The sequence below is a fragment of the Mixophyes fleayi genome, chromosome 2, assembly GCF_038048845.1.
Source record: "Mixophyes fleayi isolate aMixFle1 chromosome 2, aMixFle1.hap1, whole genome shotgun sequence".
In the NCBI taxonomy this organism is placed as follows: domain Eukaryota; kingdom Metazoa; phylum Chordata; class Amphibia; order Anura; family Limnodynastidae; genus Mixophyes; species Mixophyes fleayi.
The window spans coordinates 57,931,559-58,146,495 of NC_134403.1; the positions used below are offsets into that span (position 1 = coordinate 57,931,559).

The 214,937-nt window shown below is 40.8% G+C and overlaps 1 protein-coding gene across 1 annotated transcript; it reads right to left on the reverse strand.

Annotated features, from left to right (window-relative positions):
* Positions 1-2,299: 2,299 nt before the first annotated feature.
* Positions 2,300-155,323, reverse strand: LHFPL6 (LHFPL tetraspan subfamily member 6). The gene is made up of 4 exons (XM_075199038.1): positions 154,985-155,323; positions 152,152-152,700; positions 18,197-18,295; positions 2,300-5,071 (listed from the first exon to the last, which is right to left on the reverse strand). Exons 2-4 carry the CDS (start codon positions 152,534-152,536, stop codon positions 4,953-4,955), a joined length of 603 nt encoding a protein of 200 aa, XP_075055139.1. The 5' UTR covers positions 152,537-152,700; positions 154,985-155,323; the 3' UTR covers positions 2,300-4,952.
* Positions 155,324-214,937: the final 59,614 nt, after the last annotated feature.

Below are 214,937 nucleotides of genomic sequence, written 5' to 3' on the forward strand. Positions count from 1 at the left end.
CAGCTGTAATTAGTATTCTGAAATGTTTTAATTTATTTGTCATAAACCTCTACTCATGTATTATATGGAATAATGCACGCCTACTGTGAAATATATAGATAATAGAAATCACTGCAGGGTTCCGTGACCATATTAAAGCACAGTAATTACTAATATCTTTATAATTCACAGTACCGAGTGCATTATCTCAGGTATATAATGAGGGCATGGGATTGTACTGTATGGCTGGGGTATATGCTAGCACGATTAGCAATGGCTGGGGGAGTGGGCTTGAAAGGTGCCCTTACTCAAATTTCTGACTAGTTGCAGTCATTTTGCTATGCTATTCAATGGCTAACCTAATTGTGGGCATGGTTTTGTAATCATTTATTTATATAGCGCCACTAATTCCGCAGCGCTGTACAGAGAACTCACATCAGTCCCTGCCCCATTGGAGCTTACAGTCTAAATTCCCTAACATACATACACAGACTAGAGTCAAGTTGATAGCAGGCAATTAGCATACTAGTATGTTTTTGGATATGTGACATATAGTAGTAATATTCTGTAAAATAATGACAGCAATATTTTTTCAAAAAACACATTATTTTTGCATCTGCCTTCTCACTCCTGCACTGTGGCTATTTGTTAACACATTGTATAAGCAAAGTTGTACAGCAATCAGCAACAAGCAGACACACACAGTAAAGCACGTTGCTGTTTGAGTGCTGTGTGTTTGCATCAATCATAGTAAATAACTTTATTTATTGTATGGTGTTTCTCTGCTTAATATACTTATACTCTTTGTAATCTGTTTGACAAGTAAGTGGGAGTTATTTACTATTGACAAGACGGTTTTATTGATTTGTCACTCTGCATCATAGCAGTTATCACGCATGGTAAATAACGCAAATCATTTGACTGACTCTCCCCCAAGCAAATATCAAGAACTTTTGCTCACTTATAATTGAGAGCTATGGTTAAATTGTTATGTCAACAATTACTTACTCAGCGTTTCCTCAAAGTAGTAGATGGATGCCTCAGATTTAACACTAAACAATTTGAGCTTGCTGTAGCAAAATTGCTTTTGTGGAATTATGGTATAGTTTCTAACTTTGTAATCCCACAAAACACTGGAAGTTATTATTATTATTATTATTAATATTTATTTATAAGGCGCTACAAGGCATCCGCAGCGCCGTACAGAGACAAACAAAATCACAATACAATGGGAGACAGCACAGTACAGTAAACACAGCAACTCAGTACGCTCAATGCACAGCTAGAGAGGGCGGGGAAAGGGGAGGGAGGATCCGAAAACGACGGGGCCCAAGAAGGGGGGCGCGGAAGACAGGGAGACCCCCAGGGGGGAGGAGGGAGCGAAAGTGGACGTGGGGTGGAGGACCTTTGAGGAGGAGGGCTAAGTAGCTGGAGAGCAGAGTTAGAAGTGGTGAAAACAGGAGGAGAGATGGCCCTGCTCAGAGGAGCGTACAATCTAAGGGGAGGGGTGGACAGACAGAGAGACGCAGGGGAGAGAGGGAGAGTAGGGGGACAGAGGCAGAAGATAAGGTAGGAAGTTAAGTGGGAGACAGAAAGGCTTTAATTTTAATTTTAATTTTCCATTTTAAGTTAAAATGGAACTACATTAAACATTTGGGGGGCAATTTAATTAGCCGCAATGTTTCTCAGGATCAATACATTAACTGGCCTGTTAGCGGCAAAATATGTCAGAACAGTCTTATATCATATAGTTGTTTAAATATTGGTCTTAACAGGTGTTGTGCAGGTGTTGAGACAATTCCCAGACTTTAACAACTACCCCCACCGTTACCTTGTAATCAGTGACAATCCTTGTGATCATGCATAGAAGATATTTTACAGCAGCTCAGATTCAGATATAGAACTGCAGAAGGTTTGTAATGAATGCAGCACCTGATAGGAGCAAGTCATTCAATCACGTGCTGAATTCACACTTATCAAGTGTACAGTGAATGTCATGGATGACTGTAGTCCATCGCTTTGAAGGGCACGTAATAAAAAACAACTTGTCCGAAAGTGAACAATCTCCTTTGAAAAAAATAAAAATATATATGGCATAATATATATATATATATATATATATATATATATATATATATTTGCGCATTATGTAATTTTCAGCATATACATACTTGTACTGTCCAGTGGGAGAAAAATCAACATGGCAGCAATGCCAATTTAATTTATTTTATTATTTTGAAATGTATAAAAACAGCATTGTTAAAAACATACCATGTGTACTTTATTATCTAATCTCCAAAGCAAAAGCAAAAGCAACGTGTATATTCACATATTTTATTTTATTTTTAAAATACAAACATATTACCTTGCAATTCTTTCTGTAGTTTAAAAAAAGATAATAAACATAGCATAAAAACATCATAACTAGCCCACAAAATATAATTTCTATGTGTCAATGTAGAACATAAGCAGTTTCTGCAAATAAGAGATTACTTTGTATAACAAGATTATTGAAGTTCCACTGATACAATCTCAGGTTATTGCATGGCATGAGCATATAAAATAGTAAATGTGTTATGCCGGTTATATTCTTGCAATTTGTAAGGATATGCAAACTGTGTACATTAAAATATAACATGAACAACATAATGCGATATATGTTTCTATAGGTGCATGTACACATAAAACAAAAGACAGTATAAATGGTGATTATTGGTCCAATTAATATTATACATAATTATCTGCAGAAAATGAAAAAACAAATAATACTGAATGTAAAGCTCCTCTGATGCTAGGAGGATTTAGTAACACAGAGATTTATTAAATTGGAAAGCCTTCTTCAGGAGATAAACCTCACCAGCTTCCATGTTATTCTACAGTGTGAAGGGGCCATAAAATCGTCTTTTTTATTTGATTGACGGCTTTAAAAGTGCTCCTAGAGAAGCCTAGGGGGAGCGGAGAGGATGCGAATGTGTGGGACTGAAGACCAGGGTTTCATGACATGATATTGTATTGTGTGAGCCACAATTTTGAAGGCTTCGTACACATCTGCATAGACAAACAGAGGGGGGGGGGGTTTCTTAGTCACTGGCAACCCCCCTCCAAGCCTGGGGCACTGTATAATTGAGGTGGCTGGACCCTGCTCCCGCTTCACACAGCTCTGCTTGAAAAGGGAGAGCTGCGTGCACCTAACAGTAGTGCACGCAGCATTGCCCATGTATATTATAGGGATAGGAAGAGTTGGAGAGCAGCCAAACACGGTCTAAAATTATAGACACACCCCCATGCATGCTGGTCATGCCCACTGGTGGCGTGGTGTGGAAACCCCCCTCTACAAATCCTGCGTTTGCCCCTGATCTGAGTATAACTATTTGAAACAAATGCGACATGAATTATGCCAATGGAATGAGGCTTAATAATCAAATTGTTTTTTTTTCTTCTTCCTGGAAATTAATTGACCAATCTATAACCTCGTGATTTGCATATTTAGTTTCAAAAGCTCCACTAATTACAGTCATGTTCCAAATACCTGTTTCCAGAGTAAAATGTATCCAATACTGGTAGAATATAAACCATAGAGAAATAGTCTAAACCAGGATTTACTAAGGTCCATTTATGAAAGTGTTGTCAGTTTCGAAGTGAAAACGTTTTATTTCAGTTTCCGACAGTTCTGCATTTCCATTCCCCTGATCTGCTATTTGGGACAAGTGGTGATATTTTAGAAATATAGTTGTGTAAGAGCATAGGTGCGGCATTACATTGCATACACAGAAATGTTGTAGTCTTAAGAAGAAAAAAACTAAATCTGGTAATGGTAATAGGAGAGATGGCATAAAAGTGGTCATTCGGGTCCCTTTGTTAAGTGTCGCCCAAGAAGATGGATTTTGCCGCATTGTTTCCTTTCTTTCAGATAGCACTTGGAATATAGTACAGAAATTGGGACATTTCCCTCACAGGTCACACACAAATCAAGAGCCCAATCAGGAGGTAAATAGGAGAGAAAAATCCCCGGAGACGGTTCTCTCCCAAGATTCCACTGAACTGAAGCAAACTCAGGTTCAGTGGTAACTGAAAGTACAGGTTTATCTAGGCATCAGCTGACATGAGGATACCACAGCACGTACCTACCATGTACAGTCACAGGCCATGTTCTCAGAGAGCAGCCACCATTCAGCGCTTCCATTCGCCAACTCTATAGTATTGATCAAAATTTGGCCGACCAAGGCGGCATCTGTTGTCCAGTAAAGCAGCTCCCAAAGTACAAGATTTTTAACCCCTCTTCCCGTCAGTAAGCATGCCATACATGAGTCACAATTATCACCACTTTAATAGGGCATTTATAAATGTCCTATTTTCTCCCCTGAAGACGTTACAAACGTACCTTATTGTATTTTGACATTTCCTGTTCACCTGCAAGGAACATCACTCCATTCCTGCCTCTACACTATGTACTCCTAGTAACACAGCTGAACATTGGAGGACCCTGAAGCTACAATCAGATTAATGTGCCAGAATAAGGAAAAACATGGAAACGGGAGAAAATGTTCTCCTATGTGCCTGCTATTATATTTCACTGCAATTCAAGACCCTTTTTGACAAGCAGACAGAATAAACAAAGACTGTAATAAAATAAGCCCCTGTGCTACTCGTATATATATATATATATATATGTGTGTGCTTATACCAATCAAAGATAATGAAGATTGGACGACACTTGCTCCACTGTTGGCTGTGACCTCTAACCTGCAGTGGAATGTTCCCACTTAGAACCAGTCCTTTATTGGTGTATACATTGCATTTTGTCATTTACAGAAGATTTTGCATTGGGATGAACAGATCACAAAGTTGCAAAGGCTCAATTTCCAAGATGACAATTGTCCTATTGGCAAGTGCGGGAGCTCTGTTCGGAAAATAGAATTGTGTTCCTCCAAGATCTTCCTATGACAATGCAGCCCTCATCTTCCCTGCGACTTCTAATAAGGATATTGCTTTTGTTTTTTTCCAGAGAAACACGACAACCATGTGCAGATCAGCATGGCGGCCGCCGCTCCTCCGCCAGTACAATAGTAAGCCCATCCAATTCTGCACGTGCCTGCAACAAACCAAACATAAAATAAAAATTAACACGACTGCAGTAATCACATTTTAATTATCTACAAGCAGGCGCGGGCTGGCAAATTTCAGCCCGGGGGGCACACAGGCGGCAGCATCACATGACACGCGATGCGGCCGTGTCATTGATGGCGCGGCCGCATCCTGTGTCATGTGACTCGGCCGCCTGTGCCCTGACGCGGCCGCATCGCGTGTCATGTGTTGCGGCCGCCTGTGCCCTGACGCAGCCGCATCACATGTCATGTGATGCGGCCGCTGGTAATAATCAGGCAATATTGCATCCAGGGGGAGGGGGGCTGGGCAGCCGGCCTTAACAGCGGTTAGACTGAGCGGCCCGGGGGGCCGATGCCCCCCTGCCCAGCTCACCCCTATCTACAAGGGTATGTGAAACACAACTGCACTGGTGGTTTGTCCACATGTACTCAAGAAACAAGCTCCACCCACATTTGAGACAACACATTTCTGGGTATCATTAAGGAGTTCCTAACTAATCAGTGAAAACACACAGAGATGTAAGACTTTTATACAACTATTTTGTTTGTTAAATGAATTAAGAAAACACCACTTCACTTAGCTGTGGACTGCTGACCCCAATCTGTTGGATATACTTTAGAAACTAAAAGCTGTTCGGTTGCCACAGAAGATTATCACATCCAGTAAGATATCTGCATTTACTAATTTTCGCACAAAATGCAGAGGCGTGCTACTTTATGCTGTAAATTCAACAGCACGGTGGTGAAAACATTTGACAAGCATTGTATAAATACAAATATATAGGGCCTGAGTCATTTAGGAGAGCAAAGAATAAAAAAAGAGTAACTTTGCACCTGTGCAATTCCATGTTGCATTGGAGGGAGAGGAACATTTAAAATGTGAGGACAGATTTATAATTGGGGTAGGGCATGTCCTAGATCAACTTTAAATTTCAGTGTAAAAATAAAGCTATCATGTATTTGTGTTCTACATGAAAAAGCAGCCAATATTTAACTTATGTGCAAAATACTAAACTAATTTGCACCCCTTGCATTGTAACATGGTTTGTCCAGGAGAACATTTACTCCTTTTTTTGCCTTACTTTCTTTAATGACTCAGGCCCTATGTGTGTTATATTTAATAGAAAAACAGGCAACATTTTGTAGTTTAAAGGAAAAAGCAATAACAGACTGACAAATTCAAGTTCTAGTTCACATCCCTTATGATTTCTATTATTTATAAAACTAAGAGATCAGTACGCAATAGTGCAATATGTAATACCAAACATTTATAAAGGTGCTTAAATGTGCATAATGGATATAATGCATAGTTGCCTACTCTCCTGGAATGTCTGGGAGACTCCCGAATTGTTGTGAGTTCTCCCGGACTCCCGAGAGAGTAGGCAAAAATCCCTGAAACCAACATCTCCCCGTTGTTGTAAATGGTGGGGGTGGGGCTAACCGCAGCATCATGCCCCCCCCCCCCCCACTGCAACGATTGGCCAGAATCTCCTGAGATTGACAGGGGCGGGGCCTAACGTCGCACCGTACGTGGCCACGCCCCCTCCCGGACAGCTGGTGTCAAAAGTAGGTAAGTATGATATAGTGTTAAGATAAGCACATCTAATATCATATTTATTAGCAGCTGTGAAGATTGGACTGTGCTGACAAAGTTTTGCATGTAATTATTGCTTATTATCCCGAGACGCACAGATACTCTCTTGTATTTCAGAAAGCATATTGCTCTCAATCAAGCTGTCACCAGTAAATACACTGGTTTATCTGGTCCCTATATAATTACATAAAGTACATCCACTGCACAAGATGCATGAACAATTTCCATCCATGTATGCTCAGCTGAGGAAAATCTAACTTGATATTGAAGATTCAATAACTGCTTCTATGTCCAGTATGTAATTTCTGTGTTGTAGAGAGGGTCAGAGTGTACCCATCTGGACACGTGTTGCATAGTGGTCTATTCATCAAGCCTCTATCAGCCGTTTCTGCATAGTTTAGGCATATTTTAGTATTTAATTAGTCTAACTATAGTAAAGCTGCATTTGGCCAACTATCACAGAAGACCGCAGTCCCATAATTTTCAATGAGAGCTGCAATCTGGACCAATTTATCAAGCTGGGAAAAGATAACCTTTTTGGAGCTTGACCCCAATAGCTAACGCCATCTGAAGGTGGTGATATTAGCATGTGGATGGGGAGAGCAAACACAGAGAATAGCCTGGGTCAGAATGAGGAAGTAATGGGACAGTGATTGCTATCACTTTTCTATAGACTCTTCTCCGGGACAGGCTCTTATTGGAGGTGCTGCCAAAGGGGAACAATTTTGATATATTACAAAGTTAAATAATTTCTTACCAGTGAGATAAGTAAAGATACTAAGCTGGGACAAAATGCAAAGGGTGTTAAACCTTGATTAACACTACTTAAAAGGTAATGACATCTAAATGTATGGCTTGTAATAACCAACCAATCTCTATAGACAGGCACCACCACACTCAGTTGAGAAATACAACACTGTATTTTGCTGCTCCACCAATATAGCACATGCAGAAATTCAGGGACATATGCAAACGTGTCAGCTGGAGTTTATTTTTACAGTGTTAACCATATTTAAAAATCAGAGCAACACAGGACACCCGCCGTGCGGCACCTCTAGATGTGTTCATTGCTGTAATGCAGCCCCCCATATCCTAATGCTCTGGTCACTGGGGCAAATATTGATTTGCAAGAAAGACTCATTGAAAAATGGTCCCAATACATTGATTTCAGGATGAAGAGCAGACGACTCGTGTGTCTGTGCTTCCTCCTGCTATCAGTTATTGCAGAGTGTGGCCAGTGACCAAGGTCAAGGGAAGAAGCAGGTCGAAAGTCACTAGCTGAGGAAAAAACACCATCTCTGCCAGCCCTGGGATGGAGAGACAATGTTCTCACCTCATGATAAGAATAGCCCTGGGTGCAGCAAATATGGTTTTACTAATATCACGCAGTGTGGCACAAAAATATATACATGTTCAGCATGCGCGGTATGGGGTAATACCATAGTTGCCGAATTTCTGTTGTTGCCCTCCTGGAGATCCTGGATGGGTGGTGTGGTGAGAGGGAGTGTAATTTTTGTTACAGGGAGGGGGCAAAATTATGCGATTCGCTGGGAGTTGCATTATTTAGGCTTCCGACGGGCGGGTTGTGGGAGAATTGCCTGCTCTCCCGGGAGACCTACCTGGAACTCGGTAGTCTCCCGTACATTCCGGGAGAGTGGGCAAATGTGGGAAAAGCCATATACTTAATGTAGCATACACAGTGTGGCAACTAAATAAATAAATAAATGCTAATCAATGTGCAGCATAGCACAGAGTAAGGCTCCCAAGTTTCCTATTTTTGACAGGACAGTCCCGGTTTGTTGTTTTCAGAAAAAAGTCTCAGAACACTGACTATCCTAGAATTTACGCTCCATGTACATAAGTAAATATGTATTATTGCCTGTGGCACCTAGTAGTAAAGTGTAACAAACATCAGGTCATGGGTGTACCAGTATTCTAGTCCATTACATATACTGTGCTTTATGTTGGTGGGGTTTGTGTTAAGATTGGGACTGCAGCAGTGTGTCCTCCGTTCAGCAGACCCTGAAGTCATTCATTAAAGTGTGTCCTCTATTTGCTTATCATCAGCCCACTAAGACATACTTGCCAACTCTCCCGGAATGTCCGGGACACTCCCGCATTTCGGGTGAGTCTCACGGACTCCCAGGAGAGTATGGCAATCTCCCACATCGGGCAGAGTTTGTCCAAAATGACGCGATTTTCGGAGCCCGGCCCCCCACACGCCCACCTTCTCTCTGCAGCTCCCGGATCATACTTGCCATAAGTTGGCAAGTATGCACTAAGGTCCAGGAGCAGGTCTTGCATTGCCACTCCACTAGATCCTGGGTGCCATGCTGTTAATTTACTAATATATTGTCTAATATCTACTGTTTCCTTTTCTAAACTAAATCCAGAAAATTAGATGTACTTAGTGCATTAAATTAATTCTAGCAAAACCCGATTTAGTATAGCCCAATATCTACCAAGAGACGAGCCTTGCCTATTCTGTCATCCATTGCCACGTCTGGGGTGGTTAGTACTTGTTGGGGATTATTTGATTTGGATATATGTTCAATTTTTAGAGCAATATATATATACTGTTATACGGCACATGTGCAGCAAATACATATGTGTATAGATGTTTGTGTATTATTGACATGTATCCCTTTATTCCTGGACAAGTGGAATGAGGTCAGCAGGGGTGTGCAAGTTTAAGTGGAATACAGTACTGGAATCTTTGTATAATTGTGATACAACAAGATTCGGGGGCATCACCAGATATGCATTTTAGGACTCTTATTTCTTATGGGTACTAGAAGCCAGAGACAATACGAAATGAGGATGATGAATATTAGCAGCACTATCAAGCAACTTCTGATTGGCTAATTACGCTTTCACTCCCAAAGCTGATCGTTACTGTTTCGGCTATAATATATCACGTTGCAGCCTTCTATTTGAAAAGAAAAAAAGAAGATGTGGAGGTCTTTGTATTTAATTACATTTTATGGTAAAAACGTGACTTTTGCATTTTTTTTATTTTTTTTTAATAACTGTGAAGACAATATTCTCTCCTATGTACAGCACTGTGGCCCCCTTGTGGCACCACCTCTAAATGAGCCCCCTTACATTAAATATAAATTTTGTTCTGAAAAGACTTTAGAATTCATATACTTGTGAACTGATGTAATACCAATAAAAAATGCAAAATAAGATTTAGGGGCATATTCAATTCCGATCCGATAACCGCGGAAAATGCGCACTACTGCCGGTAATACGGTATCGCAATAACGCGGATTTTCGTACGCAGAAAATCCACGTTATTGCGGTACCGCGGATTACATTCGCGGCCGTTTCGGCGCAATCCCGCGAATCGGGATCGGAATTGAATATGCCCCTTAGAATTAAGACAGAAAAGGCCACATTCCACTAGGCCGTTCTCTTCCCTTAGACTCATTCAACCTGTGCATTAAATATTTAAGGAGGTCGCCATAATGCACCTTAAGATTTTCACAAGCCTCTAATTTGTACAATATGCAGCACAGTAATGTTATTTTGAACTATAAACTTGTTGATGTTTCTGCAGTTCTATTTACCAGACTTAAAGTTTCAGAAGGTCAGTAATTTCACAGACTCGAGAGCACATCAAGATGCAAAATTATTATTTAACACTCGCATAAATCATTTGGAAAGATTATTAACCAGAAAATTGGTTATGCCTTTGTTATAATAAAGTTCCATGTGTTGCAATAAATCCTTTCCTGACATCAAGTTAAAGGTCGACCAAGGGAAGAAGATATTTCAGCTTTATTTTTGCAGCTCACAAACAAAACCTGTATAGGCAGGTGAAGTAACATTCCCATATAAACATGCAACAGTCAAAACATACTGTCCTGATACGAGGGCTCTCTCCTACCATCCCAGCTGGGCCAGCTTTGTTCCATGGGACAGGAGATTGGAAGGCATCTCCTATTTATCGCAGCTCTACATGGAGCATTGGGGAGCAGGTGAACGCCGCAATAATGCGTAATTGGAGAGAAGGGGCAGCATATGCTTCAAAAGCGCTAGGCACATCCTCTGTAGAGATTCCTGGCACTCAAAGGTTGGGAAGTATGGTCAAAAGTTTCAAAAACTTATTAGAAATAAAAGCATTTGAGATAAGGCTGTAGTTTGTGTGTGCGGTGGGGTAGATTTTATCTGCTCACAAAGCTTCCTACATGAAAGCTTAGTGAACCAGGGATTCTTTGGAGTTAAACTCTACCAGGTAACAGATGTACATAGAACATACTGGCCAACATTTCCACTCTCTTCTCCGGGAGATCAGCCGGCAAGTGTGTATGTGGGGGCGTGTGTGGGGGGGGGGGGGGGGGGCGGTGATGCCACTGCGCATTGTGTCACCCTAACTCTGCCCTCTGTTGCAATTCATGGTATTGCAGGGTGCATATAATATCACTAAGCCTCACCTCCATCTGGGATCCAGGAGAGTACCTGCCCTTCTGGGAGTTTGGGAGGACACCAGGGCCGGACTGGCCATCTGGCACTTCTGGCAAATGCCAGAAGGGGCGATGGCCAGATGGGCCGGTTGCTAGCTGGCCGGCCCCATCGCTCAGCACACAGACTGTCATGCCAGAATTCAGCAAGACAGTCTGTGCACTGAGCGGTGGGGTCGGCCCTACACTTACTTCCTGGTGGCGCGCGTTCCCTCCTCCTCCCCTCCGCTCCTATGAATGGCTCTGGAGATGTCACATGGGACGTGTACCATGTGATAGGTGCCGTCCCATGTGATAGGAGAGACTGTACACAGCGCCGCGGAGCGCACAAGGTAAGAGGGAGAGGGGTAGTTTGTGTGACAGGGGATCTATTTATTTGTGTGACAGGGGATCTATTTGTGTGACAGGAGAGCTATTTGTTTGTGTGACAGGGGATCTATTTATTTGTGTGACAGGGGATCTATTTGTTTGTGTGACAGGGGATCTATTTATTTGTGTGACAGGGGATCTATTTGTTTGTGTGACAGTGGATCTATTTATTTGTGTGACAGGGGATCTATTTATTTGTGTGACAGGGTGTGATTATAGTGTAACAAAAAATAACACAGAATTTGCTGACAGGCGCTCATAAAAATGGGATCCACAAAGTTAAAAAATATATAAATCAAGCTCTGAATGACAATGAATACAAATAAGCAAAAAAATAACCCCCCCAAAAAATATCCAAAGAATGACCTTTATGATTATAGTGTGTATGTGTGTAACAGTATAACTATAGTGTGTGTGTGACAGGGTATGATTATAGTGTGTATGTGTGTAACAGTATAACTATAGTATGTGTGTGAGGGCCAGCGCATGACCATAATGTGTGTGTGAGGGCCGGTGTATGACAATTGTCACGACTGATAATGGGTACCTGCTGTTGTTGGCGCAACTCAGAGGAAGGCGCGGAGTCTAACGTGCCCCTGGTATTCACCAGGAACCCCCGCAAGGAAGTATGGACTCCGCTGCAGGGACACGCAGGTCGCGGTCCTTCCTAGAGTCCACAGCGAGATACAAGGAGGTGTCAGACAGGCTGGGTCAGCAACGTTCAGGTAGAAGAGGTACAAAGGGAAATCCAGAAGAATGGTGAGGCAAGCCGGGTCGGTACTTTCAGGAAGAACAGTACAAAGGCAGAATCCAAATAGAGGTGGTCAAACGGTCCGGGTCAAAAGGTCACAAGCAGCACGAGGATGGTCAGGAACAAATACAGCAACTGGTATACACAAACGCTGGAGGCAGGAAGACCTGATACTCTGGCACTGGTGAGAGGGCTGGGAGAGGTTTAAATACTGTGGTAACCCAATCAGAATCAGCGCTGCAGCGCTGTCATACCTGCCGCCGGGAATCCTGCTCATAGCGTCCCGTTGCCTAGCAACGGGGCGCGTCATCACACCCAAAGGTCGGACGGCAGGGGGATCCGGAAATGATGCGCTGTCAGCAGACAGGCGGCCGTGTGGAACGGCGCCTGACAACAATAATGTGTGTATGGGTAGCTCTTAATATAATGTGGGAGGTACGCTGTTAATCTAATAGGGAATTGCAGGTGGGGGTTAATTATTGGGTGCTATTCTATTTGTGGGGTGATGGTGGGGGCAATTTAATAGTGAGGCCTATCAATTTCAGATGGGGTGATTGGATTTTTAATTTAATGCTGGGGTGCTTTGGAGAGAGGGAAATAGTTCTATTTATTAAACGGGAATACTATTTAATGTCAGGGCTAGTTGGAGGGAAATAGATGTATTTATCAAATGTGAATACTAGTATTTTAATGTTGTAGCTGCAGTGAGGCCTAATTTTAAAACATGGATGCTATATTGATTTAACACCAGGGCTAAATTTCATCTGCTCATTTTTTTTCTCCAAATTGGGCATCCAACATTCCAGGATCCAGACAAGCAGCAACTGATCTAAAGACACCAGCAGCCACAAGTGGTGACCATGACAAGACAGGTAGGAGAGACCAGGACAGTCTGCCAACTGTTCTGAATTTGGTGGGTGACTGTCCCACTTAGTCAGGATTTGGTCTGACTACAAGGACAGTTGGGAGATATGTCCTGCTTCACACTGTACTGCTTGTTAAGGCAGAACTGCATGCACCTAACAGTAGTGCACGCAGTATTGCCTTTGTATTTGTCAAAAATTTGTCTAATAGCCAAATTACATCATAGGAGCCCACCTGACTTAAGTGCCCGGGCCCCCCGAGCCTTAATCCAGTTGGTCAGCAGGAGGATCTATGCTCCGTCCCGGACAGGGCACAGCCTGCAGAGCAAGCCGAGGAGCTCTAAGTCTCACTAGATGTATTAATCTCATGAGACTAAGAGCTTCCCTGCTCACTCTACAGGAATGTCAGCAGCATCAGAAGTATAGATAAGTACAGTGGGCTGGGGGTGCCATAATGTATCTGGAGGGGTGGCGTAATGTTGATCGGGAGGGTCTGATAAATGTAATGTTTTATTATAATGTATGTATCAATGCACTATTTTGACCACACTCCCAACATATTGTAGCTACGCCCTTGGCTGCACCGCCACTGCAATGCGGCACACATTTTTTTTCCTGCTAATCAACAGAGGTGGGCCTGTGGGCTTTACATGCCAGGGCTGATTTTTAGTCCCAGTCCGGCCCTGGAGGACACCCCAAAATTGTGGAGCCTCCCGGCCATGCCGAAAGAGTAGGCAAATACGATATACAATTTCAAACATATGTAATATATATATATATATATTTTGATTGTATCTGCAGTGTTATAAATCTGGGTTTCCAATTCCAAAGTAATACCTAATAGTCAAGCAGAATTTAAATAATATTTTTGTAACCAATGATGAAGTGGACCGCAAGAGACAATGTAGCAGGAGGGCTGTATTCCGCCACTATGACAGAGCTGTATATAAAAGTTGCACCCAGATTTTTACAACAACACTTACTACAGTCTATGATTTTGGGGAGTGTACAAAGCAGGGAAGGGGAGTTTTGCAAAAGTCAATATACAGTATGGGCATGCCAAACTAAAAGCACATGCAGCCACGCAAGAATCAAGCTTTGAGCGTCTCAAAGTTACTTGTTACCTGCTAGAACATGTGTTTGCAATCACAAGCAGCTGTAAAAATGTATTTTATGCGCAATAGACATTTAGAACAGCCTAATAAATGTATTTCATGGGGGGAAAAATACACTCTTTTATTTAAACTATTTTATCATTTATGGCTATATTATTAATTCAATATTTTTTTTCCCTGTATGTTCTTTTGCGAATTTATGGAGGTACTGGACGCATCCTGCAGCATCTTGTGTAGTAGAGCACTGCCTGTACACACATGTATTTTGAGAACCGTGCCTTGATGAATTCAGAAGTACGCGAAGCCTAAACAAATGCGTATAATACTAAACATAGAACGCGTGCCTTGTTGAATCGGAGCCAATCTGTTTATTACAATGAGGGATGCATTAAATCCAGGGAACGGTTTATGATTCTAAGGGGTTCATGAAGTGACTGTGTCTCCACTACAGCTGGCGCCATGGTGGTGATAAATTCAGAATATTTTGGTTTTCTGGAAGGGCAATGACGACTCCCTGGTCAGTTTTTGCATGTCTTCTAAGATACAAGATTAAATTTAAAATTTCAGATAATTATTCCAAAACAGATATCACTTTTCCGGATCTTGACATCAGTGTTGTTAATTACACTCTAATCACCAGAATGCATTTTTAAAGATACAAATGTTAATTCATATTTAAATCCATCAAGTTGTCATCAAAGAAGATGTATAATGAATATTCCTTAGACAATTTCACGTCTCAACAAGCAGAATTCTTAAAAAATAATTTCTTGGAGAAGAGATATCATATCCAGTAAAAATATTTTTGAGCTATTGTTAGAGCTAGCCAAATAGAAAAACCCTTATGAGTAATAAAAACTAACAAATGACATAAAAATAAATCTGTAATTTTATATACTTTAATCCTCAACACTGCATCACAGAGAAATATTTTATAATATGATTCGGATACTTTAAACAATTTTGCCTATTCAACCCAAAATTATCTGATCCCCTAAACTGAAACAATTTCTATGTCCTAGTAAAATATATTTTAATAAACAAGCAAGAAACAGCATATGCCCCCATTGTAAAGCCTATTCATTTGTTTTTAACAGCAAAGTTTATCCTTCCCACACTATAAAAGATGAAGATGAAATAGAATCCTTCAAACTGATCACATTGTCTACTTATTGGCAAGTTCTTGTGGCAAACAGTGTATCGAAAACCTTTAGGAAGTTCACGCTTATTGGAGCATAAAAATAATATTAAAAATACCTATAAGAAAAAGCTAGCGAACAAAAACCCCTATCATGTTTAAGTACACATTTTATGAGGTCCATAATTGTGACCTATAACATATATGTGTGACTATTGAATTAATTAAACCCAATAAGCGTGGAAGAGATCAGAGGTTAACATTAATAAATATAGAGGGATATTGGATTTTGTAAAATAAATAGTAGATTCCCAGAAGGATTTATTGAAATGTTAAACCTTATCCTGTTTCTTAAATAATCCATTTCTTTTTCAATTTGGTGTGTATGGTTGACCTAATCTCTATAAAGTGCTTCTACCAGGCTTGAGAAAAGTGTCTATTTAAATGAGGGATGCAACGAATCCAGAATACAGTTTCTGATTCTAAGGTTTCTAGGAATATAATAATTAAGCTAAATCCTAATACTGTTTAACCACCTAAAAGTTTCTTTTGGGTATAGTCCACCTGGACCGTAGCTGGACCTTTGGTAAGTAGGGATCATGTGACTTCAAACACATATCATTGAGGCTTTATGACAGAAGAATACACTACTTGTTCCAAATTTTGGCTTCTTTTATATTATTGATGGACAGACTATTTACAGACACATTATATATCACCTTTATAGACATTATATGTATATATAACATTATTTATCAACATTATAGATCAAAAATGTAATTAATAGCTTCTTGATGAAGGTGACAGCCTGAAAATAAAAAAGGTACACTGACTGTCCTGTTTTTCACATTAAAGGCTGTAATTTCCAATTCGGGGCCAACTGAGGACATGGTTGGGTGGATTGAAGCCATGGTCTGGGTAAGTCAGAGGTTTTGCCTAAAGTGTCTCGATTCTTTCTTTTAGTACTTTTAGGTGAGCTATTTGTAATTTAGTAGGGTCAGGAAGTTGCCATATTTTGCTGACAGCTGGTAACTTTGGTTATGATACAAGAACTGCGTAGTTTTGCATTTGTCAAAAACCAGAAACCATAATGTGCCTAGCACATGGAAATATTTATAATACATGCCGTATTATGTCTATCAGCAAACTTAGGCCGTTGTGTCTGCTACTTACTTGCCTGTTCGCTGCCATATTTGTAGTTCTTTTCCTAACATGGGCAATGATGTCATACCCCTCCCCCAATTAGCTCATAAATACCTCTTGCCACTAAGCCACACCCAAAAGCTATTGTATTGTAGTCATACCCAGGTCTGAGGGTGATATAATGAGGAAAATCGTGAATAATCCAACTGTACTAAATTATTTATACAATCATCCCTAAATATTTACACTATACAAATAAAAAGATAAAATAATCTAAATGAAATGATCCAGTATAGCCCTGTATATGTATTACTTATTGAACTTGTTTTTTTTTTCTTAACTAGCCTTGACTATTCAAATAAAAGCAGCAATTATTTAAATGAACCCTTTGAGGTTTTTTTTTCTCCTACATGAATATATTACACTTCATCTCAGGCTCCAGAGAGATCATTCAAATGCAAAAAAAAAAAAAATCAAAGCAAAGTGATTAGTGAGTATGGAGTTCAGTCAAAATAAAGAAGGTACAAACAGGTATGGGAGACAGACTTATAAATATTCTCATACCTGGGGGGTTCTTCTTGTGTTTTAAAAAAAACAAAACAGTATTGCCTGTAGCAGAAAGGCATTAAAGAAGCAATCATGAAATAATTATGAAAATGAAAAAAGACTATTTCTCAAACTAGGATGTCATCAAATCCATAATTTGGATTTCAACTAAATGTCATTTTGCAAAATCAAATCTTGAACCAAACTGAATTTGCATATTTGAATTAACTAGGAGGAGCCTAACTAACTGTGTCCTGTGCATTAATATTACAGCGAAACATGTCAGATGACACACTAGATTCAATGCACCTCTAATTAAAAAGGTTACCATAGAAATTAGTAGCTCAGCAGTTAAGCACACAGACAGACATTCTGAGTGTCCTCCAGTGACAGCTTCTGATGGTTTTCTCAAGCCAGCTTGTCTATATCCAAGGTACCAACAAGTATATAGTAAGTATGACTGGGCAGGAAACTGTGCCTGAGCAATACGGTGTATAGCGCTGCATAAATAGTTTATGCGCTATTTTAAACTCAATAAACAAAGATAATCTTTTTTTAATGATAATATATGCTTCTGTAACCATGGACAGTCAGATATTGGGCACTCATAATTCTATAAGATTACAGATTTATGGGGTTCTAGGCAGAGCCCCAAATAATTTTTCATGGGCAGTATGGTCGCTCAGTGGTTAGCACTTCCGCCTCACAGACTTTATCAGTGTGGCGTTAGTATGTTCTCCCCGTGTTTGCGTGGGTTTCCTCCCACACTCCAAAAACATACCGTTAGGTTAATTAGCTGCTGACAAAATCAACCCTAGTGTCTGTGTGCTTTTGACTGTGTGTTAGGGAATTTAGAATGTAAGTTCCATGGGGCAGGGACTGATGTAAATGACAAATGTTCTCTATACAACACTGCGGAATTGGTGGCCCTATATAAATAAATGATATGTTTACCTTTAAAACTCTAACTAGCTCTAATGTAATAGATTGCACTGTATGGCTAATGGCAATAACATCTCCATCAATATTTAATATCACTGACTGAAAAACTGACTCTGGAATGAAAAATATTCCTAGATAATACAGCATAAAGCTATACATGTGCCTATAGCCTGCTTCATACTTACCCAATTCAAACTGCGCTGAGAGATTTCCACATGCCTGCCGCACTTCCTCACTGCTCCAGCCCAGAGGATACAAAGCACATCCGGATCCAATCAGCAATCCTGTAACGACACAGGAACACATTACTGTACAACACTGTGCAGAGTTTCTTCACCTAAGGCATTGACCATTGCATCAGCACCAGGACAAAGAACGACATGCGAGAGACATAACTTATTTGTAAAGTCTCTGCCCATACAACAACAAACTCTACTAATAAAACAAAAAAAAAAAATCATTTTATTTATCTTTTATTTGAACATGTGTTCAAATATTACTCTACGAAGTAGTGATATCAATGAGAAGTGGATGAATAGAGAATGGCTGGCAAAAGGTCACTTTTGTTAATGCATAGCAGATCTGGCAGAGAGGGACAGAGTTCCTCTCATGTCTGTAATTAGTGCACAGTCACTGTATGAAGCAATACAGCAATTAATGAAATACAAACTAGGAATTAAATTAATATCAGAAAATTTGTTGTAAGTTTCCACTACATTGTAAAGCCGCACCACAGATACAGATGGTGATAATTACTCTTACACGAGTTTCTGACAAGGGACTGAAGCCAGCAACACAAGCCAAGTCCTGAGGAATCCTAAAGTGACTAATTCAGCTGAACGGAGATAGAATACTTAAGATGCCCAAAGCATTGCTGAGAAATGTGGCACCCAAACAGCAGCATCTGTTATGTGTCATCACCACCACAATACAGTAATGGCTCTGTGCACCTCACACCGAGAAAAACGCCTGATCATAAGATATCAACATCACAGCTCTGCTGCCAGTCAAGTGAGAAAGTCATAACTTAATGAACTGCCAGCTCCACCACACAGAGCATCAAAAGCTAATTGAAAATAATTATAGCAATAACAGGTTTCCTGAGGTTTTTTCTTTTTACACACAGAAAGTAAGTTCACCATGAAGTAAAGAAACTATTCAAATCAGATCTTGAAATATGTGTAAGTTTTTGAGAGTATATAATGTATACCTGCCTACTCTTCCGGAATGTCCAGGAGACTCCCGAATTCCATGTAGGTCTCCCAGACTCCCTGAAGAGCAGACAATTCTCCCGCATCCTGCCAACTTCCTAGTGAAGTGGGCAAGATGTGAGCCTCAATGAGGCGATGAACGGGAAATCGCGTCATTTTGGCTCCACCCCAGCGACAAAATGTCAATCTCGTAGCAGTGGACGGAGACAAATGATGCAATTTGCCCGTCTCAACCCCTTCTCCCCTTCAACCACGCCCCCTCCTCTGGGATCCCCTGGAGGTAAAAAATGAAAAGTCGGCAAGAATGACATAATCATAGTGTGTTGTGTTTGGTCTTTTCATAATAACTGAGCAACTGTTTTGAAAAACCAAAAAAAATATGGACCAAAATACTCATTTTTTTTTTATACCTGTTCTCTGAGAGCCAATGTAGGGCAAGCTTTCATAAGTCCAGACAGTCTGCTCAAAGCTACAATGCCACATAGGTAAATATCTGAATAATGTGCCCCCATCCCCTAGCTGAAGTACTGGGGGGGGGACTTCTATTCTATCCTGGCCCAGGTTCTACTGTTTACACACCCCTTCAGCCGCTATTTAAACTGAGTTTTATGGATGTGCTAGTTCTGTATCACAGAGCTGACAGGCCCATAGGTAAAATGGCTGCTTATCGCAGCCCCCGGGGCGTCAGCTAGGAAAATATGTGATAAAGCAGCTTTAAAAGTAGAACTGCAGTTTTGAAGATATTCAGGCAAATTTTAAGATTGTCCACTTTTTAATAACCTCAATAGTTAGCTACACGGTGCATCCAAGGAGCATGTCAGAGGGGACACCCCCCAGTACTGCAGCACGTAACAAGCTGTGTTTCGACAGTGCTCATGGACTATCCGATTGGTTCATATTGCTTTTGTGAAGATTTGCACATTTTAGTAAATGAAAAAGTAAATAGCCATCCAGGCAAATCCTGAGATGGCGATAACAGAACAAGTATTGCGGCGGTACAAGTAATACTTCTAAAATGTAGCAGCTTAATGCACACAAAAGGAAACAATCAAGAGAGACGTATGTAGAGAATGATACAATTTTATTACATGAACACAAGGGGTGATTTCTCTCACAGTTCGTCCAGTCAGACAGCACATGCTCTGCAAAGGAGCAACTTCCTGTCTGGTAAGTAACTGCCCCGCCTGTAATACGCACATACACAGACAAGAGTGCCTAGCAATGTGCCACTACCAGTAACTATATGCCATTTATTACCCAGGAATGTACCAGCAGTAATATGCCCTGTCAGTAATGAGTGATATAACGGTGGGTTCTGTTTGCTTCTAACTGGCCACCATTCTGAGGTCAAACAGAAACTTGAACAGGATAGTAGGACTAATGATCATGGCTAGTTTTAATCAAAATGGGGCACCAATTCTAAAGTCATGGTGTGAGTCTATTGGTGAATGTTGGACCAGCGGCTAAGTGCAATTTCACATTGCAAAATACACTATCCGGAAACCCATTACATAAACCAATAATTAACCCACACTGTTTTTTGGTTCTTTGTTACACTGCGGTTGGAGATGGCTGCATTAAAAACAAGTCATCAGCAGCTCCTGCTACAAGCACATACCTGCAACTTCCCCTAGGTGCCTCCAGAGCCTGCCTTGCTGTGTATACCCTGAAGTGCCTGAGGAGCAGCTTCCTGGTTCAGCTCCTGTTCAGTGAGCAGCTGGAAGGAACGTCTCTAGAGACACTTGAAGACCAACTAGATCCAAGTGGTAGGGTCAAAATAAAGTACCTTTCATGGCAACAATATTTTGTAAACAGTTCTCAGTTCTCCTGATTTTCTAATGTATACAGATTAAATGCACTTTCTGCTCATGTGTAACAAAAAATTAGAAGCATTATAAAACATTTTATTGTGGCTTTAATGGAACCATGATATTGTTTTACTAACTCACGATCTTTGAATGAGAAAATGCCGATATAATGATATAAATTGTGAAGTACAAAAAAAGGACAATTTCAAAGACAAGTTTCCATTATTCCTCTGTTATAACTCGTATAATATCATCAATAGTTTTTAATATTAATATAATAGACTTTCAGTTGGGGAAAAAAAGATGACTTTTTACACAAGAAATGTCCTACTGATATATGTTAAGAAGAATAATTAGTTATCGGATGCTCACTCTCGTTACCTTACTGCCAAAAATAAAATCTTATCTTCTTGCATGAGCTGAGAAGTGTTTCATCTCTTACAAGCAGACAATACAAATCTAGACAATCCCACGTCTCAAAGGAATGAAAGCACCTGATCCACAGACACATTCTTCAGAGGTTTAATAAAACAAGTGTGTAGGTAACTCTGTCAGTGCTTCAGGCGTTTTTAACTCATCTCTTTACCCAAGTAGGATTATCTTCCAAACACTAAAAAGTAAGAAAGAATGTACATTTAAAGGGAATATATTATTGAAAGGTTTCCATTGTACAGTGAGACACATAGAAATGCACCAAATCCATATTTTTGGATTCTGCTAAATACCGAATAGATGATAATAGATTCTGCCGAATAAAGAACAGATATTAAACCCACATTTGAATATTACAATTGAGCAGGAGCCAACAAGTTAACAAATTTTGTATTGTAGTCCCCATAAAGACCATTTAAATTAGACCTGTTGGTGATTTGCTGTTAGATGCACTATGCCAGAAAATGTATCTAAACTAAAAGTAAAGATTAAATAGGGATCAGTAAGGATTGAGGTGGTAACTATTAATTTTTCACATCACTGATTGTTTACACTATGGTCAGGCATACCTGGAATTAGTATCAGTAAAACGTAATTCTTTTACAGGTGATCTTCATGAGCAAACTTCATGCGTTTCGCTCCATAAAGTGATGTGAATCATCTCTGCTTGTGAACATGATACCAAAGTTTGAAAATACATATTACTTTCTAGCATATTGAAACATTACGGGTGCTGTGTATAACTAAGATGCACTATTTCTCTTTTTTTTGTGTGTTGTCCGCATATTAACTACCATATATGACAGCTTGGAAACAGCCGACAGTAGGCTATAGCGCGAACACGAACACAAAATACAGAAAATACGCCAAGAGCCAGGTCACTAATAGATGTACTAAAACCCCAGTTCTAACGATAGGGGGATTTTATGCTATACATCGGCTTTAATACAACAATCTCCTTCGAAAACTAAGCATAAAAGAGAGAAAAATTGGGTCACCATGATTCTCCCTCTTTTTTTCTTCCAACTAGAGATAAGAAACATTTTCAAATCTGTTCTGAAAAATATTCACCTGATTGCGCATTTGACCAAAAGAATTTGGGCAAATTTGTCCTTTAGTATTTCCATTCCTACCATAACTACACGACACAGCAGAATGGATTGACAGACGTCATCCCAGCCCTATTCAGACGGCAGAGCAGAATGGTATTCTGTGGAAGGGTGAAGCAAGAGCATAAATCGAAGTTTTTTATCACCGGAATGTCGCACCTCTACAAAAAACGTCTATTTGAAACTTGCTGCAATTTAGCTAATCTCAACTAGACACCAATTACAATACTCAACGGACATTTTGCATCTGACATTATATATATCTAATACATGTAATTTGGTGTGTAGAATCCAAATATATCTTCAGAAATTTGATATCACGTAAGGTTTTTGAGATGTTTTGAAAATTGAAATTCAAAAAGTATTTAATCACAGTAAAAGCTCGGCAAGACTCCCTTCGTCAATGTGTGTGTAGAATGATGTTGAAGGTTTAATGATTGAGTTTAGTGTTCAGTACAATACTAGTGAGTGGTGACTGGTTATTGATTTCTCGAAGAGTAGTCTGAAAGCAGTGTTACTACATAATGGGAACAAACTATCTTCAGTGCTCTGGCCCATGCAGTGGACATGAAAGAAACGTATGAAAGTATGGCTGTGTTGTTGGAGGGAATGAAGTACGAGGACCATGGATGGAATCTTTGTGGTGACAAAGGTAGCTTCACTGCTGTTAGGTTTGTAAGGTAGATTCCCAAGGTTCTGCTGTTTTCGGTGTTTATGGGACAGGAGAGACACTAGAAATCACTATATCACAGAAGTGGCCAGAGAAAGAAACCTATGTTGCTGGAGAGAAAAAAGTCAAGTACACTTCATTGGTTGAGCAGCATAAAATCATTTTATCTCTGCTTCACATTAAGTTGGGCCTAATGAAGAATTTTGTCAAAGCTTTGGATTAAGCCAGGATTTCAGTTATCTGAGGGAACAGTTTCCGAAGTTAAGTGAAGCAAAGCTAAAAAGAGGCATGTTGTAGGCCCCAAATAAGGAAACTGCTTACAGATGAAATATGTAACGCTAATCTGACGTAAATTGAGTCTGCTGCTTGGTCCTCCTTCAAGGCTGGCTGTGCGTGGATTTTTAGGGAACAGAAAAGAGGCCAACTACGTGTCCATCGTGAATGAACTATTGGACAACTACAAGAATATGGGTAGTAGAATGTCACTTAAAATTCACTTTTTACATTCCCATCTAGACTTTTTCCCTGACAACCGGGGAAGTGATGAACAGAGGGAACGTTTTCACCAAGACATTCTGACAATGGAGCATTGCTACCAAGGACGTCGAGACCCTACAATAATGGGGGACTACTGCTGGTTCCTTTTTAGAGAGACCAATGAGACACTGTACAAGCGGAGAGCGTCAACATCCTATTATCCTACTTCCCTAAAACAAAGTGAAGTTACATTTTATCGTGTATTAACAATTAAATTACGGCTAATTTGGACTGTTAGGAGTTTCTGAAGTTTAGTTTCTGTAGTTTTATTAGTACTCTTTAAATTCTAAAGATTAATTGAATGTTCACTTATCTTACTTTTTTCAGAAATAGCTATTACCGTTTTCGTTATTTGTGTGTATCTAACAAATGTGACGTTATAGAGATAATTCCCCCACCACCACATGCTCTTGTTTTAAAAGCAGATGATTATAGGCTGCAAGTCACCTAATCAGCTGCTATCAGCACGTTAACTAGACTCGGCAGCAGAATGAATGATTGCAGAGACACCGGAGAATGAGAATCCAGGACCCGCGTTGGAGGGGTCGTATTTACTCTTAAGTATTTGATATGAGTGGAGCTCTTTGAAACCGATTCACAGGAATTTGTGTACCAGCAAATAAAGGTCAGAAAACCAATGTACAAAAAAGAATGTACCACATTCTTCACTTAATCAACATGGATTATTTTATAGAATGCAAACTGGTTGAATCAACCCTTTTGTAGTATTTATTGCTAATACACATTTTAAGTAACTGTATGAAAGATTTGCTTATTTCTTGCTTAAAACCTTAGGTCACATGGTAGATTATACTAGAAGAAAGAAGCTGAATTCCTTTTTCTGTCTGTTGAGTACTGCTGAGCGGCTCAGTCTACTGTGATACAATTCCTGACCTGTTTGAGACTGGCTTGCAGCCCAGCTGCATAACAGAAATAGCCATTCTCAGAGCCGCATCTGCCAATTCCACTTGCCACTTCATTTCACAGTCCTTGCTTCTTTTGTTCCTGGACATACCCTTAACCTGCCTCAGATAGAATTTGTAGCTCATCCATTGTAGGATGTTCAACTACATTTTGCTGGAGGTTAAAACCTTTAAAAATATGGCTGCTTATTAACAATGTCATATTGTAAGTAATGCAATACATTTCTTACTTGTCGAGTCACACATAATACTCTTCTCACTGCAGCCAGAATGGTTCGATGGTCAACATGCGCTCAGTAGGGAGATTGTACGTTCTTTCCATGTTTGCATAGGTTTCCTCCAGGTGCACTGGATTCCTCCCACAGTCCAAACTGGTAGGTAAGTTGGCCCCAGTGTTTGCGTTATACTTGCCGACTCTCCCAGAATGCCCGGGAGACTCTGAAATCAGGTGGAGAGCTACCGGACTTAAAATAGAGCAGCAATTCTCCCGGAGAGAACTTACCTTCCACAAGATGGGCGGTGATGCGAATCGCGTCACCCTGCCCTCCCGCATCAGTAAACACCAAATTCAGTCACTCGATGTTTTCCAAGGTATGTGAGGTTTAATTACTTGATTGTCCCACTCAATTCATGATGCAAATCGCTCTGTCCACCTCCTCGTTTCCTACAACGCATCAACATCGTCCAGAAGCACAGTAGGAAAAGTACCCAAGTATGGTTGGTGTGACTGATGGCAAGACTGTTGGGGTGGTGGCAGCTGACAAAATGTAAGAGGGTCATTTCCAATCTAATCCTGGCTCCTTTGAAAATTGGAGAAAGCCAGTTGGGGCCAGGTTAGGGCTCCTATTGGGGAAATTTCTTTACATCTCAGCACTAAGAATTTTGGTACTTCCATAACAAGACAAAACAATTGAACGTGTCACCTTCATTTAAGCGCACTGGAACTGCAGTGTTGTCATGTATGTCATACTGTAACCGCAGCTTAGGAAATGTGGAGTTTTAATCGTAACCAATAGCGGTACGACAGCACTGTGATGTCTGCTATTGTAAACAAGTGACAATGTTTAGTATGAATCAGAACCCTTTCTTACTGCGATAAAGCGGAGATGAACTGTATCACAGGACATATTATTAAGCAGCAAAAAATAAGGTTAAAATTCTGGGGTTGCACAAACTACAATGAATTAAAACGGGATTTTTCTCTCCTATTTGTGCCTCTTTTTTTCTCTATATAATCCAAATAAAATAAAGACATTTTTTCCTACATCAAAATAAAGAAGTATTTGTCACAAAGATCATTACAAATTTCCTTTCCATAAATGAAACATTACCATTAGTGAATACCATCCCTGGGAAAGCCTGGTGATGAAATTATTATCAGTAAAATAGGAAAGTAGATGAACCATTTTATATCATACTTTCCTACACTCCAAGAAATTCCGGGAGGCTCACGAATTTCGGGGAGTCCTCCTGGACTCCCGGGAGAGTAGGCAAACCTCCCGGATCCTATAACATGCCAAAATTCACGGCATTGAATAGCAGAGGGTGTGGCTTAATCGTGTCATTAAGCCCCACCCCTGATATTCAATACCTTGAATTTCTGCATTTTTAGTGAGAGCGGGGCTATAAAGACGCAACGACAAAGGTGCCCCTTCCTACCCTCTGTCACATGACCTGTACTCCGGGAGATCCCGGAGTACAGATTTATCCTTTTTAAACTCCTCACCACCACTTACAAGGCTCTCTCCTAGTCTACTGCCCCTTATATCTCTAACCTCCTCTCCATTCACACTCCTGCCCGCTCCCTCCGCTCGGCCAATGATCGCCGCCTCTCCTCCACACTGATCACCTCTTCCCACTCTCGAATCCAAGACTTCTCCCGTGCTGCCCCCCTTCACTGGAACGACCTCCCTCGCTCCATCCGTCTCTCTCCCAATCTGTGCTCCTTCAAACTGGCACTTAAAACTCACCTGTTCCTTAAGGCCTACCAACGTTCCACTTAACCTCTCATCTCTTCTGCTCATCCTCCCTTGACCCCTCTTCTCTCTCCCCTTTGATTCACTGGCTCCCTTTTGTGCCTGACTTTGTTTACCCTCCCTTAGGATGTAAGCTCGAATGAGCAGGGCCCTCTTCCCTCCAGTCTCCATACCTGTTCTTCTGCTCCGTCTCTACTGTATCTGCCCTCCCGGAGTTTCTGAAGTACTGGTACTGTGTGTTTATTGTTCTGTACTGTTCTACCCTGTATAGTCTACTGTATAGACTACTGTTTGTACTGTGTGCGGCGCTGCGGAAACCTTGTGGCGCCCTACAAATAAACGATAATGATAATAATAATAATAATTTAAAAAGTAGGCAAGTATGTTTTATATCATTACCCACAACACAATTAGTTATATTATAATACTGGTTTCTTCATGTATGCTTACCACACCCTAATCAAAGCCCAAAGAGGACTTCACTGAGCAAGCTCTGGAGAGGATGTGCAAGCACCAAGCACCATTGAAAATAAGAGTAAAAACGAGCATGCCCATTTAATTAAGAGAATACACTGTATTTATAGGTCACATATATTATTGTACCCTAACCTCACCTTACCCTTAACATAAATCCATTACGGAACAAAACACAACAAATTTATCGCACGTTTGTGCATATTGTAGAAAAAGGCTTCAAAATAATAATGGGTTAATATGCTTTTGGATAAATGAAGAGAAAAAAATTACTCTAATATGACTTTTATATGGAGTATGATTTCAGATATAGATTGATGTCTAACTGAAATCCGTTACTGAGGATTACACACTTAAGGTATAAATGGACATTTATGTAACACAGATTCATAACATTGTTCTAATACACAGTGAAAGTCACCCTAATTATAAATGATGACTTCATTCTCACGGTTTCCTTTCCACAGTAAATCACTGTTCTGTGCGCCCTTTACAGCCAATGTCCTGTGCAGTGATGACTTATATAACCCTAATAACACTTACATTTATTTTCTATTTGAAAGTAATTGTCCTGTGTAGTCAAATTCCACAACATTCCACAAAAGCTTAAGGAGTATAAAATCTCCTATTCCTAAAAGAATTGTAGTCTGAATGGAAGAATGAACACCCTAAATTATAATCCCCCCGACCTTGGTGCATTTACAATTTGAATCTTGCCAAGGTCATCGATTTACACAGATGATAGCACATTTAGCGTTCTACGGCATCATGGGAACAGCAGAGGTCCCAGGTGTGAAGAGAAGGGAGATCCCATTTAAACATTTTATACGCTTGAGAGGACAGATGAACCTGTGAAAAATTCCTATAACAGACACTTACTTGTAATTAGTTGCAAAAATAGATCCATCAAAATGGATGTGAAAAAACTATGGCATATAAGACTGTGACAAGCTGTGGAAAAAAAAATCATGGTTTTGCTAAGAAAAATATGCACCTAGCAACAGTAATGTTTATAAGCAGCGTAAAATTGTTCAGAAATTTAAAACTTTTTCTGTCAGAAGTTTCCAGACACTGTTGGTTCACAGGTCAAGACTGTCTGGGATACTCCAGCTGCCACCAGGTTATTCAAATATTTCCCTTGAGGCTGAGTTTTACTAATATGGAAAACTAACAGGCCCTGTGAGGTCTGGAAAACATCACTTCTAATATTATTTTAGTAACTATTTACATAAATAGCAGATGTATCTTATATTAAGATGGATGTATACCAATATCCAAATCTCATTATTTAAACCGGAGGCTTGTCTGCAGCGAGGTGAACCAGACTCAAGCGAACATCACATGATGCAAGAAGATCACATGACACTAACATCCACTCATGTGACTATTCCTTTGGCCAAGTACTCCCAGCTACTGTCCAGCCTCCTGGCCAATTCCATTAAAAAGGTAACGTAACCAGTAGAAACCAACCAGAGGTTTACTTAGATTTGTATTAGAATGATAGTTGAGTGTGATCGACTGCTGTGTGTAGCAGCATGTTTTCCATAGTTGCCAGCACATCAGTTTTCAATACGTCTCCCAATCTGAGTAGTAGCATTGGACATATTGTTATAGTAAAAGGTAGGTGAGGACAGGGCCATCTTAGCAACATTTTGGGCCCCCGGGCAAAGCAGTGCACCGGGGCCCCTAGATATAGATATATAGAGATAGATAGATGTACTTGCTCAGTGACCCTTAAAGGATTTTTTTGCAGGTTTTTTTCTTTTGCAGGATTATTTATTCTCATTAAGAGCCCTGCCTATGGTGCCCCCTTGCCCATGGGGGCCCCCGGGCAGCTGCCCATCGTGCACAATGGAAAAGATGGCCCTGGGTGAGGACTGAGGAGACCATGGCGTGAGTATCCTACATACTAAAGCATTTTTGTGTAGTGTTGAGCTTGTAACCCCAAGTTTCACTCTTTTTTTCCTAATTTTGGTCTGATTTATAAAAAAAAGTATAAAGCATTTTGATATTAGTACATTTAACCATATCTAATCTTATTTCCCTAAAGTCTTAACAGAAGTTGCTCCCCTAGAATTTCCAATCATATAGTAATTATGTAGGAATATACATTATCTTTATTGCTATAGAAACTACTGTTTTCTATCCAATTATTGTTGCATGCTATTAGAATGTATTTCTATTTTCCAGATATCTGCCAAGGTCACCTTGCTCCCCCAATCCACCTTTATCGGTGTCTCTCATGAGAACTAATTATTGTTTTGTTCCCATATGCAGTGGGATCTGTACACATGTATATTGTATTCATGTCACCAATAATGGAAACATAAATATTGCTGCAGTGTTTTACGGCTGAGTAAAACATAGGGTAGTCCAACTTCAATCATCAGTTTTGCTGTGCAGTCTTCCTATGCTGTGGCTGTGTCTAGCGGATTCCTAATCTAACGTGATGGAGTTCTGTACTGACTTTATTTTACGCAGATACACCAATGCACATATTCAGAGGGGCACAACATTACTAAAATCAAAGGGTTTAGACATCTTCGGAGGTGCTTCATTTATTGTCTTGTAAATGTACTCATGCAGGTTTTGCTAAATACATTGCTTTATGGTCCTCGTGTGCTTTTCAACCAGGTATGTACATGATACAACGTTATCTACGACACTGTGAGCAGCTTTGTGTTGCATTTCTTGCAGTAGAAAAATTATTGAAAAGCACATTAAGGTTGTGTTGTGACTGAGCCCTTAGACAAAGTGCCCTAATTCATACAGGAATTTTGTTGTATTGTACCTCCAACACTCAGCAGTCCACTGATTGCTGCCTTCCCAAATAGAATCCTTACCAGAACCCAGCTGGGCTCAGCCTCAGGCTAGAGAAGACATAACACCTCTCTCAGGTGTTACCACTAACCTCCAGTACTGATGATATACATGCGGGGAAGCCCCAATCAACCAGCCACAATAAGAACCTGCTCCTCAGTGCGAATTGTGTCCAACATCAATACTCTCGCTCCAGGACAATACTAGGAAATATAACAGCAATTCATGTTTCTCCAACTCCTGTGTCCAGTCTCCTCAACAGCAGCACACCTGCATTTACTTCTCTGGCGTTTTGCACCTTTTTGTGCAATTTGTAAGTCACATGGATAATGGTGACATCAGTAGATGCGCAAAATTTTGTTTCTTTTGCATCTTCTAAGTGAGCATACACCACATGCACGTCCTAGTTATGCATCCACATGCAAAGACAGGATTTACTTTTCTTGGAAATGATTATTCAAATAATGTAATAATATTCAAAGGGTGGAGAGGAAGCATTCCCTGTTTAGTAGGGATCCACACCACATTTATCTCTCCTCATCATCAGAAGAGGTGGTAAGTGGCCTCGGCCTATACAGTTTATATGGGAAAGTTCACTTCTAGGTCCACTTAAATCAGTGTAATACAAGTATTGTAATACATAAAAGGTGTCACATGTAATCAAGTCAGTCCTGATATTTCTTTACACCTGTGATTAATTTAAGACATAAAAGCATACTTGCCAACCTTTGAAAAGAGAATTCCTGGAGTTCCCGGGCAGGGGGCGTGGTTGGGGGGGTGGGAGGGAGAGGGGTGCGGTCAATCGCATCATTTTGGCCCCACCCCCACGTCAAAAACGGCATTTTGTTGCGGGGGCGGTGCCAACATGACGCGATTCACCGCAAATCACGTCATTGTGCAAAGTAAATTCCAGTATGCGGGATACTTGCCTGCTCTCCTGGGAGTCCGGGAGACCTACCCGGATTTCGGGAGTCTCCCGGACATTCTGGGAGAGTTGGCAAGTATGCATAAAAGAGGTTAAAACATAGTACTTTAGTAGAAAACCTGAAACGTATTTAAATGAAGGGTGTGGTCCTAAAGTTGTATTAGGAAGGAGCCTGAAGTGATATTTTTTCCATTTCTGCACTTCATGTGAACGCAAGGAAGACAAAACAGGCAGAAATTTTCTACGTGCTTGCATATTATTTGGTTCATAAATAAATGTATTGCCAGTTTGCTTCTTTCATTGTCAGTCTGGGTGAATATCTCCTGAACCTAAATACAAGACTATTTATAAGCTTGCTACTGCTCCTTTACATGAAATCCTGCATAGTAAATAAACAACTTCAAAATAGATGTAATATCGAGGGAAGAACATATGACAAATAATTTCATCCTTGATCAGCAATTTATAGATTTATTTTTTTGTGTTTAAAAATCCACATTTTTGTTCATGTGTTTACCCTGAGCTATGCGTTTCCAATTCATTTAATCCCAAAGCGCCTTTAATCCTACATAGCAGCTGGGCTCTTTTGGACTATAAATGCCTTTCACTAAACCTGGGTTACCTTTATCAAGAGGGTGGTCCCAGTGCAGCACAATATTCAAAGAGAAATGTAACAGTTCACAAAAAGGCCAAAGGCACCGAAAATTCTGCGCATTTAACTTTAGAAAGGAAATTTTAACCAGAGAGAGAATTAGATAAAAGCAATAAGCACCTTTAAAAAGAAACTGACACGTTGTAATTACCAATCCCCAACACATTCGAACTTCTTTGCATTCATGACACGGAGACATTCGTGTGTCATCTAAGGGATATTCATGACACTGAATTGTAGAAAGGTTCAGGTTTTTCTCAACCTTAATCTTTGGGTTCTAACATGAAACAAAAGGCAATTATGACAAGAATCTTTATTCATTCTCTGAGAGACGGTATCAAGCCGTTTCAGCTTATCACTTAACAACATCTTCTCAAGATACCACACTGGGAATTTGATTTATAATATTCTGCCAGTCCACTGTTTTCAGAGATTTTTTTGATCTGCTTTGATAAAGAGCAAAATAGTGGGTATGTCAGATTTTCAAAAGGCAGAGACTCCGCTGTAGTGACAGGTATGAAATATTGATGCAATTTTCAGGAGAAACAAAGTAGCAAAGAGTAGCACTTTGGACAGTAATATCTCAGCAGACACAATATATATACACCCCACATGTAACGGCTAGAAGTTATACTTTACTTGCCCGCTATTCTGACCTGAGTCTTTACAGCCTTCTGCTTCATATTGTATTTAATGAAAGTTACTCATGTTACCCTGGTGCTTTTAACTCAGAAGACTGCATCTAATCTGCTACACATATGCTAATCTCTAATAGACAAAGAAGTTGGGCTGGTTCGCCTAAACCCATCATACACTTGGTGCTCTTGGAACGCAGACAGGTCCTTCCTATCAAAACATGATCAATGAGCGAGTCCCGCAGGACGCAATACTACCTGTGAAATGAAGCGGGGAACAGGGGTGGGTCCAGAGGGGGGCTATCGGGACAATCGCCCCCACCCACCCTAATATTACCCCTTCCCCAGCAGTGCAGGCCGCACATTGCATAGACACATTCAGTACTCTCGACAGTCTTGTTGGCAGGAAACTAGTAGACGTCTGTGGATCTTGACAGGTTCCTAGCCAGGCTGAGCACAATGTGGAAGGTAAAAGAGGTTTTACGTCAGATTTCATGCAGTATGTGTCTAGTATGTTTAATTAGGTCCCGGAATCACTGTCCTCTATCAATGTACACTTACTCCACTGGGGATGTTGTAATGTGCGTATTGTCGCTAACCAATAACGATTGTCGAACCTCGATTTGTGTTTCCAACGCACAAAGATTTATTCGTAATAAGTGGAAAAAATATGCTCAAGCGATGTAATAGTAAATACAGCCGTTACTTAACGCAGGCGCTCTGGATCCAGTGCAGTCATTCAATCCTGAAGTCTGGGGACAAGAAGTCTGCACTCTGGATCACAAGCTGCTGCTTATATACACAATCAAGTACAGTAATACAATGAAGATGGTATGGCTTGCATCTATTGGTCCGGGTCTCAGGAATGTCCAAGGGGTCGTCAATCATTGGCTGGTTCATCCTAAGGAATCCAAAGGAGGGGGTCATCTCTGCAGGGGGTATGCTCTGCTCTTCCCGCCAGAATTCCTTGGTCTTAAGTAGTTCATAATTCCCTATCATTCATAACTTGTGCATGCACTCTGCGATTCCCTCGCAGAGCGCACCAAACAATAGGATATGTAACAAGGTTCATTATGATACCACTCATGATGTTATTCCTTTAACCCGTTCTGTGTATTTCACTAATATGCATGTAGCTTTGATATAACATATAAATACTACTATATTTCGACATAACAGACTATGTGTTGCTACTACCAATAATGTGTACTATTTTATAAGTATGCGTGTTTGTGCGAATGTATGGTAAAAGACCAATTACTGTTGCTGCCACGTGTAGTGGATGCGTACGCCCTTTCACGCCGTAGCGTGCCCTTGTACGTCATAGCGTACCGTACGCATCTTTTCAGACAAAGACAACCAAGTTTGCTAGACTTTAATTGAAATGACTTTATCCAATTTGCTGACTTCGACAGTTCCACCCTTTGATAGTGTAATAAACTATCACCCAATCACCGTTTCAAGTTCAGGATTATACAATACTTCTTCACAGACCATGATCTCGGTATCTGGTACCACCCTTTCAGTCTCTTTCTCAGTGTTACTCTTATGAGACCGTTTTCCACACTTCAACACAGTAGGAACACATTTGACAACTAAACCAATTGCTAAGATGACACCCAGTATAAGGAGAAGGAGCTTACCTACACTCGCAATCATTTCCTGTACCCACTCCCCCAGACCAGAGAACCATTTTGCTGGGTTCAACCATGAGAACCAACCCGCCACCTTTTCCCCGACCTCATATAACGAAGAATTATGGCTCTTTCGAAATTCCCATTTCAGCTGCAAAATTTCATCCATCTTCCGGTCTATAACCTCTTTAGGGTCTTCCGTATTATTAGTAATGTACGTGCAACATTTGACACCGAACTGGGTGGCCAGTGTCACACAGTACCCACCAGTAATGGAGGTGAGATAATTTAGTACCAGTCTATGTTGCACCAACTCCTTCTTGTACGCTTGTAGCTCCCTTCCAGTATACCTGAAAGTGTCATCATACATCTCGGTGATATTATCTATTAATTTAGCTAGGTCTTGGATATATTTAAAGTTTAATGTTCCCCGAGCGGTCCTGGTGAGATCTAGAGCAACCATAACTTGGAAACCAGCAGTTTCACTAATCAATTTTGTAGCTATGGGTTCCTCACCAGGAATCATATTTCTCTTGCCACGGTGTTCATACTGTGTGTGTATGTATGGTGGTGATGTAGTCTTGTGAATATCTACCATTTCTTCATGAGTAATAGTCATGATTTCAGGAACCAGTTTAGCTAAGAAACACAAGCCCTTGGAACTCGGAGTCACCCAGGAATAAGCTTTTCTCCCACAAACAAAATACACATCATCAGGGAGAACATAAGGAACAGTATGCCCATGAATTATATCACACAGAGTTTTGATAAAACTACCCATGCCTAGTGTCTCCATCTGCTCTATACACGTGTCGGCATTAATGATATTTTCACATTTATCTGTAGAAACTTTTCCAATAGATACCTTCTTATGTTTGGTTATACGCCCTAACTTGTGACTTCCATCAGCATTCCTGCCTAGTAGTGACCTTGTGAGTCTCTCTCTAAAATGAGTGTGGCGAGCCATTGTCTGATCTGATAGGTCAGCCTCCCAATTCTCCAGGCGCTTTGCATGAGATATGTTTAGGCACAGCAACGATCTGCCTATGGAGTATTGTCGAAGCGTCAGACTAGGGGACCTAGCGTTATTGTACCTCCCTTCTATGGGCCTCCCACCCCTTAATTCGAGTACTTCGGATATGTTTAGCGGGAATGGCACTAGTCCTATGTTATGCTGCCCTTGAGGCACGTGAGAGCACACCCAACACTCAGTTTGGTTTAGCACCTTACCCACCAGGGAGTGATAATCCTCCAATGGATGCCCGCCTATATTCAGAGTACTGGGGGACTGGCATCGTTGGATGCATCTCTCGTCAACTAGGGAGTTGCAGAACTTGCAGATACAATACTCATCAGACAATAGCCCCTCACACTGCCTCCGAGTTCCTGAGCTAGCAGACCTTTTCATAACCCCTGGACCAAGTTTGATAATGGGCTGCTCAGGATATCCTATTAACTTTTCTTCGGCCTCCATTTCATCCGTATCACTCCCAGAACTCTCCTCCATCCTCCATTCTCCTTCACAAAAATAGAATGTCCTAGAAAAAGTAAGAACAAGGAAAATCCTGGAACAAAAGAAAAACAAAAACCGCCACTCCATCGCTGGAAAGATAGTTCTGAGGCAACGTCTCTGGTTCAGGTGTCTTAACTGCAGGCTTTAGGCCTCCCGGAACAGGCTCACAAGTGACAGCTCTATGTCGTCGGTCTGAGTCTTGTCTTGCACTTTCTCCGGATTATGGACTCTCCTGCAGTGGGTGGAATGGACCCAAGTGTCTCTCTCTGCAACCTTCAGTGATGTAGTACTGGTCAGCAGCACTTGGTACGGGCCTTCCCAACGGTCTGTTAAACAACCTGAACGTAAGAAATTGCGGATCATAACATAGTCTCCAGGTTCAACATCATGACAGTTCGTTTCTGGCATACCAGGTGACAGCATTTTTAGTTTTTGTTGTTGTTGTTTCAGCTGTCTACTCATTCTTATAAGATATTGTACAGTCACTTCATTATTACACTTTAAGTCGTCTTGTGGACTCACGATCAAATGAGGTTGTCGTCCGAACAGTATCTCAAAGGGGGACAGATTAAGAGGAGGTCTAGGAGTGGTTCGAATGCTGTGGAGGACCAACGGCAAAGCCTCAGGCCATGCCAACCCAGTTTCAGCCATTATCTTACCTAGTTTGTTCTTGATAGTACCGTTTACTCTCTCCACCTTACCACTGGCTTGTGGTCGGTAAGGGGTGTGAAGTCTGCTACTGATTCCCATGAGTTTACACATATTTTGGAAGACATCACCAGTAAAATGGGTACCCCTATCACTTTCAATGATTCTAGGGATACCGAACCTACACACAAAGTCTTGTACAATTTTCTTTGCAGTGAACACAGCAGTATTAGTGGCTGCCGGATATGCTTCTACCCAACCGGAAAACACATCAATACACACTAACACATACTTTAGATTCCTGCACGGTGGTAGTTGGATATAGTCAATTTGTATTACCTGAAAAGGTCCGTCTGTAGGAGGGATGTGGGATGGCTCAGTTGGAATAGTTTTCCCAACATTTTTCCTCAAACAAGTAAGACATGACATTGCTTTCTTACCAGCTTGAGAGGAAAATCCGGGAGCACACCAGTATGCTCTCACCAGTTTGCACATACCTTCTTTACCCAGGTGAGTCAGGCCGTGTGCTGCTTCAGCCAGGCTTGGATAGTATGTTCGGGGAGCTACAGGCTTACCTTGTCCATCCCTCCAGAGTCCTGAGGACTCTTGGCCACATCCCTTCGCCTTCCAGCCCGCCTTCTCCTGCAGGGAACACAAATCTTGCATTTCAATTAATTTCTGCGTGTCTAATGTCTGAAAAACCATCATAGTCTCGGTCGATACAGTCATAGGTTGCCCAGCTGCCCATTTAGCAGCTTCGTCTGCCCTGTTGTTGCCCAATGACACTGGGTCTTCTTCAAAGGTATGGGCTTTGCACTTTATGACGGCTACTGTTCTGGGTAACTGTATCGCTGTCAGAAGTCCTTTTATGTGTTGTGAGTGTGCCACTGGTGTACCTGCTGCTGTCGTAAAGTTTCTAAGACGCCAAAGGGCCCCAAAATCATGCACTACCCCGAAGGCGTACCTAGAGTCAGTATATATGTTGGCTGATTTACCCTCTGCCAATTCACACGCTCTCCTTAGTGCTACTAGTTCCGCCACCTGGGCTGAGTGAGGTGGACCAAGGGGTTCAGCTTCTACCACATCCTGATCGTCTACAACAGCGTAACCAGTACATAGCTCTCCTGTCTCTGTCTGTCTATGGCAACTTCCGTCTGTATAAAACGTAAAATCTACATTTTCTAAGGGGGTGTCACGTATGTCGGGCCTTGCAGTAAAGGTCTGATTCAGGTGTTCCATACAGTCATGCGTGTCAGTATTCTTGCCTAACTCATCATCAACCAGGGTCTCCTCACCTCCCACCCTTTGTGTCTCTTGAGACACATACGGAAGGTATGTAGCTGGATTTAGGGTGCTACATCGTTTGATGGTGATGTTTGAGGGGGCCATCAGGGCTAGTTCCCACTTTGTGAATCTAGCTGAAGAAACATGTCTGGTTTGGGCTGAATTTAACAGAGCTGATACAGCATGGGGTGTATAGATGGTTGAATTATGTCCTAATACTACATCCTCACTCTTACTTACTAGAAGGGCCGTTGCTGCTACACTTCTAAGACATGTTGGGAGTGACCTTGCCACATTGTCTAATTGTGCACTGTAGTATGCTACCGGTCTGCTAGCGTCACCATGTTTCTGTGTGAGGACACCTGCTGCACAGCCATCAGCTTCTGTACAAAATAGCTCAAAAGGCTTTTCATAATCAGGTATTCCCAATGCAGGTGCTCTTGTCAGACTATCTTTAAGATTAAAGAACGCTTGCTCTGACTCTTCTGTGTGTACGACACGTTCTGGTTTTGAGGAAGAGACTAGCTCCTGCAATGGTAATGCTAGAATAGAAAAACCTGGGATCCAGGACCTACAGTATCCACACATCCCCAAGAAAGTACGAATCTGCTTCTGGCTCTGCGGCAGGGTCATGTGTTGTATGGCCTCAATTCTGTCGGTTGTCAGGTGTCTTAGCCCCTTAGTGAGGCAGTGTCCTAAGTATTTGACCTTAGTCTGACATGGCTGTAATTTATCCTTTGCCACCTTGTGCCCTGTTTGTGAAAGATGAAGCAACAACAATTTAGTATCATGTAAACATGACATAAAAGAATCAGAGCACAACAACAAATCGTCCACATATTGAATTAGAACAGACCCATTGTGGGGTTGAAAGGATTGCAAACAGTCATGTAAGGCTTGGGAGAAAATACTGGGGCTGTCAATGAACCCCTGGGGTAGTCTGGTCCATGTGTATTGCACTCCCCTGTAGGAGAATGCAAAAAGGTATTGGCAGTCAGGGTGAAGAGGGACTGAAAAGAAAGCAGAACATAGATCAATGACAGTAAAATGACTGGCAGACGGTGGAATCTGCATGAGGATGACAGCTGGATTCGGCACTACGGGGAATTGGCTCTCAACAACTTTGTTAATTCCCCTTAAGTCCTGGACTAATCTATAGCCCCTCCCCCCACTCTTCTTCACAGGGAAAATGGGACTATTTGCTGTACTGGCTGTACGAATTAAAATCCCTTGTTGTAACAGCCTCTCAATAACAGGATATACCCCTAGTTCCACCTCTGGTTTTAATGGATACTGTGGGATTTTTGGAGCTATCCTACCACTTTTTAGATTGACCATGACAGGGGCTACGTTTGCCATCAGTCCAGTGTCCTGTCCATCTCTGGTCCATAGGGAACCTGGTATTTCCAGCAACATCCCCTTTACTTGAGATGGACTTTGTTCTATAACAGGAGAGTGTAACATTAACCTTGGAGGGGTGTCCAATATGTCCTGTACCTCATGTGCAACCTTCTCGGGTATATCTAGGAACACACCATCTGAAGTACAGTATATGACACATCCCATTTTACATAACAAGTCTCTCCCTAGCAAGTTAGTAGGAGCCGCTGCAGCCAAGGGAAACGAATGCTTAGTATGCAGAGGCCCGATAGTAACTTCGGCGGGTTTAGTTAGAGGATAATGTAACACTTTTCCCGTCACCCCCATAGCTGGAATAGTTTTGCTGGTCACCTGTAGATTGAAAGGAGAGGTTATCACAGATCGGGCCGCCCCTGTATCTACAAGAAAAGTTTGTTTCCTGCCAGCTATGTCAACTATCATTGTTGGTTCTTCACTCTGACTCTCAGTTAACCTCACTGGCTGTAGACTACAGGTATGACCTGACCCCTAGCGCTGACTATTGATTTCCCGCGCAGCATTTGCTGCCGTAATATGTGCGGGTAGATGTGAGTCTTCTAGTCTATGTGAATCCTTTCTTGGAGGATATCTATGTGACCCACCCTTATGTGTATTGGGTCTTTCTTTATTACAATCTCTAACGTAATGTCCTTCCTCGTTACAGTTGAAACACCTGATCACTTTAGGTTTCCTGTTATATGGGTTGTATGCTGGTGGTCGTGTATGCACCCCTTCTAGAGCCTGTATACTTACCGTCATTAACCTATCACTTTTCTCTTCCCTTTTTCTAAAAAGGTTCTTGTCATGCTCCACAGCAGACTCCCTAAGGAAGTCTACCGTGACGACTCTCCAATTAGGTAATGTGGTTTGTACTCTCGTCTTTAAATTTTCCCTAAGGCCATCCATCAGTACCCCTACAGCTACCTCTCTGTGATGTGGGTCCTCACTTATGTTGGATATCCCAGTAAATCGTGCAATCGCTGTTATAGCTCTAGCAAAGTAATCTGAGGCAGTTTCACTATCTTTTTGTTTAATGGTGAAAATCTTACTCCAATTTACTACTACTGGAAAACAGATGGCTAAGTGTTTGACAATTTGTTCTATATTCCGTTGGTTAATCTCATCAGTCAGGGTGTCATCTTCCTCCAACAAACAATCTCCAATAAATTTTTGTATGTTAGTATTGGGAGGAAGACACGCCCTCAACACTACCCGCCAATCCTTACTGGTTGGTTCATGAGCATTCCCTAAGTCTTTAACAAATTTCTGACATTTAGCTAACTCTTTTCTAGGATCTGGGAATTCAGTCATAATGGAACGTAATTCTGATCTAGTCCAGGGACAATGCATTGTAACATTTCTTAAAGGAACTATACCATCCTTATCTGGTTTCCCATTGGGAACTGATATTGTGCGGACCGGGAACACACCCTCTGGTACACTAACTTCAGGGGACGCTACAGGATTTACAGGCCCTAGATTTAGAACACTTTCACTCCTAGTGATCACGCTACTCTCACCTATCTCAGCCATTTTCTCATACTTGCGCTGAGCCTCTAGTACATTAACAGCATGGGCAATGGCCGAAATCACAGTGGGTTCATCTTCGTTTTCAGATACACTTGATTGAAACTGATTTAAAACAGGGTACAACTTAGTAATTTTTCTATTTTCAGTTTTAACAACGGCTGTACTTACCCCTCCCGCCACATAAGGTGGCGGGGGCGCGCTTGCGCTGAGTTCGCCACGCTTCTCAATGGTTACATCCGCCTTGCGCGCGCTTTTCGCCACGCCTATTTCCGGTTTGCATTCGCTGCTCTGCCACGTGTTACCTTCCATTTGCCACAATTTTAAACAATCATTATGTCTATTTCTCTTTTTCGTTGACTTGATCAACCATATTTTATCTTTTACAGTATTCAGTACCTCTGCATTAAAACTCCCTATTGTTGGGAAAGGCCTATCACAAGCTTTGGTCATCCCGACCCACGTGTCACAATACACAGTTGCATATGCACCATACTTCTTACACATGAGAAACCTCGCTGAACCAATAGGGCCTTCCTTAGGCAGTACACTGACCATCTCTAGCGTATGCTTAGCACCCATGTTGAACAATATACCTTCTACCCGGAACACAGACACACCGCAATGCTCTGTTCCTTCCGGCCAAATGTGAAATACAGACACACCGCAATGCTCTGTTCTTTCCACCTAATAATTTCAACTCTGTTGCTATACTCACCGCTAGAGATCTATAATCCTCGGTGAACGTATTTCCTTTAGCCGCGTTCACTCGCTTTTCTCGCCCCTGGCGAGGATCCCTAATACAGAAATATCACTGTGGGCCCCAAGGGCTATCAGCTCCTCGATACCCTGGCTAAACCACAAAATCTGCTGAGTTTATTATCGCTGGGAGCACAAAGTCGATACAATCAACCTGCCTTTCCAGTATAATTCCTCCTAGCTGCTTCACCAATTCGCACTAACGGTGCGACCGGATCGCACTGCCTACCAATACTAATTATTAGCAAACCTTGCGATCTATTGGTAGCGCTTTGCGAAAACCCAGTTTTCGCATTCGGTATACCTGCCCTGTATACCGTCCTTCAGTTGGGCAATCCGCCTCGTCAGACAGCAACTGAGCACCTCAACAATAAAACAGTGTATCTACGTTACAACATCACACACTATACACCTTTTCTGCGCAGAAAATCAAAAGTTCCCAACAATAGTAATAATGTCTCAGAGGCTTTCACAAGTAATTATACTATGCATGTATAATAACTATCAAAACGATTGTTTAACCACGTGGCAAGTTTACCGGAAGTTCGCGTACGCACAGCAGGAAGTACACATACGCTAAACAATGCAATACAGTTAAAACGCACAATGACAGAAAAAAGAAACAGTTTTCTCTTTTGTCCCTAGGTTCTAGTTAGCGTGCCCTAGATAATGCAAAACGGACATTTGGTTTCACAACACAGAGTAAAATTCAGGTTTTGAACACAATGCGTTCTTACCCGTTTATGACGCGTCTCCACCCTTTGTTGAGGAACCGAAATCCGTTGGTCTTGCGTATCATCGGCAACGAAACCTCCAAAGCTCACGAGCCCCCAAATTGTAATGTGCGTATTGTCGCTAACCAATAACGATTGTCGAACCTCGATTTGTGTTTCCAACGCACAAAGATTTATTCGTAATAAGTGGAAAAAATATGCTCAAGCGATGTAATAGTAAATACAGCCGTTACTTAACGCAGGCGCTCTGGATCCAGTGCAGTCATTCAATCCTGAAGTCTGGGGACAAGAAGTCTGCACTCTGGATCACAAGCTGCTGCTTATATACACAATCAAGTACAGTAATACAATGAAGATGGTATGGCTTGCATCTATTGGTCCGGGTCTCAGGAATGTCCAAGGGGTCGTCAATCATTGGCTGGTTCATCCTAAGGAATCCAAAGGAGGGGGTCATCTCTGCAGGGGGTATGCTCTGCTCTTCCCGCCAGAATTCCTTGGTCTTAAGTAGTTCATAATTCCCTATCATTCATAACTTGTGCATGCACTCTGCGATTCCCTCGCAGAGCGCACCAAACAATAGGATATGTAACAAGGTTCATTATGATACCACTCATGATGTTATTCCTTTAACCCGTTCTGTGTATTTCACTAATATGCATGTAGCTTTGATATAACATATAAATACTACTATATTTCGACATAACAGACTATGTGTTGCTACTACCAATAATGTGTACTATTTTATAAGTATGAGTGTTTGTGCGAATGTATGGTAAAAGACCAATTACTGTTGCTGCCACGTGTAGTGGATGCGTACGCCCTTTCACGCCGTAGCGTGCCCTTGTACGTCATGGCGTACCGTACGCATCTTTTCAGACAAAGACAACCAAGTTTGCTAGACTTTAATTGAAATGACTTTATCCAATTTGCTGACTTCGACAATGTAGATACGGAAGAATCAGATGTTGCCAGAAATGCAATAGTCTCCCTATATCCCTTTCTAATATTTAAAATGGGACATGTTTAATAGGAAATTACATATAGGTTGCTTCATATCAACCCAAAGTTTCTACCATTTTCCTGTAGATAAACGGATGGGTCAACCAACTTAGGGGTGTGACACCAGTAAATTTTGAGTGTTGCATGGCTTTCAGTGTGTGGTCACATTGGTGTGGTCCAATTTTATCTCCTTTTTATGTTTGGAAATATACCTTAATTGGACTTTTCGCTAAGTTTCACAGAGTCTCTCAGTTACTTAGTGACGGGATCCAGAAATATTGAAGTAGGACCCCAAATTTTTAAATGAGGAGTCCCTGGGACCCACAATGTATGAACTGCAATCACTGCATGACCACAGTGTATTTAACCTGCTTAACTTCAAATAAGTTGGTCAATATTAAGATGATGAATTGTGTGACAAAATAAACATGTACCAGTTTGACTGGAGCCTCACATCACTATCCAGTTCTACTGGGTACCCTGCTCCTTCCACCATCTAAATCTCAGTCTGTGGCATACTTCTATTCCCCTCCTCACATCATGACGCTCCCCTGCCCCATGCCAGCCTGTGTGCACTAACATCACCATTAATGGAAAGATTACAGCCTCCCACAAGATCAATATGTTCATCTCCTGAAATAATATGTGCTGCTGTGAGTATTCTGAAGCCCTAAGTAACCACAAATTATTGTACCAACACATATTTTTTAAAAAATTAGTAAATAGATGAAGAATGGAACAAGAGTTGAAGAGAGAGTCCCTTGACTGAAAATAAACTGATGCCACAGGTACACTACTAAATGCCCAATATCTGTGCCATTAAGCACCCACAATCTGACTAATAAATGTGGCCAGACATCAGCATGTACACAATAAGTGCTTATGTCACCAGTGCAATTCAACATCTTTGCCTTGAATTCCAAACCACCATTTCCCAGCAAATAAAAGGACAGCTGACCATTGTGATGGTCATGTGATAAGATGTGGAAGATACGGCTCTCGTGATATCTCAGGTGCAATGGTTATCCAAAAAGAAAATGAACTCAAGCAAAATACTATTTTGGATTTGACATATCAAAAACAATCTTCCGCTTAGGAGGGTTTCCAAATTCTTGATTTTGGAGCAAAGCAAATAAAAAACCTTTTCAATCCACATTAGAGCCCCGTTACGAGTACTCACACAGAAGCAGTCCTGAGGAGTGTGTGTGCCCCAAGTGCAGGAGTGAAAAAACTGAAACAAATATTTGTCACATGGCTTCCTCGCAGCCCTAACCCAGATGAGAGGAAGTCACCTGTTTGGCCACTGCCAGCTGTTACGGTCTGTGGAGAAATACTGTCAGAACATGAAACAGTAACCATTCTAAGAGGAAGTATGCGATAATGGTGGATTCTGTATGATGAGCAGGGAGGGAAATCTGTGCAAAAGGTAACACCCCAAGTGGGCACCTACTCCGGGTGCTGGTGTTGGAGATGCGACAAAAAGCGCATTCTACAAGAGGCTGTCCACTGCACTATGTTTTTCCGTGGTCCAGCTTCCTACATACATCACACCTCTACTGCTCTGAGGTCTGCTGGAAGATGGTCCAGGAGAGAGCACAGTGCATACAGCACACCTATATTAAATGGGTGGAGCAAATCTGAAGCACTTTGATGCAATTTTCACTTACATTGAATTCTAAATAGAAAATAAACAGTAAAGAAAAAAGCAAACTATGGTGGCACCAGTTACAGGTGTGAAAATTAAGGATGGTCATTTTATATCGCCACTTTTGAACATAGCATGAGAGGTAAAAATACCAATTAGGGTTTTAAAAATTGAAATAAAACATCTATCTGGACATGCCCGTAGTGTCACATAAGCTTTTATCATCCAGTAGACCTGTAACTAATGTTAGTCATTTCATTTATTTTAGTAAATCAGTTGACTTGATAATTATCAAGATTTTCAAGTGTACTTTTTAATTATGATTCATTTATCCTCAACTCTATAGCAAATAAGGTTTTACACAGACCAATAAAATTGTCAGCATGAATTGTGAACTTGCTAACAAATACAAAATATCATTATAAAAATAGTGCTGGTGCCAATAAAATAAACAAGAATGTAAAACCAAACTCTGCTTACTAAAACACCTGTGATATGCAGTTACATGGATTTTGGAAGTAACTGTATTTTTATTGCATTTGTAAGCAGCAGTCAATCAAATAACAGATAATCTCAAGTTCCTCTGAGGAACAGCACTGCAGAGTCCAGGAATCCTTGAATCCTTAGGATCTACAAACCAACGCTTGTGATATTGCCATTTTGCATTGGCCTTCACTGCTCAATCTCTTACCTTGGTCAGAATCAAACTCATGACCAACGTACTGTGCGGCAGCAACACTAATCACTGTACCACAGCGCTGCCCCATGTATACTATCAGATTGTTTGCGATGATCAATATAAAGAAATCTGAAATAGTAGATAATACAGTCACATATCTAAGGGTTTGGATGATAAATGAGGATGATCACTGTAATCTGTTCAGTTATATCTGTAAGCAATATACTTTACAAGTACTATTACAATAAAAAAAGTAAATTACTATGAAACAAACGGGAGTCTACAATCTAGATATATAGTACAAAATTCAACTTTACTTACAATGTAAACATTTCCTTTCTTTTCAGAGTGCGAGCTCACATGCCCACACTCACCAGTACGTCATCTGAGCCACATTCCTAAATTTGTAATCCACAACACAAAAAATAATAATGAAGAGTGAGCACTGTGCACTGATTAAGAGTAGTGATGTGCAGATGACAAATATTCATAAAATTGGATATCATCCGAGAAAAAACCACATAGGATCTAATTTTTAAAACTTATGACTGTCTCTTGAAATCAACAACATTAAAAAAAGCTATACATAGTACAGACGTGGTTTTATTTAGTATGCTGAATAACTGAAGATACATTACCTAATATACAAGGAGAATGATCATATAGGATACAAGGGTACGGTTCTTGTCTAAATATAATGCACCAGGTGTGATACAGTTTTCAATGCTTAGCAGAAATGTGCTCCTAAAAGTGTTTACACAGACTGGCATATATCGTGTTTATATCAAGACAAAAATATTTTTTGCAGCAACAACAGAAAAAATCCAGTGTAAATAAATGGACTAAACAATGACCATTTCACAGTTCATCTGAACAGGAATCAGAGAGCCAAGCAGTCAATTAAGCTGAACAAGCCTTTTGGGCCATTACTATGCCATGCTGTGACTTCTCTGTGTGCGTGGGGCGTGTAAAAGCTTTGAGTCAATGCAGGAAAAGTCTGATCTGAAAACATAAGAATTTAGCTGACACAGTGGCATGAAAATAGGAAATTACGTTATATATGTCCTTAACTTTTAATTTCTTAAAGGGAAATCATACCTAAAATATATTTATAATCTTAAATTATTTATAGGACTCTTTAATTCATCATCATCAATTTATATAGCACCACCAATTTCGCAGCGCTGTACAGAGAATATTTGTTATTCACATCAATCCCTGTTTCATGAGAGAAAGAGAGACTCTAGGGTCAATTTAATAGCAGCCAATTAACCTACTAGTATGCTTTTGGCGGAGTGTGGGAGGAAACCGGAGCACCGGGAGGAAACCCACAGAAACACGGGGAGCACATACAAATGCTACACTGAGAAGCCCATGGTCGGGACTCATGACCCCAGTGCTGTGAGGCACAAGTGCTAACCACTAAGCCACCATGCTGTCCAAAGTATTTACTGAGCCACCATAAATGCCACAGTATTTGTCAGAAGCGCACAACACATGTAGACCAATGCTATAGCCACCAACAGGATTAAAAATTACAGGATTAAGATCTGAGTGGAGCCTACTAAGATATAACAAAACACACAGTTCTTCATAACTTTGTGTCACGATACAGTCGTGCCCACAGACTGCTTGCAACAACCAGCAGTTACTATTAATCCAAATCAGTGCTCACTGAGCTTTGAGCCAATCATCCTGTCATAAAATAATACTTAAAACTTATTTAATACAATTATGCACAAACAGCGCTACCAATGGTAACCAGTAATAAGGTAAATTTGGGGTATTGGTTCCAGGCGCAGTTCAGAGGACAGCCAACACAACTCCCTCTAGCGGTCTTGCTTCAGTTGGACCCATCTCTTGGGGGGCATACACATCCACAAGATGTGCAGAGAACGAGGACGAAGGAAGAAGTGTTCTGGTCTTCACAGTTCTTCTCTGTGGTTTGTGATCTACAACAGTCCCGTAGGAACCATAACTCCTAGACAGTCTTGTCTTCAAGCCACCGCAATCTTCAACTTTCAATCTCTTCTCTGGTCTCTGGACACATTTCTTTATCCAGGCTCTGGTTCACACATTTCAGGGTGGCGTTCCCTCTTCTGGATCTCTGATTGGAGGCTCTCCCTGGGGCCAGCGCTGCCCATTTAACTCTTGTAACCCGTGCCCCCAGTACATTTTATGTACTGCCATCCTCACTTCTACACTGTTTGTTCCAAGAAAGAGTAGAAAAGTGCACCTCTCTCATCCCTTATAAAAACCACTGTAATCATGTGTATATGAATTGTGTACAAAGAGAACCATTGCAATGTTTAAGTATTATCAGATGTGCCAACTATGATATCCCCAATTTACACCAAAAAGAGCTGTCTCATTATAGGCACACACCTGGGTAACACCTAATGTAAGTAGAACTGTGTAATTAATCATATACTTTACTGTGTTGTAGAAAGATGCTACTACGGATACAGTAATGTATAATGAATGCGTTACACTTAAACATTAGAGGGTTATTTTGTAATACTGTAAGATTCCATACTCATTTTCTTAATGATAAAATATTTCTGACAAAGTGATGCTGACATAGAGAATAATATTCAGCAGTCAGCAAAGTAAAGGACTCTGGTTTTCCTCTCTAAAAACACCATTATCTGCTCTGGCAGAAAGTACTTCAAATGTTGCTAAGCACCGACATGTCCCTAAAGAGCATTCCAAGATAGTCCACGTGGAACTGCAAATTTAAAAGCCAGCTAACTTTTCCATGAAGTGCCTGGTACTGCCAAGCTGGCAAGGAACCACGCTTTTGCTACAAAAAGCAATTTAATTGTCACATTTAAAAGTAAATAAAAGCTAAAGACAAATGTAACCAACTATGAAAGGCGGCTTTGTATCACCAGGACCAAGAAATGCAAATGTCACTACTGTATTTTTAATCCTATTTGGCAGTTTTAATGTTCTTATGAAATCCTCCTGTCCAATCAGGTGTTATATTTGTGCACACACACCTCATGTTCTTACATTTTTAGGTGTGTTTGACTAGAGTTTCTCATCATTCTTTAAAATAAAAGGACAATGGTCTAGCAGCAGATGGAGTGGAAGTAGCTATTACATAGTTGCCTACTCTCCCTGAATGTCCGAGAGAGCAGGCAAAAATCCCGGATCCAGCTGTTTCCGTTGTTGAAGATGGGAGGGGGCGTAGCTAACCGTGGCATTGTGGCCCCGCCCCCTGCTGCGATTGGCCCGAATTTGCATAGGATTGACAGGGACGGAGCCTAACAGCACACCACGCGTGGCCACGGCCCTTCGAAGGACCCCCTCCCGGACAGCTGCCTTCAAAACCAGGTATGAGCTAGAATGACCAATCAGAGGACTTCAATGTTAACAGCAGCACAGAGTTATTTAGCTCTTGGGTGCCCACTGATAAGCAAGTTCAAAGAGGGAAGGTTTAGGCCAACATGTGGCCAATCTGAGCATCTAAACATTTACTACATAACAGGAAGTGAAACATTTATGTCAAACTGTGGTATCAAACACACCCCATTATGAAACAAAGTTTGTAAATCCAACTTTTTTCCTGATTGCTTGAGTCCTCCAGCATTGAAGTCTAGTGTCCTGCAGGGAGCCGGCAATTCATTGATAACTCTTGGGGCCTGGGGGATTGACCCATACAAGGTTTCTACATGGGGAACATCAATCAGCAGGGAGTGGTGGTATTGGGGCACATCTTAGAATGTACAAGCTCTTTATGGAACACAATTTGAATGATTAAAGCTTAGAGGTAACACCACCCAAACACAATCATGTACCTTTATCAGCCCCTTTTACTGTATAATGATTAAAAAAAAACATAATTATGTATTTGTGCCCTTGGCAGAGGCAGCAACATATGAATTTCAGAAAAATACATAAATGCTAAGAAGAACTTAGATCTTGATTATCTCTTTCAAAATAAAAATTATTTCCCTTGAGTAGAGAGTCTGATTTCCCATGACAATTCTAATGCACAATATGAGCCACAACATACCAGTGTTTACAAGGCAGTAACGGAAATGTTAATGACTCAGTGGGGATCCCGCCATAGGAAACTATAATAATCTCTCACAGCAAGCCACAATTGATACTTCCTTACTTATGACTTCAATATAACAACTTTCAAAGCAGCTAAAATAATTAATAACAAGGGAAAGAAGATGTTGAGTTTAAAGCATTTAAAGAGAGATGGAGGAGCAGAGTAAGAAGACATGGTCAGCTATTAATAAAAATTTAAATATCTGCAAGATGTTTAGTCCTAACAGAGTTATCATGTCTTCAGTTACCAATCAGATGCCAGATGTCATGTCCCGACCCCTGATGTAACCCAAAAAGTAACAATGGGGGGCTTGTTTGGGGAGTTTTTATGCTAAACTTCAGTGATGACGTCACCAAGGTTTCCAGTGGAAGTGGCTAGAAGTCAACACGTTGCATACAGAGATCACTGTGCACAGTCTGTGTGTAACGGTACCCAGCGACAAGTCCATTCTAACTCCATGTCAGCGATAACCCCATTCCTGTGCAAGTGACTCTTAGAACAGCATACCACCTGGAATATAGGTGTACATAGGCTGCATACGTACACATTGCTATGGCACATATATGCCCATAAGTGGAACAGGTTAAATTGCTTTCAATAAACCTACATCCTTCCCAGGCAAATGCACAAATAGGCTCTCACTGATCATCTGTAACTTGGAAATTAAACTACGCACAACTTTACTAAATGGGACTTGTCGAAGTCGTATAATTGGATGAACGAAAGTATATTGGTTAATATGCGATCAGTGCGCCACGTAACGCGTGGCACGGTGCGTTCACACGATAAAATACACTCGCACTCTCACATTTAGTTATTTAAATATTTCATATTTATAATGGTTCCATTCCACAGTGATTTATGAGCAGATGGTATTTAGTTTATAGTCATATATATATATTAAGGTTATATGTACACTTTAGTGATATTTAAGGTTCAGGTTACAGGACATATGTCATGTTTAGTATAATTTTAATCCCCTATTCGTTGTCCAGTTCATTCGGCGAAGAGACCGCACATTGCATACTCTAGTTAGCGATGTTTAAAGTGATACTGACTGTATAATGCAAACAGACTAATTGAAACTGGATCCTTGTGGGAAAATCGGAGTGCATCCCCTGGAGAGATGACCCCCACCTTTGGATATTTTGGTTTGAACTGGCCTATGACCTGCAGTACACTGGACCTTCCTGAAGCCTGGACCAATAGAAGCAAGCCACATCATCTGCATTGTTTTCTATGTAACACTGAGTGTATATAATATAGCTTTGCTGGTACTAGCACAGTCATCTCTGACTACAGTCTTCTGGAGTGAAGTACTGTAACTGGTACCAGCGGAGCGCAGCTAGCGCAGATGGGCGCGGCGGTATGTATGTATCTTTGGTATCGGCTGTACTGTATTATAGTTATGTATTGAACTGCTAAATCTTTTGTATCAGCTAAATAAATTGTTTGTGCTTTGGAAACAAGAAATCGCTTAGACAATGCTTATTGGAAAATGATAAAATTATTTTAATAGACTCAACAGATAACTAAGGGAGGGGCAGACCAGAAAGAAATATGGTGGGTGCTGATTACTCCAGAGGGTCTGGATCTATGATAGAGGCACCTGAAGAATACCCAAGAACTAGGTAAGTTCTGGGCAGAGAAGTTCAGAGAAGCCTAATACAACAGCACTTTCTCTGATTCTACTCTGCTTTTCACATTACTGTATCTTCAATTTTTGATCTCTACCATATTTTATGCCTCCGCTCTTTTCAATTATAACCTTGGCCATGTCTGCAAAGGCCTCCTTAGTATTTAAATGCAAAGGAAATGTGCAGACATACTGACAAAGAATTTCTATATAGAAAAGTAGGTTAAAAAAAACTATTGAATACATTTTACAAAATAAATGGGTCACCTCTACTGCAGCACAGCATATACTTTGGAACATTTATTACTATGCACTGTATCTAATACATCACACATAGTGATGATGTGATGAATGGAAGTGGCAGTCCCATCATGAAGAATGAAGTGACAGCTTAAAGAATGACATTCACTTGATAGTTGGAAACCAAATCTTGTCACAGCCACGTTGTCTCAGCCAGAAAGCATGTTAGACTTTCCCTGGACTAAATGTGTAAAGTGCTCAGTATAGGCTCGGATAAGTCGTTTCAGCAACACTGTTGTTTGAGGCTATATCATGCACTTATGTGTTGGAAAATGATAATATTCTGTAAGCTCTCAGCAGCAAGACTTTCAATACTGCTTAGCCCAGTTTGCAAATGTACACATGTAGCATGAATAGGTCATTATGTGCAATGTCTCCTACTGAATAAAGTTGCATACAATGTCCTGTGCATTAAAATTAAATAAGTATGGTGGTACGACAATGAACATTATTTTCGCAGGAAAGGTTGCACAGATCTACATAAATCGCTCTCTCAGGGTCTGATTTTGAAGAAGGCTGCAATTTTGCTGCAAGGTCATTGGAGTGAACCCAAAATTGTGGAATTAGGTGTGTACATAGTATGCTTTGATGCAGCGGAAGTAAAGTAAAGACATGGAAGTCATAATCATCTATTTATATCTCTACCTATACATTTAGATATTAATAAACATATATATATATATATATATATATATATATATATATATATATATATATATATATATATATATATATATATATATATTATCTATCTGGCATGGGAACCAAAGTTGCCATATGGCATCATAGGCATTGCATGCATATTCATGACCTTGTACGATACAGGAAATATATCAGTAAGAATTCAATTATAATACACAAAGGCAAGACAGCAGTTCATTTAAAGGGTACAATACAGACCCACTCAAATGAATCCTTATAATATCCACTCAAGTGTGGACCGACCTGTGTGACCTCTCTGCAGTGTGCTGTGAAGAAGACATTTGCAGCTAATGAAATGGAGAGAACTGGAATCAGCTGGTAAACTCAAGCTCCATAATATATATATATATATATATATATATATATATATATACACATACATATACACACACACACATATATTATATGTATAGGGAAAAATATTGTACAACAATATTATAAAATTGTTGTAGTTATCCTTACACCAATATAAAATTTATCACAAAGTACGCATTAAAGGGAATACAAGTCCTAAGTAATTTTAAAAAAATGTTGATTTTTATTTTATTTCCTATCCTGTCCATTATAAATATAGAGATAGTTGCATGAGCCACATTAAGCTTCTGTTGTTTTCTTGCATGTATTGAATGCCCCTTGGTGGATATATGACCATGACCGTTAGTAAGAATGTAGAATCACACTCTTTTCTCGGGAGATGTTTCTGCAAACCAGAAGAACGTCTAAGTGTGCAGAGGCTGAAAGTCTGTAGGAGCGCACTGTGCAAATGTTTAGGCAGCACATGAAAGATCAACCTGCTACTACTTTAGAGTCACCCTTTTCATTAAATGAAACTAGGGATGTGCACCGGCCACTTTTGGTGTCTCGTGCTTTGTGTTTTGGATTCGGATTTGCTTGAGGTTTTGGGTTTGGATTTGTTTCGCAAAACACCTGACGAAAGGTTTTGGTTCGGATTTAATTTGAAAAAAACATAAAAAGTGTTAAAATCAAGTTTTTTTGGTTTATTTTCACTCCTACGCTATTATTAACCTCAATAACATTCAATAACAATCATTTCCACTAATTCCCAGTCTATTCTGCAGAATCAGTGAACTTTGTAATATTGCAGTACCAAAGGACTTATACTGCAGGATTGTTTTTGTATATTTTTTTTTTTTTTTTTTTTTTATAATTATTATTTTTTTATTTTTTTTTTATAACTTTTTTTAAAAATGTTCGTGCTGTGCTGTGCCCTTCTAAGGGCATTGTTATTTCCCCAGCACAGCACAGCACAGCATGAGATATAGCAGGACAGAGGACCACCTAACACAACCTCCCTCTACCCTGATCAATGCCCGAGTGAAGATGGCGGCGGCTAGCGGGGAATTTATAGGATCCGAGTATCGCGAGATCCGACAGCGGGATTATGACTCAGAGCCTCGGTTTCAGTTTTGCAATTGGCGGGAATACCCGGATCTGTCTCGGATCGGCAATGTTCGGGTGGGCTCGGATTTCAGATATCCGAGCCCGCTCATCTCTAAATGAAACTGCTGGTTTTTTTTTTACTTACAATCCACATTTACGGCTTAAATGAATCATGGGACTGAGGGATTATCCTTACTATATGGGGCACTTTGTGTGTTTGAAGCTCTATTATATTTTGTGCAAATCACATCTAGAAATTCCCTTCTCTTTTGCAATGAAGTATAGGATGAGATTCAATCTCCACCAGCAAAGATGTGTTGCAAAAAGTCCTTTAGTGGAATGTAAATGACCTTTTGCCCCTACCAAAATCAAGGAATGACTTAAAAGCATACCTGCTTACTCTCTTGGGGCAGCACAGTGGCTTAGTGGTTAGCACTTCTGCCTTACGGCACTGGGGTCTTGAGTTCAATTCCCAACCATGGCCTTATCTGTGTCGAGTTTGTATGCTCTACCCGTGTTTGCGTGGGTTTCTTCCGGGTGCTTCGGTTTCCTCCCATACTTCAAAAACATACTAGTAGGTTAAATGGCTGCTATTAACTTGACCTTAGTCTCTCTGTCTGTGTGTGTGTGTGTTAGAGAATTTAGACTGGAAGCTCCAATGGGGCAGGGACTGATGTAATTGAGTTCTCTGTACAGCGCTGTGAAATTAGTGGCGCTATATAAATAGCTGCTGTTGAGTCTAGGAGACTCCCAATTTCAGGTAGTTTTCCCGGATCCCAGGGATTTCTCCTTGATTCCGCCCATGTCCTAGTGAAGTAGCTGGGATGGTGGGCCAAAATGACGCAAATCAAGTCACTTTACTAGGACATCGGTGGGATTCTGTGGGGCCAATATGACAAAAATTGCAGTGCCACACCCCTCTTGTACTTGCCATTTGTCCTCCCTCCCAAGCCAGTATCACTCGCAGGGGAGATTTTTTAGAGTTGGCAAGTATGCTTAAAATGCACCCTCTCAGTCTTAAGCTGGGTACACACTACAGGTTTTTCAACCAATTATTGTGCCAATCACACAATAAACGACTGTTAGGTCTGATATTACATTAGTGTGTATGCTCCCACGATCGTGTTTTATTGTACCAAAGCACATCGTATCATTTCTTTTGATTTTATAACCAGCCTAAAAATCTTTATAAACGGTGGAACGATGTTGGCTAAATGTGGAAGTGTGTACACAGTCCTGACCAGCAGTGTAGTTAGACCTCTATAGAGTGTACAGAGTCACGATCTTTTCAGCAGATGGTTATGACAGATGAAGAGCACAGATCTGAAGGCAAATTGTGTAGGTGTGTACATATAAATCTGCCTGCTCATTGGGACTTCCAGTTGCTGGTATAATCGTTACAGAAATCGCATCTGCAGTATATTATCTGTAGTGTGTACCCAGCTTTATTTTGGTAATCTTGCTCCACAAAATGAAATATTCTTTTTGAACCGTATTGCCTATGCCGTACTGTGCAAAGAAACTCTCACTATGCCCAACTTCTGCCATCATCCGATGCAAATATGCACACTGTAGTGTATATACACAGGGGAGGGCTGGCAAACTTCAGTCCGGGGGCAATACTCCACTCAGCAGCCGATTTTAAAGGAAAAAAATGCAGGTGGCCCAGTGACCCAGCCCAAGGTAGCCCATTATGGGACCGGCCCGGTGGGCAGATGCCCCCCTGCCACTCAGCCCAGCCAGCCCCTGCATATACAGCAAGATATAGCTATATACAGGGCTATACAAGGCAGACTTTATGCTGGGAATACTTGGGGATTATCACTGGTTACAGTTTCTCCTCTGAAGCTTTACAGCCTTATCCACTGCATGGATCATTTTAAAGGCAACTCTTAGTTGACATAAATAGCACAGCACAGTTAATAGACTACTGCAATTCATTTACAAAGAGGAATATCAGGTCGTGCAGCTTACTAAGTGATACTAAGTGACAGTGACAGAATCCACCAACTGGAAATCCCCCGAGCGTTCTTAGAAAGCAAATCACGCAACTTCAAAGCTCTTCAAGAGACGTGTACATTTTCTACAAGAGGTGGAGTGATGAAATTCTGTGAACTTACTAACTGTGACCATTTCTATTGCATAAAAACATCTTAATTAATATATAGATGAAGCCAATGGTATCCCAAAGTGATATTTAGGCTAAAGCAGATAATTAATTCTGAAATCATATGCAAAGATGAATTGCTAGGTGAAATTAGTTAGATAGTGCAAAATAAAATAAATACCCTTTGGGATAATGTTGGCTGCATGTATAATTACAGGATGGTGGCTTAGTGGTTATAGCACTTCTGCCTACAGCACTGGGGTCATGAGTTCGATTCCCGATCATGACCTTATCTGTGTGTATGTTCTCCCCATGTTTGCGTGGCTTTCCTCCCACACTCCAAAAGCATATATGTAGATTAATCGGCTGCTGACAAAATTAACCCTTGTCTGTGTGTGCTTTAGCAAACTTACACTGTAAGCTCCAATGGGGCAGGGACTGACAAAAATATTCTCTTTACACTGTGGAATTGGTGGCGCTATATAAGTAAATGATGAGGATGATAAGTAATATGAGGCAATGTCATGTATGAATTCAGAAATGGTGATTATTCGGACGTTACTTGGATAATGGAGGATAGGACAGGAGTTTGTTAAGTAAGGTGCACTGAATGTCCCAATATAATTAATATATATAACACATCCAATAAAATTTTACTTTTATTAATTATAATATAAAAGAAACCAGCGAAATATTTAAAATGATATCAACTTAATAAAACCAATAGTATGTTAAAATTGTTACTTGGATAATCACAAGGTTCTATTTATGGCTAATCAGATCAAAAAGGGTATTTACTGACGCTTATCGAGGCGACAAGAAAGATGTACAATTATTTTATTGCCGTAACAGCTGAGTGATAATCAGCTGACACAGAGAACAATCTATCCAGAGCTATAAAGGGTTACTAATGTGTCTGGAGGCAGCGTTATGCTCTGCTAAGCACGCGTGGGGCCCGGAGCATGCATGGAACTGGAGATGGCTTTGAGCCTCTAATTTCACTAGTTTAACAGAGAAAATAAAAGCTGGTTTAAAAAATAAGACATAACATACATTATAAATATCTATCCTTTCCCCCCAGGAAATACTTTTTTAGTTTTATTTTATTTAAAGGAGGGTTGTGCGGAAGCGGACCATTCCTACTATTGTTGGAGAGCCCACCGCAGGCCTTAGTAGTGCCAGGTACATTGGCCTTACTGGCGAATGCCAGAGCTCACAGATTGGGCCTGCATTGTTTCTAACCTAGGTATAAAGGTAACCAGTAAATGTCACTCTGTTATAGAAAAAAGCGGATTCATCTCGCTCTAGGGTTAAGACTTCCTCATCATTTGAACCTTGGAATTATTTATAATTATACAGGTAATTCAATATGAGGGGGTGCTCTCTCAACCAAAATTTACATCAGAACAGAAAAAGGTGAAACAAGTCACCTAAGAAAGGTTGCTGACTGAGGCACTCCAGTCCATTTAAGAGTTTTAAAAAAATTTTTTTTTATTAGAAATAATCTATAAAAACAAATAGACCAGATATCATCAAAGTCGGCGAATATTAAAATAAAGAAGTGAAGAAAAATAAAGATAAGTGATAAAGATAGTTAAAAATACCCTTCCGGGAAGCCGGTAGTCACAAAATTGTGACACTAGTAGTTAAATTTAACATTTAACTACTAGTGTCACAATTTTGTGACTACCGGCTTCCCGGAAGGGTATTTTTAACTATCTTTATTTTTCTTCACTTCTTTATTTTAATATTCGCCGACTTTGATGATATCTGGTCCATTTGTTTTTATAGATTATTTCTAATTAAATTTGTTTTTTTAAAACTCTTAAATGGACTGGAGTGCCTCAGTCAGCAACCTTTCTTAGGTGACTTGTTTCACCATTTTCTGTTCTAATGTCACTCTGTTATCAGACACTTTCGGCACAGAAAGCTTTCCTGCCATGCCTTCCTTAAGGGCTATTGACAGGAAGCCTGGCATGCATTGGAAACACATCCAATCTCACCCATCAATTAACTTTAGTTCTGAGGATCTGGAGACGTTTAGATACATATTTATGGATGTTATTATTAGCAGACCTTTAATACGCTTAGTGATCAAATTCTCATTAGTTTGAACAGTTCTAGTAACCGATCAGCAGCATTGGTACAGTAACGCACAGAACACCATGTCTACACTAAAGTGAACAAATTGAGCTTTTTCTATTGTTTAAATAACTCCAATATGCTGAGCTATACTCCTTTTGAAAAGGGTGAATTTATTTAGAAGAGCGATACAAAAAAAGATGGCATCAGGCAGGTCACTTCTTTTGTCCAAATGAAGTTAATCTTTTGGGGGAGATTCAATTCAGCGCATTATGTCTCTGGAACAGTCCATATAGACACATGGTGCCGATTAGGAGGATGGAATCTACGCTCATATTTCCTTGCATGAAAAATGGGCAGAGTTTCCTTACGGTAATGGACAGCAATGTGCACAGCCGAACATCACGGTGATGTCCTATAGCACATTGTGGTAAATTGAATCTCCCCCTTTGTACTAGATCTACAACTTAAAGAGAACACACTGTATAGAATATATGATTATTAGAATGTAAGGACTATTCTTACTGATATACAATATACAAATAAATGATAATAATAATTATAAAACTCACTCTTTAAATTCTCCAGAACATGTAAATTGAAGTGTAAATATGGGTGACATGTCATTCTTATGAATAAATAAAGCAGCAATGGCATACCTATGTGTCTGAGCAAACACAATGCAGTGTGATAGAAGGCTATTCTAAGTAGGCCACAATTCAGTTTCTTCCACAGTTGTCAGTGAGTCCCTCTTGAGCAAGCTTTAAATAGAACTGAGGGACGATTAGGCCTGAAGAAAATAAAAGCTGAGGTTTGGGTGCATAACTATTTGGATCACTAAAGGTTAACAAAGCAGGAAGGTGTGGTGTTGTCTGGACAAGTGTCATAGGGGGCAGGAGCATAGGGAATGGTTTAAAAGAACAGGGAGGAGTTAAGGAGCTCTCTTGGTTCCAGGGAAAGCAACTCTCCCTCCCAGTCCTGATTCCAGGACCGGTGTTCGCGGTGAAAGTTTCCTTCTCTGCGGATTAAGTACCCTGTAGTGAGAGGGGTGATTACTAAATCTTAGTGAACAGTTGATGTGAGGGCCTGTTTAATCTAATATATGAGTGCGAGTACAGACATGTAGGAATCTGGAGCCACTTGGTGCACGGGCTCATGGTATAATGCAGGGTGCTGGTTCAGCCCTAGAGGTATGATGGTATGGTGCAGGGTGTTGGTTCAGCCCTAGAGGTATGATGGTATGGTGCAGGGTGCTGGTTCAGCCCTAGAGGTATGATGGTATGGTGCAGAGTGCTGGTTCAGCCCTAGAGGTATGATGGTATGGTGCAGGGTGCTGGTTCAGCCCTAGAGGTATGATGGTATGGTACAGGTGTGCTGGTTCAGCCCTAGAGGTATGATGGTATGGTGCAGGGTGTTGGTTCAGCCCTAGAGGTATGATGGTATGGTGCAGGGTGCTGGTTCAGCCCTAGAGGTATGATGGTATGGTGCAGGGTGTTGGTTCAGCCCTAGAGGTATGATGGTATGGTGCAGGGTGCTGGTTCAGCCCTAGAGGTATGATGGTATGGTGCAGGGTGTTGGTTCAGCCCTAGAGGTATGATGGTATGGTGCAGGGTGCTGGTTCAGCCCTAGAGGTATGATGGTATGGTGCAGGGTGCTGGTTCAGCCCTAGAGGTATGATGGTATGGTGCAGGGTACTGGTTCAGCCCTAGAGGTATGATGGTATGGTGCAGGGTGCTGGTTCAGCCCTAGAGGTATGATGGTATGGTGCAGGGTGCTGGTTCAGCCCTAGAGGTATGATGGTATGGTGCAGGGTGCTGGTTCAGCCCTAGAGGTATGATGGTATGGTGCAGGGTGCTGGTTCAGCCCTAGAGGTATGATGGTATGGTGCAGGGTGCTGGTTCAGCCCTAGAGGTATGATGGTATGGTGCAGGGTGCTGGTTCAGCCCTAGAGGTATGATGGTATGGTGCAGGGTGCTGGTTCAGCCCTAGAGGTATGATGGTATGGTGCAGGGTGCTGGTTCAGCCCTAGAGGTATGATGGTATGGTGCAGGGTGCTGGTTCAGCCCTAGAGGTATGATGGTATGGTGCAGGTTCAGCCCTAGAGGTATGATGGTATGGTACAGGTGTGTTGGTTCAGCCCTGGAGGTAGGTCTGGATAACCTGGAGCACGGGCTGTGGTATGGTACGGATGCTGGTTCAGTCCCGGAGGTAGGTTGGACCAAACTGGTGCTCAGGCCTTGGTATAGGCCAATTGGTGCGAGGGCACTGGTATGGTACGGGTGCTGGTTGAGCCCCGGAGGTATTTTCGGAGTTGCTTGGTTAGTGTGAGCAATCCAAGAATTGCAGTACTGAGGCTAGTTCAGCTTTTGTTGTGGCCGGAGAGCCCTGTACAGAATAAGCAAGGTGGGTAAAGCGCACATCCATGGTAGTCAGGCGTCTAGATTAAGCATTTTAATGGTTCAAGTTCCAAAGTGCAAATCTCTATACTTCTGGGCGCTCCATAGTGTGCTCAATAACTGTGAATGTACTTAAAATCAGTTCCATATACCAAACAGGAGGAGTGTGCTGGTGTTCAAGAAGGCAAAGGAGACAAAGTACGTTCAAGAAAGATAGTGAAACGTCACTGCTTTGTGGTCATGTGAAATGAGCTCAAGTTATACAAAAGCTAACTCCTAACAATTGCTTTTACGAGTGGGTGGCTTGTAAGACCTTTTACCCATGTACAAGACATGTCCTGTGAGATATACAAAACTGCCAATAGCACCACAAGAGAACACTACTTAATGTAACACATGTAACCCAGCGATCTTAAACAAGGCTGCCCAACTGACAACATTTGGGTCAGACATGGTCCTTTAATTTTTCCCCCATTTAGACTGCAACCCTTGAGATTAGCGTATGGTTCATGAACAATTATTTATGTGCATCCCTTCTGCCAAAATAAAGCTAAACAGCTTTGCACTAATAAAAACAAAACTTCACCACAAACCTTTTGCTCAGTATCGGATACTTTTTATGAAGGTGAAATAAGAAATGTTTCAGGTACCAAGGATGACTGTTAATCCAGTGAGCTGCAGGGAATTGGTGAGGTTAGAGTACAGCACTTTGTCCGAGGGACCTGTACATTCCTCACTTCATAGCAATCATCACAGAGAGGGCTACACGAGTCTGTGTTACAGGAAAAGAGCTTGCTGAGACATGAAAAGAGTCCCACTATGAACAAATACTGTCAATGAATACTTGCAGTATGAGGGAGGGGGTCACGTCAGGTGGTCTCTAATTGTGAAAAATATGTAGCAAATGTTCAGGCATCAACAACTCTAGAAGAATGGATAATAGTATATACTGTATTGGATCCCTGTGTGAGATTATATTATATATACACACATATATATATATATATATATATATATACACAAATTGCATCTACTATAGTCAATGAAAGTTAACTGCAATCTCTTTGATTTCTAGGTATAAATTTCACTTAACTAAGACAATAAGTTGGGGCTTACCATTTATTATTACATAAACCGTGTGGCAAAAAAAGCTTGGAATCAGATCAGAGCACAGAATTCGCATGGTCCATTTAATTAGACAGTTACAGTAAAACGGAGCAGTAGAGTGTTAAAGATAATGTCTATAACTCATAGCATATTACACAGTGACAAGGGACATTCCATAACACTATATAATGAATAAAAAAAGAAGTTAAGTCCTTGAAAATGGACATGTTACACCTGCACAAAGCACAAATTACAGTAATATATGGATAAAGTCTCTGATCATATCATTAAAATCTATACAACGGTGCACATAATCAAACCGTATTTCAGAGATACACGATCTGATAATGTTTGAAGCACAGTAGATGAGTAGAGGCTAAAGGACATTACTCAACATACACAACATTCCATTAACGGGCAGTGATCACATGTGGCAAACTAAAAAGAGTAGGATATTCCTGCCTAAAGAGAGTGACATGATTTGATACCAGGGGAGGGCTGGCACATTTTAGCAAGACTTAACTCAGTAGCCTATTAGAAACATTTAAAGGAAACAAAAAGCAGGTGCCCCAGCCCAAAGTAGCCCCCTATAGGACCTGCCCAAGGGGCAGATGTCCCACTACCCCCCAGCTCCTGTTGGACATGAACCACAGAAGGCAGCTTGTGACTGGTTAGCTGGAAGAATCGGCACAAAATAGGCCATGACTCCGATGAGCTCAAACCACCCACTGATCCAATCAGGCCACCCCAATTACTGACAGGCCACACCGCCCTTAATCATCACTCTCGCGCAGGTAATCGGCACTGATGGCAGGTAACAAATCACTATCAAATTTAGCATTTGCCTTTAATGCAACTACGTGGTCCAACCCCTTTGCCATATTATCTTTCAGACCTTATTTAGCTTAGTGCAAAAAGATAATATTTTTAAGAGTAGAAACATGGAAAGTTGGAAAACAATAGAGATCTCATCATGAATGAGAACTGACTTGACACATCTGTGGTTTGTCCAATCAGCTTCTGTCTGACAACCTACTACACTTATGTCTGTACTTCAAAAACTCCAGGCTGCCATGCCTAGAGAATTATTTGTTGCTGGCATTGGTAGGGTATTTATTAAACTGTAGGGTACAATGTCATGGGAGCCCTGTGTTACTACTAGTTCGGGGAGACAGATAAAGGCTTAAAAATCTGAAGCTGGGGAGCTCCTTTTCAGGAGGGCAGCATGGTGGCACAGGGATTAGCATTTCAACCTCACAAATTTTACACGCATGACTGAAGTCAGATTGTGCTCTTCATAAAGAACCAGAACCGTTTGCCTGTGTGATATTTTCTTTTTCTGATGGGCTAATGTGCAATTAAGGACCAACAGGATTTTCACATTCTTGCAGTCACTGTGGGTTTAGGACAAGTTTTACAAACATAATGCAGAACTGAAAAGATATTATTTATCTGGCATGATTCATAACGCCTGTGACCAACAGATAAGGATCAGAGCATTTTAAGTTATGATTTTGTAAATGGCTTTCTTGTTTCGCAGAATCTCTTACTGTTTTATTGGCCGTTCTCCAAATAAGGGATTAGGAACGTGAAGAGTTCAGAGAACATTTATGGCAACTACAATCGATAGCACACAAACACTCCTAAGTTAGCTGTCCCCATGATATGAGAGAGGCAAACGCAAACACAATAATTTCCTTGTGCCCAGGATTGTGCTGCCAAATTAATTCAATCAATAATCTCTTGGAAAAGCAGCACATGCTGGAAAAAAAACACACACATCCGTAATAAAAATGCCTCTATTAATCCATGTTATGAGGAATCTGTGGTTCTGACAGTCCTTGTTAAATTAAATTGATAGTGACTGGTAGTGCATGCTGGGTACTGTAGCTCAACAATCATTGGCTAGCGGGTTCCAAAGTGTTTGTATCAAAATAAAAAAATATATAACAGTTGAAAACAAAAGTAACAATATCAAAAGTTAACTAATGAGACAAGGCATAACCAAAACTTTAAAATATACAAACAGTATTGTGCAATCTTCAACAGACTATGTAGCCATACTGGCTAAAAGTCCAAACGATAAACCCATACTTGCCAACTTTTAAAACCTTCACTACGAAAGGTCCTGGAGGGAAGGTCATGTGACAGGGGTATGAGGAACGCAAATTCTCGTCACCGTGGCCCCACCACCTGCAATGAAATGGCCCAAATCGCGGCATTGCATAGGGGGGGGGGGGAGGGGGAGGGGGAGCTTGATGACGCAAATTTGCATATCATTAATGTCTTCTCTTCCGGGAGTCTGGGAGGTCTCCCTGAAATTCGTGAGAATCCCGGGAATTCTGGGAGAGTAGGCAAGGATGGTTAAAACCAATACTCCCAACATGTGATTGTCCCAAATCGCATGAGAATGAGGACCTGCAACATCTCAACTTCTCTCCTGGGAGTCTCGGAGGGCTCCGAGGTCTAATGGACATTTTGGTAGAGTAAGCAATTGTGAAACAGTGGCGGATCCAGGGGCTTGCTGCCTACGGCTGCACACTATGTGCAGGTCAGTTTGGCAGAGACAGGCAGGGAGAGTGTGCTGCCCGGCTGCTCTTCCTGCCTGTCTCTGACGAATGGACCTGCACATAGTGTGCAGCCGTAGGCAGCCTTTACAATCAAAAAGGGGGTGGGGAATAAATCGCCCGCCGTACAATACAATTCTAGATCCGCCCCTGGTGTTAAGTAAATATGTCATGTTAGGAGGAAGGTGCTTTTCTAACTAAACAGGTCAGCAGAGTTTGAGTAACTACTAGGCAGACTTACTGTCCAGAAATGTAGTGTGTGGATTGATTAAATTATAGCCAGGGGCAGGGCCAGTTATGGAACAGTAACTGAAATACTTGCTGAACCAGCTTTTTGACCTGATGGAGATCCCATCAGGGACTACCCTAAATATGTGGGCCGAGCTTAAGCTGTATGGGTAGGTAATACTATAACAGAGCTGCAGTGGAATGTCAGGGTGACACTGAACAGTGTATTTGATCTCGATGGCTCATATCTGAAAATTTTAATTTTGGGGTTTAGTCATCTTTTAAGATATCCCGATTTATTTTCTTATAGAAACATTATTGTTAAGACAAACTCTCATGAGAGAGATGCTTTGTTCAAAAGTTATTGTATTCAAACAATTTTCACGGCAATGGCAATGTTCCTTCATTGTTTATGCGTAATACTATCTATCATTGTAGGAAAGCTCAGTCTAAACTAATACATTACGGTCTTCATCAGCTGGCTAGGAATCAATAAATCCAGTGACCAGTGATGCGGATAGTGCTAGGTATACAGTTCCCAAATAAGAAGCAGAAAGAAGTAAAGAAAAGTGGAGCATTAGCAGTAATGTAGAAACATATGGTTTATATTAGCACAACAATAACATTAGTAGTAGATATGGTGGACAGTATCTTGCTACACATCCTTCACCTACTTTGGTGATGCCGCTTTGGCCATTCCTGAGTTTCACTCAACTACACATCTGATACACACAGTGGAAGCACCTATTTGTTATTGGAACCAATATTATTATTAAAATGATTATGCAGTGATGTCACTGAAGAACGAGATGAGTATATTTTAATGAAAACGATTATGGTAAAGAGACGAAAAATAAAACATAAAAAAATCAGAGCTATCAGCTTTGGCCAATATCCAGCAGGTGTATGCGAGACATTTAAATCTGTCCATATCTGAAGATCATCATCCACTAGAATGGACTCATTTTGCCTCGGTGACAGCAGTGATTACAGTCATTAGTCAGAGGGCTCATGGTACAACATACGCTGCCCCTGCTGTTCTCTCATTACACAATATGTTTACCTTTGGCAGCCAAATCACTGTTACATTTCATCCTCACCAAATGTATCTATCTGTTTGCAGAACAATGCGCCAGTTATGATGTCACCAGTCAGTGAACTATGTTTCACATAAAAGGTTAAAACCCACTAAACCGAAAATACAAGATGCTTTCTATACAAGGACTGCTAACATCATTAATATATGTATGTAAAACTTTCCAAGGCTTGACGGTACTGAAGTTGGTCCATTTAAATGTTCCATGCATTTAAGGACATGTTAGGGTTTGGGAAATTCTCACAATGGACCTGATTTTGATTTCAACATAAATATGCCACATTTGTGTATGAGCAAAAAATGTGTCCATGTTCATTAAGTGTTCATTGTTTTCAAATAAAGTAATGTGCTGGGTTAGGGATATATTTCATTTATATGGTCTACCCAGCACACGCCAAAGTGCAGCACAGTGACCTAGTGGTTAGCGCTTCTGCCTCACAGCACTGGGGTCATGAGTTCAATTCCCGACCATGACCTTATCTGTGAGGAGTTTGTATGTTCTCCCTGTGTTTGCGTGGGTTTCCTCCGGGTGCTCCGGTTTCCTCCCACACTCCAAAAACATACTAGTAGGTTAATTGGCTGCTATCAACCCTAGTCTGTGTGTGTGTGTGTGTGTGTGTGTGTGTTTGGCATGTTAGGGAATTTAGACTGTAAGCCCCAATGGGGCAGGGACTGATGTGAATGAGTTCTCTGTACAGCGCTGCGGATTTAGTGGCGCTATATAAATAACTGATGATGATGCCTACTTTCCCATCTTCAAACACAATTCAGCAAAAAGAAGTGATCTTAGGTGTGCAGGGAGGAGAAAGGTGCACTGAGCAACTATTTAAACGTCACTTCAAAGTCCAACCTCCGACCTCTTTAGACCTCCCTATGTCATTGAAAACAACTTCCATTTACTCCTAAAATACTGCTTGTTTTTTAATGGCTTAAACTAATCATAAGAATGAGCGGACAATGGGACGGTCTACATTACATGTAGCAATTGTGTTTGAGACCCTATAAATAGTCTTCTCTGCAGCTCTTAGGTGTAAAATGCGTTCCATTAAAGGTACAGGACAAAAATCTGAGCTGTAAACACGAGAAGAGAGGGGCAAGGAGTCATTCCGCTAAGCAGGGAACATCCCTAACCATGTGCCCCTTCAATCCCTTCATCTCATTGTAATAATTTTGTTCTTCACAATGAAAGCTTTTGCACTGCATTGCAAAATTAGCCGTCTCGTCCCCTTTTGTAGATCTTAAATGAGCTGATGGATTTGGCAATGATTAAAAAAACAACACTGTGTAGAGAATGACAAAGGCAATCTAGTTGCATCAGAAAACCCGTGATACAATGAAAACTCTGCTGACAGCAAGTGCAAATGCTAGTGGGTATGGGGTCATGTCATCCAATGGGGCCCATTCCCGTACCTATTTATATGCTTTTATGGTCATTAAAATAAGGCTAGTACAAGTATGTATTTTGATGCCAGTGGGTTAAGGCTTTAAAAGTTGTTATACACATACAATACCAAGCACTCAGTGCTCTGTCAGATTTACATACACATACATGCACCACTGAATCTTGACTAGGTACCATTTGAGCTTGGTCGTAGGCTGACCACATACACTGACTGTCAGATGCGGTCATTATCTAACTGAATTTATTATCTCTCCCAACCATCGTCACTTAGCTCATGATCTGATGTAGGACAGGATCATTGGTCTTGGTGGATGTCACAATTCAAGAGCAATTAGATCTAAAACGGTCCAACTGGTCAGCAGAGATGCAGCATGTATAGGCAACTTAACACTCCAAAATGACACAGCTCCTCGCCAACCCATCAGGCCTCTGCTTCAATAGTAAAGACCTTAATGTACTATGAAAGACATGTGTAATACTTTGTAGTAACATTGAAGACTTTATCATGACCACACACGGCTGTACCCCAAGCAGTACTACTCCAATAAACAGTGTTGTCATTTACATGTATTGTCAAATTGTTCTAGTTACAATCAATGAAAAAGAATTACATAAAGGAAAATGTTTTTTGCCCTCAATACTTCAAAACTTAACTTTTCATATAAGTACTGGTAAACTTCCTCATGACTGGGGCAAACGATACCACCTGTCCTACACTTTTATTATTATTATTTTATACATTTCTCCAGTGCACTGTTCTGGATTCGGATTCCTCTCAATGGGGCCGCTATCAGCTGTAAACCTTGGGCACCAACACCTGCTTTTCTCACTGCTAGGTGTAAGAGCATTTTTCCATTGCGAATTCTTTTAAACTATATATTTTTTATTATTAATATTATTTTAAACTTTTTTTTCAAGAAGTAGGACGGAAAGCCCAAGTTAACCCTTGACGCTCCAGGCCAGTATCGCCCAGGCACCGGAGTATCTCTCAGCTGTCCCGTTGATATTTTAATGACAGATTGCAGTGACAGAAATTCAGCCTTATCGCTGCACTTTAATAAATACACCCCATGGAGGAGCAGATTTAGAGTTGGACAAGAATACCAAATTGGTCACTTACACCGATTTCATACAAAGCACAAATAAAAACATATTATAAGTATATAATAAATTTGGGAAACCCCACACCAGGTGTTTCCCGTAATGTTATATGAAAGTATTACTCAGTAAATTCTTTTATCTCTCGGATGTCTGAAAATAAGATTTATTCAAAAGGTACAAGGTACAAGTTGTCTCAGACATGAGTAAATGGTGACTGCAGGAGGCACCAGCTTCTAATCTGCTGGCTAAGGTCAAACATCAAATCCAAGGGGAACAAAAGAGAGAATCCTTACACAATGCTCTATGCTGGCAGCCACCTGATCTCACCTGCTGCTTCCAGAGATTCCTCAGCATCAGTTTGTGGCTGCAGCATATGGACAGCTGTTTATAAGAACTAGAACACAGCTGAACATGTAACCAGTTAGATTTCTGCTAAAGATCTGGGGCCTGATTCATTAAGGATCTTAACTTGAGAAACTTCTTATTTCAGTCTCCTGGACAAAAACCATGTTACAATGCAAGGGGTGCAAACTAGTTTTCTGTTTTGCACATAAGTTAAATACTGACTGTTTTTTCATGTAGCACACAAATACTTGATAGCTTATTTGTACACTGAAATTTAAAGTTGATATTTGTGCGCTACATGAAAAAACAGTCAGTATTTAACTTATGTACAAAACAGAAAACTAGTTTGCACCCCTTGCATTGTAACATGGTTTAGTCCAGGAGACTGAAAGAAGAAACTTCTTAAGTTAAGATCCTTAATGAATCAGGCCCCTAAATACTATCCTGCTTATCTTCCCTTATGTAAAAGAGAAAAACGATTGATTACTATGACAATGTTCTATAATCAAAGCAGGTTTAACAAAAGCCAGATGGACCTTGGACAAAATAAGATGCATTCACGGTCTGTTGGGCATGTGTTAAGGCAAATAATTTCATATCTCCCCCTTGTCCCAATTTAGGTGGAACAGTCCTGGCTCTAGGGTACCACGCCGACAGCCAAGACATTTATCCCGACTTTCGGGGAAAGTTGGGAGACATGTTTTCATTCACCGCTGCTTGCACGGCAGAGCTGTGGTGTTTGTCTCCTCAGGTGGCACAGCAGATTGGTGGGGAGGGGTCCCAGCAGCAATTTAGAGGTGTTGGAACGGGAGGCACTAGACACATGCCCACCACGATGTGGCCACGCACCCTTTCGGTGCACATGACAGTGTCCCAATTCACAAATTTTGAATTTTGGGAGGTATATTATTTGACTTTAATAAATGCCAAAAGTTGTGTAGAACGGAGCTAAATAAAATTCATGAAAAAGCTGAAGTGTTTATACTTAAAAAAGTCCATCCTGCTCTCTTACTCAGGTAGCCATTATAAGCCAGGGGTGCTTCACTGACATACCAGATAAAGATGGATTCATACACAGGAACAGGGGCAGTGATGTCACAGTAACTACAATGACAACATTCTTATCTTTTTGACCTGAAAATGGTCCTTATAGGACACTGTCCTAAATATGTGGGAGGAGCTTCAGCTCTCTAATAAAGTATGGCGGTAATAACTTTTTATTTTACATTGAGACTTCCCTGCGGGAAGATTGCCTGCTCTTTCGGGAGACCTATCCAGAATTCGGGTGTCTCCCGGATATTCCAGGAGAGTGGGCAAGTATGTTTTACTACCATGGCCTAAAAATTTTGGGTTTTGTGGTCCTAAAGTAGACTTTTTTGTACGTTAATTCAATATTCCTGGGAATGAAGCCTATTAATTCATTATGAACTAGTATAGTTCCCTTAGGGAAAAGACACAAAGTCTTGAAGATTAATCAACCAAATAAAAAAAACTATTGTCCAATGTCCCTAATTACCAATAATATATTACAGGTTTGTCTCTGGAAATTCGTGTGCTTAACAATGTTTACATACATATTTTTATTACTGACCATATGCACAGTACCACTTCTCCTGTATCTGCATCCTGAATACAATTCTCAATATATACAGCGGGTGAAATAACTATTGAACACATCAACATTTTTCCTCAGTAAATATATATTTAATGTGGCTATTGTAATGAAATTTACACCAAATGTCAGCAACAACCCTTGCAATCCACACATGCAAAGAAATCAAACCATAGATGAACCGAAAGTCACCGCACTGAATAGCGGGGGTGGGGCTTAATGTCACGATTAAGCCCCGCCCCCGCCATTCAATGCCGTGAATTTCGTCGAATCTGGGAGGTTTGCCTACTCTTTCGGGAGGACTCCCCAAAATTAGGGATCCTCCCGGGAATTTTGGGAGAATGGGCAAGTATGCATACTTGCCCACTCTCCCAGAATGTCTGGGAGACTCCTCAATCCCTCAGCCCACACCCCCACCGGGAACTCCCGGAGGGGAACACTAAAAAGTTAGCAAGTATGACTAATGTGTCTATTATATTGATCACCCAAACACCACAAAAGATTGTAGCAAATAGAGGAATCAACCAGCTCTCAATACTTATGTTTGCAGACAGAAGAGTTAAGTTTTATTTTTGCTTCTTACGGTTATTGAAAGGTGTGACAATTATTTTCAAACATGGTTATTTCTTCCAGTGTAACAACACCTGCACTTGCCAAGCTAGTCAACAACACATTTCCATTGCAGGTCTTAAAATAAAGTCAGTTTGAAAGTTCACAGGTAACTGCACATGTTCCCCCGCATGTGAATCAATTCCAGGTCTAGTTACTAAGCAGATAAAATAGGCACTAATAACTATAATTGTTAAGCCCGTCACTGATATGGTTTTTCTTCTCAGGTAGCTAGGCCAAATTAAAAATTTTGCATACCTCAATAAATCATGTATTAGGTTCGTAAACCACGGGAGTTTGCACTTGCGGTCAAGGGGAGCAAAAGGATTGAGCAGACGGTGGACAAAAAACACAGTTGTGAAGCAAATGCCCCGGACTGCTTTGGAACTAAAGGGTTCCATTCCCATACCCGTTTACTAGCTTTTTCTAGTGTTAAATAATGCTAATGAAAGCATTATTTTGTATAAGGAGCATAAAGAATTTTAAAAGCCATTGAACATCCATACACTTTCTATGGGCAGCATGGTCGCACAGTGGGTAGTATTAATGCCTCACAGTGCTTGGGTCATAAGTCCTGTCTGTGTAGAATTTTTATGTTCTCCCTATGTCTGTGTGGGTTTCCTCCGGGTGCTCTGGTTTCCTCTCGGTGTCCAAAAACATACTGGTAGGTTAATTGGTTTCTGTGTGGGAATATATTCTCTTTACAGCGCTGCACAATAAGTATATATACATAAAAAATAGTAATTAAAAGAAAAAAAAAAAAAAAAAAGGTGGCATCCTACAGAATTTAAAACCATTATCCATATTTCAGCCTCTATACTATGCTGTTGTTCTTCTCCTCCAATGGAATTGCCGGGTACCAATCTTGTAGCATAGAAGGAATTTGCTTGATTACACACTCTACCCACTTTCAAAAACAAGGCCACGGATTTTGTTGTAATATGTTAACAGAAACCTTGCTTAACTCTAAACTAAACAATAAGCGACAGTGATTATTTCAGAAGATGAAAAAAGGTCTAAATGTTAGAACAGTTGCCATGGTATTTTGGTAGAACACACATAATAGTCAATAAAACTACATTATTGCATTATTGTGCTGTTACAAATTGCTGAGAGAAGTGTCGTGACCCACAGCTGACAATTGATCTCCACATTGATTCAATGCCATCCAAATTATACATCATGGACTTGGGACTTTGATAACAAAAAAAATTACCTTAAAAACTTCCTATTAAAATAAAATTGTTCAGCAACGACTATAGTCATGGAAGTGAATGGGCTTGTGCCCTAAAAATTCATTATTTAGGCTGTTTATGGGACATTGATACATTGGGTGTTTGGCAACTGAGTAGGCTGTTGTATGTATCATGCATTTAATTTAAACAATAACAAAATAGTATAAAAACACAATGCTATAACATACAGCCATTACAGCATACAATAAAATACAGCAAACACAATACTAAGACCATAGTTGCCTACTGTCCCAAAATGTCCTGGAGACTACCGAGTTCTCCCAAAGTCCCGGGAGAGCAGGGCAACCTTCCGCATCCTGTCCACTTAGTGAAGTGGATGGGGGTGGGGCTAATAGTGTCATCCTGGCCCTGCCCCCCTGCTGTAGGAGGGCAAAATTTGTATAGTTTAGCAGAGGGGCGGAGCCTAAACACACGATTTGCATGGCCATGTCCCCAGGACACGGTAGCTTTGGAGATCTCCTGGAGGGAGAGTGGCACAAGTTTTTTCTGAATGTGTTTTGTTTATATATGGCAAATGCACAGTGTCGGACTGGGGCATGAAGGGCCCACCGGGGAACTGCAATGCTAAGGGCCCACCAGAGGGGGTGTGGCCAGCTATCAGCCCAAGAAGGACAGCTAGCACCATAGTGTAGTATATAAATTGATGTTTATAAAGTATTACAATATTCTAGAGAGATGCACACTATTTGCATTAACGTTTATACTAATAAATTGGATTTTAGAGTGCCATTGGGTACTAAAAAAAAAAAAAAAACACTTCTGTTTGTTCTTCAAGTGATTTATCATTAGCTAGAATAATAACCACAGAATGGATATGCAGAATGAAAGATGACTTGTTTTATAAATAAAGTACATTTTGAATTATATCACACAACAGGAGAAAGTGGTGGCGGCAGAGAACATTTTTCCCTTTTACATGTTAGTTTTAAAATTTTAGATTTTCCAGGATAAATTTACGAGTTCTAGACAATACCTTTTATCACCAATTGTAACAGACAGCGCATGACAGCAGACATGTTTGACAGGCAGCCACACTCTCTTTTAGCCAAGTAAAACAAGGAGAGCTGCAGAGATGAATAGTGGCAAAAAATGATATGGTTCTTAAGAAAAACCCACTACCACGCAAGTGCAGAGAGCCCAGACGCGGCTCTCTGCTGGGCTCTCTGCACTTGCGCGGTGACAGCAGCGCCCACAGTTACGTGCAGTGCCCGGGCATTGCCTGCACTCCCGGCCCTTGGGTGTGAGCCACACATTCTGCAGCTAGTGCCGCGTTTAACGGAGGTGTCGGAAGTTAGCTGCATTGAAGCTCCGCCCTAACAATGGAGAGGGCGGAGCTTCGATGCGGCGGAGCCTACCGGGGGATAGCCCGGCTCCCCGGCAGGCCAGTCCGAGGCTGCAAATGCATGCAACTCAATTCAGGAACACACATATGGGCTATGGATGTTGATACACTATCTGTTGGACAAAACATTACATGTGATTAGCAAAAGCATCAATCCTCCTTAAGGCTATATGCGTTCCAGATGTATATTCAGGCACATATGAAGAGCTGGAAGAAGCTTAAGCGCTTGCCATTAAGTACTTGTCAAACAATTTTATACTCACTGTAGCTATAAAGGCCCACTAACCCCAAAATGGAATTTTCATATTTGAGTGACAGAGGTACAATATGCTGTTCGGTGTTAACCAGATATTCTACTCCAGCTCGGTATTACCCCTCAAATTCACAGCTGGAGCTTCTCCCACATCTCTAGGACAGCGAAGGCCAATGGCAAAGAATGGAGTCACTTGAGTTACTATGACATCACTGGTCCTTCAAGTGTATAAATCATCCAATCCTTAAGGTGTATTTTTGCCAAGCAAGTCTACCAAACTGTCAGTCACTCTGTGTCTTTTCTCTCTCAGACAATGAATACAGCTTGTTGTGTTCATGGCTTACCTGACATTTGTTAAAACGGTCTTGAATATAGTTATAATTATGTTGTCCAAATGACCAATCTGAGTATGATTGTGTCAGATGGTTAAGTTATATTCACCCTCTGCTGAGTGCAGTGCAGGATAACTCACCATGACTGGGTGAGTAGTCACTTGTGAGTACTGTATGTAACCCTTCCAACCTTCCATATATCTCTAAACATAAGTGAATATGATACTGAAACTAAATCTTTGATAAGATTATTACGGATGTGACTTAATGCTTAAAATATGTCAGCAATTTGCTTAACTCTTATCAATTATTAACACTGTATTATCAAGTTAATTTCTAGTGCACACTGACATATGTGTCATTCAGTCTGAAAGAAAACCTCTTTGTACAGTGGATTTTTATTTAACCCAAATGAAAGAGAAATCACTGCTTTGTGGACTTACTTTACAGAAGCAATTACTGCACTGACTGGTTTTATTGCTCTTTCAAGAACAAAATCAAAGACATATCTACATGTACTTACAAAGCAAATATTGGATAAGACAGATATTGTTGTTAATAAAAGAGATTAAAGTAAGGCAAAATATATTTCTCCCAACTCTTTCTCTCTCTAATTAGCACATCAAAGAAATCAGTGTTGGGAGCGAGGAGGGATAGACGTTATCAATTATAAAACAACTAATGAAGGTCTGGAGCCTTGCCTTCCAAACACTGAGAATTATGACACTTCAGCCTCACAATTCAAGGTAATAACAAGAGCAAACGTACATTTAGTATTGATTTGCATTGGAGATTAAATGGCTTATGTTTAAAATATAGCAAGAATCTCTTACAACTATTAATAAACAAGAGAAAAAAAAATATTAAAAGGTTGCTAGCATTCATATTTGTTCAATATATGTTAAGAAAAAGTCTATAATATAATTTAAATAATAATTTAAAGACTATAAGCAAACCAGAGCAAGCCAATATCAACTACATTGTTTAACTAATAGTTTCCTTTCCTCTACTTGATCCATTTCAAACCACAACTAAAGCACATTACGATCTGATTGTTTGGTCTGATGGCCAAGCCCCTAGAAATGTGGTGATTTGGCTGCACAAAGCAGCTAAATTTTACCCAGGTTTTTTAGGCATGGGTATTTGGCTATTTGGATAAGAGACCATATTGAATGGTGGGGCGATATATTTTTGCCAGCACAGTAGACCAGTACCCATAGATCTGGAACCTACTCAAAACTACCTTTGTGGGTTGACCATTTAATAACCAATATCATTAATTAACATTAGTGTATTTGCCTCGTTATTAGCTATTAGCACATCCTTCCACATAACACATTACAATGTAAAATGTCTGCATAGTCTGACTTCGGATGAATGGAGGAGTTTGTGACCATTTCTATTCGTCGAGACTTCCCGTTGGTCATGTATTTGTAAAGTGTATGCATTATAAACTCCCAAATTTAATATTTAACCAGGTTTCACTAAATCATTAAAATCACAGATGTGAAACAAAAATACACAGACAGAATACTTACTCTGAATATAATATACCTCCCAAAAGTCCAGATTATTTACAGGACACTGCCAGTTTCCAAGGCCAAAATGAGTGTAACCTACTGGAAAAGAGGGCTTGGTGTCATGGGTGGTGGATAAATTGGGTACATGGGTCATGGCGTAATTATTCACAATGTTCCAAATCGGCAGCGCTGTGAAATATGTAGAATAAAGTTGTCGCCCCCCCCCCCCCTCCCTTTTCATGCTGTGTATAAAAGGTACACCCATTTCTGTAAGATCCGCTGTGTATCATGCTGGGTGAGTCCAAAAATATGTTCTATCATTTTTGCATGATAATATATGAAGCTAATGAATACATTAGGCTGTAATATGCACAGAGAAGAAAACCTAATATGACATCTATTGAGGAGCAATGACACTATGAGAGACATTCAATTGCCGGCTTTGTGGTGTGCGGACATTGTGCCACACACTTTGCCGGCAACTACAGTAGAAATCATCGCCCATTTTTCCTTGCACCCCATGGAGGTGCAAGGAAAAATGAGTGGAGATTTCTGTCAAAACCGAAAAGTGTCTCCGGAACATCCGTGAGACACTTCGTGGCTGATTGAATTTCCCCCAATATTGCTTAAAAAGTAAATTTCAGCTAATAATATTAGTAAGATCTTTCAGTCTCGAAGTTGTCCATAAAAAGCTTCTGCTTCTTGTACTACCGGATCATCTTATAAATGCATACTCTAGGAAAGAGCAGATGCAAAATGCTATAGCATATTATTTCCCAACACAATAGTGATGATGCATAATGTGCACAAGAGAAATTGTAATAACTTGAACCTAGATGCGTCTGCGGACCTGTTAGCACGGACATGATAGTGACATGTTAGTGGATGATGGTGGATAACTGCAGATCTGAATAATAGATTATAAAATTTGTCCGTTACCAGGCCAGGATACACTTTGTTTAATGCAACATTGTTTCCATATGTTCGTTTGCTTTATTCCATTGGTCAAACATTTATTGCTTGTGACATCTGATGAATACAGCGTGCCCAACTCCAGTCTCAACAACTATTATCTAGAATCGCAGTCATTCATGGGGAGAATGATAGGACTGGGCCACGTCACTTACGTGTATGGACGTGAATCAGGCTACAACTTTCTTGTAGGTAGACTGTGTACAGTATGTGTTTTACCCTATATTCTACAAACATGTCACTGTAGTGCTTTTTCTGAGTGGGCACCATTCTATATTGGTTTATCTATAGTATTTTATTCTCAATCAAGTTGTTGAACAGGAAAGTAAACTCTACTTACAAATGAAAGCACATTCTTCTTTAAATAAGATACTTGTGTAACACAATACCCTTCTGCCCCAGAACCATAGGGTAGACCTCAGCTGCTGCAAACATCTCTGTGTCCCTAACCACACTTAGTATAATTTACAGGTCTCTGAATCTCATTGAGCGGGTCTGAAAGTTTTTGAGAATCCTAGCACTCGGTGAGAGTCAGGGGTCCCTATTCGGTAAATGCTGTAGGTGTTGTCATATTCTAACGGATATTGTGGATTCACTTTTACCAACCTGAATTATGCCTGGCAGTAACAGAGGCATGGAGTTAACAAACCCCCCGTTTTTCACCAGAGACCGCCGCACGGAGGCTTCAGCTTCGCTGCTTGTGGGTTCGCAGGTCTTGGCCCTCTGCCCTGCTTCCAGGTGTGATGAGCTTGTAATGACAACAAGAGAGGTCTGGTCAACATAGCCGGGGCTGGTAGACAAACAGACTGCAGGGGGCCAAATCAGCAAACGGAAGAAATGTCAGAACAAGCCGGGTCAGCAACAATCCGGTATAAACAGTACCAAGCAGAAGAGAGGTCAGGAACAATCCAGATCAGAATACACAGGAATCAGCCACAACATGCACAGGAACGCTGGAGTACAGGTATGGATCCTAATATTCTGGCACAGAGCAGGTTACTATAGCTGAGCTGATGAATAGGCCGGGTCATAGGTCAGTGCACATGACCACAGGTTCAGAGCATTACTGCGGTGCCTAGAGCATACATGCCAAAGGAGATCCGGGGGAGAAGTCATGTGACATGGGGTTGTATAGTGGGTAGCCCCCAGTATAAAAAGCCGAATTTCATGGCATTGAATGGAGGGGGCGGGGCTTAATGACACAATTAAGCCCGCCCCCTCCATTCACTGCCGTGAATTTCGGCAAATGCGGGAGGACTCCCTGAAATTCGGGAGAGTAGGCAAGTATGGCCTAGAGCAGAAGGGGTGTGCTGGAGAGCGGGTTTAAAAAATAATCGCGGGACTCCGATGTGTGACAGGTACTAAATGGGGGCATAGGTTTTACTGTAAACTTTTTAATTAGACTGTTGTTCCCATTTAAATTAGTTTTGTGTGTATTAACAAAATTGTACACATTTTCTTCCTAAATGCCTCAAAAAGTAAATCTTTAGTAAGGGTACGAACAACCCCCACATGGGATAAAGTAAAACAAACACTTCTGATAGGCAGTTGATGATCAAGATTTAAGCAGTAAATAACCATTAATATAATAATATACGCCTTCCGAACATCGACATTGCTTATTTGACGCCATGGCACAGCTTATAACATGAACAGAAATAGCAAGAAAGCCATTGGCAAGGAAGAAAATGTGTTCAGAAAGTCTGAAAGTTGTCACATATGAAGAAGAGCTGTGTCAGACACCTAATTATATCTTAAGCGTTTCTCACACGCGGCACCTCATGTACCAGGAACTCAGAATTTAAATGAAGCAGCACTGTAACAAAAGCAAGATAAAGCTCACATATCAGAATATAGGATGCTTAAACAAAGGATTGTGCTGCAGTTTCGTCTTGGAGCAATTTACACTCATTTCTGTTTAATTTTAATACACTTGGTCAGAATATGAATTGGAGCAGACATATTGGTTTACTACTATAGGTAAATATTCTCCCAGGGCACCATAACTGCGACTGATCACTCAGATGACAGGCGCAGGGCAGAGAAGCATTGGAAGTAAGACTGATAAGTAATTACTGGCACTGGCGTGTATTTTACAGGTCTAGCGATACCTTCCACATGAGTAGTTGAGCTGTCAAAGCATTACATGCAAAGTTTAATGAAATAAAAATAATATATAATACATGCCAGAGCCCCTGTCAATATTAAGCTATGGGCCCCCATTTTTTGCATTAAATCTGGGGGTAACTAGGAACTGTATCCCAAGCACAAAGCAGATGCCGAGGGTTGGAACTAGCGAGCTATGGACCCCCGTTCCATCCTCCATTCTTCCCTGCACCAGGGGCCTACAGCTTGCTAGTTCCGCCTATGACCTGGGGAGAGGCACCTGTATCCCTCCCAAGCAGAGGTGCACCTATTAGGATTAGGAACTGATTGAAGGCAGCTGTCTGAAACAGGTTTTAGGGGCTGCAGTATGTGGTGGATTAAGTAACAAATTCTTATTTTCTTGCAGGAAAAGTCTAAATGAGTAGTTTCTATTGTGCTTGTAGACCTAATAGTGAGGAAAGTAAAACGTTTGAGCTTTATAGTGTATTAAATATACTGACTGGCCATTGAAGATATGAGATAATGCCCTCTATGACAGTAGACCTATCCGAGGCACTAGACTATGCTCTCAAGTTGGGGGGGTGGGAATCATGGGGGAGAGACATAAACAATGATTAAACGCTTGCAGACTGTGGCCTGTCTATAATTAGTGACATCTTTGTGGGTCCTAATTAAAGTATTTAAACAAAATTATAATTATATTTCACCTCTTAATTCTTACAGTAGACAAATCCTACTCAAACACAAGAGGGGAGTGTGAGAGTGTGTACTCCCAGGAACGTATGCCATACCTATAAACTTAATTGTCAATGATAAGCATAGCTCTGCTGTCAATGACATGGATTTACTATAACAACATGGTTAACGAAACAGATGGCTCATAAATACTTAAAGCCTTGACAAAAAGAACAGCAGTTTGGGAAGAGCAGCATGAAGACGTTATTGTGGCAGATTAATAATAAATTCATAAACTATGAAGTGGAGGGTTAATGAACTTGTGGAATAGTTGCAGCACCATGATCAGGAGTTATGATATTTTTGTAGCAAAGTGAAATATAAGCTCAAAGTATTTCTGACATGCTCAGGCATTAAATAAACAAGGTCAGGACCATGAAAATGCCTTAAGTAATATTATTCATGTTCTACAAAATCGTCTTTAGAGCCCATTTTTGTAGTGTGTTAAAGTATTTGACTTGAGGTATACAAATTGTAACTTAAATGTTTTCATTAATCATGTGCAATATTGTTTCTTAGGCCATTATCTGATATATACATACCTGCCTATTCTCCTGGAATGTCTGAGAGACTCTCGAATTTCATGTAGGTCTCCCGGACTCCGGGGAAGAGCAGGTCATTCTCCCGCATCCTCAAGATGGGTGCCTCAATGACGCCAATTTCCACTAATGGCATCATTTTGACCCTAGAGTACATAGACCCCTCTATTTTGCATACTTTCCTACTCTCTCAGAATGTCCAGGAGATTCCAGAATTTGAGGGAGTTCTCCTGAACTCTTGGGAGAGTAATCCATCCCCACGGATCCCCCAATATTCACTTTGGAAGTGGCCGGGGTTTTCTGACACGATTCAAGGCAAATGGTTGGGAGAAACTGTCCCCACCTATTGTGACGCGGTTACATACTGTATCATCACGCTCTCACACTTGGAACTGCCTTCTGGGAACTCCCGGAGGGGGAGGCTCAAAATGTGGGCAAGTAAGTTCCATTGAATCTGCAAATGTTCAAGTGAAATATCATTTATGGGTGAGATAAAATCCCACTGACTCTAGGTGATGCTGTCTTGTATTGTGGTTCCAGTTCAAATATGAATTAAAACTTCTAGATAATACAAAATGTACATAACCTGAAACGTTTTCAAGCTTTCATTAACAGTAAAAATCTCCATGGCATTTACCAACGATATGTTCAAAAAAACCCTCAATTACCATATTTACTTTCCTATACTCTAATTATATATTTTGAGATGTTGTCAAATTTGTTAATGTATTTACGCCTACATCTTTTTTTAAAAAAAATTGCTTTCGTCTTCCATACACACTGTGCTTTTTAAAAATAATTTCTTTACCAACCTACTCACATCTTCAAGCTCAGCAGGAATTTTAATGTACAGTCCGGGGTTTTACTAGTCAGATCTTGACACTGGACTAGCAGTTGTAATCATAGTATGTACCGCATGCATGGCCATTCTTACACAGCCTCATATATCAATTGAGCATGTACAACATCATGTAGAATACAAGACGGAGCTTCTATACTGCCACACTAGATGTGTCAGATGTAATTTGCAGCCTCAGGATTCTCATACGCTATGTGTTGACCCACTTTTCATGCATATTATAAGCCCTTCTGATCTATTCCTCCTGCAGGCATTGCACTTATCAGTCGGTTCACTAAGTCAGCTTCAGACCTAACTGAGGCAGTCAAAAGACATGTTAACTCTTCACCCCCTTTAATCAATGCAATCGTTCATTGTTCTGTATAATATATTCGTTATTTAGTTAATTGGTATGTTTCATTAACAATGCATGATTCTTCCACTAATGCTACAGCAATGCACAGGGGGTTTGCTCGCTTGCTATGAACCTTCCCTATGAATCCTACAATTCCACACTTACAATTAATTGCCCAGGCTGCATTGCAGTTTCCTCCGCAGTTTCTTTCCACTTTTAGTATTTTTATTGTTCCTTTTGAAATTGTGTTAAATTAAAATGCTTTTAAAATCAACTAAGCTAGCAGTTTAAATAGTCTTTGTGCTTCTGCACCTGTGCTAAATGTTTGTCATATTCTCCAGTGTTATGACATTTGTTTAACCTTAGCTGAGAGTGGGAGTGTGTGTGTTTTAGGTAAAGTAAGGGGTTACAGTGGAAGCAACAGAAACCTTTAACAATGTATGAACGCCTTTCGTATACAGGTGCATTTTACACACAATTCATGTCAATGTTCTTTTGAACAGGAATAGAATCAATCAGTTCATACCTACCATTTTGCCATCATTACTACATGAAGCTTTTCTGCTTTATTGTAGAGATACATGCGACCGTAATGACTTTGAAGAGCAACAGGCGGTCTTAAAGTGGATAAAAAACAATTATAAATTATTTAAAATGCCAACATACTGCATACCTCCCAGCTGTTCCATTTAGATGATCTGGAAGGGGTGGATCTTACACGGAAATGGGTGGAGCTTCATCTATGCACGGGCATATAGGGAGGTTTGGGGGTGGAGCTTATTTTTCCCCGATTTGGCACGTATTAATGTTGGGCGGTATGGTATGGAGTTAATTAATACTTCAAGTTAATGTGTTGCAAATTGTAATAATACATGTAATAAATAGAAAATTGGAATTAGCACAAAATATACTAAAATGATTAATTGTGATGATCAATACAGGGGCAAACGCAGGATTTGATGAGGGGGGTTTCCACACCACGATACCAGTGGGCGTGACCAGCATGTGTAGGGGCGTGGCTACAAACACACATTGGGTCAAACACACATACATGTAAATTGTCCCATACACAGATAAGCACAGACTCACATATACACAAACACGTAGACATGTAAACTGCCACATACACAGTTAAGCACAGACACAAACAAACACAGGATCAAACACACATACATGTAAGCTGTCATATACACACACACATTCTTACCTTCTGCTGCTGGCTGTGTGGGAGGAAGGGGCGGGGCCACACTGCCGGCAGAGAGCTGTGCTCACACAGCAGGGGACTGACTGGGAGACGATCCTCCCAAGCTACAAGCAGTAGAGGGGCCAGTCACTGTAATCATACAGCGTCCCAGGTAGGACAGGGGTTTCTGGGGACTAGGAAACCCCCCCCCCCCCCTGGGTGCGCCCCTGCAATAGTTTATTGATTGGTAATACATAGTGAGTTGGCTTAAAAAATGCCCTGTGCTAGAGTGCTACATCTCAAGTGACATAGTAAAATTTCTAAGGTCAAAGACGTTTATTTTGTTTTACTGTACTTGGAAAAGTCTTTAGAAATGTAGTCCCTTGCAACATTGAGTTGTAGCCACTTACAATAATCTCACTTGGTAGCATTGTACTTAAGCTTGTGAGCAGGGTTCTCTTACATCTCTGTCTGTATGTATTACCCAGTATTGTCTTATTAATGTTTGTTCCCAATTGTAAAGCGCTACGGAATCTGCTGGCGCTGTATAAATAAATGTGGATGATGATGATGATTGTACTGAAAGTGCATTGCTATTTTCTAATCTCCATCCAACCAGGTTACTATTGTTTGACTGCAAATGCTATTGTCTGGTTTCATAAGCTGCAAGAGTCGAGGGATGCGACTGATTCTCATTAGTTCTATATGGGTAAAATTCCATTATAAATAGAATGCTTTGGTCATCTATCAATCCCCATAGCCCTCACCAAAAGGTTGCACTCTATCAACACATAATCATCTGACAGTGCACTGAACAAATAGTAAATAATGGACGTATACGCTGTATGAAGTCCTAGGGGGTAAACATATCAAACTGCGAGTTTCCGGTGGGTTTGAAAAGTGGAGATGTTGCCTATAGCAACCAATCATGTTCTAGCTGTCATTTTGTAGAATGTACGAAATAAATGACAGCTTGAATCTGATTGGTTGCTCTAGGCAACATCTACGCTTTTGTAACCCACCAGAAACTCGCAGCTTGATACATTTACCTCCTAGTGGTAAAAGCCAGTTGTTGCTTCTGGCACCAAACATCCCTAAAGATGTTTGACAATAGCTGGGACAATTCTGGTCTGGAGAGGGCGCTATACAATTGGGTGTAAGTTGCATACACCAATCTCGTGCGACCTAGTCACGTTCACAACCAATACTACTGTCCTCTCCAGCCCAGAACCTAACTCCCCTACAATCTTTTCCTGGACCAAATGTAAAACACATCCTTAAGTGATTTAATATGCTAGTATGTTTAGATTGTAAATTTAATTTATATATATTTTTGTTTGATTGCTTTGTACAGCTTTAAACTTCGGTTACTGTATAGTCAAATTAAATATAAAGTCTGATTTGTGGAACTGTGTAGAATATGGCAAAGAAAATATAAATAGATGAAGTGTAATAAAACCAATACAAAAGGGTGTTTCAAATATAAAACATTTCCTTTAGAGGAGAGAACAGAGTCTCATCCCCACCCCCCAATAAAAGCTAAGATGCGCCTTGCTGTGTGTTGTGATGGAGGCTGCCTGCTGGGACGGGTGGAAATAGGAGAACATTGAGAAATGAAGGCAGAGAAACTGTGGAGCAGTTATTGCAGGAAGCAACTGAGCAATAAATGGATGTCCATTGGGGAAGACTAGGAGCAGAAAGAATCTACTCGTTAGGAATGCCACATGAACACTTTGTAGTGAACAGAGGGAGATCTGCTGGGCTCAACTTACAAAAACACATTTTTCTTCTACTGGAAAATGGCAACAACTTGATTCAAGAATTCTAATTATGTTCCACATTCTTCTCATGAAGTATAAAATTAAATCCGGAAAGGAAATATCTTTAACCCGACATTTGCAACGTGTAGCTCTTCCATATTTTGTGTCTGATTTTTTTTTTATGAACAAATAAAGGTTATTAATTAAAAAAACATAAGGCTTGAGAAAATGATGGGGTCAGATCCATAAGGGAGTGTTTTATGCTTATGTGGCTTCACTCAAGAATATTACTTGAATAAACTGTACGCACTTGTTTTAATAATGAGCAATAAACATAGTAACTAACACATAGGAAATCATTAAATGGGAAATGAGGGTCACTATGAAGTACAGAAGGCAAAAACGTGGACATCACTGCAATGCAAATACCAAACAAAAAACAAACTATAATTCTCCCCTTAAAGGTGTCCCAATCCCATTTTTTTGTGTGATTTACCAATAAACATATTACTTTCTGATGCTCATTGGGTGCAATGGGCCCCATTATAGTAATATAATTATGCAAACCCATTACTCCCGAGAGACAAGCTGCACATGTAGGGATCCTATAGGAACATAATACTCCCTTGTGTGATTCCTCCTAAAAACCTTTTTTTAATGGCAGCACGGTGGCGCAGTGGTTAGCACTTCTGCCTCACAGCACTGGGGCCATGAGTTTGGTTCCCAACCATGGCCTTATCCGTGTGGAGTTTGTATGGGCGCCTCATGGTTTCCTCCCACACTCCAAAAACATATTAGTAGTTTAAATGGCTGCTATTGAATTGACTGTAGTCTCTCGTTGTCTGTGTCTGTCTGTGTGTGTGTGTGTGTGTTAGGGAATTTAGACTGTAAGCTCCAATGGTGCAGGGACTGATGAGAGTTCTCTGTACAGCGCTGCGGAATTAGTGGTACTATATAAATTGATGATGATTTCTCTGTCAGACAGCCTATCATTCAGGCCCGCTTAGACAGTTTAGCAGAACAACATATTCAGCCATTATGAAGTGATTTCTTTGCTTGGCTTCTGTGTTGCTATACTTTATTGTACAACCACAATGAAAGTGGTGCAAAGCTTTGGTACAGGCAGAAGTTTGGTACCTTCAGTCTTCCGTACCAGGATGTAGGATGTTAGACAAAACACATAGGGAATTTGGAACAGTTCTTGTCCAGGTCGGACTAAACGACTGGCCAAATATTCGATCCCTGGGATTATTTGCTTTTCAAGCTTAACAAGTATTTTAAATGGATTGGTAAAGGCTCCAAGAAGGTTGGCTACCTAGTCATTAATAAGCCATATTGGTGTTATCTTATTACGAACACATACAGGTACATTTTAGGTTACGCTGCTCTCCCACTGCAGCACTAAAAGAAAACCCATCAATAATGGTGGTCAGTGATCAGTGGGTTTTCTTGTAACCCTTTAACTGCAAGGTGAGCGGGACTTGACCCTTGCAATTTTTAAGCTTCATGTAGAGTAGAGGGTGAGTATAACTTGCGTTTAGCAGCCAAGGGTTTAAAGCACTGAAAGAGGAGACGTTGTCCAAACGTGGGTAATATCGCACACCCAAAACAGACAAATCTATTTAGCAAAAGGAGAACATGTGCAAGTTATATCTTACCCACCTCCTCATCTGTTCCTTCATGAGGACAATAGTAATGAGTCTGATGTACATGAATACTCAGCGTGTCCTCTGAATAAACAGAGTGCTTTATACACTTATGTCAGCCAGCGCAGGTGTCTGCATAAGAAATATGTCACAATATATTAGTGACTCAGGCTAATTGCATGCTTACATTGAGACAGAAGTGTCAAATGTGACTTTACCGCTGTCAGGCTCTCAGATAACTGGCACAGACACAAAGCTGGGTTCTATAATGTTCCCCATGACTAAAATGTCCTCATAACGGAAATGTTATCATTGTTTTTTTTTGTTACTGTGGACAAGACAAAGCAATAATTCCTTATGAAACAGATGCAGGCCGCGCGATGCTATATGGCCACCATTAAGTTAATTAAAACCTTTACAAAGATGCATTCATAAGGCCGTTTATATTAGAACAGCTTTTACACCTGACTGGTCCTCTAGTCAGCATTTCTTTTCTTTTATTATAATTTGATGTTTGCTGGATTCATTTCACTAAGGGCAGCAAGTAATGAAACAGTAGGTGGGATAATATCACAGTGTGACCAATATTCAAAGACGTGGACAGACTGTTTACAATTACACACATGTGTATCTATGGTACACAGCCACAAGCCTTAGATAGTTATTGCAATTAAGGCTCATTACATTAACATTAAAATGCAGCAGAACATTACAGGACTTGCCCCCCAATGGTCTGATTAAGTGATGTGCCGCATGTGAGTATTATTACCTATGTAATACCATGACAGGTGTAAACCGTGTTTCTTATACAGCCGTGCAACCCTGTTGTGTTGTATACAATATCAAATATTTTATTTTCCAATCTCAAATGAACAAAACAAACCGCTAATTTCAAAAAATATGAAGTATAATGCACTATTTACTATAAGGTTGTTAGTAATCCATGTCCATATACTGACACAGCCACAGGGCAGAAGGACAGTTGCCAATTATACAATTATTTAAATCAGTAAATAAACCATAAATTATTAAAAACTATTCAAACTACAATGGAAAATGGCATTTAGTGAGTAAACAAATAACCTTATGCACAAAAGAAATTACAAATAAACAAGAAATTCACATACCCAATATGGATACTTAAAAAAGGAAATCCCCACAATATATTTTGTTCCAAATTCACAACCTCAATTTAGAATAAGACACTTTGAAATGTATTGCAGTTAACTTTTCAACTGCTTTCTGGTGGAAAAACAAGCATACATCAAAGTTGCCTCTAAACTATTTACTTGTATACCCTCTACAACAGAAGCCCAGAATAACTACACCCCATGACCCTCCCAATAGGTGCCAGAAGAATGCCAAGTCTCTATCACATTTAGGGCAACTGGAGTTATTCTTTCTTCCCATTAAATATAGCTTTAAGGGAGTCAAACATATCATTATATTTGGTGATATCTAGTGCAAGAAGTGGCCTCTTTGGTGCTGCTCAGCATGAAATCGCTTCCTCCCCGAGATCAGATTCCCACCTAACATGAGAGTGTTCAGTTCATCACAGTGAAAGTAGGGGAGACTATAAGAGTACACCGCTTATATCCCTCTTGGCGCTTACATGTCACATTAACGGTAACGGTGAGGACATTAACCTGGGCTGTAAGGGCATGTCTCAATTCTAAGCAACTGTAAAAAGGCTATTTGGGAGTGCACATTCCTCTTTTAGTTTGTCAAAAGACTTAAAATAATTATTCACATATAACTGACCAGTTGTGGAGACTCCAAAGTTATGCCACATTATTAGTCGTTCCCAACTTATATAGCTCCCTTAGGTTAGGATTTCTTCAGAGGGGTGATTCAGGGTCAGTACCTGTACCCTCTCACGCTATATGTAACATTATCCTTACAAGTAACGCCTGCCAAAGAAGCGGGACTGTGCCCCTAGAAACCATCACCCCCACAGAGTTTGGAGAGGAGAGTTTGAGCACCCTGCCTGCTCACAAAAAAAAGCCACGTAAGTATTGCCTGTGGACCACCTGACTCACTTTATCAAATGTGCCAATTGTGTGACAAACTTGTATGCCCTCAAATTAGGATAGCTAGGCCACCTGAGGCTCTGGATCTGAACTGTGTAGCTAATGTAATACCGACCATTTTCACCCCAGACTAGAGGAGGATATTTGGGAATATATAGGGGTGCATGCAGTAAGGATAAGTTTTTACACGCCTTTAATTATCTTCCGGCTGTAAAAAAATTGTTGACATAGTTTCGGGGTTCTGCCAGTAAAGTAGAGATGAGTGAATGGCTGTTTATCCTTGTCTGAGCCAACTGTACAGAATAGCAGCAAAATATGTACTGTGTAGAACCACCAAAAACTATTAAGGATAATTATTGATATTATATACTAGTTACTAGATGAAAACGAGAGAGGCTTAGAGGTCGTTCACACATATGTACTGGGAAAATGACTAAAACGCATAAAAATGAACGTGCGCTTTAGATATATACAGTATAATTGAAGCATTTTTACAATCTGTTGTACTGGTAGTGTGTGTAGGGCATGAGAAATACTGTAGGTCAGTCTGTCTTCTAAAAGTTTGAAACATGATATTAAGATTTTCAAATGCAATGTTAAGAACGAACCTCTAAAAATCATTTATCCTGTTTTTAATGCAGTTTTCAGGAAATAGCAACACTGTCAACACATACAAATGAAGCTTAGTTTCCAGTTGTAGTGCTATGATCCAAATAAAAGGATACATTATACCTGATCAGAAGAAAATATATAGTACTTGCTGAAAACATACAGTACAACCAGAGGCTTTACAAATGTGTTTTCTGGCCCTGCATCAGTTGGATGAGCAATAAGTTATTTATCTTAACCGGCAATTGAAAAGACATCAAAATGTAGATGACATTATTACAGAATCTCTTGTACATCACACTGCAACCTACAGCATCCAGGTTTCAGAGAGAACAGATGATATGATACCTGGGATTCCAAACTGCTGTGTGGAGGTAGGAGGCTGCAAGGAGGAAATGGTTCAGTGTTAAGAATCCTCCGGAGACGATTACAAACAATAAACAATATAAGTGGGCAGAGTGAGACGAGAGCTAAATTAGTGGGAGAAGAACACTGTGCAGCACTGAAACAGAATTGTGTAGTTTGAAGACTACATCTCTATAAAGGAAAGGAAAGAAGCTGTTTTGAAAATCACGCTTTATTAATTTTCAGAAAACTACTTCTTTACATACACACATATCTATATAGCCTATAATTTATCTTTAGAAATTTAGAAGTGTCGGTACAAAAAAAAGTAACTGAATGGATTTTGATAGTTTTACAAAGAAGGCAGTAGGAGAAGTGACGGTCTAGGATATCACCGTATACCAGCCCACTTCTACTGCTGCATGTCTCTCTCTCTCTATGTCAAATCTATCTCATGTCTATCTATCTAACTTAAAGCTATCTATCTATCTTTCTTATAGCTATCTAGCTATCCATCTTATAGCTATCTATCTATTCATCTAGTAGAGTTGGAGAGAGCCTTGTAAGTAGTGGTGAGGAGTTTGAAAAGGATTCTGTAGGGGAAGGGGAGCCAGTGCAAGGCAAGGCAGAGAGGGGAGGCAGAGGAGGAGCCGCGTGAGAGGAAGATGAGTCTTGCGGCCACATTGAGTATAGAGCGGAGGGGGGAGAGATGGGAGTGGGGGAGGCCAGTGAGGAGGAGGTTACAATAATCAAGGCGGGAGATGATGAGTGCGTGGATGATAGTTTTGGTGGCATCCTGAGAGAGAAAAGGACGGATGCGGGCGATGTTGCGTAGTTGGAAGCGACAGGCTTGGGCAAGGGAATGAATGTGGAGGGCAAAAGAGAGAGAGAAGTCGAGGGTGACACCCAGGCAGCGAAGTTGGGTGACAGAGGAGATGGTGGAGAGTAGTCAAACAAGCTGAGTCGAAACCAGAGGAGCGCAGTACAACGGAGAGAAGGCAAATCGTAGTCAGGAACAGTCCAAGGGTCAAAACCAGTGCGGGCAGCGAAGAACAAGGGATGATCCGGAAGAGAAGTCAAACTATAGCCAAGGAGTCAATACACAGAAGTAACACAGGAACAACAATAGCTATCTATCCATCTTAAAGCTATCTATCTATCTATCCATCTTATAGCTATCTATCTATCCATCCATCGTATAGCTATCTATCTTATAGCTATCTATCCATCTTATAGCTATCTATCTATCTATCCATCTTATAGCTATCTATCTATCCATCTTATAGCTATCCATCTTATAGCTATCCATCTATCCATCTTATAGCTATCTATATTATAGCCATCATCTTATAGCCATCTATCTATCCATCTTATAGCTATCCATCTATCCATCTTATAGCCATCTATATTATAGCCATCATCTTATAGCTATCTATCTATCTATCTATCCATCGTATAGCTATCCATCTTATAGCGATATATCTATCCATCTTATAGCTATCCATCTATCTATCCATCTTATAGCTATCTATCCATCTTATAGCTATCTATCTATTCATCGTATAGCTATCCATCGTATAGCTATCAATCTATCTTATAGCCATCTATCTATCCATCTTATAGCTATCTATCCATTTATCTTATAGCTATCTATCTTATAGCCATCTATCTATCCATCTTATAGCCATCTATCTATCCATCGTATAGCTATCTATCTATCCATCATATAGCTATCTACCTTATAGCTATCGATCTATGTTATAGCTATCTATTTTATAGCTATTGATCTATCTATCTTATAGCTATCTATCTCATATCTATCCATATACAGTGGTATGCCATACCGCCACTTCTCCTACTACCTTCATTGTGAATCTATCACATTCCACTCACTTACATTATACACACCAACACTTCAAAATTTCCACTTTGACCACAATGAAGGACAAGAAAGGCCAAGTGATGTGTTGCAATTCACAACATGTTGCTATTGTCACTGACAAAACATCCAACTGAACAACAATTGCTGAATGGCAGTGGTACAGCCAAAGATGTCTAATGCATGAAACAGTTAGCAGAGGTCTCTGATATATAATATAGGTTTTATGGCCAGAATTCCACATAATATGAACAGTAACTAATCCCACATTTTGCCTCTACTTTAAGAATTCTTTATAATTTACTTAGACGCAGTTATTAATTCAGACTGTTGTCTCAGCAGTTTTCTCAGAAGGAGAATATACATTTTTGTATACTAATAATGTAATGTCACATGACCTTTTCGTAAACTAGTAGCTGTAACTAATAAGCTAGTATTATTCACCAAGGGTTACAGAACATTTGTGTTATTTGCACCAGTTATTATTTAAATCTAAGAGCTTTTACATGAACCCATAGCCTACAAACAGTGGAGGCAGAACTAGATTTCCCTCTTCACTTCAAAGCTCCAACCAGCCTTTTGTTACTTTGGTTTTTAGAAATATTAAATCCATTTAAACAAAGAAAAAATACAAAGCTACCATGATTAATTAAGGTTATTTATCATATATATCATAAATTCAGAATGAAAAAAATGCTGAAATACTTCCTCTGGCCTTTCATAAAGCCAGTATAGCATATCATGGGATATCTGCAGAGTAATAACACTGTCACCATGAAAGTATATTTAGCGTTCCATTGACAACAGTTGGCTAGTAATGATGTTCTAGTGTGGGTAGAATTCCCTCTAATTTATTTATTCAATTTTCTTTCATTTTTAATAAAAATACTTTAATTTTAATCTTGTGGTTGCCGGGCTACTCATTGTCTCAAAGTGAGTTGATATAAATGATATACACATAAGATTCCATCAACACATTAAAATGCAATCAACTGACTTCTATATTGCCATAACGAATTTTCATGTCTGGTTGATACAAGCTCATTAATGAATATATTATTGGCTGTCAAAATAATTACGTGTATTAAAGGATATCTCCACTTTTCTGGACTTAACATTTTTTTTTTAATGTGGTTATATGTGCAAATATACTCCCAATCAAATGTCTAACCATTTTCTATATACTGTACATTCACTAACAGAGTCCTCCGTGTATGGCTGCCACCTTCCATCACATCATCTTATCGACTTTAGAATAGAGTGGAACGGAAATCTGTACACTCTACTTAGCTCAAATCCAATGCCGTTGTGTTTGTGATGCAGCAGAGAAGACCGGGGGTAGACCGGGGACTCTTAGTGGTTGGCCCTTGGCCGCCAAAGATGGCAGCTTTAATGACAGGTAAGCAGGGGCTGGCTGACATATTTTACCCCGGGGGGGGGGGGGGCAGCCTAATAGGAAAATTTTTAAGGAAAAAAGAAATTAGGGTAGCCTAGCGACCCAGCCAAAGCTAGCCCACTATGGGACCGCCCGGGAGGCCGTTGTCCCCCAGCCAGCCCTTGCAGGTGAGTTCTATATAAATCTTACTAGAGAGTGCATATAGAAAATAGTTTAATAGTGGTTTTCAAAATAGACCATAAAGGTCAATTTGGCAAATATAACCCATTTAAATAAAAATAAAAAAATAAAAATAACTCCGGAGTCTGTAATTATGTGACAGGTTGTTTTAACCAAACACAATATTTTTTATTATAAAACTATCTTTGGGGTATTGAGGCAGAAAAGTTTTCTTTTCACTTTAGATTGACAGAAGTTTTAAATTGAATGCTGTCCAACCCGAAGTTAATACCGCTTGGTGTCTGCTAAGAAAATGAAGAAATTGAATTTCTGGAAAGAAGCTGCATCTATAATGTGCAGGAAAGACATCTGGAAAAAATATTACAAGTTCTGATTAAAAAATGTTGTAGGAATCAAGGTCTGATCTCATCTGTGGGGAATCAGGTGCTTCCTTCTAGATGTTCAATGTCTACCAAATAAAATATGAATATGGAACATATTAGAGAATCAGGCAAATTGTGATTGCAAAATGTAATTTCTCAAACTGGCATCAATTCAGAAAAATAAATATGGCCACAAAATCAGGTTTTCACCATGTTTATTATACACAGTGTACACTGAACTATATGGCAGCTTTTGTACCCTATTGACCTCTTGAGACCCCTCTCAAACGACTCACAATATAAAGATCCCCTCATTAGGCTTCTCGTATAGATATCAGCTGTAGTCTTCTTAGGCATACTTGCTGATATTGGGGCCTACTTATTACTCATTTGTTGCATGAAAATCCCCTGAAAATGTCTGTTTTCGGAGGAGCTACGCACATCGAAGTAACGCGCACATTTATTAACATTTATTAACAGTGCATCGTAGCAGATATCATAGATATCTGCTGCTGTGAATTCCTCTTCGAAGTCCAGAGCAGTCTCCATAGATATCTACGGGAACTGTTACATACCGCAATGTAACGAGTTCTGAAAATCCAAGATTTTCGTAACTTGTTCACCGTAATGTCCGCCAGCTCAGGCTGGAGTACCGAATGCGTTGTCTTTCAGCTCTGCTCAGAAGAACAGAGATTCACCCCGCATGTCTGGATGGATCATATGATCCCTCCCTGTCACATGACGCATGTCTTTCCGCAAGCATGTTTGTGCGCATCCCCAGGGTTTTCCGACAGGACATGCTGTGGATCGCACAAGACTGCCGTGGATCGCACAAGACTGCGTGGATCGCACAAGACTGCCGTGGATCGCACAAGACTGCCGTGGATCGCACAAGACTGCCGTGGATCGCACAAGACTGCCGTGGATCGCACAAGACTGCCGTGGATCGCACAAGACTGCCGTGGATCGCACAAGACTACTGTGGATCGCAAAGCAGTTCGGGAGAGAAGAGATAATGTAAAAAGTGAGTTTGCAACTTTGCAGGAACAGCAGTTTTTCATAATTTCTGTTCCTGTTGAAATTTTTTAATAAATACTTCTTTCAATCCATATCTTTTCAATAAGGATTGAAAGGGATCATTTTCAAAATGCGAACATTAACAAATATCCCCCTTTGTGTTGTATAGAAACCGTTGTAATTTCTACACTGTTCACCTGATTTGGATGTAAATTCCCTCAAATTAAAGCTGAAAGATTGCAGTTAAAGCACATCTTGTTTGTTTCATTTCAAATCCATTGTGGTGGTGTATAGAGCCCAAAATATGAGAATTGTGTAGATGTCCCAATATTTATGGACTTGACTGTATGTTATTATATTTAGTATAACTTTTAACGACTTGCTACCCCATTTTTAAGCATATTTTCCCGGCTGTCTTTTACCCGATGCCCTGTATTTTTATTTATACTGTCTACTATGGGTCTACCTGTACTATTGTATCCCTCTACTATACATTTGTCTGTATATAAATGTATTTTAACTTGACTTGTGCAATGCAGGTCCATCTTGAAAATGATGCTCTTCTGGATAAATATGGAATTTGATCGATTGGCGGAAGAATCTTGTGGTGTTAAATGCTCCTCTGCATGAAATGAACTTTATAGATACAAGTTTTTCATATCTTTCAATATTTGATTGAAGAAAAGGAAACTGCCAGCTACAATGAGTTAACATTTTGATTTGGCCAATTTTTGGAAGACTCCCATTATGGCTCTCTTATCTGTCAAATGTCTAAAACTGGTATCACACAAGACGATTAAGTATTTTGGCCCATTTGTACTGTAGTCAATACAGCCACACGCAAACAGGCAATGGTGCCGATCTGGTCCGTCTGCCGTTTTTCCAAGAGTTCTGACAGCTCTCTAATACAGAACTGGCATATTTATTTATTATGTCCATTTAATACAGCAGCGGAAGGGGAGTGTAAGCTGGAGGACCAATCATTGGGCACAATTTCTTGATTGTGACCATGTTTGGAAGGCTGACAAATTTTGGGGAGTTCTCCCAGACAAACTGGATCCCACCCAATTTTCTTTCCAAGTGGGCAGGATGTTGATCATGTGCACTGGCGTAAATCGTGACTTTGCACAGTGAGGGGGGGCTGAAACAAATAGTAGGCAGGTGTGGGCTTGAGTAGGTCCTCTCGCAAATCTCTTCCCACACCAATGGCTTTGGCCAAAGCTGTAAGAGGACTGGAGTTGTACTGGGTAGAGGGGTTACACACAGCAGCCCACAGGCCTCAGCTAGTGATAGAGGCATCTTGGTAAAATCTTTTACTAAGTGGTATTGCAGCTATAAATTAATGAAAGCAACTGGACTTACTCTTTTTACCAAGCACATTTCCAGACAGACCAGTGGTTGCACAAGGCACTTTTTTGGTGGCAGCTCCAAAATCTGCAATAACCGTATGCTCTGGATATGCTGTTTTTCTTGCAATTGGGGACCAATTTGGTGAATTTGTGCAAATAAAGATGTGTTACACATCCACATGGTTAACATCTTCCAAGAAAACTGCAACTACTTAAATTTTTTGCTACACATGTTCAGCTTCAGAGCCACCAATCTCTTGGTGGTACGGACAAATGATATATTTTAGTACAGTAAGCCACCATGTGTCAATAAGATTACTTTATCTAAATGCTAAGGAAGGTTATATCCAACAGATTAACAGCAAAGCATGCTCATTCCAAACACACTGCTCTCTATCAGCCACAGGCAGCACTGTATTGCATTGGCAACTACTGATAAGCTAAACATTGGGAGCAAAGGAAAATAATTTGATCTTATAAACCGAATGCTTTCCTGGAAAAAAAAAAATGCTTCAATAGGAAGAAATAGGTTGGGATTTGTGATGATGTTCCCATAAATCAAATATTCATTTGATAGTGATGTTTATCAGCAGGAAATGCTGATAGTGCTTACAAAAAAAAAAAAAAAAAAAGACAGCAATTTCTGCAGACCAGTAGTTTGGATACTTGCCTGTAAACTCTTTGTTAACCCTTCACATATGTGAATGTGGTAAGATTTTAAATTACATTGTATTATGCAGTATGAAAGAGCCATTTTCTATGCACATTTAACAAATACATCAGCATATGTCCCATAAACATAAATAAACCGCTTATGGTGGACCACATACAATACCATCTTTAACCTTTACCAGAGTTAACTTAACAAACTAAAATAACGACACGGAGACTTGAATTGGCGTTTGAAAGGTCAGGAATTTATTAGAGGCGAACCTGCTGGGGAAAAATTGGGGGCCAACCTAAACAGACCAATCAGCATCCAGGCCACACCTACCAGTTATAAATTGCGTCCAAACTAAATTGGACCCGGCTAGGCGTAAAATGCCAAACTCCCCCATTTGGCACATTAGCTTAGGCCCGCCCGCCTAAGCGGAGCCCATTAACCCCAAAGGGCTATTCTAACTAATTGCCCAATCCCTTTAAGAGGAGAGTGCCTACTACGCCTTCAATGTAACAAAATGGCCGCTGATTGGGCTGCTTACCGCTACTTGCGAAAACAAGTACCAGTACCAATACTCCAAATAGGGGATGGGTGGGTGGGTGAACAAATCTATCCGGCAAGAGGAAGTCAAATCCTTTTCCTATATGTTATAAGCCTTCTCTGGAAAACTAAACCCCTCCCCTTCCGGCTCTACTGATTTGATAACTCAGGTTTCTACCACAACCCAGATAAGTTAACTCCTGGTATGCCTGTACTTTTTCTTCTGCCTGCCCCCTCAGCGTTTATATCACCTCAGTCTCATTCGATCCCTCTGTTGTATTTCTGTCTAATGCACTTCCTTAAAGCTGCATTACCATAACCTCCTAAATTCTGCTAACCTGCTGATCCCATAGCCCAGTGATGGTCAACAGGGGGCAGCACGGTGGCGTAGTGGTTAGCACTTCTGCCTCACAGCACTGGGATCATGAGTTCAATTCCCGACCATGGCCTTATCTGCGTGGAGTTTGTATGTTCTCCCCGTGTTTTCGTGGGTTTCCTCCGGGTGCTCCGGTTTCCTCCCACACTCCAAAAACATACTAGTAGGTTAATTGGCTGCTAACAAATTGACACTAGTCTGTGTGTGTGTTAGGGAATTTAGACTGTAAGCCCCAATGGGGCAGGGACTGATGTAAGAGTTCTCTGTACAGCGCTGCGGAATTAGTGGCGCTATATAAATAAATGGTGATGACGACGATGACGTGACCCTCTGAGCCATCACCTGCGAGCCTCAGCTCCTTCCTGCTTTATTGTGAAATTTGTTTGTTATATTATTATTTGTGTCACTTTGATTAAATGTATTGTTGTAACTTATCACTGTGAATAAGAGTAGTGTGTGTCTTGGACTGAGGGAGGAAACCAGAGCACTCAGAGGAAACCCACACAAGCGGAGAGGGGGGGGGGGGCATAGAAACTCCACACAGACCTGGCTGGAATCAAACCCATGGCCCAAGCGCCGTGAAGCAGCAATGCTAGCCACTGTGCCAACCATTCTTTCCATTAGTGCAACCTACACTAAACGGATCTTAGTTCATTTCTGATTAATTGCTATATGTAACTGGCCTTAAGCACCTATGTTAGAAAAATCACACTTTCTGCCTTCTTATGGGAACTCAACATTAAGTAACGTAGGCCTTTAAAGACTGTGTAAGCTTAATGCTTCATAGTAGTCCTGCTTTTCTGCAATTACTGTTTATTCTTTTAATGTTTTTTGAAATACAGTTCTTATATGGAGACTACAAGGCTGTCATTCTACAGACACGTTGTTGGTGTACCTTGTTACTGGACAAACATTATCAACTGAACTTAGCTTCTAGAATGCTTTAAACTTGCTTATCCATACTGAAAAGTGCCATACTGTACTACATGAAGAAGGCATTCTGTTACATTTCTAGAAAGCCAGTCAAGGCCTGTGTTTTATGAGCCCCGAGTTCCTGCACAGGTGGTACAAAGAAAACAGATGACTTAATGATTAAAGCACTTGTGCGCTCCCTGGGTGTACTTGTAACCTTCTCCTGGGGAACTCTGTCTGAGGTGTTTAGACGGTACATTGTGGATTTTTAGGCTTTTTCCACCATTCATAGGGGGAAAATATATGCTAAGTAAAATAACAATTCTATTTTACTTAACACTGGCAGTAAGCAAATGGGCATAACTGATGGCGTGTATGGAACTGGAGCTCCTGACACACACAGGCTTTGTGAACGATGTCTTCAGTAGGCAAACAGCACCAAAACCGATTACAGCCAATGACACCTTGGGGTATATTTACTAAACTGCGGGTTTGAAAAAGTGGAGATGTTGCCTATAGCAACCAATCAGATTCTAGCTGTCATTTTGTAGAATGCACTAAATAAATGACAGCTAGAATCTGATTGGTTGCTATAGGCAACATCTCCACTTTTTCAAACCCGCAGTTTAGTAAATCTAGCCTCTTGTGTTTGTAAGAACGTGCTTTTTTGTGGACCCAATTATGTAATAAGCAGCGTTTTATGTTAATCTGTGTCCAGACATCTGCCAAGTTTTCTGCATCTGTTTGTATATTCAGCTGGAACCTAACACTGTGTCCATTTACACTCATTTTGGCTACTGTCCCACGTTTAATCTCTACATTTCCCAGGTTATTATAATCACTATAAATTCCTGGTTCCTGTCACATAATATGCACTTTTTAACTAAAAAAATACAACTCTGGATTGTATAGCTTGTATGACAGCCTATTATAAGATGACAGTTTGTGCTCAATATGACATCTCACAGCAGTAGAAGCGATTCTAAACCAGCATCAATCATATTACAGAAAGTACTTTGGCTGATTTCTTATTCAATGAAGGTAAAAAGAGAACATTTAATTTGGAAACTATGAGCGGCATAAACAACCGAGACACACGGGTGAGTGAGTAACAGCAGGTATACTCTGAGCACAGACATGGCTCCTGTGGACAGTTGTCAAGCGGAATCTTTTTCAGTCAATTGAGTTACAGTTTATCTCTTGTGTTGCCTTCAAGTTCATACAAGTATATCATGATACACAACACAAGTATGTGTCTCCAGCCATTTGTACTCTCTGCTATGCAATCTATTACAAGTTTCATGCTGACCTGGAATTTCCCGTTATTATGTCATCAAGGACCCAATAGCATAACGACCAGGTGAGCAGGAGATGCGATCCTACCTAGAGGCCCAAAACATGTACAGCCCCTCACACGGTTATACTGTTCTGTGATACCCTGTGCTATTATACTGTCCTTTACATGATGCAGCATGTTAAACTGATTTGAATTTGCTTTTACTGTTCATTGCTGCCCATACTTGTCCACTCTCCCAGAATGCCCAGGAGACTCCCAAATTCCAGGTAGGTCTCCCGTCCTCCAAGGAGAACAGGCCACACTCCAGCATCCTACCCACTTTATAGTGAAGTGGGGGCCTTGATAACGGGAATCGCAGTGAATCGTGTCTTTTTGGCTCCGTCTCCATGATGTAATTACACCACCGTGTTGGAAAAATGAAATGAAGGCAAGTATGGTCTAAGTAACTCATACTTGCCTACTTCTGGCAAGATGTATCCGGGAGAGGGGCGTGTCTAGAGGGCAAGAGGGGGCGGAGCCCGGCCAAATGCGTCATTTTGGCCCCACCCCCGCGACAAATATACAGTTTTGAAGCGGGGGGTGGGGCCAAAATGATGTGATTCACCGCTAATTGCGTCATTTTAGCCCCCCCCTCCGCAATTGCGGGATGCAGGAGACTTGCCAGCTCTCCCGGGAGTCCGTGAGACCGAGCCGAGTTTCGGGAGTCTCCCGGACATTCCGGGAGAGTTGGCAAGTATGAAGTAACTAAGAAATACAGCAAAAGTCACTGCCCTTGATGATCTGGTTATCCTATCTATGCCTGATGTATTATTTTGCTGTGCTATTAAATCGGTTTATGTAAAAAGAATATCGCCCATGTTATTTTGTATAGCTGCTTAGCGCTGCTATGTATTATGGCTAGACGCCAGCTGGTGAATCCGTTATAATGCGAAGGGTGGTTACAAGTGTAGCAAGGCAATAAATACCGCTACCACCACTACAAATATGATATGACAGCTGTGGTTATGCCAAAAGAAAGAAGTCACCAAAAAGATTCATCCTAACACTAACACCTATCTCAAATAATAACAACAACTGAACAGCTATGTGACATAGCGGAGCACAATGACTGGTTAGATAATACATAAGCGGCGATATGAACCTATCAAGGGTCAGGTTGAATTACAATAATTACAGACAAGGGGACTATTGTTAACTCAGAGGAAACACAATTGTTATTACATTCTGAGTAGCTATTATACAGCACTGGTAATGGAAGGGCTGGTATCACGTAGATAAAACACTCCAACAAGTATGCTGCTGCCATTTAAAGTAATAATGAAAAAGAAAAGGATATACTACATATATATATATAAATAAATGAGAGAGCGAGAGAGAGAGAGAGCGAGAGAGAGAGAGAGATTTAGGCTGAATTATATGGGGCAGCACAGTGGCTCAGTGGTTAGCGCTTCTGCCTTACAGCACTGGGGTCACGAGTTCAATTCCCGACCATTACCTTATCTGTGAGGAGTTTGTATGTTCTCCCCGTGTTTGCCTGGGTTTCCTCTGGGTGCTCCGGTTTCCTCCCACACACCAGAAAGCATACTGGTAGGTTAATTGGCTGCTAAAAAAATTGACCCTAGTCTGTGTCTGTCTGTCTCTGTGCCTGTGTGTTAGGGAATTTAGACTCTATAAAATTGTTACTACTATCAGGGCAGCTAGTACACTGCACCAGTAATGAAAGGACTGGGTTTTCGTAGACAAAGGACACCGACTAACAAATTTACTGCTGCCATCTAGAGCATACTTGCCAACTCTCCCGGAATGTCCGGGAGACTCCCGAAATTTGGGTCAATCTCCCGGGAGAGCTGGCAAATCTCCCGCATCCCGCTGCAGCCACCGCTAAATGATACGATTCAGCCAGAATCGCAGCATTTTGGCCCCGCCCCGCGACAAAACGTAATTTTCGTTGCGGGGGCGGGGTTAAAAGGACGTGATTTGTCTTGCCCTGCCCCGCCCTGCCCCCTCCCTCCAGTCACGCCCATTTCCCGGAATCAGAATACAGAAAGTAGGCAAGTATGATCTAGAGTGTTAATATTTAGAAATACCTCTAAGTAAGAAGACACCTTTAATCTAATTAATAAATGAATGAGACAGTGGACAGTGGAGAGCACAAAAAGCATAAGACTTATCTATGTATTAATAGTGACTGCTGTCTCAATGATCTGAACCAATAAATGCAAGTTTTACATTACAAATTGCAACAATAAAAGAGCACATTGTGTGATTAATGCATCCTCAATAAACTAGACTCAATTGCTACATGTTTAGAATAGCTTACTATGAGAGTTCGTGAGTTAATTAATTTGCCATTTTTAATAAAATGAATCAACAATCACAGATTCAGTATTACAAACTACACTTTTTAAAGTACAGACTCTGGGATTAATTATATGTAAAGAATAGGTCACGATTAGAGTGTCTAAAATACAGCACCAGGAAGGAATAAGGAATAAGGTGGGGTTTGAGAACATTGACTACTGACTGCTAATGGATGTTAATGAATGAATTTGCTGTTGCCAATAGAAACAAAAATCATATCCAGAGTAACATCTGTTAGTAAGAAAATATATCTAACTTAACAAACAATTAAATGCGGAGAGCACATTGGTGACAGATCGCTAGAAATATACAATAACAACAGCCGTGGTGGTAACAAATTGAACTAATCAAGGTTAAGAAATTGTAATGCAACTAATCTCTTATATGTATGCATGGAAAGGATTATCAGGACAGTATGAAGTTGTCTCGCTGACAAGCTAATATTACCGCATTTGGGGCAATTATGAATAAGTGTGGTTTTTTTTCCAAATCCTTAACATCTTATGAATAGCGCCGTCATTTGCTGCTATTAAATCCCTACAACGGGGAGTCAAACTGGTATTAAGAAGAAGTGTTAGAGTTATGAACCAACATCCTTAATAAAAACGGGATTAGAGACGGAAGATATATTCTCAGCAACAGAACCATGAATGCATTAATAGACAGATATTTTAATCAAGAGGTTAAACATATCAGTCAACCTTGATAAGATTATAAGCAACATAAATGACACAAAACAAAGAAGATTGACACAATCTTATTAAATTGTGGAACCGACCATTTTTAATACACTTTTCTACTATCTAATATTTTTACTATTTCTAAATATTTTTTTTAAAAAAACAGCTAATAAACACTAAATCAACAAACAATGTATAAATGTGGAAATAATTATTTTAAACAAATGAAATAAAAGTATAATGATCTTAAGTCATTTTTGTGGACCTTTAGGATGCCCCCATCATAGAGACATTTTCTTGTTTTTGATATACACTGTCCCGGAATGTCCAGGAGTCTCCCAAATTCCAGGTAGGTCTCCCAGATCCACACTCCAGCATCCTGCCCACTTCCTACTGAAGTCAGGGGGTCTTGGTGACGCGAAACGTAATGTGAATCGTGGCATTCTGGCCTCACCTCCTCGACTTGTTGTTTTGTCACGGTAGGCGGGGCCAAAATGACATGATTCACAGTGCCCCGCCTCCATACCTGCAATTCACCTCTCATTCTGGATATCCAGCGGGAAAAATAATAAGTAGACAGGTCTGCTGCTACCATACATCAAAACAAGAATGATCCAAGCAACCAAGTAAAACAGTAACAATTACTGCACTTTATTAATCTGATTACCGTCTATAGCTATTGTGCTTTTTTTTTGCTGTGCTATTAAATCTGTTGATGTAAAAAAAAAAAAAAAAATGTCCATGTCCAATCTTTGTATAGCAGCTTAGTTGTTATGTATAACGTGCCTTTATTTGTTTACTGGTAGTGGGGTATTATTACTGCACTAGAATTAGGCCTTGACAGCCCTTCATACATTGTATGTTTACAGTCTTTACAAAGTCAACTTCAGTGCAGGAAACTCAAATTTCCTTTTGTTACTTTGGAATAAATTCCCTTTAATTATGTTCTTGTCTGTAACTTGTAGTATTGTACGGTACTGTGTACACTGGTGGCTCTATATATATATATATATATATATATATATATATATATATATATATATATATATATATATATATATAGACTGTACTAAATAAATGACAGCTAGAATCTGATTGGTTGCTATAGGCAACATCTCCACTTTTGCAAACCCACAGTCTAGTAAATCTAGCCCATAGTCTTTACTAATAGTAGTTTCCCCACACCTTCCACCTAAGAGCACAGTGACAGTGCCATGCCCAGTGTCTCCACAGTTCAGGGGCTACTTATCTTAACCAAGGCTTACAGCAGTCATTGTATATCTCCTGATGGACCTGACAGAACAGCTGCTGTAGGTTGCCACCTACCCAATGTCTGTAGTCTACTTTCAACGTACCCCCAGCTGTCATCCTGAGAGAAGTGAGCGTTACAGGTGCTGGTAAACAGGACTAAGTCTGGACCAGCACAGGATCCAGACATGGGACGTTCGCAGCTCTACTAGCTGGGAGAGTAGAGGGGTTATGGAGGAAATCGAGATGAAAGCTGAAGTTCTCCTTTAGGCACTTCCAGGAAACCATTTAGAAAAAGTATCAAATATCCTGTCTTGTACAAGTTAATATAAACCCCATGTAATTTATCAAGATGTTAAATATTTTTATAATATTAAATGTTGCAAAAATCGATTCATCTGTTTGCCATTATGTTCTGACAAGACATGTGAACCTAGTTACAGATAAAATAATACAGTACACTTATGTCCATTTGTCATCTTGTTGTTATTAGCTATAACCCAAACATCTGCATTGTTAGTTATACCCATCCAAAGATCTGGGAATGGATTGTTCTATACAAACTTTTTAGGAAGAAACTCCCATTTTGGGGGAGGGGTTAATAATGAAGAACTGAACGAAGGTGAATATCCCCCCTATCTGCCTATGGTTTTTATAAACAACATTTTTAAATATAGAAAGGCATAAAGTAGCTGCCCCCAAAAATGTAGCTTAAATAAGCCGGCAAATAAGAATAAAAAGTTGCAATTACTAAAACATTTCAATTCAAGTCAATTAACAAAAATCTGCAAGTTATAATTCAAGAGTAAATATCTTCTTTGCTCTGTCCTGTCTTATGAGCCACTGAGACAAACCAGAGACAGATTACATGTTTGGAATCCAATTAAATTTAGAAGCTTTCTGCCATTGCAGGTAAAGGGGGGTTTATACAATCCTTACCCCAGCCTATTACATCCAGAGGAGGGACACCACTGTTCGATCAATGCAGCAAAGTCCCATACGTAATTATGTGGACACTGCAATATTGACAAATAGGGATCCTAGGGTAGCAATTACAAATCATTAACTAATGTGGGATGAGACTGCAGTCTTGGCAATATTATAAAATCATTTACAGGGCTACTTTGCTGCTGAGAGTATGCATCCGAGTACGGTAGGGCACCCCTAATATACTCACATTGGAGCACTATAATGCCCATTATTATGTCATGTTTACGGAATTTAATTTAATTAATAATTATTAACTTATTAATCTCAGACAATAATGGTCAGTACTTAAAAATAAGGGTATTTCCAGGAACAAATCTTTAAATCCCGAGTCCTGGGAATTAGGGAGAGTCAGCAACTAAGGGACAGCAGCTGTACAAAAGCAATTAAGCAATCTGCACAGGACCAATAGTGATTAGAACGATTAACAAAGCAGACCATAAATATTGCAATTACCCTGAAATATATATAGGCCTCTCTAATGCTTTTATCTATATATACTGTATGTTGTGACAACAACAAAATGATGATACCATATATGGAGTGCTGCTGTGGAGAGATAGACTGTACTGTTAGACCAAACAGAAAAATAATATCATTCTAACTACTACCACTATAGGTGAATGACAGCAGTAATAGTATTAATGCTTCACATGGACATACTGACACTCACTGCAATAATAACTACTATCCCTGTAGGCTGTTCATTGAACTGCTGGTAGTAATATAAGAATGTGTCTATTCAAGCTCTGGCTGTACTCTTCGTAGTTCTATAGCTATATTGGTTAATTACTTATGAGATTGTGTAAACTCCCCTCAAACCCAACAGATGGAACCCCCTTTACTCTCAACAACAATATGCTCTAGAAGCATAAAGAATAACATAAATAATTCTGAGCTCTGCAATACCGGTCCAAAGTCAGACTTGAACCCCTACAATCTATTTTGCACGCAGCGGCTAGATTGATTTTCCTTACTAACCGTTTTCCTCTGCTGAGCCACTCTGTCAGTCTCTAAATTGGCTGCCTGTAGTTCAACAAATCCAATATAAAATTCTTCTACTAACATACAAGGCCATCAACAAAATTGCACCGACAAACATTTCCTCACTTGTCTCAAAATATCTCCCAACTCGACACCTCCGTTCTGCACAAGATTTGCGTCTCTCATCCACTCTCACCACATCCTTCCATTCTCGGTTACAGGACTTTTTCCGGGCTGCACCCACTTTGTGGAATTCTCTCCCTCGCACAGTAAGACTTTCCTCTAGTCTTCAAACCTTCAAGCATTCTCTGAAAACCCACCTCTTCAGGCAAGCTTATGATATTCCTCAATCACCATCTTAATCTCCCTAGGTTACCCTATTACCATCCTCTACACTGCTAACGCAAGACAACAACCCTCTGACCAACATTGCAACACACACAGCCCACTCAGTACTTTTACCTTTGCATTCTAGCTGGTCCATTGTGCAATATGATGTAGCACATGCCCTTGTGTTTCAAACTTTTATTGTCCCACAGATTGTAAGCTTGCAAGCAGGGTTCTCTTACCTCTCTGTCTGTATGTATTACCCAGTATTGTTTTATTAATGTTTGTTCCCAATTGTAAACCGCTACAGAATTTGGTGGCGCTATATAAATAAATGTTGATGATGATATTAGTAAGATACACTGAAATAAACCTCCTGATATTGTTTACTCCATCCTTATAATTAATATACATAAAAGTGTGAGCGATATTGCATTTGCAAACAATTTTTTTTCCGCTCTTGCGCCTAGTGTACATACAACTGACGATTTAACTAAGTACACCGTGACTAAATTATTTCGAAATTGCTAGTTAGGAAACCAAGTGAGTGGACAGTAGAATTATTATTGCATAATAATTCCCCATAAAGCACAATTGTCTAAGATTATGCTGGAGTTAAATGTAGATAAAAAGGTACCCACACAGGCAATTGAATTTAACTGCTGTGAAATTTAATGAAACCTGCTGAGTGCCAAGGGTACAGAAAGCCAAATTGAATTTAAAAATGTGTCTTGCAGGGGTGCAGGCATTCAACATAATCACTGATGTGGAGGAACTAAGCAATGGCAACTTTCCTTAATCCGCGGCACAGTGAGAATTTAGTGCCTGACAGGAAGAACTAAAATATTTATCCTGCGCTCGTAGTTAAATCTCCATCACAAATTCACAAGACCATATCAAATACTCTATATTTTTAATATGCATCTCCAACTGATTTTATTACTTTTCCATCATCCAGAAAATAAAAATGCTGCTATCTAATTAAAATAGTTTGCACTATATAACACGCAACATGAACAAATACCTTCTTTCTTTCTTTTAGAAACTGGGTCAACTATTGAAAAATAAATATATATTAAAAGCTAAAAGGCTAACTGCACCCAAAACTTAAATTGGAATTAGGTTTTGACAACTCCCGGTGCATGAGAGAAGATCTCCTGTTCCGACTGTTAGATGCATCTTGGAAACAGCCAGATTAGTCCTGAGTGGAATTAGGTGACCTACGTTATCTATTAATAACTGCACTGGAATATGATAGGGATTTTAGGTCACTTGTCACCAGTTCTCAATGCATGGGCCACAGCTTAGAACTTTATCAGCAGGGACGTACCCAACTCTCATGTAAACAGCAATTGGTCTTTCTCCTTGTCGCCAGGTTGCTAATAGCCCCAATGGGCTTGAACCAGGATGGTATCATAAAAGACCAGTGGATACGCCAAGCTATTGTGCTGACTGAGACACTAATGTAAATGGTATATACGTTATAATATAAACACAAAGGGCCTGAAGAAGGCCCATTATTGTAGCGTACTTATGCAAAATTTGCACTGCCATCGCCCACAAATATACGAGAGCTGAGGAACATTCGCGCATGTGGACTTGTGCACATCTGACACTTGCGCCTCCTTACAACTGGAGGGCTAGTTCGGGGAGGGAAGGTGCGGCCTAACTTAAGCCAAGTGCAGTAAGAGCGAGTTTACGCAAACGCGGCTGAGGCACACCAGCATGGAGACGCTCATACGCCTGTCAGGAGCCAGAACTTTTCCACCTACTTAGAGGGCAGGAGTAAATATACCCTGATAATGGTCGCCGGCACTAGCTTACATTTTCTGATTGGCTGACTGTGAATTCACCTCTGAAGGTGCTTTCTGCTCTGACTGTACATATATTTTAGGACTCATTCCTACGATACAAGGAATATTATATCTGCTGTATTATATCAAACCTAATAGTGAATGTGATTTTCGCTATTGAAACAAATGTCAGTAAACATTTTTTTTGCTTATGACTTGGTTGTGTGTTTGCGCATGTGGGTGTATGTCTGCATGATGTAACCCTGGAGAATATGCTACAGATACCTCCAACACATGAGTGTAAATATACTATGTGCACTGGTGACTATTCTGGGCATAGGTTAGAGCCAACATGCGGCCAACGCATCATCGCCATTGTGTCACAATCATTATTTAGAGATCAACCAACAAAGAAGAAAACACTCCTTTACACTTCTGTGGCTAGAAAATGTGAGTTTACGTGAAATTCACATAAATTACATCATAGTTGCCTACTCTTCCAGAATATCCGGGAGACCCCCAAAATTTTTGAGCACTCTTCTGGACTCCCGGAGAGCAGGGCAGCCTCCCACTTGCTGCCTACTTTGTTAGGGAAGAGGATGGGAGTGGGGCTAATTGTGTCATCCTGACCCCACCCCCTGCTGTAATATATTTAATTGGTATTTTTTTGCAGAGGGGCGGGGCCTAATGACAATTTGTGTGGTCACCCGTTGCCAGGAAAGGAGATCTTCAAAGTTAGCATGTATGAATATTATAAATATTCACAAAATCTGTTGCCTCCGTTTCCCTCATGATAGGCACACCCTGGTAACTGCATATTAAACATGGTTCTTATCTGCTGCCAACATTGTATGCATTTAAGAAAAAACAAAAACAAAGCAACAGTGAAATAAGACAATTTGCTCTTATTGGCCCTGATTTAGAGTTGACCGTAAAAGCAACACTGCACAGATACATAGCTCATACTTGCCAACTCTCCCGGAATGTCTGGGAGACTCCCAAAATCCGGGTAGGTCTCCCGGGAGAGCAGGCAAGTATCCCGCATACTGCAATTTACTCGCCAAAATGACGCAACTTGTGGTGAATCGCGTCATTTTGCCCCCCCCCCCCCCACCACAAAATTACGTTTTTGTCGCAGGGGTGGGGCCAAAATGACGCGATTGACCGCGCCCTGCCCCCTCCTGACCCTCCAACCACACCCCCTGCCCGGGATCTTCATCTTCAGGTATAACATATATACATATGCACATTTGTGTTTTCAAATCTGTATATTAAGATGCACGGATCTCATGAAATGTGCAACCTTAAGCCTTAAGTCTAGCATACAGATGCCACAATCAACTGCAAAACTAGCACCCGGTTTATGTGCAAAATGCATGTGTCGTACCGAAGGTATTTGAAGATCCCCATCTGAAAGGGCCGTGCTTAACTTTCGCCTGCACGCCCTTCCTGTACGGCACGTACATTTTAATGCCTCTGATCCAGCTCTTCAGGTGCAAAGGAACAAAAGTTTAAGATATGTGCACCTATAAATAAAGATGCAAATTGTGCACGTGCACAGTGTCAACTTTGCACCAAGGCAAATCCTTATATCTGGCTAGTGCACTGACATTCAACTCTAGTAGGTACATTGTGTGTGAATAAGGACGCTGCAGTTATGTTTGTGTATTTAGCTCTCCTATATTGTGCAAATTGCCATGTTAATGGCTAGCAAACTGGCTCAATTATGCAATCTGCTCGCAATGCCGGCAATTACAAGCACTTATGCAAATACTCTATCTCTGGACGCCATAAAACAACCAATGGTCATCCATTTCCTCCTCTAAAATCTAATTAAAAAACATAATGCTTAACTGGGATGAATATACTGTATATTACTCTAATGCTATGTTCCTATGAATTAGAGATGGGCGGGTCCGGTTCTCCGAGAACCGAACCCACCCGAACTTTGGGTATCCGAGTACCGAGCTGAGCAGCTCGGTACTCTCCCGCCCATTCCGAATCCAAATCGAGGCCGAACGTCATTGTGACGTCGTCGGATCTCGGGACTCGGTTCTCGCGATACTTCAACTTTATAAATACACGCCTCCACAGCAATCCATCGCCATTTGACAGAGGGAGAGAGCAGGGTGTAGTCATAGGCTAATTAGAGCAGGGACAGAGAATACCATATTGTTCTTGCAATTGCTCTAACCAAAATCGCTAGTGCAGAGAGGAGGATAGAGGTTTATTATTTTTTCTTCATATTTGGCACTCCCCAGCGCTTTTGGGGTGTCCCCCATAATTGTGCATTAATATTTCTGGCTGTCAAAAGTCATATCTGTCAGCAGTATCTACTCAATAATTTGTTGCACACCTCAGTGTTTTTGGGGTGTCCCCCATAATTGTGCATTAATATTTCTGGCTGTCAAAAGTCATATCTGTCAGCAGTATCTACTCAATAATTTTTAGCACTCCTCAGTGTTTTTGGGGTGTCCTCCCTAATTGTGCATTAATATTTCTGGCAGTCAAAAGTCATATCTGTCAGCAGTATCTACTCAATAATTTGTTGCACACCTCAGTGTTTTTGGGGTGTCCCCCATAATTGTGCATTAATATTTCTGGCTGTCAAAAGTCATATCTGTCAGCAGTATCTACTCAATAATTTTTAGCACTCCTCAGTGTTTTTGGGGTGTCCTCCCTAATTGTGCATTAATATTTCTGGCTGTCAAAAGTCATATCTGTCAGCAGTATCTACTCAATAATTTTTAGCACTCCTCAGTGTTTTTGGGGTGTCCTCCCTAATTGTGCATTAATATTTCTGGCAGTCAAAAGTCATATCTGTCAGCAGTATCTACTCAATAATTTGTTGCACACCTCAGTGTTTTTGGGGTGTCCCCCATAATTGTGCATTAATATTTCTGGCTGTCAAAAGTCATATCTGTCAGCAGTATCTACTCAATAATTTTTAGCACTCCTCAGTGTTTTTGGGGTGTCCTCCCTAATTGTGCATTAATATTTCTGGCTGTCAAAAGTCATATCTGTCAGCAGTATCTACTCAATAATTTGTTGCACACCTCAGTGTTTTTGGGGTGTCCCCCATAATTGTGCATTAATATTTCTGGCTGTCAAAAGTCATATCTGTCAGCAGTATCTACTCAATAATTTTTAGCACTCCTCAGTGTTTTTGGGGTGTCCTCCCTAATTGTGCATTAATATTTCTGGCTGTCAAAAGTCATATCTGTCAGCAGTATCTACTCAATAATTTGTTGCACACCTCAGTGTTTTTGGGGTGTCCTCCCTAATTGTGCATTAATATTTCTGGCTGTCAAAAGTCATATCTGGCAGCAGTATCTACTCAATAATTTTTAGCACTCCCCAGTGGTTTGCGCTCAGAATGGATTCAAAGCAGTCCACATATGATCTAAATGAGCAACCAGGTTCTGTCACCAGTCCTGATGTTAGTGTTCCCAGTACGTCATCTGGCCAAGGCGATGTCAAACAACAGAGTGTTTTCAAATTAGTGCAAAAAACAAAAACCAAAAAAAAATTTACTGTATTGAAGCGAAAAAGAAGTGTAACTGAGCAAAAGTTAAGTGACGATAAAAAAAAAATTGCAAGCATGCCATTCTACACACGCAGTGGCAAAGAGAGAATGAGGCCTTCACCTTTGGCTATTAGTGGCAGATCCCAAAAAGTTACCCAGGCTACAATTGGTGCACAACTACTGTTACGCGTCAAAGCTGAGCTGCAAGATACCAGTGAGGCATTACAGGAGAATATTTGCTCTGATTCACAAATGACAACAATCCCTGTGGAGAGTCCATCCAACAGTGGGATGTCTAATCGTGAGCATTCTGCTGATGTGTGCCTTAATAGCCCGAGTGTAGCCGGTGATACCCAAATTGAGGATGCCACTTTGGAATTAGAAGAGGATGAGGGGGAGATTTGTGTAGGCGACGAGGGCGCTAATGAGGATGTTGATGAGGATGAGGTTGTTTGTGTAAGTCCTGCACCAGTGGCAGCAGTTCTGGCACGTGACAAGAAAAAGGCCATTGTCATGCCTGGGCATAAAACAAAAAAATCCACTTCTTATGTGTGGAATTATTTCTACCCAAATCCAGACAACAATTGTATAGCCATTTGTAGTGTATGTGAAGCCACAGTCAGTCGAGGGAGGGACCTTAACCATCTTGGAACCTCGTCTATGTTACGCCATTTAACGAGAGTTCATGGCAAAGTGTTGGGAAAAGCTGAAAGTTCTTCCCAAAAGAATACAAGCACTCCCTCATCAGCTAAGACCCTCCGCTCACCGACATACCGACGGCTACAAAATACACCCACCACACCATCCTCATCAATATCCTCAGTAGCGCTCGGAGTTAGCCCGGCATCCCACTTAAGGCTGGATGACTCCGGCACTATTATTGATTCCTCTGAAGAAAGCGTTAGTCCTGCTGCTGCTGTTGCTGCTGCTGGGGGTGAATCGTCATCCCAGAGGCAGGTGAATAAAATGAGCAGTCCTACATTTCAGCAATTAACTGTGAAACAATCATTTGCGAGGGGAAGCAAATATGACAGCAGTCACCCAGTCGCCAAGCGAATCACAGACGCCATGGCTGCAATGTTAGTGTTAGATCTGCGTCCAATCTCCACAATAAACGCAGCTGGTTTTTCACAGTTAATTGAGGTTTTGTGTCCGCGTTAGAGAATTCCATCGCGACACCATTTCTCCCGTAAAGCTATTCCACAACTATACCAAAAAGTGTGTAAAAATGTAGAGATTGCGCTGAAAAATGCCATTCTGCCCACTGTTCACTTAACCACAGATATGTGGACAAGTGGAAGTGGCCAAACCAAAGACTATATGACTGTGACAGCCCACTGGGTTGGTCATTCACCTTCACCAGCAGGAACAGCAGCAGCATGTACACCACTACGTAACATTTGTCACAGGCAGGCCACTCTTTGTATCACCGGCTTCACTAACAGGCATACGGCTGACAATTTGTTACGCAAACTGAGAGATGTGATTGATGCATGGCTTATACCACTCGGACTCTCCCCAGGGTATGTCATTTCAGATAACGCCAACAATATAGTGCGAGCATTACAGCTGGGTGATTTCCAACATATTCCCTGTTTTGCTCACACCATCAACTTGGTGGTGCAGAGCTTCCTACGAAATAACCGTGAGGTGCAGGAGATGCTTTCGGTGGCCCGTAAAATTTCAGGCCATTTCAGGCATTCAGCCACAGCATGTAGGAGATTACAGCAGCTCCAAGAGCAGTTTAACTTGCCCTGCCACCAACTTAAGCAAGAGGTGGTAACTCGGTGGAATTCCACCCTGTACATGCTTCAGAGGATGGAGGAACAGCGCAAAGCCATCCAAGCATATTGCACAAGTCATGACATTGGGAAAGGAGGGGGGATGTATTTCACTCTTGCACAGTGGGGAATCCTTTCAGTGCTGTGCAAGGTGCTGAAACCATTTGAAGTTGTGACATGTGAGGTCAGTGCAGACTCTGCTAGTTTGAGCCAAGTCATTCCTTTAATTAGACTATTGGAAAAGCAGCTTGAGAAAATGAAGGAGGAGCTGAAAGCAAGCAATTCAGCAAAGTATGTTGGCCTTGTCGATCAAGTACTTAATTCGCTTCACAATGATCCTCGAGTTATTAAGATCTTGAACTCGGATCAGTACGTTTTGGCCACTGTGCTTGATCCAAGGTTTAAAACCTACATTGAGTCTTTACTTGTAAATGAGCGAGATGTGAACTTTTGCAAGGAGCTATTGCTCAGCAAGTTGGCCGCTGAACTGGGCCTCGGCTTGACGACGTGTCCTCCTTCACTTTCTCAAGCTGTTGCTCGTAAAAAATTAAATTTCCAAAAAAGAAGCAGGGAAGACACAGGGGGCAGACGAGAACAATTTAACATCTGGGCTGGTTTGAAGGATTTTTCAAAAAAAAGTGTCACTTTGCCCATAAGTCCATCCAATATGAGTATAAACATGCAAAGGATGGTGGAGGATTACTTTCAAGAGGTAGTTGATATGGAAATGTCAGACAGTCCCTTTCCTTACTGGGAAGAAAAGCAGGCCACTTGGAAACCCATGTACAAACTTGCTTTGCAATACCTAAGCTGCCCACCCTCCAGTGTGTACTCTGAACGAGTGTTCAGCACAGCAGGGAACTTAGTCAGTGATCGCCGTAGAAGGTTACTTCCCAAAAATGTGGAGAAAATGATGTTTATAAAAATGAACTACATCTTCCACGAGGAAGGCCTTCACCATCCAAGACATCCAAGCACTGACTGTTCTCTAATGGCGGATTCAAGCGGCGATGAATTGATAGTCTGTGATGATGACGTACACACTGATGAGGGTGAGGATGAAGCTGAAGATGATGCCGATAACATCTTTTTAAAACTTTCTATGTAAGTGTAGGGTGCAATCTACCCCCAAAGAGGAAAGGGACTTGTGGCATTTCCATATCACATACCATCTTGAAAGGCTGCTGTTAGGGCAATTTATCCTTAAGGGTAGGGTGTCATAGACAGAGTGACCCTAAACTGGCTTTGTCCATTTTTCATAATATTGTACAGTCTATAATGGCTGAATTTTTTAGTATTTTATACAAGTGGAGGGGGGCCTAGAGAGACAGAGTGACCCCAAACTGTCTTTCTCCATGTCAATTAATATTGTACAGTCTATAATGGCTGAATTTTTTTGTATTTTATACAAGTGGAGGGGGGCCTTGAGAGACAGAAACCAAACTGGCTTTCTCCATGTCAATTAATATTGTACAGTCTATAATGGCTGAATTTTTTGGTATTTTATACAAGTGGAGGGGGGCCTAGAGAGACAGAAACCAAACTGGCTTTCTCCATGTCAATTAATATTGTACAGTCTATAATGGCTGAATTTTTTGGTATTTTATACAAGTGGAGGGGGGCCTTGAGAGACAGAAACCAAACTGGCTTTTTCCATTTCTTTACATATTTAACTATAAGTGTAGGGTGTAATATACATTCAAGACGATGGCTGCATTGCCAATATGCATAGATGGAGAGGAAGACAATCTGTTTTGTGTGTAGAATAGGCCTACCAACGAAGAATTAAACTGTTTTTTTGGATGATTTATTACCTCAACAATTAGATTACTTGTCTCTAAAACAGTTGGAGCACTAAATTGGGTTAATTTAGGCCCAAAAACATGGATTTTCCCAAAAAATAGCAAAACAAAACCAAACAAAACCAAAACCAAAACCAAAAACACGCAATGGCGGTTTTGCAAAACCAAAACCAAAACCAAAACACGACGGTAATCCAGATCCAAAACCGAATCCAAAACCAAAACACGGGGGTCAGTGACCATCTCTACTATGAATCCACACTCAGAACTGTGCTGGTACAAAAGATACTTCTAAAGACTAGAGATCTTTCCTCACATGGAGAGAAGAATACCTTTGGGCCACTTTCAAATAAGAAGGGCAAATTTATCAAAGGAGCGCTGTAGTGCTTAATTATTGTCTTGACAACAAGCTACTTATCCTTGGGGCAAGTGCACCCATGTTACAATTCAGAATTATTTTTCGCAGCAGTGATTATTTTTCACCTCAGAAGAAGATTATGTTTATTATGTAACTAGAGGCACACCAGAATGCTAATTTAGTGGCTGAGCTAGATACATATCACCCCCTCCCAATTTAAATCCGCGCCGCAGGAAATGTTTTGTACTTCTTCTAAAATGCAGCAGCCACAATGAAAAGAAAATACTGTTTGGGAAATGTTTAATATCTTGGAAGCTACAGGTTACCAATAATATTATGAGATTACCTTTTATTGTTCATTTATTGCATGGGTGCACAATCCTTGTAGGGCTGAGAGCAACATTGGGAGATTGTAGTCATTTAAAGGGGCTGCAAAACAACTTTAAAAATGTAAAATATGTTGCTAAGGAACCTCTTTGCAAGCATGTTATAGCTACTGACATTGTTAAAAGAAGTCCTGATGGGATTGAATTGTATGCTCATAGGGCATTATCACATCAGGGGCAAACGCAGGATTTGTAGAGGGGGGTTTCCACACCACGAAGCCAGTGGGTGTGACCAGCATGCATGGAGGCATGGCTATAATTTTAGACAGTGCTTGGCTGCTTTCCAACTCTTCCTATCCCCATAATATACATGGGCAATGTTGCGTGCACTACTCTTCTCCCTTTTCAAGCAGAGCTGTGTGAAGCGGAAGCAGGGTCTAGCCACCTCAATTATACAGTGCCCCAGGCTTGGAGGGGGGTTTCCAGGCACTAGGAACCCCCCCCCCCCCCCCTCAGCAGTTTGCCTATGCACGTGTAACATATTTGGACACTTCACCTTAGAAACAACACATTTATGAGTCTAAGCTCTGCAGTAGTACAAGGACAGTCTGACAGCCAATCAGAAGAAAAGACAAGAACAACGGTGGTGGTCTGCAAACTATCTTCAATTGTAACAACTGCTGCACACTGCACAAAACCACCTACACACAAGGTTCCCTCACATTAGCTTTGCCTTCTCCTATACATCAAGAGCAGCTCACTCCCTCCACAGGAACACCACATGCCCAGGAGAACATGCAGGTTAGCAAATCATCTCTCCTGAGCACTGGAATCTAATCTCTCAGCTGTCTGCTCCAGTCCATGAGTGCTCTCCCTCAGGAGGAAGATGATATAAGAGAAGTCTGCTCAGTGTTCATAAAAGTGAAAAGTCTTCTATAATCTGTATAAACAGGTAACACCCGTCATCAGTCTATATCAGTTATTGTTTGCTTCCTTGGTTGGTTGTTTTTGTTCTTCAAAACACTCCCAGATGGGTAAATGTGAGGAAGGATACTGGATCTTTAGTCATTGTGTAGGTTCAAAGACTTATTACAGCATGAAAACCATAACAGAAAACAGCTTCTTAATCTGCACTTTGTGACCCAACACAACCGTATATCACCTCACATAGCACAAGGCATCATGGGGCTAGCTGTGCTGGGGGGCACCTACCCCCCGGGCCGGTCCCATAGTGAGCTACCTTGGGCTGGGTCACCTGCATTATTTCCCTTTAAAATAGGCTGCTAAGTCAAGTTTTGCCCCCCCCGGGCTAAAATTTGGCAGCAATCCCCTGGACATCATGTTGTCTCACATTTAAAGAGACAGATATTTTTACTCATGCCTGTGTATTCTATGCACACATAAGCAGCCATACACAACCTAAAATTATTACTTTATTTAAAAAAAAAATACACTATAAACTTTGGGCCTGATTCATTAAGGAACGTAAATGCAGATACATATCATACTTTGCATTAAATTGCACTGCCCATGCTCAAAACAGGACTATACAGCAGTGAACACAAGTACATCTAATAATCCTCAAATGCAAAGGACACTTCCATCAGCCTATGATTTCAGGGGCGGACAGAGAGGGGGTGTAGGTACATAGTCAATGTACAGTAAGGGTGTGCAAAGCACGCAGCAGCGCATGATTCAAGCTTCCGTCATTTCTAAGGTACATGTTTCCTATCACTTGCACAGCTACAGGACAGCTGTAAGTGACGTGTAAGTGATAGTGATGTCGCTCTCGTATACATGCCAGAACATGTGTTTGCAAACAAGAGAAACTGTAAAAATGTATTTTATGTACAGTATACATTAATTAGATCCCAATAAATGTATTTAATGAAAAAAAAAGTGAAAATGGCTTTTTCATTAATGACTATATTATTATACAATAACACAACAATAATTGAAATCTTTTTTTTCTGTGATCGTTCTGCTGGGACATTATATTCCACATATGTATTGTACGTACCCTGAAGTGTGCTTCCCTCTGTCGCATACAGCGGGTGCCATATAATCAAAGCGCAGCTAGACCTGTATTACACCACTTCTAGGTGGATACAGACGCACATATGCCCGAATCACGTGCATTTAAAAAAAAACGCACAAAATGTTTGTTTTGCGTGCCTTACTGAATCATGCCCCCCGACTTTCCCAATGCAATTTCATATTGGGCAAGAACACAAGCTCAATGATTTTTCTTTTAAGATCAGTAATGTCTCGATCTGGGAAGAAGTTACTAGCCGGTATTAGCTCTGCTGAGCAGGGAGGGGCGGAGTTTAACGCACCCCCAGGGTTCACCAGTGACCGTTGCAAGGGAGTTTGGGCTTCCCTGCATGAGGGTGTGCAGATCGCGGTTCTCGAGCCAGCCACCGGCAAAGTAACAGACTGGACAGGCGTAGTCACTCAATCCGGGTCAGACTCAGCTGAGAAACGAGGTGCAAGGGGAGATCTGAAGGAGAGTTAAAGTGAGCCAGGAGTCAGAGAGCCGGAAGTAGTGATAAGGTGCCAAAACGTGATCCAAAGGGAAGTCAAGGAGATGGTCGGGTCACAATGGAAGTATGTTCAGGTAAACAGACAAGGGGCTGGAGCAGGTGTGAGAACCTATACCCTGGCACCCTAGTGGTGCCAGACTGCTATTTAACCCCACAGATTAGCCCTAGTAGGTGGGCGGTAGATGGCGGTCAGACATGCTGACCGCCGTCAGGAAGCCGAATAGTGTCCCGTTGAAATGCTGCGCGCGCAAGATCTGGACACGAAGATCAGGGCAAGCAGGCGGCCGTCTCTCGCACCTAGTGTCAGTGCGGAGACGGCGCCTGACAAGTAAATCTTCACAATGTAAGCTTATTTACAAAGTGTAGTGCTATGAAAAACAAGCGAGTGATTTTGAACCAAAAAAGGTACAATAGGTATGTGGATGCAGAAGGTAAAATTCAACTAAAACAATTGGAATACAATCCAGGGGTTTTCAGATGTGCATCTCCCAAGGCAAACACAGTATTACAAATAGTCGGATTGTTGGTCCCTTTAAAATGACAGCCCCAATTCTGCCCCAAACAAAGGTCAAGTATGAAAAGAAGGATTGTTAAAAGTAGGAACGTATTGTGCTCTGCACACATGTGAGTGGAATATTTTACAGAGGAGAAGAATGCTTATACTATGAAAATAGTCAACGCACTGCAAGGATTTCCTTAGAGGGATCTCGGATAACATAAGTGCTTTGTTGTATATATTATGTGTCCTCTGGACAATGTTGCTTTATTCCACAGTTAAACATGGAATTCTACCAGCAATAACTAACTACAGCAAGGGCCATGCACGAGTAAGTGGTCTCCTGTAAAGACAATTTAAAGGAACTAATAAATACAATTACATAAATAAATTATATACAGCTCATTAAATGTCACCAAATACAAAAAAGAAAATCAATGTAAAAATACCATCGAGCCATATTCACTATATATATATATAACGCCTGTAGAATATATGATCCTGTAACTGACCGTCTACACAACATTGGAGAATTGTGCAGAAAAATAGATGTAACAACTGTTACAAGATACAGAAACATCATAGTAAAACTAATAGTTGTTTTTAGAACTCATCTCTTCTTGCAGAATGAAAGTGTCCAATAATCGCTTTGCTTAAAATATAATTATTGTTAAAGTGTAAACTATACGACTGTAATACACAGTAAATGCAACATATGTTTAGCTATGTATTGTCTAATGAGATATCTGATTAATGTGCCGCTCAGTGTAGGTGACAGGTCCAATTTAAGGCCAACTAATCTACCATTAGGAGTATTGTTTCATTGGAATCTATAGTTGACTTATTTTGATCTCGGATACACAAGACATACCTCCAAACATTTAAAAGTAAAAAAAAATAATAATAAAAAAATAAGCAGAAGAAAAGAAGCCAGGCCCCTGATGTAAACCCTGCCCTGAGATTCCAACCATGCCCGCATGTGATCAGTCACACCTAGAGCTAGATTTACTAAGCTGCGGGTTTGAAAAAGTGGGGATGTTGCCTATAGCAACCAATCAGATTCTAGCTGTCATTTTGTAGAAGGTACTAAATAAATGAAAGCTAGAATCTGATTGGTTGCTATAGGCAACATCCCCACTTTTTCAAACCCGCAGCTTAGTAAATCTAGCCCCTAGTGTTAAATTTATCAAGCTGCGGATTTAAAAAAGTGGAGATGTTGCCTATAGCAACCAATCAGATTCTAGTTATCATTTATTGAGTACATTCTACAAAAATGACAGCTAGAAGCTGATTGGTTGCTATTGGCAACATCACTTTTTTCAAACCTACAGCTTGAAAAATTTACCCCCTAATATCTGACATGATTCTCCCCTTTGGAGTTAAAAAATTAGGGCAGTTCCACAAAGCTATTGCCAGGTAAGCAGGTCACATATGCAAATACAAAGGTGCTTGGCAAAACTATGTTTGTTTGTTTTTTAAAAATAAAGTGAAAAGAAACCGTGTATAAAATGCAATATCGTGTTTTTAGGTGTACTTGGGCTGAATGGGTTTATATCAAAGCTCAAACTTTAGGAAGCAAAGACCAAGAATCAACAGTGATATAGTCACTCTTCTAGTGAAAACGCTCCAATGAAAATCTAAAGGTTTCAAATGCAACTGCCCAGTTTGGATACGTGGCACACTGGACACACATTGGGCGACTGGAAAATGGGGTAGACTAGGTTCCAACAAAAGGAGAACAATTGGTCTGTGCTGGGTTATATCACCAAGGGGAAACACAGGCGCAGACATGTAGAAAGAATTATTCGGGAGAGAGGCTGCCCCTTGTTAAACATGTTACTAAATATTGGGAGTAGAAGCCTGTCAGCATAAAAAAATTCATGTAATTTTTTGTTTATTACTCGAAAAATACTTCCTGCTTTGTCATCTACTTATTGAATATTGCTGTTCTGGCTAAATAAACCGGTTATACAAAGCATTCTACAGCCTCGTTATGTTACTCAGCACTAACCGTTCTCTCTATAGCCGGTGGCCATCTCTTTCAGTCACCCCCATGGCAGCTATGCGCACTGTTCCAAACCCTTACTACAAGTAGCTGTTCAAGGGGAAGAAATTAATGTATGTTTGGATCCATAGTCACAGAAATAGTGCTTTTGAGTATTTGAACATTTCATCATTTTCCCTGTTTAAGCTTCCCAAAATACACACAGTCTTTCAGAGATAGACCACATCTGTCCTCTGGAGAGCACTCTATATTTGTTTCATTACTGTACGGACATCTGCACCTCAGCTGACAACCTACGCTACACGTCAGACAACGGTTTAAATGAGGACAAAACAATTGGTTTAGTACATAGCATTTCCTTTATGATGACAAGTTTTAATAGCTCACTAAAAACTGTATTGCATTTCCACTGAGCAACATCTTTTGACAAATATTTATGATATGTATAGCAAAACCTGTACGTCTCTACTAAAGTACAAAAGCTATGGTTAGCCGAGAGTGATTGGAAAGCAGTATCAATACGTCATCCAAGTCCTCATTTTATATAGTTTTGATTGAAATAGAGAGGCCTTAAAAAGGCAGCTTGAACACAGGGCCTGAGTCATTAAGGAGAGCAAGGCAAAAGAAGGAGTAAATATGATCCTGGACAAACCATATTTGTCACGAAATCCAAGAATATTTAGTGGATCCCTTGTATCTGCCAGATTAATATTGCTCATTCGGCGGTGCGGAGTCTAACGGGTAGGTGGTGTTCGCGAGGGACCCCCGCATGAAGGTATGGTCCTAACTGCCCCTATTCCGCAGGTAGCAGTCCCCTGGATCAGTATTGGGCAGAGTGGTAGGAGGAGCCAGGCACGGTGGAGAGATGATGGCAGCTGCTAGGAGAAAACCCAACAGAGAAGTAGAGTATTGAGGCCGCGATACCTCACTATGAGCAGAGGAGGTGCAGAGCAATATCTGAGAGAATAATAGTCACTCCGAGTAACAGTAGGAGAGTTGCTAGATAGATAACTCAGAGCAACGGCTGGAGAAACACTGGAATAGCGGAAGTTCAATAGAGGCAATGGAGATGTAGAACTACAGCTGACCCAATGATGGTAACTCAGAGCCAAGGCAAGTGAGTCACTGGAACAGCAGCAGTTCAATAGGAGCAATGGAGATGTAGAACTATAACTGACACGATGGTAACTCAGTCGGCACGAACGGGAGTACGTATGAGAAGTAGCAGCCACACTGGAGCAACAGGAGGTTCGGGTAGACCGAAGAGAGCCAGGTCTTTACAGCGAGTGAATGAACTTGAAGAACAGGCATCGGACAGGTGGAAGTAGGAAGTTTAAATACTGCCCAAAAATGCCGTGGCCATTGAGGAACGAGTAGAAGGTCAGAAGAGAGGGGAGCTGGGTTTGCACATGAGCAGAGCAAGAGGCAAGATGGCGGACGTCATCCAAGGATGTCACCAGGATACCGGCGTGTGACAAAGGTATAATACAAGGGGTGCAAATTAGTTTATTATTTTGCACATAAGTTAAATATTGGCTGTTTTTTCATGTAGCACACAAATACATGATAGCTTTATTTTTACACTGAAATGTAAAGTTGATCTAGGACATGCCCTACCCCAATTATAAATATGTCCACACATATTACCTTTACCACCACCCCCCTCCAATGCAATATGGTTTTGTCCAGGTGCAAAGTTACTCCTTTCTTAAGCTTTGCTCTCCTTAATGACGCAGGCCCAAAATGTTTAACGAGCATCACAATGTTGTTTCTGTTGTATTAGCATTGTAGAAGAAGAAGTACTTCTGCATTCTTCCCACCACGCACAGAAGAAGAACAGACAAAGCCGCTACAGCTGACGATACAGCATGCAGGAGAGACTCAAGCAGTCCATTGCTGAAGACAGCAAAATCCTTTTGTCGGTTCATAAAAAACAGCTTTGGTGTTGTAAACGGTGAAAACCTCAGGGCAATGTACTAAAGACAGAATAAAAAACAGTTGTTCCAACCATTAAATTTACAGAAGTTCAGGAATCTGGGTCACCTCTACTTTAGAATATTGAAATAAACTGTTCAGTCTTCCTCCATACGAGCTGCTGGATTCTCACCCTAAAATGTTGTCTTCAGGGAGAACTATGACAACCCGAGACGTTCTGGTAACGGCAGATAAACCTTGTGACATATTATTCCAGGCAACTCAATGACTGGTACCAATTACCCACACAATATGCCATTCATTTGGTCACTGACAATAGATAAAAACTTACACTAACCCTGGCCTTTGAATTATAAACACTATACAAAAAGTAAATTACAGAGGATGTAGCGATCTAATTAGTAATCTCACCTCTGTTTCCGCCTTGTTACACATAATTCTCTATATGTTTATAGCTAATGATGCTTCAAAAGTCCTCTGCAGAACAAATGTTAACATAACAAGTTATGCTTGAAAAAAACAATTAATTGGATCATGTCTCCACAATGCCATACAGTATACAGATATACAAATATAGTGTACTATCAGTATACAGATACACAAATATAGTGTACGATCAGTATACAGATACACAAATATAGTGTACGATCAGTATACAGATACACAAATATAGTGTACTATCAGTATACAGATACACAAATATAGTGTACGATCAGTATACAGATACACAAATATAGTGTACGATCAGTATACAGATACACAAATATAGTGTACGATCAGTATACAGATACACAAATATAGTGTACTATCAGTATACAGATACACAAATATAGTGTACGATCAGTATACAGATACACAAATATAGTGTACTATCAGTATACAGATACACAAATATAGTGTACTATCAGTATACAGATACACAAATATAGTGTACGATCAGTATACAGATACACAAATATAGTGTACGATCAGTATACAGATACACAAATATAGTGTACGATCAGTATACAGATACACAAATATAGTGTACGATCAGTATACAGATACACAAATATAGTGTACGATCAGTATACAGGTACACAAATATAGTGTACGATCAGTATACAGATGTACAAATATAGTGTATGATCAGTATACAGATACACAAAGTGTACGATCAGTATACAGATAATTGCATTTAAGTACAAAATTTGCTCTAAAACTATAGAAATCTGTGTTATGTACACACACATAAAAGCTAATTGCCGATTGGTTGGTCTGGTTTAGTGCACATTTGGCACCTAGATTAATTAGTAAACAAGACCTACGACCAGCAGCTCCAGATACCATATTTTATTTATGCATCTCATGGATATATGAAATACAGCCAAAAACACAAATCCTAAGATGGCAATAAGTCTAGAAGAAACAGCTAGGATGCGCTGAATTAATGACCGGTCTTCCAGTGACAAAAGGACAAATAGGCCATTGATCCACCATTAAGAAGGTTAATTGTCACCATTTAAGCAGGTTTACACAAGGATTTCTTTGTCAATGACCAACTTACATTGATTGATGCTACAATGAATCAGTTATTTCGAATCTTCAGCTGTCCCTAGTTGCTTCAGTAACAAACAATGTCTAATTTATAACACCGTTACTGCTAAGACAACAAAAGTAACTGACAAAGGAATAACAAATGCCCAATGTCCATATAAATATTACTCCCACTGCGCAGCATCAAACACTAGATATACAACAAGGTGTAACGCCGTAAAAAGCTCCTTATGCCTCATGTCTTTACTTTCTCCATCTAAACATGCAGGTAATAAAATTATTAACAGAATTTTAATCTTGAAAATGTGTGTAGGAGTAAATTAAGTCTACAGCTTTTAAATGAATTCAGAAGGAACAGCCTGTGATGTAATATAGACAAGCATTTATCTCATGTCTCATGAAAGATTATGTGTTAAACAACATGAGTGGGAGACGTCTTTGCGCTATCTAGGAAGAACAGGCTTCTAAGTGGGTGAAAAATCATTTCTATCATTTTTTGCTTTATCAAACCTAAAGATCACAGTCCCTTCTCTAAACTTCAGAGGCTTCAAATGCTTCATCTTAGCCTATTAAATGATGAAACTATCTTCTGCAGTAAACTAACCAATATAAAACTTGTAATTTACTTCTCACAATTTTATTTTATAAGCAATTAAGATTTGTTTTGATTCTTAAAAAACATAAACATAAAAGGTGATCCAATATTCACAAATGTAGACATACAAGTTCCTATATCACAGTAAGGGCTAGATTTACTAAACTGCAGGGTTGAAAAAGTGGAGATGTTGCCTATAGCAACCAATCAGATTCTAGCTGTCATTTTGTAGAATGTACTAAATAAATGATAGCTAGAATCTGATTGGTTGCTATAGGCAATCTCCAATTGTGAATGCAACTATTTAAGAAACGGGCAATCTGTTCAGGATCATGACTATTACGCATGTCCCATACTTGCTCCTTAAATAGTCCACCTGTGCAGACAGCTCCGCCAGTTATCAGCCCTGTGAGACCCGCTGTTTTGCAGTAATGGTGTGGCTCATACAGAGGAGAGGGACATTCTAAGAGGTAGATGAAGGAATCCACCTCCTATTTTAAGATCTTTAATATTTTTTGTAACCTATAGCGAATGTCTTCTGCTCTCAGCAAATTTTTGCCCCGAGTGGTTCTCTTAAGTGTCTTACAGAAAGTCATGTGTGCATAGGACTAAAAGATTTCTGGATCTGTTAATTATATGAGCACCATTTGTAAGTCGGTGGCCAAGAGCACCACTACCCTGTTGTATTGTGGGTATTTTGGAGGATCTGAGCACCACCAATCAACAGACCTGCTGACTTCAGTCACCACCAAGACCCAGTCACTGTCACTTCAGGAGTTGTCCCAGCTGTAAGTACTGCACAAAAAACTGTGAGGGGTGAACGCAGAGTTTGGCCCCCAGGATCCATAGCTTGGTGGTGAAACAACGGACCGGTACTTGTTAATTAAACGGCTGGTGGGCAGTTGGAAAGAGGTTCTCCCCTTTAAGATAACCTTGCTGGAATTGGAAGTGGTGCCCGTATAATTAACAAATACCAAAATTTCCCCCATAATCAAATCCTTATCAGAAATATTTTAGGTTCTGAAAAGTTCCTTAAACTTCCTTGTCAAACTTATTGTAATGGAAGGCAATACGACAATAAGAGTTTCATCCTCAGAAAATCCCAAAATTGCAAAACTGGTAACCACCTGGCTACGAAAAACCCAGGCTGGCAAATAGATTAGTCAGCACTCTCACCCCAGTCACACATAGTGAGCGGCAGATACTGTGAAGTCATCTATGGCCGGTTAAATAGTGTTGTCTGTATGTTAATGTGAAGGTTAAACCAATTTAGAGCTAGAAAGGAACTCAAGTACTCATTAATTTTTGATTACTGTCCCCTCCTATTTCTGATGATGGCTGTTGCCAAGGTAACGGTTATAGGTTTCTGCAGAAAGTGTCAATAAGAATTTCTTTGTCTCAATGTCTAGATGTAAAGTCATGTGTAAAAGGTCATTTTATCGTCAGGATACACTCTGTGTAAAACCGCTATATTCAGTTACATGCAATATTTTCTCTGTTCCAAGCTTTTATATTGGGCGAGAGTCATGGAACAAACCTCACAAATTAGTCAGGACTGTATAGCACCTTCTAACACTACTGATCTAACCACTGCTTTGAGTACAGTGATGGAGTTGCACCCAATACTAAATTCAGTTCTACACCTTATATGATATAATGCAATCCATGCATCATTTCTATGATCGGTTTGTAATATAGTGAAATTAGATTTTCAAGTGTTGAGTGCACAACTATGTTATTAGCCCTATACCGATCAGTTCTAATGATGGCAGTGATCATTAGAGAAAAAAAAAAAAAAAAATCACAAAACAAACTTTTATATGTTACGTTGTTTAGTTTTACATTACATGGAATAGCCAAATACACATTCACAGGTATGTCAGGAAGTAGAATATATATACAAGTTATCATGTATAGAAATTATATTCTTTCTACTGTAAGTAGTTCATGGACTTCAAAAGCAACTAAAGTCACTATCTGACAATAATGTATATTAAAGTCTGTGTATTACTGAGCTGCTTGATATATGTGAAAGGACTGGAGTGTTTATCGTTTTATTCCTCCGCAGCTATGTCCTATGGAAAGTACTTCTCTAACACAGCGACTGAGTGATACACAGGATCTGTGATGTAACAGCTGCTAAAATAACTGAAGTTTCAGCTTTGACCATAATCTGATTCCATTAGGACACTAATTACCATATACTAATATTGCATTTAGCAACCAATGATCACTTAGTTGATCAATCTAGTGAACGTTGACAATGAAAGCACATGAATGGTTGCTCTGGTTTAGTTCAAAGGAATCCTAGTAATCACTCGAGGGATCAAACGTTTCATACAAGCGTAGATACACACATTTCTCAGCAGAGTAAACATGGCATTGTAGAAAAAGCAATTGTATGGCCTACTTCTGTTGTCACTGATCTTATTTCAGTCTATTAGTGTTGCTTCATCCTCCTAATAAATATGTTTCCATGGGGAATTAATATAATCAGAAAATATGCTGTCCCCATCTCATAAAGACAGAATCATACATTTACCTTGTACCTATGCTATCCAGAGAAGTAGAGAACAGGACTGTCCTACATACATTGGTACAGTTGGTAGGTGTTGCTATATATTCATCTCAAAGCATACCATACTTAGGGGCACATTTATCAATGTTCGATAAAAATGAAAAATAGTTATCAATCCTTATCGCATGGATAAGGATTGAACTATTTCTCAAATTTCTTAAAAACGGAACACAGAAACAGCAGTTCCGATAAACTGCTGTTTCTGTGATAAAAAAAAATAAATCACACTTACCCCCCTCTTCGGAATGCGATGTCCACGGATCTCCTCCAGGTCCTCTTCATTTTTCTTTACACTGGAATTATGCATGTGCAGTTCGAAGAACTGCACATGCGCACAGGCTTCTCCGCTCTGTCTCTGTAACTATAGTTGCAGAGAGAGAGCGGTGAGTGACAGGGAGGGATCATGTGATCCCTCCACACATGCGCTGTCCAGCTCTGCTTTACGGAGCAGAGCTGACAGCACTGACATTTTTCATTTATGATAATGTACGCCAGCTTTAGCTATCAAGACAAGTTATCGGAAAAAAAACTTTTTTTTCGGAACTTGTTAGATTGCTGTTGGGAGCAGACACCATACTGTAGAATGGTGACTGCTCCCAAAAACGAAAAAGGAATGCGAAGCAGCAGATATCCACGATATCTGCTGCGATGCACCCTTCTTAAATATGCGGGACACACTCTGGGACCTGGATTTCACGGTAAGTGCACCATCACTATTTCTTAAATATGCCCCTTAGAAACAAATAATAGCCCTGAATCTGGATATACTATGACCTATTGCTTCTGAAACAGCCCTTTGCTCATGGGAACTCTGTTTCTGCAAATTGTAACTGCTTTATGGTGTTTTCACTCTTATGGGCAGATTTCATTCGGCCACGTTAGTCTAGGATTAACGCGGCCTTAGTACTATTACCTTTAGCATGATAACTTTAACCCAGGTTTTTACTTGCAGCTCAGAGATGCGAGCAAAAATCAGCGTTAACATTACCGTACTAACGGTAATACTGCGCAGGCAGCGTTATTCCTAGAACAAATTGAACTGGCCCCTTATGATCACTAAACTCTTCCTTTCATGTATTTTATCATGCTTATCACCCGTTCCTTATCTACACTTATCACCCATCTCCAGTCCTGCTCTCCTTATACTACTTCAGTAACATTCACTCTTTAGTACCTTCTTAATCTGAAACCAACTTTGCTTTAAAGTGGTTTTAACAGCATCATAAACGTAGTTGTTATTACTGCAGTCGGTGCTGTGAAGCATCTGTTACCTATGATTGATGGTTATTACTGAGGGAAAAAGCATCACTTTCATCTGATCTGTGAGGTAATATATGCACAGTCTGATTTGTTGACACAAAGCTACCCAAAAAAAAACCAAAACAAAAACATTTATTTTATAGCAAACCAAGAATGCATAATAGTGGAACAGAGCATATGTTACAGGTTCGGTGTATTTACCTGGTGTGCAATGTTCATTTAATAGTTGTTTGAATTATTAAAGACAACCTGCGGTGGAAAACCAGCTGTTTTCGCGTCTAACCCAGGTGACCAGCGCTGTTCTGGTTGTAACATAAACTGATTACTGACTGATGGATCATGTAACTTATGTTCCCAGACCTTTGCATTTGCAGATCCATGCTTAGGAGCGGACGCTGCCCTAGGCGTTGTGAGTTAATACGCCCTAGATTCCATCCAGTACACTGCTCTATCCAACATCCACCCAATGGTATAAACAGCTGGATCGCAAAGACCCAAGTAACAGAAGAAGTTTAAAAAGGGAAAAGGGTAAATAAATCAAGCAGGAAAGTCACTTGTTGAACTCTGCTGTCTGTACCTAGTTGGTCTAAAAAGCAGTGCAGCCCTTGTCATTTTTTTGTTTTGTTTTAAACAAACAGTATGGTGGCCCGATATAGGATTTAACATAACATTTTCCTAGCTGCAATGCTGTGAACAGATACATAAGAAGAGGTAGGGGTGTCTTGACAATGCAGTTTTCACCAAGTACCTACTCACTGTGGTGGAAGAAATTTTATGGGCTGAATCACTATTCAGGGCTTCATACTTTACAGTTAGTTATACATCGTCCCATCATCATCATCATCATTTATTTAAATAGCGCCACTAATTCCGTAGCGCTGTACAGAGAACTCACTCACATCAGTCCCTGCCCCATTGGAGCTTACAGTCTAAATTCCCTAATATAGACACACACACACACACAAACTCAGACAGACAGGGAGACAGACTAGGGTCAAATTTGATAGTAGTCAATTAACCTACCAGTATGTTTTTGGAGTGTGGGAGGAAACCGGAGCACCCGGAGGAAACCCACGCAAACACAGGGAGAACATACAAGCTCCACACAGATAGGGCCATGTTCGGGAATTGAACTCATGACCCTAGTGCTGTGCGGCAGAAGTGCTAACCACCGAGCTGCCCCCATCCCATATATAATCATCTAACATAAACATCCGTAGTATTCAGCTATTGTTTATTGTTATTATTAATGCATATAACCACTAGCATAGTCTGCAATGCTGTACAACCACCCTCACATTAGTCCCTGATGATGAAGTCATACACCTTGCCAATACATCCAAACAGCCCCAAGTTGAGTTGACTGTCCCGCCGTCCGACAGTCAGGACTTTTGTCATGTGACTGTCAGGTGGTATGACCCACTCACTACTGTAACTTTTTTTTCCCTTTCAGGGGAATGGGTTGGGGGCAGCCCAGTGCTTCTAATAGGCTAGGCATGTCTCCTAAGAGCTGACATGACTCCTACGCACCTAGTGTGTCCTGATTGGGCAAAGCCAAAAATTGAGAAGTATTCTTGCCCCACTCACTTCATAACATAAACAGAGCAATCATGTCATTCCTACCTCTTCTTATCACACCTCCGCATCTTCTGTAAACTGGGTATGTGAAATAGGCAAGTATGGTTTAACGGCCTTCACGGTTACAATACAGGCACGTGTCTGCTATTTTAGTAAAACCGCTACTTCTGGTCCACTTATCAACGGACACTTGGTAAGTAAAAATACACTGGCCTAGAATCGTAACTGCACATTTTGTGGCATTCTCCTGTCTACCATGTCAACCTGACACATGGATTTAGCAACTACACTATAAATTAATGCAAACCACAGCTTCCAAATTATAACCTTGATCATTCATGCTCTATTTTATTCTTTTTTTTTTATATAAAGGAAGGCACATAACATCCATGCAAAATATTGTATTTGGAATCTTCCTGAAAATATGTACTTTTACTTCTTGGAAAGCTTAAAAGGTGCTTGCACCCTACAGACAACTATAATGTATCGATTTGTACCAGCCTTCCTAAATTTCCACCAAATGTTTTATTTATCAAACAACCTTCTGTGCTTTCCTGCAAGGTTAATAACTGTTGTTTGTTTTTGTCATCCTTTGACAATACAAATCAGCTATATTCTGCATATACATATCCAAAGAGTAGGGGGTAAATGTATCAAGCCGAGAGTTTTCTGGTGGGTTTGAAAAGTGGAGATGTTGATACATTTACCCCCGAGAGGTACCAATGTATCAATCTTAGAGTTTTCCTGCGTGTTTGAAAAACCAATCAGAGATTCTAGCTATCATTTATTTTGTACATTCTACAAAATGATAACTAGGGGCCTGATTCATTAAGGTTCTTAACTTGAGAAACTTCTTATTTCAGTCTCCTGGACAAAAACCATGTTACAATGGAAGGGGTGCAAACTAGTTTTCTGTTTTGCACATAAGTTAAATACTGACTGTTTTTTCATGTAGCACACAAATACTTGATAGCTTATTTGTACACTGAAATTTAAAGTTGATATTTGTGTGCTACATGAAAAAACAGTCAGTATTTAACTTATGTGCAAAACAGAATACTAATTTGCACCCCTTGCATTGTAACATGGTTTTGTCCAGGAGACTGAAATAAGAAGTTTCTCAAGTTAAGATCCTTAATGAATCAGGCCCTAGAATCTGATTGGTTGCTATAGACAACATCTCCACTTTTCAAACCCGCCGAAAAACTCTCAGCTTGATACATTTACCCCCAGATCTCATATTTAAAAACAAACGACAATAAACTGTCAGGCTTCTATAAACAGCTTGGTGAAACACAGCAAAAACTAGAAATACGAAGCAACGTATTTAATACAAGTCAGAGTTGGTACGTACAAGCCAGTAACTTAAAGTTGCCCGCAGGTGGAAAACCCCTGCGGCAGAAATGTTATTTATGTGTTGCACGGATGTCTATCTTTCAGAAGTCACATAAGAAAAGGATGAAGTTAGGATTACAGGGGGGAATTGCTGGAGATGGATTCCTTTCATATTGCTGTGTGTTTATTAAGAGTACACTCAAACAGCTGAAATGCAATACTTTTTACTTTCAAAAATAAAAAATATGCTTCAGGGCAAAACAAGACGTTCCAGCTCCTGGTGTATGCATGTCGTTCCTTAAAATAGAGATTGATGAACAGCAACTTGTTTACAGAGACAAAATGTCCTTCAGACCTGCGAGCCGCGCGGACTGAACGGCAGCAGAATATTTTCTAGGGAGGATGTTGTGTGGCTGCCACATGACTTCATTATTTACACAGGAAAAATAACAAAAGATTAACATATTTACCTATTTACCTCAGCAAGTTGTAAGAATTACCAGGTTTTAAAAATATTTTTGTTATAGAAAAAAAAAAAAAAGTTTATTTTCAACCTTTAAACTCTTAGGGATATATTTACTAAACTGCGGGTTTGAAAAAGTGGAGATGTTGCCTATAGCAACCAATCAGATTCTAGTTATCATTTTGTAGAATGTACTAAATAAATGATAACTAGAATCTGATTGGTTGCTATAGGCAACATCTTCAAATTTTCAAACCCACAGTTTAGTAAATATACCCCTTAGGCTACTGTCATCTATGAGCTAACATTGGGATAAATACACATAAAAACTAATATTGGTTATGCATTGTCAAAACACAGGCTTATTTTTTTTCATAAAGTCTGCACACACTGTTTTTATTTAAACCCCTCTCTGATGGTTTTGCTAAAGCTGATCTAATTACATGAAAAATAAGTCTACATTAGTTATTATTTATTTATTATACAATCTACTCTACACATGAGAAATAGAACATGCTGCATCCTGAAAGAGTAACTGCAGCATTACGATTTTGGAACACGTTGGTGTGAATGAAGCACACTATATGAATTCATTATTTATATTGTAGTGTGCTTTTACAATGTATGAAAATATTGTTTTTACCAGTTATTTATATAGCACTTACATGTTCTGTAGCACCTTACAGAGAACATTTAATCATTCACATCAGACCCTGCCCAATGGAGCTTACAATCTATATTCCTCACCACACTGAGCATAGGTAAAACGAGGGGGGGGGGGGGGGGTTCTAGTGCCCGGAAACCCCCCTCCAAGCCTGGGGCACTGTGTAATTGAGGTGGCTGGACCCTGCCCCTGCTTCACACAGCTCTGCTTGAAAAGGGAGAGCTATGTGCACCTAACAGTAGTGCACGCAGCATTGCCTATGTATATTATGGGGATAGGAAGAGTTGGAGAGCAGCCAAGCACTGTCTAATATTATAGCCATGCCTCCATGCATGCTGGTCACGCCCACTGGTGGCGTGGTGTGGAAACTCCCCTCTACAAATCTTGCGTTTGCCCCTGCTGAGATAGACACTAGGGTTAATTTTGCAAATAAACCTACCAGTATGTGTGGGGAGAACATACAAACTGCACACAGATAGGGCCCTAGTCCTGGTTGAATCAAACTCATGGCTTCAGTGCACTGAAGCAGCAATACTAAGCAATGTGCCACCATACTGTCCAGCCACTTTCTCCTAAAATACTGCTTATCCCAGCCTCGCTAATTAGTGAGACATTGGGGTGGTTTATTACAAGCAATATTTTTGCATGTTTGAATATTATTAATATATGGGTATATATAAATGTGCTTACCCATATCCGATGCACATGGATGGTAAAAAAAAATAAGGTCACCACACTGAGAGTATTGGATGACCCCAGCTTACCACCAGCCCTTCTGCACGGAGACAGCTAGATAAACGTACCTTTTCCACCCCTTTCATGTTTGGGTGCAATTAGAGGCACATAAGCATGTCCAGCGCACATAGGTAGGAATTTCCTTTTCCACCCAGCTGCACCTTAATCAGGTCGTGCCACTGTAAGACGTATGTAAAAAAGGTAGAGCATGAAGCCACAAGGCAACATATGCACCACATAGGTGTATTTACCTGTACACAAATTACCCTTAAAATACCCCTAAACCCCAACATATAAATGCTCAGCTATAAACCATGGAGGTAAAGTATATTATTCAATGTTACCTTGACATTAAAACGCAGCTCTGTTAAAAAGTAAAGTATGACTTCCTCACTCCAGTACAGACAGCTGAAGTTCCTCCCACATCTCTAGGACAGTGTTCTAAAGTGGAGATGTTGCCTATAGCAACCAATCAGATTCTATTTATCATTTGCGTGCACGCTGGTAGTTTGCTGTTTTTATTACTTTATATATCCGTACAATTCAACCGTTGTGGTTGTTGAGTTTTGGCTTAATAATTAAGAAGGCCATTGGACAGAAGGATGGTTTAAGTGTTTACGAGCAATTCAGATAAAGATGAACTGAATGATATATCGGATACACAATGTTGTGGATCAGTAGGTTATAATGTTTAAATGATTAAGGAGGACACAATACAATACTACAGAGAATTACGTTATGGTGCATGATCAATATTAATCAGTAACAGACTGAGTTTTTGATAGGAAAATAATACATGTAATTTGTATTTTGATATACCACTTAATCTATTTTTGGATATAGATAGTAATGTCTAGATCAGTGCACTGATCAGAATATATGTTTATTTATTTTAGTAATCGAATAGTGTTTATTGTGTTTTCTGTTTTAATTATGTAATAAAAGTGTGTTATATTTTACACAGACTCATGGATTCATATTTGGTCAGCTGTGTTTTCAATATCCAGCGCTGTAATTTCTTTATCCAAGTATTTTTGCTTAAGAACACACAGGTTCTTTAAAGCTACAGGTATTGAGACACCAGCCTTCCAATAATTATATTACCTAGTATTTCACTGCCAGGAATCTCTTTATTTCAGAAGTTAGGTTCAGATGCTGTTTTGCAAACCTAAACAATATTGTAACATTTGGGGAGGGGGACTTCCTCCCGAATATTCTTCCATGAAATCTGTACATGTTCAGTCTTTTTCTTATGGTAAAGTCATGAACTTTAACAGTTACCATGTTAGCAGTAGTCAGTAGATCCCTGGATATAGATGTTGGGTTCTTTTACAATTTTTCAGAGCATCAAATGTTTTGATCTTTGGGTGAATGGTCTTCAATGTACTCCATTTGTAAATAACATCTTTGTACAATTATCATCATCATCGTCATTTATTTATTTATATAGCACCACTAATTCCGCAGCGCTGTACAGACAATGGACCCACATCAGTCCCTGACCCAATGGAGCTTACAGTCTAAATTCCCTAACACACACACAGACAGACTAGGGCCAATTTGATAGCAGCCAATTTCCCTATTTGTATGTTTTTGGATTGTGGCAGGAAACCTACACAAACACGGGGAGAACATACAATGCTAACCACTAAGCCACCGTGCTGAATGTTCCTAACGGGAATACCAAAGGTTCTGCTTTCATACAGACGCGCTAGTACCTCCTGATGATCAAATATTAAGTGCACGATTAGCAGCACCAGGGGTCTAATTACCTTCTATACTAATATGGAAACAATAAGGGTGTACTTACTTTTTCAATAATGGCTTGTTCATTTGGGTTACTTTTTGTTGAATATGTAATGACAGCATTAAAATCTACAAGACGTTATTTGTCACATAACATTAGATTAATCAAATTTCTCACATTTTAGGACTCAGTGGTGACTGGATGATCGTTCATTAAGCCCCTATATGTAATAACACAGATTTATACTTTCCGTTTCACATCCCTGTATATTATTCAGCTCAGAAAGTCACAGACTCTGCTATACAGTAATGTCACATAGTGGCTTTACTTCTTCTGTAACATATGTTTTCACTGGACGTTTGCTGGCTAAATGTAACTGCACAGTATAAATATAAATTCAAATACTAAAAGTTGACTATATGGTGATATATAAAGTTTTAATTGTCTACTAACCTTGTGTAGGAGGACTGATCTTAATGGAAATAGCACAGTGCTATATTACTGCCTACACAAAACAGATGGCATTAATATATTAGTTATGATTTCATGCAAGTGTTTGGATGATTAGTGTGTCTGAGCTGTCTTTTTGGTGTAGACTCCTCCAAGATTAATCACATTATTCGACAGGCACTTTCCATATCTTTTTATCTCATAAATCAAATCATCCAGTGTAATATGCAGCTCAGATAGGCACCAATGTCTTAGAAAAACCTAATCTAACTCTAGTTCTGCTTTGAAGAAGAACATTGATCAGAAATACTAGACGTGAACGTTGGCCATTAAACTTAAAGCTCTCCTCTCACCTACACAAGGTGGAGGCAGTCATTGGGTGACTGAGTAATTATGAATTATTCAGCCTATCAGTTCACTAGGAATTAATGAGATGCGTATCGCCATGATTAATTGGTTCAGCTCACAATAGGGTAGTTTATACTGTGCGGACGTGACACGTGCAATCAAAAGAAGAACTCCACTCAAAAATAGATATCTTCCCAAAGTCCCCTGTTTAGCAGCCAGGTGACCCCACCGTCTCTCCCTTAGTAACACAACTCTCCCTTCTTCATGCTTACTGCAGCTAAATGGATCACCACAGCAACTGGTCCCATTAGGTGACACCTTCACATCAGAGATACCAGTCACAACCATTTGAGTTGTCCTCTCTACCTCCAGAAAATGCCGTCATTCCATCATAGATAGAACATTAGGCTAGGTACACACTGGAGAATATTCCGACCAATCTGATAGCTACAATGATTGTACCTACAACTGAAGGTCCGGCCAGTCGGGCGATTCACGTATACACACTACACACGATTTACCGTCAGATCTGTGCTCTTCATCTGGTCCTGTAGTCATTTGGAGAATGACAGCACAGTATTCATTCATTCATTCCTGTCACACTGATTAACCGCCTTGTTATAGCTATCCACATGTCATGAAGAATTTTGTTAGCTTCTGTGACTCTGAACAAATTGTTCCATCTACAGCGCTCTCTACATTTAGTCACCAGGACATGTTCACTGCCGGCATCGGCTGAAAAGACCATGACTCTGTAAGCTCTATGGAGATCGTTATGGTGAGTGCACACACACACACACTGCATGATCGGAAGGTGATTGGAACGAGATTATTAAACAGTACGACTTACAAAATGATACAACAATCGGCACTTTGGAACGACTCTTGCTCATAGTGTCAGTATATACACTAACGCAATATGTGGTTGAGCGGTCTTATCAGGTGATTGACCCCAATAATCGGCTGAAAACCTCTAGTGTGTAAATAGTCTAAGAGCTTCCTGATTTCTTAGGGTTACAATTTTTGCTAACGGTGAGAGCAATTAATCAACTGTTAGTATTATTACTTCTGTTCACCTCAAGAAACACATCTTTGTCCAATATAACAGCATGTATGCTGCCTCCCACATGTCACAAGTTAAGCGGAACAGTCCCGATTTGAGACTCTCTCCCACCATCCTGCCTAAGGCAGCTTTGTCCTGTTGGTCAGATAGCTGGAATCTATATCCTGATAACTGCTGCACACTTGTCACCGGTGTGTGTGGTCATGAATGGGTTTGGGAAGGGATATGGGCCAGCCTGACACTTCAATAATGCTAGGCACTTGTCCGGGAGTATGACCAAGCCCCCCATGGTGATATGACCACGCCCCCTTTCACAATATGTGTTGGTAAACGTGTGTGGCTTGTTTTATATTCCATTTTCATAAAATGGATTACATTGAATTGGTCTGCCATCTCTGTCATGCTTCTTGTAGTAGTATCCAAAATATTACGAATAACAAATTGTTACGGACTTACCTTATCCCCGCCGCTCCGTCCAGCCGCACTTCCGCATTCGGACCATGTGACCGCACCCGGAGGCGGTCACATGACCACAACCTAGAGGCGGGGATTTTGAATCCCCGTCTGTATAAAAACCTCACTCTGACACTCGCTGAGTGTCAGAGCAACACTTACCTGTTCCTGGCTCCTGCTCTTCGTGGATTGCAGTGTCCTCCTGTTCCTGTGTCTCCTGTGTGCTGATCTCTGCCTGTTTGACTTCCCTGGCTCTCTATTCCCTGTGTACCGACCCGGCTTGCTGACCATTCTCCTATTCTTGTGACCCGTATACCGAACCTGGCTTGTTGACTCCGAGTTGCCTTCTGATTCTGCCTGACTCCATTCCTGTGTACCGAACCGGCTCGTTGACTCCGCTACCACCGCTTCACTCCGCTGTACTACATCTTGAGGCGAACCTGGGGACCGCGACCTGCGACTCCTGGCAGCGAAGCCCACCCCGCCTTGCGGCGGTTCTTGGTGAACACCGGGGAGATCGTTAGACTCCGCACCTCAGGTAAGCCAGCGCTAATCAAGATTAGTAATATAGTATCCAGAATCTGTTACAGTTTGCTCTGACCATGGATACCACAGCTAAAGATCTGTTGGAGCATTTAGTAGGAAGGATGGATAAACAAGAAGCTAACCAAGAGCAACTTTTAAAATTCCTCAATAGCCTATCCACTCGCTTGGATGTTGTCCAGAACACCCTAGTGGCTGGTGGATCACCTGGGCCGGCAGTGGCCCCTGTACCTCAGGCAGCAGCAGCAGCTTCTTCCTCGCAGCTACGGTTACCTAACCCACCTAAGTTCGATGGAGACCCTAAAAATTGCAGAGGATTTTTAAATCAATGCTCTATACAATTCGAGCTTCTACCTGGGAACTTCCCCTCCGGAAAAACGAAAGTGGCCTATGTGATTTCGTTATTGTCCGGTCAAGCCTTAGCATGGGCTTCCCCCTTATGGGAGAGGGACGACCCCATTCTACATGACTTCAACCTCTTCTTGTCCACCTTCAAGAAAATATTTGATGAGCCAGGAAGGGTGTCCAATGCCGCTTCCGGCTTACTACGACTCCGCCAGGGAAACCAGTCTGTGGGGCAGTATGCGGTCCACTTCAGAACCATGGCCTCTGAACTTCGCTGGAATGATGAGGCTCTAGTAGCTACATTCTGGCAGGGCCTTTCAGACCGAATCAAAGACGAGTTGGTATCCCAGGAACTCCCTACATCTTTGGACGACATTATCTCCCTCTGTGTCAAAGTTGATTTGCGTTTCAAGGAACGTAATTCCGAGAAGGAACAGTCGCGGCGTAGCATGATTCGCTTGGCCCCCAACTTCCAAACCCCTGTTCTTCCCCCTGAAGAGCCCATGCAACTTGGGAGGACCCGCCTATCAGCCGAAGAGAGGGAGAGGAGATTTCGGAACAAGTTGTGTTTATATTGTGGTGAGAGTGGCCATCTTCTGAGTTCTTGTCCCAAACGCTCGGGAAACGACAGGGCCTAACGAGTTCTGGAGCTGTGTCGTTGGGCCTCTTTTCTCAGTGTCAGTCAGTTCCCAATAGTAATGATTGCCTGTCTATTCCCATTTCCCTTCAGTTAGGACAAAAGACCTTCCCGCAGTCGGCTCTTCTAGATTCCGGGGCCGCAGGAAATTTCATTTCTGCCACAGTAGTTAAACAATTCGCTATTCCCACACAAGCCTTGGAACAACCCATCTCTCTGATGGCCATTGATGGGGGAAGAATCCCTGAGGGGTCCATCTTGGTACGCACTATTCCTCTTCTACTTCAGATAGGAGCACTTCATCGGGAGAAGATTTCTTTTCTAGTAATACAGAGATCTACCAACCCAGTCATCCTAGGACTTCCTTGGTTTCGTGCCCACTCTCCCACCTTGGACTGGAAATCTGGTCACATATTGTCCTGGGGACAGTCCTGCTTCTCTCGCTGCCTACAGAGAGTGGTTCCCCCGAATAGTCCCAGACGTACCCAAGAATTTCCTGTGACTCTCCTGCCTGAGCCATACCAAACCTTCTCTGATGTTTTCTGTCAACAAGAGGCCACTAGACTTCCTCCTCACAGAATCTGGGACTGTGGCATTGATCTGATACCTGGTAAACCCATTCCCAGGGGCCGTGTTTACCCCCTTTCCCTCCCGGAATCTAAGGCTATGGAGGAATACATCCAAGAAAATCTAAGCAGGGGCTTCATCCGCAAGTCTGCCTCCCCAGCTGGGGCTGGCTTCTTCTTCGTAAAAAAGAAAGATGGGGGCCTCCGCCCTTGCATTGATTACAGAGGCCTGAATGCCATTACCGTTAAAAATCGGTATCCACTGCCACTGATTTCTGAACTATTTGACCGGATCAAGGGTGCCACCATCTTTTCTAAACTTGACCTCAGAGGAGCGTATAACCTTATACGCATTAAGGAGGGGGATGAATGGAAGACGGCGTTTAACACCCGAGACGGCCACTTTGAATATCTAGTCATGCCTTTCGGGCTATGCAATGCCCCAGCCATATTTCAGAGCTTTATGAATGAGCTGTTTCAAGACCTCTTGTACCAATCTGTAGTCATCTACTTGGACGACATTCTCATCTTTTCTCAAGATCTAGCATCTCATCGTACTCATGTATTGGAGGTCCTCTCTCGTATCCGAAAAAATCAGTTATTTTGCAAATTGGAGAAATGCACCTTCGAGCAGAGACAAATTCCCTTCCTGGGATATATTATTTCGGGCACCGGTCTACAGATGGATCCCACAAAATTGAAAGCCATACTTGACTGGCCCCAACCTTCAGGCCTTAAAGCCACTCAACGCTTCCTAGGATTCTCCAACTATTATCGTCAGTTTATCAAGGGGTACTCCTCTCTCGTGGCTCCCATCACAGCATTGACCCGCAAATCTGCTGACGCTGGTATTTGGTCCTCTGAGGCTATCCAAGCCTTTATATTATTAAAGTCTCTCTTTTCATCCGCACCCATTCTTCAACAGCCAGATTGTTCTCGTCCCTTTGTCCTGGAGGTAGATGCCTCTTCTGTTGGCACAGGAGCCGTACTATCACAGCGAGGTCCTTCTGGAAAACTTCATCCCTGCGGATTCTTTTCCCGTCGCTTTTTACCTGCTGAGAAGAATTATGGGATTGGCGACAAAGAGCTCCTGGCCATCAAATTGGCTCTCTCCGAATGGAGACATTTACTAGAAGGAGCACAATTCCCTATCACCATATATACCGACCATAAGAATTTGCTGTACTTACGCACTGCCCGATGTCTAAATCCTCGACAAGCAAGGTGGTCCTTATTCTTCTCACGCTTTGATTTCAACATCACTTTTCACTCAGGATCTAAGAACACGAAGGCAGACGCCTTATCTCGCTCTTTTGATCCAGCTGACATGGAATCCTCGGAGGATAAGAAATTCATTGTAAATCCATGTCAAGTATTGGCAGCTACACACCTAAAAAAGGGCTGCCCTCCAGGCAAAACATTCATCTTGCCACATCTACGCACCCGGCTCCTTCACTGGGCTCATCACTCACTCTTCTCTGGGCATGCCGGCATTCGCAAGACCTGGGACTTATTGTCCCGAAGCTACTGGTGGCCTTCCTTGCTGGAGGATGTGAAGAAATTTGTTGCTGCTTGTTCCAAATGTGCTCAACACAAGACCTCTAGGAAGAAGCCTTATGGATGCTTGCTCCCATTACCCATTCCTGATTACCCTTGGTCACAGATCTCCATGGATTTTATCACGGACCTTCCCCCTTCCAAATCCTGTACTGTAGTGCTTGTGGTCACGGATCGCTTCTCTAAAACAGCTCACTTTATTGCTCTCAAAGGCCTTCCTTCTTCCTCCTCCTTAGCCGATATTTTTATTAAAGAAATATTTCGCCTCCATGGCTGTCCTCAACATATTGTCTCCGATAGGGGATCACAATTCATATCAAAATTTTGGCGGTCTTTTTGCAATAAATCCGGGATTAAGCTTGACTTCTCTTCCGCATATCATCCCCAGTCCAATGGGGCTACTGAGAGAACCAACCAAGAATTAGAGAAGTTTCTAAGAATATTTATCTCTAGTAACCAAGACAACTGGGTGGACCTTCTCCCTTGGGCCGAGTTCGCCCATAACAACCATTTTCATGAGGCCATCTCTAACTCCCCCTTTTTTGTTCTGTATGGCTGCCATCCTAGACTACCCACCTTCTCTCAAGTCTCATCTTCTGAAGTTCCAGCAGTGGACTCTCTGGTTCGTAACTTCTCTGATATTTGGGAACAAACCAAGACAAACTTAAAACAAGCAACTACTCGTTCCAAAAAATTCTACGATAAGAGGAGAAGAATGACTCCAAGTTTTGCAGTTGGTGACAGGGTATGGCTATCCACCCAGAACATTCGTTTAAAGGTTCCCAGTAAAAAATTTGCTCCCAAGTTTATTGGCCCATTTGCTATATCTGAGATTATTAATTCCGTAGCCTTTAGATTGAGTCTGCCTCCCTCTTTACGTATACCCAATGTCTTCCATGTCTCCTTGTTAAAACCGATGGTAACCAACAGATTCTCCACCTCATCCAGAACTCCTCCTCCTGCTGTGGATCGGGATCAAGTTGAATACGAGATTAAAACTATCCTAGATTCTCGTAAAGTTCAAGGTGCCATACAGTTCTTGGTGGATTGGAAGGGTTACGGTCCTGAGGAGCGCTCATGGGTAAGAGCCATTGATCTACATGCTCCCCGTCTACTTAGATCCTTCCATAAAAAATTTCCTTTGAAACCCTATTAGGTGTTCGGAGTCCACCTTTATGGCAGGGGGTACTGTTACGGACTTACCTTATCCCCGCCGCTCCGTCCAGCCGCACTTCCGCATTCGGACCATGTGACCGCACCCGGAGGCGGTCACATGACCACAACCTAGAGGCGGGGATTTTGAATCCCCGTCTGTATAAAAACCTCACTCTGACACTCGCTGAGTGTCAGAGCAACACTTACCTGTTCCTGGCTCCTGCTCTTCGTGGATTGCAGTGTCCTCCTGTTCCTGTGTCTCCTGTGTGCTGATCTCTGCCTGTTTGACTTCCCTGGCTCTCTATTCCCTGTGTACCGACCCGGCTTGCTGACCATTCTCCTATTCTTGTGACCCGTATACCGAACCTGGCTTGTTGACTCCGAGTTGCCTTCTGATTCTGCCTGACTCCATTCCTGTGTACCGAACCGGCTCGTTGACTCCGCTACCACCGCTTCACTCCGCTGTACTACATCTTGAGGCGAACCTGGGGACCGCGACCTGCGACTCCTGGCAGCGAAGCCCACCCCGCCTTGCGGCGGTTCTTGGTGAACACCGGGGAGATCGTTAGACTCCGCACCTCAGGTAAGCCAGCGCTAATCAAGATTAGTAATATAGTATCCAGAATCTGTTACACAAATATAGGAAGCCCTGAAATCTCAGACAGGTAACATTAGCTAATGTTTTGCTTTGATTAAATTTATCGCTGTATGAATTGTCAAACAGAGATTTCTTTTAAATCCAGATCCAACAGATCTCATTTGGACCTTGTGTTTTGTCTCTCCATCTGTAAAGCTAATCCATTCACAGTAATGGATTAGTCACCCACCCGATACAGAAATGTATTCACCTTCACAATTTCAATTTTAAGTGAAATCTATAGTAATGGGCATATGTCTGTCCAATAGGACATTTATTTAAAAGAAAAACTGGTGCAACTTACTTCGCAAAATGGTGCTGTAACCCATAGCAGCCAATCAGATTATACCAGTCATTTTTCTAATTCGAATAACAGTGATTTTTTGTTTGTGGGTTGCAATTACCTGTGTTCCAGATGTCATCGTTGTACCCTGATCTCTCAAAATGATTTCACGCAAACCACTGATAGTTGTAAGCACATCGGAGGAGATAAAGGCACAAACTCTCTCACCAGTGCACCTGACTTTGTTCTGATATTATATTAGCTCATGTAAAATGTTAACTCAGGTTAGCTAATGTATAAACATTCTGAGCATCTCACTTATGATGTGTTCCAAGTATTTCCAATGCAGTGACATGTCAGGCAGAACTATCTGACTTCAGGAATTTACATGGATGGCTGAAGGCTAAGCATTCAGCATGCACAGAAGCAGTAGGCTATACACAATCACTCCTTATTAAGAAGTTAATGGAACAATGCTGGCAACACTTATCTAAAGTTCAAAGGGACTTGCGCTTTGTACTTGGTATGTTTAGTTTGGTGTGTTCTGTACATGATTAAAATATAGATGACATTAGGGACCATTATGCCACTCTTTATTCATTTGTAAAACGTAGCCATTCTATAACTCACAATGGTATCACATGGTATATTGCATTGTCCTGTATGGCCTATTTGTTTTATACAAAATTGTCTGTATCTGTATCTGTTTTCACCTACTTATTTGCTATTTGCAATAACCTGGATCCAATTAAATAATAGATGGTAAAGTGTTATTTATACAACAGTTATTTCATTGAAATAAAATCTAAATATTTTTGAATGAATTAAAAGAATACGAGATGCAAACATTCATATAACAGAGTGCGCTATAACCTTTACCTGTGCATCAGTCTTCTGCTACAAGAAAGCAAATTGCTCCTGATGTTCCTCTCACACCTCCTCACAACAGCTTATCATTGCCACCTTAACCTGCCACTGGCTTAAAATTTGATTGAAGAACCAAGAAGGTAAAATGCATTGTTCATTGTTAACCTGACGTTTCACTGCAGCTTTGATAAAAAGTTAAATATTACCACTACAAATAGCAGCACTCCCTGACATATATTTAGGACAAGTGGAACTGGTGTGGTCACTATGGAGCCCAGACTTGAGGGAGTACTGGTAATGCTTAATCAACCTGTCATAGTGGGGAGTAACTTTACCGACTTACTCTCCATACCAGTCAGTGAATTTAGGATCATTGGACTGGTCGTACCACAACATACATGCCCCAATTTAAGCAGGATAGTCCCTATTTCAGGTCCAGTGCTGAATCCCTTGAAGTTGGGAGGTATGGTGCTGCTCACAATGTTGCTACAGGGGTGCACAGCAATTCAACATTGTTTTCAGAATAAGGACTTGAGATTGGGACGTCCTAGCACTTCTGAAACGCTTGGCACACCCAACCATGATCCAGTCTTGTGTCACCCCCATACTGCCTGTCCCAATCTGCAATACGCATATGTTGGGCAATATATAAATATACTGCTTCTTAAGACCATTCTGACAACCCATATATCTTTGAGCAAATAACTGGCAAAACAAGCAGAGTAAGTAAGTCTGGCCCCAGAAAACCCACCATTCCTGATCCACCATTATGGTGGGGAGACACTTGGTTTTATAAAATTAAACATACACTACAATTAAGCACAAAATATGGAACGCATTGAAAAGACACTTCTAATACACAAGTAATGCTAATGTACATATACACTACTGTAAAGGATATCTCTATACGTGATGTTATAACACAACACACCCCCTACTGTGAATTATTACAGTATTACAAAGCACTGCGGCCTTGTGTCTTTATACGATTATGGAGCTCCTTGGTGACTTATAATATCCTTAGAATTTACAGCAATTTACTAGAACGCAACATTCATGTTATTTTTTTCCATGCAACTATTTGAAGCTGAAGTGTTTAATTACTGGGAGGACATAAAAACATTTCACAACTGCAGTCCTGCGACTCCAGTGTTGCACAAAAGAATGTTTCTCAGACAACACTCATGAATAATTAATGCTTTCCAGGCAATTTTTGTTGCATTCAACATAAACTGCAGCCATTCATCATTGTCTTGTTAGCAGTCTGTAGTGTGTTCGCACAAGTAACATGCATCAACATTCTGTAATCTAAAGATCATCCATTATCTTGATCTGCCAATTATAAAGTCTGAACCGCTACCAACATCCTGCCCATTTGTTCTCAATTACAGAGTGAAGTTTGGGAGAATTTGCAGTTATTTGGGCTTGGAATGCAAAATCTGCCTGACTCTGTAGAAAAGTACATATTGGTGCTCCGGCTTACTGTTAATACTGTGGTTAAAATTTAAAACAGAATTACAGAAATAAACAAGTCTTTCCAGATCTTGTTTGACAGGAGCCCTATATCAGTACTACTCTCCGCTGTTATTAATTAGAGATGTTCACTGACCCCCCCCCCCCCCCCCGTGTTTTGGTTTGTTTTTGGATCTGGATTAACTTCGTGGTTTGGTTTTGGCAAAACCGCCCTTGCTTGTCTTGGTTTTGGATCCCTATTTTTTTCTAAAATACCTTTTTTTTTTCTAAAATCACATAATTTGGCTCTTTTTATGTTCCTACATTATTATTACCCTCAATAACATTAATTTCCAGTCATTTCCAGTAAATTTTTGTCAAGTGACAAGAACACTGCTACCCCTCGTGTTTCTGTGTGAGCAATGGCACTGAGCACTGGAGAGTGACAAGAACACTGCTACCCCTCCTGTTTCTGTGTGAGCAATTGCACTGAGCAATGTCACTGGAGAATGACAAGAACACTGCTACCCATGTTTTTGTGTGAGCAATGGCGCTGGATCTTCTGGGGAGGGAGGTACTTATGGTATAAAAAACCCGCGAGATCCGACAACGCAACAATGACGTTTTGCCTCGATTCAGATTGGAGAATGTGCGAAAGTTCTGAGCCTACTTGGATCCCCTAAGTTCGGGTGAGCTGGGTTTTCAGAAAACTGAGCACGAGCATCTCTATTATTAATGTTTAGATGTTCTTGCTACATGTTGGCCTAGCCCCCTTCCCCTTCAGACTGGATTAAGCATGGACACACAGGAGTGGTACATGCTTAAATATGCTATTCTTGCCCGCCCTCCCATAAATTCCCCGAATTTCGGGTAGGTCTCCCGGATGACCAGGAATTTCTCCCGCATCCTGCTCACTTCAGTGATTGGGACTCGATAACACGATTTGCCGCGAATTGCATCATTTTAGCACCACCCTCCTCGACTAAATGACACAAACTTGTCAATTCGCCAATGGGAGAGTGGCCAAAATGACAATTCCTGACACCCCGTCCCACTCCACAGTGCCAATTCACCTCACCTCTGGGATCTTCCAATGTGGGGGGACTAAAAATTTGTTAAGCATGAAATGAGCCAGTGCTAGCACTGTCTCTATAATTATTAACTACCTGGCGCCTGAAACTGGCGCAGATGCCAGTAATTGACAGCTGTATGGAGCCGGGAGCTGATGCAGTGCCTGTTGTCACCAGTTGAGGCAATCCATGGACATGTAAATCCAACAATGGCTACAACGGTCATCCCTCTACCTTCTGTATTTTGTACTCCATACCTCTTACATTGTAAGTTCATGGGGCAGGGTCACCTTAATCTATGTTTCATGTGATTGTATATAATTTTTTTGTATCATGATCCCCTTAATGCACGGAGCTGAGTAATATGTTGTTGCTTTATAAACAATGTTAATAATCAATACTATGTGATGTTATTATATTCTAATGCTTGGTTTTAATGCAAGTTTTTCAAGTTGCTCCCAATTTGTTTTCGGCTTGTCCAATGTACCCAATTTTGGAGAATGTATGCTAGATAAAACACATCTAAAAAAACCATCTAATAATTTCAATAAAAGTTGACGCGTGGGTAAAATTTAGCCCTGCAGTGCCCTATTCATCACATAATGGGTGGATTGGGGACAAGCAGCTGTAGACCCTTGTTCAAGTATCATTGTGAGCTCATAGTGACCTTGGATAAGTCTCTTTGTCGTCCTGTGTCAACACCAAAAACAAGATTGGAAGCTCAACTTGGCAGGAAAATTCTGTATAGATAGCGCAACCTAAAATTATATGTGCCATACATAAATAAAACAAACAAATTGGACAACAAAACGGTTTCCTACAAGTGTAGTAGTTCTTTCTTTTTTAGATGGTCAGTTTTCTTTCTAAGCTGATCCCCCCCCCCCCCCATCCCTCTTCCATGGTCTTAAATACATGACTGATGTCAGTAACAATCTTAAAAAATTAAATACTCATAAAACTAATCTTGTAAGCAGTGCTGCCCTAGAACGTCACAGTCCAGTGTTCTTTCTATGCGGAAATAAAACTGTTAAAAAAAAAAATCTTGATCTAATGCAATCTGCTGTTCAGTACAACTCTGTCCAATAATGTTTCCCTGATGAGTTAAGCTTTCTATTGTCAGGTCAGCTGATTACCGTCAAAATGCGCTAATTGGATTTGCCATATTTCAGTAAGGTAAGACAGGCCAAATAATATTCTATGATCGTCTAATTTGATTTAAAAAATCTGCATACATGTATTGCACATAAATGGTAGGGCAAGCACTGATGTATGGGGATTTTGCTTGAAATCTCACAACAATTTACAAATCACTTACTCATTTGGAGAGCTAAAGCGGCAGTGTATCTTGTATTTGAGGACGTCACAATATAGAGTCCCACAATAAGAATGGAGTAATGAGTAACAAATGTACAAGCACAATCTTGAAACTTTATGCAAAATGCATTTAAAGCAAAAAAAAAAAGTGATATTAAACCCAATTCCCATAATGGATCCACTTTATAGACAAAATACTTGCTACATTTCTCTCCGCACAGAGTATAAGAATGATTTATTTTTGTCAGGCTATATGAGAAGCCAGTTAATTATATAAAACAAGATGCCAAAATAATATTTAATTATTGTACTTCCCTATGAAAAATAGAGAACGTGAACTGATAATACTGTGATGTATTAGTAACTGTGCAGTTTGTCAGCTCAGGAAACAGAACACAAATAATAATATGTACGTACATATTGTACTAATCTGACCCACTTTCTCTATGCCTTGTAGTGTAAATGGGTCACACCACCGATTCCTGCACATACTCGTGCATGTTCCTATATACTAATATAGGTGCATCCACAAATATGTAACTCATATGTCAGTGCTCAAATGGCCATTGGTGGAGCAAGAAAAACAGAACATCTTAAAACCAACAAGTACATACTCAAATTATTGTGATTTGATTTATGTAGGAAATACTGAACACTAAATTGTAAATACAAGTCACTGAGTAGTTGTGACCTTGTTATCTGTAGTGAGAGGTTTCTTATTCCTTTATAATATACATGGTGCAAGTGATGACCTCACTACCAGTCTACAATAATGATATCAGTACTGTACCAATATAAGATTATTATTTACACCAGATTAGAAGAGTTGTAATATGAATTAATGAGCACAGATGAACATTTAGAATAAGTAGAAATAAATATAACACTGGTTTAAAGGAACTTTGACGGTTCATAGAGCCTTCTTGGGACTTTGTGATAATGGAACTTGAAGCAAATCTTATTTACTTTTAATGTTATATTACTTTATTCTGTTGCCATAACTCTAAGAAAAATATTGAAATCACTCTGCAAAAAGAGAATTGTTTAAACCTCATCTGGTTATAAATAAAAACATGGAGTGTAGATTCCTGCTGACAAAGCGTCAACTGCATCATCAATGTTCATTTACGATGGAGGTTCAGGGGAAGGTTCTAAATGAGACACCCTGAATATAAGTTTGTATCACTAGCTTAGGGACTCACCTACAGGAGATGCCTTGACGCTGGCAGGTGAGCTCATACTTGCCTACTTTCAGGCAGTGCAGTCCGGGAGAGGCGCGTGACTAGAGGGCGGGAGGGGCAGGGCGCGGTGAATCGCATTATTTTGGCCCCGCCCTCCTCGCCAAAAATTATGTTTTGACGCTGGGGGCGGGGACAAAATGACGCGATTCACAGCGAATGACGTCATTTTGGCCAGGGAATTGAGGGATGCAGGAGACTTGCCTGCTCTCCCGGGAGACCGACCTGGAATTCGGGCGTCTCCAGGGAGAGTTGGTAAGTATGGGTGAGCTTAACCCAAATACAGCTATATTGTGCTCAAAATTATCCTTTATGTATATGCCGACACATAGTGATTTTTATATATTGTTAATTTCTGAGTGCCGGACAACTTTTTCTTTTATTTGCAAATGCTTAAAGCTGCACTACCACCTAGGAATTGTATTTTACTATTGTGCCCCCTGTCTTTCCTCTGCTTCTTTCCCAGCCCCTGACGAAAGGTTTGGTCAAAATTGCAGCTTGTGATTGATCTCACCCACTTACATCCCCCTCTGCTGCCATTTAAAGATGGTGGACTTTATTAGATTGCCGATTCTGTATGTAGCAGCCCCGGGGCTCTGGCTTGGGGGCACGTCAGTAAAATATTTTGTAGGTGGCAGTACAGCTATAACGTAGTGTAGCTATATAACTGTCTTTCAACAATTTGATGAGACCTGAAAAAATTGTGTGACTGTTCTACAATACCATTCCCAGCGGTTTTTACTGGTCATGGAACCAATGTAGCTTAGCAGAGGCTGGCAGTAGAGAGACAGAGCACTGCCCAGCCACCAGGGCATCTATAACAGTTCTCCAGATCAGTAAGTAGAGATGGAAGCCTAATATAAAGCAAGGTGTGGGGAAGAGAGGAAGTTCTGACCAGCTCAATTCATAAGGCTATTGGCATATAAAGTCAAGCTGTAGAAAGCTCCCGGCCCATACATTGGTACTCCCGTTCTCTCTTACCAGGCTAGATTGGTATACTAACTAAGGCTAGGTACACAGTGGTCCGATGATTGCACGAAAAAACTCCAATCAGCCGACAGCCGACCGTTTGGTCAGATATCGTGTCAGTGTGTATAGTGACTCGATGATCTATAGTTATCCCAAAGTGCCAATCATTGTTTCATTTGGTTGGTCGTACTGTTTAATATTTTCTGACCATGAGTGCATGTAGTGTGTATGCACAATGCTCACGATCTCCATAGAGTTTACAGAGTTGGGTTCTTTTCAGCCAATGCTAGCGATGAATGTCCCGGTGAATAAATGTTGAGAGTGCTGTAGAAGGAATAATTCATTTGTTCGTTCTGAGACAGAAAGTTTCATTTCAGAGTCACAGAGGCTAACAAAATTTGTTAGGACATGTGGATAGCTATAACAAGGCGGTTTTAATCAGTGTGACAATGTGACAATAATGAATTAATAAATATTGTGCTGTCATTCTCAGAAGACTAGAGGACCAGATGAAGGACCAGATGAAGAGCACAGATCTGAAGGTAAATCCTGTCAGTGTGTACACATGAATCCCCAGACTGATCGGACTTTCAGTCGTAGGTACAATCGTTCAGCGATAACACGTCGATCGGAAAATTCTTCAGTGTGTACCTAGCCATAGGCGAGATGTGGAGACTATCAGCACATTGACTATAGTGGTCACCTTTTCCTTCCAATCGCTGCCATTATTATACCCTAATGCCAACTGTACCACAGTTACTTTTTACTAGTCATATGAGATTAGTGTGATGGTACCTTTAACCCAATGGGTGGGCAAAACCAAAAGATAACTCCGGTAATTACTGCAGCATTATACCATGACATGCCAGAGAGAGGGAATGAGGCAAAGTCTTGCAGCTAATTTTCTCAAGAATAGTATATGTGTTAATAATTGTGCATTGTAATTATACTTTAACTCAGGCTTCACTATTACTGTTAACACTGTGAAAACTACATGACAGGTAGACTTTCACTATCCTCCTTTTTATTTTTACTAATGTTTTTAAGAGCCAGTCCTTATTGTTCGTAAAAAGACAGTAAAATAAATGCAGGACTCATTAACTACATCGCCCAAAAGATTACATTAAAATATTTATCATTTTTCAGCCGATTCAGGGAATTAAATAGACCTTCTGTTTATTACAACAATTAAGCAAGATGTGCTTCTATTTTACATACAAAGGGGTAATGACTCTCTGTAGCAGAGGTTACTTCCTTTCTTAATAACCCGCAACATTTAGACAGATTTGCACATAGTAATGTGCTGAGAGGATATAAATACACTTTACCATTGCCAATTATTTGCATAGCACTTTACTGATTCCACAAGTTAAAGGAAAAAGTACAATGTATTAAGAAAGCACTTAGTTTAAAATCAATGCAGAACAGAAGAACTTTTCTTACTGAGTGTTCAAAGGTTATTTAATGGTAATGACATACAATCTTTAGCAGTAGAATTAGGCATACAAAAGTATTAGCAGAATGATGGTTATAACTATATTTTACCAAAAGTATATATTGTTGTGGAGTTTTGAAAAACTAGCATCAATACTACAGACTGGGTAAAAGTCTTATTGTAATATACACAATGGGGCCTATTTACTAAAAAAGTGGCGATAGGGATGGATTTCTATTGTCACTTATCCTCACCATTTATTTATATAGCACCACTGATTCCGCAGCGCTGTACAGAGAACTCATTCACATCAGTCCCTGCCCCATTGGAGCTTACAGTCTAAATTCCCTAACACACACACACAAAATGAGAGAGAGAGACACCCTAGGGTCAATTTTGATAGCAGCCAATTAACCTACTAGTATGTTTTTGGAGTATGGGAGGAAACCGGAGCACCAGGAGGAAACCCACGCAAACACGGGGAGAACATACAAACTCCTCACAGATAGGGCCATGGTCGGGAATTGAACTCATGACCCCAGCACTGGGAAGCAGAAGTGCTAACCACTCGGCCACTGTGCTGCTGCACTTATCGCAGTGATAGTAAATTATAGTGATATGAGTTTTTCAAACAAAATATTGTCGGTCAGGAGTTGGAAGCTTAATGCCAGTGTCCTGAGACATGCGCATGCCTGACCAGGTTAGCAGGTCACGTATACACAGAGAAACTCAAAGCCAAGACTTGTGCTTTTTAGTTCCAGTTGGGAAAAAAAGCTAAATAAACATATATATTAGATATATTATTATTATTTTTATCTTTTTAAAAAAATAATTACTGTAATATTATTCACAGTTGGAAACAACGGCTGTTTTTTTTGGCCAGAGATGTTTTTTTTCTCTATTCCTTCTTTCTCTGTCTTGTACTTCCTGCTGTGATTATTTAAAAAAAAAACAACAACTTTCAAACACATGGCTTTTATTAAATATATTAGACCCAATCATACATATTTGCTAATACGACAGAGTAACTATTAGCTTCCGTCTAGAATATCCAGCAATGCCTGGCTTCTAGGGAGTGAGTGTTTAGTTGTTAAACAGACACTCCAATGCAGCTTTAGGACTGTCCTTCCACTTCAATCTCCATTAAGTGTTACTTTTTCTGCTGGTGTTAGCTCTCACGATTCAAACATTAGTTGATGGAACCATGCTGCAGGCAGCTGATGGTGATGTTACAGCGGAGAGACAGATACTCTTTAGTACAGTAGTTTAGTCTAGTCTGGACTGTACGTGGTAGTGGTTCTCAGTGGGCCCACACTGTGTGAAGTGTATATGTTCTCCCCGTGCAGGGGCAAACGCAGGATTTGTAGAGACGGGTTTCCATGCCACACCGCCAGTGGGCAATGCTGCATGCGCTACTGTTAGGGGCACACAGCTCTCCCTTTTCGAGCAGAGCCATGTGAAGCGGGACATACCTCCCAACAGTCCCTACAGTCAGGACAAAGTCCTGATTGAGTGTGTCAGAACAGTTGACAGACTGTCCTGCTCCCTCCTACCTGTTCTTGCTGCTTTCAATACTTGTTGGGGAGAGATGGCTGTGAACAGTGCAGACAGAAATGATCTGCACACAATCTGCAAAAAGGCTGGTCCCAGGGAAGGGTCCAGCCACCTCAATCATATAGTACCCCAGGCTGGGAAGGGGTTTCCAGGCACTAGGAGCCCCCCCCCCCCCTCGGTTTGCCTATGCCGTGTACAACATGGGTTTCATCTGGGTTCTCCAGTTTCCTCCAACAATCCAAAAACATAGAGGTCGGTTTATAAGCTTCTGACAAAATGGACCATAGTGTGTGGAAGGGAAGTTAGACTGTAAGCTCCAATGAGGCAGGGACTTATGTGAATGACAAATATTCTCTGTAACAACGCTGAAGAATATCATGGGAGCTATATAAATAATAATACTTACAAAGGTGAAATGGACAATGAGGCTTCGAGTTGTGAAGTCACTATAGGATGCCTTTCCCCCACTAGAACTGCATTTTGAAAAGTTAAAAAGGCGAGAAAACTGGTACTGAAATTCATAGAAAAAATATTTCTGGGGTCACAATAATAAAACAAAAACACAAGTACATTTCCTGTACAAACATTAGCCGTGTTACAGTTATTATAGAACAATGCAATTGACCTTAAAGTGCTTGCAAACATTTGTCAATAAGAGAACACGTTTTGGTAGTTAAATAGGCTTATCTCTGGTGAATATAATCGCTCTCAGGATTATCGCTGGTGGTGACCCTTTGATATAGAGCCCCCGTTTTCACTGGCCAAAGTGCATGTGATAAATATACCCAGAGTCTGGAAATTGTTATATATTTTCGGACAGATCTACATATATTCATCATGTAGACATGTGTGAGACACTTTGATAACTACTACTTTGATGGTTTACAAACTTCCTTCCACTACATGAAACAGGTGAAGCAACCGGATGATGAAAAAAAAAGACAATTTAGTACAACTGCAAATCTGGATTATTAGCCACTCTTTATAAAAGACATAAGTAAGAAAAAGGCCATAAGACTTACCTCCAAGAAACTGTATCCCACCAGCAACTCTTCCAACAGTCCTGGAGATAAGCTCGGAAACGCAACATCCCATGATAGCGGTCAAGGCCACCAGAAGGAGAAGACCACATCCAAGTCCAGTAACTACAGTGCAGATCCGCCACTCAGGGCTTGGAATGGCCTGGAACGAGGCATAGCGGCCACACTGTTCCACCATCACTGTGGTCTGACGGCTTTCATCTCGTACAGGGTAAGAACACCTCCGGAAAGTGCCAAATGACACCGGTTTATCCAACTGAGAGCCCAGAAGCCAATAAGGCATGAAGAACCCCACACAAGAAGCTGCCGCACACAGGAAGGACAGCAGTGCCCAGATCACTCCGGTGCATGTCAAACTTGATGCCATGATGCCCTGCCAACAAGGTAAACTTCATCAACAGTTAAATAGTAAAACAAACAAGGTAATATCCAAGGTAATATCACGTATTGAGCAGTCCCCAAATATAACAGAATCCCGCACAGCTTTATTTCCAGAATCCGTAGTCAATAATTGTTTCACCATAGGAATGCCTGAGATAAGAGGAAAACATAATTATAGGTAGAACAGCAAATAAAACCATATTTAGTGGATGATTAAAAGTTGCTTTTTCTCGTGCAAAGTTATAGGTTTTTTTTTTATTTTCTAAGAGTAAGTACAAGTTGTGAAATCGGAATAATCCATATGATGGGAAGAGTACACTTACTGATGTGTGCGTCTGTCATTCTTAGAGGTGTGCATATTAACACATCCAACTCTCTATTTGAAAGAAAATAACTGAACTGCCTGTTCAATCATTAAATTTAATTTAGCGACACAAATGAACAGTTATCTTGGGATACTGCGTACGGACACAATGCCCATACAAGGATCCCAGAAAGAATGCTTTAGAACCCAGACTTTTGAAAGACTGGCTTTGTGAGAAAGGGTTCATCCGTATGACAAATAATCAAAGGTACAACTGGGTGACATAAACATTTAAAAAAGGGATTATTCTTTATCTAGATCTAGAATGAGGAAATTAATAGTAAAAACAGAGGTTTGGTTATGTTATAATTGTTGTACTGGAAACAGTGGACTCATTATTTAATACTACAAAATGTATTGAAACGTTGGATTGAAGCTTTAGATTCAATCACCCTCAATTAGAAGACAGCATACACAACTGATGTCAAGCCAGCTGGTGCCGAACTATAACTTTCATCATTATCTTCTAAATAAGAGGGGCCCCAGGCAAAGTGAGGGAGGGGGCAACAGTTAGCTTGATTGTCAGTACCCTGTCCTAGAAAACATACATTAGTCATCAATGCTGCTCTGAAACTTGAATCTCAAATGTTCTTTTTGACAAGCCCTACAATTCAAGTTGATCCATTGCATTAATACATTTTGTGAGCAGAACCACTATTCATGAGAGTGTAGCCCATCAATCACTTAAATGCTATAGATGAACTACAACTCCCACCATAGCTGGTTACATTCAAGGCTGCATGTTCATCTGTCAGCACTGAAACATTGTTATGTGTATGAGATGAGAATGTGGGAAATGTTCCCACCCTGAGGGTAGTTGAGTAATAATAACCAATAACTGATACAAGAACTACAGAAATATGTTTCTGTATTAGAACTGCTGGTGTTACCCTAATGTGCTCTGCTTGCATGTACTATATAGGGTTAATACATATATAATAAGTACAAATGTAAGTGAATGCTAATATATGTATAAAGTCAAGTAAATATTATCAATATAAACTGCATTCTGATATCTTTGCTTATAATCGGTGAATCACTTGTTCAGTGTTTATTACAACAACAATATTATAAATACAATGCACTACAGTAAATATATTACAAGTTTTGAAGTCACCTCAGATTTTCATGACCTGTATAAAAGCACTTGGACTTTGGCTCTGACTTTCTTTGTGGTTGCTGGATTCCTCTGTGATTTACAATATCTAACCTGTAACAGTATCATTCCATGAATAATTGTTTGCTGTACCCCTCATTTGTATTACCGGTACTTAGAAAACGTAAATTCTCTACTCACGCAGAATTCCCTCTCATCAGTCTACCTCATTTGCTCTCTATCCTCTTTCCACACTTGCCTGGATGCCAGTTGTTTCATCTAGTTATCCTGATCCCGCTCACTGCTCCTCTGTGTATCACAGGGCTCAGTCACTTGGGACAAGCTGCACTAAGCAATCCCAGGACCCAAGTGACACCGACAATAACCCCGTCAGTGCTGGAAGGCTTTAGCCTAAATGTAGCTATACTCAGAGTTAGATAAATTCAGGTTCTTATTGGCAGGGTATGCTGGAATTTGTAGTTCATCAGCAGCTAGAAAGCTACCAGTTACCTAAGGCTGTTCTCGAAGGTTTGATCTTTTTCAAATGGGGGCTTGAGAGAAACCTCAAGATGCTCAGTTCAGTTTTTAAATATTTTTTTAAAATTATTATTATTTGTAGAAACTAATTTTAAAAAAAAAACATAGTTTTTGCACACATTAAGAAGCCCAGCCAGGAAGGACATTACTGCCTGTTATTATAAGTTATCAATACTACTCTTCTTTTATAGAGTATTTTATTGTTAGCATCCCAAATATTCTCTTTGAGAGACAGAGGTCACTACAACCAGACCATCAAACACCCTAATGAACTAGTGCTGTCTATCTAAACTCTAGCAGTACTGGACCACAGTTTGTACAACAAGTCACAGCGAATGGTTATAGTAAAAGGATTCAGATGAACTTTATCAGAATCCTGTACAGAAAGTACCTCTGTGTGTAATAAAAGAATATTATTCCTAGAGCTCAACACCTACCCAAGATGAACAAATCCAGGGTCTACATGTCATCTCCAGAAGACAGACAGGGCTGAAGCTCTACTCGATCTTACAAGTCCCGGATAGTTGTAGATCCCGATCGCTGTAGATTCTCCCCAGCAGGGAGAGCTGCACAGTCTTCCACCCTATACAATCCCAGCCCCCGTAGACCTCGGAGCAGTAAAAGCTGCAGATCTTTCAGACACTGATTTTTTTTTGGCAGGGCTGTGCACCCATCTAGTCTCCCCCCTGCTCCCACTGAGAACCTTACAGAGGAAATGTTATTAATACATTCCTAAAGATTGAGAGAGAGAGAAAAGCGGAGGGGAGGAGGGAAGAACACTCGTGTCAAACTCACAGGGGAACCATCAATCGTAGCCAGACCCCTCCCCCTAACCCTGCCCACGATCCCGACAGCAAATTACCAGCAGGGGCTGAGGGAGCGGAGTGAATGCAGAGGGGGCTCAGCCCAGCAGCAGTTCTACTACTCGGGGAGTAGTGGTCTCATCAGCCCTACATCCAGCTCCGCCGGGCATAGCGTGCCCTGCATGCATCTGCAGCATGCAGTAGGCATGGTGCACTAGATATAGAGGGAGACACGGTGCACTAGATGTAGAGGGATATGAACTAGTCTGATTGATATGTAATAATAAATGAGGCTCAGATTCCCCGGAGGCGCACAGTTGTAGAGCAAAAAGAATGGAGAAAATACCAGCACATATTCAATGTGCCCCTTAGGAATTCTAATCCTTAAATAATGTGCAGATCCTTAAGAACAGTAAATAGGAATTATAAACTAATGCAATGTTGTGACTTTTCTGCTTTTTTGCAAATTTCACCCATAGTTCCCAACCTTAGATTTAGAATTAAGCAAATTTAATAGCAGAGAGTAACAGAGTGTTCACATTGACAAGTGACTGTAGCATGTTGGTGTGGATAATGAATCAGGTGACGTCTAGAAAAGTGTAGGGAGGTAGTAATGCCATGTGTTGGTGTGAACAGTTCTTGAGTGGCAAATAAAAAGTTACCATATGGAGTAGCCTTGTTCAGACTGGTCATTTTAATTTACAAAGCAGTCCATAAACACAACGCTAAGCTGTCTTTAAAACCTATAAAACTGTAAAAAAAAATAAGGTTAGCAAATGGACACTTCTCAACCCCCCACACTTTCTGGGATTCATTTAACAGACGTTGAGGAGCCTACATGCTGACAAAATGCTCTTTCACTGCTTTTTGCTATTTAGGAAAGAGCTAATACCAGATAAATCAGAGATTTCTCCAGCCTTAAACCCATTAATGGGGTTTACCATTGTATCCATAGACCTCTAAGGGAACAGCAGCACTGGCTAATTTAGGATGGCACAAATTCTGACACCGCACTAAGGGGCACATTTATTAAGTTTTAGCAGCATTTCGCATGATGTACGCCAGCTTCATTTTTTCGGGACTTGTTAGATTGCGGCCAGGAGCAGTCACCATTCTGTTGAATGGTGACTGCTCGCAAAAACGATTAGGAGTGCAAAGCAGCAGATATCCATGATATCTGCTGCGATGCACCTTTAATAAATTTGCGGAGGGCACATCGGGAGCTGATTTCCACGGTACCGTGCTTTCTTAAATATACCCCTAAGAAAGTCATTTGTCCCTTCTATTATGTTATTGGACTATGACTATTATGCAAAATTTCTTTTCATGAAGGGAGGTGCAACCACACATGAATTAGAATTCAAAAGAAACAGTAAGAAAAGAAAATGTGTGTATATCGGGCACTCGTTGACTTTATTCATTTCATTAATAAAATATGCGTTATGCTTTATCGATATGCGTTAAAAATAGAGAGTAATCATATCTCGTCCCCATATGATAATATCGTATCTCGTCATATGGGGATGAGATACGATTACTCTCCATTTTTAACGCATATCAATAAAGCATAATGCATATTTTATTAATGAAATGAATAAAGTCAACGAGTGACCGATATACAAACATTTTCTTTTCTCACTGTTCCTTTTGAATTCTAATTTAGGATGGTGTTACTTGCGTTTTATAATGGATCCAATTGAATTCTCTTGGGCTTCGCTGGATCCCACTCCTGTGATATTGCAATGCTATGTACATAATACTTCCCCATTCATGGCAGCACTAGACTGCCAGGGAATATCAAATAATCGATGCATATTGATTGTCATCACATGGTGTTAGTAAATAGACCCCTCTGTCTTGACGGCAGTAATCAGCATTAACGCTTAGTAAAATGCAATGGGGTTCTATGAGAACATTAAGTTCATAGTACACTAAGTTTCAAGGAAACATTGAGAATAGGCTTCAAACACTGTTAAAAGCAAGAACAAAGTAAAAGGTTTTGAATGCACTTTTACTTTGTGTCCTTTTTCAATGTCTGTCTGTATGAGCCCTAAGACCCACAAAAATACCAAATTAATTTCTATACTACTGTATATAACATATATAGTATATACAGAGATGTGGAGAGTAAATAGAGTTTAGATTTAATAAACTAGTGTTCAATGAAGTGTTAATAAATAACTGCAAGCATCAATTAAATCAGTTTCTACATAATAGATTATAGCACCAATGTCAGGACATTTTCTCACATCGTCAGAGAATATTCATTTCATGTGGTAAAGTGGAATAAATCCCTCCTAGGAACAAATGCATCTGCAAATACCTCAATGTATAGTACAGTTTATACTCCAAATTGGATAAGGAAGGGGAGGATGGGAGAGGGGAGGAAGAGGGTAGAGCAGCTCTCCTCCCAGCCTCTGGTCCATGACTGATTCACCTGGAGCTTGCTCACTGAGTCAGCAAATGTCTGCACGGTATCCACACTCTCCTTTGATCCTCAGTTGTAACCTCAGCAGTTTTAATCTTGTAGCCTCACAGTGGAACTCTAGATCTTCTCAATCAGCCTTGACAGCACTAAGCACTTATCTGCATTCGTAAGTGGTAAGATATATTCACAATGCCTTTCAAAGTATATACATCATTTCCCTATAGCTACTGTCTCTAATCTGTATATTAAATTATTAACTATAATGCAAGCTTTCTTTAGACAGAATAAAGAAATGAGCTAAAAATAGTCAATTGTACTATTTGTAAAAATTCTGTTCTGAAATAGTCTACACGCCACAATGTCCATTAGACAACAGATTGCACAGTGTGATCTTCATATCTAAATTTGTTTTTGCCTCTGATGGCGGGTATACATTATGTAACTCCCTTCATATGACTTTCCTAAGTATGCACATGAGCAGCCCCCCAAATCCAGCTTCACTGCCAAGGCACTGACCCTGCGCATGCTCCGGAAAGAATAGCAAGGGTCTCAGGAGGAGGGAGGGAGCGGGCATTGCCAGGCCCTTTCCCAAATTTTTCTAAGAGGCCCTGCGATGCTGTGGTCTGCCATGTGGCACAGCTCTTCCTACCTTGACAGAAGGCAAAAACACAATACTAGGGCATTGAAAAAACTAGAACAATGTATAAAAATAACACCAATACGTAAAGCCTTGAGAACATCAGGGAAAACAGAAGCAGAGAATATACCTTCCTAATGCAAGACCTATAAATCTCAGGGATTGGCTAGTGAGCTCCAGGTGTCTGATATTGGGCAGGGGAGCATTTGTTCTCTGGGCCAGTCCCATAGTAGGATACCTAGAGCTGGGTCCCTGGGCCACCTACATTTTTTTTCCTTTAAAATGTTCCTAATAAGCTGCCGAGTTGAGTCCTGCCCCCCCCCCCGGGCTAAAATTTGCCAGCCCTCCCCTGCTTTAAACTGTATAACAATATAGCTAAGGATGTAATGTAGCTCTGTATTGATGTACTGTATAAAACACACCAGGGGAAACAATACCCATTCATTGCCGCCTCTCAGAGTTGGGCTAATGGGTTTGATTCTGACCAGGGCCCGTGTGGGATTTGTATGTTCTCCCCGTGTCTGTGTGGGTTTTCTCAAGGTGCTCCGGTTTCCTCCCACACTCCAAAGACATACTGATAGGTTAATTGTTTCCTGACAAAACTAACCCTAGTGTGTGTGTGGTACAGAATATGTATTAAGTTCTGCTGACGCAGATACTAATCTGTATCAAGTATTCTATGTAAAGCACTTCATAATACGTGGGCACTATGTAAAAAACAGCTAATAAATACATTCAGATTAAATGGTATTTTTGTTACATTGTTCATGATGTTAGTGTATGTGGGTTAAAAAGCCACATAAGTGAAAATTAATATTTTAGTTATTGCAATGTGATTGAGTGTATTTTAAAGGTGAAAACCCCTCTGAAAATATGGTGTGTTTCTTTAAAATAGATCACTAAGGTTATTTGTAAGACAAAACATTGGGAAGATCAACTTTCCTTAGGTTCATATTGCTATTAATGATTTACAGTTTATTAAGTGTCATGTGATTACCATGACAACAACAGGTTACATGACATATTATGTGGCAAGCAGAGAGGATTTGTAATGTTCATAGCATAAACCTCTCCGTTCTCTGCCATCACATGACCACTGAGGAGGTGTTTGACTGACTGGCCCAGACTGAAAGATCTGTGATTTTAACTTTAACGACCTGGACAATTTTCACATTTGCATTGTGCATCAGTTCTGCTGGGAAAAATTATTTACATGAAAAGACCTTAAAGAGTCACAAGAGATTCCAATAGGACTCCCTTATTATCAACACCAAGAGAAAAAATGCAAAATTGATTGATTGGTTTATGGATATAAATGTTTTCTGAAAAATCTAACTGACGTGGTGTGAAGATCTGACCGACCTCACTAGGCTTACTGCAAGCTGTCATGTGATTGCAATTAAAGTTCCCGTCTGGCTAATTGGAAGTGGCCCTGGCGTGGCTATTATTTTGGAGAGAAAGAAAACGTGGGGAGTAGTACTTGTATCAAAGGTTGTGCTGACTGTAAAATACAGGAGGGAAAGGAGTATGGAGAGAACAGCCATCAATTTGATTGTGGGGCTGGTGGGGGAAATAGGCTTTTGTATTAAATTAGAAAGCAACTTATTTATTTTCTGGGCTATATGGGGGGGGGGGGGATAGGCTTAGCTATTAAATGTGAATGCTATTAATTACATTCTGTGGCTGATAGGGTGGAAGGAAGTCTATTTATTGTGGGTGCAGAGGTGGGCAAATGTTCTGTCTTGGCCAGGGCACGAAAATGTCTAGTTACAGCTCTGCTTTCTCTTTAATGACTGTTGCTTGTAATCTGACAATCGCTCTCATAAACTTGAGGCACGTCTTTTGCTTTATTACAGAATATGTACTGTATATATATATATATATATATATATATATATATATACAGGGTGATTCAAAAGTCGCAGTACACCCTTTTATTTCAAAAACTCTACAGGAAATTGGGAAACCTGAATACTCCAGTAAGGTATGGGTGACGTGGTCTATCTTTTACGGTATGTACCAAACATGGGCGCCATCTTGAAATCGGCCAATCGGCCCAATTCCTGTAGAGTTTTTGAAATAAAAGGGTGTACTGCGACTTTTGAATCACCCTGTATATATATATATATATATATATATATATATATATATATATATATATATACATATTGAGCAAAATAATTGTATTATTAAAGCAAAACGATATTGTAGACACATACTCCAGGTGATTAAACTTAATAAGACATAAAGTACACAGCATGTGTAATGTTTTGTGTTATAATACAGGATAGCCACCTTTTTGCGTTTAACCATCTCACTGAAGATCGATGATCATGCTAGTCTAGGGTGATGAACTCTATAGGATGATTCTGCTGTTTTAAAGGGTTACTATGATTCTGCATGTTTGTCAACCAAAGCTTCAGTGTGCGTGTAGTGTCTTGTGATAAAAGAAAAATCTCAAGAGAAACGGTATAATAGAGCTATAAGAATCAGCAGGTTACACAGTACACATCTCCCCTGCCTGCCCCCTTCTCTACTCACACTGGCATGAAGCCCTGCACAAGACAGGCTGACAGATGATTCAGGAAAAAGAGTCATTACAGCACTTTTCTTAAATGTTATTTATAGAGATAAATTGCATTGAAATTTCGTGTGAATCAGGTTCCAGAGCAGCACCGGCCGTTACACAGAGGTGAGAGGTCCAGAGCCGCATCGGCCGTTTCACAAAGGTGAGAGTTCCAGAGCCGCAGCGGCCGTTTCACAGAGGTGAGAGTTCCAGAGCCGCACCGGCCGTTTCACAGAGGTGAGAGTTCCAGAGCCGCACCGGCCGTTTCACAGAGGTGAGAGTTCCAGAGCCGCACCGGCCGTTTCACAGAGGTGAGAGTTCCAGAGCCGCAACGGTCGCTTCACAGAGGTGAGAGTTCCAGAGCCGCACCGGCCGTTTCACAGAGGTGTGAGTTCCAGAGCCGCACCGGCCGTTTCACAGAGGTGAGAGTTCCAGAGCCGCACCGGCCGCTTCACAGAGGTGAGAGTTCCAGAGCCGCACCGGCCGTTTCACAGAGGTGAGAGTTCCAGAGCCGCACCGGCCGTTTCACAGAGGTGAGAGTTCCAGAGCCGCACCGGCCGTTTCACAGAGGTGAGAGTTCCAGAGCCGCACCGGCCGTTTCACAGAGGTGAGAGTTCCAGAGCCGCACCGGCCGTTTCACAGAGGTGAGAGTTCCAGAGCCGCACCGGCCGTTTCACAGAGGTGAGAGTTCCAGAGCCGCACCGGCCGCTTCACAGAGATGAGAGTTCCAGAGCCGCACCGGCCGTTTCACAGAGGTGAGAGTTCCAGAGCCGCATCAGCCGTTTCACAGAGGTGAGAGTTCCAGAGCCGCACCGGCCGTTTCACAGAGGTGAGAGTTCCAGAGCCGCACCGGCCGATTCATAGAGGTGAGAGTTCCAGAGATACAATCTTTCAGCTTCACGTTTTATTTCTCCCCTTCTCGGAATGCGAAGACCTAACCCAAATCATCATCATCATCATCATCAAAATCGACATCTATTCACATAGCGCCAGCAAATTCTGTAGCACTTTACAATTGGGGACAAACACAATAATATACAATACTGGGTACTACAGACAAAGAGGTGAGAAGGCCCTGATCGCAAGATTACAATCTAAGGGATTGAGACATTTTGCACAGCTGAAACTAGGGCAGAGCGATATGTCCCCAGTACATGGTGTAAGGCCACACAATGACACAGTACTAACCCAAACTACCGTTTATGTGGTATCCAAGCTCACTATGTACCTGCTTTCCAAATGTCAGAAAGTGTGTTCTCACTGCATGCTGTGAGGTAAATGAATCAGAGAGAAGTGGCTTGAGAGAAGTAGAGGCAAGGAAAGACCAAACAAACCATAACGCAGGCTTTATCGGTACCTCTAGCTCCACAACTGCTTAGTCATATTTTGCCTGCTACCGGTCCATGAGAAAAGACAAATGAAAGAGGTACGAATGGAGAATGCAGGTACAAGGGTAGACTCTGTAACCACTGTGCAGGCTACTAAGGGACACTAAACTAGACTAGGGACAAAGCTTGGCTAGCCTCCAATCCATTAGTCATATCCCAATAAGACAAACCAGTCCCCCAATGTATAAAGCCACCTTGTCAATCCAGCCAGCCTTTAACTATCAAGGCTACACCTGAAAATTGGTAAGCCCTGCTGCAAATTGGTAAGCCCCTCATTTATCAAGGCTACACCTGCAAATTGGTAAGTCCTGCTTCAAATTGGTAAGCCCCTCATTTATCAAGGCTACACCTGCAAATTGGTAAGCCCTGCTTCAAATTGGTAAGCCCCTCATTTATCAAGGCTACACCTGCAAATTGGTAAGCCCTGCTTCAAATTGGTAAACCCCTCATTTATCAAGGCTACACCTGCAAATTGGTAAGCCCTGCTTCAAATTGGTAAGCCCCTCATTTATCAAGGCTACACCTGCAAATTGGTAAGCCCTGCTTCTGTCAGAAATGTCTCTGTGTAAAAGTCTGCCTATGAACATGGGCAATCTATAGGAAGGCAAAATATGTTTATTTGAGATGAGAGAAATTTTCAAACTTGACCCATGGAATATTCAGCTCATCCCACATTTAGAAATGTTCATCTGGCAGAATTTGACCTTAAATATTTGCTCAAAGCACCTCTATCATATATTTTCAACCTTCTTGTATTGGTTCTGTTCCACATTATGATGGGAAACTTATCGGTCAGCGAAACTTGAAATGCGAAAAACACTATTAATAGCTCAGTCACACTAACTGCTGCTGTGGGAAAGCTGGTTATTTGGAGAGAAACAGAGAGATATGAAGAAAAGGGGAGAGAGAAAGGGTGAAAAGTAGAGAACGAAAAAATGAAAAAGAGCGAGAAGGTGAAAAGGAGAGAGACGCTCCTACTGTACATTTCTTACGTGCACGTGTTCCTTCCCTCCCTCTTTCCGTTCTTCATATTGTAGGCAGCCATAAGTGTCATTTACATTTGAACTTCAATTGCGTGCACTTGCATTCACCGGCATAAAGTCAGATTCTGAACATGCGCAGACCAATTTCATGCAAGAAACGGTACGGCACACAACGGTCCGAAGATGAGTCAGGCCCTAATTGTCTTGTTTTTGACCAAATGCTGCTGATGTTGGTGATTCTGAGTTTGTGTAAACAGGCACACTATATGAAAGCATTATATCCTTCTGCTTTTCAGGTGCCACTGCTGCAAGATACGGCACACAGCGGGACATGTCCGAAGATGAGTCAGGCCCTAATTGTCTTGTTTTTGACCAAGTGCTGCTGATGTTGGTGATTCTGAGTTTGTGTAAATAGGTACACTAAATGAAAGCATTATATCCTTCTGCTTTTCAGGTGCCACTGCTGCCAAGGGACGAGGAGGGTTAAATTGCAATATTTATTTTTTTCTCAAAAGGTTTTTATTACGTTTTTAGTAAAAGAATATGTAACAAACATAGCAGTTACCACAGATTACAGTGCATAATGTAGATCCAATAAATCAAACAGAACTGCCATAAACAATCAAAAAACAATAACACAGGAAACATTCAAATACACATAAAACAAAGACTTCAAGGGGGAGGGGGAGGGAAACAGACAGGGATGCAGAAGTCGGAGACTGGCCATATTGACCCCAATCAACCATAAAGGCACATTTTGAGAACGGGACATCTACCCTCCAGAGGGGTATACAGCATGGGAGATTTAGGTGGCAGACACAGGTCTATACTTTGAAAAGAATTCATACCATATGAACCATTTAACCAGGGGTGAGGAAGCCCTTGAGGAAAAGTTAAAGCCTATGGTTTCCATCTCATAGCTGTGTTGTACTTTGCTGATGATTTTGGTAAGAGATGGAACCAAGGGGGATTTCCAGCTTTGAGCTATTGCGGCTCTGGCTGAGATGAGAATGTGCCCAGCCACATAGTGATTAGGACGCTGAAGATGAGGGGGATATAGGTGTAAAAGTGCCATAGCCGGACATAGGGATAAATCATCCTTAGTGACCTGGGTGATTAGCTGGAAAATTTCAACCCAAAGAGGTTGTAGCTTAGGACAGTTACAAAAAACGTGTATAAGCGAACCCACTTCCCCACAATTTCTCCAACAGTATTTAGTTTCTGACGGCCAGATTTTATGCAGTTTGTCTGGTGTGAGATACACCCTGTGAACCATTTTAATAAGCATTTCTGAATGGTTAATACACTTTGACATTTTGTATATATTCTGATAGATTTTCGTCCAGACCTCTGGTGAAATACCTAAATTTAGTTCTTTCTCCCAAATCCCCTGCACCAAGAGATCTCTGCTGTCCACAGGAACCATCAAGAGTCGGTACCAGACCGAGAATAAATTATGATGATGGTGATGATGATATGTCCCAGAACAAGGACAGATCAATTCTTACAGTGATCAATAGGTATGTTAACCATTAGTCAGTGGGTAAAATTCAAAAACAGAAGTAATAATAATTCTGGTACACCAAATCTAGACTATTTGTATAAATTTGAATTTTCAATACTTTGCAATATGATGGAAACAAACTCTGAGTGACAATGACTAAGTGCAGACACCCCTTTGTAAGTTTGTAAAATACAATTAATAAATGCAAGAGGACAGAATGATCAATAGTGTGTTATCCACTAGCCTTTGGGTAAAAATTAATAACTAGTGGTAATTCTTCTGGTACACAAAATCAATTGCATGAATTTGAGCTGCTGTAGTTGTTACTTTTGCTTCGCTAGTGTGATCTGTACTTGTACCCCAACCGCATCACAGATCATAATAAATTGAGTATTGGCATACCGGCTCTATTCATAGACTATAATTTCTGGGAAATGCGATGTTACATATACAGTGTGAAATGTCTATCCCTTGGCATAGCAATGCAAAAGTGGAACTTAGAGATTGTATCACCAGATCTTCGCACCTCAGCGATACCAGTTGCTCTGCTGCAAAATTCAGTTACCAGAACTTTGCTCATTTATAATGTTTTAGTAATCATTTGTTCATCTGGGACCCTTGCAGATGTGATAAATGGTATTAAAAACCTGAAAAACCAATAACTATATTCCAATAAAACTCTATATAAAACATGTATGATCACCAGTAAATAAACTATAATATAGTAAAAAGCAAATGCTTCAATATGTTCTTTTTAGAAAATGCTCTTTGCACTAATAAGTTCTTCATAATGTATTTATGGTTTGTTTTTTCTATTCTATTTATGCAGCTTTTAAAGGTAGTCTGTCATCAGGAAGCAGCAGCTGAGCAGAGAGGGGGTAGGGGGGTGGTAACTGGAAAGCCTTTTGCCCGGGTCTGATTTCATTGACCCCATTCATTTCAGCCCTAGGCAGTGATGGAGTTAATGGGATCAAACAGACAAAACAAGTCCTGGGAGAGAGTGAAAATCAGCGACATTTTCCATGTCATCCTGCAAAAATCCCACTTGATGAAGCCTTTCAAGAACGTGATTATTCCCCTTTTAAAGCCTCACATGACATGAGGGAAAATCGAGGGTTGGGGTTTCCACTGAAACAAAGTATGAAGCTACATTCCTTTGCTGGTCTAGTCATTTTCTAACTATCCAAACACTGAAATAAATATATGCACCGGAGAGAAAGAGAGGATCCAGTCAGCACTAGCAAGGAGTGACTGATAGAATCAGTCCTGACAGTCTTTTCGCTTCACTGAGTCACAGGATGTTATCCTGGGAAATTACCTATTTCTAAGGCTGGGTATGCACTACAGGGGGTATATTTACTAAACTGCGGGTTTGAAAAAGTGGAGATGTTGACTATAGCAACCGATCAGATTCTAGCTTTCATTTATTTAATGCATTCTAAAAAATGACAGCTAGAATCTGATTGGTTGCTATAGGCAACGTCTACACTTTTTCAGGCCCGCAGTTTAGTAAATATACCCCCAGGTTTTTACCGGTTTATCAGGTCAATCACACGATAAATGTACGTTCGGCCCGATTTGTCAAGAATATATTGTTTAAATTATTGCTAGAAAATGGCGTGCATGTATTCTGCATCATATGTCTGGCGATTTGGACACTGGGACAAGTATATAATCACATGGTGCAATGTATACAATGTGCTGTTATCCCTAACAGCCATTCAGACATTTGCTTTCATTTGTACTTGGCTATTCTCCCAGAATGCTGGGAGTCTCCAGAATTTAAGGGAGTTCTCCCAGACTCTCGGAACAGTAGGCCACCCTCCTTGATCCCACATCACTTTCTTTGGAAGTTGGAGGTGCCTTGATGGCGTGTTTCAAATCTGTAGTTGTGCACCCCCAAACCATACCTCCCAACTGTTCCAATTTAGGCAGGACAGTCCTGATTTGAGGGCTCTGTCCTGGAATGCCGATCGGGACAGAGCATGGGAGAGCAACAGTGAAGGGGTGCCCTGTAGGGGAGGGGAGAAGTGAACGGGATTGCCTTGTGCTTCAAAAGCGCTAGGCATTCCTTTGGGAGGTATGCTCCAAAATTATGATCCTCCTTCATTTTACTTTATTGCATGTACTATAACAGCCTTTCTATAATAAGGCATATCACTACCATGGTAATGAACCAAATCAAATTACCATGATTACATTTACGAACATAGTCACTCCTATTGGAACATGTCCGGTTTTTCCATGGTGTCTGCTAAGTTTTTCGAGTAAGCAGTGTTGAGCTGTACCGCTGCCCAACCCCCCAGCCCCCCCCCCCCCCCGGATCCTCCCGCTACCACTATATAAGACATACCCAGTTATTAGACCCCAAATTTTTGGGAAAAAGGTGCGTCTTATACATGGGGAAATACGGTAGTTTGAAGTTGGCGGGTGTAGTGTCAACCTGTAGCCAATTAGTGCAGTATGACCATACGTTGATAGACAGCTGCTTGTAATGGTCACCAGCAACACCAATAAGTGAGCCACTATAGCCAGGCTAGTCATGGTCTTAACCTTTAGCAGCCTATAAAAATATGTTCACTGGTACTCATTTGCCCCCAGGTCTGTTGATGTAGTTATAGTAGCTGATCAATATGACTAACTTGCCACCATTGAAGGGCAAGTGGAGTTAGATAGACAGGTCATACACAATAAATAGAGCGGTACAAAGTCAGCAGGTGAAAATCAAGGTCAAAACAAGGACTCAGGTCAACAACAAAAAGGTCAGTAACAGTAAATCCAATAGGTAATAACATCCAGGGTAGGAGACAAAAACCCCTAAAGGGCATTTAAGTGATCTCTGACCTGGCACTTACCATTTAAGTTGCGATGAGAAAAGACGAATGAGAACCATGGAACAGATCACAGGTGCTGCTAAGATGACTAAGGACATATAGGTATTTTACACTGCTCCAGATCTATATTATCCGTTTCCTTTTTCATTATATAATGACTTGTGCTCAAAAACAAAGAAACCAGGATTCCTCCATTTCTCCAAAAGAAAGATCCAGTAATAAAGCGCATTCTCAGCTGAGTATACTTTATGCTCTTTAATGCTCCCTTTATGCTCCCTCCCCAGATGATTTATTTTATATCTTACAGCTCTCTTCCTGTGCAGTATCATGGAAGCTGGCTTGGTATAGTGCATAGCATATACTAAGTGCGCTCTCTCCAGGGAGCACTGGTCTACACAGGAGTATGCAAACGCTACGTTGCCCAGAGGCGAGGGGGACCCAGCAATGTCTATATGGAGCTTCAATGCACATACACCATCCCCAGCGCAGAGTCAGAAGCAGAACGCCAGGGCTACTACTGAGCATAAGCGAATGCTCAGTAGAGCGGAGCAGGGGCCTCAGAAGGGGTGGACCGGAATCACAGAATATGCTGCTCTCCGCCCCTGGGGCTGTTCTAAATGTATAATACACAAAATACTATGTAAAAACAAATAAAAAGCAATTTGTTAATATGACCTCTTTAATGTTTTCAAATGAAGCAGTCAGATCGTTCTCTGTAAAATACGGGTCTGTAAAAGATGCCGGCACTTACTCTGTATTGTGTGATTGCACACTATTTAAAAAAACAAATTATTATATATAAAAAAGAAATAGCCGCAAAGTATATATGTAAAGCCCTAATGAATATGATATGAAGTTTTCACCATGCATCAGTCAATCAATCAATCAATCAGTCATTCTAAAAAAAGGCCAGAGATTACATATTTCTGCTCTCCAGGGCATCTGGATCTGCTTCACATCTGTCCGTCTTTGTAAGCAGAATGTTGAAGGCTATGAATTTTACAATACATAACAAAGGGCAAGAGCACGCAGGTTGTTTTAATATGCCCTTGCTGTGTCCTGTTTTTCTTCCAGTAGATGGAGGAAAGACACAAGAGAAATACTGCCACATTAGGGATCATTGAACTCCACGAGAAAAAGCACAGCCCATGCAGTACAGGCATTGATGAGGAATAAAAGGACATGATCTCATTTCCATTCTCCACTTTTACTCATAGGGATCAATGATCCCTAGTGTGCCAGCGTTTCCCCATCATCTACCAGAAATAATCCTGGACACAGCTTGGGATAATTAAAACTGCCTGTGTGCACTTAGAGTAATGGTAACAAAATAATAGGATGTTAACATAATTTCCATCAACATTGAACCACTCATCTACTCCTAACTTTGAAAACGGAATGGATTTAAGGTCTAATTGACCTGTGCATGTTCCTCTATATGTGCAAAATAAGACCTGAATAAATAAATAAATCATTTTTTTTTTTATCTTTGTTCCCCTACATGGGGGCTAATCACACGTAAACAACCACAGTTGTAGCATATTGCCTAAAACTATTTATACTGGCATATACAGTGCCTGGAAAGAATTATTCAGCCCCCAAAACATTTCCACATTTTGCTGTCACAGATTCAGGATTTGAAAGTAGGATACGCATTACCATGTTAAATCCAAATAATAATTTAAAAACCCTTCCACGAATGACTACTACCATAATACTGTAAAAAACTGAAATGGTTAAATGTAAAAAAAAGTATTAATATTCCTTGTAATTGCTAACTCCAATTTCCACAGGTGCGGTTCATTGTTTCCACTTGTGTTAGACATGAGCGGATCATCTGTTGTCAATTCCTTTATAAACATAATCCCCCTCTCTCTGTAAGGTCGACATGACAGTAGAGAATGTTCACACAAAAAATATTTAAAATGAAGCTGAAAGCTGAAAATGAAGCATTCCAAGTAAGTCACAGATATGATTGTAGAGAGGCACAAATCGGGGAAAAGGTACAAGAACATTTAAAAGACAGAGCCACACTGTGTAGATCAGGTGCCCCCCTAACCTTAGTTACAATTACAAGTAATAATTTCCGAGGCATTCCACAAAAAGGTCCTTAATGGGAAGGTCACAAGGAAGAACCTATAACCTTACCCAGTGTTGGACTGGGGCAGGAAGGGCCCACTGGGGGGGATGCAGTAGTAGGGGCCCATGAAATAGCATGTGCGGCACAGTGGTGTGCCGCTGAAGGGTCATGGGCAGTCGCTAGAGGGGTGGGAGCACCCACTAGAGGGGACAGAATAAAATTAGAATCACTGACCAGGACACTTCACCTGACTGGTTCTTCTTTCATTCTGGTGTCATAAGGAAAGAAGAATTACTCAGGTGACCAGGGCAGCAATTATATTTTCCTACATACCACATAAGACACATGGCAGTTTGGGGCAAAGGTAGGAATCTCAAACGCAGGATTTCTAGAGTGTTTCCATGCATGAGAATGACCATCATGCTAGAGAAGTGACTATCATTTTAACCAGTGCACGAACCGATCGCCAACCCTTTCCAAACCATTTCCAATATACGGCAATGTTATGTGCATGTTACGATTCCCAGTATGGATACAACGGAAAGTATTGGTAATGAAAACAAAGTGTCTTTATCCTGACAGGGATTTCACAGGTATTAAATAGGTGCAGTGACGATTAAATGCAGATACAGATAACAGGATATACCAGGTATAGCTTGGGAGCTGGAAAGACTAGATATCAGGATTGCCCCGTGTAACAGATGAGATGCAGGCACAAGGAAACTGAATACCAAGATAGTCAGGAGGCATGAGGCACTGGATATCAGGCACAAAAAAAGTGCAGATGCAGGTGCGGCAGGTGTGACAAAACGCCTGCTGAAACCCCATTTTGTTGTTTAATACTTTCATGTGCGTATTACTTTAAATGCTCTTAGTAAACAAGGCAGAGTTGAGACAATCCCAACATACGTATCTTGCCAGGGTGTCGTCTCAGTGCTTACTGCGCAGACGCAGAGAAATGTATTCTTTTATCTCTATTGTACCAATCAAAAGACTGAATTCATTTACATAACAAGTGACTTCACAATGCCTATATTGTCAAGGCCTTTCTAGAATCTTCTACACGTTTCTAGTTAGGGCGGTGGATTTGGGCCTACTGCACAAGCTCAAGTTTTTATCAGTATTAAACCAATAGGCAGTCCAAGATCATGTTTGTAAATTATATGCAAATGATGTTAGGATCCTCGTCAATAAAAGCAAGTTATCTGCAACATAACATCACCTCAGCTTGAAATGCTACAGAATTGCCAAGCACTTGTTTTTAAAGCCAAACAACTGTTTGCTACCAGTAGACTTCCTAGCTTTCGAGTTTACGTGCCAGGATGACACGGAGAAAGGCGGGGTCCTAGGGAATAATCGATATCTGTGATTAAACATATCTACTAGATGATCTGTTGGAAATAGCTAAGTGTTTTCTTATATTTACTCTTTGTATTACACTACCTTTGTATTATATTTACTTTTTTATATTAATTCTTTATATCAAATAAACTATATACCTGTTAGACAATCTGAGTGTCACGTGTTATTTAATCCACTGTACCCCGAACCCACAGTTTAAAACCGGGAACAACAGGTTACCAGGTTTAGTCTGGTGACAGGATGCACCAGATCCACAATGTTACAAAGGAGTAAGATGAAGCAAGGTCAAACGAAGCCGGGGTCTTGAGTGATAGGCAAATGTGCAAAACGATGGAAAAGACTGAAGTCAGATAATCGAGAGAACAACAGGCACAATTATACAGGAGTACTGACAGGGACCAGAAGCAGCAAACAACTGATGAACTGCAAGAAGCAATGTTTTGGGCGGGTATTTAAAGGCAGTGTAACAGGTGCAGGTGATGATCAGGGAAGGCGGTTAATTCCTGCAGGCGAGGTGGAAATGTCCAATGGCAAAACAGCAGCGCCTCTGGTAGCATAGAGGTACTGCAGGTCAGATGCAAATTAGGATCAGAATCCTAACAGAGCACTACTGTTAGGTGCACTCCCTTAGGAGATCTCCCTTTACGAGCAGAGCAGTGTGAAGCTGGGCATACCTCCCAACTGTCCCTGCAGTCCTGACTGAGCAGGACAGTCAGCCAAAATTGGGTCTGCATCATCAGAATCAGGACAGGTAGGAGAGAGACTGTCCTGCTCTCTCATACCTGTTCTTGCAGATTTCAGTAGCTGCTGCTGACAGTATCTTAAGCTTAGTTGCAGCTTTTGTGGATCTTGGAATGTTGGTGTCCTGTTTGGAAAAAGGGATATGCACATGAAATTTGAAAAGCCTCGAAGTGAGTGAACCTTTTAGGCCTCCCTCCCTCAAACTGGCCCGGTGTTAATTCTAAACAGACCTCCATCCCTGTAACCAGCCTCAACATTACATTAATCGTATTCACATTTAATAAATAGATTTATTTCTTTCCAAGCTGTCCTGACATTAAATTAATAGTATTCACATTTGACAAATAAACCTACCCCCCCCCCCCCCCCCAAAAAAAAAGAATCAATGATATTAAATAATTTTATTCACATTTGATAAATAGCCCACCTTCTCCCAAAACTCAGCCCAACATTCATTTAATTGTCCCCAAACTACGTCACCTAAAATTAATAGGGATTATCACGATCACAATATTAAATGAAATAGCCCCCAACATCAAATAAATTGCCCTGCCTGTACATTATTTACAATGTCATCTTTTTGAGTACAGCCACAATACAGCTTACTTTTCTGGCGCATTTCTGTTTTTACTGCAAATTGCATTTTTAAAATAGCTTTTTTTAAGTTATTTTCAATTCATAAAAATATATTTATCTATGTAAAGCACAGTACTCTGGTCAGTTAACGGGTTTTATAGCTGACCTGTTTAATAAATGATTTCAGTCATAATTTTGATCAGGCTTCAAAATCATTGGTGAAAGCCCAGGGGGTACAGGATGGAATATCAAAGGATCCTGAGAAGGTGAAGAGTCACTAATGAGAAAAGGCCCACAGTGCCCAGGTCATAGAAAATAATTTAGTCGAGTTGTTAAGAATCATAGTAATATATTCCATGCAGTAGACATACATGCAAAGTAAGGGAGCTTGGGCCTTACAGTCCACTGCAAGCTGGCAGGTAGCGGCGGAGATCATATGGCGCAAAAAATCTTAAATTGATGCTTAGTATTGCCGGAAAGAGTTAAGGAAGGTAGGAAATACTTAGGCATAAGTGGGACATCAATTTGCATGACAGAAAGAGTCAGGCTTCTGAGTGTGGACCAGTAGGTTGAGAGTGTGGCACAAGCCCACCAAATGTACAGGTTAAATCTTTAAATTGTCAACAGAAACATCTGTGAATTCATGACATGAGAAACAGCTTCTAAATACCTTTGGTTCAGGGTTACTTCAATCCTGCAGGTTTTCCCAAAGGCTCCAGCAGTCCAGCTCTGTGATCCACTCTTCTACAAACGTGGGCTTTTTCAAATTAAGGACAGTGTTGTCGATACCCATCCCCTGTGAGCTTTACATTTGCGTGAGGATGAACATCAACAACACTACTGGCTGTTAGCATCGGTCAATACTAATAGAAAACAAGGCTGCAGCATTGGCCTACTCTGGATTGATTGGCTGAATATTGTTTCATCTTACAAAATGACTTATGTCGTGACCTTTAATAAATATTTATTTGGAAGTAGTAATGGCTTGGTTTGATGTAGAAACCTGATAGAAGAGTGTTTTGATTTAAGAAAAGCACACAAATCTAAGTATGACTGTCACTCCCCGGAGTGTGAGTGCCTCCACTTTGGTACGTGGTTCTCCATCTTTCCCGCTCACACCTTTGTGGAACCGCGGCCGTCTGCCATCCTGTCGCACTGGGCATGCGCAGGTCCCTTTAACAACTACACCTGACCACTAATGTGATTGATGGATCAATCACCCGTCCCTACTTAAGGCACCTGCAGCCTTAGGTAGTGGCCTGATCTTGAAGTCTCACTCCCAGTGAACTTCTATAGGTGTGTGCAGTTTTCAAACTGCTTCCAGCTCTACTCCTGTGTGCAGTTTCTAAACTGCTTCCAGCTCTACTCCTGTGTGCAGTTTCCAAACTGCTTCTAGCTCTGCTCCTGTGTGCAATTTCCAAACTGCTTCCAGCTCTACTCCTGTGTGCAGTTTCCAAACTGCTTCCAGCTCTACTCCTGTGTGCAGTTTCCAAACTGCTTCCAGCTCTACTCCTGTGTGCAGTTTCCAAACTGCTTCCAGCTCTACTCCTGTGTGCAGTTTCCAAACTGCTTCCAGCTCTACTCCTGTGTGCAGTTTCCAAACTGCTTCCAGCTCTACTCGTGCTTCAGCTTCCACGCTGCTCCCTGCTCAACTCAGCGGCGGTTCCCATACCGCTACAACGCTTCACTTCTCAGCTGATTCCGGATCTACACAACTGGGTATGCTCTACTGACTATTGACTATTGCCTATTGCTCGCATACCAGTTGTATCCATTGTTGTTTGCTGCACAGGGTACAAGTACCCATATAGACTGTGTTACGGCATTGCTTCATTTAGGACAAGCTTTCACTCAAGCTACGATATCTCCTCACGCTACTACTTAGCGTTATTGTGCATATCTGCTGTGACTAGCTTCTCCTCCCTGCAAGGCATCTACTCCATACAGACTATTCATTGTGCCTTCCATCTCTGCCTCACAAGACATTGCTCTACTCGCGCTGTTTCCATACAGCCACAGTTTGCCTTTCAACTTCACTCTCCTGCACCTGGACAAGTGGACCTGGACCTGGACAAATTTATGACTGCATCAAATTAATTAATTTTATAGATGATTGTTATCCACCCAATTTTCCATCTGCTGATTTATTATCGCATGTTATTATATTGGATTTTCAAATACACTAAGAATTGCTGAAATTAAGCTACCATAACAACAAAATGGATTTGATGGCTGTTACGCGCAGACATTTCCGTTCAGTGCAATGATCCTGCTGTAAAGCAACTGTCGTTGTGGTTTCACAAGTTACTTTAAAGGGTCACCATCGTGAAAAACTAAATATAAGATGATATTGTATAGGTTCATGAAATCTCTGGTGGAGTTCAATAAGTTGCATTATATAACAAACAGAGTCTGGCATATACCTGGAGTCCGGCATGCCCCTGGATTTGGCGTGTCCCCAGATTTATCCTGTCCCATAATGCATAAATTCATGTGTGCATTATTACACAATGACTACATACAAAACGTATATTTGAGACAAACAACGCAATGCTTTTTGCACTGTGTATCAAGCTCACAAAGGTATACATAAACCGTCCTGTATATTCCTTCATTTGTATATAAACTATATTTATATTTTAATATAGTAATTCAGTTTAATAATGTTAACACATATATACATTTTGTTTGGTTTCTCCACCTAGATTTATACTGGGCTTTATACTTTTTTAATTTTCGGAATAAACACCTATGGTTAACCAGACTTTTCACTTGACATGAGCAAGTACCAAGGAGCAAAGATGTATAAAAATCTTTAAAGATATTGTCTAATATAATCAGTATTTCCATATGACTACACATCTGATTATTTTCCACTGAGGAAAAATTGTCTATGTCAGTCTAGGCAAAATGATGCCCTATAAAATAAATGCTGTTGGTCTGCATTATGGATAATTCTATGACATCCCAAAGAGCGCGTTACATGAGTAAGTGCTATTTTTAACAAAGTAGCATCCAAGATGCCCTGTGCTTATTGACTGTAGTCTTTTGCTAAGCTGATATTTGTACTTTATTTATATTTATATTGATTCAAAGGAAGGAAGTTAAGCCTGAGAGCAATTATTTTTCAATGAGCAAAAATACTTTTCTAAAAGCAAGTAGATGGTTTTGTGGATCAATATTTGGGTAACATTTTATCTTTCCGCTGAGTGTTAGTATGCTATTTAAAAATATCTTCTTACTTAACCTATTTATTCTCTGTATGGTGTGAACAGAATGCCTATCAATGAATTCTTTCTTCTAGTACAGATCTAGGTAAATTCTGTATTTTCCAGTTTAACAATACATAAAGCAATAACAAGACAGCCCAAAAGGCATTACACCAACACATATACAATTGTACAATGTGTAGCTTTTGTTTATTATCCACCTGGATGTTTTAGCACAGTGATAGCAAGGTAGTCTCCAGGGGCCTGATTCATTAAGGATCTTATCTTAAGAAACTTCTTATTTAAGTCTCCTGGACAAAACCATGTTACAATGCAAGGGGTGCAAATTAGTATTCTGTTTTGCACATAAGTTAAATACTGACTGTTTTTTCATGTAACCTAACCTGTTAATTTAAATACAAAAGGAGGTGACAGATGTGTGTGTATTTGTATTCATATATTTGTGGGGACATTAACCTGTTTACACATTAACTCTGTGGGACCTCAGGCTATGCTAGACCTTTCTAATTGACCCAGCATCAAAATCTGTCATGTCTCAAAGAATCACTTTTGTTGTACAACCCTTTGTAAAGTACATTTTACATGGCCGCATAATTACATTACCCCCTTAAGAGCAGCGTTAACAGCGTTGCCTATGTCAGTGACGTCATCAAGTCCCGTTGGCGTCTCCTTTCTTCAGGATTGCTTCCAGTCGCTTCACAGAAGAGTCGTGATGGAACCTCGTGATGGAAGCAGCCGTCCGGACTCAAAGATGTCGTGGTAAGTCTTGTCGGTGTAGTCAGAATTGATATGTTGGCTACCTGCGTTCACAATAACAGTGGTTTTTGGAAGCTTTTGAATGCATGACGCAAGATGACATTTTATTCACCATTAGAATTACAGAAGCATCTTACAGATGGGACAGCATCTCTATAACAAAGTTGGATCAATTGTTGGTAGACATGAGCACATCATCATAAACTTAGAGAAACAGGAAGACTACTGTTACATGCCAGAAGAGTTAACCCTTGGAGAAAATGGAACACTTTATCTATTAAACTTTTTGCATGTAGTAAACTATGAAACTTGTAACTGGCTTCAACAATTAACCTAGTACATTCAAGACTCCCTCATTGGAACATGCAATTGCTTTCAAGTATTGTGGAATGCCAAGCAATGATGGAGGGCTGCCTTGCCATAGTGGAAAATGCCTGCAACTTCAGGAAGATCTTCGAGGCAAGAAGGAATGAGCTGATATTATCTGCTCCCTTAAAAACTCTGAATGAGTCAACATGGAACATGCCTCACCTCTTACCTTTCATTGAAGATGTGAAAGAAGCATGTGTAAACAGCAAGAGTACCACAACGATTTATCCACTAAACTTTCACTTAAAAACTGGACATTGCTTGCAAAGCTTATTCAATCGAAGAAAGTAAAGGACAGTTTTCAACATGCTGATAACTACTTTTTCTCCCAGAGATACTTCAGATTTTCACAAAGATGTTGCCCAAAAGCTTCCTGAGCTTGAGAAGAACCTTCAAACAGATTGAAATCCGAGGAAAACAGGGTGGAAAAGTCCCAATCCTGCTAACTCCAGCAATACAAAGCGCAATGGAACTTCTTGCAGAGAAGCATGAAGAATGTGGAGTGATCACTGTGTACATGACCAGCTGCTTTGTCACATTCAGAGGCTCTGATTGTGTTTGCCTTTTTGCTCAGCAGTGTGGAGCTAAGAATCCCCAAACACTGTCTTCCATGAAGCTGCGAAAGCATGTTTCTGTTCAATTCAAAGTGATCAACTGAAGCAACACAGAATTGGATCAATTGGCAGACTGCCTAGGGCACAACATCAGGGTGCAACGAATTTGGATAAAATTAACATTGATCACTATGGTAGGTTAAACATATAGTTGGGAGGTATGTCCCACTTCACAACGTACTGCTTGTGAAGGCAGAGCTGTGTGCATCTAACAGTAGCGCACACAGTATTGCCTGTGTATTTGTCTAAAAAGATAACCATGTTACATAATAGGGGCCCTCCTGTCTTAAATACCCTGGGCCCCAGGAGCCTTAATCCAGCTCTCGTTAGGGGAAGAGAGCTGATAGCTGCTCCCGGTCCCCGGACAGGACACAGCCTGCAGAGCAAGCCGAGGAGCTCTAAGTATCACAAGATTTAGTAAACTCTTGAGACTAAGAGCTTCCCTGCTTACTCTACAGGAAGTTCCCACCCTGATGGATGTCAGCAGCACCAGAAGTAAAGATAAGTACAGTGGGCTGGGGGTGTCATAATGTAGCTGGGAGGGCGTGATAAATGTAATGTTTTATTACAATATATGTATCAATGCCCCATGTTGACTACACCCCCAGCACAATGTGGTCATGCGCTTTTCGGCGCTGCCACTGTGCGGCGGCACACAGTTTATTTACTACTCGGCTATGGAGGGGGGCCCCAAATGTTCCCAAATTTCTCTTGCTGGTCCTGTACATACCATTATCTGATACTGGTGCGCCCTGTGCTGCAAAAAGAGAGTCAAACTGCGCATAATACATTTGAATCTCACGGGACACTGTATAACAATGACCTTTGCAAAAAGTACTGTAATATTATTATTATCTGGAACAGAGGTGGGCCTGTGTGCTTTAAATGCCAGGGCTGATTTTTAGTCCCAGTCCAGCCCTGGACCACAGGATGTGTTTGAGTTAGATTAATATCTGAGCCTCTTACAAACATTTTTTCTGGAATCACTGGTAGTAATGTACTTTGATTATTCACTGGATTGATTGACAGAGCTTGACGCACACAAAATGAACCTATTGTGCGTTTACGCACACCTGTATTCAACCAGAAACGGATCTGATGAAATGTCTCGATACGCTCCGCATATACGACACTTGCCGTATTGAGACAGACACAATACACTGTAGGATATGTACAATACATAAGTGGAATATAAAGGCCCAGGAGAACACACAGAAAAAAAGTAGTCAATTATTGTTAAAAATAAAATTTTATGCAAAGAGTCAATATTTGCAGTGTTGACCTTTCTTTTTGAAGACCTCTGCAATTCGCCCTAGCATGCTTTTAATCAACTTCTGGGCCACATACTGACTGATGGCCGTCCATTCTTGCATAATCAATGCTTGGAGTTTGTCAGAATTGTTTGTCAGAATTTATAGGTTTTTGTTTGTCCATCCGCCTCTTGAGGATTGACCACAAGTTCTCAATGGGATTAAGGTCTGGGGAGTTTCCTGGCCAAAATGTCGATGTTTTGATCCCCCTGCCACATCATTATCACTTTTGCCTTATGGGAAGGTGCTCCATCATGCTGGAAAAGGCATTGTTTGTCACCAAACTGTTCTTGGATGGTTGGGAGAAGTTGCTCTTGGAGGATGTTTTGGTACCATTCTTTATTCATGGATGTGTTCTTAGGAAAAATTGTGAGTGAGCCCACTCCCTTCGCTGAGTAGCAACCCCACACATGAATGGTCTCAGGATGCTTTACTGTTGGCATGACACAGGACTGATGCTACGCTCACCTTTTCTTCTCTGGACAAGCGTTTGTCCAGATGCCCCAAACAATCTGAAAGCAGATTCATCAGAGAAAATGACTTTACCCCAGTCCTCAGCAGTCCAGTCCCTGTAGCTTTTGCAGAATATCAGTCTGTCCCTGATGTTTTTCCTGGAGAGAAGTGGCTTCTTTGCTGGTCTTCTTGACACCAGGCCATTGTCCAAAAGCCTTCGTCTCACTGTGCGTGCAGATGCACGCACACCTGCTTGCTGTCATTCCTGAGCAAGCTCTGCACTGGTGGTGCCCCGATGCCGTGGCTGAATCAACTTTAGGAGACAGTCCTGGGGCTTGGTGGACGTTCTTGAATGCCCTGAAGCGTTCTTCACAAATATTGAATCTCTCTCGTTGAAGTTCTTGATGATTCGATAAATGATTGATTCAGGTGCAATCTTACTAGCAGCAATATCCTTGTCTCTGAAGCCCTTTTGTGCAAAGCAATGATGACTGCACGTGTTTCCTTGCAGGTAACCATGGTTAACAGAGGAAGAACAATGATTTCAAGCACCATCCTCCTTTTAAAGTTTCCAGTCTGTTATCCTAACTCAATCACCATGATAGAGTGATCTCCAGCCTTGTCCTCATCAACACTCTCACCTGTGTTAACCAGAGAATCACTGACCTGATGTCAGCTGGTCCTTTTGTGGCAGGGCTGAAATGCAGTAGAAATGTTGTTTTTGGCATAAAGTTCATTGTCATGGCAAAGAGGGACTTTGAACATAATTGCAGTTCATCTGATCACTCTTCATGACATTCTGTAGTATATGTAAATTGGCATCATAAAACCTGAGGCAGCAGACTTTGTGAAAAATAATATTTGTGTCATTCTCAAAACTTTTAGACATGACTGTAGGAAATCCTACCAGGACAGGTTTTGTGTGAGCCAGTATGCCAGACTGGGTGACATAGAAACTGTCTAGCTAAAGGGAACTGGTAATACTGTGGGAGGATAAGATTCTGAAGGATACTGAGATTGTTACTTTGGAGTGCTGACTGCAAGAGGCTGCTGGAGGATACACGCTACCATTTACCCTGTACCTTGTGAATGTCTTATGGTGTTGTTCTGTCATAATAAAGCCTTGTTTCGGATATATTCTGGTATGCCCAAGTGAGTTGAATCCCACAGAAGATAACCACCATTCCAGCAAAAGGGTGATTTCCTTACACAGCCCACGCCACTAATTTAATAGCGCATAAGACATTTTCCAGGTAATATAATGCAGTGAAGAAGGGGTACTGTTTTATAGCTTATTTTATCAAGAAATGAATATGTTGTAATTCCTTCTTGTCTTCTGCTGCTCTATACTCTCTCTCAATTGGCCCTGTAAGGCAGGGGAACTGTATCATGCGAGGAAGCTGCTCAGCAGAGCATATACTGCATTATTCATCTGGACATGGGAGTCGGGTTACTTTACAAGAGTTCTCCAGGCCAAGAGGGCCATTACATGACAAAACAATCATATTTATATATGCATAATGTTCTATATTTCCATTGCGTATCTGGAAACTAGTGATGGATTTTCTGTAAGTATTATTCTATTAAATTAATAGTATTCATCACACTTTCACTAGTGATATGAATTGATTCCTGGATCTCACATATCACATCTAATTCATCATTCTGAACTTGTTAAGAATCCACTACATTCTATTTTCATGTTTCCAATGCCATATACAATTTTACACGTTACCAGATGTCACATCATTCTGTTTATACTGGTGCTACATTCTAAGCTAAATACTTGTGACTGGGCTCTGAAGAAATCTCGGGGATAGAATAATTACACAGAAAGGCCACTGCCCTCACTCAGCAGGTCTGTGCCAACTATAATTCACCTTCAGCTTGTTAGCAATAAGACCTCCCAAATACTCTTATAGTGGGACTATACACAACAGATGAAACACATTAACACTTCATGTAAGAAGTAACTATTGCCTTCACATCATTACTAGTTAATATGTAACAAGTCAAATCAAAACAGATTAATTCGACTATATCAGTAAGGTAAGACACATTAGATTATATATCTCAAGTTTTCTTCAGCTTTTCACATTAAGAGGAATTTCACCATCAATTGTCTTTATATTATTGACTTTGTATATATCTTCCTGCAACCTTTACTAAACACATTCCAGTACCTTTTTGTGAATTTTAAGTCAGACGATCAAAGATTTACATTTTTTGCCCCTCCAACCCACGACCAATTCTTCTGTGATCCCCCATAAGGCCCCCCCAGGCATCACTCTCCATGGCTCACTGCTTCCTACCTGCATGGCAATAATTCAGTCATAATGGGTCAATGTTTACAATATGTGATAATCAATAATATGAAAATTACCAAAATGAAACGTGCAATCCCAGCAACTGTGCTGCCCAGGCCTATGATGTCTTTCCACAAATCTAGACCTGAAGCCATGCTCCCTGGATACAAATGTATGATATGCAGTAAGCACTGTACTCTGTCCTAAACTAACTACACTGCCCAATGTTAGGCGTGGCTGAATAGTAAAGGAAGGTAGAAAGATAAAGCAGTGTATTTGGTAAAAGTTGCACTAGTAGGTTGATGTCCAGATTCCCACCATCATTCATCAGAATGAAGGGAGTGAGGTTACACCACACCTTAAGGGTCACCAGATCAGGCCATTAATATAAAATAAATGTCCCCCAAAAGAACATACCTGAATGTGGAAAACCCTTTTAATAAATATGGAAAAAGTAATGTTTGGCTCCTTGGGCATCTCTCCATCAGAGCTGGAGCAAACCATTCAGCTGCCTGAGGTGGAAAGTGAAATGGATCTCATCCCAATATTTGCACAAACATATATATGTATTTGTTCTAAAGCAATGTACTGAGAAATAGACATTGACAAATTTTACATTATTAACGCTAGTACTAATTTAGAAAACAATAATCCAGACAACAGTATAACACAACAGGTGGTGGCAGATGTTATTTGTTTGTCGTTTGGGTAGGCCAGGGGGCAGATTCAATTCAGCCACGTTAGTACTATTATCTTTAATACGGTAATTTTAACCCAGATTTTTACTTGCGGCCCGCAGAGGTGCGAGCAAAAGTCAGCATTAATATTACCGCACTAACGGAATAGTGTGCAGGTCAATTGAATTGGCCCCTTAGAGTCTCCTATTGTTTGGTTTGTGAATACATTGTCAATAGTGGGTCAAGAGAAATAACATACAAATATTTTATGACAAAATGACAAACAAAATGTTTACTTAAGGAAATATTAATATCAGACATGCTCAGGCTCAGTTCCCCAAGAACCGAACATACCTGAACTTAGCAGAGGAACTGCCGTGTGTTTGTGTCATTGCTCTGTCGCTTACCATCCAGCCAGGTCGCTGCAGTATTTGTCCGAAAGTGTATGAAAATAATAATGTGAGCTGTGAGGTGGTCAAAATTGACTGCAAATGACTTGTAATTAGTGTTATTGAGGTTAATAATAATGTAGGAACAAAAAAAGTGCAAAATTATGTGATTTTAGCATATTTTATTATTTTTTCTAAAAAATCCAAAACCAAAACACACGAGGGCGGTTTTGCGAAAACCAAAACAAACTTGCGGGAATTTTGTCAACTCCCGCGAGTTCGGCGTCTTCGCAGCTTAAATTTAAAGCGGCGCTGCCTTGTAAAGGGATACATTTACCCCTAGGACGGTTTTGCCAAAACCAAAACCAAAACACGAAGCTAATCCAGATCCAAAACCAAAACCAGTTCACGGAGGTCACAAGAAACTTTAAAAATTATGTTCCAAATTGAGACATTTTTATTAGCACATACTTTGCCATGTGATTAGCCAGCCACAAAAAGCAGTAATTCATAGAAACCTGAGATCTGCTGAACTGATTCACAGTTGCCACACACACTCTCCCCACCACCGCTACAATTATTATTCCAGAACTTCTGTATCAATTGTTCCCGAGGCCCCTAAGACTGTAAGCAAACCTTACCTTCTGTTACATGTTATCGCCTGTTATTTATTTGTATCATGATCCCCTCAATGTACAGTGCTAATAATAATAACAATAATTGTTTCATTTCAAATGTACTTGTGATTCATAGCTCGTGAACACTGGCATAACTATAGTGGGTGCAGGCGGTGAGGCTGCTACAAAGCAATGATGGGTCACAGACCTCCAAGGTCCCCCTGCTCAAAAGAGCAGAGCGGAGGCCTACCCTGAGCAGCTGCCGGTCCGGTAGGCTGGAGTGGCATAGCTGGGTTCTAGACATTTTGTCCTGTGAGATACACATTCTCACACTGTGCAAGCACACAAATAAAAGTATGCTTAAGGTTGTATCAAGTGTTTTGAATATCTTCGACTTACAACATGTTACATCTGGAGAGGCAATACAAGAGTGGCTGGTAAGTATAAACAGAGTACAGTACAGTAAAGTCGTGACCATGCACATGTAACTCAGTTGGACGTACGTATCTGCAGATTCACCTCTCAAGTGGCCTATATCCGGCAAGTGCTCGAGGGCTGGTGCCAATACATGTGTAACCCCCTGTCACTGTGTGTAGTATGAGGTGCAAAGGGTACACAATGCACCTCCTTCTCAAGCCCTGGCTAGCTAATAGGCATGGGTGTAAATGATCAGGGGGTCCCTGCACATACAGGTGTTTCTTTGTAGTTAGTAGGACACAGGTAATGTCACTTTGTGGTGCAGTGTAATAAAAGTCACAATAATTTGGGCGCCAGACCATCTCTATAACAAACTCAACTCTTTATTTACACTCCTCTTCCTCCAGCACGATAATCATAATGGTTGCAGCAATAAAGAAAAATATATATAGCTCCTTGCTCTCTCCAGCACAGTTCTTAATGAGCAATACGAATATGGTTGCAAATATATCTCATTACTCCTCCTGCACAGTTCTTAATGTTATCCAGATGTTATATATAACATAAATCACATGTCTTGCAGATCACCCTTTCTGCAGGGGCACTCACATGGATGCTAACAGGCAGGCAGCTTCTCCTCCATGCAGTTCTGACACACGCTGTGTACCTCTCAACTGCAGCTCACTCCTCCTCTGTGGGAATGATGTCTCCTGTGGGCTCTGACACGTCACTCTGCGTACTCCCAGCCTCAGGATCTGACAATACAGCTACCAGGCCTCTTGTAGCAACCATACTCCAGGGTCTCTTCTATGCGAAGTGTCCCCCTCTCTCTTGGGTTCTCTATAGTGACATGGAGTTCTCTCCCTCATCCAGGGCACACATTCCATGCCCTATGCACAGTCACCGCGCTCAGACTTCCAGGGCAATGCTGGGGATCCTGGAGCTTCCATCCCACTCTCCCAGGTCCCCAGCTACATCTCTCCTCTCCTGTGTCTCTCCTCTCTATCTCTTTTTCCCCCCTTAATGACAGCCCCTCCTTCCTCTCACTCAGTCTCACAGGCTGGGCTGGGTTATCACCATGGTAACCAGTTTATCTAACTTTTCATAAACTTCTAGCTTACCCTCTAGGTGACCCCTCCTGTATTCATTGAGGTCTAGGTTTTACTAAAACGCCACTAGGGGGCGTTACACATGCATGATAACTATCGGCAGCACTGCTGTCTAGCCACTTCTGATTGGCTGCGTGCAGACTGATTCATTAATATTGCCTCCATATAAGATCTATTAATTAAATTAATTAGCTGCTGTCTCTTTGAGTTACTTAATTGTCATTTTGTTTCGAACTGCTGCAGAAATTAATTTTTAAAGGGATAAACGACAGTTGTATTTAATTTTTTACTAAATATGGTAAATGAACTAACATACAAGGCCATCAACAAGACTGCACCGACAGCAAAGGTGGTACTAACGAGCTGTGGCCCCCTGGTGCAGGGAGGTGGGCAGGAGGGGAATGGGGCCCCCGACCCTCTGCATTTGCCACGCATCGGGAACCATAATCTCCATGGGTCCCAGTGCACTGAACCTGTGCACCAATGGTAGTTTTTCCTCACTTGTCTCAAAATATCTCCCAACTCAACACCTCCGTTCTGCACAAGATCGGCGTCTCTCTTCCACTCTCGTCACATCTCCCATTCTCTGTTAAAGGACTTTTTTGGGGCTGTGCCCACTTTGTTAAATCCCCTCCCTCGCACAATAAGACTTTCCTCTAGTCTTCAAACCTTCAAACATTCTCTGAAAACCCACCTCTTCAGACAAGCTTACAATATTCCTCAACCACCCTCTTAATCTCCTTAGGTTACCCTATTAACACCCTCTGCACAGCTGACACAAGACAACAACCCTTTGACCAACATTGCTGTGTGACTGATCACACAGCCAACTAATTACTTTTTACCTTTGCATTCTAGCTGGACCAACATGCAATATGATGTAGCACATGCCCTTGTGTATCAAACTCCCATTGTCCCATATATTGTAAGCTTGCGAGCAAAGCCTTCTCACCTCTTTGCCTGTATGTATTACCAAGTATTCTTTTATCAATGTCTGTTCCCAATTGTAAATCGCTAAGGAATTAGCTGGCGCTATATAAATAAATGTTGATGATGATGATGATGATAAATGCAGCTTTCGCTTTTATTAATAAAATATTCTATCTTGTGTATCTGATCAAATTATCCTAATAGTACACAAGATAATTATACAATAAAACATGTTTTATTATTTTACTAGGCAGTGTGCACAATGCCACTTCTGCATTGAGTACTAACAAACAGGCCTTGCTACTCCTAGGTCAGGTGTCCATACATTCACTGGTACGCTGAGTTGTGGCTGACACTAATTACAGGTCATGTGTCACATTTTTTTTTTTGTGTGCGTCTTTTCTTAACAGCAGTAAAAATTCATCCAAATGGTCACCATAAGAATATAAATTAAGACCATTTAAAAATGCGCATACAACCCAGTTGTTAGAGGGTTGTACACACATTACGCATAATTACTTCTCCCCTCCAGTTACTGCAAGTACATTGAGTTTTAGATACATTATGGTTTTGTACAATTATGTGGCATTAAAAATTCCAGTTGGCAGTAAATGTTTATATAAAGGTTTGGCAACCTTGCAAGCATGGTGTGCAAATTATACCAGACATCCTGTAGAACAATTGAATCAGATGGTTCATCTAAATGTTTACATATACTGTAATTTTTCCACAATTTAGAGTAAATTTAACTGACATAAAATTGTCTGTTATGCTGCTATGAAGAAGGACAGCCAGCTAGAGACAACCAGTTTTTTGTGCAGGGATCCATCTCTAGACAACATGCAATGGTCGCAGTTTTAAGTGACCACTTTCTTGTGCGAATTTAATGATCTAAAATTCAAGGCATGAAGGCAATTCAAGACATTGTCCTTGGAAATATGTGTGTCACTGGCAAGAGAAAAATAGAGAAAACCACAAAGCCGCATTAATCCTGATTGCTGAGAGTCATTCCTTCATTGCACTCATTATGTCTGCAATTACAGGAGACTATTTACAGTGGAATTGACCGTATCTCATTACGACTCAGCTATGCTGTTCTGGTGAACACATTCACATGATCTTGCCAGGAACAAAGGTGCAGGAGCTATGTCATTAAACTGGGTAGATTATCTTTAATATAAATTAACATTGCTATTCTATATAGAGTGTACAGTGTATCATGGTCACTAAGAAAGTCCAGCTGTTCCCTAAACCAGATCTGAAAGGGTTATAATGACTGCTACATTAGTCCCTGCGGAATCCATGAAATGTATCTCAGTATTCTAGAACCATTTTCTCTTTTATAAAAATAAGCGTCAGGACTCTCTCTGGGGCCTACCACAATGGATGCTGCATACTTTGGCTATTGATCGAAAAACATATGTACAGAAATGACACTAAATGACACTTTAACCAAGCACGTTGCTAAATGGATCATTTTGATCCTCGCATGAAAGCTGTAGAACAGTGGGTGAATTAAATGAGCTGTATATAGCGCAAATTATTTCTGTTAGTTTTTTCTAAGAGCTAAAACTATAAAATTGTGCTTTACCTTCTTGGAATTGTACTTATGACAAAGCGGAGAATTAGCAATATTTATTGGAGAACAAAATAACAGCAGCCATATGTAGTCTGTACCAGCCGCTCTAGCAGGACCCCTACAAAATGTCCTGCTCCCGAAACTTCCCTCTTAATTTACTATCACAACTACCTGGGCTGAATTAATTCATTGATGAAGAAAGGTTGTTTTTATACATCACTTGATGAGTTCAGCACAAGTAACTGTAATATTAAATTGAGAGGATAGTTCGGGAGCATAACATTGTGAGAAGGTATAAATCTACACTAAAATCCCAGTAACCTATCAACAATAAACTTTCATACATCCATAAGTGACAACATTTGAAAATACAAAATCTGAAAAAAGAAGCCCACCCCTGATCCACTTAAACTCTCCCCAAATCCAACCAACCACTACCACATTTGTTCGAGACCACACCCATGTTCTAATAAGCCCCATCGTTTTGAGATCCACAAATCTGGACAGACTCCACAAAATCTGTACTCTTGATATAGATATATATATATATATATATATATATATATATATATATATATATATATATATATATATAGTTCAAGTTAGACAATAACTCACTGTATAAAAAGTAGACAAAATAAGTGTAGTTTGAAAAGAAAGGGAGGTTCCTGTTCATTATAGATCTTTCAATCTAGTGGGTTTTATGTTCACTGAACTTTATGTTCAGTCACTTCATATTTAACTAACTTGATATATACTTTTAAGTATTTGCAAAATCCATTTTTAGTCCTGACCAGAGACCAGTGTGGCCCATATCCAAACTCCTGGGCACCAACCCAGAGGAAGGTCCACTTACCGTTAAAACATAAGTGTGGAAGGACTGGTTTGGAGTGGCAATTAAATTAAAAAAGGATCCTCCAATGGGCTCCAAGCTTATGTTGGCCCCTACAACATATTCAATACAAGGTAAGCAAGTGAAAAAGGTTGTTTTTGCCCTTTGATGTTAGACAACCAGTAATCAAATAACGCCATATTAGAAACTTAACACGACAGTGGGTCTTTGATATGTATGTGTGCCCACAACAGTCAGTCTCTGTGGAAGTGTGCCCACATTCTGAGTACCGGTAAAGAGGGCAGTTGCCCTATTCCCTTATTTACAGTAGGGTCTTAGTTATATGCCTTTGCCTGGTTTTCAAATGAATTTAAATATTGTGCCTAAGCAGTATTTGAAAACCATATATGATCATTTTGTTTTATAAGTGATACTATGTAATTATAATAGGAATTTTATACTGAAGGGTAACAGTCACATCTAGTTTTGTGACGTAGCGCTAAAGAGCGAATGTATTGTCAGCTAAATATTTAAATTAAAAAACAGCTAGCAAAGAAATAAGACATAAGCCTTTGTTTCATGTATGATTTTGTTCACATCTTGTTTTCTACCTTTGTGTTTAGTATCTAACAGACTACAGAACGACTACACAGGCAATATTATATATTATGGAGAGTGTTGTTTAGTAGGCAGAATGAATTACTAAAAGAAAATACACTTTGGAGCTAGTCATCCATGTCGAAACAATAAATGTTATTCTAGAAGCAGAGAAAGATGCTGAATCTCACCTGCAATAGATCTTGTGCTTTAAAATGTCCCATGAGCAATGACATTTAGTCTAGCAAGTAATTTGGTAATTAGGTGAAAGACAACCGCAATAGAGATTTTAGAGAGCAAATAATAACACTGACAATATGTGGATGAACATTTGAACCGGAGCACAATCCGGGTGAGGGATAAAAAGTGAATCTTTGTTTGACTCTTTATCCTTTAGGATAACAACCTCTTCTCAATCTCTACAGGCAGTTATGTGGTTAGAAATGAAGGAGATTTACTTCTCGGCTTAAAAACAAGAATCTCCTCCACAGTAAATGACTACAATGGAGAGATGTAGGTCCTTATTTACAGGGCTGTAACTAGGGCTGTGCGATAGGGACGACCACCCAGGGCGCAAGGCTGAAGGGAGGCGCAGTTTATGAATATGTTAGGTTCATTTGGCTAAAATTGAGGGTGTAGGGGGTGGCATTTTTGTTTCTCGCCCCAGGCTCTAAAACTTTTCAGTTATGGCTCTGCTTATTTACAACATGTAATAAGGTAGAGGCACAGTGCACAGTCCTCTATAGTGATGTCACATGCCGTGATTCACTGGTGCTCCTAGACACCACAGTGCATTGGTTTGTGGTCATGCAGAGTGATATGGCAGCATTTGCGTAAGAGCAGAAGTTTGATCTGGCCGGTGGGAAGAGTTGGATGGAGCGAGGGCACTCCTGGCTAAGTATGGAATAGGGACACGGCACGCCTAAATTTTGAGAGCAGTGCAACAATGAGATTTCATTTTGTGGAGCAAAATTATTAAAATGAAATAAAGGGACAGAGAGGTGACATTCCTATGGGCGTACATTGCTTTACAGAAGGGAACACAACCATTTTCAGTCTGAAAAACACTTGATTCTTGTAACAGCTCTGTGATGGCAATTATCTTATGCCATATGTGTAATGGGACGCTTGTTAAACCTCCCAGTTCTGCATCTAACAAAGACTGCCTTGATTTCCACTCACCCTCTTATGACTTATTTATGCTATAGATGAAGCTCAATCAAGCAATACTTTAGGAGAAAACATTTACTTTGTGATTGCAAAATGGTAGGAGGTTGGAGTTTGATGTGACGTTGACATTTTTTCACAGTGCAACTCTTCAGTCTGAAAGACCTGAACGTAGGAATGCACCTGGAAATGTGTGGTGCAGACTGTATAGGAGCACCTGTGCAAAGCCAAAGTGATTTGTGTTGCATGTCCTGTACGTGCCGCTGTGAGGTCCATAGTGTGTTTGTGATATTTGTTAGGACAATACCCAACGAAAGATGAGACCCCAAGAATCACTTCACTTATAGCAGCCCCCAATCTTGTTGAGCGCAATATGCTTGTGAATACTCGGTTGCCTTCAGTTCTTGACTCATAGTAGTAGGAGCTTATTACCTCTGGGTATTGCAGGGTTAAAGATGGACAGGACATGGTTATTATTATTATTATTCTTTATTTATATGGCGCCACAAGGATTCCACAGTGCTATACAAAATACAAAGTACAATACGAACAGTGAACCATACAGGGTACAACAGTACAGAACAAGAAGAGTAAAACCAAGACTCCAATAGCTCCAAGCATAGCAAGTACAGTGACTTTGAAGAAGAAGAAATGGTATGGAGACAGAAGGAAAGAGGGCCCTACTGGTAGGAGCTTACATACTAAAGGGAGGGGAAACAGACAGCAGGCACGAGAGAGAACAGTGAAGAGGGAGGAGGAGAGGAAGGATGGAGAAGTTTAGGTGGGTGGCTGGTAGGCTTTGAGGAACAGATGGGTTTTAAGTGCCAATTTGAAGGTGCTCAGATTAGGGGACAGATGTATGGAGCGAGGGAGATTGTTCCAGTGGAGGGGGCAGCACGGGAAAACTCTTGAATTCTGGCATGGGATGAGGTGCTCAATGGGGAGGAGAGGCGACAGTCATTGGCGAGTACAGGGAATAGGTGGGAGTGAGAATGGAGAGGAGGTTGGAGACATAAGGGGCAGTGTAGTGGGAGAGGGCCTTGTAGGTGAGGCTGAGGCGTTCAAAGAGGATTCTGTAGGGGAAAGGGAGTGTCACTCACCAGACTGTGAGTGCTTCTTCCCGTGTGTTTAGGAACCGTGGCCGTCCACCATCCTGAGGGTCTGCGCATGCGCAGCCCTTTCAAACCTTCAGTACCTGTTCCTTTTATTTAATTGGCTGATCAGGCAACACTCCCTATTTAAAGCACCTGAGTTCCATACCTCGTTGCCTGATCTTGGAGTCTCATTCCCCATGAGCCTCTGAAGGTGTTCCTGTGTTTCCTCATGTATTCAGCGCTGCTGATTCCTGTGGTTTCCAGACCACTTCAACTCTCCTGTGGTTTCCAGATCACTTCAACCCTCCTGTGTTTCATCGTGACTGTTTAGCTGATTCCTATCCGCTGCCTCCGTGCACTACAGTCTTCAGCTCACTTCAACCCTCCTGTGTTTCATCGTAACTGTTTAGCTGATTCCTATCCGCTGCCTCTGTGCATTACAGTCTTCAGCTCACTTCAACCCTCCTGTGTTTCATCATGACTGTTTAGCTGATTCTTATCCGCTGCCTCCGTGCACTACAGTCTTCAACTCACCTCAACTCTCCCGTGTTTCCTCGAGACTGCAACAGCTGATTCCTATCCGCTGCTCTCCGTGCTCAACTGTTCCAGCTCAGCTCTACTCTCCCGTGTTTCATCGTGACTGCACCTGCTGGTTTCTACCCGCTACCTCCGTGTACCTGCAGAGTCCTGCTGGCTGCTATTCCTCAGTTCTACTTGTCTGCAGCAGCTGATCTGCTCTCCGTGCTTCTCAGTGTTCCTGCCGGTGTCTACTCGCCAGTCTGCATCGGATCTACGCCTCGCTGCTTTCATCTCGGCTAGACCATCGTTACTCTTCAGGGTCCTCCAGGAGTCCAGTTCTACATACTACTGCTTCCTGAGTATTTGTTGCTTACCCTGCTGGTCTACCTACCTGTGCGCTGCACCTACTTGATTACCGCTTCACCCTCCAGGGACTTCGCATCCTGCCGGTCTCCAACCGTTCAGGTATCTCTGCACTCCTGTCTGACAGCCTGCTCCTGAACCACGGTATGCATACTTCTCATTGACTGTGCTGGTGTATTGCATATCTTGCTGGACTGAGTTGTTCTTCTCTGGAGTTTACTATCCGCTGAGACTATTGCCATCATTGACTGTGTTATCTTTTGCCCGGATAGTTTCTGTGACTTTGTATTATTGCAGTGCTGTTCAGTCATTACTATATTGTGCATGTCATTGTGGATCAAGTTCAAGGTGCCCGTGTATCCTCTGTATTGCAGTCTCTCCCCGTGCTCCTCCTCACATATATATATTCAGTGGTACAACTTGCTAACGCAGACCACTGACTCCCCGGATACCTCCACTTGGATTCCATTCCTTCACCCAGACAGCGGTACAACTTGCTAAATGCAGACCGCTGACTCTCATTACCTCCTCGTTGCTGTTGGACATTCCTCCTCACTATAGCAGTGGTACAACTTGCTACCGCAGACCACTGACTACCCTCACGTTCCTTTATCCATTCAGTTCCTCGTGTACTTCTACATATATATTACCAGTGCTGCTAGTCATAGACTTTCACGAGCATCTCTATCATCTGCTGTCTCCTGTTCCGTGATCACCCCGCTACCAGAGTGCCCTATTACCATCTAGACTGCTCTGGTAAGCTCATCATCTGGTGATCCCTGGGTAAAGACTCCTAGTGCCCGTGACAGGGAGTCAGTGTAAGGCAAGGCAGAGAAGGGAGGCAGAGAAGGGAGGCAGAGGTGGAGCGGCATGAAAGAAAGTATCGCAGTCGCATTGAGAATAAAGTGAAGGGGGGTGAGATGGGGGATAGCAATAGGAAAACCAGAGCAGATACCTGATGGAATAGAATATTTAAGGTGAGAGCAAGGTCCAATAAACTATTCGAAATCAGTTACAGGAAGTGTACAGAAGCAAAGAGCTGTAAACAATCTGAGTTCAACGGAAGAAGAGAGAAGTTAGGTCCAATTCACTTTGGGTCAGAACAAGAGGCACACACTAAGAACAGGTTCAGCACACTGGGTTAGAACAAACTATCACTGGCACAGGTGTACAGGAGATGAAATCTAATAAAGCCTCAATAACACTAATTTCAAGTTATTTGCAGTCAAATTTGACCACCTCACAGGTCTCAATATTATTTTCATACACTTTCAAACAAAGACTGCAGCAACCTGGCTGGATGCTAAGCGACAGAGCAATGACACAAACACATGGCAGTTCATAGCACATCTAGGAAACATTGCACACAGCAGTTGCAGAAAAGAAAAGTGTTGCAAGATGGAATTGTACTTGGGCCCACCCACCCTTATGTAAGATATTGAAAAGGACATGTACAGTTTAACAAAGCAAACACTCCAACGACAAGCAGTGCCACTTTTGTGTCTGAAGTGCTTGGTTTTTTGAGCCTCCTCAAAACAAGCTACCAATAGCTTAGCTGCCTTAAGCCTAACAGTGCTGTCAATGAACTCTACATTATTAAACCATGTCTGCTCGTGTTGCATCATAAATCTCCTTCTATTCTGTGGATACCTCCCTCTAATCCCTGAAGAACTAATGTAGACACAGAAATGGATATTACAACTGGAGTGGCATTAGATCTGCTTCAGACAGACTGTGACACAGAACATGTGGGCAGCATGGAATTTGTCATGTTGGAATACACTGTATTGAACAGAGATTTAAACCAATATATAGATGCAGTTGAGGAGGCCGTACTTAAGTTAAAACGTGACCCACCGGTCGTACATGGCCGAGTTTATGTGGAAGACTAGCCTAAATAACCGTGATCCTTGCAAAGTGATTTTAGAAGATATTTCCAGTTTTTGGCTGAAAAAAACAACCAAAGAATTGGAAGTAGCAGCAGATGTCACCAAAAGTTCTAAATAATAAAATTTGCGTCATTTTGGGCCAGCCCCTGTGATGTAATGACGCAAATGTTGCATTTTACAGCAGGGGGCGGGGCCAAATGCCACGATTCCTGGTGAATCGTGGCATTTTGGACCTAATTCTGCCCACTTCTGGGCAGATGCGGGAGATTGCCACACTCTCCCGGGAGTCCGTGAGACTCCCGCGAAATGCGGGAGTCTCGCGGACATTCCGGGAGAGTTGGCAAGTATGCTCTATGTTAGTACATGGAATCCTTTACTCTTAGCCTGGGAATAGAGGTTAAGCCGACCTATAAGAACAATCATTGACAAAAGAACTGTGAGGAAAAGGAGCATGTGTTTGCAAAGTGTCTGTATCATAAGCCGGGCCCAACGCTCACAATTCTTCCGAGAACTGTTTGTTTAGTAAGAGCCGAGCATGTAAGGATTTTGTTTTATTTGTTGTTCTGCTTTTCCCTGTGTGGAAAGGTCTGCATCTATTTTCTATAATCACCTATTAATAAAACTTGCTAGCTAGTTCAACTCCACTGCTGGCCTCTGCTGTGCTCCCTGTGTGTCTGCTGTTGTGTGCACATTTACCGCAAGGGACGGTGATCCTATTATTCCCTCACAAACTACATAAAGCTATCAACAAAGTGCAATTTATTCTTATACATATTGGAATGGGGGTGATACATTTGTGCATTAGGTTATGTTTTGTTTTGCCTAAATAGGACATCTCTTAAATATTTTATTAAAGGATTCAATTCAATAATTCAAGCACATTATTACTGATACAACCTTTTATTCCAGTCTGACAATTCATTGGTTTTATCTCAAAAGGCAAAATGATGAAAGAGGTTAATAACTGTGCCAGGGAATGAATAATATGATCAGGATCTCATTTTCTCATACGATCTGGAGGATGATAGCCACACCAAGATGAATTTTAATAAATCACATTTTTGAAGGCATGAAACACATTAACAATTGATTGAACACACATTGAGGTTGCTTTTCAACATGTGCATCAACAAAGGAACAAGTTCAGTGAACATATTGGCACATGAAAGATTAGGGTTGTTGGATGAATATATTGTGATTTAACAATGTGGAAAGGAAAATACTGCATTCATTTAAGTAATATGTGAATATTAAAATACACGACTGGAAAACAGAATCTGGGGCAGGAGCACATTCAACTTTACATACAATTGTAAAGAAAAAAATTCTTTAGTGATAAAAAGTAATAAACAGCATAGCTGTTTAATAAGCACCACTTTGGCATAGACCACCACTCCATAGCCCCCCACCCACACACACCCACACAGTCAATCACATTTTGCAGAGAACCTTTTTGTAGCAGACTGCACATCATCATCATCATCACTTATTTATATAGCGCCACTAATTCCGTAGCGCTGTACAGAGAACTCATTCACATCAGTCCCTGCCCCATTGGAGCTTACAGTCTAAATTTCCTAATATAGATACACACAGACATAGACAGACAGGGATAGGCTAGGGTCAATTTTTGATAGCAGCCAATTAAACTACCAGTATGTTTTTGGAATGTGGGAGAAAACCTGAGCGCCCGGAGGAAACCCACGCAAACACAGGGAGAATATACAAACTCCACACAGGTAAGGCCATGGTCGGGAATCGAACTCATGACCCCAGTGCTGTGAGTGCTAACCACTACGCCACTATGCCTCTGTGCTGCCCCAACCAATGCACAGACAATACTCTACCACATGGGCAATGGACACACTGAAAGGACCCAACATTCTGCCCACTCTTGGTACAATACACACACTCCACTCCCTTGGTCCACCAAACCCCCACCTTGACAATCAATACAAGGCATATCGTAAACATCCTCCCTTCTCACACCACAAGACTCCTACACTCATCAAACCAATGCAGGTCCAACTCAACTCTATTAATTATACCAGTGTTTCTTACCTCACTCACCCCCAACAGCTTATGTTTTGAGGATTTCTGTCTGTGGAACAAGTAGGATAATTACTGACCCAGCTAAGTAGACTAAGTCATCTGTGCATGATTAAAGATATCCTGAAAACATGAGCTGTTGGGGGTGCGTGAGGACTGGAGTTAAGAAACTCTGATTATACTAAGTTAGGCCATGTCTTGGTCCTATCAGAAGCACATAAGACTGTCCATGCTGTAGTCTAAACTAGTATGATTAATCCAGACAGCATGTTGTAACTAACTGAGGCCACAACTTGATCTTTCCTGCAACCTACTCACAAAGCCCCAAACTGTGGTTTAAATTAGCTAAAGCAGTCACCATATAATGGAATATTACAAGCACAAAGTTTAGTTACCTGAGTTCATTTCATTTAACCATTTACTCCACTATTTGTGGATATTTCCATTTCTTACTACAGCAGTTCACGTTCTGTCATTTCATATATTATAACAAGACGTATATAAATTCAGTTATTTTTCAGCTACTCCCATGTATCAATACATGCTACAAACACTTCTCTCTCTTGGCCTCTCTAGATCTGTCCTCGCCTGGTTCACCTCATACCTCGCTAACCGCTCCTTCTCTGTATCCACATCTGGTTCCTCCTCCACCCCCTCCCCTCTCCCTGTTGGAGTCCCTCAAGGCTCTGTTCTCGGCCCTCTACTCTTTTCGCTCTATACCTTCTCCCTTGTTGCTCTTATCTCCTCCTTCGGTCTTCAGTAGCACCTCTATGCTGACGACATTAAACTCTAAATCTCCTCGCCCAATCTTTTCATCCACCCTCCTCTCTCGTGTTTCTGACTGCCTCTCTGCCATCTACTCCTGGAAGTCCTCACGCTTTCTCAAAATTAACATCTCTAAAACTGAACTCATTGTCTTTCCTCCCCCTAGACTCCTCTCACACCATGACCTCTCCATCACTGTTAACGCCACTATCTCCTCTGTCTCCCAACTCCGCAGCCTGGGCGTCACCCTTGACTCCTCTCTCTCCTTCGCCCCCCACATTCAATCCCTTGCCTAAGCCTGTCACTTCCAGCTACGTAACATTACCTGCATCCAGCCCTTCCTCTCTCAGGATGCCACCAAAACTATCATCCACGCACGCATCATCTCCCGCCTCGTTTATTGCAGCCTCCTCCTTACCGGCCTCCCCCACTCTCATCTCTCCCCACTCCGCTCTATACTCAATGCGGCTGCAAGACTCATCTTCCTCTCTCGCCGCTCTTCGTCTACCTCCCCTCTCTGCCTTGCCCTACACTGGCTCCCAATCCCTTACAGCAGGGGTTAGGGAACTTTTTTACCTGTTACCCCAAAATTTATTTAGATACACCAACGTTACCCCCTTGATTTGAAAGGAAGGAAATCATATATTATTAATTATTGGAATTTAAATTTTTATTGAATCTATTCAAAATTTCTTTGAAAGCTTCAACATCAAAACTTCAGGTTTTGGAGAAATGATGTTGCTTCATTTTTGATACGAGAGCATCAATATTGGGGCATTTTGATGTCAGAGCAATTTGATACAGTCTTCAACGTCCAATCAATTTCTCTGCTTTGTTTAGTGGGCAGCACAGTGGCCTAGTGGTTAGCACTTCTGCTTCACAGCACTGGGGTCATGAGTTCAATTTCCAACCATGGCCTTATCTGTGAGGAGTTTGTATGTTCTCCCTGTGTTTGTGTGGATTTCTTCTGGGTGCTCCGGTTTCCTCCCACACTTCAAAAAACATACTAGTAGGTTAATTGGCTGTTATCAAATTGACCCTAGTCTCTCTCTTGGTCTGTGTGTGTATGTTAGGGAATTTAGACTGTAAGTTCCAATGGGGCAGGGACTGATGTGAATGAGTTCTCTGTACAGCGCTGCGGAATCAGTGGCGCTATATAAATAAATGATGATGATGATGATGTTCATTAGAGTGGAAAATCCTTGTTCGCAAAGGTAGGTTGTTGCAAAAGGCAGCAACTTTTTGACTGCCTCCTCATGTGCAATTTTGAATGCCTTTGCAGCTGTTGACATCCAAAATATGACAGATCTGCTTTGTTTTCAAATGTAGTACGTGCTTCATCATTGCATCGAAGCTCAAGAAGTGCCTCTGCCAACCCTTGAGGCTCTTCTGGTACAACAGCAATTTCACATTTAAAGGGGTCTACAATCCAACTGACAGCATGTGAATTAGCAGCATTACAACCAGGAATTTCATTTTTACCCCATTTGGGGTAATTTACCTCTGTTCCCTGACCACTGCCTTACAGAATCCTTTTCAAGCTCCTGACCCTCACTTACAAGGCTCTCTCCCAGTCTACTGCCCCCTATATCTCTAACCTCCTCTCCATCCACACTCCTGCCCGCTCCCTGCGCTCGGCCAATGATCGCCGCCTCTCCTCCACTCTGATCACCTCTTCCCACTCCAGAATCCAAGACTTCTCCCGTGCAGCCCCCCTTCACTGGAACGACCTCCCTCGCTCCATCCGTCTCTCTCCTAATCTGTGCTCCTTCAATCGGGCACTTAAAACTCACCTGTTCCTCAAATCCTACCAACCTTCCACCTAACCCCCTCATCTCCTCCGCCTGTTCTCCCCTCTCTCCTCCCTGCCCCCCTGTTCTCTCTCCACTTACCTCAACTGTCTCCCTTTGTGCCTGAGTTCTGTCTACCCGCCCTTAGGATGTAAGTTCATTTGAGCAGGGCCCTCTTCCCTCTTGTCTCCATACCTGTTCTTTTGCTCTGTCGTTACTGCATTAGCCTGCCTGGAGTCTTTGAAGTTCTGGTATTTTTTGTTTACTGTTTGTAATGTTTTAGTCTACTGTTTATGCTGTGTACGGCGCTGTGGAACTCTTGTGGCGCCTAACAAATAAACGATGATAATAATAATAATAATAATAATAATATTATGTTTAGCTTTAAACGGTTTAATGGAAGAAATGAAATGCTATATTTGCAGTTGGTAACTATATTCTAATACAGTCAGGTCCATAAATATTGAGACATCGACACAATTCTCATATTTTAGGCTCTGTACACCACCACAATGGATTTGAAATGAAACTAACAAGATGTGCTTTAACTGCAGACTTTCAGCTGTAATTTGGGGGTATTTACATCCAAATCAGGTGAACGGTGTATTACAACGGTTTCTATATGTGCCTCCCACTTTTTAAGGGACCAAAAGTAATGTGACAAACTAAACAATCCTACATCAAACTTTCACTTTTCAATAAGAGATGAGCGGGCTCGGATATCTGAAATCCGAGCCCACCCGAACGTTGCCGATCCGAGCCGGATCCGAGACAGATCCGGGTATTCCCAATTGCAAAACTGAAACCGAGGTTCTGAGTCATAATCCCGCTGTCGGATCTCGCGATACTCGGATCCTATAAATTCCCCGCTAGTCGCCGCCATCTTCACTCGGGCATTGATCAGGGTAGAGGGAGGTTGTGTTAGGTGGTCCTCTGTCCTGCTATATCTCGTGCTGTGCTGTGCTGTTCAGTTCTGTGCTGTGCTGTGTTGTGCTGTTCAGTTCTGTGCTGTGCTGTGTTCTGCTCAGTCCAGTGGTGCTGTGTCCTGTGCTCTGTCCTTCTGAGTTCAGTGGTGCTGCTGGGTCCTGTGCTGTGTCCTGTTCAGTCCAGTGGTGCTGTGTCCTGTGCTCTGTCCTTCTAAGGGCATTGTTATTTCCCCATTATTCCCAAATTATAAAAAATTTCAAAAAAAGTTATAAAAAAAATTACAAAAAAAGTAATTATAAAAAAAAATCCAAAAACAATCCTGCAGTATAAGTCCATTGGTACTGCTATATTACAAAGTTCACTGATTCTGCAGTATAAGTCCAGTTGTACTGCTATATTACAAAGTTCACTGATTCAGCAGTATAAGTCCAGTGGTACTGATATATTACAAAGTTCACTGATTCAGCAGTATAAGTCAAGTGGTACTGCTATATTACAAAGTTCACTGATTCAGCAGTATAAGTCCAGTGGTACTGCTATATTACAAAGTTCACTGATTCAGCAGTATAAGTCCAGTGGTACTGCTATATTACAAAGTTCACTGATTCAGCAGTATAAGTCCAGTGGTACTGCTATATTACAAAGTTCACTGATTCAGCAGTATAAGTCCAGTGGTACTGCTATATTACAAAGTTCACTGATTCAGCAGTATAAGTCCAGTGGTACTGATATATTACAAAGTTCACTGATTCAGCAGTATAAGTCCAGTGGTACTGCTAATACAAAGTTCACTGATTCAGCAGTATAAGTCCAGTGGTACTGATATATTACAAAGTTCACAGATTCAGCAGTATAAGTCCAGTGGTACTGCTATTACAAAGTTCACTGATTCAGCAGTATAAGTCCAGTGGTACTCTCCTGTGCCGCATATAATTTTTAAAGGCTTTGCCGAGTGTGTGTGGCTTAGGGGTACGCTCTCTTATGCTACATATAATGGAAAACAAAAATTTGGAGGATAAAGAAGGGAAAGATCAAGACCCACTTCCTCCTAATGGTGAAGCTGCTGCCACTAGTCATGACATAGACGATGAAATGCCATCAAAGTCGTCTGGCAAGCCCGATGCCCAATCTCCTAGTACAGGGCATGTAAAATCCAAAAAGCCCAAGTTCTCAAAAAGTAGCAAAAAGAGAAACTTAAAATCATCTGAGGAGAAACGTAAAGTTGGCAATATGCCATTTACGACACGTAGTGGCAAGGAACGGCTTAGGCCCTGGCCCGTGTTCATGACTAGTGGTCCAGCTTCACCCAAGGATCTAAGCCCTCCTCCTCCCCCTCCCTACAAAAAATTTAAGAGAGTTATGCTGTCAGCAACAACAACAAAACAACAAAGAACTCTGCCTTCTAAACAGATGACATCACAAATCCCCAAGGCGAGTCCAAGGGTGTTGGTGGTTGTGAAGCCTGACCTTCCCATCACTGTACGGGAAGAGGTGATTCCATCCAGCATTTGCAGCACGCCCTCTGCATATGCTGGAAGGATCACCCACAGTCCAGTTACAGATTTGGCTAATGAAGGTGTGAATGTTGTACACCGGGAGGAGGATATTGATGTAGCTGGCGCTGAGGAGGATGTTGATGATTATGATGCAGACAGATACCAATTTGCCTTTCTCAATTTCTATTTCTATTCTAGATTATATAACGGCTGAATAGTTTTCTATTTTACTCCTAGTGGAGAGGGGATCTGATGCAGACAGATACCAAACTGCCTTTGTCCATTTCTTTGTATATTTGAATTTCTAATTCTACAGTCTATGCAGGCTGCTTTTTTTATATTCAACTACAAGTGTAGGGCGGGGGGGGCATAGATAGCCACCAAAGTAACGTGGTCCATTTAATTTCACTTTCTAGCTCCACAGTCTGTGCAGCCTGCTTTTTTTATCTTCAAAGTATTTACAAGCCTTGCAATCTAAATTAACTAGAGGTAGTGACGTGCTAGAACTCCACCCTCTATATGCTGCAGAGGATGGAGGAGCATCAAAAGGCCATTCAAGCCTACACAGCCACCTACGACATAGGAAAAGGAGTGGGGATGCGCACTGGAGAATGATTTCCGTGTTGTGCAAGGTTCTGCAGCCATTTGAACTTGACACACGAGAAGTCAGTTCCGACACTGCCAGCTTGAGTCAGGTGATTCCCCTGATCAGGCTTTTGCATAAGCAGCTGGAGAAAGTGAGGGAGGAGCTGGTACACCATTGCGATTCCACCAAGCATGTAGCTCTTGTGGATGAAGCCCTTCATACGCTTTGCCAGGATCCGAGGGTGGTCAGTCTTTTAAAGTCAGAGGAATACATTCTGCCCACCGTTCTCGATCCTCGGTTTAAAGCGTATGTTGTGTCTCTGTTTCCGGCGGACACAAGTCTACAGCGGTACAAAGACCTGCTGGTCAGGAGATTGTCCTCTGAAGAGGACCGTGACATGCCACCAGCTCCACCTTCATTTTCATCACTGTTTGTGCAGTTCCAAAAAAGAGGAACTGCCATTTCTATTGCTACCTTCTTTCTTTCTGTATTTCCTGTGTCCTGTGGTCTGTTCTGCTAAGGGCATTGTTATTTCCAAGTTATCCAAAAGTTAAAAAAATATATATATTTTTATAAAAAAAATTATAAAAAATTAATTAAAAAAAAAATAAATAAAAAATTTCCCAAAAATAATTGGAAAAAAATATTACAAAATTTTAAAAAAATCTAGCTTGTACTGCTATTTAAAAGTCTAACTACGATCATTCACTGTTGCTGTACCCAAAAATAATAGGTACTGCTATTAAAGTACAGTCCAGTGGTACTCTCCTGTGCCGCAGATAATTTGTAAAAGCTTTGCCGAGTGTGTGTAGTTATGTATCACAGGTTTTAAGACGAGACACAACACTGACAACCTGTTAGAGAAACTGAGGGAAATAATCTCTCTGTGGCTCACCCCACTTAGACTCTCCTGGGGATTTGAATAACTGCCATTTCTATTACTACCTTCTTTCTTTCTCTATTTAAAAGAAACTAAATAACTGCTATTTCTAGTACTACCTTCTTTCTTTCTCTATTTAAAAAAAAAAAATAACTGCCATTTCTAGTACTACCTTCTTTCTTTCTATATTTAAAACAAAAAAAACCCTGTCATTTCTATTACTACCTTCTTTCTTTCTATATTTAGAACAAAAAAAACCCCTGTCATTTCTATTACTACCTTGTTTCTTTCTCTATTTAAAAGAAACTAAATAACTGCCATTTCTAGTACTACCTTCTTTCTTTCTATATTTAAAACAAAAAAAACCCTGTCATTTCTATTACTACATTAATTGTTTGTGCAGTCACAAAAAAGAGGAACTGCGCCCTTAACTGCTATGTTGGTTTTAGACGTCCATCCGGTGTCCGCCATCTGTTCCCTGGAATTCAGACCAGTTGAGGTTTTTTTTTATTATATTGTGGGGACCACTCCACTACGCAGTCCAGATACTTTTTTGGTAAAATTCAGACCAGTTGAGGTTTTTTTTATTATATTGTGGCCCCGGTATCAAATTGGGTACCGGGGCCACTCCACTACGCAGTCCAGATACTTGTTTGGTGGAATTCAGACCAGTTGAGGGTTTTTTTATTATTTTTTGGGGGGGACCACTCCACTCCGCAGTCCAGATACTTTTTTGGTGGAATTCAGACCAGTTGAGGGTTTTTTTATTATATTGTGGGGACCACTCCACTACGCAATCCAGATACTTTTTTGGTGGAATTCAGACCAGTTGAGGGGTTCTTTATTATATTGTGGCCCCGGTATCAAATTGGGTACTGGGGCCACTCCACTACGCAGTCCAGATACTTGTTTTGTGGAATTCAGACCAGTTGAGGTTTTTTTTATTATATTGTGGGGACCACTCCACTACGCAGTCCAGATACTTTTTTGGTAAAATTCAGACCAGTTGAGGTTTTTTTTATTATATTGTGGCCCCGGTATCAAATTGGGTACCGGGGCCACTCCACTACGCAGTCCAGATACTTGTTTGGTGGAATCCAGACCAGTTGAGGGTTTTTTTATTAAATTGTGGGGACCACTCCACTACGCAGTCCAGATACTTTTTTGGTGGAATTCAGACCAGTTGAGGGTTTTTTTATTATATTGTGGGGACCACTCCACTACGCAGTCCAGATACTTTTGGGTAAAATTCAGACCAGTTGAGGTTTTTTTTATTATATTGTGGCCCGGTATCAAATTGGGTACCGGGGGCACTCCACTACACAGTCCAGATACTTGTTTTGTGGAATTCAGACCAGTTGAGGGTTTTTTTATTATATTGTGGGGACCACTCCACTACGCAGTCCAGATACTTGTTTTGTGGAATTCAGACCAGTTGAGGGTTTTTTTATTATATTGTGGGGACCACTCCACTACGCAGTCCAGATACTTTTTTGGTGGAATTGAGACCAGTTGAGGGTGATATATTGTGTCCCCAATACCAAATTGTGTACCGGGACCACTACACTATGCAGTCCAGAAAGCTACCTCGGTGAAACGTTTTGGACTAAAAACAATATTGTGAGGTGTTCAGAATAGACTGGGAATTAGTGGAAATGATTGCTAATGAATGTTATTGAGGTTAATAATAGCGTAGGAGTGAAATTAAACCAAAAAAACCTTGATTTTAACACTTTTTATGTTTTTTTCAAAATAAATCCGAATCCAAAACCTTAAATCCGAACCAAAACCTTTCGTCAGGTGTTTTGCAAAACAAATCCGCGCCCAAAACCTCAAGCAAATCCGAATCCAAAACACAAAACACGAGACACCAAAAGTGGCCGGTGCACATCCCTATTTTTAATACTTTGTTGCAAATCCTGAAGTCTGGAACACATAGACATCACCAGACGCTGGGTTTCATCCCTGGTGATGATCTGCCAGGCCTCTACTGCAAATGTCTTCAGTTCCTGCTTGTTCTTGGGGCATTAACCCTTCAGTTTTGTCTTCATCAAGTGAAATGCAGCTCAATCCATGTACCCAGGGAGACCCTAAGTGGGATAGAGGTATAAGGGTTCGATCGGATCCGTTCCTCACCTACCTTCCTAACATCATGTGTCCGCTCTCCTCCGTTGCCATCTATCTCAGGTCAGGTGTGTACCACATGACATGCACGCCCTCCCACTCCCAGGAAACAAGGGAGGCAGACAGAAGAGTTTGCCTCTCCAACACTGCGCCGTCTATTTATTAAATGTGATTGCTACTAATTTATGTCGGTTTGGGAGAGAGGACTAATTATTAAATGTGAGTGCTATTTATTTAACATCAGGTCTGTCTGGGAGGAGGGAGGCCTAGAGGGTTCATTTATTGCAAGACTTTCCACATTTCATGTGCCAACCTTTTTTTCCAAACATGGCCTCAACATTTCAAGAGCCAGATAAGCAGTAACTGAACTCAAGACACCAGCAGCAGCCGCAGACAGTGAAGAGCAAGACAGTCTGCAATATGTCCTGATTCTGGTGGGGGGCAATTCAGATTTTGGATGACTGTGCAGCTTAGTCAGGACTGTATCATCGCTGCAAGGACAGTTGGGAGGTATGTCCTGCTTCACACTATACTACTCCTGAGTGGTGGAGCTGTCTGCACCCAACAGTATAACACGCTACATTATAAATATAGAAAGGTGCGCCAATAATGAACTATAAATTATAAAAATTATGCATAAAAATATGGCGGACAATTTAAATAGAAAAATACATTTATTGAAACAAAATAATCAATAATGCAAACACAATTACAGTTGAAATGGTATAACAAGTGATACCTAATAAAAACAATATAAAATTAAGAAATATATACTCTAAATGAAAATAACATATTCCTGAGTGGTCAAATTAAGTGCTAGTGTATCGCATAAAAATGATTAAGTGCACTATAGGGTGGGTGGCCAGTACACTCCTAATTGATGTCCATAAACAACTGTTTAAAAAAACAGCCTATAATCATGAGTTATGTAAATAAAAGTGTGATATCAGATACAGAGTTATCTCAGTCTTTTATGAAGAGTGGTATAAACTTGCCCATGCAGTGTGGTGGCTGATGGGGAGAGTCCACCCCCTTTCTTAATATAAGCTCAGCCCAAATAAAATCCAAAATCCAGGTTAATCTTTATATAGAAAGTGGTACAAACTCGTCTGTACATGTAGTGGTTGTTGGGGAGAATGCCTACTCTTTGTTTATTGGTGAGTTCAGCCTAAATAAAAGCCACGATCCAGCTGGTGTATAGTTAAATGGGTTACAAGGATAATAGACTCTCCTACTGGAGTGTATAATAAAGTCCTTTTCTGTAGTTGGAAAAGTATGCCAATAAAACTTGTGTTATGTAGAGACTGATGGGTGGAAAAATAATCCCCCTTCCGATGGACTTCTCAGCCTAAATTATGTCCACGATCCAGTATATGGGCACACAGGGAAAAGATAATCATAAGGCTTAATAAAATCACTCTCAAAAGAGGTATGTTGGTTGTTGGAAAGGAGGATCCCTTATCCTTAAATACATGCAACCCAAGAGGAGTCTGGGTATTCGGTAGCTGACATCTATGGTGAACGGTTAACATCCAAAATAGGTAACAATGAATGACAAGACTGGAAAAAAGACCGTACTGATGAAAAACTCCAATATTGAAGATAGCAAGGTGACGCAGTCAACGCGTTTCGTCAAAGCAAATGACTTTCTCAAGATAGCACCACCCTCTATTCTAAGTCCATTTATAGTGGAACCCACGTGTAATTAGCAACAGCAGTTGTAACATTAACTGTTTATCATCCATTATTGCTATTTGTAGAACATGTTAATATATAATATAGTACATATTAGCATTAAATATATAATTGTACATAAACAATAAAAATAAAGCATAAATATAAAAGTATAAAAACGAAAAAAAAGAAGATAAAAAAATAATATAATAGAAGAGCTTAGAGGGCAAAAAGCTGAGCTGAAACAGAAAGATGTGTTTTTGAAATGTGCAACACTACAGGGATATACAATAACAGGAGTTCCACATTACCTCTAGAGTGGAATACACACATCATTTTAAAATTAGAAAATAGATGAGTCTGAATGAAGAATATATATAGTAATAAACAAAAATAATTAAATAATTAAATAAATAAAAATATATTTGGGAATATATAACAATTCATGTTGAGTGAGAACCCCAAACGTTTTATTACTAGAACTGTGCATGAAACTGTTGAGCCACAGTGGAAGACAGATGAAGTTATTATACATGGTGGTGTCTTATCGTATGATTTCTGAAGATAAACGAAAAAAGAATCAATTAAAGAAAAAGTGGTAAAATAAATTAAAATATGGATAAAAATGCAAGAATGTTGTATCCAACTATGGAGAGAAGCTGGCAGAAAAGAAAAAAGATTGGAGTGAAAGAGGTGATAAATAAAGAACATGCTACAGTGTCAATTGCCTGTGTATTTGAAGTGGACAGGAGGGGGTTAGAGAGCTGCCTATTAATGATAAAATTATAGCCACAAAATGGAAACTCCAATCAGAAATACAGGGTTTGCCCCTGTTGGCCATAAACTTTGCTTCAGTACAGTGATATCTATAACCATTGCCATTTAAAGTGTACTGGATTGTTTTTGCATTGGGGTTCCATGTAAACACATGATTACAACACCTAGAGATACTCTATGGACAATTTATGGAAGATGAGCAAGAAATACAAGAATCAGGTCCCACGCACTAATTTATTTCACAGCACAAAAGAAGCTCAAAGGGGAAAACATGTCACCACTCAAAAAAAAGTACAAATAAATAGCTTAAATCTAAAAACATATAAGACTAAAAAGATCCTTGTCATCCATGTGGTGGAATTTTGGAGCAAGTGGGACATGGAAGGATTTGTGTGCCTGCAGAATGTTTGATCTTCCGTTATTGACCTGGCAGGTGTTCAACCATCATTGGTTTTCTGTAACCTTGACCTTCACCTCTTCTTCTCACACCTGTGCTGCCATCCTGATCCATGGGCTGTCTCCGACCATAAATGTGCCTCTCTTCATTCTAACAAACTGTGCTATGTTGACTGCTGCCTAGAGAGGCAAACCTAGTGTCTGGCATCTGTGCAAACCTGTCACAAAACTTGGAGTTTTCACAGGATTTAGAGCTTCTGACTATTTATCAAAGTCCCTTCCTGGTGATGACTATCGCCGGCGGTAGCCTTCATCTGGTGTTTTACGCAAAGCTTCACCATGCAAAGCTGGGGAAGACTATTTATCATGGACGGTGGTGGTACAAATACTATTACCACTGTCCTCCGATTGGTAACGCTATCTCAGGATGGCGCTACCCAAGGGTGCCAACAGGAAAAATGTATTTATTAGAAAAATAAAGCATTTCTCCTGTGTTTTTTAACAACATTTTTTCCCCCAAGCCTAAAGCTGGAAGCTGAAGTTCGGGCTTCCAGTTCCAGTGCACTTTGCGAGCTGGTATGACCCCTTAGGTTGTTCAAGAAATTCGAAGCCCAGTAAGAGAAGCCAGACTGTCCAGATTCCTTACACAATTTAGGAACCATTAGCAGGCTTCCAGGTAGTAGTGATAATTGCTGTGAGCTGCGGGGTTACGGAATCTGTTCAGGTAACTGGGCATCTTGTCGAGGAAATATTTGAACGACAAACAGGCATATTGTTTTCTATGTCTAGACTCCAGGGATTGCCAGCCTAGATCTGATAACATATCACAATTGTGTGGTTTGTAGTTACACTGTAAAACAAAGAGGCAGATTGAGTTGTAAAGTGTATCGTTCTTGCTAAGTGGAATTGTCTGGACTGCACAATAATCCACATTCCCATAGTTTAGTGAAAAACGCTTTCTGATCATAGATGTTTACCAGGATTTGTTTCTCTACAGTTTGGAATACAATTTGGATATCAGTGTCTATATCAAACGATTATGTCAAGCCATATGCCCAAGTATTTATATTTGGTTACTGATGTCAGATAAACCTTTATCCCACATATCATGGATACTGTTTTATCTGTGTTCAAAAACCTTTTTTTAGAATTATTGAATGTTCCACTTGACAGAAATCAGATTATAATACAGTTTTAAGGTCAGAGAAGTATGAGCATAACAGTTAGTATCATCCGCATACATATGGATAGAAGCTGATTTACAAACTGTTGGTGAGGCCAGCCTTCCAGATGCTAGCACTGCAGGAACATTAAAAACACTGTATGAGTGACATTAAATCACTCATTCAGTGCTTTAGGCATCCCCTAAACATTGACAGCCTAAGTTCGCCAAATAGTAGCACCAACTATGGATTTTCCTGAAAAGTAGGAACGCTTGTCTCATGCCCTTTTTGAAAATCTAGGCAAGAATGTTCCTGAAATTATGATCCTATCTGTAGAAGAGGAAAATGTAGCAGTAACCCATTTGTGGACTGAAATTAGTGTGGATCAAGGTGACTCCGATCCCAGATTACTCAGCTGAACGCATTTCTAACCAATGAAGACACTAGGGGTGTGAGAGGCAAAAGCTTTTGAATCAAATCAATCATCTTTGTTATATTATCACTGGCCTGCCTATGTGGGATTATTATTATTGCCATTCATATGTTAGGCACCACAGTGATCTACAGATTAAAGTGAATCAGGAACAGTTGGGTAAGGGCAGGGCCATCTTTTCCATTGGGCACGATGGGCAGGTGCCCGGGACCCCCACGGGCAAGGGGGCCCCATAGGCAAGGCTCTTAATTAGAATAAATAATCCTGCAAAAAAAAAACCTGCATAAAAAACCTTCAAGAGTCACTGAGCAAGTAAATCTATCTCTATCTCTATATATCTATATCTGTATCATCTATATTTATATGTGTATATATATATATATATATATATATATATGTAGGGGCCCCGGGGCACTGCTTTGCCCGGGGCCCATAATGTTGTTAAGATGGCCCTGGGTAAGGGCAATGCAAGATAAGAGGAGGTAGCAGTTATAAATTAATTTTGTCCCCATAATCAATACATAATGGTGGTCTCCATAATTCATTAGTTAATGGTGCCTCCTTTTATCTTCTGAATGGCATGATAGCTCAAACAGCATGATTGAGCTACTTAGCCTATCTATATAAAAAAAATTCTGGAGGTTTTTCTTGTGTTTTTTACTAGACTGCCGCTAGTTTAGGTGTTTTGAAACTGCTACTCATTGTCAGCGAGCCTTACTCCAGCCTCAAACCTCCCCATAGCAAATGTCAGAAATGTGTGCTGGTTTCATGCTGCCAACAAAGCACAATTTTTAGTAAATCTACCCCTACGAAAGTACTTTCCAACAGAAATTTGAACAAATCAGGATCTTTTTTTAATCATTCAACCTTTCTATTACATGTAATGTCTTGTCCTGCAACTGATCTAGGTAGTTGCTGATAATGTTCAGAGAGCATAGCATGTGCTTTGTGTCACTCGTGGTCATGTGGTTTACATGGAGGTAAGACTTTGATCTTTTTAAGTGGGAGAGCTGTTGCCTTAGAGCACTGTCTGACAGCAAGGTACATAGGTTAAATACAATTTAAAGACCCGGTATTTTCTGTATATGATCACAAAAAACTATCAGGCTAGTTGAACAAATTAGTGGCCTTTGGACAAAAATAAGAGTGGTAGACCCCCCACCACTTTGTAACACAAAGGCAGTCATTTGCAACTGCATTCTAAAGCTAGAGTACACAGAAACTTGCAACACACAAATGCATGATTTTTATTTAGTTATTTTAAATCATACATCTTTAAACATGTAAATATGCACAGTAAGACTACTAATCCCAACAATTTCCTTTAGTAAGCTATATGAGAAAAATGTGCCATTTTCCTGTAGTGTACTAGAGTTGGGGGTTACTATTTAAAAATCTTTTTATACAAGGGGAAGAAGCCTTTAGCTACTATAGGAGACCTTATTTGATATATCTCATCTTCAAACTACTAATGTAGTACTCAAAAAACAGGTGACCACAACTAATGTCTGAATCTCCAAACTAATTTCTGCTGTCAAGGTCTTAATGTAAAAATATCATGCGATAGAAACCAGTTCTTGAAATGTACATTCTTTAAAGTTTTTCTTGTCAATATCCTGATATTGTCTTTTAAAAACCTACTGATAAATGTGCAATATAAATGCATGCTTGCTTGCTGGATTCAGCCACTTGATGGAATATTTATTAAACTGTACCGTGTATTAAAATGAACTTATTCTTGCAATGAATCTATTTACTGAATGTTGAATGCATATGGAGGAGGAATATCGTATTTAAAAATCCACCATTAAAACCATGTAGAATACTGTAATCAGAATCTACTCAAATCAGAAAACATAATTTTAGTGTTTATTATTCTATTTTCATCATATATACAGTGCTTTGATAAATTATTCAGACCCTTGACCAATTCTCTAATTTTAGTGAATAACAAACTATACACTGAAATTTTACTCTCTGTGATATTTCTTTTAAAAGCACTGAAGCTCAAAATTAGCTTTTCTTATTAATGTAAAGTTGTTCTATGCTACAAAACAATCTTATAAATAAAAAAAGTGAAATATGCTGTTTGCATAAGTATTGTATTAGATCCCCACACTTCAATATTTTGTGGAGCCACTTTTTGCATCAATAATAGGTTTAAACCTTTCCAGGCACGTATGTACCGGCTTTGCACACTGTTTGAGAATGATTTTGGCTCATTTATCCAGGTAGCGTTGCTCCAGGTTGTCCAAGTTAATCGGGTGACTCTTGTGCACCCCACAGATTATCAATTGGATGATGTGACTAAGCCGTTGTAGGTGACAGTCACCTTTTTGTTTTTGAGGGACTCCAATGTTAGTTTGGTCTTGTGTCCATCTGCATAGTCAGCGGCTGCCTAATGAGACTAGTTCTGTGGACCTTGACTTGACGGTTCCTCATGGGAGTCCAACACTCCATCATGGCACTAGCCACTGCCAAACGCTAGCAGCGTAGTGGGTTCACATCTGTGACAATTCCCAGATGTGAACACACAATGAGACAAGTGAGTTTGTGCCCCCAGCTTATAACATACTTTGCTTCCACTGAAGAGCCTATGCAAATTGGCAAATTGGTTCACGTCTCTATGAGAGGAGCATATCTGTAGGAGAACTTTAGGTCTATGTCTTTATTTTGATACTAAAGTTTTCTTTGTCAATCATTGTGTGAGCATCTATATCTATATACCCACTTCTGGGCCTGTCCTTGTTTCAGAATCATATTCCTGTCTTGGAATATACATATGAGCTGCACAGGTAACTGCTGAGAAGTGGTGAGCTGCAATGGTAACTGCTGAGAAGTGGTGAGCTGCACTGGTAACTGCTGAGAAGTGGTGAGCTGCACAGGTAACTGCTGAGAAGTGGTGAGCTGCACAGGTAACTGCTGAGAAGTGGTGAGCTGCACAGGTAACTGCTGAGAAGTGGTGAGCTGCACTGGTAACTGCTGAGAAGTGGTGAGCTGCACTGGTAACTGCTGAGAAGTGGTGAGCTGCACTGGTAACTGCTGAGAAGTGGTGAGCTGCACAGGTAACTGCTGAGAAGTGGTGAGTTGCACTGGTAACTGCTGAGAAGTGGTGAGCTGCACTGGTAACTGCTGAGAAGTGGTGAGCTGCACAGGTAACTGCTGAGAAGTGGTGAGTTGCACTGGTAACTGCTGAGAAGTGGTGAGCTGCACAGGTAACTGCTGAGTAGTAATGAGCTGTACAGGTAGTTGCTGAGAAGCAGTGAGCAGTACAGGTAATGCTAAGAATCAGTTAATAGCACAGATATTGCTGAGTAGAGATGAGCTGCTCAGGAATTAAAAGAATTACCTATTTGTAATGCCCTGTGCATTCAGAGGTAGCAGAGTAAAGATGCAGCAGCTGTAGATTATTTCTAGATGTCTTCAATAGTTGTTCATCATTTAAACTTAAATAACTTAGCTAATACAGCATGAGCGACTTCCTGACATGCATACAACACGCTCAGCAAATCCTAATCTATGGCCGATCGACTACTATAATCTCAATAACTGTTTGCGAATCATATTTGCCATTATTTTCCATTTCCATTTGGACTACTGCAGGAAAGAAGATTCCCATTTTGTTGTTTTCAATATGGGAATGTTTGAATTTCATAACATTTTAGGAAAATGTAATTTCACATGTCAAAACACTATTCCCCTTTGTTTCTATGACACTTCATTGAATTTACTACTAACACCGTCTACACTATTGTAAGTATAGATACTTGTGCACCTGACATATGCCTGATATATGCCAGGCGCAAATGCTGCTGTGTTTTTAGTTGAACACATGTTGAAATGCGTCCAGCTGAATATATACATGTAAATATTATTATCCTTTATTTATAAGGTGCCACAAGGCTCCACAGTTCCGTACAGAGAATATACATTAATACATAACATGGAAGAACAGGGCAAAACATTACAGGCAAAACCATAAAATGACAACAAATGCACAACACTACAACTTGGACAGAACATGGTAACCAGCACTGAGGAAGTAGGGGTGGAGGGGGTTACCTCTCCCAAAAGTATGGAGAAAGAGGGGGAAATAAGAGAGAGTAAAACAGCACTAGGTGAGCCTGCAACCGGTATAGTGGGCGCTGAGTCCTTGAAAGAAGAGTGAGAAGCCATAGGCATGCTGGTGGTAGAAAAAGTGCAGTGAGGAGGACACGAGAGAAGAGGGCTCTGCTAGTGAGAGTGTACAATCTAAAGAGAGGGGCAAACAAACAGGGGTGAAACAGAGAGGATTAGACAAGGGAAGTAGGGGTGAGTTAGTAGGAAAGTTGAAAGGCTTTGATGAAGAGGTGGGTTTTTAGAGCCCACGTGAGACTTTGGAGGGAGTAGAAAGCCTGATTGGGAGAGTTAGTGAGTTCCAAAGGAGAGGAGCAGCACAGGAGAAGTTTTGAAGAGTGTAAGGAGATAATGAGTGAAGAGGAGAGACGATGGTCATTAGCAGAGCGAAAAGGGTAAAGGGAGATGAAGTTGGGAACATAGGGGGGAAAGGTTTGGGTTAGGGCTTTACTGGTGAGGGTAAAAAGTTTGAACTGGACTCTGGGCGGAGAGGGAGCCATGGAAGAGCCTGACAGAGAGGAGAGGCAGATGTGGATCAGCAAGAAAGAAAAATTAGATGGGAAACAGTGTTGAGGATGGATTGGGGAGAGGCTGGAGAACGGTAGACCAGTGAGAAAAAGATTGCAATAGTTCTGATGAGAGATTGTAAGCGAGTGGATAAGGGTCTTAGTTACTCCAGAGTGAGAAAGGGTCTAATGCTGGACATGTTTCGAAGATGGAAACAGCAAGATGAAGAGAGGGATTGAATGTGGGGAGTGAAAGAGACACAGATGTGTTAAGGATAAGCGCTGACAACAACTGTCTTTTTGTTTTGTATACATATATGGGCATTTATATTGACGTGCAGCTGGTACCATATATAATATGGGATGTACCGATTGCAGGTTTATTTCTTCTCCAGTTTTAGATATGTTCAATTTAATGAAGTGTGAGACATCCAAGAGGAGATAGCAGAAAGACAGCAGGAGGCATGGGAAAGAAGAGAGGGGGAGAGGTCATTAGAGGAGATGTAGACCTGGGTATCAACTGTAAGACTTGATTAGATCACCAAGGGTGGAAATGTAAAGGAAAAAAAGATGAGGACTAAGTACAGACCCCTGGCAGATGCTGACATGTAGCGAAAGTGGGGTGGAGGAGGAGTCAGGGTAGAGACATAAAAAGAGCGGTCAGAAAGATATGAAGTCAACCAGGCGAGAAGAGTGTCCTGCAGGCAAAAGGAGTGTGGAATATTATTTTAATTGTGTGCAATAATTTCCTACATAGATTCAGGAACAAACGAGTCCAGCTCATAATGAACTCCATTATGTTCTCTGGGAATACAAATGGAGTCTTAATCAACCTACTTAAATGTTAAGTAACCAGAGAAAGTGTGAGTATAATATTATTTAATCGAGGTGGTTTCTATATTGTCAGTGATTTAATGGAAATCAATGCTATATTATGGAGTGAAAAACACTTATGTTTTTCCATTACATAGAATTCACTATGACTATAAATTTGGACATTAGCTATAGAAATCAGAAGCTTGCTTTTGCAGTGAAATAAGTCTGTTTCATGTCATTATACACACGGAATAATACCGTGCCGCCAATTTGTTACACTCCTCAGAGGAAGACAGGTTTCCAGTTCTATTTTACATGGTGAATAAATCACACTTCTGATATGCTATATATCTGACAGTGATGCCTATTTAATTCTTCTACGTTTTATCTCTGCACTGTACCATGCCGAATGCATGACCATATAATGATACACTTCCATTTCCAAACAAACCTAAAGCATAAAACACACATTCTCTATTTTTCAGTTCTGACATTGTAGAAGAGATAAGAACGTCAGAACGTCAAAGGTAATTCTATCGTGGAAAGTTCTGCTATCTGCAAGAGCCACATTGACTGTAGGGTCACAATTCCAGTAGGATTCAGTCAAAGGTACATCTGTAACAAACTTCTTTCCACAGGAAGAGTTATAGATCACTTTCTCCAACCTGTCCTATTCCCTATTCCCACACTTTTACTCTCAAACTAAGCTTTTGTTGACTGGGGATTGCCTCACTGCACTTTTATGATGGGAATAATTATAGTGCTTTGCTATC

What these genes read in the sequence shown, in the direction of transcription:
- LHFPL6 (XM_075199038.1), bottom strand. Translation starts at nt 152,536, where the DNA reads ATGGCATCAAGTTTGACATGCACCGGAGTGATCTGGGCACTGCTGTCC. An exon ending in TGGGATACAGTTTCTTGGAG is followed by an intron (nt 18,296 to 152,151) that starts GTAAGTCTTATG and finishes GTGTCGTTACAG; the next exon opens with GATTGCTGATTGGATCCGGA. An exon ending in CTCAGCGCAGTTTGAATTGG is followed by an intron (nt 5,072 to 18,196) that starts GTAAGTATGAAG and finishes GGTTTGTTGCAG; the next exon opens with GCACGTGCAGAATTGGATGG.